Genomic DNA, 288,358 nt, shown 5'->3' with positions numbered 1-288,358 from the left:
ATCTGTCAATGGTAGATGACACTAGGTTTGGTGAATGCCAGGAGAACATTACCTGCCTGACTACATTGTGGCAGCTGTAAACTTTGGTGGAGGAGGATAATGCCATGAGGGTGTTTTTTTAGGGGTCGGCCTTGGCATCATAGTTCCAGTGAAGGGAAGTCTTACTTCTTCAGCATAGAAGACAATAAGGAGAGTTGTATGCTTCTAACATTGTGGGAACAGTTTGGAGAAGGTCCTTTACTGTCCCAGCATGACTATGCTTCAGTGCACAAAACAAGGTTCATAAAGGTTGTGAGAGTTAGGCGTGGAAGAACCTGACTGACTGCACAGAACCTGGACTTCAGACCCTTCCAACACCTTTGGGATGAAGATTGCTGGTCAGGACCATCCATCCAGCAACAGCTCTTCTGAATTAAGGGGCAAAAAATTTCTAAAATGCCTCTAAAATCTTGTTGAAAGGGACCAACTCGCAATTAATGCCAAAGGATTTGGAATGAGATGTTATCAAATTCTGCACCCCTATACTTAGTATCATATGGTATATATGTATAATAACAATATAAGAAAAACAATGGATTATAAGACACTTCTGCACATATGTGGTCATGGGTGTGTGGGGGGGTCCTATTATTTCTAACAATTTGCTGTATCAGAATATTTACATACATTTATAAACCCTCCATAGACATTATTACATATGATTATATTGGATCTCATTGGCTGCAGGGCTCATTCTAGAATGTTGTGACATCACAGGATCGACGCCATGGTGACCTCAGCCTGGACATTATGACATCATGAGTAGAGATGAGCGTTGTTCTACTCGAACTGTTCGCCAATCTCAAATTCGAGCTGTTTTGGGCGGTGTTCGAGCCGTTCAGCGAACACGAACGATTTGAGAAAAATTCGGCTGTTCGAGGTTATGTTCGATAACTGTTCGTGCACCAAAATCATAACTGGATTTTTTCTCAGTAATGATGAAAATTAATGTTAATACGCAGTTTGAGTGTACAGCGGGGCGGGGGGAGGGGCAGGGGATGGATCTCTGCAGGAATAATGAAGATCTCCATTTTTTTTTCTCTTTCCCGCATTTGCAGTGGGGAGGTGCAATCTGTCAGCCTATCAGCAGCGCACACACGGAGCGAAGTGCTTTTTTCACACAAGCAAGGGCATGTGTCATTGGCAGTGTATGTCACATGTCCTTGCCGTATAAGACCAAGCCATTTTCCCCGTCGCCACCATTTTCTCACTGCTGCAGCTGCGTGTTAGACGGCAGCGCTGTTGCTGTGTGCGCTATACCTTGTTAATTTCAAGCCAATTTTCGCACAAATATACAGATAGCTTGGGAGTAGGGAATAGTTGTGATTGCAGTCCTTTTAAGGACTAGGTTACAGCATTTCCTACGACTTTTATCAGGCAGGTCTGTGCTCTTAAATAGATAGATTGTGGGAGTAAAGACTAATTGTAATTGCAGTCCTTTTCAGGACTAGGTTACATCAGTTCCTATCAGTTTTTGCCAGGCAGGTCTGTACCAGTGCTGTGCAAGTTTTTTTCACAGCATTTGGCTGAATCTAGCAAAGCTAATCCTTTTTGGCCTATTGCAGAGTGTGTTAGCCAGTGGAGTAGCCTATCTGTGTTGCAAGATATACCACCTGTGTATAGAATACCAATTTTTTTACTGCACCTAGTGAAGTAAAATCTTTTGGGCATTGCATCATTCTATTAGTCCATCTATACTGACCTCCATCAGGTTGCAAATTAAAAATAATTTTTTGTCTGCATCTAGCTCTGAAAAAATATTTGGCCTTCTAGCAGTGTGTGGGACTTTCTCTATTAGTCCATCTATACTGACCTCCATCAGGTTGCAAACTGAATATATTTTTTTTCTGCATCTACCTCTGAAAAAATATTGGGCTTCTAGCTGTGTGTGGGACTTGTTCTATTAATCCATCTATACAGACCTCCATCAGGTTGCAAACTGAATATAATTTTTTGTCTGCATCTAGCTCTGAAAAAATATTTGGCCTTCTAGCAGTGTGTGGGACTTTCTCTATTAGTCCATCTATACTGACTTCCATCAGGTTGCAAATTAAAAATAATTTTTATCTGCATCTACCTCTGAAAAAATATTTGGGCTTCTAGCTGTGTGTGGGACTTGTTCTATTAGTCCATCTATACTGACCTCCATCAGGTTGCAAACTGAATATAATTTTTTTCTGCATCTAGCTCTGAAAAAATATTTGGCCTTCTAGCAGTGTGTGGGACTTTCTCTATTAGTCCATCTATACTGACCTCCATCAGGTTGCAAATTAAAAATAATTTTTATCTGCATCCAGCTCTGAAAAAATATTTGGCCTTCTAGCAGTGTGTGGGACTTTCTCTATTAGTCCATCTATACTGACCTCCATCAGGTTGCAAATTAAGAATAATTTTTATCTGCATCCAGCTCTGAAAAAATATTTGGCCTTCTAGCAGTGTATGGGACTTTCTCTATTAGTCCATCTATACTGACCTCCATCAGGTTGCAAATTCAAAATAATTTTTTGTCTGCATCTAGCTCTGAAAAAATATTTGGCCTTCTAGCAGTGTGTGGGACTTTCTCTATTACTCCATCTATACTGACCTCCATCAGGTTGCAAATTAAAAATAATTTTTATCTGCATCTAGCTCTGAAAAAATATTTGGACTTCTAGCTGTGTGTGGGACTTGGTCTATTAGTCCATCTATACTGACCTCCATCAGGTTGCAAATGAAAAATAATTTTTATCTGCATCTAGCTCTGAAAAAATATTTGGCCTTCTAGCAGTGTGTGGGACTCATTGTATTAGTCCATCTATACCAAGCTCCACCAGCTTTTAAATTAATAATAATTTTTAGCTGCATCTAGCCCTGAAAATAATTTTTCTTCCCAATAGTGGTAGCAATAGAAATATGGGGCGCGCGCCTGGCTTACAAAAATATACGCTTCATAACAAAAAACACCAGCCTAGCGCACTGCATTAATAAGATGGCATCATCGTCTCCCCCAGTGCTAGGCCTACTACCCAGGCTAGCATTCCTGTGCCTAAAACACAATGTATGGGTCCGCGCTAGCCACTATGCTGAGGGGTCTAAAGCTGCTGCTAACGCTTTATAACAATTCAATTGGCAGATTTTCACAGAGCTCTTCCACAACGCCCACCCATCGGGCAACAGTTGCCCACCTTCCCTATGGGATCTAGTGGCGAATAGTTGATGCCATTAATCAGAGCGTCAGTTGCCCCGTCGACGTGGCAAGCATACGGTAAGGCATGGGAAGAGTGGACACGACTAGTAGCAGGCAGACGGGTTGACCAATGTGAACAAGCCAGATCACAAGTCACCATAGAATTTCTCCACCAGCTAATTATGAGGGGCATATCAGGGGCGTCAGCGCAGCGGTATCTGACCGGAGTAGCATTTCACTTCCAACTACTGAATTGGGGAGATGTGACAAAGGTTCATCATCAGACAATCCATAAAAGGGTGGAAAAGGGGTCAGCCAAGTCAGGAGTGTAGACGTCCCGTCCCGTGTCACTAAAACTGATTTCTCACATCATATCCCTAACACCATTAACATGACACTCACAATTTGAAGCAACACTACTGTCTACTGCATTTGTGATCGCCTTCTTCGGGGCGCTATGCATAAGCGAATTAGTCCCTCAATCCAAAATTACCACCAGTGGAGGCTTATTACACCAGGACGTAGTCATAGCCAATAATGCAATACGTCTACGCATACACAAATCGAAAACGGTTTCAGCGGGCAGGGGCACTTGGGTACTTCTACAACCCACAAACGGTACACTGAGTTGGGTAACAATAGTAAAAACATATCTAACCATCAGATCACAAAGTAATTTCTTCCTATCACACATTGATGGAATGCCATTATCAAGATACCAGTTCCAAGCTATATTTAATAAATGCATAACATCGGCAGGGAACCACCCCAAAGATTACGGGACACACTCATTCCGCATAGGCGCGGCAATGGAAGCAGCAAGAGCAGGACTGTCAGAAACGGAAGTTCAGAGGATAGGGAGATGGCGATCCACGTGTTTGGCAAGATACATAAGACCGGACTTGTTATCCTAACGTGGTTTGTTTCTTTTACAGGTGACGCTAAGCCAACAGTGTGGGTGATAGGCCACTCGTATATGTATTGGGCAGAAAAAAGGGCGAAAGTCTGCCCAGGCGGGAGGAAATTAGAGTTTCATAACACATATTTCAACTAGAGAGGTATTAGAGGCCTGCTATGGCCACAGGTACTAATGGAGGTAATCAAGGTAGGGAGAGAGGCAAGATGTCCGGTCATCTTAGTTATACAGGCCGGGGGAAACAACCTAGGTCATCATAACAGCGCATAACTAATGGCAATAATGAAACTAGACACTGAGCGCTTCAGAGAATTTTTCACAAAACTAGCGATAGTATGGTCAGAGATTGTGCCGATAGCGGTATGGCAAGGTGCGCGAGACATCACGGCCATCGAACGGACAAGGCGGGTAATAAATATTCGGATGGCAAAATTTAGAAGAGACAGAGGCGGTGTAGTGGTACGACACCGACAACTGGAAGGAGATAAAGCAGGCCTCATACGGCCCGACGTTGTTCACTTAATGAATATTGAACTGGACATATTCCTGTCAGGACTCCAGGACGGAGTGGAACAAGCGTTAAGAGTGATGGGTGGGGGTCAGAGTCCTGCATACGAGTACGCAGGATCCTCCGTGGCCTGGAAATAGAAAGGACATGTTGGAGAGTTACACTTGTTGGCCAACTTGCCGGAGTGGAGACCCAGGGCATGCTGCAACAAGCTGAATTATTTTAGAAATAAAATGCCTTTCTAATGGAATGAGTATAAAGAGTTAAGAAAGCTGTGACCGATCCTCACCCATCCAGTTGTAAGAGTTACATTATTGTATTGTCAAGGAAAGGGGGCGGTAGGGGGGCTGAGCGTCTGGGTTTGGTTGGGGGTCCCCACAGTCTGCCTAGGCTAGATGCATTTAAAAATTCTTATTAGATACACAGGCGGTGCAGCTTGCTTCGCAGCTGGGCTACTACGCCCAAAGTATTGCCTAGGCTAGATGCAGTTAAAAATTCTACGCTGACTAGCAGACACTGAAGATTTGGAGCAGACCTCTGAGCTCTTCAGACTCAACCATCTGTGTTACCCCAAGCCATAGTGTATCTAGTTTCTTACAGTTAAAAAGGGGGGGGAGCGACCCAACCCACCTGGAATTGACGATGCCAACGTCACGTAAGACACATCAAGGGGACTCCAAAAAGAGTCTCCATTTTTTCCCAAAATTGTGGCACAGACACCACTTAACCCTAGAACGCATACCTGGGGCCTCGCAGGCCCGCCCTGTTAATTGTTTTCTATTTTCTGCAAGATTACTTTAGTTAGAATTTTGAAACTATAGGTATTCTTCATGTATATAGTTGTTTGTCATTTGAGTTTGAGTTATTCCATGTTATTTGCACACGAGCCTAAAAGGCCCCAGGTATATGAAAGTGTAGATTTTTATGGTCATGCGTTCTAGGGTTAAGTGGCATCAATTGCCCCACAGTTGCTTAAAACGGTTGGTGAGGTGATTTTACCAAATCCTCAAGGTTTTAGTCTCCCAAGGATAACACAGGGGTAGAAAAGTCCTTGCGAATCCATGATTTGTTCATCTTTATGAACGTGAGTCTGTCTACATTCTCAGTGGACAGACGCGTGCTCTTATCTGTCAGCACACCACCAGCAGCGCTGAACACACGTTCAGAGAGAACACTGGCTGCAGGGCATGACAAGATCTCCAAGGCGTGAGTGGCGAGCTCCGGCCATTTTTCCAGATTGGAATACCAAAATGAGCAAGGGTCCAGTGACACAGTCATGGCTTCGATGTTCACTTGGAGATACTCCTGCACCATCCTCTCTAGGCGTTGACTATGTGTCAGACTTCTTGTCTCCTGTGGCCTTGCAAAGGATGGTCTAAAAAAGTGGTGAAACGATTCCACAAAATTGCTGTTACCAGCAGATACTGTGTTACTGTTACGGTTTGAGTGATGAAGACTCGACAGTCCCACGGTTGGCAAGTTAGAACTGTGAGATTCACTACGTGCACCACTGGTGTTTTGTGGAAAAGCACATGTAAGATTCTGCAACAGCGTCTGCAGATACTCCTGCATGCGTCAATCCCTTTTTATGGCAGGAATTATTTCGGCAAATTTACTTTTGTACCGGGGATCTAAGAGTGTGGCAACCCAGTAGTCTGGATTACTTCGAATTCTGACAATCTGAGGGTAGTGCAGCAAGAAGGCACTCATGAGTCTTGCGCATCCAGGAGGACCAAGTCCTTGTTGTGTTGGTAGCGAGGTAGGAATCATGCTTCCTTCCTCTGCCCTCTCCCCTCAACCTCGCACAACAGAAATGTGATCAAGGTCTCCCTCATCTGATGAGTCTTCCATGCCCATCGCCAGTTCGTCCTCCACTTCTTCCTCGGCTCCTGCACCTTCCTCAACCGTTTGGCTGCTACCATGCGCCCTGGTTAATCCCTCTCCCCCACCCTCCCATGCCTGCCGCCTTGGTGCTGCCAACCGTCTGGACCTTGGAGATGTTATCCCTTCCTTATACGACTCCTCCTCTACTTCCTCCACCTCCTCTTGTCCCACCACCTGACTCTGAATTCTGTTTAGTGTGTGCTCCAGCATGTAAATCACCGGAATAGTCATGCTGATAATGGCATTGTCGTCAGCACTAAACATCTTCGTCGCCATTTCAAAACTGTGCAGAAGGGTGTGTGGCGCCCCTGAGGGTTCAGTCGCCACAGAGTTACTGCATCTCACCCAGAGGTGTGGTATCTCACCCTCAGGTAAGGAAGGCATATGGCTCGGGACCCTAACACCTGCATCCAACACATACCCGCAGTGGGGGTAGGGCAAGATTGCTCCTAAGGAAAAGCACAGTCCCAGGTCCCTAGCTGGTGGAAGGGTCCTATGTAGTGGGTGCTTAGGGGAGCAGCTTAGCGGAGCACATGACAGGGAGAGTATAAATAGGAAGCTATCTTAGAAAGAGCAAGCCAGTCAGAGGAGGAAAAGTGACAGGAGCAGAGGCTCGGCATGAGCTCTGCTCCAGAGGCGGGCCTAGCCTGGGAGGCCCAGGACTGAAGGAGAGAAGAGAGGAATGGGAGCAGGAAGGCTCCAGGAACCGAAGGGACCCTAGGGCTATGGGCCGTGCAGAAGGCCACCCGTACTCCTGCTGCTACCAGGAGGTAGAGGGGTCAGACCAGATAAGGGGAACCGGTCCCTCAACTAGCGGAGAAACAGCAAGGCTCAACTAGAAACCGGAGCCTGCAGCATTTCATGTACTGCAGGTAAAACTCCACACCAGTCTCACTAAGAAGGTAGCCACATAGGACCCAGGGGACGGAACACAAGTCGCCCGCCAAGGCCCGAGGATACCGGATAGAAGTGTCACTGGGTGTGAGGTGCAGGTAGAAGGCCAGAGAAAGGACACACAGAAGGGGGTCCTGCTAAGTACTCCGGAGCTATCTGGGGGTGGACTGAGCCCCTCACTGAGTACGCACAGCACGACGGGTGAGATTGCTCTGGTACCTGTAATCTGGACTGCAACAACTGTGAGTAAAGATCTTGGGACTGCATCACACGGACTCTGTGTTCATTACTGACTCCCTGCGCTACAACCACCATCATCCACCCACACTGCCCTCAAGCTACACTCTTCCTGTGGTGAGTAATAATACCATTGCTGCAAAACCACCAGCTTCAGAGGACTGTTCCGCAGCGGCGGCCCCTTTTGCCCCACTCCAGAGGTGGCGTAGTCGGACATTATAAAACCCATATATACAAATTACCCTTGGATTGACCGCCCTGGATCACGGACCGGGTCACCGCCACAGTGACTACAACCCCCAGCGTCTACCGGCCCGGCTCAGGGTACCCCACGGCCCAGGGGGCACGTCAACTTCATAGGTCCCTGATCTGAGACCACTCCTGCAGCGTGATTTGCCCCACCTCTGGATCTCGTTGGCCTAGGCTATACGTCAGAACGTATTGCACCAGGGCTTGTCGGTGCTGCCACAGTCGCTGCAACATGGTCAGAGTTGAATTCCACCGTGTCGGCACATCGCATTTCAGCCGGTGAACTGGCAGGCCCAACGACTTCTGTAGAGATGTAAGTCATTGAGCTGCGGGATGCGAACGGCGGAAGTGAGCACACAGCGACCGTGCCCCCTGCAGAAGGCCATCTAGTCCAGGATAGTGGGCTAACAATTTATGGACAACCAGGTTCAACACGTGAGCCATACAAGGCACGTGTGTGACATTGCCCCGGCGATGCAGCATTGTCGCACACGGCCTTCCCTGGTTGCAGGTCCAGTGGAGACAACCATTCATGAAACTGGGTCTCCAGAGCTGACCACAACTCCTCAGCTGTGTGACTCACATTTCCCAGACATTTCAAAGTAAACACTGATGCCTTGAGCCCTGCTGCCAGCATAATAAGGAGGTGTGCAGGATTCCTTCTGCACAGTTAGAATGCAGGTGGCATTACCAGACAGGCTTTGGGTGCAGGTGGAGGACCGAGAGGAGGTTGAGGAGGCAGAAGCAGTGGAGGAACTTCGAGATAAAGAGGATTGACGCACAACTCGTGGGGACGGTAAGACTTGGACAGCAGCCCCTTGTCCTGCTGTCACCATAGTTACCCAGTGCCCAGTCAGCGACATGTAACGCCCCTGTCCATGCCTACTCGTCCAAGTGTCTGTGGTGAAATGCACCCTGTCACACACAGAGTTTCTCAAAGAAGCGGTGATGTTGTGTGCGACATGCTGGTGGAGCGCAGGCACACCTTTCTTTGAGAAGTAGTGCCGACTGAGCATCTGGTACTGGGGCACTGAGACGGACATAAGGTCTCGAAAATCCACTGTGTCCTCCAGGCGGAAAGGCAGCATTTCTGTAGCCAAGAGCTTGCAGATGGTGAAATTCAACCTCTTAGCTTTCTCATGGCTAGGAGGAAATGGTCTTTTACTTTTCCACATCTGAGGGACTGAGGGCTGGCTGTTGTGCTTAGACGGGGTTGAGTAGGATGTCCCCGGCAAACTGCCGGTCTGTGAGGAAGATGCAGGCGGACATGTTAGATTGCCTTGATCCAAAGCTGGTGCTCTCGATGTCAGAGAGCGCTCAACACCAGCAGGTGTTTCCACTTCCCAATGAACTGATGACCTGCCAATCACACTGGCTGTTGCAGGTAAAGAGGTGGCAGGTCTGCGTCCAAAAACATGTGTGACTGCTGTCCCCCCAGTCACAGAGGATGAAGAGGCCGCGGATGCACAAGATGGGGCAGACGGTGGTTAGCCCAGCCTGCTAGGCCGCATTGTAGCACAGTGAGCTTCCCACTGCAACTTATGCTTCATATCCATGTGCCGGTTCATGCATGAAGTACTCAAACTATGGATTTTTTGGCCTCTACTTATGTTTTGGTTACAAATATTACAGATAACATGAGTTGGGTCATCCTTATCATTCTGAATAAATGCCCAGGCTATGCAAGGCTTAGAGCCCATGCGACCTGAAGAGCCACTACAACTTGTGGTCAGAGGCAGAGTTGTGGTTGAGGATGCAGTTGTTGACGTGCTTCCAGTACTCCATCTGTGTCCAGGAAGGCGCAACCTAACCTCGTCGTCGATAGCATCTGTGACACCCCGCTGTGCTTGGTATCACATATCCTAGAAGAGTGTATTGATGGAATCCTCCACAAGAGGCCCCCATAAACATTCACACATCTCCACCTTCCACCTTAGACCAGCAGAGGGAGCCCGTTAGGGATATAAATAGGGAAGGTGGAGCTAGGCAGTTCAGTTCCTCTGAAGAGTTCCTGCAGTAGAGAAGCCTAAGAGAGGTCAGTCTGCAGTGGAGCTCAGTCTAGTCTAGAGAACTCAGTTAATAGTTCAGCAGTGGAGCACGAGGCTCCTGCTAAGTAGATTCAGTAAGGCATAACCGGAATCCCTGGAGAGCTACAAGTCCCAGGATGGCTAAGGTGCTGATACGTAACAGAGCCAGGAGACGCTTAGGCCCCGCATAGTGGGAGCGTGAACTACAAGAGAAGGCCCTACCACAAGGTCAGCCAGCGCAGGACAGAGACAAAGTTAGGCCTAGCTCCAGGCAGGTCAGAAACTTACTACGCAGAGGCAAGAAACAGGAGGCCCTACACCCGCTCATTGGGGAGGATCCTGATATTCACCCTTCACCCTACAGTGCTCCGGGATGTGCCTGAATTTCCTCCAGTAAAGGGTACTGAAGTGACTACCGTGTCCGTTCCCGTTCTTGCTCTGACCCAGCTGGGTCTCGCCTGCATTCCCCCTGCATACGCTGCCCTGAGACCTAGCTCCACCTGTGGGGAGCTATACCATCGAGCAGCCTTATCACGGGTCTCAGTGGACTGCTGCAGCGCTGGTGCTTCTCACCAGATACCACAGGTGGCGTCACAAACTCTTATAAAATTAACAATTATCCACTCTTTTAAAGAGTGACCCCAGGGTACGGGCCAGGGAGCCGACCACCGCGACATCCCCAAGGCCAGGCAAAGGCCCGGGTACCGAGTCATCCCCATCCCCTGGGCTAGTCACATCCTCCTCCACCTCCTCCGTTGACCTCATCGACTGGCTGACTGTGGGTTGACAGTAAGTGGGATCTCCAACCTCGTCATCATCACCCTGTGTGTTATCACACCCGTCGTCCTCAAAGCCAACCTCTTCCTGCCCTGACCGAAAAGTCAAGTTGTCGCTCCAATCAGGTATTTGAGTCTCATCATCGTCTTCATCATTGTCTCCACCAACAGGAGTGACAGTTTGGGAACGAGGGTCTACATTATGCTCAGAACCTTCTTCATCTGGTCCTGGATCCGACTTATAAAGATTCTGGGCATCAGTGCAGATCATTTCCTCATCTGGATTAACAGAAGCTCTGGAGCAGACTTACGTTTCCCAGGCTATAGTATGAGTAAACAGCTCTGCAGACTCAACCATCTGTGTTACCCCATACTCAGACGGGCAGCTGGAGACTTGGGAGCTGTGAGGAAGCAAGTGCGATTGGGGTGACACCTCTGAGGACTGGAATATTTGTGATGTTGAAACTGAGGTGGAGGAGAGCCCACTTGAAGGAGCACTTGATATCCGCTGAAGCACCTGCTGTTTTTGTGCCTCATCTGGAATTTGTAGCGATGGGCGTGTCCGTAAGAAAGGGATCGTATCACATTGTCCACGAAAAGAAGTCGACATCTTAGCTTGGCTGGAAGATGGTCTTTCTTCTGCAGATGTTACCCCCCCCCCACTGCGGGGGGGCTCGACCCACCAGCGGACAGGCACCAGTATTGGGAGAGGGGGGCTGGCCGTCAGGGTCCACCGCGGCTCTGGCACAAACCCGGCGACACGGAGGTGGCACGGGCAGGAACGAACTGGCCGTGTCGGCTTCTCACTTTTTGGATTTTAGAAGGGCATGACATGCCTATATCTGTGTCTCCCCCTCCTTTTACTCCTCCACCTCTTTTCTTTTCACATGACTATATGTACTTGTCACTTTTCCATGTGTTAGTTGTGTCTTCTGAGCAGTTTGTCAGCTTTTGGACACCTTTGAAGGTGTTTTCTATGTGTTTCTATGTGTTTTTGTTTGCCTGCCATTGGTTTTAACGGTGTTCGAAGGTGTTCGACGAACAGTTCGACGAACAGTTCGGCGAACACACGGGTGTTCGACGAACTGAACCGAACTCGAACACTACGGGGGTGGCTCAACACTAATCATGAGAAGTATAAGCTGCCGCTCACCCGGAACTCCAGAGGGTTATAGTAGGAGTATTACAGTGAGTATGCGTGTCTTACACTCCTGTCCTGACCTTACTATTTCCCATTTCCTACCTACATAAGTGTCTGATTTCTTATGACGCGCTTCCTCTACTTCCCAATTCTCATGTCCCATACATTATTAATGAGAAAACTTTATATTTGTTAATTAGCTTGTAATGGAAATATTTACTATTGATACAATTGGTATTTAAGATCTGGCTATTTATAAGGAAACTTCTCTATTTCTCCAATTCAGGATTTTGCGTTTATTTCTATTTGAAGAAGGAAGTCTCTGTACTACCACATTGTAAAGGAAGGGCTCATTCACATGTACAGTACGGACCAAAAGTTTGGACACACCTTCTCATTTAAAGATTTTTCTGTATTTTCATGCCTTTGAAAATTATACATTCACACTGAAGGCATCAAAACTATGAATTAACACATGTGGAATTATATGCTTAACAAAAAAGTGTGAAACAACTTAAAATATGTCTTATATTCTAGGTTCTTCAAAGTAGCCACCTTTTGCTTTGATGACTGCTTTGCACACTCTTGGCATTCTTTTGATGAGCTTCAAGTGGTAGTAACTGGAAAGGGTTTTCACTTCACAGGTGTGCCCTGTCAGGTTTAATAAGTGGGATTTCTTGCCTTATAAATGGGGTTGGGACCATCAGTTGTGTTGTGCAGAAGTCAGGTGGATACACAGCTGATAGTCCTACTGAATAGACTGTTAGCTGCTTTTTTCTTGTCATAATACAAATTCTAAGTAAACTAAAACAAGTGGCCATCATTACTTTAAGAAATGAAGGTCAGTCAGTCCGAAAAATTGGGCAGACTTTGAAAGTGTCCCCAAGTGCAGTTGCAAAAACCATCAAGCGAGACAAAGAAACAGGCTCACATGAGGACCGCCCCAGGAAAGGAAGACCAAGAGTCACCTCTGCTTCTGAGGATAAGTTTATCCGAGTCACCAGCCTCAGAAATCGCAGGTTAACAGCAGCTCAGATTAGAGACCAGGTCAATGCCACACAGAGTTCTAGCAGCAGACACATCTGTACAACAACTGTTAAGAGGAGACTTTGTGCAGCAGGCCTTTATGGTAAAATAGCTGCTAGCAAACCACTGCTAAGGACAGGCAACAAACAGAAGAGACTTGTTTGGGCTAAAGAACACAAGGAATGTGTGGCGCCCTGCTACGCACTGGTGCCACAGAACCCAGAAGGGTGCATGGATGGACTTCTCCACAAGAGGCCCTCACGCATTCACACACCTCCACCATACCACCTCAGACCACCAGAGGGAGTCCGTCAGGGATATATGGAGGGTGGAGCCAGGCAGCTCAGTGAATAGTCTGACACAGAGAGGGACAGAGCACAGAGTTGAGCAGAGAGCGTGCTGACGCTCAGAGAGCAGTGAAGAGGCAGTGCGCTGGCTGCTGTGCTTAGGCGAGCCAAGGCCTACAGCACGTGTGAAGGCCTAGTGAGGGCCCCGAGTGTGGCTGAAGGCGAGAGGAGAAGGAAGAAGTAGTGAGGGGGCAGAGGAGCATACCAGGCTCACCCCGAGATATATACCGGACACTGGTCCACGCCTACAGGGACTCTCTACACCCAGTAGGAATCACCGGAACCTCAGGAGGACTACAGGTCCCAGGTTCACCAAATGCTGATTGCAGTACCAGGGCTAGGAGTCACGGAGGCCCCAGCATCTATGGAGAGTGATCTCCAAAGAGAAGGCCCTACCACCAGGTCAGCAGGTGCAAAGAGAGACAGTAACCAAGCTAGGCCTAGCTCCAGGCAGGTCAGAAGCTTAGCGAGTAAAGCCACGGATCAGGAGGCCCTATACCCACTCACTGGGGAGAGTCCAATAGTGTGCTCTTAGCCCGGAGTACCCTGGACCGTGCCTGCAGCATCACCAGTAAAGGTACTGAAGCTTACCCCCGTGTGAGTGTCCGTCTTTCCTCTGGGACCGTCCTACCGTCTCTCTCCTGCACCACCATCTATTACAACCCACACCGCCTTACACTGCCCTTGAGCCAGCTCTACCTGTGGAGAGCCACACCACCCCTGCTGCCGTAACCCCTGCTGCCGTAACACCAGCTCCAGAGGACTGCTTCGCAGCGGCGGCACCCTTTAGCCGCAATCCACAGGTGGCGTCACAAACTTTCCAAATCCCCTATAAATTTCCCCCTTTTTTACTGACCGCCCTGGGTCACGGACCGGGCCAGCCACCTTGATATCCCCCATACCGGCAGACACAGAGGCCCGGCTGCCGAGAACCCCATGGCCCAGGGGGCGCGTCAAATGGACATTAGACCAGTGGAAATCTGTGCTTTGATCTGATGAGTCCAAATTTGAGATCTTTGGTTCCAACCACCGTGTCTTTGTGCGATGCAGAAAAGGTGAACGGATGGCCTCTACATGCCTGGTTCCCACCGTGAAGCATGGAGGAGGAGGTGTGATGGTGCTTTGCTGGTGATATTGTTGGGGATTTATTCAAAATTGAAGGCATACTGAACCAGCATGGCTACCACAGCATCTTGCAGCGGCATGCTATTCCATCTGGTTTGCGTTTAGTTGGACCATCATTTATTTTTCAACAGGACAATGACCCCAAACACACCTCCAGGCTGTGTAAGGGCTATTTCACCACGAAGGAGAGTGATGGGGTGCTACGCCAGATGACCTGGCCTCCACAGTCACCAGACCTGAACCCAATCGAGATGGTTGGGGGTGAGCTGGACCGCAGAGTGAAGGCAAAAGGGCCAACAAGTGCTAAGCATCTCTGGGAACTCCTTCAAGATTGTTGGAAGACCATTTCCGGTGACTACCTCTTGAAGCTCATCAAGAGAATGCCACGAGTGTGCAAAGCAGTCATCAAAGCAAAAGGTGGCTATTTTGAAGAACCTAGAATATAAGACATATTTTCAGTTGTTTCACACTTTTTTGTTAAGTATATAATTCCACATGTGTTAATTGATAGTTGTGATGCCTTCAGTGTGAATGTCCAATTTTCATAGTCATGAAAATACAGAAAAATCTTTAAATGAGAAGGTGTGTCCAAACTTTTGGTCTGTACTGTATGTTCATGTACCAGGTGTGCTGTCAGCTTTTATCACTGGCCCTTATATTCTATGGAGCTAGTAACATGTCAGCTTTGGGGTGAATTGTGGATCACACTCACCCATTGACTGACTGCTAGGAAAGACTTGGGAAATTTCCATCAGCTTTTTTTCCATACAATAGAAAGGGATGACATACTGATAGTCAAAATGGATGAACAGACTGAAAAAAAAAATGATGAAAATTGAAAGCAGTGCGCTAATGATAATTAGTTGGTTTAGTTTTGTGCAGATGAGAAAAAAATGAATGTGAATAAGGCCTAAAAATAAGTCGTCTGCTGCAACCGAGGGACAAATCTAATTGTAAATTGTTTGTTTTTCAGCTGCTAATGGAAATCCCAGGTAAGAGTCTTTCTTCTCATTGTACAGTGGTGTACACTGTAATCAAGGTCTCCACCATGATTAAGACGGCATGTCGAAAAGCCTAGGTCCAGATCCTCGTCATCCTTGTAGTGCACCAAGAATATTATTATGGTGGTAGCAGCATTTTTAATGGCTCAATAAAAGCCATGTTTTATTCAAGTTTATAGTCTGACACACTGGATCATTCATCCTATTTTCTGATACATCTATTTTAATAGTTCAAATTTTGCAATTTTCAAACTTTGAATTTTCATGCCCTTAAATCAGAGAGATATGTCACACAAAATAGTTAATAAATAACATTTCCCACATGTCTACTTTACATCAGCACAATTTTGGAACCAAAATTTTTTTTTGTTAGGGAGCTATAAGGGGTAGAAGTTGACCAGCGATTTCTCATTTTTACAACAAAATTTACAAAAACATTTTTTTAGGGACCACATCATATTTGAAGTCACTTTTGGGTCTTTATGACAGAAAATACCCAAAAGTGACACCATTCTAAATCTGCACCCCTCAAGGTGCTCAAAACCACATTCAAGAACTTTATTAACCCTTCAGGTGCTTCACAGGAATTTTTGGAATGTGGAAGAAAAAAATTAACATTTAACTTTTTTCACAAAAATGTTACTTTAGACCCAATTTTTTTTATTTTCACAGGGGTAACAGGAAAAAATGGACCCCAAAATTTTTTGTGCAATTTCTCTTGAGCGCGCTGATACCCCATATGTGAGGGAAAACCACTGTTTGGGCACACTGCAGGGTTCGGAATGGAAGGAACGCCATTAGACTTTTTGAATGTAAAATTTGTTTGAATAATTAGCAGGCGCCATGTTGCGTTTGGAGAGCCCCTGATGTGTCTAAACAGTGGAAACCCCCCACAAGTGACACCATTTTGTAAACTAGACCCCTTAGGGAACTTATCTAGATGTGCGGTGAGCACATTGGGAGACATAATAAACAAATCAGTAGCAGGTGAAGAATTGGTTTTATTTATTTTTTACGCCGTTCCTCATGTGATATAACTGATTAGACGACTTTATTCTTCGGGTCGGTGCGATTACAGCGATACCAGATTTATATCGGGTTTTTATGACTGACAGCTGTCACACACTAAGACGCTTTTTTTTTGCAAAATCTAGTTTTTGCATTGCCATATTTTGAGAGCTATAATTTTTCCATATTTCGGCCGACAGAGTCATGTGACGGCTTGTTTTTTGCGGGACGAGTTGACATTTTTATTGGTACCATTTTTGGGTACGTGACATGTTTTGATCACTTTCTATTCCGTTTTTTGGGAGGTAAAATTAACAAAAACTAACAATTCAGGAATTGTTTTTTGAGGTTTTTTTTTATGCCGTTCTGCGTGTGGTAAAAGTGATCAGGCAGCATTATTCTTCGGGTCAGTACGTTTATAGCGATACTACACTTACTGTATATTTTTTTTATGTTTTGGCGCTTTTACACAATAAAACAATTTTATAGAAAAAATATTTTTTTTGCATTGCTTTATTCTGAGAGGTATAACTTTTTTATTTTTCGGCTGATGGAGCTGTATGGCAGCTTGTTTTTTGCAGAACAAGATGACGTTTTCAGCGGTACCATTTTTATTTCCATTTTGCTTTTTGATCGCATTTTTTTCCACTTTTTGTTTGGCGATATGAGGAAAAAGCATAGTTTTTTACTCCGTTTTTTATTTATTTTTATTACGGTGTGCACAGAAGGAGTTAATTAGTGTGACAGTTTTATAGCTCGGGTTGTTTCGGATGCGGCGATACCAAATATGTGTACTTTTTTTATTTTTGCATAAATATACAGATTTATCGGTTTAATATTTTATTTATTTATTTTGTCATAGCAACGTCAGGTCCAGGAAGGTATCAGGGGTCTTCGGAGAGGTAAATATACGACCCCCTCTCCTCCTGCTGTCTTCTATATGCCGCGATCACTATAGATCGCGGCATATAGAAGACAGCAAAGGGTTAACATCACTGGGACCTGATCCAATCAGGTCCCGATGATGTTCCCTGTCAGAGCTATCGCTCTGAACCGCAACCGCAGCACTTGCAGGACCCTGGGGGTCCTGAGCGCTGCGGGACCACCCACCGTTTTTAAACGTCCGCGCTGCACAGAGCCCAGGCAGCGCGGACGTTTATCTACAGTGGGCGGTCGGGAAGTGGTTAACAAGCTAAATGGCTACCTGGAGAAAACACAGAAGCCACTATTGTAGTATAGCTTCTTTAGAAAGAAATGACATGTGCTTTCTGTAGGGATCTGTATACAGAGCTCATCTGTCAGTTTTCCAAGTGAACAGCACTGAGCAGCCTGCAGTGTATTAGAATGTATGGAGGCTGCAGAAGACAAAATCCCAAACAACTGCAATATTGCCTTTTTTGCCATCAATGTTTGCAATATTCACTTTCTGGTATATAGTTAGAAAATCACCAGTAAAGTAAATTAATTATGTCTGGAATAAACAATCAATCATCTATTGTAAATTTAAAAAAGGGAAATCATATAGACAAGATGGACCACAAGGTCTTTTTCTGACAATAATCTTCTAGATCTCTGTTTCCCCATACAGAAAAGCCTTCTATTGGCAGCTACTGAGAGACAGAACTTTAGCATTTAGGCCTTGCTCTCACTGCTGTATACACCAGACAAGTGCTATCTGAATTTTTATCACATAGCACTCGGACCAATGTTATTCTAAGGAGTATGCTGGTGACCGATTTTTTTTTTTTTTTTTTCTTTCACTGACAGAATCTGTAAGTGAAAAAAATCACAGCAGGCTGCAATTCACTCTGAAATCAGATGCCACTCACCCATTCAAGTCTATGGGTGCATGGAAAACATCAGACTGCACTTGGATGACAGCTGAGTGCTGTCTGATTTCTGCAGACTCACACAATAGAAAAAATGGAGAAATTTTGTTCTCCATCTTCTCCTCACAGTGTGCTCCTATTCTCTCATCCAAGAGCGTCAGATCACACTATGCTGACATTCAGATCAGAGTTTAATCAGAGTGTCATTAGCATAATCAGCCCGATTCTCTCGGATGAGAGAATCTATGGTCGTGTGACCCTGGCATTAAAGGGAATCTATCACCAGGTTTTGACTACCCCATCTAGAAGCAACAATTCCAGCAATGTGTCAATTACTGGGCTGCTTGCTGCAGGTTTAATACCATCATTGTTTTCTCTGCTGCAGATCTAGCAGTGCTCTGAATGCTGAGCCCTGTATAACCCGCCCACATCACTGATTTACAGAAAGCTGCTAATCAATGGTGGGAATGGAATTATACAGAACAGGAGGCCTAAATGATAAGTAACAACTAGTCCTCTAGTGATAATCTCCTGCTGAGAAAACACTGATTTTATTAAACCTACAGCAAGCAGCCTAGTAAGTGACATCTTGCTTGAATCAGGGTCTCTGACCCTATATCAGGCTGCTCCCATATTAAATAGCAAAATACTTGTTGACAGATTCCCTTTATCAGTGGAAGATAGTAAGTGTAAAACTGTTGTCAAAGAAAGGACCTAGAATGGAGGGAGAAGGGGGGCATTTACCACATGTGTCATGGTCACTAATACTGCTGAGCATCTTAATAATTACTGGCATTTGTAGATTTCAATATCAGATATATTTTCTATGTACAATAGGGAAGAGAATATAAACTTCCTAAAAGAAGAGATTCAACAGAAGATAAAAATGCTGGAGAAAATCCAGCAGTCTGTGTAAGTGCTGAGATTTATTGTGCTAATTAAAGCAAATGTTATAGATGAGATAATGTCAGCCTGTGCTCCCCTGCCCCCCAGAATCGTCAGCCTGTGCTCCCCTGCCCCCCAGAATCGTCAGCCTGTGCTCCCCTGCCCCCCAGAATCGTCAGCCTGTGCTCCCCTGCCCCCCAGAATCGTCAGCCTGTGCTCCCCTGCCCCCCCAGAATCGTCAGCCTGTGCTCCCCTGCCCCCCAGAATCGTCAGCCTGTGCTCCCCTGCCCCCCCCAGAATCGTCAGCCTGTGCTCCCCTGCCCCCCCAGAATCGTCAGCCTGTGCTCCCCTGCCCCCCCAGAATCGTCAGCCTGGGCTCCCCTGCCCCCCAGAATCGTCAGCCTGGGCTCCCCTGCCCCCCCCCAGAATCGTCAGCCTGGGCTCCCCTGCCCCCCCCAGAATAGTCAGCCTGGGCTCCCCTGCCCCCCCCCCCAGAATAGTCAGCCTGGGCTCCCCTGCCCCCCCCAGAATCGTCAGCCTGGGCTCCCCTGCCCCCCCAGAATCGTCAGCCTGGGCTCCCCTGCCCCCCCAGAATCGTCAGCCTGGGCTCCCCTGCCCCCCCAGAATCGTCAGCCTGGGCTCCCCTGCCCCCCCAGAATCGTCAGCCTGGGCTCCCCTGCCCCCCCAGAATCGTCAGCCTGGGCTCCCCTGCCCCCCCAGAATCGTCAGCCTGGGCTCTCCTGCCCCCCCAGAATCGTCAGCCTGGGCTCTCCTGCCCCCCCAGAATCGTCAGCCTGGGCTCCCCTGCCCCCCCAGAATCGTCAGCCTGGGCTCTCCTGCCCCCCAGAATCGTCAGCCTGGGCTCTCCTGCCCCCCAGAATCGTCAGCCTGGGCTCTCCTGCCCCCCAGATTCGTCAGCCTGGGCTCTCCTGCCCCCCAGAATCGTCAGCCTGGGCTCTCCTGCCCCCCAGAGTCGTCAGCCTGGGCTCCCCTGCCCCCCCAGAATCGTCAGCCTGTATTCTGCAGTCTCAGTACTGGGTCCCAGAGTTCACTCCCCACCAGTCATACAGTGATGGAAGAGCCTAGAAATATCAGCACCCTTTAACCGTTTGTTTCATGTTTCCGTTTACCTTCTATACCTCCCATTTACTTTGCTTCTCACCTTCCCCAAAATACTCAATGTTAGAAAATATTATTCTACTCAAGGTAATAGATGCTTGAAACAAACTTCCAGCAGATGTGGTATTCAGTGAAGATTGATTTTCCAATTACTGAGATAGGAGATGACAGTTGGTGCTTATTAAATTCTATGGAGAAGGGGGGGGGATGGAGCAGCAAGAGGCAGACGGAAATTCTGCTGTAAGTTCTCCTGCAACAACAGTTACAGTTCTCCATAGAACTTTCTGAGCACCAACAGTCATCTCATATCTTATTAATGGGAACATTTGTGTTCACTGAATACAGATTTTACCCATGAATTAAGAATTTTAAGAATGAACAATCAGTTCAGGAGGAGAAAGAAGTTCTCTTATTTTCACATGTACTATTGATTCATCAGAAAAAAATAAATAAAATGATGGTTACTCTTTAAATTGTGTGAAGTTGCTCATTTAATATGATGGCTTAATATCTGAGATGGATTGGGAAGGCACCAATCAGAAGTGGACATACCATTGGTGCAGCCTCTGTAGATACACAGGGGCCCCAGAGATAAGGGGGCCACTTTCATCTCCATAACAGGTAGAATGATGCATTATGATGAACTATTGGACTAAAAAAGCCCATATATTATTCTTGCACGAGGCACTTTTCTGTCTGTGTGCACTCCTGGCATCAATGCTCATCAAAAATCCTAATAACATTCATAGATTAACAATTCTTACATTTAGTCCACAGCTACACTGTTTCTGGATTCTGTAGTAGATGGGTAACCAGTGCAATGACTGGCACAGAGTAGAGGCATCGGTGTAGTGGTTGGAAAGGAATATGATCCTGGCTGCTGGATTAAGGATGGATTGGAGAGGGGAGAGTTTAGTAAGTGGGAGACCGAGTAGTAGAGAGATGCAATAGTCCAGACAAGGAAGTAAGCGACAGTAAGCGTTTTCGCAGAGTCACATATTTTTATATCTAGACTATAAAGTTGACAAGATATTTCATACCGGTGAATTCTCACCCAGCAACGTGATTCCCTATACAACTTTCCTTTTTTATATATATCACTTTACCATTTTATATTTATGATATGCACCCCCTTCTTTTGTATGTCCCCCACATCCATGTACTTCAATAAAGGTTTATTTTACTTTATTACATCCATTCTGACTAGTTTTACTGACTTAGTCGGTTAGTTTTCTGTGGCTTTTAGTAGTATATAGTGTGTGTATATGTATACAGTATATAGAGTGTATGTATATATAAATTAGATAAATTTATTTGCATTTTGCAGTGAGAAATAAGTATGTGATTTTCTTGATTTTTTTTTTTGGGGGGGGATATTATATCTCTCAATGTTAAAATGAACCTACCTTTAAAATTATTGACTGTTCATGTCTTTGTCAGTGGGCAAACTTAGAAAAACAGCAAGGGATCAAATGATTATTTCCTTCACTGTATGTATACAGTATATAGAGTGTGTATGTACAGTTGAAACCAGAAGTTTACATACGCTATATAAAAAGACACATATGCATGTTTTTCTCAATATCAGACATGAAATCAGAAGAAACCTTTCCCATTTTAGATCAATTAGGATTACCATAAATTTGAATATTTGCGGCCAAATGCCAGAATAATGCGAGAGAGAGAATGTTTTAAGGCATTTTTATTACTTGCTGCAAAGTCAAAAGCTTAGATACATTTCATTAGTATTTGGTACAGTTGCCCTTATACTGAATAACTTGGGTGAAACGTTTGGAATATACTTCCACAAGCTTCTCACAATAATTGGTCGGAATTTGGGCCCATTCCTCCTGACAAAACTGGTGTAATTGATCCAGGTTCGTAGCTTGTCTTGCTCGCACCTGTCTTTTCAGCTTTGCCCATAAATTTTCAGTAGGATTGAGATCAGGGCTTTGTGATGGCCACTCCAAAACGTTGACTTTGTTATACTTATGCCACTTTGTTACCATTTTGGCAGTATGCTTCTGGTCATTGTTCATTTGGAAGACCCATTTCCGCCCAAGCTTTAGCTTCCTGACTGATGTCTTGAGATGTTGCTTCAGTATTGCCACATAATCTTCTCTTCTCATGATGCCGTCTATTTTGTGAAATGCACAAGTCCCTCCTGCAGGAAAACAACCCCATAACAACTGCCACCCCCGTGTTTCACAGTTGGGATGGTGTTCTTAGGCTTCCAAGTTTCTCCCTTTTTCCTCCAAATGTAACGATGGTCATTATGCCCAAAAAGTTCAATTTTAGTTTCATCAGACCACAGGTCATGTCTCTAAAAATTAAGGTCTTTGTACCTGTGTACATTTGCAAACATTAATCTGGCTTTTTTGTTTCTTTTGGAGTAATGGCTTCTTCCTGGCATAGTGGTCTTTCAGCCCATGTTCATACAGTACTCGTTTCACTGTGGTTATTGACACAATCTTACCAGCTTCCGCCATCTTCTTCACAAGGTCTTTTTTGCTTTTATCCTTGGGTTGATATGCACATGTCGGACCAAAGCACGTTCACCTCTGGGACACAGAACCCGTCTCCTTCTTGAGCGGTATGATGGCTAGACATTCCCATCTTGTTGGTACTTGCGTATAATTCTACAGATGAGTGAGGAGCTTTCAGGTATCTTGAAATTGTACGCAAGGATGAGCCAGACTTGTGTAAGTGCAAAATTCTCTTCCTGATATCTTGGCTGATTTCTTTAGACTTTCCCATGATGCTACACAAAGCAGCAGTGTGTTTCAAGTGTGCATTAAAATACATCCACAGGTGTGTCTCTAATTAACTCGGATGTTGTCAAAAAAACAGAAGCTTCCAAACACATGACATCATCACATGGGCAGTCCAGAATTGTTTAAAGGCATAGTAATCTTAGTGTATGTAAACTTTTGACTTTGCAGTAAGTAATAAAAATGCCTTAAAGCATTCTCTCTCTCTCTCATTATTCTGGCATTTGGCAAATATTAAAAATTATGATAATCCTAATTGACCTAAAACTGGAAAGGTTTATTCTGATTTCATGTCAGATATTGAGAAAAACATTCATATATGTCTTTATATATAGTGTATGTAAACTTCTGGTTTCAACTGTATGTATGTATTATATAGTGTGTATGTATACAGTACTTACAGTACATATGTATACAGTATATTAGTGTTTATGTATACAGTATGTAGAGTACATATGTATATATATATAGTATTAGTGTATGTGTACAGTATATAGAATGCGTATGTATATAGTGTGTATGTATACAGTATATAGTGTGTGTATTGCACAGTATATACAGTGGGTACAGAAAGTATTCAGACCCATTTAAATTTTTGACTCTTTGTTTCATTGCAGCCATTTGGTAAATTTTAAAAAGTTCATTATTTTTTTCTCACTAAAATGCACTCTGCACCCCATCTTGACTGAAAAAAAACAAATGTATAATTTTTTTTTTGTAAATTTATTAAAGAAAAACTGAAATATCACATGGTCATAAGTATTCAGACCCTTTGCTCAGTATTGAGTAGAAGCACCCTTTTGAGCTAGTACAGCCATGAGTCTTCTTGGGAATGATGCAACAAGCTTTTCACATGTGGATTTGGGGATCCTCTGCCATTCTTCCTTGCAGATCCTCTCCAGTTCCGTCAGGTTGGATGGTGAACGTTGGTGGACAGCCATTTTCAGGTCTCTCCAGAGATGCTCAATTGGGTTTAGGTCAGGGCTCTGGCTGGGCCAGTCAAAAATGGTCACAGAGTTGTTCGGAAGCCACTCCTTTGTTATTTTAGCTGTGTACTTAGGGTCATTGTCTTGTTGGAAGGTGAACCTTTGGCCAAGTCTGAGGTCCAGAGCACTCTGGAAGAGGTTTTCATCCAGGATATCTCTGTACTTGGCTGCCTTCATGTTTCCTTCAATTCCAACCAGTCGTCCTGTCCAGCCGCTGAAAAACGCTCCTATAGCATGATGCTGCCACCACCATGTTTCACTGTTGGGATTGTATTGGGCAGGTGATGAGCAGTGCCTGGTTATCTCCACACATACCGCTTAGAATTATCACCAAAAAGTTCTATCTTCATCTCATCAGACCAGAGAATCTTATTTCTCATAGTCTGGGAGTCCTTCATGTGTTTTTGAGCAAACTCTTTGCAGGCTTTCATATGTCTTGCACTGAGGAGAGGCTTCCGTGGGGCCACTCTGCCATAAAGGCCCGACTGGTGGAGGGCTGCAGTGATAGTTGACTTTGTGGAACTTTCTCCCATCTCCCTACTGCATCTCTGGAGCTCAGCCACAGTGATCTTGGGGTTCTTCTTTACCTCTCACCAAGGCTCTTCTCCCTCGATTGCTGAGTTTGGCTGGATGGCCAGGTCTAGGAAGACTTCTGGTGGTCCCAAACTTCTTCCATTTAAGGATTATGGAGGCCACTGTGCTCTTAGGAACCTTGAGTAATGCAGAAATTCTTTTGTAAACTTGGCCAGATCTGTGCCTTGCCACAATTCTGTCTCTGAGCTCCTTGGGCAGTTCCTTTGAGCGCATGGTCTTATATAGGCAGGTGTGTGTCTTTCCAAATCAAGTCCTATCAGTTTAATTAAACACAGCTGGACTCCAATGATGGAGTAGAACCATCTTCCAAGGAGGATCACAAGGAAATGGACAGCATGTGACTTAACTATGAGTGTCTGAGAAAAGGGTCTGAATACCTATGACCATGTGATATTTCAGTTTTTCTTTTTTAATAAATTTGCAAACCTTTCTACATTGATTTTTTTTTTTCAGTCAAGATGGGGTGCAGAGTGTACTTTAATGAGAAAAAAAAAAAACTTTTTAGAATTTACCAAATGGCTGCAATGAAACAAAGAGTGAAACATTTAAAGGGGTCTGAATACTTTTCGTACCCACTGTAGTTAAAATCAATCATTCATATTATGAAAAGTCTCAGTGAAGCCCTCACCTAACATATAGGATGATCTCGGTTTCATGTACTATAGGGAGGAGACAGCCAAACAGATAGACGAGGATGAGACCATGAATGCTAATATCTTTTTCATGTAAGTTCAGATATTTACTGTTAATATAATAAGATATAGACGTGCTCCTATAAGAGAAATGCCAACATCATTTATTCTCATCCCTTCCATAACCCATACCACTAACATTTATGTGGTTTTCCAATATAAAACAATGCGGCCAAAGATAGGAAATGGCACAAGGACAGTGATTAGCTGCAGCGGTCCCATGTCGTTAACTTCATTGATTCAGTACAGGATTTATCATGTGACAATGGATCTTTTTATTTTCTCCATTTTGATCCAATTATACAAATCATACTGATAATGTCACTGTCCCACAGTATTGTGTATGCTTATGGGGCGGTCAGGTTTGGGCGGTTAGCGATCGGGGTCTGTACTCGGACGGCGCTTCACGAACATCTGAACCAGGCATTAATATATTCTAATGAATTGTAGACCCTTTCGGACCCCGATCTGCATGGCCGCTACTAGGTAACAGTCAGGGTCAGCTAATCAGTGGGGTCTCCATCTGGATCCAGATGTCTGCTTCCCTGGTATTTGGGGCAGATCCTAACAATTGGTCATCAGTATTCTAATCCTGGGAGACCCCTTTATCTTTGTGATGGAAGAATAGAGAAATTTTGCTTAGAAAGTATTTGGGTTGGAGTAAGAAACTGGGGAATTTCCTCTGTCTGTCGCGCTCTTGCGAATAAACCTTTACAGATCCAAATCCCCCCGTTACTGCACATTTACATGAGATAATATATGTTTCATGTATTGTAGGGACAAGACCACCAAAATCCAGAGGAAGAAGGTGAAGACCATCAGGAGCAGTTAAGAGCAGAGATTACTGAGCGAACCTTCTAGATCATGTAACGGACTGGATGGTGGAACCACTGTGCCGTGATCTGAGGAGAACCTGGAGGGGCCTGACCAGGTGCCTCACCAAGTCCCACCTCAAATGCACAGGCACGGCCGCTGATGGAACCGAGATCCGAGGAGAAACGAGGGAGGCTGGACCAGGTGCTACACCAGCACTGACATTGGGTAGATGGAAGTGTAACGGGGCTCAGGGTGGCAGCCATGGTCGAGCATTGCTTCTTTGACACCCCGGCCCACTACAGGAAATAGTGTACTGTGTGGCTGCATGTGCAACGATGCTTTGAGATCTGAGATCTCCACAATCCCTGATAATGCGCTGGGTACAGAACTGTCCTGTTTAACCCTCTCAGTCAAGAAGCCAAACCAGCTGTTATAAACAGTGTTCTTTTTATGCACAGTCAAACAGGTGAACATAGAGTAACAGGTTATGCATTCTTCACCACTAGCCACACAGTACTCAGGCTCCATTCTCAGAGTTACAGTCTGCACTTTGTTTCTGGCAACAGGTACGGCACAGTAGTGAGGAGAGATCTTAAATGCCTGCATTTTCTTAGGGGTAGAGTCATACGGGTCCACGTGTGTCGCTATGGCCTGATCCCGTGTCCTTGCTTATATCAGTCCCAGGGGCCGCTCGTAGAGATGTGCTCCCTGTTTCAGTACCCACAGCAGGGCGATGCCTTGTCCCAAGGTCCCTTTCTCACTGGACAGTACGCTTCAGTACCCACAGCAGGACGCTATCTCATCCCAAGGTCCCCTTTCTCGCTGGACAGTACGTTTTCTGGACTTCTAAGCTTTGCTCCTGCAGATTTCCCCACTTGCCTATGTCGTCCTGCTGCCTCTGTAACTAGATCCTTGTCCTCATGAGCCTTGTAGTTCCACACCAGGAACAATCTGTCTTTCCTCTTTCTCTTACTTTTCTAGACTAACTAAAATGGATCCCTGCTCCCAGAATCCACAAAACTCCCTCCCACTATGGGTTGTACTTCTAATTAACCCTCAAACTGTCTTTGTGCCTGATGTCTGTATCTGGGCAGATTTCACCTACACTCTATACCAGAGTGGAAAGAAAAACAGTGACATCTTGTGGCCTTCAGTTAACACTGCAGCCCATAGGGAAATAACCATTAAATACATAGCACTAACATGCATGTAAAATACATACAACAACAGAAATATCAGAGGAGTGAGATGCCATCCTCACCACCCTCACAGCAGCTTAGCCCCAAGGGACAGGGGGCAGGAATGGTAGACTTGGCAAAGACTGTCTGGTACGGCTGGTAGACAGGCAGGAGGACACGGCTGATAGGCAGGCTGGTGGGCACGGCCCCTAAACTAACCAACCACAACAATGTTAAATATAAGAAACCTTTATTTGTATCAGGGTTCACATAAGATAAATAGTAATAGAGTAAAAAAGAGCCGCACACTGTGAGGGACAACAAGAAAGGAAAGAGATCAGCTAAAGATGCAGACTCAGTCTCTGTAGGGAATATTACATATAAACAGAAATAAAGTGCATAAGCTTATAAATAAGACAATAGCCAATAGTATATATATATGCATGAATACAATACCTCCAGGAGACGGGCACATGTGGAACCTGATGCATACACCCGCTATCAACTTGCGCCGTACATGTATAGTGGATGTCGGTAAAGAGTTAATCGATGGCGACTTTATTCTCTTGAATGGTGCGAGCTGCAGTACCGGGCACTTCCATTCATTCGGATGGTGACCAGGACAGACTATAAGCTGTGCTACTTACCTACTGTGTCAGAAGATTAGGAGATCCGCTCATATTTCATGAGTCTTCTGGACGTGTTTGTAGATTAAGCGAGTGGATGTAGAGTAAGCGAGTGCACTCAATATCATGGGATCTCTGGAAATGGAGGATGTAGAGTGTAGCGCCGGCGTCCCTGCCCTCTGCTAGGCAGGGACGCTGTTCCCCTCACCCCTCTGCTCCGAGCCCGGCGTCCTCCTCCCGCTCTGCTGGCAGCGCGCGCTCCTTCCCGGCCACCGTGCTTAGGGCGCGCGCGCGCGCGCTCCCTCCCTCTTAAAGGGGCCGCGCACGCCGTCCTAAGGAGTCCCCGGCCAATGGCCGGAGGACTTCACCATATATAAGGCACCTCCTCCAAAATGGAGGTGCCCGAGCAATGTTGTTGCACTGTTCACTACTCTGCTTCAGCCCTCAGGTCCCGTTGCCAGTTACCTGCCAGAATCCTGCCAGTTTGCTGTCTGTTTCCTGCCTGACATTCCTCCTACCTGCTTGCTAGCCTGAGGTCCGACGGTCTGCCTTCCTACTCCTGTCAGTCTGTCTATGGACCAGCTTGCCCGCTCACCTGGGAGCGCACATCTGCTACCTGCCTGCTAGCCTACCTGGAGGCTCCGCCGTCACGTGCTGTGACCACCTGTCATTCCAGAGACTCCTGCCCGCTCACCTGGGAGCGCACACCTGTTACCTGCCTGCTAGCCTACCTGGAGGCTCCGCCGTCACGTGCTGTGACTACCTGCCATTCCAGAGACTCTCGCTTGCTCACCTGGGAGCACACATCTACCATCTGCCTGCTAGCCTACCTGGAGGCTCTGCCATCACAGGTCGTACCTACCCTTTACCCAGAGACTGCCCCGGTCACTTGCCGTGACCTCCTGCCCGTTCATCCAGAGACTGCCCTGGTCACTTGCCGTGATCTCCTGCCCGTTCATCCAGAGACTGCCCCGGTCACTTGCCGTGACCTCCTGCCCGTTCATCCAGAGACTGCCCCGGTCACTTGCCGTGACCTCCTGCCCGTTCATCCAGAGACTGCCCCGATCACTTGCCGTGACCTCCTGCCCGTTCATCCAGAGACTGCCCCGGTCACTTGCCGTGACCTCCTGCCCGTTCATCCAGAGACTGCCCCGGTCACTTGCCGTGACCTCCTGCCCGTTCATCCAGAGACTGCCACGGTCACTTGCCGTGACCTCCAGCCCGTTCACTCAGAGACTGTCCCGGTCACCTGCTGTGACTGCCTGCCCGTCTTCCCTGGTCGCCACCCGCTCCCTTACAAGGACCGCCCCCTTGTATAGTAGCTCAGAGGTTCCGCCTCCCAGACCCGTTACAGTTTGCTCGGGCCATGGAACCCGGTGGCACCCAAGCTCCCTCACTCTCGGACCTGTGTCATGAACTGTCCCGTCAGAGGTCCCAACAGGAGTCCATCCTGGGTCATCTGCGGAATGTCAATTCTCTCCTGGACACTCTGACTGCTCCACCAGCAACCACCGCCTGTGCCATGACTCGCAATCCGGCAGCTCCGCTGCCCACCAATACTATGGTATCCTACCCCGGACCCCGGCTTTCTGCACCTCCTCGCTTCGGAGGCGACTCCGCTCAGGCTCGGGGCTTTATAAATCAGTGCACCCTGCACTTTGAACTCCTGTCCCACCAGTTTAACTCCGACCGGGCCAAAATTGCTTTCATCATGTCCCATCTCACCGGGGAGGCCCTGGCCTGGCTAAATCCTCTATGGGAGAGAGGAGACCCCCTGGTGTCCGACTTGCCTGCCTTTCTCACGGCTTTCCAGAAAGTCTTCGACGAACCTGGACGGAAGACCTCATCCGCATCATCTCTGCTACGCCTCCGTCAGGGAGGTCTCACCGTGGGCCAATATGCCATACGGTTCCGTACCCTCGCCTCGGAGCTGGCCTGGGATAACGACGCTCTGGTATCTGTCTTCTGGGAGGGTCTGTCCGGCCGTATTAAAGATGAACTCGCCGGTCGAGATATTCCTACCACTCTCGATGACCTAATAACTCTTGCCACCCGGATTGACCTACAGTTCCAGGAGCGTGCCAAAGAAGTCACCCGTGAGAGGAGGTTTCCACGTCTAGCTCCTACTTTTCAGAGACCCGTCACTCCCTCCGTTTCTCCCCAGGTACACTCTCCTGAGCCTATGCAGGTCGACCAGACCAAGATGGTCAAAACCCGTCAGGACTTACGCCGTGCCGAGGGGAGCTGCTTCTACTGTGGCAGTAAGGAGCACCGGATCCGTACCTGCCCGGAGAGGTCGGGAAACGCCTGTGTCTAGGTTCGCTCAGAGAGGTCGACCTAGACAAGAATAAATCCTCTCCATCTCTGCTGCTGTCAGTCTCAATTATCTGCGGGGAGAATCGTTATTTCGAACTAGCCCAACTTGACTCTGGAGCGGCCGGGAATCTTATTTCACAGGCCCTGGTAGAAAAATACCACATTCCCACCAAACCTCTGGCTATACCATTATCTGTCGCTGCTGTGGATGGGGGCCTCTTACCACGTCCCATCCAACTCATCACCGAATCCATAACTCTGCAGGTGGGAATGCTGCACTCTGAGAGCATCTCTTTTCATGTTCTGCCTGGACTCTCTCACGCCCTCTTACTAGGTCTACCTTGGCTCCAGAGACATGCACCCGTGCTTGACTGGCAGACCGGAGAAGTCCTTCGCTGGGGACAGGACTGTCATAAGACTTGTTTGGTTCCTGTTCATCCCGCCCGTCCTTCTCCTACCCCAACTAATCTACCTGGACTTCCGATTCCCTATTGGTCATTTGCTGATGTCTTTAATAAAAAGGAGGCAGAGACATTACCCCCTCATAGACCATACGACTGTCCTATCGACCTGTTACCCGGTACTACGCCTCCCCGTGGGCGTATTTACCCATTGTCCGCTGCTGAGACCCGGTCGATGTCCGAATATATTGAGGAGAATTTGGCCAGGGGATTCATCCGGAAATCTACCTCCCCGGCGGGAGCAGGCTTCTTTTTCGCAAAAAAGAAGGACGGCTCTCTCCGTCCCTGTATAGACTATAGAGGCCTTAACCAGATCACGGTGAAGAATAAGTACCCCCTTTCGCTCATTCCAGAATTATTTGATCGTCTGAGGGGGGCTAGAGTCTTCACCAAACTGGAACTCCGTGGGGCGTACAACCTGGTCCGTATCCGTCAAGGGGATGAATGGAAGACTGCATTCAACACCCGGGACGGCCACTATGAATATCTGGTAATGCCCTTTGGTCTCTGTAACGCTCCTGCCGTCTTTCAAGAGTTGGTCAATGACATCTTCCGGGACCTTCTCTACTCCTGCGTAGTGGTGTACCTGGACGACATCTTGGTCTTCTCTCCGGATCTCCAGACTCACCGTAGAGACGTTCGTCAGGTCCTGCTCAGGCTCAGGCAGAATCACCTCTTCGCTAAATATGAGAAGTGCCTCTTTGAGCAGACCTCGCTTCCGTTTTTGGGCTACATTATTTCTCAGACCGGCCTACGAATGGATCCAGAGAAACTGTCTGCTATCGAGAAATGGCCCCGACCAGAGGGGTTGAAGGCCATTCAGCGGTTCCTGGGCTTCGCCAACTACTACCGCCTCTTCATACCGCACTTCTCTTCCCGGACTGCCCCAATTTCCGCGCTCACCCGTAAGGGTACTAATCCCAGAGAGTGGCCGCCCGAAGCAGAGGAGGCCTTTCTTTCTTTAAAACAGGCCTTCTCTTCCGCCCCGGTGCTGCATCGCCCAGATGGCAACAAGCAGTTCTTCCTGGAGGTTGACGCCTCCTCCTCTGGAGCCGGAGCGGTACTTACCCAAAAATCATCTTCCGGGAGAATGGTAACTTGTGGCTTCTTCTCCAAACTCTTCTCCTCTTCTGAGCGCAACTATTCCATAGGAGATCGAGAGTTATTAGCCATCAAGCTGGCATTGGAGGAGTGGCGTTACCTGCTCGAAGGGGCTCTTCACCCGGTAATAATCTACACTGACCACAAGAACTTGGCTTACCTCCAGCATGCCCAGAGACTTAACCCGCGCCAAGCTCGGTGGTCCTTGTTTTTTGCTCGCTTTGATTTTATTCTTCATTTTCGCCCGGCTGACAAAAACATCAAGGCGGACGCCTTGTCCCGATCCTTTCTGGTGTCTGATCTCGAGGAAGAACCGAAACACATCATCGATCCCGCCAGAGTAATGCAGGTGGCTCCCGTGAGTCTAAATCGTCTCCCTCCCGATAAGACGTTCGTATCAGTACCTGATCGGGAGAAGATCCTACACTGGGGTCACTCGTCTAAACTAGCTGGCCACGCCGGTCAGAAAAAGACCCTCCAGCTTATTACCCGGCACTACTGGTGGCCTACCCTGCACAAGGACGTAATAGACTTTGTTTCTGCCTGTGTGTCCTGCGCCCACAACAAGGTTCCGAGACATCTGCCAGCCGGTCGCCTCCTTCCACTCCCAGTACCTGCTGCCCCCTGGCAGCATATAGCAATGGACTTTATAACTGATCTCCCCGTCTCTGCCGGTTGTACGGTCATTTGGGTGGTCGCTGACCGCTTTTCCAAGATGGCTCATTTCGTTCCCCTGCCAGGCCTCCCGTCTGCACCCGAGCTGGCTAAAGACTTTATCCGCCACATCTTCCGTCTTCATGGCCTGCCCCTCCACATCGTGTCGGATCGTGGGGTACAGTTCACCTCACGCTTCTGGAGAGAAACTTGTAAACTGCTAGACATCACCCTGGACTTCTCCTCCGCTTACCACCCACAGTCTAATGGTCAAGTGGAGCGGATCAATCAGAACCTGACCAGTTACCTCCGGCACTTCGTTAATGCCCACCATTCAGACTGGGTGGATCTCCTGCCATGGGCCGAATTTTCTTACAACAATCATGAGAGCGAATCTTCCTCCAAATCCCCGTTTTTTGTTGTCTTCGGTCAGCATCCTCGGATCCCATTTCCCGTCTCCACCTCGGTGGACAATCCGGCTGCGGAATCTCTTGTTAACAAATTTTCCTCCATATGGGAGAGTACCCGATCCGCACTCCTTCTGTCATCCGAGCGTATGAAAAGACATGCTGACAAAAAACGTCTGGATCCTCCTCAATTCCGTCCAGGGGATAAGGTCTGGCTCTCGTCCAAGTATGTCCAGCTCAAGATTCCTTCCTATAAGTTAGGGCCTCGGTTCATGGGTCCTCTGGAGGTCATCAGTCAGATCAACCCGGTGGCCTATAAATTGAAACTCCCGGCCAACTTGCGGATCCCTAACTACTTCCATGTATCTCTCCTCAAACCTGTGGTACTTAACTCTTTTTCCAAGTCTACAGGTACGCCTCCTGCTCCGGTTTCCGCTGAAAACGAATTTGAGGTAGAGAACATTCTGGCCACCAAAAGGGTAAGAGGGAAGACCTTTTTTCTAGTAGATTGGAAGGGGTTTGGTCCTGAAGAGAGAACGTGGGAGCCCCGGGAGAACATCCATGCCCCTCTCATCCTAGCTAAATTTCTCTCTGGCCTAAAGAAGGGGGGGCCTAAAGGGGGGGGTACTGTAGTGCCGGCGTCCCTGCCCTCTGCTAGGCAGGGACGCTGTTCCCCTCACCCCTCTGCTCCGAGCCCGGCGTCCTCCTCCCGCTCTGCTGGCAGCGCGCGCTCCTTCCCGGCCACTGTGCTTAGGGCGCGCGCGCGCGCTCCATCCCTCTTAAAGGGGCCGCGCGCGCCGTCCTAAGGAGTCCCCGGCCAATGGCCGGAGGACTTCACCATAAATAAGGCACCTCCTCCAAAATGGAGGTGCCCGAGCAATGTTGTTGCACTGTTCACTACTCTGCTTCAGCCCTCAGGTCCCGTTGCCAGTTACCTGCCAGTTACCTGCCAGAATCCTGCCAGTTTGCTGTCTGTTTCCTGCCTGACATTCCTCCTACCTGCTTGCTAGCCTGAGGTCCGACGGTCTGCCTTCCTACTCCTGTCAGTCTGTCTATGGACCAGCTTGCCCGCTCACCTGGGAGCGCACATCTGCTACCTGCCTGCTAGCCTACCTGGAGGCTCCGCCGTCACGTGCTGTGACCACCTGTCATTCCAGAGACTCCTGCCCGCTCACCTGGGAGCGCACACCTGTTACCTGCCTGCTAGCCTACCTGGAGGCTCCGCCGTCACGTGCTGTGACTACCTGCCATTCCAGAGACTCTCGCTTGCTCACCTGGGAGCACACATCTACCATCTGCCTGCTAGCCTACCTGGAGGCTCTGCCATCACAGGTCGTACCTACCCTTTACCCAGAGACTGCCCCGGTCACTTGCCGTGACCTCCTGCCCGTTCATCCAGAGACTGCCCTGGTCACTTGCCGTGATCTCCTGCCCGTTCATCCAGAGACTGCCCCGGTCACTTGCCGTGACCTCCTGCCCGTTCATCCAGAGACTGCCCCGGTCACTTGCCGTGACCTCCTGCCCGTTCATCCAGAGACTGCCCCGATCACTTGCCGTGACCTACTGCCCGTTCATCCAGAGACTGCCCCGGTCACTTGCCGTGACCTCCTGTCCGTTCATTCAGAGACTGCACCGATCACTTGCCGTGACCTCCTGCCCGTTCATCCAGAGACTGCCACGGTCACTTGCCGGGACCTCCAGCCCGTTCACTCAGAGACTGTCCCGGTCACCTGCTGTGACTGCCTGCCCGTCTTCCCTGGTCGCCACCCGCTCCCTTACAAGGACCGCCCCCTTGTATAGTAGCTCAGAGGTTCCGCCTCCCAGACCCGTTACATAGAGTAAGTGAGTGCACTCAATATCATGGGATCTCAGGGAATGGAGGATATAGAGTAAGCGAGTGCACTCAATATCATGAGATCTCTGGGAATGGAGGATGTAGAGTAAGCGAGTCCACTCATTATCATGAGATCTCTGGGAATGGAGGATGTAGAATAAGTGAGTGCACTCAATATCATGGGATCTCTGGGAATGGAGGATGTAGAATAAGTGAGTGCACTCAATATCATGAGATCTCTGGGAATGGAGGATGTAGAATAAGTGAGTGCACTCAATATCATGGGATCTCTGGGAATGGAGGATGCTTTTCTTAACACTCATGTTACCTTGTTTCTATCTTTCTTTTAGGCTTCGATCCTTCTTCTCCTATTTCTGCTGCAGAATGTAAAGCAGTGAGTATACAAGATCCTTTCTTACATGTCGCCCCCAGGTCTCACCGTCATTCTGTAATATGTTGCCTCCAGCTTTAAGATTGACATTTCTAGTACCCTAAACTTTTACTAACTTATAACTAGCTGGTATAATTCATGGTTGTCAAGGTGGATCTGAAACAGTTTTCTATGTCTGCTGTTCTTTGTCTGCATTTGGGCATTTAACACATCATTCCCCCAATAACAATGTTTTACACAAAGCTCCAGATCTATATAGTTATTGTTAATATACAGAAAGGCCCAACAGGAGATTTCTTTTTTGCATCTTTTGTAAGTTTTTTTTATTCACCCTCAGCCCCTCCATGTATCCAGCTTAACAGGGCTGAGCGGACCGTCCTATTCTTCCCACATTTATTTCCCAGCAGCACACGGCTTCTCCTTGGTGCTTCAGGCCAGCTTACCATTTATACTCGGCCAAACAGTCTATGGAGAATTTTAGAGACGGCAGGGCGCATGCTCGACTGACAGCATTGGAGCCATGGGATGGAACATGAGGGGGATTTTCTATAAGGGGGAGATTTAAATATGAGTTGAATTGGCATACACAAATAAATATGGTCTTAATTTTTTTCATACATAATTAGGATTTTGGGCCCTTTTAAGTGAACAGTTATTATAACAAACATTTTTACAGTGTATGCAGTTTCCAATGACCACATAATTTTGCAGGCATTTACTTAATTTTTTTTCTGCAAAATCGTGACGTCCTTGTAGTTCTAGCAAACTATGTAGTTAATAATTTATTCATTATTAATCAGGATGGTTAAATATAAACAAACATAAAAATATTGTTCGTCTGTTACTTAAAGGGGTTGTCCTGTCACATTGCAAGATATTGATACCTATGCTTAGTATATGTCATCAATATCAGATTAGTGGGGGTCCAACACCCGGCACCCCCACCGATCAGCTATTATAAGCTCCGGCCTAATATAAACACATTGAATAGAGTTACAATAAGGGGTCCAAGTCAATGTAAAGCGATCATCACCAGACAATGCAGATCAGGTCCTAGAACAGCTTAGAACAGCTGATCTTTGGGGATACAGTATATCACAAAAGTAAGTACACCCCTCACATTTTTGTAAATATTTTATTATAACTTTTCATGGGATAACACTGAAGATGTGACACTTTGATATAATGTAAAGTAGTCAGTGTAGAGCTTGTATAACAGTGTAAATTTGGTGTGCCCTCTAAATATCTCGCACAGCCACTAATGTATAAACCGCTGGCATCAAAGGGGAGTACATCCCTAAGTGAGAATGGCCAAATTGTGCCCAAAGTGTCAATATTTTTTGTGGCCATCATTATTTTCAAGCAATTAACTCTCTTGGGCATGGAGGTCACAAGAGCTTCACAGGTGGCCACTGGAATCCTCTTCCACTCCACCATGACGACATCACGTAGCTGGTGGATGATAGAGACCTTGCGCTCCTCCACCTTCTGTTTCAGCATGCCTCACAGGGTTTAGGTCTGGAGACATGCTTGGCCAGTCCAACACCTTTACCCTCAGTTTCTTTAGCAAGGCAGCGGTCGTCTTGGAGGTGTGTTTGAGGTCATTATGTTGGAATACTGCCCTGCGGTTCGGCTTCCGAAGGGAGGGGATCATGCTCTGCTTCATTATGTCACAGTACATATTGGCATTCATGGTTCCGTCAATGAACTGTAGCTCCCCACAGCCAGCAGCACTCCTGCAGCACCAAACTATGACACTCCCACCACCATGCTTGACTGTAGGCAGGACACACTTGTCTTTGTACTTACAGTTATATGAAAAAGTTTGGACACCCCTATTAATCTTAAGCTTATTGTTTTATAATAATTGGTGTTTTTGCAACAGCTATTTCAGTTTGATATATGTAATAACTGTTGGACACAGTAATGTTACTGCCTTGAAATGAGGTTTATTGTACTAACAGAAAATGTGCAATCTGCATTCAAACAAAATTTGACAGGTGCATAAGTATGGGCACCCCACCAGAAAAGTGACATTAATATTTAGTAGATCCTCCTTTTGCAAAAATAACAGCCTCTAGTCGCTTCCTGTAGCTTTTAATGAGTTCCTGGATCCTGGATGAAGGTATTTTTGACCATTCCTCTTTACAAAACAATTCCAGTTCAGTAAAGTTTGATGGTCGCCGAGCATGGACAGCCCTCTTCAAATGATCCCACAGATGTTCAATGATATTCAGCTCTGGGGACTGGGATGGCCATTCCAGAACATTGTAATTGTTCCTCTGCATGAATGCCTGAGTAGATTTGGAGCGGTGTTTTGGATCATTGTCTTGATGAAAGATCCATCCCCTGCGTAACTTCAACTTTATCACTGATTCTTGAACATTATTGTCAAGAATCTGCTGATACTGAGTGGAATCCATGCGTCCCTCAACTTTAACAAGATTCCCGGTGCCGGCATTGGCCACACAGCCCCAAAGCATGATGGAACTTCCACCAAATTTTACTGTGGGTAGCAAGTGTTTTTCTTGGAATGCTGTGTTTTTTTGCCGCCATGCATAACGCCTTTTTGTATGACCAAACAACTCAATCTTGGCTTCATCAGTCCACAGGACTTTCTTCCAAAAAGAAATTGGCTTCTCCAAATGTGCTTTTGCATACCTCAGCCGACTCTGTTTGTGGCGTGCTTGCAGAAACGGCTTCTTTCGCATCACTCTCCCATACAGCTTCTCCTTGTGCAAAGTGCGTTGTATAGTTGACCGATGCACAGTGACACCATCTGCAGCAAGTTGATGCTGCAGCCCTCTGGAGGTGGTCTGAGGATTGTCCTTGACTGATCTCACCATTCTTCTTCTCTGCCTTTCTGATGTTTTTCTTGGCCTGCCACTTCTGGCCTTAACAAGAACTGTCCCTGTGTTCTTCCATTTCCTTACTATGTTCCTCACAGTGGAAACTGACAGGATAAATCTCTGAGACAGCTTTTTGTATCCTTCCCCTGAACAACTATGTTGAATAATCTTTGTTTTCAGATCATTTGACAGTTGTTTTGAGGAGCCCATGATGCCACTCTTCAGAGGAGATTCAAACAGGAGAACAACTTCCACGTGGCCACTTTAAGTAGCTTTTCTCATGATTGCATACACCTGGCTATGAAGTTCAAAGCTCAATGAGGTTACAAAACCAAAAAAAGTGCTTTAGTAAGTCAGTAAAAAGTAGGTAGGAGTATTTAAAACAAGAAAATGATAAGGGTGCCCATACTTATGCACCTGTCAAATTTTGTTTGAATGCAGATTGCACATTTTCTGTTAGTACAATAAACCTCATTTCAAGGCAGAAACATTACTGTGTCCAACAGTTATTACATATATCAAACTGAAATAGCTGTTGCAAAAACACTAATTTTTATAAAACATTAAGCTTAAGATTAATAGGGGTGCCCAAACTTTTTCATATAACTGTATCACCTGTTAGCCATCACACACACTTGACACCATCTGAGCCAAATAAGTTTATCTTGGTCTCACCAGAACACAGGACTTGGTTTCAGCAATCCATGTCCTTAGTCTGCTTGTTTTCAGAAAAGTGTTTGCGGGCTTTTTTGTGCATCATCTTTAGAAGAGGCTTCCATCTGGGACGACAGCCATGCAGAAAAAATTGATGCAGTGTATGATCTGAGCACTGACAGGCTCGACTGAAATGCGGTACAACATTATTGTGTTTTATCTCCACTATATAAGCAGAACACCGCCACCATTCTCTACCTGGCGGCAGAACACCCCTGCCACTCTCCACCTGGCATGTGACCACCACCGCCACTCTCCACCTGGCATGTGACCACCACCGCCACTCTCCACCTGGCAACCGACCACCACCGCCACTCTCCACCTGGCGGCCGACCACCACCGCCACTCTCCACCTGGCAGCCGACTTCCACCGCCACTCTCCACCTGGCGGCAGAATATTTCTGCCGCTCTCCACCTGGCAGCCGACCACCACCGCTGCTCTCCACCTGGCAGCCGACCACCACCGCCGCTCTCCACCTGGCAGCCGACCACCACCGCCGCTCTCCACCTGGCAACCGACCACCACTGCCACTCTCCACCTGGCAACCGACCACCACTGCCACTCTTCACCTGGAAAATACTTTTTTTTTTTTTGGTCTCTACCTTTCGTTCCTACCTATTTCATTTCATTTCATTTTCTTTACCCTTTTTGTTTACATGCTGCTCTCCAGACTGGGCAACTCCCTGTGCTTTCTTTTCTAAACTCACAACCAGAGCTGGCACTGCCTGGCTCCATTGTGCAGCGCTGCCTTCTGCCCGCCCAATACACAGCATTGGCTGTTAGTAACCTGCCCCAGCACTGACCTCATTCACTCCAGCATTGGCATTGACTGAGCAGTGATCCAGAAAGGGGCTGGAGATTGTACAAATTAAGGGAAAGCCCCTCATGACTGGAATTGGCTGGGAGGGATAATTTGGAACAATGCAGGGAAACTGGTGGGAGGAGGGGAGTAAGGTAGGAGGGTATTTTAAGAAAAAAAGTGTGGGAAAAGTAGCCATATTAGACTGCTGGGTGTGTAAAGTTAACACGTTTCCCCCTCCCTCACCATTAACCTACCTCATGGAGAATGTGGATGCCATGCTACAACAGCTGCGGACAGGCAGGACTGAGGGGTGAGGCATGGCAGCGGGATCAGCTTTCCACCATGTGCGTCGGAGCCCGAGCCCGTGATGAGGCCAACAGGCGGGCCAGGAGAGCGAGGCCCCTGTAGAGGCTAAGCCCCGAATTCATGCCATGGAGCAGGCGATGGCTGAGGAGTCCCACCGGGGACCCTGAGGGCAGTGATTACAAGAGCGCAGCTTCCACTCGTCGCTCACGGCCCTGCAGGAATCCTCACAGCCGGCCTGCTGAGGCGGGAGTGGGTAGGCCGCAGCCTGTACCAGAGCCGCGGCCTTCCGCTTCTAGGCCCTCAGGACCCGGATCATCAGTGTCTGGTGATGCTCCTGTCAGGAGCAGCAGACGGCAACCAGGTGAAAGTACCAGAGCAGGCGGACAGCTTGGCTTTACCAGACGCCGAGGACCCACAGAAGCAGCAGGCACCAGCGCGGATTGGCCGGCAGGCGCCAGCGGAGGCCACCTTCAGGAGGACCCGCAGGATATTTGGCGGAAAATTTGAATTTTCAGACCTGCATTGTCGCTGGAGCAGGTCCACATGTGCCAGTGGGGGTTGCCAATCCATCTGGTGGCATGGAATCCAACCAGGGGGAGCTGATGGAAGAAGGAGATTCTGAAGACGAACACCGGGAGGAGATGGATCGTCAGGATGCTGGAAGTACGGCTGGTGGGATCATAGCATCGGGGCAGCCTTGTGAGTATGATTCTCTGTCTTGTCTGTTTCAACGTGCTGTTAGGTTTGGTCATGGGATTGACGCGCCCCCTGGGCCGTGGGGTACCCGGAGCCGGGCCTGTAGATGCTGGGGGTTGTAGTCACCATGGCGGTGACCCGGTCCGTGACCCAGGGCGGTCAAACCAGGGTAGTTTATGTATAGTCCGACTACGCCACCTGTGGAATACGGTTATTGGGAACCGCCGCTGCGGAGCAGTCCGCTGAAGCTGGTGGTATGTGCAGCAAGGTGATGTAACTCCCCACAGGAAGAGTGGAGCTTCAGGGCAGCGTGTATGGATGATGGGGGTGGTAGTGCAAGGTATCAGTAATGACAACACGGATTCTTTGCAGTGTAGTCCCAGGGTCTTTACTGTTGGCAATTATATGGGCCCCAATGGGAGTACCGGCTAGTGATGAGGGCCTGATCAGTCTGGGAACAATCCTAGAGTCCTCCTGGCCAGGTGAAGTTGTAGGCCTGCCGTTCTGACTGTACTCTTTGGCTATCCCGCTTATAGTCGTGTTGTAGCCCACGTTCCCGAGTGTAACGCACTGTGCTCACCCGTATGGCTGGCGACTCAGACCTTGTAGATTCCTCGCTCCTCTGTGGCGGTACGGGTCCTTTCGTGTGGCTGAGCCTCCGGGCTTCTGTGGGCCAGGAGACCTGCAATCTTCTACCCTGCAGTATCTGCTGCTGGGTATGCAATCCCCACAGCCTCGGACTCTGGTGTCCGGTCCTCTGTGTATACTGGCCAGGACGAGCTATCTCCAGCTCCAGTCCCTGGCTCCTTGCTCCGTGTCCTACTTGACTCCTGACACTGACTTAGACTCCGACTCAGACTGACTAACCCCGCCTCCAGATCCAGTTATATAGGGCAGGATCCTCCCCTTTCTGGTCTAGGGTAGGAGGTGTTGCATGTCATGTGTTCCTGACCCGGAAACTCCTGTTTTGCTCCCAGACATGGTATTACTACCACTGTGGCAGCCAGACCCTCTGGGGTGCCACAGGATGTGCGGGAGGGAGTTAGGTCCAGATGTAGAATGGGGGGGGTCTGGATACAGCAGAGGGTTCCGTGATCAGGGACCTGCTGAACAGAATGTCACAGATTTTGGAAGGTGGTTCTGGTTTGGGGGGTTGGGTGTACAGTACAGACCAAACGTTTGGACACTCCTTCTCATTTAAAGATTTTTCTGTATTTTCATGACTTTGAAAATCGTACATTCACACTGAAGGCATCACAACTATGAATTAACACATGTGGAATTATATACTTAACAAAAAAAGTGTGAAACAACTGAAAATATGTCTTATATTCTAGGTTCTTCAAAGTAGCCACCTTTTGCTTTGATGACTGCTTTGCACAATCTTGGCATTCTCTTGATAATTTTCAAGAGGTAGTCACCGGAAATGGTCTTCCAACAATCTTGAAAGAGTTCCCAGAGATGCTTAGCACTTGTTGGCTCTTTTGCCTTCACTCTGCGGTCCAGCTCACCCCAAACCATCTCGATTGGGTTCAGGTCTGGTGACTGTGGAGGCCAGGTCATCTGGCGTAGCCCTCCATCACTCTCCTTCTTGGTCAAATAGCCCTTACACAGCCTGGAGGTGTGTTTGGGGTCATTTTCCTGTTGAAAAATAATTGATGGTCCATCTAAACGCAAACCGGATGGAATAGCATGCCGCTGCAAGATGCTGTGGTAGCCATGCTGGTTCAGTATGCCTTCAATTTTGAATAAATCCCCAACAGTGTCACCAGCAAAGCACCCCCACACCATCACACCTCCTCCTCCATGCTTCACGGTGGGAACCAGGCATGTAGAGTCCATCCGTTCACCTTTTCTGCGTCGCACAAAGACACGGTGGTTGGAACCAAAGATCTCAAATTTGGACTCATCAGACCAAAGCACAGATTTCCACTGGTCTAATGTCCATTCCTTGTGTTCTTTTGCCCAAACAAGTCTCTTCTGCTTGTTGCCTGTCCTTAGCAGTGGTTTCCTAGCAGCTATTTTACCATGAAGGCCTGCTGCACAAAGTCTCCTCTTAACAGTTGTTGTAGAGATGTGTATGCTGCTAGAACTCTGTGTGGCATTGACCTGGTCTCTACTCTGAGCTGCTGTTAACCTGCGATTTCTGAGGCTGGTGACTCGGGTAAACTTATCCTCAGAAGCAGAGGTGACTCTTGGTCTTCCTTTCCTGGGGTGGTCCTCATGTGAGCCAGTTTCTTTGTAGCCCTTGATGGTTTTTGCAACTACACTTGGGGACACTTTCAAAGTTTGCCCAATTTTTCGGACTGACTGACCTTCATTTCTTAAAGTAATGATGGCCACTCCTTTTTCTTTACTTAGCTTCTTTTTTCTTGCCATAATACAAATTCTAACAGTCTATTCAGTAGGACTATCAGCTGTGTATCCACCTGACTTCTGCACAACACAACTGATGGTCCCAACCCCATTTATAAGGCAAGAAATCCCACTTATTAAACCTGACAGGGCACACCGGTCAAGTCAAAACCATTTCCGGTGACTACCTCTTGAAACTCATCAAGAGAATGCCAAGAGTGTGCAAAGCAGTCATCAAAGCAAAAGGTGGCTACTTTGAAGAACCTAGAATATAAGACATATTTTCAGTTGTTTCACACTTTTTTGTTAAGTATATAATTCCACATGTGTTAATTCATAGTTTTGATGCCTTCAGTGTGAATGTACAGTTTTCAAAGTCATGAAAATACACTAAAATCTTTAAATGAGAAGGTGTGTCCAAACTTTTGGTCTGTACTGTATATAGTCATTTGACTCTGATATGGATAATATTGAATTTACATTGAGTTTTTTGGGGATATATGTGACCACAGTGCCCTCGTTAGGCATCTTTGTTTTTTTATTTGTATACATTGTTTTTATTGAACATTAATAAAGATTCTTGTTTTTACAAATTTATATGGTATACTTCTTTTTCTTGAAGACTTTAAAGAGCCTTTAGGAAGGGTAATTGATTATTGGATTTTAAGTGCCATAGTGATGTTGGAATTTGGACATTCACTTTGGAATATCTAATGCTGTAGAATGACCCTGAATAGAGGAAGAGACCCCCTTTTTATAGATCACAATTGTACTTGCAGCCATCATTCACAGGTCAAGGCTCAGGGAAGAAGGTGGAAAGAGCTCATGACTCATTGTTTGAGCAATTATTCAATTTACATAGTTGGTAAAAGCAGGGGGGGACTCTTTAAATAAACTAGCTAGCTTAGTATAATATACAATTAGCATAGTATCAAACAGTATTGCTCTATGAACCTATCTTTATCTTTCAAGATGTGCATACAATAAGTTGCAGTACATCTCAAATCAATGTCAGGATTATTCAAACAATAGCCTGTGTTAATCAACCAAACAAGAACACAGGTTAAAAAAGTCAACATAAAAATATAGCTCTTGCCTATCAGAAAGTATGTCTGGCATAATTAAGAAGAAAAGTTGTGTTGTTACAATAATACTCACCTGTCTGACATTACATACTGTCCCACGCCGTAATCAGTCATTAGAATGTCACTTATAGAACTGCCACATCATTAGATGTGACTGCTCTATCCAGCAAGCGGTGATACATTGACAGGAGAATAATCGCTCTCGGCAGTGTATAGCGCTGTGCTGCAGAGGTCACTTGAGTTCATCAGTTGATGAGCCCCAGTGACCTCACTTACGGCACCACCGCTGCGTGAGCATTTTCTCACACAGCGGTGGTGCCGTGAGGGCTCCGGAGCTTCATCAGCTGATGAACTCATTTGACCTCACTTACGGCAGCTCAGCGCCATACACTGCAGGACCAATTATGCTCCTGTCAGTGTAACGCCGGCTGCTGAATAGAGCGGTCACTTCTTACGATGTGGCTGTTCTATTAAAGAGATCTGCATGGGACACTAGGGATTACCTGGATTACGGCGGATAGGTGAGCATTATAGTGGTTTATTTTTTCTTTATACAAGTGACATGGGCATCGGGGATTAGGCATTAAGGTGGATATATAGCGTTTTTGTTTTTGTTTTTTACAGGGGACAAGGGCATTGTGGATTAGATGTAGGTAAGTAAAATGTGTTTTTTTTTTGTTTAATATTTATTCATTTTAACTTTTTTTTTTTTTTACTTGAAGCACAGACACTGGCTAATGAGATACTACTGCTCCCATCCAGCGGCGCCAGCACTCTGTTTTCAGTGACAGCAGGCGCCAGCTGATGCAAGTAGTAGTCTATCATTAGCTGATGCCTGTGACCAGCGGTAAGCTTTTTACCACGGGTCACTGCCACAGCTGCGGGATCATGCTGACATCTGACAGCGTGATCCCTCAATGCTCTGACCCACAGTAACAATGTTACCGCCGATCAAAGCCCGTTTCCCAAGCTTTCACGTAGATGGCAACGTGGGAAACCAAGGTTTTTCGGGATCCCATTCAGGGTCGTTTTGGCATCAGGTGCCCAAACATGAACCTTTTTTGATGTGCGTTTAAAGTCGACGAACCCGAACAGTGCTCATCTCTACTAGCAGCAACCATCCTGGCAATAGTAGTACCAAACGCAAGTCACATTTGGTGTTGTTTGTAAGCTCTAGCAACAGCATTAGTGAGAAGGAAGCCAGGGCCTAATGGAGTATATGTGCCATCGCTCATCTCAATCACAGCAGGATGATGTAGACACCATCAGCTGTAGTCAGTATTCTACGCAGTCCACTTCCTCTGCGTGAATAACGGTTAATGTTACGCAGAGCAAAAATTTCCGATCCATCAATGACACCTGTTTCTATTCTGCCCCAATCTATCCTAATCCACTAAAACCCCTTGGCTAAGGAACATACTACACCAGAAATATTTCTTTGAGTTGATATTTTAGAAGACATGAAAAGCCAGCCTTTGTTCTCGGAAGACATTGTGCTGGAGGTGATGGAGGACACGAGTCTAATGCCAATCTGTGTTGAGGCTGAGGTTGTAGGGAATCTTGTGTGTGGTAGTAGCACTCTGAGCCAGGGTAAACCTCAGGGTGGGAATCAGGCAGGGGCGCAAGCAGCTCTGGCCATTTCACCCGCAGAGGCAACGGTCAGCGAATCATGGATGATGATGATTCTGTGTTGGACAAAACCTGGGAGCCAGAAGGGAGTGATAAGGATTTGAAGTCATCAGAAGAGAAGGTTGATAGCATCATTGAGACACAGTCCAGGAACAAGCGATAAAATCATCCTCTGGGGCCAAATCAACGTTTCCTGCAGTCACCACTGAAGCAGCACATGATGGAGGCGGCTCAATGATAGACCAGATGGGTTATCACTGTATGTAGTATGATAGACCAGATGGGTTATCACTGTATGTAGTATGATAGACCAGATGGGTTATCACTGTATGTAGCATGATAGACCAGATGGGTTATCACTGTATGTAGTACGATAGACCAGATGGTTTATCATTGTATGTAGTACGATAGACCAGATGGTCTATGATTGTATGTAGTATGATAGACCAGATGGTCTGTCATTGTATGTAGTATGATAGACCAGATGGTTTATCATTGTATGTAGTATGATAGACCAGATGGTTTATCATTGTATGTAGTATGATAGACCAGATGGTTTATCATTGTATGTAGTATGATAGACCAGATGGTCTATCATTGTATGTAGTACGATAGACCAGATGGTTTATCATTGTATGTAGTATGATAGACCAGATGGTTTATCATTGTATGTAGTACGATAGACCAGATGGTTTATCATTGTATGTAGTATGATAGACCAGATGGTCTATCATTGTATGTAGTACGATAGACCAGATGGTTTATCATTGTATGTAGTATGATAGACCAGATGGTTTATCATTGTATGTAGTACGATAGACCAGATGGTTTATCATTGTATGTAGTACGATAGACCAGATGGTTTATCATTGTATGTAGTGTGATAGACCAGATGGTTTATCATTGTATGTAGTGTGATAGACCAGATGGTCTATCATTGTATGTAGTGTGATAGACCAGATGTATGTGAACATGGAAGCTCAGTTATACTTAGACTGTGTCCTTTCTCAAGCAGATACCCTGAGCTCCATCCCATGGATTTCTGGGTCAACAAATTGGACCAAGTTAGAAATGGCCCAGTTTACTATGGGTGTACTGTCGATTCCAGCTACAATGTAATATCAAAGATAGTGTTCAGCATGGACCTTGGATTTTTCACACTAAAACGTACCAGGTTATCCGTTTTAAATGTGAAAAAAACAAATATTTGTGAAAATGAATCAGGCATGTATCAGTGCAGACTTTCATGCACCGTTGGCTGATGCATCAACTATTCAACTATTCCATCTGTCTGCCGGCCAGTCCGTTGACTGTCTTCCAGACCATTCTGCTGCCACCAAGAGAAATGGACCACACACTGCCAGAAATCGCCTCCCTGTCCATCATGTCTTGGCCTTAAACTTCCAAGCATTTTATGGTCTGACATCTTATCTTTCTACCATGCTGCTTCTGCTGCAGCCACTGCACAAATCACTATATTATGGGATTTGTCCTAATTCCTGGAAATAAAAATACATGTAAGTGGCTTCCTGTCCCTGCTTTTCCCCAGTCTATTTGATATCAGAGTGTCCACCTTTGGAGTACAGATGATGGCAGTGATGGGTCAGCACCTATTTGCTGAACATTGTTCTGATAAGCACAACACTCAGAGGAGGACAAAAAGTGCTGACCCGCTCACTGCCAGCATCTGTACTCCAAATGAATATTTTTTTACAGCTGTGCAACTGAATGTAGGCAAATAGTCTATGGAAAAGCTGGATTTTGGAAGTCACTTAAATAAATTTACAGGAATAAAGACAAATCCCTTAATAAAATGATTTGCAAAGTTTCATAAATTTCCATGCTGGACTAAATTATTTTTATTTTAAATGAAAGTTAATTACTCCATAAAGGGAATCTGTCTAAAGGTTCTTGCTATGTAATCTGAAAGCAGCATGATGTAATGGCAGAGACCCTGATTCCAGCGATGTGTTACTCGCTAGGTTGTGTATGACTGTGTCAATAAATTAGTGTTTTATAAGCAGGAGATTATCAGTACAGGACTAGATGTCACGTGCAACCTAGTCAACTGTTCCATGTAACCCCGCCTCCACCACTGTTTAGCAGCTGCCAATATAGGGTGTAAACATAAAGCAGCCAATCAGTGGTGAGGGTGGGGTTATTCAGAGCTCAGTATTTGAAGCTCTGCTAGATCTGCAGGAGAGAAAACTATGACTCATCGCTGGAATCACAGTCCCAGGCCCTAAATATTGCTACTCTCAGATTCAGGCCATGGCCCCACTATCAGTATTTGGTCAGTATTCGGTCAGTATTTTTTCTCAGGAGTGGGAGCCAAAACCAGGAGTGGGTGATAATGCAGAATTGGTGACTTGTTTCTATTATACCTTTTCTCTGATTGTTCCTCACCTGGTTTTAGCTCCCATTCCTGAGAAAAAATACTGACCGAATACTGACCAAATACTGATTGTGGGGCCGTGGCCTTAATAGGAAAAACTTTAAAATCATTTAAAATTAAGGAGAGAAAAAATTATGCCATGACCCATTAGATTATGTCACTTTATTATGGTGGTGATGATGGTGTTATACTGTGGCAAAACATGGAGACACTGCAACTTTATATTATGATTATAAAGAATGACTGTTATGGCTGTGAAACAGGAGGATTGCTCAGAACCATGGACTCAAACTGACGATGTCACTGTCAGAGGTAACATCATCTTACTGTGACTGTGTAATTTCTCATAATCTATAATGCCTCTGTTTTCCCCTCACTAATATGCTTCCCAGAGGCAAACTACTGCCCTATTGGCTGGTGCCTACTGTTCTGCTAATGACCTAGGAATAATTTAATCCGAGCCTCTCAATCCTGTCTCCAAGAATTCTTGAGAGCTGCACCAATTCTCTGGAATGCATTGCCCTGGACAATTCAATTAATTCTCAATACCCAGTTTTATGCGTGGCCTATCGCCTCACCTCACTTATCTAACTATTCCCATTTTGCCCTTCCAAAATTTTCCTCAGAATTTGGTCCCTCTTAGCATCTGTTACCCACCCCCCATGGGAGTGGAAAAGAGTGAATATTCAATTTCTTTAGCAGTGGGCACACATGGTAGCTGTAGTTGCCGGCCCCTGCCTGTGCCTGCTGCTCCACCACCGCAACCCCCCACCACTCTCCACAGCCAGGAGAACAGCTAAGCCATGGCGGGACTGAGCCTTCAAAGAGGGACAGTACTGCAGAAACCGGGATGATTGAGAGCTATGGAATACCCTACCTATTATATTGATGACCGGACCATACAGTACAAGCACTTCTTACTATTCACCCTTCGTGTCTCCACCATTTCCTCATAAATTGTGGCTTGCGAGCAGGAACCTCACTCCTCTTGGTATCTGTTGAATTATGTGTTACTCTGTAATATCTTTATTGTCTGTACAAGTCCCCTTTGAAATGTAAAGTGCTGGGGAATATGTTGGTGCTATAGAAATAAAAATTATTATAATTATTATTATCCATGAAAAGGGTTCACTCATAAGAACATTGCCATGAATAAAGAATGGAATCTCAACATCCTCCAAGAACAACGTCCAACGATCCAGGAGCAATTTGGGAAGAGCAATGCTTTTTCCAGTATGATTTAGACCATATCAAAAGGTAAAAGTGATAACTAAGTGTCACAGTGAAGAAAACATTGAAGTTTTGGGTTCATGGCAGGAAACTTCCCAGATCTCAATCCCATTGCGAACCTGAGGTTAATCCTCATGCGGTGGGTGGTCAAACAAATATACATAAATTGTCATAATCTCCAAGCACTGATTAGACAAGAATGGGCAGTCAACAGTCAGAATTTGGCCCAGAAGCTGATATTCATCTGCCAGGCAGAGGGGTAGAAGTCTTAAAAAATAAGGGTCAACACTGTAAATATTGAGTCTTTCCATAAACTTGATGGATTTGTCAATAAAAGTGTAAAAACTTATGAAATGCTGATAATTGCACTTCAGTAACTGTCGAAACATCCAAATCTCTGGAGATCACGGAGGGGTTCGGCAATAGTTAATTCTCCTCCATCCTAGTAGTAATATATTTACATTCACATCCAGATCTGAATGTTTCTGAAAGAATTGGCTCTTGTGTAATTGCAACATACAACACACACAATAACACAATAAAGTAAATGTAATGGTACCTGAAAATGTGACATGAAGTATCGAAAACATTATAGGTGCAGCTCCAGAAGTGAATGGAGTACGGAGCACAAAGTAATAGAAACACCGCGGCTGCAGCTCTGGATGTGATTGCAGTAGGGGAGTTTTATTCTGGAAGATGTTGGGAGTTGAATCGGTGAGATGTGGGTCACAAGTAGGACACTTGACCATTGGGACAGACAGCTGTTATAGGAGCTGAGAGCTTATATTACTTTTTCCCTTCAGTCGAGTAAGACAAGTCCAGTAAGAGAAGTACCCAACTCAGTGTCCGGCACAATGGCCAAGAATTCTAATAGTGACCCCGAGCTCACAGGTTCACTTTGTATCAAATGAAAATCATTAAAATGCACTAAAAGTGCTGAATGTAAAGAAAAAATGATTAGAAATATATTAGCCAGTGAATTTAAACAGCAATTAGCCCTATATGTTTTTCTCCACCATTGTAAAAGCTTGCACCTTCTAGTTTGGGGGATGCTGGGGCTTGAGCTGGTGAGATCTGGACTCTGGATCACTAGTAGGACTCTAGACCATTGTACCAGATGCTGAACTGATTCCATCTTACTGAGCTGAAAGTATTAAAATCTGATGAGAGCAGAAACATTAACACTAAGTAACGGAAATACTCAGCTCCTCTCACAGCTGAGGGTCTGGCACAATGGTGAAGACTCCAGCTAGTGACCCAGATCGCCCTTGTTCATCTCTCATCATCATAAAAAGTAAATATGTCAAGTGTTTAAAATATTGAAACTGAGCATGAGACCTTATTAAAACCTCTTTGGGAGTGTAGTCCTAATTTTAATGATTTTCATCATGATTTATTTAAAAAAAACAGGCTGATTACTTTGATTTTCAATGATATTAGTGATTCCTGGTGATTTTCACTGAATTCATCAGATTCGAATCAATGTGACCAAATTTTACTTTGTTGATATGATAGGAAAATAGGCAGGATGGGCTTACTTGTGAACAACAATAGTGCAAATAAGTACAAATCACCAGGATGCACTAATAGTGAAAGCTCAGAATTTCTTTTCCTGTTACAGTTCCCATTCTCAGCAGCTATTAATATGCCCAGCGCAGTATGAGAGGGAATCAGTCAGGAACTGGCACAATGGGTAAGAGTCCCGCTAGTGACCCTGATCTCACTGGTTCAACTCCCCGCAGCCTCAAGCATAAAGATCAAGAATCTTTACACTATTGAAGCAGAACATATAGGGTTAATTTTGTTGCTTTAAAAGTCAACTGGAAAATGTATTTTAAATACATTTTTCTTGATTTTCACCCCTGTTAGTGCATTTTAAGGATTTTCACCTGAATCAATGTCATGATTTATTCAAAAAGAAAAAAAAGGGCGCCAACTGTGATTTTCACTGATATTAGTGCTTCCTGGCGATTTTCACTGATTTTCACTGAATTAGTCTGATTCAAATCAACGTGACTGAATTTGGCTGAATTTGCTGATTTCATAGAAAAATAGACAAGATGGGATTACTTGTGAACAATAATAGTGCAAATTAGTGCAAAACACCAGGATAAATGAATATTAGTGCAAACCCCCCCCTTTTTAATGAATCGTTTGAATCAGGTGAAAATCATTAAAATTCACTAAAATTGGTATAAATCAGGAAAATGAATTATCTAGTAGAATTTAATAGCAATCAGTTAGTAAGTCCATATTTTCTGCTCCTTTATTGTAAGCTTCAAGTATGTTCATGCTGATGAACACCAGGAGTCAAACCTGTGAACAGTAGGTCACCAGCAGGACACTTAACCATTGTCCTAAACGCTGAGCTGGCTTCTTCCAGTAGTTCCCTGTCTTATTACTTTCTTCGTACTAATTGCTAATGAGAAACCAACTGAGTAAAAGCAATTCTCAGCTCTCTTAGCAGCTGAGTTTCTGGCACAATGGTTAAAAGTAGAAATAGTAGCCCAGATCTCTCTGGTTTGATACCATATGTTCTCAAGAAAAAAGATGAGGTGTGTTTAGATTAATAAAGCAGAAGACATGAAGTTAATAGCGATTGCTTTAAAAGTCACTTGGAAAATCTATTTCAAGTAAGTTTTTTGTTGATTTCCGCCAATTTTAGTGCATTTTAATGATCTTCACCTGATTCAAATAAGGATTAATTTAAAAAAAGGGGAGGGTTTTGCACGAATATTAGTGAGTCCTGGTGATTTGCACTAATTTGCACTATTGTTGTTCCCAAGTATCCCATCTTGCCTATTTTTCTATGAAATCAATAAAATCAGCCCAATTCAGTCACGTTGATTCGAATCTGATGAATTCAGTAAAAATCAGTGAAAATCTGTGCAAATCACCAGGAATCACTAATATCAGTAAAATCACAGTGATCACCCTGCTTTTTTTTTTAAAATAAATTATGACCTGAATCAGGTAAAAATTATTAAAATGCACAAAAATTGGTGAAAATCAAGAACAATAAATTTGAAATAAATCTCCCAGTAATTTTCAAAAACATTAATTAACCTGACATATTCTGCTTTAATATTGTAAGTATTCAACGTCTTTATTCTTGAGACTGCAGGGAGATGAACCGGTGATATCTGAGTCACTAGCAGGTCTCCTAACCATTGTGCCAGATGCTCAACTGCTCTGGAAGTTTAGCATTTCTTTTACTTATTGTTACAGTTCCCATTTTCATCAAATATTAATATGTCCAGGATATACGAATATTCGTGCAAATCTCCCCTTTTTTTAATGAATCATTTGAATCAGGTAAAAATCATTAAAACCAAGAAACAATTATTCCAGTCGATTTTAACAGCAATCAGCCCTATTGGTTCATCTCAATTATTGTAAGCTTTTAACATGTTTTTGCTGATGAATGCCAGGAGTTGAACCGATGAAAGGTAGATCACTAGCAGGATGCTTGACCATTGTCCTAGACACTGAGCTGATTTCTTGTAGTACTGGACTAGATCCCTGACTTTCTGCATTGGTCGTATTAATAGCTAATGAGAAACCAACTGTGTAAAAGAAATTCTCAGCTCTCTCATCAGTTGAGTTTCTGGCATGAAGGTGAAGAGTCCAAATAGTATCTGCAAACTCACTAGTTTGATTCCATACATCCTCAAGAATAAAAATGTGAAGTATTTACAATATATGAGGTTAATAATTGTTGCTTTAACCCCACCCCAATGCTGTTTGCACCATCATGACCAGTTTAATTTTTACAATTCTGACCACTGCCACTTTATGAGATAATACCTCTGGAACGCTTGAACGGATCCTACTAATTCTAAGAATGTTTTTTCGTGACATATTATACTTCATGATAGTGGTAAAATTTCTTCGATATGACGCGTGTATTTGTGAAAAAAATGGAAAATTTGGCGAAAATGTTGAAAATTTTTCAATTTTCCAGCTTTTAATTTTTATGCCTTTAAATCAGAGATACGTCTCACAATAAATAACATTTCCCACATTTCTACTTTACATCAGCACAATTTTTGAAACAATTTTTTTTTTGTTAGAAAGTTATAAGGATTAAAATTTGACCAGAGATTTCTCATTTTTCCAACAAAATTTACAAAACCATTTTTTTAGGGACCATATCACATTTGAAGGGACTTTGAGGGGTCTACGTGACAGTAAATATCCAAAAGTGACACCATACTAAAAACTGCACCCCTCAAGATGATGGAAACCACATTCATTCAAGAAGTTTATTAACCCTTCAGTTGCTTCACATGAATTTTTGGAATGTGAAAGAAAATAATAAACATTTAACATTTTTTCACCAAAATTTTAATTTAGACCCAAATTTTGTTTTATTTTTGCAAAGGTAATGTGGCACCCCAGGGGTCTGGTTTCCACAGTAACAGAAATGTTATGTCTGAGAGCAGGTGGGAGGTCTCTTGGTCAGGGATCCTATGCATGCCACAGTCCTGGGAGGGGAAGAACTTCCCCTATATAAACCTAGGGCTGAGCAGGGTTAGAGAGTAGAGAAGAAGTAGAGACAGAGAAGCAGATATAGGAAAAGAACATCAGGAGCTCTGTGGGAGCAGTGGGAGCAGTGCTACAAGGAGTCAGGGGCTGGCAGCTGCAGAGCTCGCCCTGACTGAGAAGTTATCACCGGACCCGGAGTCCGAGGCTGTGGGGACTAACTCCTATCCAGCAGCAGAAACCGACCGGCAGGGGATTGCAGGTCCTCTGGCCCAGAAACCCGAAGGCACGGTCACACGCGTGGGACCAGCACCGCCGTCGTGGAGCGGAAGCTACTAGAAGGCCCCGAGTCACCGGCCATACGGGTGAGCACCACACGGTACACTCAGGGACGTGGGCTACTTATACCCGCCTCTAGCAAGGTAGCCGGAAGAGTATCGTTAGTTTGGGAGGCCTACAACTCCGCCTGGCCAGGGGAGATCCCATCTGCTCAAGGACTGACCAGGCCCCAATCGCTAGCCAGTACTCCGGGAGGGTCTATCTTTGTCACCAGTAAAGACCCTGAACTACACCGTACCGTCTCCGAGTGGTTCCTGCTACCCCCATCATCCACGTCGGCTGCCCTGAGGCCATACCCCTCCCGTTGGGGGTTATACTATCACGCTGCACAATCCTACCACCGGCCTCAGCGGTCTGCCCTGCAGCAGCAGCTCCTTAGCTGTACTCAACGGGTGGCGTAGTCGTCCAACATCTACCGCTAATACAGCGCCACTTAGTCTGACTCCCTGGGCACGGACCGGATCACCGCCACGAGACTACAACCCTCAAGAGATCCGGCTCCGGGTAAGCTCCCGCGTGCGCAACGCAGCGCGACACAGGCCCAGGGGCGCGTCAACTTTTGGCGTAGTCGGCAGGATCTCGTGCCCGCAACCACCGGGTACTGCGTGCCTGAAAAAGACTGTTCAAACTTACCTGTGGTGAAGATTCCCGCCATCCGGCGCCATCTTCCGCTTCCTTCCCGCCATCGGTGGAGTTTTCCCGCCATCCGGCGCCATCTTCGGCCTTCTTCCCGCCATACGTGGAGTTTTCCCGCCATTGGACGCCATCTTGAGGACGCCGCGCGGGAAGAAGAGGGGCGTGGACTCCGAAAGCGCGCGAGAACTGAAGCCCCGCCTCACGTCCGGACGTTGCGTAAGGTCCTGGAAGGAGCCCAGCAGACGCCGACGTCACAGGAGCGCGACGGAAGGTCCTCAACCCTGACGATCCACTGCGGAGCCGCGGCCTACGGAAGAGGATCATCGCAAGGTAGGCCACGGTCCACTAGGGGGGAGAAGGATGTCGGATACGGAGGAGAGCTTCACCGCTTCAACCCCCGCCAGCGCCACCGCTGTTGCGGTCATGCCTTTCACCATGCCCTATATCCCGGGGGCAGCCTGGCTACCCCAGTACTCAGGGGAGTCACATACCCTGCATGACTTTAGAGAAAAGCTGGATAGCCTCTTCCAGGTGTACCCCCTCACAGAGGAGCAAAAAGTGAGCATCCTGGTGGCCCAATTAACCGGGGCAGCCCAAAGGGAGGTAAAGTCCTGGCCACCTGGGGGGAGGACTGTCGCAGGGATACTAACCCGGCTGAGGGACACCTTTGATACCCGCACCTCAGCCGAGATCAAGCTTAGATTCTACGGGTACAAACAGCGGGCACATGAGAGTATAAGGGACTATGCCCTGAACTTACAAGAGGCCCTGAGAGCCATTAAGCAGACCGACCCTGACGGCGTGGGAGACGAGGACAGGCTGTTGACTGAACAATTTATAGAGGGTTTATATTGCAATGCCCACCGAACCCAGTTGCGGGCAATGGCCTTACAGGACCCTCATCTGGGATTTGCACAGTTCAAGGACAGAGCCATCCGGGTGCTTCGAGAACCGGCACCAGGTGGCGTTGTGACCCCCAGACGCCCCACTACCACTTACCACCAGGAGGCGGCGCCCTTGTCGGCAGGGCCTGTGGGAGCTGGTGCGCAGGCTTTGAACAATGACCCGGCTCAAGACCTGCACCATCAGGTCCAAGAGCTAGCTAAAAGCGTTGCTGCGCTAACCCGAACTGTGCAGTCTTTACAGGTTTCCACTCCAGGGAAGATCCAGCTGGCATCCGGACCAGAGGACATTCCGTGGCGTCGACCAAGGAGGACCCCACCGGCCAGAGGAAGACCCAGCGACCGATACAACGAGGACGGACGACCCATCTGCCGCCGCTGCAATCAACCCGGACATATGGCAAGGTACTGTCCTTTAAACTGGCACAACCTGGGGTAGAGGGCCAACCCCCAGGAAAAAGATCACCAGGCCCATCGAACTGGCGCGACAAATATGTGGGAGGACGTCCAGTCTTACCCGTGGTACTGGATGGCATTCCTATGAGTGCCCTACTGGACACCGGGTCACAGGTCACCACCATCCCGTACGTGCTCTTCAAGCAGTACTGGAATGACTCGGATATCACCCGCTACCCTGACGACGACTTGAGTATCATCGCCAGCAATGGTCAGCCCGTGCCACAGATTGGATTTAAAGAGGTGACCATTAAAATCGGTAGAGTCGAACTGGCAGCACAGGGACTGATCATTGTAGACATTGACAAACACGAGAGTCACCCAAAGATAACTCTAGGAACTAATGTAATTGAAAATTGTCTTGCAGAGGTGATTTTCCTTTTACAGCAGGTTGCCAAGAACGCCAGCTCCGGCCAGCAGCGAGTGCTCCAGAAAGAGATCCGGGCACTGATGCGACGGCAACAGCTAGAACTCTCCGGTGGTGAGATTGGTAGCGTGCGAATGTGTGACCCTTTCCCTATTGCCATGCCCCCGAAAAGTGAAATGATGATTTGGTGCCGGGCAGCTATTGGTCTGAGAGGTAGAGATTACCAGGCAATGGTAGAACCAGTTTACTCAGACAGTAGGCCCACCATTTTGACAGCACGGGGGGGTGGTCAATGTACGCCATGGGAGGGTGCCCGTTCGCATAATAAATATCGGGAAGAGGGAAGTGTACCTGCCCCGGTATGCCACGCTAGCCAAATTGTATACCATCAATCAAGATTCCATACAGTCCGTAGAACCCTTGCCTCCATCTTCCCCGGAGGAAGGTAACGGCTCTCAGAAAACAATGGAGGACTGGTGTCAGCAACTACATTTGGGTACTGACTCCACTCCCTCACACCAGAAACAGGGAGTCTATCGGGTGGTTCAAGAGTACGAGAGAGTGTTTAGTAAACACCCGTTAGACTTCGGGCGAGTCAAGGGGGTAGAACACCACATCCCCACGGGAGACCATCCTCCCATAAAAGAGAGGTATCGACCCGTACCCCCTGCACACTACCAACACGCCAAGGGGATGCTTAGAGACATGAAGGAGGCTGGGGTGATCAGGGATAGCTGTAGCCCCTGGGCAGCTCCACTAGTCTTAGTCAAAAAGAAAGACAACACCATGAGGATGTGTGTAGATTACCGGAAAATCAACCGTATCACACACAAGGATGCGTACCCCTTACCAAGGATAGAGGAGTCTTTGGCTGCTTTAAGATCTGCTAACTTCTTCTCTACCTTGGATCTCACTAGTGGGTACTGGCAGGTTCCTGTAGCAGAGGCGGACCGGGAGAAGACCGCATTCACCACCCCGATGGGACTAAGCGAGTTTACCTGCATGCCGTTCGGACTCTGCAACGCACCAGGAACCTTCCAACGATTAATGGAGTGCTGTCTGGGCCACAGAAACTTCGAGAAGGTCCTGCTGTACCTGGACGATGTCATCGTATATTCCAAGACGTATGAGGACCACCTGAAACACCTGGCGGAAGTGTTCGAAGCTCTGGCAAGCTACGGCCTAAAGGTGAAACCCTCCAAGTGTCACCTCCTGAAACCAAAGGTGCAGTACCTGGGACACGTGGTGAGCGCTGATGGAGTGGCTCCCGACCCTGATAAGATCACCGCAATTAAGGAATGGCCAAGTCCCTCCAGTGTAAAGGAAGTGCGGCAGTTCCTCGGGTTGGTAGGCTATTACCGCAGATTCATCCCCGGTTTCACCAAAAAGGCAGCTCCTATGCAGGACCTCCTGATAGGCCAGTCCCGGAAGGCCAAGAACCAGAAGCCACCCTTCAGATGGGAGAAGTTAGAAGAAGAGTCCTTCCGCCAGCTGAAGATGGCCCTCACGGGGGATGAAATCCTGGCGTACCCTGATTACAGCCAGCCCTTTATCCTCTACACCGACGCAAGTAACATCGGGCTAGGAGCCGTGCTGTCCCAGATCCAGCAGGGGAAAGAACGAGTAATCGCTTACGCCAGCCGAAAACTGCGACCCACCGAGAGAAACCCTGAGAATTACAGCTCATTTAAGCTAGAGTTCCTGGCAGTGGTGTGGGCAGTCACCGAACGCTTTAAGCACTACCTCGCTTCCTCCCGGTTCACCGTGTACACGGATAACAACCCGTTGACACACCTGGACACAGCAAGACTCGGTGCCCTAGAGCAGAGATGGATGGCCCGTCTGTCCAACTACGAGTTCACAATCAAATACCGGGCAGGACGCTCCAATACCAACGCGGACGCCCTGTCCAGGATGCCAAACCTACCGGACGTAGGAGAAGATCCAGAGGGACTGGAAGAAGTCGAACTCCCCGCGTTCCACCGTCATGGGACTATCCAGTATTCCCACCGGGTAAGGAGTAAGCAAGCGGCTACGTTTAATCCCTTGCCTCACTACAACTGGGCGGAAACGCAAGACAGTGACCCTGCCGTCCGACTGGTGAAGTAGATGCTGACTCGGCCAGAGGCTCGCCTTGACCCAGACGCTCCGGAGGAAGCCAAGCAACTGTGGGCTGAGAAGAGTCGACTGTTCCTTTATAAGAGGAAGTTGTGCCGCCGAATGGTTAACTCCCGGACGCATGAACTAATCTGGCAAGTAGTGGTGCCACGAAGAGACGCAGCCGTGGTGATGGAGGCATACCACGACGGGGCTGGACACTTCGGATGGAAGAAGCTGGAGTTCCTGCTGCGCGGGCGGTTCCACTGGGTAGGCATGAGGGGAACCATCGAGAGGTGGTGCAGAGACTGTGGCCCGTGCAACCTAAGAAGGAAGGACCGTGCCAGCCAGAAGACTCCCCTGCAGTCCATCGTCACCCGGCAGCCGTTGGAATTGGTAGCCTTGGATCATGTAAAACTGACCCCAAGCAGGAGTGGCTACGTCTACGCACTAACCATCGTGGATCACTACTCCCGGTTCTTGGTTGTCGTCCCCGTCAAGGACTTAACCGCTCGAACAGCAGCTAGAGCCTTCCAGCAGCATTTCTGCCGTCCACACGGGTACCCGGACCAAGTGTTGACAGACCAGGGACCTGCCTTTGAAGCGGAGGTCTTCCAAGAATTCTGCACTCTGTATGGCTGCCGGAAGATAAGGACGACACCCTATCATCCGCAAACTAATGGACTTTGTGAGAAAATGAACCAGGTGGTGATAGATCTTCTGAAAACATTGCCCCTGGAAGAACGCAGTCTGTGGCCTGAGAGGCTGCCCGACCTAGTGGACCTATACAACCACATCCCGGTAGGTTCCACCAACTGTACCCCGGCTTACCTGATGAGGGCAAGACCTGGTAAGCTACCTGTTGACCTGGAGATGGGAGTCCTGACACCCGAGGACACTTCACCAGAAGCAGACTGGGACACAGAGAGGCAGCAGCAGTACCGGAAAGTACAGGAGAGCGTGGAGCGAAGTCTCTGTCAAGCTAGGGAAAGACAAGAGAAAACTTACAACCAGTATGCTCCCGCTGTTCCCCTGGTACCCGGAGAGCAGGTCTTGAAGAGGAAAAGGCGGCTCCACAAGTTGGACGACCAGTGGGAGAAGGACCCGTACATCGTACTGCCCTCAAGCCACGACAACCCAAAGGTCTGTACCATCAGTAAAGACGGAGGGGAAACCACAACCATTGTATCCCGGGCTCACCTGAAGAAGTGTCCCGAACAGCTACGGAACCCTGAAGAGGAACAAGAAGACCCTCGACCCGTAGAGGAAAGGGAAGATATGGTTAGTACTGTGCTCGGAGACTTCCCTCGGTCTTGGACTCAAGTCAATGGCGCAGTTGTGGTACCCGTACTCACCTTCCTCCAACCAGCATCCCAAGCACCTACGGAGCAACAGGTAGAGCTGGAAGAACAGCCGGTCCAGGAGGCAGAAGACCCCACACCAGCAGACCAGGAGGATCAACCCTCTGCTTATAGTGAACCTGCCATGCCTCTAGTGAGCCAAAGGGCCCGTGGACAGCTGCCCAGTTTACCCTTGACAGTTCCTACACCCTGTAGTTCGGGGCTAGACAGTCAGCTCCGTAGGTCCACTAGGGCCACTAGAGGCCAGTTACCCGCACGTTGGAGGATTTGAAGTGTATAAGTTGTTTTATTTATGGTTACCTGTTTTTCTTGTTGCTTGTGTATAATTATGTGTTTCTAGTTATTTTTAGGAGTCCTTGGTGGATTTACCGGGAATCCTTGTACAATTGGTTGGAGCGTAACCTAGGAATGGACTAAAGACTGTTAAGGACTCGGGGCAGGACAGACCCCTACCTGGTTACGTCTCCCTGTTTTGGTGAAATGGACACCTTGCTTTTCTTCAAAAACTGCACCCGGTTGCGGACATGCCGTGACCATCCTTATGTGTTTTTCTTGTTGTATTATTATTGTTTATACCTTGTTATGTTTTTCTAAAAATATGTTTAGTCCCGGAGTACTAAATTTCACTAGGGGGGAATGTGGCACCCCAGGGGTCTGGTTTCCACAGTAACAGCAATGTTATGTCTGAGAGCAGGTGGGAGGTCTCTTGGTCAGGGATCCTATGCATGCCACACCTCCTGCCCAGTCCTGGGAGGGGAAGAACTTCCCCTATATAAACCTAGGGCTGAGGCAGGGTTAGAGAGTAGAGAAGAAGTAGAGACAGAGAAGCAGATATAGGAAAAGAACATCAGGAGCTCTGTGGGAGCAGTGCTACAAGGAGTCAGGGGCTGGCAGCTGCAGAGCTCGCCCTGACTGAGAAGTTATCACCGGACCCGGAGTCCGAGGCTGTGGGGACTAACTCCTATCCAGCAGCAGAAACCGACCGGCAGGGGATTGCAGGTCCTCTGGCCCAGAAACCCGAAGGCACGGTCACACGCGTGGGACCAGCACCGCCGTCGTGGAGCGGAAGCTACTAGAAGGCCCCGAGTCACCGGCCATACGGGTGAGCACCACACGGTACACTCAGGGACGTGGGCTACTTATACCCGCCTCTAGCAAGGTAGCCGGAAGAGTATCGTTAGTTTGGGAGGCCTACAACTCCGCCTGGCCAGGGGAGATCCCATCTGCTCAAGGACTGACCAGGCCCCAATCGCTAGCCAGTACTCCGGGAGGGTCTATCTTTGTCACCAGTAAAGACCCTGAACTACACCGTACCGTCTCCGAGTGGTTCCTGCTACCCCCATCATCCACGTCGGCTGCCCTGAGGCCATACCCCTCCCGTTGGGGGTTATACTATCACGCTGCACAATCCTACCACCGGCCTCAGCGGTCTGCCCTGCAGCAGCAGCTCCTTAGCTGTACTCAACGGGTGGCGTAGTCGTCCAACATCTACCGCTAATACAGCGCCACTTAGTCTGACTCCCTGGGCACGGACCGGATCACCGCCACGAGACTACAACCCTCAAGAGATCCGGCTCCGGGTAAGCTCCCGCGTGCGCAACGCAGCGCGACACAGGCCCAGGGGCGCGTCAGTAACAGGTGAACATGGACCCCAAAATGTGTTGTGCAATTTCTCCTGAGCACGCCAATACCCCATATGTGGGGGAAAACCACTGTTTTGGAGCACGGCAGAGCTCAGAAGGGAAGGAGCGCCATTTGATTTTTTGAATGCAAAATTGGCTGGAATAATTAACAGATGCCATGTCACATTTGGAGAGCCCCTGATGTGCCTAAACAGTGAAAGATCCCCACAAGTGACACCATTTTGGAAACTGGACCCATCAGGGAACTTATCTAGATGTGTGGTAAGCACTTTGAACCCCCAGGTGCTTCACAGAAGTTTAAAACATAGAGCCGTGAAAATAAAAATTTCACATGTTTCCACAAAAATGTATTTTTAGCCTCAAATTTTGCATTTTCATAAGAGTAACAGGAGAAATTGCACCTTACAATTTGTTGTGGAATTTTTCCTGAGTACACCAATACACAATATGTGGAGGAAAACTATTGTTTGGGCGCACAGCAGGGCTTAGAAGGGATGGAGCACCATTTTACTTTTTGAATGAAAAATTTGCTGGAATAATTAGCGGACACTATGTTGCGTTTGGAGAGCCCCTGATGTGTCTAAACAGTGGAAACCCACCACAAATGACACCATTTTGGAAACTAGACCGCTCAAGGAACTTATCTAGATGTGTGGTGAGCACCTTGAACCCCCAGGTGCTTCACAGAAGTTTATAACATAGAGGTGTGAGAATTAAAAAATAACATTTTTCTCACAAAAATGTCCTTTTAGCAAAAAATATTTTATTTTCACAAGGATAACAGGAGAAAATGGAACCCAAAATTTGTTGTGCAATTTCTCCTGAGTACACAGATACTCCCAATGTGGGGGTAAACTACTGTGTGGGTGCATGGCAGAGTTAAAAAAAGGAGTGGCGGTTCGGAACGCAGACTTTGATGGAATGGTCTGCGGGTGCCATGTCGCATTTGGAGAGCCTCTGATGTGCAAAACAGTGGAAAACCCCCACAAGTGACCCCATTTTGGAAACTAGACCCAAGGAGTTTATTTAGATGTGTGGTGAGCACCTTGATGCCATAGGTGCTTCACAGAATTTTATAACGTTGATCTGTGAAAATAAAAAATATATATTTTTCCCATAAAAATGTTGTTTTAGCCCCCTCTCAGCCCATGATGTATCTGTAGCACCCCGAGGGCTCGGCTGCTACAGGGGTATTGCACCTCGAACCAGAGGTGTGATATTCCACTCCCGGGTAAGGATGGAGTGTGGGCTAGGGCCCGTTAGGCTGCATGCACCACACACACCCCATTTCTGAGGGACAGCTCCCGGTGCTCCCACAGAAGTGCAGGCACGACAGCTTCTGTCCCTGGCCGGAGTGGGGAGGGGGAGGAAAACCCAGTGGTGTAGGAGCAGATAGGGGTGGGTCTCTGGGCATAAGTAGGAGCCCATTGGTTGCTAGTCACCTGGGCTCACACATAGAGGGAGGTATAAAAGGTGGGCACCATCTTAGATCAGGGTTCAGTTCAGTCAGGAGGAGAAGAGAGAAGGAGCTCAGCCAGGAGGGCTGACAGGGAGCTGTGGCTCAGTCTGGGCCCAGCTCCACGAGGCAGCCCTGGAGAGGAGGCCAGAGCCAGAGGAGAGGAACAGAAACAGCAAGGAACTGGAACACAGAGAAAGGCCCAGAGACACGAGAGAAGAAGGAACCCCATAGGCCCAGGAGATTGCGGGTGACGGGTTGGCAGAGCAGGGTACCGGAACCCAAATTGGTGGAGGCAACAAATTCCTCAGCCAAAGACAGGAGGTTGTGACCACATCTTGGTGCGACCCCTCACTACATCCACCAGGAAAGCATACCACATAGGGTCAGGGAAACCGGAGATAGGTTTCGCCAAGAGAAGGCCCGAGGAAGCTGGACAAAGGTGGGTCACTGGTGAGGACGGCCAGAGAAGGGAGCCCTGTGCCACGCTCTGGAATTGCCTGGGAGTTGGTCGAGCCCCTTGCCTGGTGAACGCAGCACGGCTCAGGCGGTCCTTCGTGTGCACAAGTGACCTGGATGAGAACTGTGAGTAAAGCATTGGAAACTGCAACCACACGTCTCTGTGTTTCATCGCCGCACCAGCACCATTAGTACTGGGACGCTTACACGATCACTCCCATCATCCACACTAGCTGCCCTGAGGCAATACTTCTCCCGTGGGGAGTTATCCCATACTTGGCTGCGCATACAACATCAGCCTCAGCGGTCTGCAGCGCAGCGGCGGTCCCCACTGACCGCAATCCACGGGTGGCATAGTCGAACATTTGTTATTACACTAAGACTGCCACTGGTTTGACCACCCTGAGCCACGGACCGGGTCACCGCCACACTGAGACTACAACCCCCAGCATCCTTCAAAAAGCCCAGTTCCGGGTGGCCCAGGGGGCGAGTCATATCTACAGGGCCACTGCTCTTACTGTGTATGGGGCCCGGTGAGCACCAGCTTCCTTGGACACACATTCAGTTCAAATCTATTGCCGTGCAGGAAGCCACTTTACTGCACAACAACAGTTGACAGACGCCAGCCAATCAGAGGCAGGCAGCTGAGGTCTGCGTGCACGTCGCTGGCATATGATATCACTGTTGTATGATGTCACTGCCATGAGCCTCAAATTGATGAGGAAGAGGATGCCTCTGGACTGCGGCCAGGTAAGGAGAAACTTTTTTTTATTTTTGTACTGAAAGCCACAATAAGGGAACAGGATGGAGACACACGGGGGCAGGATGGGAGAACATATGGGGCAGGATGGGAGAACATATGGGGCCAGGATTGGAGAACATATGGGGGCAGGATGGGGGCAGGATGGAGACATATGGGGCAGGATGGGAAATCATATGGGGCAGGATGGGAGAACATATGGAGGCAGGATGGAGACACATGGAGCAGGATGGAGACACCTGAGGCAGGATGAGGACATCTGGGGCATGATATAGACACCTGGTGGCAGGATAGAGACACCTGGGGGCAGAATAGGGACACCTGGGGCCAGGATGGAAACACATGGGACCAGGATGGGAGGACATATGGGGGCAAGATGGAGACACATGGAGGCTGGATGGGAGATCATATGGTGCAGGATGAAAACACCTGGGACAGGATGGAGACACCTGGGGCAGGATTGAGACACATAGGACAGGATGGGGACACCTGAAGCCAGGATGGAAGATCAAATGAGGCAGGATGGAGACACCTATGGAAGTATGGGGACACCTAGGGCAGGATGGGAACACATGGAGCCTGGATGGAGACACATAGGGCCAGGATGGGAGGACATATGTGGCTAGGATGGGAGGACATATGGGGCAGGATGGAGACACATGGGGCCAGGATGGGAGGACATATGGGGGCAGGATGGAGACACATGGGGCCAGGATGGGGGATGTTATTACAGGAAGGGTCCAAGATGTGGGACATTATTACTGTAGGATCTAATTAAGGGATATTATTACTGTTGTGTTGTATTTTATTTTTGAGGATACTGTTTTCAGTGTGGGGGGGGGTCTTGTTACTGTGCAGGGCGAGACTATGTTGCTTTTTTTCTTCATCTGGCGTAAAAAGTTGGGGAAAAATTGGGAAATGTGCTTTAGACAAATGTGTGTTATTTTATGCAGAGACGAGTCCTGGCTTGGAAGAAGTGATGTAAGTCTGCACTGGATGAAGAACAGATGGGGACAGAGATGATAATGTATGTAAAGTGCTGCGGAATATGTTGGCGCTATATAAAAATTTATATTATTATTATTATTTACTATACCTGGAAATGGACCAGGATTGGGCACATTTTCAAAGGAAGGGAACATTATACCAAGAAGGAGGCAAGGTTAGAGGACATTATCCCAGGAAAGGGCCCAGTATGGGGGACATTATTACTGGAATGGGCATCCCTTATTACGTACCATCCTCTCTAGATATGTATGGGGTGGTCCCTTATTACGAAGCGTCCTCTGTTGTTCTGTACAGTGCTGTCCCATTATTACACAGTATTAGGTCTTGTTATATATTTTTGTTAATCACATCACCCTCTCTTTATTACACAGTCCTCTCTTATTAGCTATAAAATGACTGCTGATGGAGCAGCCGGTGATCAGAAGACAAGTCCAACAGTTCCTGTTTTTTTCAGACAAGATGGGGTGCAGAGTGTACTTTAATGAGAAAAAAAATGAACTTTTTAGAATCTACCAAATGGCTGCAATGAAACAAAGAGAGAAAAATTTAAAGGGGTCTGAATACTTTCTGTACCCACTGTACATGGAGGATAATGGGTTGGTACCCTGAGGATTGCACCCTTTTGCAATATCAGTTCTGTATAGTGCAGCTTTCTTTGAGGAATATATACACATATATATATATATATATACACACACACACACACACACACACACATATATGTATATATATATATATATATATATATATATATACACACATACATACACAGTGGCTTGTGAAAGTATCCACCCCCTGGGCATTTTTCATGTTTTGTTACCTCACAATCTGGAATTTCACTTTTTTTTAGAGGGTTTGCATCAGTTCATGTAAGGAATATGCCTATAACTGTGAACATTTGGTTTTCTTTTTTATTGCGAAGCAAACAATAAATATTACAAAATAGCTGAAAACTTAATGTGCAGAATTCTTCACCACCTTAAAGTCAGTACTTCGTAGAGCCTCCTTGTGCTGCAATTACAGCTGCAAGTCGCTTTGAATAAGTCTCTATGAGCTTTTCACATCTGGCCACAGGATTTTTTGCCCATTCCTCAAGGCAAATCTGCCCCAGCTCCTTCAAGTTAGATGGTTTCCTCTGGTGATCAGGAATCGTCAAGTCTGACCACAGATTCTCAATTGGAATAAGGTCTAGGCTTTGACTAGGCCACTCCAAAACATTTACACGTTTCCCCTTAAATCATTCAAGGGTTGCTTTAGCAGTATGCTTTGGGTCATTGTCTTGTTGGAAAGTGAGCCTTCATCCCAGTCACAAATCACTGACAGACTGAAACAGGTTTTGCTCAAGACATTCCCTGTATTTTGTACCATCCATTTTCCCCTCAACTTGGACCAATTTCCCAGTCCCTGCTGCTGAAAAACAGCCCACCAGCATTATACTGCCACCACCATGTTTCACTGTGGGAATGGTGTTTTTCGGGTGATGAGCTGAGTTGTGTTGTGATGAACCAGACATAGAGTTTAGTTTGGTAGCCAAAAAGTTAATTTTTGGTCTCATCTGACCACAGGACCTTCCTCCATACCATTGGGGAGTCTCCCACGTGTCTTTTGGCAAACGCAAAACGAGCCTTACAATTTTTGTGTGTAAGTAAAGGCTTTTTTCTGCCCACTCTTCCATGAATGCCACCTCTATGGAGTGTATGGCTTATTGTGGTCGTATGGAAAGATACTCCAGTCTCTGCTTGGGAACTCGAAAGCTCCTTCAGGGTTACCTTTGATTTCTGTGCTGCCTCTCTGATTAATGCCCTCCATGCCCGGGCGGAGAGTTTTGGTGGGTGGCCTTCTCTTGGCAGGTTTGTTGACCCAAGCCTGACTTGTACTTCTCAACAACTTTGTACCTGACATGTTTGGAGATCTCCTTGGTCTTCGTGGTGTTGTTTGGTTAGTGGTGTTGCAGCCTCTGTGGCCTTTCAGGAAAGATAGGTATATGCTAACAGACATGTGACTCTTAGATTGCACACAGGTGGACTTCCTTTCACTAAGCATGTGACTTACAAAGGTAATTGCTTGCACCAGAAATTTTTAGGGGCTTCATAGCAAAAGGGGTGAATATATATTCACAGGCCAATTTTTAGTTATTTGATCCCATAAATTTAATTTATGCTATATTTTTTCACTTTATTTCACCAGCTTAGACTATTTAATCCAGATGCATGGAACCAAAACATCTCCATTATGGGCTATTAAATAACAACTTTTCAGTGTTTCAATTGGTGTGCTGCCTCCATTTTCCCTTTATATATTAAGGCTTGATCCTCGCCTGGGAGACCTGGCACCCTAACTCCATTGCTGGTGTGGTTTCTAGATAGATATAGATATAGATTTAGATTTAGATTTAGATTAGATTAGATTAGATTAGATTAGATTAGATTAGATTAGATTAGATGGATAGATAGATAGATAGATAGATAGATAGATAGAATACTGCAGCCTCTGTAAGTGCTAAAAATTAGGCAAACATTGAATATATGAAAATTGAACTGCATTACTGTTAAGTGGTAATGTCCGTACTCAGCGACTCTGATGAGCAGTGATGTCAGTAACGTTAATGCTCATCACAGTCGCCGGGTCTCGCTGAGCGCAGCGTGAGCTGGATTCGGAGAACATCGTGGGAAACGCTGGACTACGTCGGACCTGCATGGGAAATTTTTTTCTAATAAATTGGTGAACGAGGGACAGTGTCTTGTTTTTGTTTCTCTCTTTTTAGGTTTTTCAGGTTTCTATTTGTGGACTACATTGGATTCCTTGGACTATATCGGACTTGCGTGGGATTTTTTTATTTTTTAATAAATTGGTGGACCAGGGAAAGTTTGGGTGAGTCTTAATTTATTTGAATAATTTGTGCTTGTTTTATTTTTTTTTTATTATTGGGTTAGTAATGGGGATGTCTGATAGACACCTCTCCATTACTAACACCAAAACTTGATGCCAGCTGTGTTTTTTGACAATTCACAGCCGACCTCAACCTCAAGCACCATTACCCCGATTGCCACTGCACCAGGACAACCGGGAAGAGCTAAGGCGACACACCAGAATTGGGGCATCTAATGTGATGCGCCACTTCAGGGCTGGCTGTGGGCTGGTATTTTTAGGGATGGTCTGCCTTTGCTGGTTACCAAAAACAGGGGCGACCCCCAAGTCATTTTTTTTCTCATTTATTTATTTATTTGGTTAATACATGTACAGTAAAGCAAGTAGATCTAGCTATCTACCCCATATATATCTGCACATCTTTAAAACCTAAACATCTATCATTTCTATTCTGCATTCTATTCTGGTACGTTGTCACACATAGGTCATCCTTATACATGTGTGCGATACGTCCATATTGTCACCCGTGCTGCCATAAAAAATTAAAACAGGTCTACGTGTGGGTGCCTGTGAAGACAGACATGTGCACAGCCCCATAGATTATAATGGGTGTGCATATGTCTCCAGTACATGTTAAAAATGACACCACACGTACCAGAAACACGGACGTGTGACGGGGGCCTTTCTCTTGGGCAGATCCAAATCTCTAACAAAATCATTCAGTTCACTTTGTGTTATAAGGTGAGTTGAGGTTGCTGACAAAGTCTGGGTCGTGAGAGGAAGATGCTTTGTGACATCATATGCCCTCTTCTTCCTCACTTGACTCGACTGAAAATGTTTCTGGTGCTTTTGGAACCAGCAGGTCTTCTGTATGTGGTACTCGGCGTATTGCAGATGGAATGCCTGGATACTGTAAAGTCTACTTCTTCCTTAAAACTCCTTTAATAATTGGGCGCACCATGCAGAAATAGCAATTGGTAGTGTGATCGGTTGGCTCTTTCCAGATCATTGGGACTGCAAAAGGGATAGATTGCCTCCTCCGATGGAACCACTGGGTAAGATGTGATGTACATCTATTGCAGCATATATGTGACTAGCTATTGAACCCGTTCTACGCCCGGGAGGCGAGCATTTTTATTGGTATATGGTCTCCCATGCTGGTGTGTGCTGCCCCCATCCTGTCCCCACCATCCTATCCTGGTACACATGGCACCCCTCATCCCCAATCCTGGTATGCATGGAACAACCTCATCCCCATCCTGGTATGCATGGCACCCCTCATCCCTATCCTGGTATGCATGGCACCCCTCAGCCCCAATCCTAGTATGCATGGCACCCCTCACCCCCAATCCCGGTATGCGTGGCACCCCTCACCCCCAATCCCGGTATGCGTGGCACCCCTCCTCCCTATCCTAGCGTGTCTGGTACCCCATCCCTCATCCCTATCCTGGTATGTATGGTATCCCTCATCCTGGTATGCATGGTACCCCATTCCTCATCCCCATCCTGGTATGCATGGCTCATCATCTGAATCCTCGTATGCATGGCACTCCTCATCCCTATTCTGGTATGCATGGCCCCTCATCCGAATTCTGGTATGCATGGCCCCTCATTCCCAATCCCAGTATGCATGGCACCCCTCATCCCCAATCCTGGTAGGCGTGGCTTCCTCATCCCCAATCCCGGTAGGCGTGGCACCCCTCATCCCCAATCCTGGTATGCGTGGCACCCCCCATCCCCAATCCTGGTATGCGTGGCACCCCTCATCCCTATCCTGGTATGTATGGTACCCCATCCCTCATCCCCATCCTGGTATGCATGGTTCATCATCCGAATCCTGGTGTGCATGGCACTCCTCATCCCTATCCTGGTATGCATGACCCCTCATCCGAATCCTGGTATGCATGGACCCTTATCCCCAATCCCGGTAGGCATGGCACCCCTCATCCCCAATCCCGGTAGGCATGGCTCCCTCATCCCCAATCCCGGTATGCGTGGCACCCCTCATCCCCAATCCCGGTATGCGTGGCACCCCTCATCCCCAATCCTGGTATGCGTGGCACCCCTCATCCCCAATCCTGGTATGCATGGTACCCCTCATCCCTTTCACGTTGTACACACATACAAAAAAAATAAACAGTTATACTCACCTTTCTTCTCTGTACTCCAGCGCTGCTGCGTCCTGTTCAGCCGGAGGCCGGGGGAGGAGTGCGGCGCCGGAGCACAGCGCTGTCCGGCACCATTTTGCTGAAGACACACTGTAAATGTGTCTTCAGTAAAATGGCGCCGGATAGCGCTATGCGCACGCGCCGATCCAATGCCTCACTACTGCCCCGGTCTCCGGCAAAGAGAGGAGCCGCGGCAACGCTCCTCCCGGTCAGGTAAGTATGCAAGTATGGCGCCGGAGATCGCGGTATGCGTTCAGTGCCTACGCATACCGCAATCTCTGGTGCCATACACCTCCTCTAATCTTACCTGTAACGGCTGGATGCCTGCTTCTGTCTGGAGCGTCACGCATGCGCAGGCTATCGAGGCTTCAGCCAGAGGGACGCATCCCCGGTTATATTACACTGTGTTCCAAATTATTATGCAAATATTATTTTCTCAGATTTTCCCAAATTACCTATATGAATTGCAGTCATTGTAATTTTCCAGTCAAATAACTATTAGAGTACAATTGAAAGGTTTTAGTACAAACTGCCTATGATAACAGTATATTTAAAAAAAAAAATAAAAAACTCAAACTGCACTCAAAATGCATGTTCCAAATTATTATGCACAGCAGTTTCCAACCTTTTCATTTTAATAAAGAACAAAAAAATGGTCATTTTTGAAATTATAAGCATTAGCAGGTTGTTAGAAGCTGAAATCAAACAGTTTTCAACTCAAAACTTTATTCTAGGTGATGTTACATTTGCACATAGGACCCCTTGTTCGAAAGGAGCTTCTGAACTCTCTCGTCCATTGAACTTGTCAGGTTTTGGATGGTTTCTGCTTCAATTGTTTTGCATGAGGACAGAATACCGTCCCAGAGCTGTTGCTTAGATGTGAACTGCCTCCCGCCATCATAGACACTCCTTTTGATGATGCTCCAGAGGTTCTCAATGGGGTTGAGGTCAGGGGAGCATGGGTGCCACACCATAAGTTTGTCCCCTTTTATGCCCATAGGAGCCAGAGATGCAGATGTGACTTCTCTGCAGATGTAACAAAAGCTATCTGCTTTGTTAATGCAAGAACTAGGGGTATCTGAAAAAACTTAGAAACATGACAATATTATAAGAAACTAAGCTAAGAAATCCTAAAACTGTATATCTTACACAGAGAGCATTTATAAAAGTAGGTGACAACTGTAATTAGGATTAGCTCATCGGAGGGGAGTTGGCATTTTTGATTAGTCTATTGAGCCTTCGGTATTCTATCATCTTAGGGTGACTGAATAGTAGCTCGTCTATTACATCATCTAACAATGCAATTAGGTTTTTAATATAGGCAGTATAGGTACCGTCCCAATTTAGGGTCACCTTGCCGCTGGTGGGACGGCTTGTATACTTTTTTTGATCAAAAATAGTTCACTAAGTACCCTATATTTATTATGCAATTTTGCTTTACATTTATATATAATTATGGTAGGGTATGAGATATATTTTTGTCTTGCTTCTTTTTTGCTAGTGTGAACATGCCTCTGTTTCTTGTATGTCTGCCATCTTAGACCTCAGTTCACATTGTCTGGTTTTTTGACTTGTTTGCATTCTGTGCAATTTAAGGGTGTGGCATGCCCTTTGTTGAGCTGATTGGTATATATGTAGCTTACCACGAGCCTAGGTGGTCTGGAGTTGGGACCCGGTCCTATTTGTCTACCCTTTTATATGCATTACTTCAACTTTGATATACAGTAAGGTTTTTAATATAGGCAGTATAGGTACCGTCCCAATTTAGGGTCACCTTGCCGCTGGTGGGACGGCTTGTATACTTTTTTTGATCAAAAATAGTTCACTAAGTACCCTATATTTATTATGCAATTTTGCTTTACATTTATATATAATTATGGTAGGGTATGAGATATATTTTTGTCTTGCTTCTTTTTTGCTAGTGTGAACATGCCTCTGTTTCTTGTATGTCTGCCATCTTAGACCTCAGTTCACATTGTCTGGTTTTTTGACTTGTTTGCATTCTGTGCAATTTAAGGGTGTGGCATGCCCTTTGTTGAGCTGATTGGTATATATGTAGCTTACCACGAGCCTAGGTGGTCTGGAGTTGGGACCCGGTCCTATTTGTCTACCCTTTTATATGCATTACTTCAACTTTGATATACAGTAAGGTTTTTAATATAGGCAGTATAGGTACCGTCCCAATTTAGGGTCACCTTGCCGCTGGTGGGACGGCTTGTATACTTTTTTTGATCAAAAATAGTTCACTAAGTACCCTATATTTATTATGCAATTTTGCTTTACATTTATATATAATTATGGTAGGGTATGAGATATATTTTTGTCTTGCTTCTTTTTTGCTATCATCTTAGGGTGACTGAATAGTAGCTCGTCTATTACATCATCTAACAATGCAATTACGATGAGGAAATAAAGATGCAATTTTTCAATAACCCTGCATGAAAGGTGTCATATGTAATTACGACCTCTTCTGGATCTTGAAAATTAGAGCCAATCAGCAAATGTAAGCATCATATTCATTTTCCATCCATTCTTGGCACTTGACTGTAGTGATTTTGTGGCTGTACCTTCTGTTATATCTGCAACATGAATAATGACCAGCAGGGACCACAGGAGCATCATCACTGAAGCCAGAGAAGATATAGCAGGAGAATTTGTGTGACATCGTCAGATAGGATGTAGAAAAAAGACAGCATTGTGCTAACGTTTTCTATTCTTTGACTGCTAGGGACTCACACCACCATATTTTCGGTCTGAGCACTGCGTAAAAAAAAAAAAAAAACATTATTATTCAATAGGCAGTGCAGATGTGATTTTTTTTTTCCACCGACCGAATCTGGGTGTGAAAATCTACTGTAAATCAGATGAGAATCGCCAATTCAACTGTATGGGTGCGTGAAAAAAATAAATAAAGGGATCAAAAGTAATTGCACAATTGACTCCAAGGCTATTTCATGGACAGGTGTGGGCAATCCTTTTGTTAGGTCATTCTCAAGCAGATAAAAGGCCTGGAGTTGATTTGAGGTGTGGTGCTTGCATTTGGAAGGTTTTGCTGTGAAGTAAACATGCGGTCAAAGGAACTCTCCATGCAGGTGAAACAAGCCATCCTTAAGCTGCAAAAACAGAAAAAACCCATCCGAGAAATTGCTACAATATTAGGAATGGCAAAATCTACAGTTTGGTACATCCTGAGAAAGAAAGAAAGCACTGGTGAACTCATCAATGCAAAAAGACCTGGGCGCCCACAGAAGACAACAGTGGTGGATGATCGCAGAATAATCTCCATGGTGAAGAGAAGCCCCTTCACAACAGCCAACCAAGTGAACAACACTCTCCAGGAGGTAGGCGTATCAATATACAAATCTACCATAAAGAGAAGACTGCATGAAAGTAAATACAGAAGGTTCACTGCACGGTGCAAGCCACTCATAAGCATCAAGAAGAAAAAGGCTAGACTGGACTTTGCTAAAAAAAACATCTAAAAAAAGCCAGCACAGTTCTGGAAAAACATTCTTTGGACAGATGAAACCAAGATCAACCTCTACCAGAATGATGGAAAGAGAAAAGTATGGCGAAGGCGTGGTACAGCTCATGATCCAAAGCATACCACATCATCTGTAAAACACGGCGGAGGCAGTGTGATGTCTTGGGCATGCATGGCTGCCAGTGGCACTGGGTCACTAGTGTTTATTGATGATGTGACACAGGACAGAAGCAGCCGAATGAATTCTGATGTATTCAGAGCCATACTGTGTGCTCAGATCCAGCCAAATGCAGCCAAACTGATTGGTTGTCATTTCATACTACAGATGGACAATGACCCAAAACATAAAGCCAAAGCAACCCAGGAGTTTATTAAAGCAAAGAAGTGGAATATTCTTGAATGGCCAAGTCAGTCACCTGATCTCAACCCAATTGAGCATGCATTTAACTTGTCAAAGACTAAACTTCAGACAGAAAGGCCCACAAACAAACAGCAACTGAAAGCCAGCACAGTGAAGGCCTGGCAGAGCATGAAAAAGGAGGAAACACAGCGTCTGGTGATGTCCATGAGTTCAAGACTTCAGGCAGTCATTGCCAACAAAGGGTTTTCAACCAAGTACTAGAAATGAACATTTTATTTACAATTATTTAATCTGTCCAATTACTTTTGGTCCCTTTAAAAACAGGGTGGCACATGTTAAGGAGCTGAAACTCCTAAACCCTTCATCCAATTTTAATGTGGATACCCTCAAATGAAAGCTGAAAGTCTGAACTTCAACTGCATCTGAATTGTTTTGTTTAAAATTCATTGTGGTAATGTCTAGAACCAAAATTAGAAAAATGTCTCTGTCCAAATATATATGGACCTAACTGTATTTTGCCATTCTGTAACATAGGAAACACTAAATGGTCTTGTAAATGATTAATAACTGCTGTAAAAAAACAGACTGCACACAGGTGACAAGTGAGAAACCTGCCCTAGCATTGTTGTTCTTGGAATATTTCAGGTTTGGGGGGGCCCACTTTGTCTAAAACCATCCCAAATCCGAGAGAATCTGATCACAGTATGCGGACACCCAGAGCAGAATTTGACCAGAGTGTCATTGAAGTCATTATCCCCCTCTACTCCTCCTTGGTCAGACCTCATCTGGAATATCGTGTCCAGTTCTGGGCGCCAGATTTTAAAAAATACATTGAAAAACTGGAGCAAGGTCAGAGAAGAGCGACCAGAATGATGACCGGTCTGCAAACTATTAAAGGATCTGGGAATGTTTAGTTTGCAAAAAAGAAGACAGAGGACTTAATAGCTGTCTAAAAAATATCTGAAAGAATGTTACAGTGTAGAGAGATCATTCTTATTCTAATTTGCACATGGAAACATGAAAACCAATGGAATGAGACTGAAAGGGAGAAGATACAGAATAGATATTAGAAAAAACTGTTTGACAGTGAGGGTGATCAATGAGTGGAACAGGCGACCACGAGAGGTGGTGAGTTCTCCTTCAATGGAAGTCTTCAATCTCCTTCAATGGAAGTCTTCAAACAGAGGCTGGACATACATCTGTCTGAGCTGGTTTAGTGAATCCTGAATTGAGCAGGGGGTGGACACGATGGCCCTGGAGGTCCCCTCCAACTCTCCAACATTTTAGGAGTCTATGATTAACATAATCGATCCATGTCTTTCACAGGGAGAATATACGCTTGTGGACCCTGGCCATAAAGACGCACGGTATCCTTCATATCGTTTCATCATTGAGTCCTATATTCTTCTATGACAATCTGTATATCTGAAGGTGATCTAAACTGAGACTGAAACATCAAATGTTCACTGTGTATTGCAAATAAATCATCTTTTTTCTACATCAACTGAGTGCCAAGTTCTTCATATATACCATCTCCCTCTCTTACAGGAAACTGTCATTTTTCCTTACCCTAGCCCCTCCCACAGCGGGCTAGTCCCAACCATTAACCATCTATCCCTATAGTCAAAGTACACATTAGCGCACTACACTATTCACACTATTCACATTACACACAGCACAGTATTTACAAAAAGACGCAGGACACAACTGTCATGACATTACAATAACGTGATTGGGGTCTTCAGGGAAAGGAATGTGACTGCAACAGTCCACCTCCGTCCTGCTGGCCATTCAAAACATGGCCACACCAGCAGAGAAGTTCTGTGCTATACGCCCAATTGGCTGAAAGGAAAATTTCCATCCTTATTTCTGAGCAGCATCACTTTGGAATGGAGGAGCACAAAAGAAAAATGGTTCCAGAATCAGTAAGACACAAATTGGAGGAGGTACTCCATTTAAATAATGAGGAGCTTTCATGGATTTTTGGAGCCCCTCATCAGCCTTCAGAGCTGGTGAGTAGCAAGAAGTTTGACATTACAACGTAGGAGAGAAGGAAAGACAAACAGAAGTTACTGAATGCCGGGGAGAGCATTAAAGCAGAGGCATAATGTCCCCTCTGCACAGAACCTCCCCTGTGTGTGGTGAAGATAGGTAGAGACAGTCATTATATGGGAGTACGAGCAGGAGGAACTGAAGCACGCGTAGCCTGGGAGTGATGAAAGAAGACGCGTCAAGTAACAAAACAGAGGGTAAAGACTGACCAGGAATGGGATTTGTGGTTAGTTGAGCAGAATTAAATTCTCCTGGACTTTTACAAGCGTGCATATTCTGCAGAGTACAAACTTTTTGCAATTTGTGCCACTTAAATTCAGCAAAATGGCAGTCAGATGCGGATGCCACTTTGCTAAAAAAAAAAAAAGTAGAGAATCAGGGAAACTAAAAAAAAAATAAAAATAAAAACTTCTCACCACTCAACTGTCCTGCCATCCCCCCATCTGGTCCTTCATGCCTATGCTTTTCCACATCGCGCGCCGCTTCACAACAGGCCATAGCTTCTGCCATGACTATGCTTTTGACAGCACTTGTAAGTGGCCTAGTTGCGCTTCATGCTACGGCTGGAAGTCAAGTGCCCAATGGGGGGAAGGTGAAAAACAGATTCATAGGACTGGATGTTGGTCTGTGGTGACGGTGGCAGGATAGGCGAGTTTAAGGGAGTATTTTATTAATTTATTTTTTTAACATCCTTATTTTTTATGATTTTGGGTCTAGAGAGAGTGCTCTGCTAGCAATCTGGGGAGAGCACAGTTCAGACCAGCAGTGTGAACATTACAGAGAATATTACTATTTTTAACAGTGAATATGTAATATCGCTTGCATATCAGACATGATATTTACTTAAAGGCATTTATATGTCCTCAGTGTTTGCATGGATTTTCTCCAGTTTCCTCCCACACTCCAAAGACATACTGATAGGGAATTTGATTGTGAGCCCCAATGGGGACAGTGATTATGATTTCTGTAAAGCGCTGCAAAATATGATGGCACTATACAAGCAAGCATAATAAATAAGAAAGTATACCTTATTTAATAAAATAGGAGTACATGTGATAATTAAAAAACTTTGTAATGTGTAATCATGGAAAAGTAAATTTTCCTCACTTTACAGAAGCCTGTAGTTCACCTTTCCCCAACTTTGGTTGTTTTTTGTAAATGTTTAGAAATTAAAATAAAACCAGTAAGAAATGGTGGTAAAATAGTAAGTAACCATAATAAGCAGCAGCATTTCCCCGCTCATTATTTGTTTTTGGCAAGTTGGTACCCATGCTACAGTTGTTACCAAAAGTTTTGAGAGTGACACAAGTTGTGATTTTCACGTTTGCTGCTCCAGTGGTTTGCCATCTCTGGAGTTGTGCTTCCTTTTAAAGTCTTCAACATTCAAACTTAAAATCAATAAAAATACTGTAAAATAGAACATTTTATTTTTCAGTGAATATTAATTCAACCCATTTACAAATGAAAATAGCTTTCATGGCACATCTTGTAGTTTGAGTCTAGTTTGTTCTTTCAGTAAACAAATTTTCACTTTTTTCTTTTCTTGTTTAATCCACGGTAGGTCCTTTTATTTCTCCTTCGTTCTAGTGCTGCTTTGAGGCCACTTTTAATCATTTGTTCATTGTTCAACACATTGTAACGATTCATCACCACTAATCTATTAAAATCATTGGACTCGTAGGTGAAATTTTTTGTTCTGTAAGGAGAATCATTTTTATTCAGCACAAAATCCCCAAAAACCTTTTCTTCATCTGTTTCACGGAAAACTCCTGTAACATTTAAAAGAACAATTAAGAAAGTTTATCACATCCACTCAACAGGCAAAAAAACAAAGAAAAAAAATATATACGGTACGTTCCTGTTCGTCCCCTGGAAGTTAATTATCCTCCAATTTTCCTAAAGATTTTTCCCCCTTGTTTTGCACTTTTGAAATTCAGAAGAAAATACATTACGAACACTGAATTATTGCAGTTTTCCAAGGCACTTACTACCTACAAATTGTTGAAATAGGGGAAACATGTTTTGAAAAGGTTTCCTTAAATGCCGTGCATCTATAAACCAACTGCAAACCTGCGACTCTTCATGGTAAAATGCAGCTTTTCTCCTGCATTTCAAAAACACAAAAAATGTCACCTAAAATAGTAAGAAAATAAACCATCTAAAGCCTCATGTGTACTATTTTATTTTCTTCTCCCCAGGGTATATTTTACTTTTTCTTCTACTTACCTTGTTTTTCCATTCATTAACACTTTGACGCACCTTTATGCTATGGTGAAGTGTTATTTACCGCACCATGCCGTACACGCTTCTCCAGAAAGCCTGCGTGAGCAGCAGCAAAACGCACGTCGGGGAGCTTGGCTGCCGAACCCTCCTCTTTCGTGGTTCTCCATGCTGCGTCCCACGGTATTTTGTGGTAAGCATTACCTATAGTGATCTGCCCCATGGAGTGTAGGACCTAACTTTAGGCAATATATATTTTTTGATTCCCTCCTGGGCCTTTGTTTAAACTGACATATGTTGCCATGTGGTATCTTCGGTGGGTTCTGGTAGGGTGTATTAGCCATTTTTCCCAGCACACTGCACTTTTTGTCTGTTATATTTTATATTAATATATTATGCACTTTATGCCTTGTTATTATATGATATTATATTATCAATAAAAAACTATTTTATGCCATACTCTTTGTTCCTCTTGGTTTTTATCTGTACCTTGGAGTAGGCATGTGGGTTGCGGACACGGGACTTTGACCGGTTGCCCAGTAACCTACTTATAACATGTCAGCCATTGTTTATATACCATGTCGTGCATGTACTTTTCAGAGATGGAGCAGTTGAAGGGGCCGTGCCCATGCCAACCGTGGAAGCCATGAGTGCAGATACAGTACAGACCAAAAGTTTGGACACACCTTCTCATTTAAAGATTTTTCTGTATTTTCATGACTATGAAAATTGTACATTCACACTGAAGGCATCAAAACTATGAATTAACACATGTGGAATTATATACTTAACAAAAAAGTGTGAAACAACTGAAAATATGTCTTATATTCTAGGTTCTTCAAAGTAGCCACCTTTTGCTTTGATGACTGCTTTGCACACTCTTGGCATTCTATTGATGAGCTGCAAGAGGTGGTCACCGGAAATGGTCTTCCAACAATCTTGAAAGAGTTCCCAGAGATGCTTAGCACTTGTTGTCCCTTTTGCCTTCACTCTGCGGTCCAGCTAACACCTAACCATCTCGATTGGGTTCAGGTCTGGTGACTGTGGAGGCCAGGTCATCTGGTGTAGCACCCAATCACTCTCCGTCTTGGTCAAATAGCCCTTACACAGCCTGGAGGTGTATTTGGGGTCATTGTCCTGTTGAAAAATAAATGATGGTCCATCTAAACGCAAACCGGATGGAATAGCATGCCGCTGCAAGATGCAGTGGTAGCCATGCTGGTTCAGTATGCCTTCAATTTTGAATAAATCCCCAACAGTGTCACCAGCAAAGCACCCCCACACCATCACACCTCCTCCTCCATGCTTCATGGTGGGAACCAGGCATGTAGAGTCCATCCGTTCACCTTTTCTGCGTCGCACAAAGACATGGTGGTTGGAACCAAAGATCTCAAATTTGGACTCATCAGACCAAAGCACAGATTTCCACTGGTCTAATGTCCATTCCTTGTGTTCTTTAGCCCAAAACAAGTCTCTTCTGCTTGTTGCCTGTCCTTAGCAGTGGGTTCCTAGCAGCTATTTTACCATGAAGGCCTGCTGCACAAAGTCTCCTCTTAACAGTTGTTGAAGAGATGTGTCTGCTGCTAGAACTCTGTGTGGCATTGACCTGGTCTCTAATCTGAGCTGCTGTTAACCTGCGATTTCTGAGGCTGATGACTCGGATAAACTTATCCTCAGAAGCAGAGGTGACTCTTGGTCTTCCTTTCCTGGGGTGGTCCTCATATGAGCCAGTTTCTTTGTAGCGCTTGATGGTTTTTGCAACTGCACTTGGGGACACTTTCAAAGTTTGCCCAATTTTTCGGACTGACTGACCTTCATTTCTTAAAGCAATGATGGCCACTCGTTTTTCTTTACTTAGCTGCTTTTTTCTTGCCATAATACAAATTCTAACAGTCTATTCAGTAGGACTATCAGTTGTGTATCCACCTGACTTCTGCACAACACAACTGATGGTCCCAACCCCATTTATAAGGCAAGAAATCCCACTTATTAAACCTGACAGGGCACACCTGTGAAGTGAAAACCATTTCCGGTGACTACCTCTTGAAGCTCATCAAGAGAATGCCAAGAGTGTGCAAAGCAGTCATCAAAGCAAAAGGTGGCTACTTTGAAGAACCTATAATATAAGACATATTTTCAGTTGTTTCACACTTTTTTGTTAAGTATATAATTGCACGTGTTAATTCATAGTTTTGATGCCTTCAGTATGAATGTACAATTTTCATAGTCATGAAAATACAGAAAAATCTTTAAATGAGAAGGTGTGTCCAAACTTTTGGTCTGTGCGTATATATATATATATATATATATATATATATATATATATATATATTTATGCTTTGCTTCTTTTACAGACTAAATAATATTTTATCAAAAATTTATATTTTTGAATCGCCAAATTCTGAGAGCTGTAACTTTTTTATTTTTTTGCACTGTAAGCCATATTAGGGCTTGTTTTTTTGCGGGACGGTTTGGCGTTTTCATTTATAACTTTTTTTTTTCATACGACTTTTTGATTGCTTTTTATTCAATTTTTGCGCCAGTATGATGAAAAAGTGTCATTTTTATGATAAATAACATTCCAGTTTTATAGTTTAGGTCGCTCCAGACGTGGCGATACCAATTATGTGTACTTCGTTTATTTTTGTTTAACGCAAGAGCAGCATTTTTAGTGGCGAAACGGGTTTGTGTGTTTTGTGTGCACTCTTTTATGTTTTGTTTTTTTTACTTTTATACATATTTTCTAGTACTTTTCTTTTTTGTTAATTTTTCACCTAGTCGCACTGTGGGACATGAATATTTCTTACTCTGATCGTTGGTCTCATTCATTGCAGTACTTGTATACTGCAGTGCGTGAGACCTGTCGGTGAGTTACTGACCGAGACTATGAGATCCGGCTTGTTGCTGGATCTCACAGGACACCGTACACTGGGGTCATCAGATGACCTCAGGATACATGGCAACGATCGGCACAAGCGATGTTCGCGGGGGTGGAGGGAGAGGTTGGGGGCGATGCTGCCAAAGATGGTCTTTTAACTCTTTTTTAACCACTTCGATACCGCTGCTGTGATGGACAGTGGCATTTAAAGTGGTTAATCGGCCCAGATGGGTAACAAAACCGGACCGGGGGCCGATACCGCAAAGTATCCGCTGTCACCTGCGGTAATTACACCCCCATGGAGGCGCTATTCACTTATTCTTCAGCGCCATTAAAAAGTGTCGCTGAGGAATAAGGCCCCCTAATGACCGACATTAAAAGGCGTACCAACAGTTGTTAAGGGGTTAAGAAGGACAATGTATCTGTAAAAATTGGATGGTTTAGCCATATAGGACATGATTTTTGCACACCCATGGAATGGGTGAGTCAAATCTGATATACAGAAGAAACGACTTGATGCTGCGATTTTTTTTCTGTGACAAAAAAAAAATGTCAACCTGAACTGCCCAACATTAGTCTGAAAGCCGTCCATGTGAGGTCATTTTTATCACGGACAACTCTCGGACTGAATGTATGGTGGCATGAAAGTACCCCTATGGTGGGCCTTTGTATCCAGCTTTTAGTACACTTTCTGCAGATTTTTTGGGGGCCACTCCCTACTTTGATAACCACCTCTTCAAAATGGAGGAATTTTGCCATCCATCACAATGCTCTGATCGGCCCTACTGTGGGCAGTGCTGTATTATGCTCTGCTCACAGTAGGGCAGAGCAGAGCGCGCCTGTGCGGTCCTGTGAGGCTCCTGCGCAGGCACGATATCTTGGTTCACAATCTGGATGACGCATCTACATCAATTAAAGCAGGACTACGCGATTAGGAGCAGAGAGAAGGGACAGACGCCGCAGTGAGGACGCCCTTCGGACCGGACCACCGTCATTTACATACAGCGCGGGAGCATATAATGGTATTTTTTGGAGTATACAGGGCAAGTCAGGAGCTGATAGACACGTTTGTGGGATATAGAACAGGAGCAGTTAACGGTGGCGGCAATTGTTCTTCGGCTCGAAAACTGGTAACAAGTTGCCTTTATATAAATAAAAAAAAATAAAAAAAAAACACACACCAGGAGTTTCTATATATGAATTGTGAAATGCTGAAAACTCAGTAGCTCCCTCCCAAAAGTAAAGAAAACTTATTGGAGATATGTCTCCTATATGTCATTTTTCAACCATTTAAATAGGAGCTATCATCAACTTTTGCTCTTATTTTGTTCCTGCTGCTCTCCTTAGTATTCCATTTTTTTAAATGTTATTTTTTTAAAAGCAACAATATAGTTTGAAAACTAATTGTTATGGTCTTTACAATGGGGGGGGGGATTATCTGGGATTAGGATTCTCTGGAACGTTATGACAGATTTAAAAAAAACAAAATAAAAAAAACAGGGGAGCAGCAGGAATAGAAGAAAAGTGAAATTGAGCCAATTTTGAACTGGCGACAGATCATCTATTGATGGAGACACCTCAATTTCCCTCCCATCAATATCTATGGAATCCTACTCCTGTGCTGTGTAATGATATTCTGACTGTTCTTCAAAATATGGCTCAAGCTTGGCTTCGCCAAGTCACTGCTCGTCAGCAAATGATCTTCAGAGTAAGAAAGGATGGATATATACAATAACCCTGCGAGAGTGAGAAAGTCCATACATCTCAGACGTGCAACAGATCGGAATTTTCTGGCATCGCTATGGTAAATCTGCTGTAAAATCCACGTCAGTTAAACAGCCAATAAGTATGTAAGGCAAGGGAACTATGCAGGGAGAATTGTCTGGGGTAGGGGGATTACGGCCTGCGTAAATCTACCCTTAGGTTAGAAATACAAAAACAGTTTTTGGTGTTTTTTTTTTTTTTAAGCAAAAGCTAAAAATGAATCTGGTAGAAAAAGGATTACAAGTTCTAATTATATATGTCCCATCTGTTTTGAATCCTTTTTACCTTTGCCACAAAAATGGCCAAAATAAGTGCAATTGTGATTTGTTAGAGACCATCTCCTTCATTTGCTGCTTACAGATATCCATGTGTGCAGTAAGCTGCAGAAACAGCCGCAAGCTGAAGTTTGCTACAGATTTTTATAGTCACAGAAATTTTCAGCAACATACCAGGTCGTGCACGACCATATTTTCTATTCCAAACTATATTTTACATTTTTGTCAGTGCAAACACAACTGCGTATCTGACTCTGTGTCTCTTCTATACAGTAAATGAGAGTCACTCGATTATGTCGCCCAAACCATGAATCAGAGTGCTCCAGCGTTTGAGAAAAACTATGGTTTGAAGATCCGTCCGGAACTATAGGGACACTAGACTAATCAGGCACTGTCACTGTCCGGCTTCTCCCACAGATCTAGGTGATCGACAGGTCTCTACCACCTATGTACACACACGGCAGAGACCAATCGCTCATATGGAGCAGTGCTCGGATAAGCCTCTCGTCTCTCCAGACTGTCTTCTTTTAAATGCCATGCTCGGATTACTAATGCCCACAGTTAGTGCATGAATCAGATGACACTCTCAGTCTTTTAAACATCTCAATAAATTGGTAAGTGCAAATCTGCTGCAACTCGCAAGGAAAAAGCAATCATACACAAAGCTGCAACTGCATCACTGTTGCGTCTCTCACCGCATCTGGCAATATTTTTCTTTATATTCCACAACATTGGATTCCTTCTATTTCCGTAGGGTATACATCATTCAGCAATACTGGTATATCAACTGAGGAAGGAAACTGAATGACCAGAAATGCCATGTGGAACAATTACCTGGTTCTTTGTAAGCACGGAATGTATCATTTACAAGAGGAAAGTGAAGCACTATGGGAACTCTTGGATTAGCGCCATCCATGAACATATAACATTCTTTAGGGTTTTTCTCATCTGCTTCCGTCACCGTGATATCGGGAAAGGCGATGCCTCTTTCCTTACAGTATTTTGAGGTTAACCGAAGAACCTTTAAGTAAGGAAAAAAATAAGGATGATTATTATTAAATAGTGTTTTTCTGGAGTCCGAGATGGAGGCATTTGTAATGTCTAGTACTGCTTAGTATCTTGGCCATAGTATATACATACATCTTAATGCATCTTATTTAATAACCTATATTGCCATACATGTCACTTCTGCCATATTTCAAAATGGAACCCTGCTTACATCATTAAATAGATCCATTGAACCTGGTGAGGCAGGTGTATTTACTTTTAAAATTTATGTCAGAATGGCTATATGATCCTTTTTGAAAAAAAAAAACAACTGAAACTCCTCCCTGTTGCTATTGAAATCTTACACTGCTCAGTACAAGCCGCAGTTGTCAGACTGGGTGGAGACTGAAGTTTTAATCCAGGAGCATTCAGCCATTCTGACATGAATTTTCAAACTAATACACCGGCTTCATCAGGTGCAGAAAAATTAATAATAAATGCAGCTTGTACTGTGAAATATGGTGACACATCAACTTTAACATTCTTTTTAAAGACAACTGAGTAACTAGTCCTTTATCTTTATTCTAGTATTTTATAGTATTATAAAATGTTTTAGTGCGTCAGGTACTGGCCTTGGTCTTCAATCTTTTTTTTTTTGTGTGTTTTTCAGTTATAGATGACTTTTGTGCCTTAATGACTCATAAAATACAGGGGTTATTTATTTTCTAGCGCTTATTTTGACATCAGGGATTTCGTATTGCATAGTTGACTCTCCTTTGGGAGTAGCCAGCAGAGTTGCCACAATAGATACTGACACCAAAGATGACTTATCACATGTCCCAAAAAAATGAGTTTATTACCTTGCCAAAATCCCTGCGCTGCTCTGAATCCACCTCCAAATTCCATATTTAATTTCGTCCGTCCATTGTAGAAATATGCTTTTCTTTTCTATTCTGTCGCCAGAAATGCTTGTGGTCCGAGATGAGGTTTCATTAATTTTTACTCTTGGGGTGTGCTGTTCTTCCCCTCTATGATGCTGCCCAATCAGAACTCCGCAGCATGTGAAACAGGTTGGACAGAGTGATCTTGCGAGACCAGGATATAAGATGACTAATGAGTGCAGAGAAGTCATGTTTGGAATTGGGAGATCTTGTAAGATCACGTTGTGTTCAATCAGTTTCAGATACTGCCTAGTGGCGATTGGGCAGCGTCATAGAGGGGTAGGACTACACACCCCAACACAGGGACGGAATTAAAAATGGAAAGCAGCACATTCAGGGCAGCACAGGGATGTTGACGAGGTAATAAAGACGTTTGGCTCAGCTGGTTGATCAGAAGAGGCCAATGCCAGTATAAGGTTTACACCAGCAATAATAGATATTTGTAATTTGCAATAAAATGTTTAATATTGAAGACATATATTGCATTCACACTCACTTGTAGGGTACAACACAGTTCATTAATTTCTACTCCACCCCAAATAGTCTACAATTTGGAAAGTAATGAACAAAAGAAGGTAGTTTGTGATGAATATGGATTTGTGTTTTGCCCTCTTACCCATTGCTTTAAAATAAATGCAGGCTTATTTCCTTAAATTGTTCTATCAATATATCTACCAAGCAGCATTCACAACATTTCAAAGGCAGGTGATGGGCCCCCAGGGCCGTGGGGTACCCTTTGGGAGGAATCACGGTGGCTGGCCCAGGGCGGTCAGTGCACAAAGGGGTATCACTTATTAGTAAAATGTTCAGAGAGTTTGTGATGCCACCTGTGGTGTCTGGTGAGGATCAACAGCGCTGCAACAGTCCTCTGAGGCAGATGTCAGGTCAGCTAAAGATAGTTCGGATCCCCACAGGCGGAGCAGGCCTCAGGGCAGTGTAAAATAGATGAATGGTGAGCTGGGCGTTGAAGTGCGGGGGAGGAAGAATGGCGCCGGTGAAGAAACAGTCGGAGGCTGTTCGATGCAGTCGTCCAAGATTTTACTTACAGTTCTTGGGCAATTCACAAGTGCACTTTACAGGTGAAGGCCTCTCCCGTCGCGCCGCGTCCACCGGACAGGGGTTCAATCCTTCTTCAAGCAGCTTAGGAATGCCAGGCGGAAACCCACTTTCTCATGTTCCTACTTTGACCGTCTTCACACCTGGTCCTTCTCTGCTCTACGCTGCCCACTTTCAATCCCGCTCGGGTATGCTGAAGTCCTTCCTGTACGTCAGATCCGGGACCAACCTGACCCCCTGGAGATTAGAATGAAGCAACCGATCCCTCCTGACACCTGGCAGGAGCGGGGCGTACGGGTGCCGTCCTGCCATACCCCCTGGGATCCCTTCCTTAGAACGGAGCCTACTCCCTGCTCCCCTCCGGGGCCTCTATCCTGGACCCTAACTTGTGGAGCAGAGCTCCTGATGAGCCTCTGCTCCCGGACTGTTCCTCTCAACAGCCCTCACTAAACTCCCCACTTTACTCTAATGGCTTTCCTTCTATATCTACTGTATAAGTGCTTCCTGTATCTGCTTCCTCCACCCACACCCACCACTGGTTCCCCCTACCTTTGGGTTCCCCCCACTCCAGCCAGGGACAGGGCTCAGCAGCTGCGCTCTGAATGTTGCCCCTCCAGCCGGCCTGGAGCAGTGTAGTGTTGGATGCAGGTGTTGGGGTTCCGTGCAGCACTCCCATCTCACCTGAGAGAAGGGAGACACCACACCTCTGGGTGAGGTGCAGTATCTCTGTGGCGACTGAACCCTCAGGGGCACCACACAGGGAGTTCTGTAGATCAACTTGTCTAAAGTTTCAGCTCCGATTGCAGCCCACTTATCTTCTAGCAACTTCCAACAGTGATCTTGGCTTATTACTTGCACATGTCAAGTTCATCTATCCAGATGATCCAAAAGGAGTTCATCTGGATTGCCCTCAGGCGCTCTGCTGGAAATCAATCACTATTAGGTTCTCTAGGATCAATAGATCCAACTGATGTGCCCCCTGGGGCCGTTGGGTACTCGGAAGCCGGGCCCGTCAGTTTCTTTTGGGGTAGTCACGGTGGCAGTGACCCAGTCCGTGGCCCAGGGCGGTGAATAAGAAAAGAAAATGGAGGGGAATAAAGTTTTGGGGGTAAAGTTTCATGACGCCACCCGTGGTATGCAGCTATAGGTGGCCGCCGCTATTGTTCAGATCCACTAGGGCTGTTGGTGATGCAGCAGAGATGGTTCAGCTCTCCACGAGTAGAGCTAGGCACCAGGGCAGTTTAATACAATTTAGATGTTGGTGTTGTAGTGCAAGGCAGGTGACGCAGCAATTAAGTCAAGGACACATCGGGGTGCAGTCTTCAAGTGTTTACTCACAGTTTTTACAGTGTTCCAGATTACAACGGCTAGCCAGGTTATAACAGCCCACCGAGTCCTGTGTCCTACGGGAAAGTGATCCAGCCAACTCTCACATAACTTGGGTGCACTTGATCTGGACCCCCCTTCTTGTGTACCTTCCCAGGTCATCTCTCTGTGCTGGCTCTCGACCCACCTGCCCTGCGCCTCACACACAGTGTCCCGAGCCAGTGGCCCCGGGCCTTGTCGGGCTACGTCCTCTCTGTCCCCTTTGGTCCTATATGGCCACCTTTTCAGCGAATGTGTGTGGTTTTTGCTGCAGAACTTAGAGATACCGCAACCTCCGGTATGCTAGCAGAGTCTTGTAGTCCTCCACTAGTCTGGGGCCGGTCCCCTACTGAGACCTGATCCCTTAACGATCAGCGTGAACTCGGGCGCACGGGTGGACTCCGCACTTTCTGTGCCGCTAGGAATCCTTTCTTGGTCTTTGGAGCCTTTCTCACTGCTCCGGTCTTCTCACTTCACTCCCGGTGACAGACTCGTGTCACCAACTGCTCTGACTGACTAACTCTCTCTCTTCCACGGTCCTCGCTCACTGCGCTCTTGCTCCTAGGACCCCCTTATCGATCTTTCTACCCTTTTATACTCTGTCAAGTGACCCACGTCACCAACTGTCACTATGTGGTCCCCTCTACCTTCAATCCTTCCTTCAGTGCTCCCCTAAACTACTTCCTCCACCCACCTCCTCTACTTCGTTCCATCCTCCAGACAGGGACCGGGTCTGTGCTCTCCCTCAGGAGCAATCTCGCCCTTCCCTGCTGGAGTGATGTGGTGTTGGATGTGAGTGTGTGGGTCCAGGGTAGTGCTCCCTCCTTACCAGAGAGTGGGGTACCACACCTCTGGCTGAGATGCAGTACCTTTGTGGCGACTGGACCCGCAGGGGCGCAACACAACCATATAGTAGGAGGTTATGTGTAGTTTTCATAGGTAAAAGGTATCTAAGGGGTAACGTTTCTCCTAGTGGAGAGTGACAAGCCTAGCCTGGCATGTCAGATTGAGGAGACTTATACGCCATGCATGTTCCTCTAGGAAATTAAATATACAAATTGCCTCTTCAGAGAGGAAGTGGACTAGAACCCTAGTGCCACCTATTGGAAGCAGTGGTCCTAAAAGTCACAGGTGAAAGTGTGTCTCTTGTAGAGTTTTTGACAAGGATCGAATTGAATATCAGGCACATCCTACCTACCCTGTACTACCTCCCATCTAAAAAATACAGAATTCTATATCCTTTGTTGGAATTATTTCAACAATGACCATCTGCCCTACACCTGGGATTTCCCTCTTTGCTTACAAGCTTGGCATAATGGTCAAATCTAGGTTTTACGCAACTCTGAGGATCTACCCAACTGCACCTCACTTGTCTGCCTCTCTTCTGTGGACATAACTGATTGGCCAACCATCACAGTTCCACAGAATCGTGACTATTTCAAGCCTCATCTTCAAAGGGAAATTATGAGAGGCCAGAGGAGAGCATCACCAGAGACCTTCACCCTCCCTTCATCAGGTTAATGAGTGGTAATGCACAATGGGGGCATTTAGTACAGCTGAGCTTTTTTGTTTTATTTGATTGCCATTTCACACACTTATTTGACATATCCTCAAAACGGATTACCAAACAGTCACTTGGTTCATCTCTAGGACCAGCCTGGGCCATAGTTCTACTGTCCTAGTTAGGTTTCTACCCAAGATGGAACCAGAAAAAGGGACTCCTGACATGCTTTTGGATACATGTTCTTATTTTGATTGCTTGTGTCATGGGCATTACTGTTATTCTACTTAGTCTATGGCCCCACTATCTGTATTTTTTCTCAGGAGTGGGTGATAAATGCAGAAGTAGTGACGTGTTTCTATTATACATTTTTTCTGATTGTTCTTCACCTGGTTTTGGCTCTCACTTTTGAGAAAAAAATACTGACCAAATACTGATAGTGAGACTGTGGCCTTAAAGTGATAACGGTAGGGAAGGCTGGAGGTGCTAATAAGATTGTAAATGTTTAGGAGTCTGAATTTCTTTAGTGGGTTTAATTCTAGTTATATTTATCAGGTCCACAAGTTACTAGAAGCACTTCTATATGCCACTGTTATGAATGAAGGTTACACACTGTAGTAACATCCCATCGCAAAGCTGCAATTCTAGGGGATCATCTCCCTCATCAAACTCTCCCCCCCTCCATCTGCATGCAGGATAAAGAATACTGTGTACTATTGTGTCCTTGTGAAGAAAAAGCCTGTGGTTGTGTATGCATAGAAGTGTTCTGCTAAGAGATCTAATCTATGCTGAATTATGCTACTGAGGAAACTGTAACACTGTGCCTTGTGAAGAAACTACTGTATTGTTACAGGAGCCGGTTGCTCAAGAAACTCTGACTGTACTGAAATGTTGCTGTAATATCCCTAAATTGCACTGGCCGTGCTTCATATTAAATTCCACTGTTAAACTGTTGAAAAAGACTCTTGTCAGATGTGTCTGGTCAGAAATTGAATCTATTGTGTGCCTGAGAGAAGCTGCAGCCTATGGTCGCCCTGAGTAACGGTTCCCCCAGGATTCCAAAGAATTCATGAAACCCATCTCGCCCTATCTGAACCTAAAGGCGTGCGTGTATCATCACTAATATATTAATAAGAAGAGGGCCCAGTACTGACCCCTGTGGTATCCCAATTTGGCCTCTCCCACTCAGACTCTTACATGTGTTCTTTTTTCCTGATTCCAATAGCGTAGCTCAAAGGACTGTTTGTTTTCTACTTAATATATCCCAACACTTAAAGTTCCGAACGTTACCTGTCAGTGGTTATGTATTATCCGTGCACATGTTTCTACTAACACTTTAGACTTGACCTACCTCAAATGGATCTTTCCAAGAGTAGTTGAATGACAATATGATATCAACATCCCTCTCTGCCTGTAGCACCAGTGGGAAAGGAGAATTTATAGAGAATCCTCCATCCACAAGGTATAAATTTTCCTTCATTGGGGTTAAATGGTTGGGAAAAGCATCCAAGTGATTTCCTGAGAGATGTACAGAACATACATATGATATTTAAAACAAATGGAAACAACAGGTACATGGCTATAAAGCTAAAAAAAAAAAATAAATCACCATGATCTTTACTGATGTAACGTATATAAAAACTCCTTATTACCTTTCCATGCCACAAACTCTCTTACTCCCATATAGTCCTTGTAAAGGTAGAGGCCTCTGGTGAAGTTATATAGTTCTCCAGCAGTGAAACGGGACTTAAAAAAATCCTGGAAGAGGTTTGAAACAATCCCTCCAGGCATGACCAAACGAGTCTGCAGACGGTTTGGATCACGAAAGTGAAATTTTCTGCAATCATCTAGAGTGAAAAGGGGAAAAAGAATTGAGTGTAACTGCATTTTTGCAAAACTTTACAGTACAAGACAGGAGTGTCTGTTCTAAAGGGATTATGCAGAAGTACTCTCCCTTTCCCAACTTGATTCTTAAAAGCAAGATACTCGCTAAGAGTCAGTTGCTTTATCCAGCGTGAAGTGATGACTATTCAGGCCTAATGTTAGATCTGCGGCAGAGTATGTCTGCTCAATCCCTTCAATGAGTTGGGCGACTGAGTTTGCAGCCAGTTAGACTGGGAAGTATATTTAAAAAAAAATGAGAAATATTTTCTCAGAATTTTTAACTTTTGAAGACAACCATTTTCCTATTTGACAATCTGAGAAGGCGACGAAGGATTAATATACATCTAGCTGGGGTCAGCCCAACTGCATAATTTAAAAGTATTGATAAAGCGAGACTCATCCGATTTTCGGAAGAAATTATTGAGACTTGCGCCACCGAGAACAGCAGCAGACTAAACGATCAGTGAGCATATGATGCCTCTGAGACTATTAAATGACCACCAAGCATGTTGTCAGTCATATAATACTATGCATTGAGAAAGTATGCAGGAGATGTAGGCAACAAAATAGTATTTTAAACAAATTAGATCCATCAGGTGCATGCTAATAGACAAAAATAGCCATGACACACAAAAAAGTAATTCCACTTAAATGGCAAAAAACTCCTCCAATAAGAGTGAAATTACAAACAGGAGAAAAAAAAGTCTTAGTTACTTACCAGTAACGGGATTTTTCAGAACCAATGACAGCACCATGAGAGAGGGGATCCGCCCACCGAGGACAGGAAACCTACAGGTTTAAAAGGGCGGCACCTCTCTTCCGCCTCAATTTGATTTACATAGCATGAGAGGTCCGCCAAGGTTAGTACAACAACAATCCAATTCACAACAATGTGAATATCCATAACATTTTTCCATATCTTTTAATTTTTTTTTTCACCTTATAAGCGTGAGATATGATATACCTAAAGGAGTGCTCCCACAAACGTGAAGGGAAGGAATGAATATAAGGGTGCTGTCATGGGTTCCGAAAAATCCCGTTACCGGTAAGTAACTAGGACTTTATTCGTTCACCCATGACAGCACCACGAGAGAATTAGAGAAAGGAAATTTCTAGGGAGGGACCAAAGCCTGGAGCACCCTTCTCCCAAAGGGGAGATTGGTAGAGACACCCATATCTAACCTATAGTGCTTGTAAAAAGTAGAGGGAGAGGACCAGGTAGCAGTCTTACATATCTCCTCTATGGAGATGTCCATCTTCTCTGCCAAGGAGGTCGCCACTGCCCGAGTAGAATGGGCTTTCAGACCCTCTGGTACTTCCTCACCAGTTGACAAATAAGAGCGATGGCGTCCCTTATCCACTTGGCAATAGTGGATTTTGAGGCCCTATACCCTTTCCTAACCCCCTGGTAACATAAGAAAAGGGACCTATCTTTTCTGTAACCCTCCGCTCCGAGATTGCAAGATACTTAATAACGCATCTAACATCCAGTGTGTAATTTTCCTCCTTCTGGTTTTTAGGGTTTGTACAGAAGGAGGGTAAAACTATCTCTTGGGTTGTGTGAAAAAGAGTTGATACTTTAGGGAGATAGGCCAGTCTGGTTTGAAGATTATTTTATCCTCTAATATTTGAGTGAAGGGGGGGGGGGGGCGTGGATAGTGCCTGGATATCACCTACCCTTCTGGCTGAGGTTAATTCGACAAGAAGTGATGTTTTAAGGGAGACAATTTTTAGGGATGCTGACTCTAAAGGTTCAAAAGGTGGGTGGGTCAGAGCATTTAGGACTAAGTTCAAGTCCCAAGGAGCCAGCTTAGATTTTACAACAGACCTGGATCTAAATGATGCCTTAATAAATCGGGAAATCCAGTAGTTTCCTGCCAGATCACAGGAAAACAAGGCACCTTAGCTGAGACCTGAACTTTCAGTGTACTAGTCACCAACCCCAATTCCAGGCCTTTTGAAGGAATTCTAAAATCTTTCCTATAGGTGCCCCTTCTTCTCCTTTGGCACCTGAGACCGAGAGAAATTTTTGCCAGGTTCTAGCATATATCCGTGTGGTAACCAGCTTCCTACTACACAAAAGGATTTCTATTAGAAAAGGTTTTTCATCCAAATTCTTTAAATAATGCCCTTTCAAATTCCATGCCGTCAGATGTATTCATGGAGCTGGGGGGTGGACAATCAGCCCCTGAGAGAGGAGGTCCAGGATCTCTGGCAGGATCCAAACCAGGGACTCTTCAGCCAGAAGGGTGCTATGAGCAATACTCATGCTCTGTCTGTGTGGCACCCCAGGGGTCCGGTTGCCACAGTGGCATTGCCTCCCTCACAAGGGGTGATGCCATGCTTGAAATCAAGGAGGGGTCCCCTAATCAGGTAACCAGCATACAACACTTTCCTGGCTCCAGACCAGAAAGGGGAGCTCCTCCCCTTGGCAATTGGAATCTGGAGGCGGGGTTAGTAAGTTAGTTGAGAGGAGTTGAAACCAGGACAGCGACGAGGAAGGACCTGGGGAGTGGAGCTGTAAGCCAGCTCACCCCAGAGGAGAGAAGCGCAGAAGAACCGGACACCGGAGTCCGAGGTTGTGGAGTTACTGAAGGCCCAGCAGCAGAAACCAGAGGGCAGGAGACTGCAGGTCTCTTGGCCCCATCAGACGCCCGGCGACATAGCAGCACCATAGGGCCCAGCACCGCCACGTGGGAGCGACACTTAAGGAAGGCCCGAGCTGCCTGCCATACGGGTGAGGACAGACGTTTTACTCAGGGACGATGGCCGCAGCATAGCTACAAGCAGCAGGGCCAAAGAGATTAGCGCAGAGGGAAGGCCTATAACTTCACCTGGCGAGGTGGATCCCCAACTTGCTTCCAGGCCGCCCGGACCTCTACTACCAGCTAGAACCCGTGCCCTGGTATGCTTAACAACCGCAAGTAAAGATGAGAGGAAACAGCCATTAAGTTGTGGACTAGTCATTATCTGCACCATCACCTGCACTACACCGCACCAACAAATCTACCCTATAGTATCACTAGATCCTGCCCTGGAGCTAAGCTCTGCCTGTGGAGAGCTGAACCAACTCTGCTGCGTCACCATCAGCTCCAGAGGATCTGCACCGCAGCGGCGGCCTCATATAGCCGCATACCACAGGTGGCGTCACAAACATCATCTCTAAAACCTTTATTCCCCTTTTACCTTTTCCTTTAATTGACCGCCCTGGGTCACGGACCGGGTCACTGCTACCGTGACACCCCCAGCACCGACCGGCCCGGCTACAGAGTACCCCACGGCCCAGGGGGCGCGTCATCTGTTCTGACTTTCCTTATGACCGATGGAAGCAGGGATAATGGGGGAAAGGCATAAGCCAGACTGAACGTCCATGGAATCAGGAGAGTCTCCACCATCAGGGGATCTTCCCTGGGATTCAGGGAGCAGAATTCTCTAACTTTTCAATTTTGTCAGGTGGCAAATAGGTCCACCACTGGAAGACCCCACATCTGGGTCATCCGAAAAAGAGTTGTTGATTCAATACCCATTCTCCCTCCCTTAAAGTACTGCGGCTCAGGAAATCTTCCTTGGTGTTTTCGCTTCCTTTCATATGTAAGGAAGTAAGGGAGACTAGATGTGTTTCTGCCATCTGCAATAGCTTGTCTGCCACTTTCATTATAGATTTTGATCGGGTACCCCCATGGTGGTTTATATAAGCCACGGCTAAGCGGTTGTCTGAGAACACCCGGACGTCCTGGCCCTGTAAGGATACAAGGAATTTGTTTACTGCTTTATCAATTGCCAATAACTCTTTGGCATTAGAGGAGAATTTTTTCTCTTCTGACCAAACCCCCTGGACCAGTTCTTCTCATTGATGGACTCTCCAACCAGATGGACTTGCATCAGTGACTAACACCTGGGAGGGGCTCAGCACGCAGGGAAACCCTTTGGACAGGTTTCGGTCATCCAACCGCCACCCGAGGGACTGTGTCGAGCAGGGGGATAACGACAATTTACCTTCTAGTTGCCCCCCTAGAACTGACTTATTATACAACACATCCCACTGTAGTGCTCTAGAGTGGAATTGAGCCCATAAGACTGAGGGTAAACAGGATGTTAAGGTACCCAACAGGAGCATGGCATTCCTTAGAGACAGAGGGGACATCTATGGCTTTCTTCACTTGATGCTGAATCGTTCTAATTTTTTGAGACGGTAGGTAAGATTCTTGCTTTTTTGAATCTAGCATGACTCCCAGGAATAGCTGGACCTTTGAAGGAACTAGCTTGGATTTTTGTAGATTTAACAACCAACCTAAGCTTTGTAAGGTCAACATTACTTCCTTCAAGTGACGGTCACAATCATGGAAGGAAATACCTTCTACAAGGAAATCGTCCAGATAGGGGATGAGGAGAATGTTTTTTTTTTCTAACATGAGCCATAGCCTTGGCCACCACTTTAGTGGAAACCCTGGGTGCTACAGCTAGTCCAAAGGGGAGGGATGTGTACTGGAAGTGTTTTATTACACCCCCCATATTCACCGCTACCCTTAAGTACTTTTGGTAATCCGCATGAATGGGTACATGAATTTACCCAAAACTTATCATATAGCTCGATTACCTTACGATAATAAATAGAAGTAACAAAGTTGTAAAAATAAAATATAATTTTTATTGATCATGATTAAAAAGGAATAAATTAAAACAGGATAAGGTACTAATAAATAGAAGACTTATTGGAGACAATTACTGAATGCCAATATAAATATTTATAATGACCATATTAGCAAAAAGCATGTATAAAAAGGAGGAAAAAATACATAGTCATAACAATAATACTCTAACTTATAAGGTGCATATGTGTCTTCGGATCCGTCTCCATTAATAATAACACCCTTTAAAGTCTGTTATATTGGAGCCACACCATAGTACTAATATTATAAGGTAATATTTTACCACTATATTGCTGATATTATTAGCAAGGACAGTAACATTGAGTGAAATCTTAGTGATAATATTATATTGCCCTAGACCACTTAGTTGACTTTTAAGAGAGGATATTGCCTTAGTATGGCTATGAACTATATGTAAGTAGTATTTTTGTGCACATATGCACTTTATAATTACAAGACGCTGTCTTGTAGTTTTTTGGGAGAGGGCCTTGCCTATTTCTTCTTTGATCAGGGATCTTAATCCTGAGGAGAAATCAGGGGTCTCTTCAGCCACAGTTTGATCAATGCATGATCAACAGAGTTTTTTAGGGCAAGAGTCTGGCAGGGGGCTTTTACATAAGGCACACGCCTTGTGCTTGGATTTTGTACCACATTTCTTTCCCTGGAAAATTTAACAAGGAGAAGGAACAATCACCAAGTGAACTTTCACGAAGATCACTTACCCCTTTGCCCAGACATACTGTACTGGGTTTGCTGAAGGATCTTTCTCAGCTGAAGGGTTTTCTCCTGGGGCTGCAGAAATCTTCCCCCTGCTTGAACCTTTCTGGCTGGACCTTGTAGATCCATGCCTCCCCGTGGAACGGATGCTCCCTCCATGAGAACAAGGACAGCACTGGACCACTTGTTCTTGGGGCTCCCCAGGCAGCAGTTGATCTTGTTGCTGCTGCTCCTGCTGCGGCGGCTGCTGCTGCTCGCAATGGCTCATCATGGAATACCACGTGAAGAGCTGGGAAGCACCCCAGCAGTGAAGCCAGCCATTTTTATATTGGCCACTGCCCAGTACTTTCGAGTCACCAGCTGAAAATATTCCAGTACTTCCGGGTGACCATGCGGGCCGCCATCTAGGCTCCGGTCGTGTCATCAGGCCGCACCCACTGCGTCATCCGGCTGCGCACTGCCGGCGCGGCCCACACTTCCTGTTGGTTTTGCATGGGGAGCTGCGGAATTGCAGGCTTCCCCTGCCATCTGAGCCACACTTGAGCGGTCCATCCCCAGGCAGGGGAGGCCAGCTCATCTCACCATCGCTCACCGAGCAAGCCCCCTTGAGCCCACAGTGGCGCCTCCGGGGATCCTGCACCGGCCGAGGCAGAGAATGCATCCCTGCCTGAACCGGCCGGTTGGGTCTGGGACAGGAAGATCTTCCATCTTCGCAGGTAAACCTGACAGGTTCCCCCATCAAGGACAGGAAAAGAAACAGAGGCGGAAGAGAGGTGCCGCCCTTTTAAGCCTGTAAGTTTCCGGTCCTTGGTTGGTGGATCCCCTCTCTCTTGGTGCTATCATGGGTAAACAATAAATGAAGTTCTAGGCTTAAACATAATAATTTATTAACATAGTATAAAGTATGCATAAAATTCATAAAGATGGAAAGGCAGTACATAGGTGACCAGGCAGTAGGAGTACAATGACAATAATAAATAGATATGAATGCAAGAAGAATAGTTCACAGAAATAAAACTGACACGCTGGTCATAGCTATAAAGGCAGACATATACATGTCAAAAATGAATACTTAGTAAACGGCTCACAGCCATAATAATGATGCAGACTGCTAGGTTACCGCAAGAAAAACAGTCCCCAACGCGTGTTTCGAGGGGGTCCCACTGGGCATTATTTTTATATAATTTACCATGGCTGGGTTTCCACAGTTGGGCCCCGATCCTTCTTGGCCTTTTGTCCACATTGAGGTCACTGACACATGTTAAGGTTTTAATACTAAAGGACAGGACGGTCCCGAGTGGGATGGCTTTTACGCTTTTTTCTGTTTTTTAATCAAAAACAGTGTTTACTAAGTAGCCTTTGTTATTTATATGTACTATTGCTTTTTACTTACCAATAACAGGGTACATGTTCATTTTGTTTCCATCTTCGGTTATGTCTGTTTAATGGCCAGTGTGAACATGCTCCCACACGTTGCATGTATACCAACTTATACTCCAGTACATTTCTTTCGGTTTTGTGTTAAATATAGCATTGATTAAAATATCTTACCTCCTGTAAAGCTGCTACACTTTTTATTGTAAAATCATTAGAGCAAAAAAATATTTATGAATATATATAATAAAAGACTTAATCATCCCTTACCAATTACCCTGATAACATCAGTCAATGAATTAAGCCAGCGTATTCCTGTGCCAGATGCCTTAGCCCAAATCTCATCAAGGTTGGCCGCAAAAACACTGCCCCAGACGCCTGGAGAAAAAGAAAAAAGAACCACAAAAAACATGTTTAATATATCCAATCAGGCAAAATGGTCTTAGGAGAGTCTAAAAGAAGTGAAAACGTTCATGAACAGCGGAAATTACATTCATTTTCCAGAATCTATACACTTTGTGCACAATTAGGCAATTTTATTTTTGATGATGAATTTTATTATTGAACAACCACAGTACTATCAGTCTACCCAAAAGTTTAATAAACCTGAATATTTAAGAAAGTAAATGCGGTTTTATCTTTCTTGGGAAAATATCTGTGTGTGTGCAGAATTATTATGCAAGTAAATGAAAAATGTAAATTTTCCCATCTCAATTGTTTATTTTCTTATATTAAAGTGAGAACAACCACCAAACAACTAAAAATGTACAAAAATACATTTCTGACATTTAAAAAAATATATCCGTGACCAATATAGCCGCCCTTCTGGTCTATAACAATCAAACTCAATCCATGGAGTCTGTTACATTTTTTAATCTATAAATCAACTTTTTGGGCAGCACAAACCACAGCCCCCAGACAATGTTCAGAGAGGTGACTGTTTTCTTTCACCATAAATTTCCCATTTAAGAAGAGCCCAGAAGTTCTCAGTAGGGTTTAGGTCAGGTGAGGAAGGGGCCAGGTCATTATTCTTTCATCTTTAAGGCCTTTACTGGCAGCTGAGCAGGGGAGACTTTGATGCTGTTGTGTCACCCCAGGCCTGGATGCCACAAATATTAAAGGCTGTGTCTGAGAGCAGGAGGGAGGCTCCCTGGTCAGGGACCATTAGCATGCAGCACCTCCTGTCCCAGGCCAGTAGGGGGAGCAGGCTGCCCCTATAAAAGCTGGAACTGGGGCAGGGTTAGACAGACCAGAACCCACTTCTGTAGTGTCCAGAAGGGTTCTCAGAGAAGAGGGACAGGTCAGCAGCAGCTGAGGAGTAAGTGAGGCAGAGGAGAGACTGCGAGCCAGGGACAGAGGCGACGAGAGCCGGTCCTGGCTGAGAGAAGTACACAACCAGACATTGAGGTCCGAGGCTGTCAGGGTTGCAAGCCCAGCAGCAGAGAACCAACCCGCGAGGGATTTCAGGTCCCTTGGCCTAAGAAGCCTGGAGGCTCCGCCACACAGAGGGACCAGTAGAGCAAGGAGAAGCAAAAGGTACCCAAGGCCCGAGTCGCAAGCCATACAGGCAAAGTACACGGCCAGCTCAGGGACATGGGCTATTACACCACGAAAAGGGGGATAGTCAGCAAGAGCATAGAGAGAACGGTAGGCCTTCACACTCACCCTGACCAGTGGGGCTCGCCCGAATGCTCTCAGATACCCAGGCCCATTCCTAACCAGTACTCCTGTTGGGTCAGTAATAACATCTGCAATAAAGACCCTGGACTGTTTGAAGCGGACTCTGAACTCTTACTATTGCGGCCTGCACTATCACCCCCAGCATTCACATACACTGCCGTGAGGCTACACTCTTCCCGTGGGGAGTTGTCCTACCCCTGTGCTGCACACCAACACCAGCCTCAGTTGTCTGCCTCGCAGCGGCGGTTATCTCTGACCGTAATCCACGGGTGGCGTAGTCGGACATTCCCAAATCTATAAATAGACTGCCACAGCATTTGGTCTGACCACCCTGAGCCACGGGATCGGGTTGCCACTACTACCCCCAGCAGCCCGGTTCCGGGTGCCCCACTGCCCAGGGGGTGAGTCAGCTTTTGGCGTAGTCGGCAGGATTGTGACCAACCCGCCACAAACGGGTATTGCGTGCCTGAAAAAGACTTTATACTTACCTGAGTGAAGTTTCCCACCATTCGGGGCCATTTCCCGCCAATCGGAGCCGTTTCCCGCCATTGGGCGCCATCTTCGGGACGCCGCGCGGGAAGAAGAGGGGCGTGGACGTCAAAAACGCACGAGACCTGAAGCCCCGCCCTACGCTGAGACGCTGCGCAAGGTCCTGGAAGGAGATCCAGCGGACGCCGACGTCATCACCGAGAAACGCAAGGTCCTCGCCCAGAGCATTGCGAGCGGAGCCGCGGCCTACAGAAAAGGATCGCCGAAAGGTAGGCCACGGTTAACTAGGGGGAAGGAAGATGTCGGACGCGGAGGGACCCTCTACCACCAGCGTAGCCGCTGCAGCTGTGATGCCGTTTTCCATGCCCTATATCCCCGGAACGGCCTGGCTGCCACAGTATGCTGGCGAGTCGCATACCTTGGGCGACTTTAACCCCTTAAGCCCCGCGGGTGGTTTGCACGTTAATGACCGGGCCAATTTTTACAATTCTGACCACTGTCACTTTATGAGGTAATTACTCTCGAACGCTTCAACGGATCCCCCTGATTCTGAGATTGTTTTTTCGTGACATATTGTACTTCATGATTGTGGAAAAATTTCTTCGATATCACTTGCGTTTATTTGTGAAAAAAACGGAAATTTGGCGAAAATTTTGAAAATTTTGCAATTTTCAAAATTTGAATTTTTAAGCCCTGAAATCAGAGCGATATGTCACACAAAAGAGTTAATAAATAACATTTCCCACATGTCTACTTTACATCAGCACAATTTTGGAACCAAAATTTTTTTTTGTTAGGGAACTATAAGGGTTAAAAGTTGACCAGCGATTTCTCATTTTTCCAACAAAATTTACAAAACCATTTTTTTAGGGACCACATCACATTTGAAGTCACTTTGAGAGGTCTTTATGACAGAAAATACCCAAAAGTGACACCATTCTAAAAACTGCACCCCTCAAGGTGCTCAAAACCACATTCAAGAACTTTATTAACCCTTCAGGTGCTTCACAGGAATTTTTTGAATGTGGAAGAAAAAAATGAACATTTAACTTTTTTCACAAAAATGTTAATTTAGACCCAATTTTTTTTATTTTCACAGGGGTAACAAGAAAAAATGGACCCCAAAATTTGTTGTGCAATTTCCCCTGGGCACGCAGATACCCAATATTTGGGGAAAAAATACTGTTTGGGCACACGGCAGGGCTCGGAAGGGAAGGAGCGCTATTTGACTTTTTGATTGTAAAATTTGCTTGAATAATTAGCGGACGCCATGTTGTGTTTGGAGAGCCCATGTGTGCCCAAACTTTGGAGCTCCCCCACAAGTGACCCCATTTTGGAAACTAGACCCCCCAAGGCACCTTTCTAGATGCATAGTGAGCACTTGGAACCCCCAGGTGCTTCACAAATTAATTCGTAAAAATGAAAAAGTGAAAAAAAAAACACTTTTTCAATTTTATGAATCAATTTGTGAAGCACCTGAGTGTTCCAAGTGCTCACAATGCATCTAGATAGGTGCCTTGGGGGGTCTAGTTTCCAAAATGGGGTCACTTGTGGGGGAGCTCCAATGTTTGGGCACACAGCGGCTCTCCAAACGCAACATGGTGTCGCTAACAATTTGAGCCGATTTTCCGTTAAATTTGTTAGAGGACACCATGTTGCATTTAGAGAGTCCCTGTGTGCCCAAACATTGGAGCTCCCCCACAAGTGACCCCATTTTGGAAACTAGACCCCCCAAGGCACCTTTCTAGATGCATAGTGAGCACTTGGAACCCCCAGGTGCTTCACAAATTGATTCGTAATAATGAAAAAGTGAAAAAAAAAACACTTTTTCATTTTTACGAATCAATTTGTGAAGCACCTAGGGGTTCCAAGTGCTCACTATGCATCTAGATAGGTGCCTTGGGGGGTCTAGTTTCCAAAATGGGGTCACTTGTGGGGGAGCTCCAATGTTTGGGCACACAGGGACTCTCCAAATGCAACATGATATCCGCTAACAATTTGAGCCGACAATTTGTTAGCGGATATCATGTTGCATTTGGAGAGTCCCTGTGTGCCCAAACATTGGAGCTCCCCCACAAGTGACCCCATTTTGGAAACTAGACCCCCCAAGGCACCTATCTAGATTCATAGTGAGCACTTGGAACCCCAGGTGCTTCACAAATTGATTCATAAAAATGAAAAAGTGTTTTTTTTTTCACTTTTTCATTTTTACGAATCAATTTGTGAAGCACCTGGGGGTTCCAAGTGCTCACTATGCATCTAGAAAGGTGCCTTGGGGGGTCTAGTTTCCAAAATGGGGTCACTTGTGGGGGAGCTCCAAAGTTTGGGCACAGAGGGGCTCTCCAAACGCAATGTGGTGTCCGCTAACAATTTGAGCCGATTTTCCATTCAATTTGTTAGCGGATACCATGTTGCATTTAGAGAGTCCCTGTCTGCCCAAACATTGGAGCTCCCCCACAAGTGACCCCATTTTGGAAACTAGACCCCCCAAGGCACCTATCTAGATTCATAGTGAGCACTTGGAACCCCAGGTGCTTCACAAATTGATTCATAAAAATGAAAAAGTGTTTTATTTTCACTTTTTCATTTTTACGAATCAATTTGTGAAGCACCTGGGGGTTCCAAGTGCTCACTATGCATCTAGATAGGTGCCTTGGGGGGTCTAGTTTCCAAAATGGGGTCACTTGTGGGGGAGCTCCAATGTTTGGACACACAGGGGCTCTCCAAACGCAACATGGCGTCCGCTAACAATTTGAGCCGATTTTCCATTCAATTTGTTAGCGGACACCATGTCGCGTTTGGAGAGCCCGTGATGTGCCTAAACAGTGGAGCTCCCCCACAAGTGTCCCCATTTTGGAAACTATACCCCTCAAAGATTTTATTAAGGTGTATAGTGAACATTTTGAACCCAGAGGTACGGCACATTATTTGTTTACATTAGGTCATCATATTGAATAAGTTTTCATTATTCTTGAGCGCAAGTGCTCGCTACTTGAGTTTGCATCGGGTACTCAGGTATGCACCATGTACAGCGTGTGCTCGAGTGACATGCTCGAGTCCCTGCTCCGCATGTTTCACGGTTATTAGACACCCAAAAAAAAACATGCGGGGATCGCTCGTGCATGGCAGGCAATCCCCGTAAAGTTTTTTGGCCGCGAAGCATATGGGGCAGAGACTCGAGCATGTCACTCAAATACCCACGATACTAAATGCATACCAGAGCACCCGATGCAAACTCAAGTAGCGAGCACTTGCTCTCAACACTAGTCGCCATATCGTCATCTTTTTTTCTTACTTTTGAAAAAAATCCCAACCCCAGCCCTAACCCTAGCACAACCCTAGCCCCAGCACAACCCTAGCCCCAGCACAACCCTAGCCCCAGCACAACCCTAGCCCCAGCACAACCCTAGCCCCAGCACAACCCTAGCCCCAGCACAACCCTAGCCCCAGCACAACCCTAGCCCCAAACCCAGCCCTAACCCTAGCCCAATCCTAACTCAAGAGTTTATTTTTGACGCCGTTCCTTGTGCGGTATAAGTGATTAGACGACTTTATTCTTCGGGTCGGTGTGATTACAGCAATGCCAGAATCATATGGGGTTTTTATGACTGACAGCTGTCACACACTAAAAGACGCATTTTTTGTAAAATCTAGTTTTTGCATCGCCATATTTTGAGAGCTATAATTTTTCCAGATTTTGGCAGACAGTCAGTCGTTTTTTGCGGGATGACTTGACGTTGTTATTGGTGCCATTTTCAGGCACGTGACATTTTTTGATCGCTTTCTATTCCGATTTTTGGGAGGCAGAATAAACAAAAACCAACAATTCAGGAATTGTTTTTTTTTTTTTTTTTTTTATTCTGTTCCGCGTGTGGTAAAATTGATGAGGCAGCTTTACTCTTCGGGTCAGTACGTTTACAGCGGTACCACATTTGTATCATTTTTCTATGTTTTGGCGCTTATACACAATAAAAGCTATTTTATAGAAAAAAATATTTTTTAGTATCGCTTTATTCTGAGAGCTATAACTTTTTTATTTTTCGGCTGATGGAGCTATATGGCGGCTTCTTTTTTGCGGGACGAGATGACGTTTTCAGCGGTATCATTTTTATTTATATGCGTCTTTTTGATCGCGTGTTATTCCACTTTTTGTTTGGCGGTATGGTGATAAAGCATTGTTTTTTGCTTGGTTTTTTTTTTACCATGTTCACTGAAGGGGTTAACTAGTGGGACAGTTTTATAGGTCAGGTTGTTCCGGACGCGGCGATACCAAATATGTGTACTTTTATTGTTTTTTTTTAATTTTTTTTATAATAATATTTATTGATGGGTACATTATATTTTTATTTTTGGTGTATTATTTTTTTTATTTTTTTATAATATTTTTGCACATTTTTTTTTTTTTTTTTTTTCCACTTTCACACAGTTTATCCACTTTATTACTTTGTCCCACTCTGGGACTTTCACTTTTTTTTTTCTGATCGCCTGCATGGCACAGGAATGGAGCACCATCCCTATGCCATGAAGGCCGTCAGAAGTGCACAGTGTGAAGATTGCTTGGAGATGCACTGCGCATGTCCAAGCAATCTTCCTGCTCTCTGGTGACCCGGATGTTGTCATGACGACATCGGGTCGTCATGGCAACACCCGGGAAGCCTTTGCAGACTGCGCTGGAAGCCGGAAGAGGAGGTGAGTATCGCCGATCACCTCCCCTTGCCCCCGCAATGCCGCGATCGACTTCGATCGACTTCGATCGCAGCATCGAGGGGTTAATGTGCTGGGAGCGGTGCGTGACCGCTCCCTGCACATAGTACCGGGTGTCAGCTGTGACAATCAGCTGACACCCGGCGGCGATCGCGCCCGCACAGCCTGTGTGCGGGCGCGATCGCGATGACGTACTAATACGGGTCTGGCTCTTAAGTCCCAGGGCACAGACGCGTATTAGTACGTCAGATGTTATTAAGGGGTTAAAGAAAGGCTGTATAGCCTGTTCAAAGTTTACCCCCTGACAGAAGAACAGAAAGTAAGCATACTGATAGGGCAGTTAACTGGTGCGGCCCAGCGGGAAGTAAAGTCTTGGACAGCTGAGGAGAAAAGGACTGTAAGGGGGGTTCTGACCTGTCTACGGGACACCTTTGATACCCGTACCTCAGCAGAAATCAAGATGCGGTTCTATGGATGTAATCAGCGAGCTCAAGATAGCATCAGAGACTATGCCCTAAATTTACAGGAAGCCTTGGGGGCAATTAAGCAAGCTGACCCTGGCAGCGTGCAGGATACCGATAAACTGTTGACTTATCAGTTCATAGAAGGTCTGCTGTCCAGCGCCCACAGAACCCAGCTGCGCCTCATAGCCCTACAGAACCGCGATTTGACTTTTGCACAGTTCAAAGATAGGGCCATCCGGGTGCTCCGAGAACCCGCACCAGGTGGCGCTGTAGTTTCCCGGCGCCCTGCCATCACTTACCACCAGGAGGCAGCGCCCTACCCTGCAGACCTTGTGGGGGTTGATGCGCAGGCAGGCCCTAAACCCATCCCCGCCTGCAAACCTGCACCATCTGGTCCAAGAACTAACAAAGAGTGTTGCTGCATTGACCAGGACCGTACAGTCGTTACAGATGGACCCGTCAGGACCAATTAAGCTGGCTTCCAGTCCGGAGGATGTCCCGTGGCATCGAAGGAGGAGGATCCCGTCGTTCAGAGGGAGGCCCGCCGATCGTTACACTGAGGATGGACAGCCCATTTGCCGCCGTTGCAGCCAGCCGGGACACGTAGCCAGGTACTGTACTTTAAATGGGTCCGACCTGGGGCAGAGGGCCAACCCCCAGGCATAAGGTCACCAGGCCCGTCTAATTGGCGTGATAAGTACGTAGGGGGGACGCCCTGTTTTACCCGTAGTGCTGGACGGTATCCCCATGAGTGCACTGCTGGACACCGGGTCTCAAGTGACTACCATCCCCTATGTACTTTTCAAGCAGTACTGGAGTGACACTGACATAACCCGCTATCCAGACAGTAACTTGAGCATCATCGCCAGCAATGGCCAGCCCGTGCCGCAGGTGGGGTTCAGAGAGATGACCATTAAGATTGGTAAAGTTGAACTGCCGGCACAGGGAGTGATCATTGATCATTGTGGACATTGACCGTCGAGAAAGTCACCCTAAAATAACCTTGGGTACTAACGTGATTGAAAATTGTCTTTCAGAAGTGATTGTAATTGTGCAGCAGGTGGCGATGAATGCGAGCTCCAGCCAACAGAGGGTCCTCCAGAAAGAGATAAGAGCCCTGATGAGACGGCAACAGGTAGAACTGTCTGGTGGTGAGATCGGTAGCGTGAGGATGAGAAACCCGTTACCCATTGCCATGCCTCCCAAAAGTGAAATGATGATCTGGTGTCGGACTGCAATCGGGTTAAGAGGGAGAGACTACCGAGCCATGGTAGAACCCGTGTACTCAGACAGCAGGCCCACCATTTTGACAGCCCGGGGGTGGTTGATGTCCGCCATGGAAGGGTGCCCGTCCGGATCTTAAACATTGGGGAAAGGGAAGTACACTTGCCCCGGTACGCTACACTAGCCAAATTGTATACTGTTGAACACAATGCTGTCAGGGCCGTGGAACCCTTGCCTCCATCTCCCCAGGCGGAGGGTAATGGCTCCCAGAAACCTAAGGAGGACTGGTGCCAGAAACTCCACGTGGGTGCTGACTCCACTCCCTTGCACCAAAAACAAGGAGTCTACCGGGTGGTTCAGGAGTACGAGAGAATCTTTAGTAAGCACCCGCTAGACTTCGGCAGGGTGAAAGGGGTAGAACACCACATCCCCACGGGGAGCCACCCACCAATAAAAGAGAGATACAGACCTGTACCCCCTGCACATTATCAGAACGCAAAGGGCATGTTGAGAGAAAAGAAAGAAGCCGGGGTCATTAGAGACAGCTGTAGCCCCTGGGCAGCCCCCTTGGTTCTGGTAAAAAAGAAAGACGATACCATGAGAATGTGTGTGGACTATAGACAAATCAATCGTATCACCCATAAAGACGCTTACCCGTTACCAAGGATAGAGGAGTCTTTAGCCGCACTAAAATAAGCTAATTTCTTCCCTACTTTGGACCTTACTAGCGGGTACTGGCAGGTTCCTGTGGCAGAGGCTGACAAGGAGAAGACCGCCTTCACCACCCCGATGGGATTAAGTGAATTCAACTGTATGCCATTCGGGCTCTGCAATGCACCCGGGACCTTCCAGAGGCTGATGGAATGCGGTCTAGGGCACCGAAACTTCGAGACGGTCCTACTTTACCTGGACGACGTGATTGTCTATTCGAAGACCTACGAGGACCATCTAAAACACCTGGCAGAGGTGTTCGGAGCCCTGGCAGGCTATGGCATGAAAGTGAAACCCTCCAAGTGCCATCTGTTAAAGCCGAAGGTACAGTACCTGGGGCACATGGTGAGTGCAGAAGGAGTAGCCCCCGACCCCGACAAGGTCACAGTAATCAAGAGCTGGCCAAGCCCCTCTAACATCAAAGAGGTGAGGCAATTCCTCGGGTTGGTAGGCTACTACCGAAGGTTATTCCCCGGGTTCACAAAGATGGCGGCTCCAATGCAGGACCTCCTGATAGGTCAGTCTAAATCCAGAAGTCAAAAGCCACCCTTCAAGTGGGACAAGCCGGAAGAGGAGTCCTTCTGCCAGCTGAAGATGGCCCTCACGGGGGATGAGATCCTGGCCTACCCCGATTATGGCCAGCCTTTTATCCTCCACACAGACGCCAGTAAAGTGGGTTTAGGAGCTGTACTGTCCCAAAACCAACAGGGCAGAGAAAGGGTGATCGCGTGCGCCAGCCGGAAGCTGAGGCCCACTGAAAGAAACCCGGAGAATTACAGCTCCTTCAAGCTAGAATTCTTGGCAGTGGTGTGGGCCGTCACAGAACGGTTTAAACATTACCTGGCCTCCGCAAAGTTCACTGTGTACACGGACAACAACCCGTTGACACACCTGGACAATGCAAGACTAGGTGCCCTAGAACAGAGGTGGATGGCCCGGCTATCAAATTATGACTTCACAATCAAATACTGAGCAGGCAGAACCAACGCCAACGCAGACGCCCTATCAAGAATGCCCCACCTACCTGAAGGAGAAGTGGACTCGGAAGAGCTGGAGGAAGTAGAGCTCCCTGCGTTCCACCGGTATGGGGCCACTCAGTATTCTCACCGGGTAAGAGACAAAGACCTAACCACCGTCATGTTCAACCCCTTACCCCACCACGGCTGGGCTGAAATGCAAGACAGTGACCCTGCAGTTTGCCTGGTGAAAGACCTATTAACCCAGGCAGACGCTAGCCCTGGCCCGAACGCTCCAGAAAAAGCCAAGCAGTTATGGAAGGAGAAAAGCAGGCTATTCCTCTATGAGGGTAAGCTGTGCAGAAGGCTTGTCAACCATCGGACGCACGAGCTGACCTGGCAGGTAGTGGTCCAGAGACGGGATGCAGCAATGGTCCTGGAGGCCTATCATGACAGAGCGGGACACTTCGGGTGAAAGAAACTGGAGTTCCTACTGAGAGAGCGGTTCTACTGTATCGGTATGAGAGGGACCATAGAGAAGTGGAGCAGGGACTGTGGCCCATGTCACCTCAGAAGTAACGACCGTACCAGCCAGAAGACACCCTTGAGGCCCATCGTCACCAGGCAGCCTCTTGAGCTGGTAGCTCTGGACCATGTGAAGTTGGCTCCAAGCCGGTCCGGCTACATCTATGCCCTCACGATTGTGGACCATTACTCCCGGTTCTTGGTGGTGGTCCCGGTTAAAGACTTGACAGCCCAAACAGCGGCCAGAGCCTTCCAACAACACTTCTGCCGTCCACACGGGTATCCGGAACAGGTCTTGACAGATCAAGGTCCAGCGTTTGAGGCGGAAGTCTTCCAGGAGTTCTGCAACCTCTACGGCTGTAGGAAGATTCGGACAACGCTTTACCACCCGCAAACCAACGGGCTGTGTGAGAAAATGAATAATATCGTCATTGATCTCCTCAACACGTTGCCCCTGGAAGAACGCAGCCTGTGGCCGGAGAAGCAGCCAGACCTGATAGACTTGTACAACCATATCCCGGTGAATGCTACCAACTGCAACCCGGCTTACCTGATGCGAACAAGACCAGGTAAGCTGCCTATGGACCTGGAGATTGTAGTCCTGACACCCGAGGACACCTCCCCAGACGCGGACTGGGATACGGAACCGCGGCTACAGTACAAGAAGGTACAGGAGAGTGTGGAGAGGAGTCTGGCTCAAGCAAGAGAAAAACAAGAGCGGCTCTTCAACCAACACGCCCCTGCTGGTCCCCTGGAACCTGGTGAGCAGATCCTGAAGCGGAAGAGAAGGCTTCACAAGCTAGATGACCAGTGGGAGAGCGACCTGTACACAGTACTGCCGTCCAACCACGACAACCCGAAGGTATGTGTAATTACCAAGGATGGAGGAGAAACCACTAGCACTGTCTCCAGAGACCACCTAAAACGGTGCCACGAGCAACTGCAGAGTCCAAGTGAAGATCGAGATGACCTTGAGCCCGCAGTGGACAAGGAGGAAATGGTCAGCACCGTTCTCGGAGAGTTCCCCCGGTCCTGGACTCGGATAAACTATGCCATAGTGGTACCCGTCCTACACTTCCTTCAACCTACCCAGCAGGAGCCTACAGGAGAGCAGGAAGAACAAGAGGAACAAGCAGCCCCGGAGGCAGAAGAACCCATGCCAGCAGCCCAGGAGAGTCAACCCTCTGCTGACAGTGAGCCTGCCATGCCTGCGGTAAGCCAAAGGACCCGCAGACTGCTGCCTGCACTGCCTGTAAATCCAGCTTTTAGCTGTACCCTAAATGATAGTGGGGAAAGCCAGGTTAGACCACCACCAGACAGTGGGTTACGCAGGTCAACCTGGTGCACTAGGGGTCAAGTACCAGCTCGCTGGAAGATTAACTACAAAGTCTACATTTACCTGTAAATATTTAATGTTTTATGGTTGTTACCTGATAATTAATACTGTTTTCCTAGTTCAATGGACTGACAGGTCATGGACACTGAATGGCCGGAACTGAGTTGTAGATAGTTGCACGTGGTGCCCTCTTGTGAAGATGGCCACAGAAGAAAAACCTGTCCGGCGTGGCCTCCTTGTGGTCCAAAGTAGCTACCTTTTACCTTGCCGCCACGCCCAAGGTCAGGAACTTGGGGTTTATAGGGACAGGTCCCCACACTGTGGAAAACTTCACCTAATTGGGTGATATGGACACCCGGTCACGGAAGCGCTGTGACCTTAAGGATAAAATGTACTTGTAAATATGTTATTGTTTATACCCTGTTTGTTGTTGGCCAAAAAGGCTTAGTCCCGGAGTACTAAATTTTACTAGGGGGGAATGTGTCACCCCAGGCCTGGATGCCACAAATATTAAAGGCTGTGTCTGGGAGCAGGAGGGAGGTTCCCTGGTCAGGGACCATTAGCATGCAGCACCTCCTGTTCCATGCCAGTAGGGGGAGCAGGCTGTCCCTATAAAAGCTGGAACTGGGGCAGGGTTAGACAGACCAGAACCCACTTCTGAAGTGTCCAGAAGGGTTCTCAGAGAAGAGGGACAGGTCAGCAGCAGCTGAGGAGTCCGTGAGGCAGAGGAGAGACTGCGAGCCAGGGACAGAGGCGACGAGAGCCGGTCCTGGCTGAGAGAAGTACACAACCGGACATTGGGGTCCAAGGCTGTCAGAGTTGCAAGCCCAGCAGCAGAGAACCAACCCGCGAGGGATTTCAGGTCCCTTGGCCTAAGAAGCCTGGAGGCTCCGCCACACAGAGGGACCAGTACAGCAAGGAGAAGCAAAAGGTACCTAAGGCCCGAGTCGCAAGCCATACAGGCAAAGTACACGGCCAGCTCAGGGACGTGGGCTATTACACCACAAAAAGGGGGATAGTCAGCAAGAGCATAGAGAGAGAACGGTAGGCCTACACACTCACCCTGACCAGTGGGGCTCGCCCGAATGCTCTCAGATACCCAGGCCCATTCCTAACCGGTACTCCTTTTGGGTCAGTAATAACATCTGCAATAAAGACCCTGGACTGTTTGAAGCGGACTCTGAACTCTTACTATTGCGGCCTGCACTATCACCCCCAGCATTCACCTACACTGCCGTGAGGCTACACTCTTCCCGTGGGGAGTTGTCCTACCCCTGTGCTGCACACCAACACCAGCCTCAGTGGTCTGCCTCGCAGCGGCGGTTATCTCTGACCGCAATCCACGGGTAGCGTAGTCGGACATTCCCAAATCTATAAATAGACTGCCACAGCATTTGGTCTGACCACCCTGAGCCACGGGATCGGGTTGCCACTACTACCCCCAGCATCACACAGAAGCCCGGTTCCGGGTGCCCCATGGTCCAGGGGGTGAGTCACTGTGATGGAGCATTGCCCGGCATGAAAATCATGGTTTTCTTGAAAGATGCAGACTTTTTCCTGGACCACTGCTAGAAGAAAGTGTGTTCTAGAAACTGGCAGTAGGTTTAGGAGTTGATTTTGAGTCCATCTTCAACCCGAAAAGGTCCAACTAGTTCATCCTTAATATTACCAGTCTATAGCAGTTCCCCTCCTCCACCTTGTTGGTGTCTGAGTTGAAGTGAAGGCCTGTGCCCGTTACTGATTCAGCCACGGCCCATCTAGCTGGTCCGTCAAGAGTCACTCATCTAATCAGTCCATGAAACCTTTTCAATATATGAAACAAAACTTTTGATAGTTCTGTGATCGGGCCCCAATACCTTAGCAATTTCCAGAGTGTTGCATCCCTCTGTAAGACTTGTAACAATTTTTGGCTTTTCAGAGTCAGTGAAATCTCTGTCTTGGCACATTTTGTCTAAAGACAAAAGGTGCCTAATAATTCTGCACAGCTTCATAAAGGGTGTTGCATCCTTAGGCCTCATCCTCCCTCATTACACTAGTACACATCACCTGATTTGCTTCATCCAATAAGAATTCAAGTTTATATAGCTTGGAGTTGGAAAATCTGCATAAAAATAATATGGTCAAAATACTGTCTCGCCTAATAATTGTGCACACAGTGTGGATAAGAACATGTAAAACTACAGTACATGAATATGTACCCACCAAAAAAAACAAAAGATGTATGTACTTTCCTTTTTATTTATTAATTGCAGTTTATTATTACAAAAAAATTATGGATCATGGATTTCAACTACAATCCAGCAAAAGTGGCCCAACTCAACTTTGCACGTGTAAATCAAAGAGTCAACTTATAGTGGTGTGAAAGTGTTCACCCCCTTCCTGATTTCTTATTCTTTTGCATGTTTTTCACACTTAAATGTTTCAGATCACTAAATAAATTTAAATATTAGACAAAGATAACACAAGTAACCACAAAATGCAGTTTTGAAAGAAGGTCTTTCTTAAGGGAAAAAGAAATCCAAACCTCCAGAGCCCTGTGTGAAAAAGTGATTAACCCCTAAACCTAATAACTGGTTGGACCACCCTTAGCAGCAACAACTGCAATCAACCGTTTAACTGCCAATGAGTCTTTTACAACGCTCTGGAGGAATTTTGGCCACTCATCTTTGCAAAATAGTTGTAATTCAGCCACAATGCAGGGTTTCCGAGAATGAACTGCCTTTTTAGGCTATGTACCCACGATGCAGAAATGCTCCGGATTTTTTCCTGAGCGTTTCTGCATCTCCCTGGCAGAAAAAACGCATGCGGATTGTACATGCGGATTGTACATGCGTTTTCCTGCCAGGGACAAGCGGATGTGAAGTGTTCTTCACTTGCATTTCTGCATGCGGGTTGACAAGCGCTTTCCAAGCAATTTTAGCATCACTTGGAAAGTGCTTGACAACTTGGTCACACTACATAAATCCATGCAAACGGCATGGATTTATAGAGTGTGACCGTAAAGAATGGTAAAAAATAAAAAAAAATATATATACTTACCTTCTGATGGCCCCCGTAGTCTTGATTTGATGCGTCTCGGCTTGCCAGCAGCTTGCGGTACACTAAAGGACCTGCCGACGTCAGCGTCGCGTGACCAGTCACATGACTAAATTACGTCACAGCAGGTCCTTCACACCACCGCGATCTGCCGGCAAGCGAAGACAGGCACACTGGGGGCCATCAGAAGGTAAATATAACATTTATTTTTCTTTTTTTTTTTTTTTTCTTACAGTTTCTATGGTACCCGGGTCCGGAGGAGAATCTACTCTCCTCCAGACCCAGGTACCATCCGCACATTGGAATGCGCATCTACAGATGCAGTGATGCGTAATCCATGCGTTCAAATGCAAGTCAATAGCAGCTAAAACGCAGCGCTTCCGCAAAATAATTGTTAGTGCTGCGTTTTTATCCGCAATGATAATCCGCAGCGGAAATTTCCGCAGCATGTGCATAGCACATGCGGATTATCATTGGGGAACATGGCAGGCCTTCTACCAAGAGTTTTTTAAGAGTTTCTGCAGCGGAATTGCCACTGCGGAAACGCTTAAAAAACGCATAGTGGGCACACAGCCTTAAGGTCATGCCACAGCAACTCAATGGGATTAAGGTCAGGACCTTGACTAGGCCACTCCAAAGTCTTAATTTTATTTTTCTTAAGCCATTCAGAGGTGGACTTGCTGGTGTGTTTTGGATTATGGTCCTGCTGCATAACCCAAGTGCGCTTCAGCCTTTGGTCAAGAACAGATGGCCAGACATTCTCCTTCAGGATTTTCTGGCAGATAGAATTCATGGCTCCATTTACCATAGCAAGTTTTCCAGGTCCTGAAGCAGCAAAACAGCCCCACACCATCACACTACCACCACCACCGCCATCTTTTACTGTTGGTATGATGTTCCTTTTCTGAAATGTTATGTTACTTCTACGCCAGATGTAATAGGACATACACCTTCCAAAAAGTTCAACTTTTGTCTGGTCATTCTACAAAGTATTCTCCCAAATGTCTTGGCGATCATCAAGAGGTTTTCTGGCAAAACAGAGACAAGCCTTTATGTTCTTTTTGCTCAGCAGTGGTTTTCAACTTTGAACTCTGCCATGCATGCCATTTTTGCCCAGTCTCTTTCTTGACAGTTGTGGTAGTAATCAAGCCTGTGTGTGGCTAGGGAAATTGAACTCAGCTTCCCAAAGATGTGATATACCACAGTTAATTTATGCTTTCAGTGGGGGGGGGGGGGGGGGGCAGGGAGGGATCACTTTTTCACACAGGGCCCTGTAGGTTTTGATTTCTTTTTCCCTTAATAATAAAGACCTTCATTTAAAAACTGCATTTTGTGATTACTTGTGTTATCTTTGTCTAATATTTAAATTTGTTTTGTGATCTGAAACATTTTAAGTGTGACAAACATGCAAAAGAATAAGAAATCAGGAAGGGGGCAAACACTTTTTCATACCACTGTATATCTATATATTAGAGGACCCGTACAGTCCTACTGGCTCCTGTTCTCACCTTGTAAAAAGCAAATCTTGGGTTCTTTTCTTCTGTGTATGAGATGCCCCATAAAGAACTCGCTACCAAAGTCTTCAGTTCGAATAAATGCTCCATATTTCCGAAATCCAACTTCATGAGGGGTAAATTCACACCATTCTAAAAAGTAACAAATAGAAAATTTCTAATAGAATATTAAAATTGCAAGCAGCCATGTTCACCAATTATGATGGCCTGCGCTAGGGCCAGATGCACTGATGAAGTCCCTTTTTCCTGTCACCTAATGGCCAAGCCAGTCAGCTGACAAGCTGTGCGTCACTGGATATGTCTCCGACGTGTGCTGTTCCACTCACCTGACCACTAACACAGGTGTCTGCAGTCAGGGGACTGAAGAACATAATTCCATTCATTGCATAGAGCGGACTGCACTGAATCTATGAGGGCAGGCAAGTATGGTTCAGTTTTAAGAACATCTATGTAACTTTTTAAAAAATTGCAATTGATGAATCAGCCACGTGAACACCTATCAAATAGACTTTTAAAAAGATGCAATTTAAAAGAATGAAAAATAGGCGAAAAACACCAAAAAGTAGACTATTAATTGCCAGTTTAGTGCCTTAAAAAAACATTCAAAATGTTATGAAATGTTAGCAAAACTCGAAATTCAGCAAAAATGTTCCAACTTTTGGCTTTTTTATGTTAGTCCTAGCCTGCTTTGTCAATGTGGGCAAGACGTGGGGTGGATATGCCCGCCTGTCTAAGTTAGCAAAATTTATGGCACTTTGGTGGAGTAAATTTCACTATAAATGTACTACACTTCCTGATTGGAGTACCGTTTCTGATGGAGGGACACGGCCGTTGTAAGGTGTGCCCAATTCATTATGTGGCAATGTCCTCTTAATGAATTAGAGGTACAGTACAGACCAAAAGTTTGGACACACCTTCTCATTTAAAGATTTTTCTGTATTTTCATGACTATGAAAATTGGACATTCACACTGAAGGCATCAAAACTATGAATTAACACATGTGGAATTATATACTTAACAAAAAAGTGTGAAACAACTGAAAATATGTCTTATATTCTAGGTTCTTCAAAGCAGCCACCTTTTGCTTTGATGACTGCTTTGCATACTCTTGGCATTCTCTTGATGAGCTTCAAGAGGTAGTCACCGGAAATGGTCTTCCAACAATCTTGAAGGAGTTCCCAGAGATGCTTAGCACTTGTTGGCCCTTTTGCCTTCACTCTGCGGTCCAGCTCACCCCAAACCATCTCGATTGGGTCCAGGTCTGGTGACTGTGGAGGCCAGGTCATCTGGCGTAGCAACCCATCACTCTCCTTCTTGGTCAAATAGCCCTTACACAGCCTGGAGGTGTGTTTGGGGTCATTATCCTGTTGAAAAATAAATGATGGTCCAACTAAATGCAAACCGGATGGAATAGCATGCTGCTGCAAGATGCTGTGGTAGCCATGCTGGTTCAGTATGCCTTCAATTTTGAATAAATCCCCAACAGTGTCACCAGCAAAGCACCCCCACACCATCACACCTCCTCCTCCATGCTTCACGGTGGGAACCAGGCATGTAGAGTCCATCCGTTCATCTTTTCTGCATCGCATAAAGACATGGTGGTTGGAACCAAAGATCTCAAATTTGGACTCATCAGACCAAAGCACAGATTTCCACTGGTCTAATGTCCATTCCTTGTGTTCTTTAGCCCAAACAAGTCTCTTCTGCTTGTTGCCTATCCTTAGCAGTGGTTTCCTAGCAGCTATTTTACCATGAAGGCCTGCTGCACAAAGTCTCCTCTTAACAGTTGCTGTAGAGATGTGTCTGCTGCTAGAACTCTGTGTGGTATTGACCTGGTCTCTAATCTGAGCTGCTGTTAACCTGCGATTTCTGAGGCTGGTGACTCGGATAAACTTATCCTCAGAAGCAGAGGTGACTCTTGGTCTTCCTTTCCTGGGGCGGTCCTCAGGTGAGCCAGTTTCTTTGTAGCGCTTGATGGTTTTTGCAACTGCACTTGGGGACACTTTCAAAGTTTGCCCAATTTTTCAGACTGACTGACCTTAATTTCTTAAAGTAATGATGGCCACTCGTTTTCCTTTACTTAGAATTTGTATTATGGCAAGAAAAAAGCAGCTAACAGTCTATTCAGTAGGACTATCAGCTGTGTACCCACCAGACTTCTGCACAACACAACTGATGGTCCCAACCCCATTTATAAGGCAAGAAATCCCACTTATTAAACCTGACAGGGCACACCTGTGAAGTGAAAACCATTTCCTGTGACTACCTCTTGAAGCTCATCAAGAGAATGCCAAGAGTGTGCAAAGCAGTCATCAAAGCAAAAGGTGGCTACTTTGAAGAACCTAGAATATAAGACATATTTTCAGTTGTTTCACACTTTTTTGTTAAGTGTATAATTCCACATGTGTTAATTCATAGTTTTGATGCCTTCAGTGTGAATGTACAATTTTCATAGTCATGAAAATACAGAAAAATCTTTAAATGAGAATATGTGTCCAAACTTTTGGTCTGTACTGTACGTTACTTCAGGTGTCCCGTTCGTAAAGATTCGAGTGCACAACGCCAGTAATAAAGAAGCACTCCTCCTACCAAAGTTTTATCTTCTTAATACATTGCAATCATCATATTATATAGCACTGTGTTCTTACAATTGCTCATTTTGCCTTTCTACCCACAAAATACTTCTCTTTTCTCTGCTCTAAGTAGAAATAGAAAGTCTCTCATCCCTGCATGAGTCATCCCCCGCTTCAACTCCTGACCCAGCTGCTCCCTCCTTCCCCTGCCAGGCACTTTTGCGGTGACTTATGACTCATATGTAATAGTGGGGAAGGACTTAGCCTTCCCTAGGCACTGAAGAAGCTAAGGAAAATGTTCCCTTAATTAATCCTCCCTGAACTGTGGTAGGCCAAGCTAAGGGGTTAGCTTCAGTGGTCCAGTCAGTAGAGTAGAGGGGGAACTTAGTGCCCGGATCAAGCCTTGAGTGATATAGAGCTTGTTCCTGGCATAATTCATTGTGGGCTGCAGTACCTGTAAACAGCCACAAGATGCCACTGTCCTGGTGCAGATGTCAGGTTGAGTCTGCTAGCAGTGTTACAGACAGGGATGAGTTAATGCTGTGTGATGACAGCTCACTGAGGGTGGGCACATTAGGAAAATCTCTGTTTAGTTTCCAGAATCAGGAAGTGATTCTTCAGTTAGAGATAGGACAGTGACCATTACGGGCAGCCTGAATATATGTGGCTGCTAGGGTAGACGGGAGCTCTACACACTCAGACAGTGGGATCACTAGTGTGAAAGTCTCCCTACACAAGAGCAAGAGTCCTGTTAGCCAGCCGGAGAAACTCAAAGTGTTGAGGACCCGGGGCACTTCTAGTCTGCAGGAAGCAGAAGATAAATAGGACTCCAGGCTAAGACGTGGGGGAGAGATCGGATCCAGATCACTGTTAGTATTACGGAAGAGTCTCTTGGGCTAGAGATAGAGTCACAGAGATGCTTCACTCAAAGAGGGAACCAGGGCTGAAGAAGTTGCCAGCGCCTGTGAGAGAGATAATAACCTGTCGGGCCTTATCCATTATATCTGCCTGTAAATATTGTACATATTCCTCTTCCCCAAGTAAAGTCCAAGTTCTGGTTAAGAACCTCGTGCCCTCTGAATTTATTGTTGCCTTGGTCCCAGAAGAGAAATGCCTGGAGACAGCCGCGATCGGATGGTTTGAAGTAAGTGGAGAGCACCACATACACAGCCACACATCAGAGGGAAGACACGAATTGTCTGTAGGGTGCCAAAGCAAGAGGGAGCTACAGCTTGCCCACGACTACCTCGCTGGGGCACCTTACACATACAGGGAAAATTGACCTCCTGTTTCTACATAGAACTTAGAAGAATTCAGCTAGTCAGTATTTATTCACGTGATGTCATAGACCTAATGGAAAAGAGAAGAATTATCTAGGTAGAAAGGCAAAATGAGCAATTCTAAGTACACAATGCTATGTAATGACTGCAATATTTTAAGAGGATAAAAAATGTGATGAGAGGAGGAGCGCTTCTTTAAAAGGAATCAAACTCATTGGCTTGCAGCCATTATTTCCCAAAAGTCAAAACAGATTTTGGTGCATATAGAAGTCTCATATGTCAGGAACTGTCCGATTCTTATGTTCTGTCACTTGCCATCCACACTTTTTGGAGTGAGTAGTTCCTCCTCTTCAACATTTTGCCATCACTATAGGTGCTGGAACTTACTTTCCTCACACTACCTATTATGCATTGCAGCTGAATTTGTACAACGACTTGCCTGTTGCATAAGCTCTTTCTCATTTATGCCAAGCAGTTTGACAGAAAAGAGTAGTAGTAGCAGGTAGATAAAGATTCGCCCCCACTACCTATAGTCTCTGCTACAAAAGGCAGATTTAATTACTTGACAACCAGGAGAGGACAGTAAGTTAGACAGAAGGAAGACCCCTAGGCCAGCACTTTGGAGTTGTTTTTTTATCAAACCATCTAACTAGAAAGAATATGCAAGGTTCCCAAAACTCTTATACCTGCAAAGTCTCCGCCACTGATATTCACTCTGACATTTACTCCAGCATAGATGGGATAAGGATTCTGACCCCTGCACACACCGTTCTGCTGGTCTGAGAGTTTCACTGGATTATCCTGCAATACAAGGACAATGGGATGCAAATACATCGATTCCGGCCTAATAATGTACAATGTCTATCGTAATTACAGCAATATAAGTTAAGAAGCTGTACTATGCCCATGTGAAAAGGCCAGGGCTACACGTGACATGGGAATTGTGATGTCGCTTGGCAAGATGGCATCTAATGATTTTCTACAGCGCTGTACTACGACATGCAAGCTACCAGGACTGCGACAAGCGACCTCCTAGGACTGCAGTGTTTCTAAATATGTCAGATTTTCTTCTACTGTCTGATTTGCAGCTCTACAATAGTAATGTAACAGCATGGTGCACAAATTACCATATTTTTAAGATTATAAAACACACCCACCCCCACCCCCCAATTTGGGGGAAAAAAAGGAGGAGAGTCTTATAATCCAAAAGGTATGTTACCTGGGGGGGAGGCGGCGGCGGCGGCAGTGGAGTGGGGTCACGGGAGCCAGGGTCGCTGATTCAGGAGGTTGTCGGCAGGGGGAGTAGGGGGATGTTGGGTGCCCCATCCTCTCCGAAGATTTGGGTGAGCGGAGGTCCCCTCTCACGTACATATCCCAGCGGCGGGATCCTGAAAAATGGACGCCAGGGGTGGTGCATGTGCAGATTGAAATCACAGGAGACGAGATCTCGTCTGAGATCTGATCTCAATCTGCGCATGCACCGCCTCCAGCGGCCATTTTTCAGGAGCCCGCCGCTGGGATATGTACGGGAGAGGGGACCTTCACTTACTGGCGTCGAAGTCTTCCTAAAGGACGGAGCCCGCAGTATCCCCCCACTCCTGTTGCTGCCGACCTCCTGAAGCAGCGACCCTGGCTTCTGCTGTGTCCCCGCTCCACCGCCCCCAGGTAAGCTACCGTTAAAATGAAATATAAGGCGCACCACCATTTTATTTAAATTTTTTATTTTATTTTCCACCCCAAAATTTGGGGTGCGTTTTATAATCCGGTGCGGTACACAAAATATGGTAACTTGACTGAGAATTGCTGTCACAACAGATGCTGCCATGCAGCCCCCGGCATACAGGAGAGAAACCTTTGCTTTGGAAAGTTTCTACACAAACCTACACTACAGTATACACACACATCAGGATAGAAGTTTGTAGATTAACATAAAAGATTTAGATTTTTTTCTAAAATAGTGAAAAGCTAGATGTAAAATCCCCAGCACACCGCTGTCATTACTGGTCGCCTCCCACCATCTGTTGAATATCAGAGGCCATAGCTAAATATATTTTCATGGAGTATTTTACATAATTCAGAGGCTTTTTCTTCTAGGGAAAGTCAATCTTTAACCCCTTAACCACCGAGGGTGGTTTGCACGTTAATGACAGGGCCAATTTTTACAATTCTGACCACTGTCACTTTATGAGGTAATTAATCTGGAACGCTTCAACGGATCCCCCTGATTCTGAGATTGTTTTTCCGTGACATATTGTACTTCATGATAGTGGTAACATTTCTTCGATATCACTTGCGTTTATTTGTGAAAAAAAACGGAAATTTGGCGAAAATTTTGCAATTTTCAAAATTTGAATTTTTATGCCCTTAAATCAGAGCGATATGTCACACAAAAGAGTTAATAAATAACATTTCCCACATGTCTACTTTACATCAGCACAATTTTGGAACCAAAATTTTTTTTTGTTATGGAGCTATAAGGGTTAAAAGTTGACCAGCGATTTCTAATTTTTCCAACAAAATTTACAAAACCATTTTTTTAGGGACCACATCACATTTGAAGTCACTTGGAGGGGTCTTTATTTCAGAAAACACCCAAAAGTGACACCATTCTAAAAACTGCACCCCTCAAGGTGCTCAAAACCACATTCAAGAACTTTATTAACCCTTCAGGTGCTTCACAGGAATTTTTGAAATGTGGAAGAAAAAAAAGAACATTTAACTTTTTTCACAAAAATGTTACTTTAAACCCAATTTTTTTTTTATTTTCGCAGGGGTAACAGGAAAAAAATGACCCAAAAATTTGTTGTGCAATTTCCCCTGGGCACGCAGATACCCCTTATGTGGGGAAAAACCACTGTTTGGGCGCACGGCAGGGCTCGGAAGGGAAGGAGCGCCATTTGACTTTTTGATTGTAAAATTTGCTTGAATAATTAGCAGACGCCATGTTGCGTTTGGAGAGCCCCTGATGTGCCTAAACAGTGGAAACCCCCCACAAGTGACCCCATTTTGGAAACTAGACTCCCCAAGGCACCTATCTAGATGCATAGTGAGAACTTGGAACCCCTAGGTGCTTCACAAATTGATACGTAAAAATGAAAAAGTATTTTTTTTTCCACTTTTTCATTTTTATGAATCAATTTGTGAAGCACCTGAGGGTTCCAAGTGCTCACTATGCATCTAGATTGGTGCCTTGGGGGATCTAGTTTCCAAAATGGGGTCACTTGTGGGGGAGCTCCACTGTTTAGGCACATCAGGGGCTCTCCAAACGCGACATGGTGTCCGCTAACAAATTGAATGGAAAATCGGCTCGTGCATGGCAGGCAATCCCCGCAAGTTTTTTTTGGCCGCGAAGCATATGGGGCGGAGACTTGAGCACCCGCGATACTCAGTGCATACCCGAGCACCCGATGCAAACTCAAGTAGCGAGCACTTGCGCTCAACACTAGTCGCCATATCGTCGTCTTTTTTTTCTTTTACTTTTGAAAAAAAAAAAAACAACCCCAACCCTAACATTAGCACAACCCCAACCCCAGCCCTAGCGTTTATTTTTTACGCCGTTCCTCGTGCGGTATAAGTGATGAGATTACTTTATTTTTCGGGTCGGTGCGATTACAGCGATACCAGAATCATATGGGGTTTTTATGATTGACAGCTGTCACACACTAAAAGACACATATTTTGTAAAATCTAGTTTTTGCATCGCCATATTTTGGCCGACAGAGTCATGTGATGGCTCGTTTTTTGCAGGATGAGTTGACGTTGTTATTGGTGCCATTTTCAGGCATGTGACATTTTTTGATCGCTTTCTATTCCTATTTTTGGGAGGCAGAATAAACAAAAACCAGCAATTCAGGAATTGTTTTTTTTTACATTTTTTTTATTCTGTTCCGCGTGTGGTAAAATTGATAAGGTAGCTTTATTCTTCGGGTCAGTACGTTTACAGCGGTACAACATTTATATCGTTTTTTATGTTTTGGCGCTTTTACACAGTAAAAGCTATTTTATAGAAAAAATTATTCTTTTGCATCGCTTTATTCTGAGAGCTGTAACTTTTTTATTTGGAGCTGTATGGCGGCTTGTTTTATGTGGGACGAGATGACGTTTTCAGCGGTACAATTTTTATTTATATTCGTCTTTTTGATTGCGTGTTATTCCATTTTTTGTTTGGTGGTATGATGATAAAGCATTGTTTTTTGCTTTGTTTTTTATTTATTTTTTTTACCGTGTTCACTGAAGGGGTTAACTAGTGGAACAGTTTTATAGGCCAGGTCGTTACGGACGCGGCGATACCAAATATGTGTACTTTTATTGTTTGTTTGTTTTTTATAATAATATTTATTGATGGGTACATTATATTTTTATTTTTGGTGGATTATTTATTTATTTATTTTTTAAAATATTTTTACACTTTTATTTTTATATTTTTTTTCACTTTTTGGGAGTTTTTTTTTACTTTTATACTTTGTCCCACTATGGGACTTTCACTTTTTTTATTCTGATCGCCTGCACAGCATAGGGATGGAGCACCATCCCTGTGCCATGCAGGCAGTCAGCGCTGAACAGGGAGAAGATAGTTTGGAGATGCACTGCGCATGTCCAAACAATCTTCCTGCTGTCTGGTGACCCGGATGTTGTCATGACGACATCGGGTCATCATGGCAACACCCGGGAAGTCGCGGCAGACAGCGCTGGAGGCCGGAAGAGGAGGTGAGTATTGCGATCACCTCTCCTTGCCACCGCAATGCTGCGATCGACTTCGATCGCAGCATTGCGGGGGTTAATGTGATGGGAGAGGTGCTGGACCGCTCCCTGCACATAGTACCAAGTGTCAGCTGTGACAATCAGCTGACACCCGGCGGCGATCGCGCTCGCACGCGCAATCGCGATGACGTACTAATACGGGTCAGGCTCTTAAAACCCAGGGCACAGACGCGTATTAGTACGTCATGGGCTTTAAAGGGGTTAAAGAGTTTCCGTCGTTTTAATTTTTATTTCATAAATCAATAGTAAACATGGAAATAAGGAACTTTGTAACATATCTTATCAGAAAAATCTGCTTCTATCTCTGACACAATTGAACATTCATCACAATTCTCAATTCAGAGGTATGCAAATGGTCTCTTCAATGAGGAAGAGGACCAGATCTCTAGCGCCACCTACAGGAAGTAGCAATCCTAAAAGTCAATAGCGGCCCTTTAACAAGCCTTATCACATGACTTAGGATGTAAGCCAGAACCAGAAACTCAATTTGCTGACACTGTTTCGGGGTCCTCACCTGACATGCTTAACATGTCACTCTCCGCAAGGAGAAACGTTACCCCTTGGATACCGGTCAGAAGCCTCTCACCCAGCCAAACCAAAACTCACACTTTGCACTGATGAGGGGCAGTACCCCGAAACACAGTGTCTGCAAATTGAGATTTTGGTTATTATCCTAAGTCATGTGGCAAGGCTCGTTAAAGGGTCAATATTGACTTTAAGGATTGCTACTTCCTAGAGGTGGCGCTAGAGTTCTAGTCCTCATCCTCTCTGAAGAGACAATTTGCATATTTCCCAGAGGAGCATTGCGGCTTTAAAAGTCTCCTCACCGTGACACGCTTAACATCTCGCTCTTACCAGATTTTTAATTAACTCAGACAACCCCTAAAAGCGACTCACCGTGTGTTCTGTGAATAAGAATAGTTCATGTTATTGTTTTTCACATTTCATCTTTTCACTAGGAATAGCTTTTTATTATTACATAGTTCTTGGCAATAAGCAGCACGATCTGGATAAAAAAATAAGGTTGCATACCCTAGCAATACTGTACCTTCTGGTGAAGAAAATACTCCAAGACAAGCCCCCACAAGTCGCTGAAATTGACTTTGTGACCATCTTGCTCCAAGGCCATCAGCTCTTGTGAACAGTGTTTAAGCCTTTCTGCAGAAAATGCCCCAGACTTGATGGCTGTCATAGATCTCTGTGCCCTGTTTATTGGCTCCTTAAGATCTTTACTCGACCAATCAGGATCTTCATATAGTGTGGACATACACCTAATATGAACAGTGTAATTAAATTATGGAAAAAAAAAGCACTATTTTTTACAAATTATTAAAAAACAAACAAACAGGAACATTTGACATACACCAATTACAGCAGTGCTTAAAAGTGTGTGAAGCCTTCAGAATTTTCCATATTTCCTCCTGTGCTGTGAAGATCAGACCATGACAGATACTTCTTTAAAGAAAACAGGTTGCCTACTCACACCTGATTGTCCTCCTATTAATTTAAAACAATCAAAACATCTCCTAATTGTAAAGGGTTCACAAAATTGCAAGCAGCAATGTACGGTGTATAGTTTTAAGGAGTTTCATGAAAATGTATTTAAAATTTGCAATAATTCAATTTTTCTCTATTTGGTCCCCAACAGATGTCAAGGGGAAACTGAGTAGGTACGGATGTAGTTGTGTACATGTAGCAAACCTATGAAAGGGGACACATGATGTTTGTAATTATTCAGCCAATATGAAAACTGGATGGGAAAATGAAACACGCTAATGATTTATGGGAGTCTTTCATTTACTCTATAAACCATATTTACAGAGTACCTATGAAAATATATTCACATCATACCATGTTGATCCAGATACCCCTGATAAGTAAGTGATGCTATCCAGTAGCTTCAGATCCTGAAGGCCTTTTAGACTGCCGTAAAATGAAGTCATTGCTCTCGCTCCTCCACCAGAACCTAGAACTGCAACTACAGGAACCTGTTCAAAAATCAAAAGGGTTTATGAATGACACAGCTGAATAGACGTTTGTTTGCTTTGCATGTGTCAATGGTAAAACTAATTCTGGAAAAAATGTTAAAACCACTTAAAAATAAATTAATAACTAATAAAAAACAACAACAAGAACAACAACAAGAACAACAACAAGAACAACAACGGGTTTTCACAAAACTGAAAGTTATCCAGAATTCTTAGGATAGGTGATAACTTACTAATCGCTGGGGTCAGAGCACTGGGACTCCCAGCAAACCCTGGAAATGGGGCTCTATAAGCAGAGTCTGAATGGAGCAGAAATGCGTATGCTCAAACTCTGCTCGTGGACATGTGATGTGCCAGCAGTCTTACCATGACGTGGATTGTACTAACAAGGTCAATCACGCCTGGGGATGGCAAGATTAAAGCATCCAGGGCAGGACTAGTCTGGTATAAAGGACGCCCACTGGACTAGTCCTGGCTCACTTAGATGTTGAGTTGCAGAATAAAAGTGCTTTTTTAAAAACATAGAAAACGTTACTGTAAAACTTTAAATGCTTTATTACAATGCAGTGATCAATTCAGATAATTCTACAGTGGGGGTTTGCAATAGTTAGGGGACCGGACAGGTTCCACTTAAAGTAGTTACTTTTGCAGATGGGTTATAGGAGAAATAAACAAACACCTTGCTAGGATCTCCACATCTGGTCCAGGTGACCAAAGATGATACAAGTTAAGTTTGCAATTGATACTGTACTCTTTGAGCATAGCTGATATGCAATTAAAAAAATCAAACATTTATACTTCTAGGGTTGGAACATCTTGCATGGCTGCTTTTTACAAGAGCTCCAGATGAATGACTGATCAAGCCAGCTATAATCCTCACCATCTCTTCCTCAAACCATCTGAAAACAAGAGATATCTACATAAGAAGGTCTGGTCTTCCACAGAAGCCAAATATTTCATAGCCCTGGAGTCCTAGTGCATAGTTTGCAACACTACCTGCTTGGTGCGGCCATATTGAGACCTAAGGAACACATGAAGTCCATCTTTCCAGAAACATCCTTGCCACTCTTGACCCAACTCATCTGCAGCCAAGCACACAGCACATAGAGAATCACCTGCCTGCTGATTCCTTCTGATGGCTGGAACTAGGACTGATCTCAGGCTTCACAAGGGCCATCTTTCAAGTCTCTAGACCAAAGCTGCTGGTCTCCTGACATTCTCTGCACCTCCTACCTGCTTCTGTACCCGCCAAATACCTCTGAACACTGAGTACAGCACATCCCAGCCATCCTCCTGCTTGCCTGGCCATCTGCATCCACAGATAAATGTGGATCTCCAATAGGTGGCACTAGAGTTCAAGTCCTCTTCTCTGAAGAGACAATTTGTATATTTAATTTCCCAGAGGAGCATGCAAAACGTTTAAAGTCTCCTCATACTGGCATGCCAGACCTGGCTCGTCACTCTCCACAAGGTCCCAGTCTTAGCCTCTCATCTGGCCAAATCAGATCTCATACTTTGCACTGATGAGGGGCAACAGCCCGAAACACAGTGTCTGTAAATTGAGATTCTGGTTTGGCTTTTATCCCAAGTCATATTGCATGGCTTGTTAAAGGGTCAATATTGACTTATAGGATTGCTGATTCCAATAGGTAGCATTAGAGTTCAAGTCCTCTTCCTCTCAGAATAGGCAATTTGCATATTTGAGATCTCCTGTGAAAGACAACTACTCCTTCAGGAGTGAGGCACTGTGGCCATAAGTGGGGGAGCTGGGCGACAGGACATTACTGTACATACTTCAAGACAAGGCAGACCGTTTCCAAGTCTTCAGTGTCCTTGATTTACATACAGTATCTCTGTTGTCCGAATGCTGAACAAATAGCTCATCTTTATTACTAACCTAAATTGGCCATCAACTGGCTATAACCAGGGTCCTCCTAATCGTTCAAAAAAATATCAAATATAACAGAAAAACAGAAGAGTGAGGACATTATAAAGATATCAATTATATAGCAAATCATCAATGTTTAAAAAACATAAAAAGGACAAAACTCAATTAAAACCACTTAAAAAGCAATAGCCAATGTAATTTATAATAAGAATGGTCTCCTTCTCCCCTATGACCAGCCCTTAAACAAAACAAAAAATGAAAGAAGTGCAAGATACTGCACATGAATACAGAAGAAGTGATCACAAGTAATAGTAATGTGTCAAATGCATGTCAGACACAAGTAATATATGCTATAAGAGTGATGAATAAGCATGGTGCTACTGCATGAAGAGTCAGACTGGATATTGTAACAGAATCAAAAAAGTCTCCTATATGGGTAAAAATCCAGGCAATGCACCAAAATATACACTGCTCAAAATATTAAAGGGGTGTCCAGGCTGCAATGAGAAGTCTGCAGACACGTTATGTGACTGCAGATCACAGTAATATGTACACTGTTATGATCCCTCTTATTTCCTGTGCAGGTGGGCAGTCATATGACCGCATGAATGTGATTTGCATAATTGTGAATATGTGCAGACTAGACATCAACCAGCTTTTCACAATGTAAGAGAAAAGCCAGACTAGTCTTGCTGTCACATGATCGCAAGTATACGAATCGTATACATGTGGTCACATGACCACCCAACCGCACAGGAACTATGGGGGCGACCGATGGTGTGCACATCGCACTATCAAGATTCGGTATTCTGCAGTCTAAGAGTGACTTTAAAGCGATGAACCCTAAGAAATCCTGCCCACCCCTTTTCAGGGAACACTTGAATCTTTTGTTCGTAGAGGTCGGATATGTGATTTATGTTGAAAATGTTCTCGGATTTAAACCGTGTTACTCATTGGGAACAAAAAGACGTATCAACAGTGAATGGAAATCATTATCAACCAGCTAAGGACTGGACTCCAAATCAGCCCAAAAATCAAAGTAAAAACTGATATAACCTGCAAATCTTATTTTCATTAATTTATACACTGCACAATAGGGTGTCTGGCCCCCATGTGTCTATATGTACTCCTGACCATGTCTAATGAGACGGCAGATGGTGTCCAGGGGAAGGGAAATCTCCTCCTTGACCTAGATCAGGGCACCAGTCATGGTTTCTCTAGCAAAATATCCTATGGGGTATCAATTGGAATCAAGTCTAGTGAATATGGGGACCAGTTAATGGCATCATCCATAAAACTGCCTACACACTCTGGCCACATGAGGCCGGGTACAGTCTGGCGTCAGGCAGAGCCCAGGGCCTACTGCACCAGTCTAAGATCTGGCAATGGCTCTGAGGATTTTATTTTGGTACCCAACAGCAGTCGAGGTACTGTTGATGGTATGTGCAAGTTAGGGTGACTCTCCAAGGATATGCCTCCCTGAACCCAACACCAAACTGGTTTTGCTGGACAATGCAGCATAATGTTCACCAAGGCATCACAAGACTCCTTCGTGTCTCCCATGTGCTTAATGTGAACCTGTCCTCACCTATAAAGAAAATGGGGTGCCAATATCAGAGTTGCCAATTCTGGTGTTCCCAGGAAATGCTAGTCATGATGTACGGTGTTGGCCTTGGGCTATGAGCACAGATGCTACTACAGGATGTCAGGCCTTCGCACGCTCCTCGTTGAGTCTTTTCCATTAAGGAGCAGAAACTGGGCCTGCGGCTGGGTTAGTAACTTACACATGCAAAGCTTTCCAGGGCTGTAGTAACGGCCCATGTCCTGGTATATGCTTCATGAGCTTGAAAGCTTCTTGCAATGTCACGTACAAATTTGCCATCCTGCAGAAGCTGGACAACATGTGCACCCTGAATGGGTTCATGCTACCAGCAGTGAAAGGAACACCAGCAAAAGTAGTGAAGAATCAGTCAGGAAGGAAGAGGTCTATGGCCACCACCTGCCATACCATTCAATTTATTGAGGTTATCCTGCTGTTGCCTTTCCAGCATCCCCATTACCCCCTGTTGTGATCAGGCAGAGTCGCTTATTGAGTTCAGGTAGTGCACAACATATGACCAAGTGCTCAATGGGCAAATTGAAGGGGCACAATGGTGCACTGAGCCCATAGCCACACCAAGGGTGCACCAAAGCATACAAAACAATTCATTTTTCTGCCAAATAAATCACTACATTCCTGTATACGTGATTTAATTAGTGTTTGGTGTGACAGAGTACCTTTAACAAAGAAAATAGAAAATCTGCCTTTTTTTAACTTTAGTGATTGTATGTGTTAAACAGCATGATCGCTCCAATAGGACCAAAGAGATCAACCTAAAGAAATTGTATGTCATGGAGTTGGACCTAGCACCATAATAACAAAATCCAAAAATAGTAATAACTGTAATAAATTGGTAAGTGAAGTTTTGAAAAGTTTTTTGGAGTGGGTTCGCTCTGAAAAAATGCTTCAATAACTGCTGGAAAGACTTGTCCTACTCATTTTTTTTGTTTTAAAATTACTTGCTGCTCAAACGTTAACAATTTTGAGAATTTTTTTCTGCTTCAGGCTTTGAAAAATACCTGGTGAAACAAAATAAAGTGCATGTCACTTCTTAAAAGCAGCATCCCCTGACTTAAAACGCTGCAAGTTAGGCACAGTCCAATCAAAAAGCTGCAAAAAAAAAAAAAAACCTGCAAAAATACTTGAACAACTCTTCAAGACTGCTGGAAGAAACAAAAAAAAACTTAAAAAAAAAAACAAGAAAAAGGAGCTTCCTGAATCAGTTTAAACTTGAAAACTTCTTTTGCCCCAGTCAAAAAAACTGTGTGCACATACCTTGAAGGAAATTTAGTTTCAATGTTCATTCCAAGACCATAATATTTTGAAGTACAGTGGGTACGGAAAGTATTCAGACCCCTTCAAATTTTTCATTGCAGCCATTTGGTAAATTCTAAAAAGTTCATTTTTTTTCTTATTAAGGTACACTCTGCACCCCATCTTGACTGAAAAAACACAGAAATTTAGAAATTTTTGCAAATTTTTTAAAAAAGAAAAACAAGCTCAGATACTCGTATTTAAGTCTCATGCTGTCCATTTCCTTGTGATCCTCCTTGAGATGGTTCTACTCCTTCATTGGGAGACCAGCTGTGTTTAATTAAACTGATAGGACTTGATTTGGAAAGGCACACACCTGTCTATATAAGACCTCACAGCTCACAGTGCATGTCAGACCAAATGAGAATCATTTGCTCAAAGGAACTGCCCAAGGAGCTCAGACAGAATTGTGGCAAGGCACAGATCTGGCCAAGGTTATAAAAGAACTTCTGCAGTACTCAAGGTTCCTAACAGCACAGTGGCCTGTTTTTTTTTAGTCAAGATGGGGTGCAGAGTGTACTTTAATGAGAAAAAAAATGAACTTTTTAGAATTTACCAAATGGCTGCAATGAAACAAAGGGTGAAAAATTTAAAGGGGTCTGAATACTTTCCGTACCCACTGTATTTCTCAAGCTGACAATTATAGTAGCTTATCATGCAATTAAGGGCAATTATTGGAACATGGCCATGTTCACCCAATTGCATTTTTTTTTTCAAAATTGTGGCAAGAAAAATACATTGGGAAAGCAACATGTGAACACAACCTTAGCATTAAGAAAGGTTTTGGTTTGTTTCCGTCACCTCTATTAGTTGCTGGATATGAAACAAAGTCCATGCCCAATGCAAACAATATTTAAAGTCCCCATAATTGAAACCAAAGCTTATGATCATAGCCAAAATAAGGCGATGCCTGCTAATTTTCCCATTATTATTTCTATGTAATAATCAACCCACCTGATCAGGAACTGCATTCAGCACCAAGGCTTTTTTGAGAGATTGTGCAATAATTTTCTCTCTCTTCTCTATGAAGTCTCTCTCTCCCTGAGACAGACCAAACCCAAGTCGAATGTCCAGTTCTTGAGAGCTAACCTCAGACAGAACATAAAATACAAGTCAAGTAGTGAAAAATTTACAAATGTTGTGCTAAAATGTACTTTTTTTTTTTTTTAGTAAATATACTAGAGATGGACCATAGATTACCACTTAATTGTAAGGTCAACTGAAGGTTTGGAGAAGATCGGTAACCATGAAACGTTTATAAAGATTTCCAAACTGAAGTAGGGTACCTAGATTGCGTTTTGCTATTGCATTTATTAAACATTTGAAAATATTGTTTACAAACACTAAAAGCAAAAAAGCATAATATTTCTGTGTCCCCGCTCCTTCATACCCTCACTTGCGAATACATCGGAACACATAAAAATACACAAGACAATGGGAGACCACGTGCAGTGCACGGCAGGGGCCACTAAACAATGTATGGGTTTGTCTCTCTTTAACCCATGCATTGCTTATATCTGGTTTAGCCAGACCACATTTCAGCTAAATTAGCAGGGGTCCCAGGTATCTGATCCCCATGATCACACTTTAATGGGGTTAAAGTGAACCACTTTAACCCTTTCCACAGTGACCAATTTTTGCTTTTGCAATCTTTTTTTTTCATAACCTTTTTCCAAGAGCCATAATTTTTTTATTTTTCTGTTGATCTAGCAACATGAGATGTTTTTTTATGGAACAAGTTGTAGTATTGATTGTCACCATTCATTTTACTGTACAATTTACTGAAAAAAAACAAGAAAAAAATTCCTGTGTAATATTCTTTTCAATGCACAGTATGTGACAGTGCGCTCACTCTTAGGCTCTAATGAGAAGTGACATGTCGGCAACAAAGCGCACTTTCAGTGTGCATTGTAAAAAATAAAAATGCAGCAAGCAAGGACTAGCCATGCCCCGAAAGTGATGTCTGTTTCGGGGGCGTGGTTGATCTCTGTTCTACCTACAATGCCCTCTCTTGCCAGTTTGTCACTCCTCAGAAGAGTTGGCGAATAAGTGCACGGTCACTGTGCATTAAAAAGAATATTGCACATTGACAAGGAAGCTTGTACTGAGTATACGTTGGAACGGACAACCAATGCATGCTCAATAGTGCAGGGATGCTTCATTACGGGGAGGGGACAGAAGCTACGGCAGTTCCTGTGCTCCCCGATGACATCTTGTTGGAGTATCCTACTGGAGATTCTCCAAGGAAATGTCATCAAAATGGAAGTAGGTAAAAAAAATAAAGCAGTTCAGAAGATTAGATAGGGAATGGTAGGGATTTTTTAATCAAAGTTTATTAGAAAGACAATTTGATTATTAAAATAAGTATTAGCTCTCTGCCTCTATTCTACGACTGACATTGATATCCTCACTCCGCGACACAGACAGCACCACTGCTTTCTACAATGCCACTCTCCCATCAGCTATGGACTCGGTCGCCCCACTTATGCATGGCAGAGCGCGACGAGTCAATAGGCAACCCTGGCACAACAACCTCACTAGACAGCTTCGGCAAGCGTCCAGGGTTGCGGAGCATCGTTGGAAGAAAACACATACTCAAGATGACTTCACTGCATTCAAATCAGCCCTCACCTCTGTTAAACAGGCCTACTTCACAACCCTCATATCCTCCTTATCCTACAACCCCAAACAGCTATTCAACACTTTCAACTCTCTCATCCACCCTCCACTGCCCCCTCCGACCTCCGTCATCTCTGCTGAGGAGTTTGCCACACACTTCAGAAACAAGATTGACCAAACATGGCAAGTCTTTACTGTCCGACCACCACAACCCCTTTGTTTCCCAGACCGTTGACCTTCCCCCATAACCTCCCTTTCCAACATCACGGAAGGAGACCTCACTCATCTCCTCTCCAAATCACACCTCACCACTTGTGCACTTGACCCCATCCCATCTCATCCCCAACCTCACCCTCACACTCATCCCATCCCTAACCCATCTTTTCAACCTATCACTAACTTCTGGTACCTTCCCCGCCGCCTTCAAACATGCCACAATCACGCCCATCCTCAAAAAGCCATCCCTCGACCCAACCACCCTGTCCAGCTACCGCCCCATATCGCTGCTCCCATTTGGCTCCAAACTCCTTGAGCAACAAGTTCACGCTGAACTTTCCTCTCACTTCTCATCTAACTCTCTCTTTAATAACCGACAATCTGGCTTCTGCCCCCACCATTCCACTGAAACTGATCTTACCAAAATTACTAATGACTTACAACCAAAGCTAACAGACAATTATCTGAACTCCTTCTTGACCTGTCCTCTGCCTTTGACGCAGTTGACCACTGCCTCCTACTACAGATCTGCTCTTCCATTGGCGTCAAAGACCTTGCCCTATCTTGGATCTCCTCATTCCTTTCCAACCGCACATTTAGCGTCTCCCACTCCCATGCTCCCTCCTCATCCCGCCCCCTCTCTGTTGGAGTCCTTCAAGGCTCTATCCTAGGACCCCTACTCTTCTCAATCTATACCCTTGGCCTGGGACAGCTCAAAATCCCATGGCTTCCAATACCATCTGTACGCTGATAACACCCAGATCTACCTATTTGGCCCAGATGTCACCTCTCTGCTGTCCAGAATTCCAGCATGTCTATCAGCCATATCCTCCTTCTCCTCTCGCTTCCTCAAGCTCAATGTGGACAAAACTGAACTCCTCATCTTTCCCCCATCTCGCGTATCTTCTGCTCCTGATCTTTTTATCACAATAAATGACACCACACTTTCCCCAGTACCGGCAATCCGCTGCCTCGGAGTAACTCTTGACTCTGCTCTGTCATTCAAATCCCACATCCAAGCTCTCGCCACCCTTGTCGTCTCCAGCTCAAAATTATTTCCAGAATATGTCCTTTCCTCAACCCTCAATCTACAAAACTGCTTGTGCATGCCCTCATCATCTCCCGCCTCGATGACTGCAACATCCTCCTCTGTGACCTACCTGCTAACACTCTCGCACCCCTCCAGTCCATCCTTAACTCTGCTGCGCGACTGGTTCATCTCTCTCCTCGCTACTCCTCCACTGCCCCCCTTTGCAAATCCCTTCACTGGCTCCCAATTGCCCAGCGTATCCAGTTCAAACTACTAACACTGACCTACAAAGCCATCCATAACCTTTCCCCTCCGTACATCTCTGAACTAATCTCCCGATATATTCCCTCATGTAATCTCCAGTCCTCCCAAGTTCTCCTTCTCTCCTCCACACTTATTTGTTCCTCACCCAATCGCCTCCAAGACTTCTCCCGAATATCCCCCATGCTATGGAATTCTGTGCCCCAACACGTCCGATTAGCCTCCACATTTGGATCCTTCAGACAGGACCTGAAAACCCATCTCTTCAAACAAGCTTACAACCTGCCATGACCTTACTTACTGCCACCTCAACACCGGAGCTACTGCAACCCCCCCAACCTACTGTCTCCTTTCCTGTTCCTGTAGAATGTAAGCCCGCAAGGGCAGGGTCCTCTTCCCTCCGTACTAATCTATCATTGTTAGTTTTGTTTACTGTAAGTGATATCTGTGTCTGGTATGTAACCCCTTCTTATGTACAGCACCATGGAATCAATGGTGCTATATAAATAAATAATAATAATATTTTTGGATCTGCCTAACATCCCAATCAACCCTCTCCAGTCCACTGACGAGCTATTACCAGTGCTGTGTAATCACCTTCCCCAGGCACCGGCATCACTACTCTCACTGTCCAGAGCTGTACGATTGTGCAAATGCCCTTTTATCTCTACGTGATAATATAGTGCTAATACTGTAAACTCCAGAACAAACCACTGATATCTGGCATAACTTGTGCTGAGCTTTTTACTTCTACAGCTCTGCTGGTCACCAGACCAGTCACTCAAGGAGGAGAGCCCGCCCTGCCAGACACCAGGAGGTGAGGAGATAGCAAGGAGACTGCAGAGTTGTGTGCTGCTCAAGAGACAACTTGAGAATAACTAATTAAAAGACGTCTCCCAATAATAGGGCGATACCAGAGTGTCCCACTGCTTGTATCCACAGCAATAACTATAATCTTTAGGAGAGGTATCAAGTGTTCAATTTTCCTGCAAGCGTCAACACAGGGAAAACTGTGCATTACATTGCTCAGAAAGAAAAGCTTTTGTAGTCATCCAGTGCTCAGACTTACAGGTGAAGGAAGGTTCTTAATGATGAACTTATAATGTATTAAATTAGAAATACTTAGGACATTTTAAAGTAGAAGTTCTGTAACTGACAACTCTTTAAAAGTGGATCAGTCAGCTCCTCCGGCTCTTCGGTTATTTTTGTTTTTGTTCATAAAACACGAATTTTTGAAAATCTTTTCTCAGAACTTGTGTAGTGCTATTACTCTCTTATTCTTCCTGGAAATATTTTAATAAACTGAAATCTGGATTACTATTCCTCTTGTCAATAATGCTCTACATACTAGTCAATCAGTACCTACATGGACAGACTGTAGTACCAGGGGATTTGTAATGACCAGTTATCAATTTATTCATACAAACTTGGGAGGAACAACTTTGGAATAGTACAACAGTAGATTAAGAGTACAGTAGTTTCAAAGTTTTAAAATAAAATGTTTCAGAATTGTTATATCTTGAGGAATACAAGTATTTACTAAACAGACGTCAAGAGAGCAGAGAAGTGCTTTAATTTTTACATAAATTTTACATTTTAAAATAGTTCTCCGCTACTGAGGATACATCATCAATACAAAAACTGAGTATAACATCCATCAACCCAACTGATCAGCTATTATTACCTCTAGTGACCGGATATACGCAGGGTATGGACCCGAACACCACATCTCTGTATTAAGTAGTCACTGCCGGGTGCTGCAGAGCAGCTCCTATTGAAGAGAATAAGTACTGATCTGCAGTACTCAGCAGCAGCCACTACATGTAACCTGTGGTGTTCTGCTTTGTGCACAGTTTACATCTAGTCGCCACCAGTGGTGATGACCGCTAATCAGCTGTCATCATCAACTATATATCGATGAACTATCCCAAGGACTATAAGGCTATTGACTGACATGATTATGGGTTATATTTCAACTTTACTTTTAGTAAAATTAGCCATTTAATTTAATTATTCAATTTAAAGAATACAACTAACCTCTCTTCCTTGGTCATGCTCATATTGACAATGTAATTCTAAAAAATATAAAGATAATTAAAGTGCTGTTCAGTCAAACTTATTTTATAAATAAAAAAACTAAATTTTACCTTGGCCAAAGGTAGATCAATATCAATCTCCTGCCCTATAGGAATTGATGACATTGGTACAGATCCTTTGCCTAAAAATAATGTCCTTTTATCAAGTTCTGGTCCCATGTCATTCTTTAAAAAAGAAAAAAAAAATGATGTTATTTATCTTGTCAGATTTGTAGATGTAGTAACATAACATGTCTTACATGTAACATAGATCTGAAATCCCCCTACAATGGTTGGACTAAGGACGGCGGTTTATTCCCCTAAATCCTGTGGTCAAGGATTTTGACAAGGGTTGCAATAGCAATAAGGGGCATAACAAAGGTCCTAACATCTGCCATAGACTTAAACCAATTAATTGGCAGCCTGTTAGAAAGGTACCGTATATTCCGGCGTATAAGACGACCTGGTGTATAAGACGACCCCCCTACTTTCCTGTTAAAATATAGAGTTTAGGATATATTCACCGTATAAGACTACCCCTTTTCCAACGCATACCAAACACCGGTAAAAATTAAAAAAAAACAGATTTGAATTTAACATGGTCCTTTTTTAATTTAAATTCTTATGACATGCAGGTATATAGCAGGAAAACTGTCACTCATAAACATATTAAAATAGGGGGGACCCCACGTCATTTTTTGGGGGGGTCCCCCATTCTAATAGCTAGTAAAGGCTAGGTATTCAGCTGGGGGCTGATATTAGTAGCCTGGGAAGCTCCGTGGGTATTACCCCCTTCCCAGACTTCAAACATCTGCCCCAGCCGTCTGCTTAACCTCCGCTAGAGACTATAATGATGGTGGATCCCACGCCAATTTTCTTTTTAAAAAATCCTTTATTTTAACACTAAATGACAATTGAGGGGTTAATAAAGATGCAGTCCCTAAATTATTATTAATTTTGTAATTAATTTTTCCCAAAAATGTTGACGTGGGCTTCGCCATATTTTTGTGTCCAGCCAGGTACAGCAGGCAGGAACGGGCTGCCCCCAACCACCAGCTGCCTATTTGTACCTGGCCGGACACAACAATATAGGGAAGCCCTTTTTTTTTTAATTATTTCATGAAATAATTAAAAAAAAAAAAAGACGTGGGGCTTCGCCCTATTTTTGTGTCCAGCCAGGTACAACTAGGCAGCTGGGGGCTGGAATCTGCAGCGCAGGGAGGCCCAAGCTTTCTGGGCCCCCCCCGCTGCAAATTGCAGTCCGCAGCCACCCCGGAAAATGGCGCGTTCATAGAAGCGCCATCTTCTGGCGCTGTACCCAACTCATCCAGGGCCCTGGTGCGGTGGCTCACTGGGTAATAAAGGGGTTAGGGCCAGCTTGGCATTATCAGCTGGCCCTAAGCCCGAAATTCATGGGGTCACGCCAATATTAGACATGACCACCATGAATTTCTAGTAAAGTAATTAAAAAAAACACAACACCCAGAAAAAAGTCCTTTAATTGAAATAAAGACACAATTCTTTATTGTTCTAAATTAAACCATACTTACAGTCACGCCCATTCCAGCTGAAGCCAACGATCTCCTGCAATAAAAGTAAAATAATAAAGCAACCTCATCCTTACCTCTCCATGGTTCCCAGGACCGGTCCAGCTCTGCTACATTCACATGACAGGCTGCACCGCAGCAGAACGCTGCCGTTCAGCTTGCCATGCGGCAGACACTGAGAAGCGCAGGCATGCTTGTGCTCCTCAGTGTCTGACTGTGACGGCATCCAGATGAGCCGAGATCATGTCCAATGAACTCGGCTCACCTCATGCACGTCACTGACAGCGTGGGAAAATTCTCCTGCTCCCCGCATGCGCAGTAGAAGTTTCCCACGCTGTCAGTGACGGACGTCCAGGAGGTGAGCTGAGTTCATTGTCGGCTCATCTGGATGCCGTCAGTCAGACACTGAGGAGCGCAAGCATGCCTGCGCTTCGCAGTGTCTGCGGGATGACAGGCTGGATGGCAGCGTACTGCTGCGGTCCACCTGTTATCTCGATGTAGCAGAGCTGGAGCTGTCGTGGGAACCATGGAAAGGTAAGGATGAGGTTGCTTTATTATTTTACTTTTATTGCAGGAGATCGTTGGCTTCAGCTGGAATGGGCGTGACGGTAAGTATGGTTTAATTTAGAACAATAAAGATTTGTGTCTTTATTTCAATTAAAGGACTTTATTCTGGGTGTTTGTGTTTTTTTTAACTTTGACTATGGGGTTAGTAATGGGGGTGTCTTATAGACCCCTCTCCATTACTAACCTGGGCTTGATGTCAGCTGGCATTATAAGCTGACATCAACCCCAGCCCTATTACCCCACTGCCACCGCTACAGGGCAGTGGGAAGAGCGAGGCTAAGTGCCAGATTTGGCGCATCCTATGAATGCGCCATTTCTGGGGCGGCTGAGGGCTGGTGTTTCTAGTCTGGGAGGGGGCCAATATTCATGGCTCCCTTCCTGGGCTATTAATATCAGCCCCCAGCTGTCTGCCTAGCCTTTGCTAGCTATTAAAATAGGGGGGACCCCACGTCATTTTTTTGGGGGGGTCCCCCATTTTAATAGCTAGTAAAGGCTAGGTGTTCAGCTGGGGGCTGATATTAGTAGCCTGGGAACCTCCATGGGTATTACCCCCTTCCCAGGCTTCAAACATTTGCCCCAGCCGTCTGCTTAACCTTCGCTAGAGACTAAAATTAAGGGGAACCCCACGCCAATTTTTTTTTTAATAAATCCGTTATTTTAACACTAGATGACAAGTACAGTAAGCAACACTGTCACTGTACTTCATATATATGTGACTGACATGTTTCTATCTATCTAATCTATGTGTGATGCTCTATTCTTTCTATTCTAAATGGTCGGGTGCCGGCTTATGCCGCTGCTGAATTGCCGGCTTTTCATATATTGTCACAGAAGCGATGCGAACTTCCCAGCTCCGGACACAGCGCAGCGCTTCTGTGACAAGTGAAAGCTGTCGGCACAGAAGCCCTGCGCTGTGTCCGGAGCTGGGAATACGCAGCGATGTGTCAGTTTCAGCACAGAAGCGCTGACTGTCTGGACCTACCGCCGCCGTATTTTAACTCCCTCCACCTTATATTAACTCCGACATGGCAGGGATACGGCCACGGCAGCTTATTAACACCCCCAGAGTATCCCCGCATGTCAATTTCTGAAAGTTCAAAAGCATTACCGGCGTATAAGACGACCCCAGACTAGACAGAAGATTTTTCAGTCTTCAAAAGTCGTCTTATACGCCGGAATATACGGTAAGCATAATACACTGCACTGTGTAAGTAGTGTAATGTACTATTTAAGCCATTAAAAGATACAATATTAATTCACAATATGTACATATTTTTTTAAAAAAAGTTAAATTAAAAAAAAAAAATAATTAAGCTGTTTTTAGTAATTAAAAAAAAAAAAAAAAAAAAAAAAAACAACTGCCTCACCCCCAAAAAATAAGATGGGGAATAACTTACTGATCAATGGGAGTCCAGAAGTAGCTCAACCTCTATTCCATTCATTGTTTATGGGACTGCTGATAATAGTCGAGCGCTGTACTCGGCTTTTTCTCGCAGTCCATAAACAATAGAGCTTCACATAAATGTAAGTGACAATCATTTGGATTGGCAGTAATCAGTAAGTCATCCTATGAATCAAGGATAACTTTCACTTCTAGTAACACCCCTTTATGGTCAAACTGGCTTTGTATCCAAAGAAGTTAACCCGCAATAATAATTTTTAATCGTTCCACAAGATAGATAAGCGTGGGATTGCTGGAAGCAGAGCGCTGAACTCTACAATGGTATTTAAAAGGGTTAAAATAAGTTAGAGTGGACTTTTCAAGTAAAATACCTGTGCTACTTTCAGCGTCTTTAATAGACAGACGTCTAGATGTGGACTCATATCTTTATCAGCATGGAAAACAAATGTGCCCTCTTTATTACTTTGCGATTTCTTAACTGAAGCACTTATCTGTTTCTCATAAGACCCCGGCACAGCCAGCTTTAGCATGCAGTCCCCTGAAAAATTAGACATGTTCATACTTAGGCTTTGTATGCAATCCACTGTAAATAAATCTCAAACCATGATTCCATGGGTTCCAGTAAAAAGGATCCGTTTTTCAGTCTTAAAGGGGTTACGACTATTATCAGAAAGGTGCTATACATGGCATTATAAGGCACGTTTCACCGATCTGCACCAATTTCATGATTTATAAAGTGCTTCCCCCTTGTTTAGCACAGGAACAAAGAGTTGCGGAGTCTTAAGGAGAACTAAACGATGAGCAGTAATTTAAAAAAAGGGGGGGGGGGGGAGGATAAAATATTGTCGATCTGCTAGTATCAATATATTATTAAGTAGCTTGTGATGTTCTTCCTGCTATATTTGTGAAAATAATCACATAATCACACAGTTCCCAACAACATTCAAGTGAATGTCATTCATTCTTCTTTTTCGTTTAAATCCCTGCAGCAGTCAGAATTCAGGATTTTTTTTTGTTTGTAATTTAAGATTTTCCACTTTCTTATAACCAGCATGAAAAATGCTTCAAACAGGATAAGCAAATCATTGTTCTTTAATAACAACTTACCATTCTCTTTATTTTCTTCATACTTTATTTTTCCTTCCACACATACACAAGGATGAGCCTGAAGGTAATAAAATCATTTTAGATTCTCAATATATTCCCAATTGTGTTTTGCTGTAATTAGTGCAGATAATTAAAGGGGTAATGTGATTATAACAAAATTCTCACTTATCCAGAAACTATGAATGGAGCATCAGCTGCAATTCAACGAGGGGGATAGGACATCCACCAGCAGCCAGAATGGAATAACACTGGCGCATCAAATCTTCCGCCATACTTAAAGTCTACAGGAATTAGCAATCCTAAAAGTCAATAGTGACCCTTTAACAAGCCTTATCACATGACTTCAGATATAAGTGTGGCACCCCAGAGGGTCTGGTTGCCACAGTGGTAGTAATACCATGTCTGGGAGCAAAACAGGAGTTTCTTGGTCAGGAACACATTACATGCAACACCTCCTGCTCCAGACCAGAAAGGGGAGGATCCTGTCCTATATAACTGGATCTGGAGGCGGGGTTAGTCAGTCAGAGTCGGAGTCTAGAGTTCAGTGTGCGAAGTCATGTAGGACACGAAGGAGTAGAGAGCCAGGGACTGGAGCTCGAGTTAGCTCGTCCTGGATAGTATCAACAGAGGACCGGACGCCGGAGTTCGAGGCTGTGGGGATTACATACCCAGCAGCAGATACCGCAGGGCAGGGGATTGCAGGTCTCCTGGCCCAACAGAAGCCCGGAGGCTCAGCCACACGAAAGGACCCGTACCGCCACAGAGGAGCGAGGAATACACAAGGTCCGAGTCGCCAGCCATACGGGTGAGCGCAGCACGTTACACTCAGGGACGTGGGCTACAACACGACTATAAGCAGGATAGCCAAAGAGTATAGTCAGAACGGCAGGCCTACAACTTCACCTGGCCAGGAGGACTCTAGGATTGTTCCCAGACTGATCAGGCCCTCATCACTAGTCGGTACTCCCGTTGGGGCCCATATAATTGCCAACAGTAAAGACCCTGGGACTGCACTGCAAAGACTCCGTGTTGTCATTACTGATACCTTGCACTACCACCACCATCATCCATACACGCTGCCCTGAAGCTCCACTCTTCCTGTGGGGAGTTACATCACCTTGCTGCACATACCACCAGCTTCAGCGGACTGCTCCGCAGCAGCGGTTCCCAATAACTGCATTCCACAGGTGGCATAGTCAGACTATACATAACAGATATACATAAACTACCCTTAGGTTGACCACCTGGGTCACGGACCGGGTCACCGCCACGGTGACTACAACCCCCAGCATCTACAGGCCCGGCTCCGGGTACCCCACGGCCCAGAGGGTGCGTCATAAGCCAGAACTAGAAACTCAATTTGCAGACACTGTGTCTCGGGGTGCTGCCCCTCGTCAGTGCAAAGTGTGAGTTCTGGTTTGGCTGGGTGAGAGGCGTCAGACCGGTATCTAAGGGGTAACGTTTCTCTTTGTGGAGAGCGACATGTTAAGCATGTCACGGTGAGAAGACTTTTAAAGCCGCAATGCTCCTCTGGGAAATATGCAAATTGTCTCTTCAGAAAGGAAGAGGACTAGAACTATAGTTCCACCTACAGGAAGTAGCAATCCTAAAAGTCAATAGTACCTCGGCAGTACCCCAAAACACAGCGTCTGCAAATTGAGTTTCTGGCTTATATCCTAAGTCACGTGATAAGGCTCGTTAAAGGGTCACTATTGACTATTAAGATTGCTACTCCCTGTAGGTGGCACTAGCGTTCTGGTCCTCTTCCTCTCTGAAGAGACAATTTGCATATTTCCCAGAGAAGCATTGCGGCTTTAAATGTCTCCCCACCGTGACATGCTTAACATGCCGCTCTCCGCAAGGAGAAATGTTACCCCTTAGATACCATTATAAACACTAGAACACATAATAGTACCTGAAGTAGAATAGTACATATAAGGAACAAACAAGGCTTCAAAATAGGCTGATCCATTAAAGAATAGTAACAACCAGATTTCCCATAGGTCCATCTAATTACCAATAATACCACTATTGCTCAAATTCTGCACAAATACAAATATACATATATACAGTGGGTAAGGAAAGTATTCAGACCCCTTTACATTTTTCACTCTTTGTTTCATTGCGGCCATTTGGTAAATTGTAACAAGTTCATTTTTTCTCTCATTAAAGTACACTCTGAACCCCATCTTGACTGAAAAAAAAACAGAAATGTAGAAATTTTTGCAAATTTATTAAAAAAGAAAAACTGAAATATCACATGGTCATAAGTATTCCTTTGCTCAGTATTGAGTAGGAAGGAGGAAGGGAGGTAGGAGATCAGCAGATTGGTCGTTCATGCCCACCAAAGCTGAACACAACATTTCTTTTGTCGCTGTCGGCTGGTGCAATGAAGTCCGCCAACTGCTTGGTAGACACAGTGGAGAAGCTCACAGTTCACTCTACTGTCATCTACATAAGAGAACAATAGTTACAGTTTACTGAACTATTTTTTTTTTTTTTTATATATATATATATATATAAATATTAAAATGGAGTTCAAGGCACCTCTTAATATATCTAAATCAGATGAATTTACTTTTCTACTCCTGGACTAATCAATCATACACTTTCAATTCATGAGGAAAAAAAAAACTGTCTTCTAAGGCAGGAGATGACACCTTAATAGTTTGAAGGTTGAAGCTAAACATACGTCAATTAAGCTCAATCTATAACTTAACATGTTGATCCAAAGGAAGGCAAAAACCCCAGGAAGAAGATAATTGTCCCATATTAGGGGAAAAATCCCTTCCCAACTCCACATGGTGTGTGGTACAGGGGTAGCACTGCTGCAGCAAGGCATGTCCTCTGAAAGCGGGAGGAGTGTCAGCTCCAGTATGGGGGGAAATAGGAGAGCAGGGCAGGCCAGGCAGGTGCTGGTAGTGGGGGACTCAATTATTAGGGGAACAGATAGGGCAATCTGTCACAAAGACAGGGATCGTCGAAACGTGTGCTGCCTACCTGGCGCTCGAGTCCGGCACATCACTGATCAGGTTGACAGATTACTGGGAGGGGCTGGTGAGGACCAAGCGGTCATGGTGCACATTGGCACAAATGACAATGTTAGAGGTAGGTGGAAGATCCTTAAAGATGATTTCAGGGAATGAGACTGCAAGCTTAAAGCAAGGACCTCCAAGGTGGTATTCTCTGGGGAGATAAATAAATGGCTCAGAAATTGGTGTAGGAAGGAGGGGCTTGGGTTCCTGGAGAACTGGGCCGACTTCTCATTAGGCTACAGGTTCTACGCTAGGGACAGGCTGCACCTCAACAGGGAGGGTGCAGCTGTGCTGGGGGAGAAAATGGCTAGAAGGTTGGAGGATTGTTTAAACTAGGGATTGGGGGGGGGGTATTCATTTTATAGGTGGGGAAGATTGTGCAGATAGTGACCTGGGCACAAGTAAAGAAATTGAGGGTGGGGTTAGAACAGTCAATATAGTAAGAAGGAATAGAGGTACAGAGAGATACTTAAAATGCATGTACACTAATGCCAGGAGCCTCACTAACCAAATGGAGGAATTAGAATTAATTTTGTTGGAAAATAATTATGACATGGTGGGGATATCTGAGACATGGCTGGACGAGAGCCATGACTGGGCAGTTAATTTACACTGCTATAGTCTGTTCAGAAATGACCGTACAAACAAGCGAGGGGGGGGGTGTGTGTTTATATGTAAAATCATCCTTAAAACCCATCTTGAGTGAGAATATATATGAATCTAATGAAAATGTAGAGTCCCTGTGGGTGGAGATAAGGGGAGGGGAAAAAAAAAAAAAAATTACTGATAGGGGTTTGTTATAAGTCTCCAAAAATAATGGAAGCAGCGGAGAATATCCTCATAAAGCAAATAGATGAAGCAGCGACTCAAGGAGAAGTCATTATTATGGGGGACTTCAACTACCCTGAAATACATTGGGGAACAGAAACCAGTAGTTCAAGCAAAGGTAATAGGTTTTTGACAACTATGAGAGACAATTACCTTTCACAACTGGTTCAGGGCCCAACAAGAAGGGGGGCACTGCTAGACCTAATATTAACAAATAGGCCAGAAAGCATATCAAATATACGAGTTGGGGGGGTCACTTGGGTAATAGTGATCATAAAATAATACGTTTTCATGTAACCTTTAATAAGATGTGTAGTAGAGGGGTTACAAGGACACTAAACTTCAGGAAGGCAAATTTCCAACGGTTGAGAGATGATTTTAGTACAATAAACTGGGACGATATCCTGAGACATAAAACTACACAGCAAATGGGAGACATTTATTAGCATCCTGAATAGGACCTGTGCACAATCTATACCCTATGGGAATAAACATGCTAGAAATAGGAGGAAACCACTATGGCTAAATAGAGCTGTAAGGGGCGCAATAAGTGACAAAAATAAAGCATTTAGAGAACTAAAGTAAGTAGGTAGTGATGAGGCATTAAATAAATACAGAAAATTAAATAAATTCTGTAAAACCCAAATCAAGGCAGCAAAGATTGAGACAGAGAGACTCATTGCCAGAGAAAGTAAAAATAACCCCAAAATATTCTTTAACTACATAAATAGTAAAAAACTAAAAAATGATAGTGTTGGTCCTCTTAAAAATAGTCTGGGTGAAATGGTGGATGAGGATGAGGAAAAAGCCAATATGCTAAATGATTTTTTTTTTCAACAGTATTTACATAAGAAAATCGCGTGACAGAAAACATGATCAGTGATAACAAAAATTCTCCATTAAATGTCACTTGCTTAACCCAGCAGGAAGTACGGCGGCGTCTAAAAATCACTGAAGTTGACAAATCCCCGGGCCCGGATGGGATACACCCGCGAGTACTGCAGGAATTAAGTAACGTCATAGATAGACCATTATTTTTAATCTTTAAAGATTCCATAATGACAGGGTATGTACCACACGACTGGCGTGTAGCAAATGTGGTGCCAATATTCAAAAAGGGGACAAAAACTGAACTTGGAAATTATAGGCCAGTAAGCTTAACCTCTACTGTGGGTAAAATCCTGGAGGGTTTCCTAAGAGATGCTATACTAGAGTATCTGAAGAAGAATAACCTCATGACCCAATATCAACATGGGTTTACGAGGGACCGTTCCTGTCAAACTAATCTGATCAGTTTTTATGAGGAGGCAAGTTCTGGACAGGACCAAGGAAATGCAGAGGATGTTGTGTATATGGACTTTTCAAAAACTTTTCATACAGTTCCACACAAAAGGTTGATGCATAAAATGAGAACAATGGGGATAGGGGAAAATATATTTATGTGGGTTAAGAATTGGCTCAGTGATAGGAAACAAAGGGTGGTTATTAATGGAAAGCACTCAGACTGGGTCTCAGTTAACAGTGGGGTACCACAGGGGTCAGTATTGGGCCCCCTTCTTTTTAACATATTTATTAATGACCTTGTAGGGGGCATACAGAGTAATATTTCAATATTTGCAGATGACACTAAACTCTGCAGGGTAATCAATACAGAGGAGGACAATTTTATATTACAGGAAGATCTATGTAAACTAGAAGCTTGGGCTGATAAATGGCAAATGAGCTTTAATGGGGATAAATGTAAGGTAATGCACTTGGGCAGAGGAAATAAAATGTATAATTATATGCTTAATTGTAAAACACTTGGCAAAACTGTCACTGAAAAAGACCTGGGTGTATTGGTGGACGACAAGCTCAGGTTTAGTGGCCAGTGTCAGGCAGCTGCTGCAAAGGCAAATAAAATAATGGGATGCATTAAAAGAGGCATAGATGCTCATGAGGAGAACATCATTTTACCTCTATACAAGTCATTAGTGCGACCACACTTAGAATACTGTGTACAGTTCTGGTGTATAAGAAAGACATAGCTGAACTAGAGCGGGTGCAGAGAAGAGACACCAAGGTTATTAGAGGACTGGGGGTCTGCAATACCAAGACAGGTTATTACACTTGGGGTTATTTACTGTGGAAAAACGAAGGCTTAGGGGTGATCTTATTACTATGTACAAGTATATGAGGGGACAGTACAAAGACCTTTCTACTAAGCTTTTTACTCAGAGGCCTGAGACGGGGACAAGGGGGCATCTTCTACATCTGGAGGAAAGAAGGTTTAATCATAACACAGACGGGGATTCTTTACTGTAAGAGCAGTGAGACTATGGAACTCTCTGCCGCATGATGTTGTAATGAGTGATTCACTACTAAAATTTAAGAAGGGCCTGGATGCCTTTCTTGAAAAGTATAATATTACAGGTTATATATTCTAGATTCCTTGATAGGGCGTTGATCCAGGGAACTAGTCTGATTGTCGTATGGAGTCAGGAAGCAATTTTTTTCACCAATGTGGAGCTTAGTGTTTGCCACATGTTTTTTTTTTTGCCTTCTCTGGATCAACATGTTAGGCTATGGGTTGAACTAGATGGACTTAGTCTTCCTTCAACCTTAAAAACTATGTTACTATGTTACATACAGCAATCGGACTAGTTCCCTGGATCAACTTCTAATCACAGAATATACACATATTTTCTCATTTTATGAACCAACTTTTTACATAGCACTATATCAAATGCCTTTGAAGGGACATCCATGGTGTTAACCAGGTTCATTCAGGAACTTGCCTTGTCATAGAAGCTGGTCAGATTAGTTTGACATAAACTCATGTTGACATTGGGTCATAAGGTTATTTTTATTGAGATACTCCAAAATAGCATCTATTAGAAAACCCTCAAAGATTTTGCCCAAAGTAGAGGTTAAAATGACCAAGGATGGGATTTTCTTGTGTAAACACTATACAGTAGGTGTTTAGTAAATTGGCCTTTCCCTCATCCTCTTCCACCATTTCATCCAGACTATTTTTGAGGAGGCCAACACAATATTTTTTTAGTTTCTTATTGTTTATGTAGTTGAAGAATATTTTTGGAGAATTTTTACTTTCTTTGGCATTGAGCCTCTCTGCCTCAATCTTTGCTGCCTTGATTTTTATTTTTATTTGAGAGCCAAGGCCCTGTGGGAACTAACTGGACTGGTGCCAACACAGATTCCGGATGTTTAATTCACTAAATGACGCAGTCAATGGTGACATGCGCATTTACACGGTAGTGAGAGTAGAGTGGCTTCCTCTTTAACCCTTTCGGCACCCCCATTCCATGATCACAAGGTCCTGTTGGTTGCCACTGCAACCGTCAAAGAAGGACTCCCAGTTCTTCCAGGTACGATGCCAGTTAGTTCCTGCCAGTGTGAAACTGACAATTCTAATGCCCTGCAATACATAAAAATGTTCAAATATTTGATATTGCTGCATCAAGAAAATTTTTTATTTTTAACAATAATTAACCGGTATCAATGTTTTCATCATACTGGAGAACAAAGTAGGATAAAACGTGATCAAAATTTGTATGTCAAGAAATATCTCCACTCCATGACACAGATACAGCCACAGCTTTCTACAATGCCATACTGGCATCATCTATTGACTCTGCTGCCCTTCTCATAGCACAAGACAATGAATCAATAGACAACCCTGGCACAATAACCTCACAAAAAAGCTGCACCAAGAGTCCAAGGTTGCGGAGCGGCGATGAAAGAAAATACACAAGACCTTACCACTTTCCAGCAAGCAATCTTCACATTCAAAGTTGGCCACTAACTCTGCTAAACAGAACTACTTCACAACTCTCATATCTTCTCTACCCTTGGCTGATGAAATGTTGGGTTTCCTTTGAGATGTGTGCGTAAAAATTACAAAGCACACGCATGGTCCGCGTGCTGTGCAGTTTTTTTCTCGCACACATTGACTTGCATTGGCGAGTGCAATCCAATTCTCGCATCCACTCACAGCATGATGCAATCTTTTTTCTCAGTCCGAGCTGAGAAAAAACTTGCAGATCAGCACTGAATCATTTAATAACATTGAAAACTAAAAAAAAATAAACACACTGGCGCTTCACACAGGATAGAAAAAAACTGCTGGTAGTAAGCAGGCTCTGTGTGTAGCTGCCTGCACAATATAATAATAAAACAACCACAAATACTATCGAGCTAAGTGCAAATCAGAGCTGGTGGCTCTGCCTAGATGGGTGTAGATAAATACTAAATTAGAAAGTGGAAGTGCTACTCAGATGGATATCCCACTTCTAACTGCCCCCGCAGTGAGGATACATACAAGCTCTGATTGTACTTGGCGCGGTAATATTTGTGGTTGTCTTATTATTTAATAATATTGTCAGAGAGTAAAACGATGTTTTCTTGCATTAGACTCATCCGATTTATTCATTTGTGAGAGTGGCCCTGAGACCATGGCCCCACTATCAGTATTTTTTCTCAGGAGTGGGAGACAAAACCAGGAGTGGGTGATAATGCAGAATTGGTGACTTGTTTCTATTATACCTTTTCTCTGATTGTTCCTTACCTTGTTTTGGCTCCCACTCCTGGGAAAAAATACTGACCAAATACTGACAAAATACTGATAGTGGGGCCGTGGCCTAACAGGGGAAATTGCGCATTAAAAATGTAAATGTTGAAATGCCCCCAAATGTATTTTATGACAATCATTGCCATCCAAATCATTGTTACTAGCATAGTCTCTAAATAAAAAAATATGAAAAGAAATCAAAATTAAGTCCCATGTATCACGTAAAAAAGATGCCAAAATTATTTGAATATCCAAACAGCAATTTTCAAAGCTCTTTAACCCCTTTACCCCCGAGGGTGGTTTGCACGTTAATGACCAGGCCAATTTTTTCAATTCTGACCTGTGTCACTTTATGAAGTAATTACTCTGGAACGCTTCAACGGATCCCCCTGATTCGGAGAATGTTTTTTCGTGACATATTGTACTTCATGATTGTGGTAAAATTTCTTCGATATCATTTGCGTTTATTTGTGAAAAAAACAGAATTTTGGTGAAAATTTAGAAAATTTCACAATTTTCAAACTTTGAATTTTCATGCCCTTAAATCAGAGAGATATGTCACACAAAATAGTTAACATTTCCCACATGTCTACTTTACATCAGCACAATTTTGGAACCAACATTTTTTTTTTGTTAGGGAGCTATAAGGGGTAAAAATTGACCAGCGATTTCTCATTTTTACAGCAAAATTTACAAGACCATTTTTTTAGGGACCACATCACATTCGAAGTGACTTTGAGGGGCCTTTGACAGAAAATACCCAAAAGTGACACCATTCTAAAAACTGCACCCCTCAAGGTGCTCAAAACCACATTCAAGAACTTTATTAACCCTTCAGGTGCTTCACAGGAATTTTTGGAATGTGGAAGAAAAAAATGAACATTTATTTTTTTTCACAAAAATGTTACTTTAGACCCGATTTTTATATTTTCGCAAGGGTATCGTTAAAACGTGAACCCCAAAATTTGTTGTGCAATTTCTCCTGAGCACGCTGATACCCCATATGTGGGGGAAAACCACTGTTTGGGCGCGTGGCAGGGTTTGGAAGGGAAGGAGCGCCATTTGACTTTTTGAATGTAAAATTTGTTTGAATAATTAGCAGATGCCATGTTGTGTTTGAGGAGCCCCTGATGCCTAAACAGTGGAAATCTCCCACAAGTGACACCATTTTGGAAACTAGACCCCTCAGGGAACTTATCTAGATGTGTGGTGAGCACCCTGAATCCCCAGGTGCTTCACAAAAGTTTATAACATGGAGCCGTGAAAATAAAAAAAAAATATCAAACTTTTTCCACAAAAATGATGTTTTAGGCTGCGTGCCCACGTTGCGGATTACAAGCGTTTTTGATGCGGAATTTCCGCAGCGGAAACGCTTGTAAAACGCTTGCTAATCCGCACCCCATGGTCCAGAATGGGATTCCGCAAGTTCTATGCACATGCTGCGGATTTTTCCGCAGCGTTTATGCTGCGTTCAAAAATCCGCAGCATGTCAATTAATTTTGCGTTTCCGCAAGCGGAATTGCCTTTGTCCAATGCATAAAAAACGCAAGGCAATTCCGCATGTGGAAAACGCGCGATAAACGCGAGAAAAACGCGCGATAAACGAGTGCGGAATTCCGCATGCGTTTTTCCGGGAGAGGACTTGCAGAAATGAAGCAGAAATTTTCTGCTTCATTTCTGCAACGTGGGCACATAGCCTTAGCCCCAATTTTTTTATTTATTTTCACAAGGGTTAAGAGGATAAAATGGAGCCTAAAACTTTTCTCCTGAGTACGCCGATACCCCATATGTGGGGAAAATACACTGTTTGGGCACTCGGCAGGGTTCAGAAGGGAAGGAGCACGGTGTGACTTTGTGAATGCAAAAGTGGCTGGAATTGAGAGCGGACGCCATGTTGCGTTTGGAGAGCTCCTGATGTGCCTAAATAGTGGAAACCCCCCAAAATTGACCCCATTTTGGAAACTAGACCCCTTAAGGATTTTATCAAGGGGTATAGCGAACATTTTGAACCTGGAGGTACGACACAGAATTTAATAACATTAGGTCATCATATTGAATAAGTTGTCATTAGTCTTGAGTGCAAGTGCTCACTACTTGAGTTTGCATCAGGTACTTGGGTATGCACCAAGTATCGCGGGTGCTCGAGGGACATGCTAGAGTCCCTGCCTCGCATGTTTCACGGCTGATAGACACCCCAAAAAAAAAACATGCGGGGATCGCTTGTGCATGGCAGGTAATCCCCACAAGGTTTTTTTGGCCACGAAGCATATGGGGCGGAGACTCGAGCATGTCACTCGAGCACCTGGGATACTCGGTGCATACCCGAGCACCCGATGCAAACTCAGGTAGCGAGCACTTGTGCTCAACACTAGTCGCCATATCGTCATCATTTTTTTTCTTCACTTTCTAAAAAATCCCAACCCTAGCACAACCCCAACCCTGGCCCTAGCACAACGCTAACCCTAGAGTTTATTTCTTACGTCATCCCTCGTGTGGTATAACTGATTAGACGACTTTATTCTTCGGGTCAGTGTGATTACAGCGATACCAGATTCATATCGGGTTTTTATGATTGACAGCTGTTACACTCTAAAAGACGTTTGTTTTTTTTGCAAAGACTAGTTTTTGCATCGCCATATTTTGAGAGCTATAATTTTTTCATATTTCAGCCGACAGTCATGTGATGGCTTGTTTTTTGCGCGACAAGTTGCCGTTTTTATTGGTGCCATTTTCAGGCACATGACATGTTTTGATCGCTTTCTATTCTGATTTTTGGGAGGCAGAATAAACAAAAAACAACAATTCAGGAATGTATATTTTTTTATGCCGTTCCGCGTGTGGTAAAATTGATAAGGCAGCGTTATTCTTCGGGTCAGTACGTTTACAGCGGTACCACATTTATATTGTTTTTCTATGTTTTGGCGCTTTTACACAATAAAAGCTATTTTATAGAAAACATTTTTTTTTGCATCGCTTTATTCTGAGCTGTAACTTTTTTATTTCTCGGCTGATGGAGCTTTATGGTGGCTTGTTTTTTTGCAGGACAAGATGACGTTTTCAGCGGTACCATTTTTATTTATATTCATCTTTTTTATCGCGTTTTATTCCATTTTTTGTTTCGCGGTATGATGATAAAGCATCGTTTTTTGCTTTGTTTTTTATTTTATTTTTTTACAGTGTTCACTAAAGGGTTTAACTAGTGGGACAATTCTATAGGTCAGGTCGTTCCGGATGCGGCGATACCAAATATGTGTACTTATTGTTTTGTTTTTTTTTCATATTTATTTATTGAAGGGGAAAAAAAATTATGTTTCGGAGATATTTTTTTTTATATATTTTCATAATTTTTTCATTTTCTAACACTTTTTTTTTACTTTTCTACTCTGTCCCACTATGGGACTTTCACTTTTTTTTTTACTCTGATCACCTGTATAGCACAGGAATGCAGCACCATCCCTGTGCTATAGAGCCTGTCAGCGCTGCACACAGGGAGAAGTTACTTTGGTCATGCACTGCGCATGATCAAAGTATCTTCCTGCTGTCTGGTGACTCGGATGTTGTCATGACGACATTGGGTCACCATGATAACCATGGGACCCGGCCTCAGACAGTGCGGGACGCCAGGGAAGAGGTGAGTAACGGCGCTTACTTCCGGTATGCTGCGATAGACTTCGATCGCAGCATTCCGGGGGTTAATGTGCCGGGAGCGGTGCGGCACCACTCCCCACACATTGTCACAGCTGACACCCGGTACTATCAGCTGACACTCTGCGGCAATCGCACCCGCACAGCCTGTGTGGGGGTGCAATCGCCAGGGCGTATTAATACGTATCAGGCTCTTAAAGCCTAGGGCGCAGGTACAGATTAATATGCCCTGGGCTGTAAAGGGGTTAAAGCACATCTATAAAAAAAAATGCCTGGTCAAGATCGGGGAGTAAATGGCCTGATCCTGAGTTGGTTACGAACCATCTTTAGCATAAAGAAGAATAAGGTGTTCTAGAAGTGATGATATGGCCCCCAACAAAGCAATTATCTCAATATCAATGAGTCTGTCTGGGATAAAATGAGGAGACAGAAGGATTTGCACAAGTGACATCCACAGAAGATCGGTGGTTAGTTCTCAGAGATGTTTGGAACAACCTCCTTGCCAAGTTCCTTACAAAATAGTAAGCAAAGAAAAAACCTGAAGGTAAGTAAGTACAAGTGTACTTAGAAGATCTGATGATGTTTTGAAGGCAAAGGGCGGTCACACCCAATCTTGGCTTGACTTAGATTTCTCTTTTGTTTAGTCATTTTGCATTTTAATTACTAATAAATTGTTAATATACATATATTTAAAAAAACAAACACTTCCTTTGCAGCATTGTTCCCACAGTACTGTGGTGTTATATATTACACACACACATATATGACGCGCCCCCTGGGCCATATTCTTTAGGGGAATACCCGGAGCCGGATCAGATGGGGGTTGTAGTCTCCGAGTGGCTGTGACCCGGTCCGTGCCCAGGGTGTCAAGCTCAGAGTATGTGGCAGTCCTACAGATGTTATAAAGTTCGTTATGTCGACTACGCCACCCGTTGGATTGCGGTCACTACGGCCGCCGCTGCAGCAGGGTCCGCTGAGGCTGATGGTGTTGGTGCAGCTTTAGATAGTATAACCCCCAACGGGAGGGGTATGGCCTCAGGGGGTCAGGTGCAGAGGATGGGGGTTGTGGTGGTGCAGCGTAGATGTTAATTAAAGACAGAGTCGGGTTGTGCAGTTCAGGGTGTTTACTTACTGCAGATATTCCGGTCACTCCGGCCTTGAGTGACCACCCGAGCCGTGCTGCGTCCACCAGGTCCTGGATTCAGCCAACCCCCAAGCAAGTCCGGAGCGTGTCCCTGAGCCCTCCTTCTTGTCCTTTCTTCTGGCCGTCCCCACCAGGGATCCACCTAGGTCCAGCTCCCTCGGGCCTTCTGTTGGGAGACCCTTGGCCTTGGGTTCCCTGACCCTACACGTGGTTTGCCTTCAGGGTGGATGTGATGGGTGGCCGTGGCAGATCCTGCCCACGGCCTCCGGTCTCTGGCTGAGGTATGCTTTAGCCCCCACCAGTTTGGGATCCGGTACCCTGTTGCCAACTCTTCACCCTAGGGTTGTACTTGGGTTCTCAGAGTTCCTTCTGTCTCCCCCTCTGGGTCTTTCTCTCTCCTCTCTCACTCTTGCTCTGGGGCTGCTCTGCTCTTCTGCTTTCTTCCTCTGACTTCTCACAGACTGACTGACTGACCCTGTTCTTAGATGGTGCCCACCTTAAATACTCCCTCTATGTGTGAGCTCAGGTGACCAGCACCCAATGAGCTCCTAACTTTACCCAGGCTGCTCCCCCTATCTGCCCCTACACTACTGGGATGTACCACCCCCCTCCCACTCCAGCCAGGAACAGACTCGGTCGTACCTGCACATTTCTAAGTGGGAGTACCGTTGGTCTGTTCCTCGGAAATGGGATGTGTGTAGTGCATGCAGCTTTCTGAGCTCAGTTCCACACTCCATCCTTACCCGGGAGTGGAATATCACACCTCTGGGTTGAGGTGCAATACCCCTGTAGCAGCCGAATCCTCAGGGTGCTACATTCCCCCCTGGTAAATCACAGCACGTCCTCGGGCTGTAAGATATAAAAACACCAAAACATACAATTTTTGCATAAACAACATAATAAAAACATATAAAACATATATATCAGCAATAAAACTTTTTTTTTTTTCATAAATAACATTCTCGTAGACTTCTCTTGCTTCTGGCTCCTCCTCCGGACACTGTGCAACGTGTGCCCGGGAAAAGTGCAACAGTTTCTCTAGAAAAATGGTCTTCCTATAAAACCGGTAGGGGGCGCTTTAGGAAGCGCAACTATATACAAGGGGATATGGCCGCTCTCAGTCCTCGGCCAGGTATTAGGAAAGGGATGACCGCTCTCAGTTCTCGGTCAGTGGGAATTAAGGGAAATACGGGTAACAGTTCAATTCGCTGGTCCCAACGGGGACTATATTATCAACAGTTCACTGTGCCCCGACGGGCAACTATATACAGCTTGTACTCTGCTGTACTCAACGACGACGTCCTCCTGCTCTTTCTTTGTGGTTACCTTTAGCTTCAGACCCGTCCGGGTCCTCTTGCTCCTCCTCACACCGCAGCTCCTCCTCCGTCAGGCGATGCACATGGAGGGCGTAGGGTCCTTTGGCACACTTGTGCCGGGTGAAGGTGACCTCGTCCCCTACATACAGGTCACGTCCTCTGTGTCCCTCCGGTAGGTGGGACTCAACGTCTCTTCTTGTCACGAAGACGTCGCCTGGGGTGCGGTGATCTCGGATGAAGCCCCACCCGTGCTGCATATTGAACTTGATCACAGTCCCGGTGGAAGGGGGACCATGAGCTGCACGGGGACTCCTCCTGGCCCGGCTCTTCTGCTCCGCGCTCTTTATTTGGGCTTGTTGTTCCCGGACCCGCCTCTCTCTCCGCTCCCTCTCAAAGACCTCGAGCTGCTGGCGGCAGCACTCTGCACGCTCCGCTGCGGCTGCCCGAGTCTCCTGAGTGAACCCCATGAGATCTTCTCCGGTGGGGTCCCACTCAAACTGTGCCTCCTCTAGCGGGGGCGAGGTCCTTTTTACGGGCTTTGGAACCGGAATCAGGGGCTCGTCTAGGGGTCTCTCTTTCCGGAGTCGGGGATGGTGAAACTCCGGTGGCCATATAAAGGGCTGCCCATCCGGGCACGTATGTTGGGCGAACAAATCTTCTCCCAGATGCGGCACTCTTGGTTTTATGGGCGCGGTGGTGGTGGCGCCCGGGTTGCCCAGGCCTTGCGGCCAGGCCTGGGGCACCTGGAAAGTGAAGGGCACCGTAAGGACGGCGGCGCCCTGGGCTACTTGGCCCTGCGACCAGGCCGGTGGCTCCGCGGAGGTAGGGGGCGCTGTTGGTATTGCGGCGCCCGGGGGTACTAGGCCTTGCGACCAGGCTGGTGGTACTTCCTGCTTGGTCACGCTCGGGGTCGAGGCGTGTGACGTCACAGGGGTCGCGGCTGCGGCTTCCGGTTGAGGCCTAGTCTGTGGCAGTGACGTTGCGGTTACGGGCACGGCAGGGGGTACTTCGGGCTCTGCGACGGGGAGCTGGGGCAGGTACGCGGTTTCCCGGTTTGGGGTAGAAACGTCCCTTTTACCTGCCTCCTTTCGTTCGGCTCCCTTCTCGGCGCCGTCTCCGGCCTTCAGTCCTCCTGCGCCATCCTCAGAGGCGGTCTGTCTCCTCGTCTCGGGTGGCGTGCTCCGCTGACGAGTCTCGGTCCGCTGGGCCATCTCTCGGCTCCACTCCGCCAACGTCTCCCGCTGCACCCGGGCCATCCTCCGTGCGAGGCCCTCCAGCGCAGTCTGTGCACACTCCCGATCTCGGGGGAGCTGTGCCAAGACCTCCACTAAGCCTAGTGGGGTCGTTGCTTCTAGCAGGCTCCTGACCAACGGGTCGGTGCTGCTCTGCTCTCCTCCCGTTGTCTCCAGCAGGCCTTCTGGAGTGGCGACCGGCAACAGGCTCCTGACCACTGGGTCGGTGCTGCCTGGAGTGGCGGCCCGCATCAGGCTCCTGACCGCTGGGTCGGTGCTGCCTGGCTCTCCCTCCATCTCCGGGTAGGCTCTTTCTGGACTCTCCTCCAGACGTCTTGTCTCCGGGTGCGCTCTCTCCAGACTGCTCCAGGCGACACCCATCTTTGCTCTCTTGTTCTCAGTCCTCCCACTTCGAGGGCGGTCCCGGGGCCACTTGGTGATTGTCAGCTCCAGGGGCAGTTCTTTCACGCTGACAGACACCTCTAGCATCACAGTCTCTGTTGGTGGGGGCGGTTTCCACTTTTGGCGCCATTTTCGGTCCTGGCCCACGATGGGAGGCGGCCTCTTGCCATCCTCTGGCACGCCCATAATGGTGTCCGCTCTGACAAGGCGGGAAACCTTTGGAAATGGCGGGAATAGTCTCCCAGTGGCGGGAAACTCTGCAGATGGCGGGAAAAAGCTGTTAATGGCGGACAACCGGCGGGAATCGATCTGTGATGGAGCCCGATGGCGGGGACCCTCCGGAACCGGCGGGAGACTTCTTTTTGAGGTAAACTTGTTCTTTTCTTCAGGCACGCAGTACCCGGGTGTTGCGGGCACGTAATCCTGCCGACTACGCCAAAGTTGACGCGCCCCCTGGGCCATATTCTTTAGGGGAATACCCGGAGCCGGATCAGATGGGGGTTGTAGTCTCCGAGTGGCTGTGACCCGGTCCGTGCCCAGGGTGTCAAGCTCAGAGTATGTGGCAGTCCTACAGATGTTATAAAGTTCGTTATGTCGACTACGCCACCCGTTGGATTGCGGTCACTACGGCCGCCGCTGCAGCAGGGTCCGCTGAGGCTGATGGTGTTGGTGCAGCTTTAGATAGTATAACCCCCAACGGGAGGGGTATGGCCTCAGGGGGTCAGGTGCAGAGGATGGGGGTTGTGGTGGTGCAGCGTAGATGTTAATTAAAGACAGAGTCGGGTTGTGCAGTTCAGGGTGTTTACTTACTGCAGATATTCCGGTCACTCCGGCCTTGAGTGACCACCCGAGCCGTGCTGCGTCCACCAGGTCCTGGATTCAGCCAACCCCCAAGCAAGTCCGGAGCGTGTCCCTGAGCCCTCCTTCTTGTCCTTTCTTCTGGCCGTCCCCACCAGGGATCCACCTAGGTCCAGCTCCCTCGGGCCTTCTGTTGGGAGACCCTTGGCCTTGGGTTCCCTGACCCTACACGTGGTTTGCCTTCAGGGTGGATGTGATGGGTGGCCGTGGCAGATCCTGCCCACGGCCTCCGGTCTCTGGCTGAGGTATGCTTTAGCCCCCACCAGTTTGGGATCCGGTACCCTGTTGCCAACTCTTCACCCTAGGGTTGTACTTGGGTTCTCAGAGTTCCTTCTGTCTCCCCCTCTGGGTCTTTCTCTCTCCTCTCTCACTCTTGCTCTGGGGCTGCTCTGCTCTTCTGCTTTCTTCCTCTGACTTCTCACAGACTGACTGACTGACCCTGTTCTTAGATGGTGCCCACCTTAAATACTCCCTCTATGTGTGAGCTCAGGTGACCAGCACCCAATGAGCTCCTAACTTTACCCAGGCTGCTCCCCCTATCTGCCCCTACACTACTGGGATGTACCACCCCCCTCCCACTCCAGCCAGGAACAGACTCGGTCGTACCTGCACATTTCTAAGTGGGAGTACCGTTAGTCTGTTCCTCGGAAATGGGATGTGTGTAGTGCATGCAGCTTTCTGAGCTCAGTTCCACACTCCATCCTTACCCGGGAGTGGAATATCACACCTCTGGGTTGAGGTGCAATACCCCTGTAGCAGCCGAATCCTCAGGGTGCTACATATACATACACATATATATATATGTTATATATCATGATTGCTTATTACAGCATACATGAATAATTGCATAAATAAAATTCTGTATGATAAAGGGAAATTTTTGAAGTCATCAGAAAATGACCTGTTGATTACATCAGGTTTATTTTTGGCAACAGCCTATAGTTTTTACACATTATAATCTGTATTAAAAATGAAAATCTTGCCATTTTCATACTGGCCACTAGGGAGTTTTTAGATTGTAACTTCCTGTTGCTTCAGGAAACACATCAGCCATAATGGTCAGACACCAGCCAGATCTTTTGCATTGAAGTGTATAATGATCCTAGTCAAAGGTCATTGTGAAGGCGGTGGGGGAGAGAGCTGTAGGGTCACTTATTGTGAGAGGTGGATCCTGTGTTATCAGCTGTGTATAGAGGTGTATACAGGTCATTGTAATCCTGCTTCTGATTACAAGGAAACAAATGTAAATGCTTTTCGTAAGGACAGGAAGTAGGAGTTTAATAAAGTCCTAGTGGTCAGTGTGAAAACTGGAAGATCAGTATATTTTCTTTTTTAACATCAGCTTTTCTTAGTACAGGTGGCTTGAATTTGTTATGATTTAGCACTAGTGTTGAGCGAGTATGTTCTGTTAACCCTTTCGGCGAGTATGCTCGGGCCGAGCTCCGAGTATTTACAGCTGCTCGGTGATATGGTTGAATCACTCCCGTGTGCATGATTTGCAACTGTTTGACAGTTTTATTACATGTGAGGAATGTCTATTTCTTACACATTCCTCACATGTAATAAAGCTGTCAAACAGTTGCAAATCATGCACACGGGAGCGATTCAACCATATTACCGAGCAGCTACAAATACTCGGTGCTCGGCCCGAGCATACTCGGACAGAACATACTCGCTCAACACTATTTAGCACAGATTGGATTCAGGAAGTCATCTATCTGAATAAGAGCTGTATTGTATTAATAGAAAGATTTAACAAACTCACCACTAAGACACCATTGGTGATTATTTCACTGGGAGGGTCCGGGCTGTTGAAATATATTGATTTGCATGTTAAAAACTATAGTGCAACCCCCATATCTAGTATACAAATTCCTATACATCTCATACCTTTCTTCAATGTGAAATTCAACTTCCAAGACCTCTTTATCCTAAGAAATGAAAAAAAATGCTCATATAATTTGAAGACAAAAACACAAAAAAAAAAATTATATTTTACTTTTTGCCAAAAAATATAGAATTTGCCAGTATTTCTGAAACAGGGTTTCATCTTTTGACTAGTTAACAGGGGACTACGCTCATCGAACATACCTTTGGGTTGAGTTTAAAGACTCTCCTAGTGGTTTGGCCAGGTTTAATGTTTCCTACGTCAAATACTACTGAAGAGAGCTCATCATCCAGCATTAGGTCTCGGTCATACAGAGTCAGCTCCAGGATGTTCTACAAGACAGGAGATACAAGGGTGACACAGAACAATTTCCATTATTTTATAAATGCTCCGCTATCTTGCAATATTAATGAAAAGATAAAGAAATGTTGGATTTAGTTATGCGAATATTAAACTAACTTTGCAGTTGATGTAATGTGTGGATGGAGTTCCTGTTGGCAGCACTGGGATTAAAAAGCAGCTCTGGCACACACCACTCATACAATATTGTCCCTCCTTACACTATTATTGCAGAAAAATAGTGACATGCACCTCTTGGTGAAGTTTTAAATTCTGTCAGCTTTTCTAACATGTCTAAAGAAGTTTTCCCATCTTAGACATCCTGTGGATATTCCATAAATGTCTAAATTATACAGGTCCCCTGACTCATCTTGAGAACCTCAGTGCTGCAACAAATATGTAGGAGTAGTGGAGTGTACTATCACGTTTCTACCCCTGAAGCCACCAATCGCGTTGTAATATAGTGTGAATAAGGTTATGCGTCTTTTATAAATATTGTAATATGGTTATGCATAAAGTATTGAGTAAGACATAGGTTGCTTGTATTGTGATCAATTTTGAAATTAAGTTTAAAGACCCAAAGTGTTGACATTCAGTTCATTGACAAAGTTCTTAAAAAAAGACCAGAAAATAAGAATGTCATCTATGTATTCCTCCCAGAGTTATATCTGTGGGCTCCACCAAGACACATTGTCCTCTCCAAACACAACAGTGTCCTCCCACCAGCCAAGGAACAAGTTGGTATACGTCGGGCCACATGGGGTTCCCATCGCAGTGCCCCTGAGCTGGTGGTCAAACCTCTAATTGAAGGTAAAATAGTTGTGTCTTAACATAAAATCCAGTAGTTCATGGACAAAATTATTATGGAGTATGAAATGTGTTCCTCTGGATATGAGGTAATACTCCAAAGCCCTCAAGTCAGCATCATGTGGGATGCTGCTATACAGTGCCTCAACATCTATTGATGCTAGCTGTACATCTTCTCCAATGACAATGTCCTCGAACTTGAGAAGATCAGATGTATACCTTATTTAGGGGAGCAGTGAGATTACAAATTGCCTTAGTATTTTGTCAATTCATATACTGCAATTTTCAGTAATGGAATAGATCCCTGAATCCTTTTAATGGTGTCAAGGCCTTGTGTACCTTAGGGAGTGCATAAAAAGTTGCCAGCATAGTAAACTTGGGCTACATAAAATAAATTTTATTTTTCGAAATTAATCTAGAGTTCAATGCTCCAATCAACAGTTCCTCCAGCCCTTGAAGGAAAGTATTAGTAGGGTCTCTTATCATCATACAAGTCCATCATCCAAAATATACCGACACATTTTTTCACAAGTAAGATGATCCAGTATAACAAGATTACTCCCTTTATCAGATGAATTAAAAATTAAGTCCTTATTCCTAGCAAGATTGTCTAGGGCCCTCCTTTCTTCACTAGAGAGGTTAGATTGACCGGTTCTCTCTACCTGACCAGTTCTTTTGAATTCATCTGTAACCAATTTTGTGAAGATATCAATACTTGTAATTTCTGTATCTGTTCAATCAGGTAAACGCTCACTAAAATAAATTTGTTAACTGTGCAACAACTTAGGGGCTACTGTGACGCCCAGCTGTGCTTGGTATCACAGATCCTAGAAGGGAGTAGTGATGGATTCCTCCACAAGAGGCCCCCATAACCATTCACACATCTCCACCTTCCACCTCAGACCACCAGAGGGAGCCCGTTAGGGATAGATAAATAGGGAAGGTGGAGCCAGGCAGCAGTTAGTTGTTAGTCTATTCTGGTTTAGCAGTGAGTCCAGTACAGTCTGAGAAGAGTTACCTCAGAGGACAAAAGCCTGTTCCAGCTCCTGCAAATTGCTATCCTGCAGTGGAGCTTATCCAGATCAAGACTCAGTATAGCTCAGAGAAGTGAGCTTAGGTGTGCCAGTGCCATAAGATCAGTGAAGCGCGGCAAGCTGCCGTTAGTGTGAGTAGCCTAGTGAGGGCCCGAGTAGGCCGAAGGCGAAGTGGAGAGTTAGTACATAGGGGGCAGAGGAGCTTAACTGGCTCACCCTGAAGCAGATACCGGACACCGGGTCCGAAGTTTACCGGGATCTCTATGACCTAGTAAGACATAACCGTAATCCCTGGAGAACTACAAGTCCCAGGATCGCTAAAGTGCTGATACGTAACAGAGCCAGAAGACACATAGGCCCCGCAAGCTGAGGAGCGTGTACTCCAAGAAAAGGCCCTACCACAAGGGCAGCCAGCGCAGGACAGAGACAAAGTTAGGCCTAGCTCCAGGCAGGTCAGAAACTTACTACGCAGAGGCAAGAAACAGGAGGCCCAAAACCCGCTCATTGGGGAGGATCCTGATATGCACCCTTCACCCTACAGTGCTCCGGGATGTGCCTGAATTTCCATCAGTAAAAGGTACTGAAGTGACTATCGTGTCTGTCCCTGTTCTTGCTCTGACCTGGCTCGGTCTCGCCTGTCCTGCATTCCCACTTCATACACTGCCCTGAGGCCTAGCTCCACCTGTGGGGAGCTATACCATTGAGCTGCCTTATCATCGGCCTCAGTGGACTGCTGCAGTGCTGGTGCTTCTCACCAGAAACCACAGGTGGCGTCACGAACTCTTAAATAAAATAAACAACCATAAACGCTTTTAAGGAGCAACCCCCAGGGTAAGGGCCCTGGAGCAGACCACCGCGACATCCCTAAAAAGGCCAGGCTAAAGGCCCGGGTACAGAGTCATCCCCATTCCCCTGGGCGAGTCACTACCCCCATGAAAATAACGCAGCAAAGCAAGCAAAAATATAGCAACACACACTAGAGCTCAATATTATGCATTCAATGAAATGCCAGGTACAATTTAATATCAGGACTACACAATCATTCTAAAATCGATTTTCTAAGTCAGTACACCAGACTCAAAACGTGTAACGTCCATTTAAAAATGTAAGCAATTACGATTGTGAGAACTGATGACACATCTGCTTTTAGTGGCTATAATCTTACCTTCACTGCACTATGAATCCGGTAATTAAATGTTTCATTCCATTCAGGGTCTGGGGAATTATACACAACTTTTGTCCTGTTAGGGAGTGGAGATGCAGTGGGAAGTCTCAGCTCAACATAGCAATCTGCCTCTGACACTAAGGACAGCGAGGGAACAAAAAAGAATTCAGAAGGAATAAATCAGCATAATTAACAGCTATGGATGAATAACTGATTAGTTATATATTTGTATTACAAGGATGCCTTGAGCCTGATTATTTAACTTGTTTTTAGCAAAGTTTTGCATATAATAAAATTAAAGAAGCGCTCCTCCTATCAAAGTTTTTATCTTCTTAATATATTGCAGTCATCATATTATACAGCACTGTGCACTTACAATTGCTCATTTTGCCTTTCTACCCAGATTATGCTTCTCTTTTCTATGTTCTATGTAGAAACAGTTAATCTCTTTTCCCTGTTTCCCAGCTGCTCCCTCCTCCCCCATGCCAGGGACTTTTGCAGTGACTCATGACTCATACAGGGAACAGAGACCTCCTGTTTCCACATAGAGCTTAGAATAATTCAGCTAGTCAGTTATTAATCACGTGATGTCACAGACCTAATGGGAAACAGAAGAATTATCTGGGCAAAGGCAAAATGACCAATTGTAAATACAAGGCGGTATATAATAATATGATGATTGCAATATATTAAGAGGATAAAAACTTTGGTGGGAGGAGGAGGAGGGCTTCTTTAAAGAGAATGATATTTATGGGAGGTTACAAAGTAAGGTGAAGTTCAGGTAAAGAATGCCATATTAATACAAGGTATTACAGCTCATATTACTAGATATTTATGTCAAACATAATAAAAAACAAAAAAATGTTTTATTATGGAACGTTACCTCTACTTCACTTTAGATTCTCGAGGGTAGGATGGCTATGAAGCTTTCCTATGCGGTGAAGAACTTCTCCACCCAATTTGAAAGAGAAAAGATTTTTTCTAGGTATAGTTTATGTGGTGGGTGAATAGCCAAATTTAGAGAATTGTATTTTTTTGCAGCTACCAAAATTAAATGGAGTTTCCTGGAGCCCTTTAAATTCTTTAGGATCTATACAACCTCAGAGGCCCAACACCATGTCAAAACACACAAAAGTTGATCAGGTGCTTTGAAGTGAAATGTTTAACTCTTAGCCTGACGCCCGGCAAGGTGTAATATTGCCCGGTGAGGAGACACATTTTAAACATGTCTACCAGATAAAATTCCCATCTTCCAACCTCTGGATGGAGATATGCATAACCTATGGAAGCTTATTTCGATATACCATGAGGATGGAAACTTTTTTTTTTTTTTTAGGTAGTATTCCAGCATGGCTAATAAATCAGATGTGCCAATATTAGGTATTGATCGCTTCCAACCTGTAATGATGTGCCATTATAGCTACCTGCTTTAACACAGAATATATGTTACCATGAGCCTAACAGTAAAATGAGTGAGATTGCCAGTTGGATGAAAGGAAAATTTGTGCACTGTGTGTTCTACATTACCAGGGGGCATAATTTGGGAATAAAGGGGCATAGAATAAAAATAAAAACTGTTCCAGAATCAGTGGAGTAGCGCCAATTGAAAAAGGTACGCTGTTTAAATGAAAAATCCAGCGAAAGGTCCTCTTTAATTTTCTTGCTTCCAGTGAAGGTTCTGATACATAAGCACGTTTACATAGTTATTTCTATACACTGCACTATTTTTGCATTCGGAAAATAATGAGAACTGATGACAGGCTACCTTGAAAAATAAAAAAAGTCATTCCTACTTAAAAATGTGGAAACAATTAAATTCTAACAATTTGTCCTTCAAAATAGTCAGTCATTCTATACAACTTACACATGTCCACGCCTTTAATGTTTCGGGCTCGTAACACAGTCACACTCAGATTATAATATGGATGAATTTCTTTCTGAAAATATAAAAAAGGTATCAAGATTCAAGGGTACAGCAAATGTATAACACAGGATCACAGCCCTGAGGACAGATAACTAACAATGATTCCACATACACTACACCAGGTTTCCTGGCAAGAGGGGATGTGTCATCCGAAAATTACCCATTTTTTCTTTTTTTTTTTATCAAGTTTTTATGTTAAACATTTTTTTTAAAGTGTTGACCTTTTTTAACACAATAATGGCTCTGAAATTAAAGGTAGATTTTATAAGTATATAGATAAATCAGTTCCAAGATGTCTAGGAACGTAAAACGATATATTTACATATAGGTACTATCCCATATCTCAAGTGAGATTCAGCCATTCTCTGAGCCGGCTGTCAAGCTGACAGTTGGCTCAAAGAAGGTCTAAAATTGTTCCCAGCATTTATTAGCATTCAATTGTACGTGCGTCTTTCAGGCTCGAGTATAATTGAAACCCAGGATGAGAAGACGGCTATAAGGTATATATGAGTAGATACTGTATTTTCAAGATCGGAATGTGTCAGTAGACCGTATGGGTGGGGATAAATGTGTGAGGAGAAAGTATGGGTGGGGAAAAATGTGTGAGAAGACAGAATGGGTGGGGAAATGTGTAAGGAGACAGTATGGGTGGGGAAAAATGTGTGAGAGACAGAATGGGTGGGGAAATGTGTAAGGAGAAAGTATGGGTGGGGATAAATGTGTGAGGAGACATTATAGATGAGGTAAGAAGAGTCAGTGGGGAGAAATGAGGGGACAGCATGGAAGAGAATGTTTGAGTGCTCAATATAGAGACTGAGTAGTGAGTGCAGTATAGAGGCAGCATGGGGGACAGTGTGAGGGCACAATATGGAGACTGGGCAGTATAGGGAGGACACAGTGTGAGGGGACAGTGTGAAGAGGGTGCCCAATATGAAAAGAAGAACAGTGTAGAGGTCCTGTCCCATAAGGGTACCATGAGAGAGTCAATTTTTTTGCAGGGAGCACAGTTAGTGGCAATTATTTAGTCTGAGGCTCTGTGCCCCACAGGTCAGACAATTTTATTCAGGAGCATTATAATCTCACTGTTATTTTTAAGATCACCGTGCCGGCGTGTGCTGCAGAAGACCTGAGAAGATGGAAATTTGCAGAGACAAATTGTGAATGTGAAAATGTATTATTGCATCTGAGCAAGATGGAAAAGAAAGAAAAAGGACTCCAATCAGAGAAGATGTGCCCTTTAAGGAACCTGGATGTAAAAGTTTGTGAAACTGAGTACATCTCATCAGTACTGTGGTTCCTGTATGGTCCTACAGTCTGATGAAGGCTGTTAATAACTACTAGCATCTCCTTACTATTGTTAATGACATACTGGGAGTAGCAAGTTCATGCGATACAATTGTATATGGGGTTGACCTGACATAACTAGGCGCTGTATCACCGCGAGGGTGGTGGTTCTGGTGCTGTATTCCTGTGACGGTCTTCAGCGCCACGCCGGATCCCCGTCTAACAAGCAGGGTCTCCGGTGTGTTACTTCACTCACCCGCGCTGCGGCTGGCGCTTCCCTCCCCTGTGCTCTGCCTGTTTCCAGCCGTGTACTTCGGGCACACGCACGCACGCTCCCGCCCTCTTAAAGGGCCAGCGTGCACACTTGCTATTACGTCCCCAGCCAATGGCTGTGGGACATTACATATATATTGTTTCCTCCTTTCTGTTCTGCAGTCTGTGTTGTTATGGTTGAGTACCAGATGCCGGCGCAAACACAGCCTGCCGCACTCCGGCGCAAACACAGCCTGCCGCACCATCCTGTCTGTCCTACTGGGTCCAGCTGCTGCGTGTCCATTGGCCTGTCCTGGAGTGGCACCTGGAGTTCATCGGGAACCAAGTCTAACCTCACCATCAGAGGCTCTAGCAAACAGTCCGGTGCTCACTTAGTCACGCCCCTCCAGGCTTTCCGTGGTCCGTGGCACAGTGGTTCCACAAAACACATGTGACAATGGTGGTGGTTCCGGAGCTGCATTCCTGCGACGGTGGTGGTTCCGGAGCTGCATTCCTGCGACGGTGGTGGTTCCGGAGCTGCATTCCTGCGACGGTGGTGGTTCCGGAGCTGCATTCCTGCGACGGTGGTGGTTCCGGAGCTGCATTCCTGCGACGGTGGTGGTTCCGGAGCTGCATTCCTGCGACGGTGGTGGTTCCGGAGCTGCATTCCTGCGACGGTGGTGGTTCCGGAGCTGCATTCCTGTGACGGTGGTGGTTCTGGTGCTGTATTTCTATGCTGATTGTGGTTGTGGTTCTGGTGATGTATTTCGGTGCTTTTTTCTGATCCTGCATACATATAGACAATCCATAACTCGTCAGATAACGTGATATTGGTAATGTCAAGAAGCTTCCCTATGATACATTTTTGGATATAGTCTATTGGTTTGGTTCCCCAACAGCATGTCTACTTGCATAATACTGTGGCTGATTGTCTCAGAAAGCTTTATTAGAGTAAAGGTTATGATTAGTGATGAGCGAGCATGCTCGCCACTGCTCAGTACTCGAGATGCTCGGAGCTCGCCGAGTACTTTCGAGATGCTCGGGCGGGAGCTCGGGTCCCCTCACTGCATGTCTGGCGCTATTTAGAGCACCAATCATGGAGGGATTGTCTGCCACTCACTGTAATGCCACAGCCATGGTGGTTGTGGCATTACAGTGATTGCCCAAATCGATGGGAACAGTGCTCACAGTGAAACATGAAAAGCCAGCAATTCAGCAGCGGCATACACCGGTACCCAACAATTTAGAACAGAAAGAATAGAGCATCACACATAGATTAGATAGAAACATGTCAGTCACATATATAATAAGTACAGTGATAGTGTTGATTACTGTACTCGTCATTTAGTGTTAAAATAAAGGATTTATTAAAAAAAAAATTGGTGTGGGTTTCCCCATAATTTTAGTCTCTAGCGGAGGGTAAGCAGACGGCTGGGGCAGATGTTTGAAGCCTGGGAAGGGGGTAATACCCACGGAGCTAACCAGGCTACTAATATCAGCCCCCAGCTGAATACCTAGCCTTTACTAGCTATTAAGATGGGGGACCCAAAAAAAATGACGTGGGGTCCCCCCTATTTTAATAGCTAGCAAAGGCTAGGCAGACAGCTGGGGGCTGATATTAATAGCCCAGGAAGGGTGCCATGAATATTGGCCCCCTCCCAGGCTAGAAACACCAGCCGTCAGCTGCCCCAGAAATGGCGCATCCATAGGATGCGCCAATTCTGGCACTTAGCCTCGCTCTTCCCACTGCCCTGTAGCAGTGGCAGTGGGGTAATAGGGCTGGGGTTGATAGCTGGCATTATAAGCTGACGACATCAAGCCCAGGTTAGTAATGGAGAGGCGTCTGTAAGACACTCCCATTACTAACCCCATAGTCAAAGTTAAAAAAAAACACAAACACCCAGAATAAAGTCCTTTAATTGAAATAAACACACAAATCTTTATTGTTCTAAATTAAACTATACTTACCATCACGCCCATTCCAGCTGAAGCCAACAATCTCCTGCAATAAAAGTAAAATAATAAAGCAACATCATCCTTACCTTTCCATGGTTCCCAGGACTGCTTCAGCTCTGCTACATTCACATGACAGGCTGGACCGCAGCAGAAAGCTGCCATCCAGCCTGTCATGCCGCAGGCAGACACTGAGAAGCGCAGGCATGCTTGCGCTCCTCAGTGTCAGGCTGTGACGGCATCCAGATGAGCCGACAATGAACTCAGCTCACCTCATGCACGTCACTGACAGCGTGGGAGAATTCTCCTGCGCTCAGCGCTTGAGCAGGAGAATTCTCCCACGCTGAGATGACAGGCTGGATCGCAGCTGAGCGCTGCCATCCAGCTTGTCATCCTTCAGAGACACTGCAGAGCGCAAGCATGCCTGAGCTCTGCAGTGTCTATGAAGGATGGCATGCTGAATGGCAGCGCTCAGCTGCGATCCAGCCTGTCATCTCAGCGTGGGAGAATTCTCCTGCTCAAGCGCTGAGCGCAGGAGAATTCTCCCACGCTGTCAGTGACGTGCATGAGGTGAGCTGAGTTCATTGGACATGAACTCGGCTCATCTGGATGCCGTCACAGCCAGACACTGAGGAGCGCAAGCATGCCTGCACTTCTCAGTGTCTGCGGCATGGCAAGCTGGATGGCAGCTTTCGGCTGCGATCCAGCCTGTCATGTGAATGTAGCAGAGCTGAAGCAATCCTGGGAACCATGGAAAGGTAAGGATGATGATGCTTTATTATTTTTCTTTTATTGCAGGAGATCATTGGCTTTAGCTGGAATGGGCGATACGGTAAGTATGGTTTAAATTAGAACATTAAAGAATTGTGTGTTTATTTCAATTAAAGGACTTTATTCTGGGTGTTTGTGGGGTTTTTTTTAACTTTGACTATGGGGTTAGTAATGGGGGTGTCTTATAGACGCCTCTCCATTACTAACCTGGGCTTGATGTCAGCTGGCATTATAAGCTGACATCAACCCCAGCCCTTATTACCCCACTGCCACCGCTACAGGGCAGTGGGAAGAGCGAGGCTAAGTGCCAGAATTGGCGCATCCTATGGATGCGCCATATCTGGGGCGGCTGACGGCTGGTGTTTCTAGCCTGAGAGGGGGCCAATATTCATGATATTAGTAGCCTGGGAAGCTCCGTGGGTATTACCCCCTTCCCAGGCTTCAAACATCTGCCCCAGCCGTCTGCTTAACCTCCGCTAGAGACTAAAATTACAGGGAACCCCACGCCAATTTTTTTTTTTTTTTAATAAATCCTTTATTTTAACACTAAATGACGAGTACAGTAATCAACACTATCACTGTACTTATTATATATGTGACTGACATGTTTCTATCTAATCTATGTGTGATGCTCTATTCTTTCTGTTCTAAATTGTCGGGTACCGGTGTATGCCGCTGCTGAATGGCCGCCCGGCTTTTTTAAAGAGAAGGGTGCATGAAAATCGGAGGGCACTAGTGTGTTCCAAGTGCCCTGCTATGTTTTTCATGCACCCTCCTTTATACCCTGCCTGCCTGTCTGCCGTTTAATTGAGCACTGTTCCCATTGATCTGGGCAATTTTTGACCTTCTGCAGACCACCGTGGGGGGGGGGGGACCGCCAGAAAAATGCTCTAGCTTCCCATAGACTTACATTGGGCTCGTGTCGAGCACCAGAGTATTCCAATGTGCTCGACCCGAGCTTCGAGCACCCGAGCATTTTAGTGCTCGCTCATCACTAGTTATGATATTTAATACCAGAAGTAAGAATAAACGCAAGTAAATCAGATGATCAGTAAAAGTTGAGATATATTATTATTATAGCAGTTCCATTAATTCCATGGCGCTTTACATGTGAAAAGGGGTATACATAGCAAACAACAAGTACAATAATCTTGGAAAAAAAACGAGTCAGCGACTGGTACAGGAGGAGAGAGGACCCTGCCCGCGAGGGCTCAGTCTACAAGGGATGGGTGAGGCTATGTAAGAAGTCAGAATATGTAACAAAATGGAGGTTGTGTTGTATAAAATATGTTCACAAACAGATATTGATCTCGCTCATACTCTTCCTAGTAGTCAGTGGCAGTGATCAGGGGGCAATGATCCCCCTGTTTGGGAGGGAGCTGTTTTTATCCGGTTTTCTCCCTTCAACCGAGTCCTCCAGTCCTTACAGTGCTGAGGGTGTAAGGGGGGAATTCAGCCGACATTATTTCCGTGCCCCTCAACACCTTACTTGGGTGTGTGCATGCGGCTGAGATTCGGTTACGGACACCTTCATGTTTTGTTTCACAATTTGTGCAACCCTGGACCCCTTTAACTTCTTAATCCCACCAAGGACAACATCTGCAAGGAGTTTGTATGTTCTCCCCGTGTTTGCGTGGGTTTCCTCCGGGTTCTCCGGTTTCCTCCCACACTCCAAAGACATACTGATAGGGAATCTAGATTGTGAGTCCCGATGGGGACAGCGACGATAATGTATGTAAAGCGCTGCGGAATATGCTAGCGCTATATAAAAAATAAAGATTATTATTATAAACATTAATGAAGAAAACATCCGGTTTTGGAAAAAAAAAAGTCTTGTTTACCAAGGTTGAAATGTATATACAAGGGATAGCAGGAATAATGCTTGGCTTTCTTTTCTGCGTAATACAGAGGCACATTTGTAGTGGTTATGGACGGCGGCACATCACTTGTGAAGAACGTTACATATACACACAACAGGTTACACTGGGGACCTCCATCTTCCCGGTACAGGGACACACGGGGCAATGTGTTATGCTGTACCCAATTACTGCATTCTGAATGGTGTAAGAGAGCTCACTAGCTACCACCTTGTGGACGTGCCCCAGCCTGGCTGATCCCATATTCTTTCACTGCGGACCTCCAGGTCTGGCTAACACCAAGACTTGCTTCAAATCGGCTACTCTTCCTTCTCTGTCCGGGTCTTTCGGCGAACAATGGCTGTGCTGATTAGGCTGCATGTTGTCATGTGGGGCACGACGCACGTGAATAATGTGCCACACACATCACTTGATAGCATGTGGCTTAGTCAGCAGCAGCACCTGCCAGTAGACCCTTTTGCGCCCCATATGAAAGCTTTTGGGTTTAGCACTGGTTGAAGGAAGAGGAACCAATCGGAGAAATGGCAGTGGTTCGACAGGAGGCCTGGGGACAGAAGAGTACTAATTTGAGGTTTGGAGTTTTTTTGTTTTTTTTTAACCCTTCCTGCAAAAGCAAAACCACCCAAAATTTGGATTTGCCTAAATACACAAATTTTGGAAATTAACAAACTTGATTAGTTTCGAAAGAATTCACTCATCTCTTGTTAATGTGTGTTTGTTTTTTTTGTTTTTTTTCAGGGCTACAGTGTTGCACAGAGTTAAACAGGTATTCCTAAATCAGGCATTTATTGCATATCCACATTGACATTGCCTAATTAGTAACTACACTTTTAATTGTTTTTTTTTTCTTCTCCTCATAAAATCGATTAAGTAAGAGGAGATAAACTTTATAATACATCTTAAAAAAAAAGCCTCTTTTCCTAATTATCAGTCACTTTTTTACCTTCAGCATTGATCAATAACGCTCAAAAACTGCTCAAATCTGTCTACATATCTGTCTGCAACAAGGGATTAAATTACCATTGCAATTATAATATGTGAAGAGGCAGTTTCACTGTGGTTTTAACTGTGAAATAGAAGGGGGGGAGTCGCATTGCAAAGGGTGACATTTGCACAGACATTCACAGTATAAAATTGACAAGCTGCAGACCTCAAACCTGGAGCTCTTGTCAATTTACATTGCAGATGTATTTCGCAGCACACACATTAAAATCGTGAACAGGCGATGGAAAATCCGCTGTGAGAAACTAGCCTTATTCTATAAGTGCAGTTAGGCTTTCAGATGGATATACACACAAATTTGGGACAGATCAGACTGAACCTGTAGATGCTGGGAGTGGTTTGAGTTGGTCATGGACAGATATCTGCACACACTGAGGGGCGCTTGTTTATAGGCCCTTTTACACAGGTCAAGGCAAATTAGATGGGGAATAATAAAAAAAAAAAAAACACAACACCAATGTTCTTTCCCCATACAGTCTGCATATGATTACCATGGTTGATCACCCCTTTGTGACGGCTTCAAAAGGGCACACAATGTCAAAACTTAGACCAGAAAGCACTGACAAAACTATGATTGACGGTCATTCATATGTTTACAAGGGCCAATGATCAGGAACAAGCGTTTTTATGAACGATCATTCTGTTAATTATCAGCCTCTATAAAGGGCCCTTTAACAGCACCATTGGGCATCATAAAAAGTGTATAGATAGATAGAACAAGTATACATTATACTCTGCAGAGCTCTTCACATGTCTGTGGTCTGTAAGGAAGGAGAGGTGCTGCCCACACTCTTCCTTGAAGATATGTGTTGTCATATAATGCATTGCACTGTTTAAATGTGATTTTGTCTGTTTAGTAACTTGCATGCACTCAGGTGGGGAACAGATACAGTTAATAGTTGGGACTATGCAAGAAGAGGAGAACAAGGGAGTAACATGGCAAAAAGAGATAAAATTTTATTAGTTATAAATTTCCAAAGTGGTAAGGGTTTTACAAAAAAATCACAAAAGCAAGGGGATGAGGAAAGAAGGTGCCAGAGACGGGGCAATCCCTGGAAAACGACGCAGGACAAACCAACACTGTGGGTACATGGAGACATTAGTATATAAAAGGTGGGAAGTAGTATAAATATATAAATAGATAAAGGAATATGGACATGCGACAAATGGGGAAATTACCCCCTTGTAGGACAAAGAACACCTCGGTGTGGACAGAAATAAATGAATAAATATCATGTGCAAATTGCAAGGCGCCTCTTGACAAAGATCGGCGAAACGCGCGTCGGGGCGCGTTCCTCACCGGCAGTACTCACTGGGGTCTTCCTGGTATCCGCGGGCTCTCCTTCACTTGTGTCATTTCATTTTGGGTGAGTTATTTAACTCATACCTTGGGTACACATTGGATATTGTATGGACTTTGCATTCTATGTTAATATGGTGTATTATATATATACTTAACCTAATGTTTGGACTTCATCTCGGTCAGTATTTATTACTTGCAATTTGCACATGATATTTATTAATTTATTTCTGTCCACACCGAGGTGTTCTTTGTCCTACAAGGGGGTAATTTCCCCATTTGTCGCATGTCCATATTCCTTTATCTATTTATATATTTATACTACTTCCCACCTTTTATATACTAATGTCTCCATGTACCCACAGTGTTGGTTTGTCCTGCGTCGTTTTCCAGGGATTGCCCCGTCTCTGGCACCTTCTTTCCTCATCCCCTTGCTTTTGTGATTTTTTGTAAAACCCTTACCACTTTGGAAATTTATAACTAAATAAAATTTTGTCTCTTTTTGCCATGTTACTCCCTTGTTCTCCTCTTCTTGCATATAACTAATGAGTAGGCAACACGAACCTAGTGCTTGACACCTTGTCTTAGTACTATGGTTCATCTAACATTACTTATTTGGCCAGTTTTTTGCTTAATAGTTGGGACTAGCCCAGAATGAGAGGGGCTATGTAGGAAGACAGAAGACAAACGTCCTGATAGTGAGATAGTTAGAGCCCAGTGTTCAGCAAAGACAGATCTAAGGTCTGACAGTTTGCAGCCCGACACATTATAGCGTGTTGTGTGTGAAGAGGGGAGATCACAGGACATCAGATAATACGTCCTAAGGACCAAGGAAACCTAACGAGACATTTGGCAAACTGGAACCCAGGCCAGGAAGGCCACCTAAACGGTACGGAACTTAAAGGGGGCCTTCTACTTCCCCTGAATTAAAGGGGATTGAACGCGAGAAGGGATTGTATTAGCAGGACTTTAGCGAACAGTTGTCTACAGTGAAAGTGAACTCGATTGTGTATATTGAAAGGAAGCAATGGTCACCATGTTGGGACCTAAACTCTCCTACCGAGAACAGTGGACTTTCAAGGTTCTAGTGAGGAGTCGTACAAACGCACCCCAAGCAGTGGGGTCCTCATTAGTCAGATGGGAACTGAGAGTAACTGAGCAGCTGTAGCGTTACCCCTCGACCCGTGCGGCCCTCACAGAGGAAGATGAAGGCTCCCATAATAAATAATAATTTTTATTTCTATAGCGCCAACATATTCTGCAGCACTTTACATTTTAGCAGGGACTTGTACAGACAAAAAGACATTATAGAACAACAATAATCACATAAATGAACAGATAGCAGGAGGAGAGAGGGCCCTGCTCGCAAGCTTACAATCTATGAGAATCTTTTGCTGGATTGTTATGAGATGCAAGAGAAATAACCTGTAATTAAATGTAGCCAAGAAGTGCCCATGCCTGCTTAACCCCTTCTCCACCTTGGAATTTTACCGTTTTTGCGTTTTCGTTTTTTTCCTCCCCTTCTTCCCAGAGCAGTACCTTTTTATTTTTCATCCCTATCCTGAACATCCAGACAAACCCACATCTGCCACAATCAAAATGTCAGATTACTACATTTGTGCATTTTTTATCTAATTCTTATTTTATTTTGATTATTAAAAGGTGACACACCGGTAGTGCACAGTGTCTGCCTTACAGCCCATTAGTGACGCCCATACTAGTTTTTAATTTGCATCAAATTCTTCTTCTACATAGATGATTAATTCTGCTCCACTTCTGTCAGTTCTGTCTGGACTCTGTGCTAAACCCAACTCAGCTATTGGGCTATGTTCACACATGTTGGGTTTTTCAGCGTTTTTTGCTGCATATTTTTATGCAAATTTTCTGCTGCGTTTTGCAGTACCAGCAAAGTCTATGAGAAATCAGAATTCTCTGTTCACACATGTTGCTTTTTTTGTTGTTGTGTATTTTGTGCCTTGATTAGGTTTTTGGAATATGTCGTGTCACTTCTTTCAGCGTTTTTTACCCATTGAAAGTAATGAGTGGTGAAAAAAACATGGTGTGAACATAGCTATCAGGTTTTGCTGCGTTTTTCGTTAAAATAAGCAAGTACAGCAGTATGTGAAACTTATTTTTGTGATTTTACCATCTTGTCCTGGTCACTTGGATGGTTTATATTAGTCGAATTTAATTAAATTAATGATGTGTACAGTGTAAACAGTAGCTGAGCTACCTGTGAGATTGAACAATACCTGTGGCCCAGGGAGGTGTGAAATTGAACAATACCCGTGCAACTGAATGGCAGACCCCATAGTGTGAAAGTAAATAGTGTCACACAAACTCAATGCATTGCTAATGGCTAAACTATTCCAGAACAATTCACCTCCCCCACTATGCCAAAACCAGAATGAGATTTTTTTTCCCCACAGAACGTTATGTACATTCATAGAGACAGAAGGACAGTGAAAAAAAACGCAGCAAAATCTGCGTTTTTGACGCAGCTGATTTCCTGTCAGAGTTGGGTTTTGCTGCAGATATGTGACGCTGAAAAACCCAACATGTGTGAACATAGCCTTACTGTCTAACCGATGTGCCTGCTCTGCTACTTTGGCGAGTAGTCTCTGCTATGCTGCTGGACTAGTTTGCTTCAAAACTAACTTTGTCAATCAGCTCTGCTTCTTTAGTTCCTTGATGCTGTTCTACTGTAAAGTGACTGAGGGCGATAGCTGTGGACGAGCTGCAGCTCCATAACGTCCTGGCTCTTTACAGGAAAAGTGTGTCCCAGTTCCAATGTGCTGTCAGGTGTGGGGTGCAACACACTCACTTCTAGGCTGCAGGCCTCCGCGCCTCCATCTTGAGGCGCCGCCACACAACAACCAAAGTTTACTGGACAGATTATTATTGAGATGTGTAAAAAGGCCTTTACAAATCAAATGTAGTAAGAACGTACTCACAGGACTCATTTATATTCCACCATGCACACTAGACAAAAGCGGGCCAGCAAGCGATTGTTCGATCGCAATTAAAAATGGTGCTTAAAATGGCAATCGTGTTCATGGGCATGTATGCCCTGATACCCTCTGGGTCCAGGATTTTACCAAGGGCCGGCGCCAGCACCCGGGCAAGTACCGGGACCCTGAGCAGGCGGGGGGCCCCCCACTCACCGTCGGGCACCCCGGCGCGCTATGGGACCCGTGAACGATGCGGTGCCAGCGCCCTCCCCCCCCACCCCCCCGCTTGCTCGGGGCCCTGGCAGCCGGCACAATACTCACCTCTCTCCGTGCCTCCGCAGCAGCTCCTGTCTCTTCCGCTTCTGCTGCACTGTGAAGTCTCAGGTCAGAGGGCGCAGTGACGTCTTTACACCGCGCTCTCCTGAGCCGTCACAGCGCAGAGCGGGAAGACTCCAGTACGGGTGAGTGGTCCGGAGCAGCGGCAGCAGGTGAGAAGTGAGTATTTGATTTTTTTTTTTGTATATGTATGAGGCATGGGGCATTATATGGTGGGGGGGGGGGGACAAGTGACATGCTGCATGGGGCATTATATGGGGGCCAGTATCCTGTCAGGAGCGTTATATGGGGGCCAGTATCCTGTCAGGAGCGTTATATGGGGGCCAGTATCCTGTCAGGAGCGTTATATAGGGACCAGTATCCTGTATGGAGCGTTAAATGGGGACCAGTATCCTGTATGGAGCGGTTTATGGGGACCAGTATCCTGTATGGAGGACTATGTGGTGCCCATAATACTGTATGGGGGACTATACTGTCCGGTCAGCACTGTGCGCTGCGAGGATTCGACGGTTTCTGAGCTATTGTAGCATTTACAATAGATATCACTCATGTAATGTAAGAAGTGAAATCTTTGGCCTTGTACTATATCTATCTCTCTATTTCTATCTATCTATCTATCTATATATATACAGTACAGACCAAAAGTTTAGACACACCTTCTCATTTAAAGATTTTTCTGTATTTTCATGACTATGAAAATTGTACATTCACACTGAAGGCATCAAAACTATGAATTAACACATGTGGAATTATATACTTAACAAAAAAGTGTGAAACAACTGAAAATATGTCTTATATTCTAGGTTCTTCAAAGTAGCCACCTTTTGCTTTGATGACTGCTTTGCACACTCTTGGCATTCTCTTGATGAGCTTCAAGAGGTAGTCACCTGAAATGGTTTTCACTTCACAGGTGTGCCCTGTCAGGTTTAATAAGTGGGAATAGAGATGATTTCTGCTAAATAGCAGGCTTTTGTGTACCACAAGCAATCAGATGATCGCAGCTTCGAGTCTCCTAAGTAAACTATTGAAGCAAGTAAAAAGTAGAAAAAAAAAAAGGTTTTTAAAAAAATATATAAAAACACCAAGGTTACTTACCGGTAGCCGGTTTTTCCTGAGCCCATGACAGCACACCTTGAGAGAGGATCCGCCCCACCAAGGACAGGAAACCGTCTGAAATAAAAGGGCGGTACCTCTCCCTCGCTTCAGTTGTTTACAGAGCATTGAGAGGACCTCCCTAAACAGGTTAGGCACATAACCAACACCACAATATACATATACACACCACCCCAAACAGTGCACACCAGGGTGTGAGAAACATAGAAAAAATAAGGGGGGGAAACTACGGGTGCTGTCATGGGCTCAGGAAAAACCGGCTACTGGTAAGTAACCTTGGTGTTTTCCCCTCCCCCATGACAGCACACCTTGAGAGAATTTTGGAGAATTTATGAGCACCCTAGGGAGGGACCACCACCTGAAGTACCCTTCTCCCAAAGGTGAGATCAGAAGAGGATAGATCCAACCGATAGTGCTTAAAGAAGGTGGATGGTGTAGACCAAGTAGCAGCCCTACATATCTGCTTGATCTAGACGTCTGCTCTCTCTGCCCAGGAGGTTGCAACGGCTCTGGTGGAATGAGCCCTCACATTGTCCGGGGCTGGAACCCCTGTGGACGTATAGGCTAAGCAAATGGCCTCCCTGAGCCACCTAGAGATGGTACCCTTGGACACCCCGTGACCTTTCCTACACCCTTGAAAGGCCAGGAACAGAGAACCGTCTTTCCTCCACAGACTAGTCATGTGAATGTACTGTAGCAGGGACCTCCTAACATCTAGGCTATGGAACCTGACTTCCCCTGGGTTCTTGGGATTGCTGCAGAACGAGGGTAGCACAATCTCCTGACTACGGTGAAATCTAGATACCACCTTGGGAAGGTATGCTGGATCTGGCCGCAAGGTGACCCTATCCTCAAAGATTTGTGTGTAAGGAGGATTAACCGAAAGGGCCTGCAGATCACCCACCCTACGGGCTGACGTTAAGGCCACTAGGAGGATGGTCTTAAGGGTGAGAATTTTTGGAGAAACCTTGTGTAGAGGTTCAAATGGTTCACTACTAAGAGCGTTCAAGACTAAGTTCAGGTCCCAAGGAGGAACACCCAAGGATCTAACCGGTCCTGCTCTGGCACAGGACTTGATAAACCTCGAGATCCACCTATTCCCAGCCAGATTACAATTGTAGAGTGCTCCCAAAGCTGAAACTTGAACCTTAAGGGTCCCTGTAGCTAGACCCAGGTCCCACCCCTTTTGCAGAAATTCCAGGATCCCTCTGATCGGAGGTTTGCTCGATAGCGGGATATCTATAAACTCTAGGAATTTACCCCAAACCCTGCTATAAATCTTAGTTGTAATTGGTTTTCTGCTCCCCAATAAAGTAGAAACTAAGCCTGGTGAAAACCCCTTGCTACTCAATAGCGACCTCTCAAATTCCATGCCGAAAGATGGAACCCCCTGGCCTGGGCATGGAATACTGGTCCCTGCATGAGAAGGTCCGGCCTCTCTGGTAGAATCCAGGGATCTGACACCGACATTAGCCGAAGCAGAGAGAACCAAGGCCTCTTGGGCCAAAAAGGGGCTATCAAAATCACCCTGGCGCCTTCCTCCCGGATCTTCCTCACCACTACTGGAATCATCACTAATGGCGGAAAGGCATAGGCCTTCCTGAACCCCCAAGGAATCTGGAGGGCATCTACGGCATGGGGATTTTCTGCCGGATTTAGGGAGCAAAATCTCTGCACCTTTCTGTTTGCCCTTGTGGCGAACAGGTCTATGTCTGGCTGCCCCCATAACTGGACAATCAGATGGAAGACCTCCGGGTTCAACCCCCACTCCCCCTGTCTTAGGGTATGGCGGCTTAGAAAATCTGCTTTCACGTTTTATATCCCCTTTATGTGAAGGGCGCTGAGGGATAGGAGGTTTCGCTCTGCTAGACCAAGGATCCTGTCTGCCACCACCATCAGAGGGCGTGACCTTGTCCCTCCTTGGTGATTCACATAGGCTACTGCTGTCCGGTTGTCGGACCTGACCTGGACATGGTGATTTTGGATGTGAGGGAGGAAGCCCCTGAGGGATCTTTCTACGGCCCAAAGCTCCTTTAACTTTGAGGATGCTCCCCCCTCGTGGTAAGCCCAGTGACCCTGTATTGCGAGTTCTGCCAGATGACCCCCCCATCCGGAACTGCTTGCGTAGGTCGTAATTACCCGATCTACTGGTCTGGACCATAGAACGCCTGCGGTTAGATTTCCCCTGACTGTCCACCACGAAAGGGAATCTACTACTTGTGGGGAGAGAGAGAGCCTGCCTTCTAAATGCCCGTTGCAGGACCTCTGTGCTGACAGGACCTCCTACTGAAGCCGCCTCATATGCCCCTGGGCCCACATTACTGCTGGGAGACAGGCCGTCATAGAACCCAGGAGGGACATTGCCTCTCTCAGAGACATCTCTGGAGCTTGAATGGCCTTCGAGACTAATGCAATCAACCTGCAGATTTTGTCCTCTGGGAGGAAGCAGGTTTGGCGACGAGAGTCTAGGATTAGACCCAGAAAGGTCTGAGTCCTGGAGGGGGTTAGTCTTGATTTTTGGAAATTTACTAACCACCCCAGCTGATGCAACACTTCCGTGACCACTAGGAGCTGACTGGAGCAGTGGGCTTCTGTTTTCCCTATTATCAAGAAGTCGTCTAAATATGGCACGATCACTACATTCTTGATCCGTAGGAAGGCTGTCACTTCTGCTATTAGTTTCGTAAATATTCTCGGGGCAATGGAGAGGCCAAAGGGTAGGGCAGCAAACTGAAAATGCCTCAGCTTCCCCTGAATAAACAGGGCTACTCTCAGATACTCCGGATGGATTGGGACGTGATAATATGCGTCCTTCAAGTCTATTACAGCCATAAAGCAGTTGCGATGTAAGAGCTTCACTGCCGAGCTTACTGACTCCATCTTGAAAGTCTGGTTTTCTACTACTTGGTTCAGACTCCTGAGGTCGATGATGGTCCTTAAGGACCCGTTTGTTTTTTTTATCATGAATAGTGGGGAATAGAACCCCCTCCCTCTCTGTGTTGCTGGTACTTCGAGAAGGACCTGCTTTCCTACTAACTCTAACACTTCTGTTTCCAGGGCTAATTGTTCTTCCTGGACCTTTCGTAGGGGGGTAACCACAAAGGTCCGCCAGGGGGTCTGGCTGAACCGGATCTTCAGGCCCCCACTGATAATTTTCAGAATCCAGGGGTTTGCTGTTATCGCATCCCAAGCTGGAAGAAAGTGGGAAAGCCTTCCACCCACTTCCAGCCTGGCGTCATTGGGAGGATCTCTTCGAACTCGAGGATGGTCCTCCAAACATGTAGCCCGATTCTTTTTTGGACTTGGCTTCCCATTTCTTTTTGTCTCCCGGAGGACGACCCCGGTTAAATTTTCTCCTCCGAAAACTAAATCTTCTTGGTTCCCCCGAAAATCCCGGGAACCCTTTGGTTTTATCGCCTGCTTTTTCCTACAGGTCTTCTAACTTTTGGCCAAACAGGAGTCTACCATCACATGGGAGGGAGCACAGTTTCTGTTTCGAAGGTAGGTCGCCTGGGCAACCTTTGAGCCACAAGGCCCGCCTGGCTGCGTTGGATAGTCCCGCTGCTCTAGCTGACAGTCTGACCGAGTCAGCTGAAGAGTCGGCCAGGAAGGCCGATGCTGTTTGTATTAGAGGTAGCTCTGCAAGTATTGCCTGTCTGGAGACCTTTTTATCTTTAAGCTGGTCTTCCAGCTGTTGGAGCCACACCATCAAGGACCTCGCCACACAGGTGCTAGCCACCGCTGGTTTTAGGCCACCTGCCGCCGCCTCCCACGTGTGGCGCAGGAAGGAGTCAGCTCTTTTATCCAGGGCATCTTTTAGGACGCCAGAGTCCTCCAAGGGCAGGGAAGATCTTTTCGATGACCTTGCCACAGTCCCGTCCACCTGGGGATCTTATCCCAAGGTTCCGCATCCTTCTCTTCGAAGGGGTACCTTCTTTTGGAGAAGGAGGGTAAAGCCCCTGATCTCTCAGGTCTCCTCCACTCCCGGTCAATGAGGCCCTGAATCTTACTGTTAACCGGAAATGAGCGTCTCTTCTTCTCTCCCAAGCCCGCAAACATGATGTCCTCCCGGGATTTAGATGCTCTCTCTTCCTCCAGACTCATGGTTGATCTTACTGCCCTAACCAGTCTGTCTGTATTCTCAATGGGGAAGCAGGGTCTACCGCCCCCCGATGAGGAAGAGGACGATGAATCCCACTGCTCCTCGGACTGGGAGGAATCAGAGACGGTGGAAACCTCTCTACGGGGCCTTTTCTTCCCTCTAAGGAACCCTTTCAGGGACCCCTGAACTTCTGCATGTACTATGGACTTTAAATCTGCAGCAAAATCCCGGGAATTCTCAGCTATGGTTTTGGTCACACAGCCCTGGCAAAGTGGTTTCTGCCACTCTACTGAGAGAGAAGCTTGGCAAAGGGCACACATTCTATGCTTTTGCTTGGCACTACTCTTCTTAGGCTCCTAAAAAAAGGAAGCACATAAGAGACTTCCCGTTATTAACCAGTGACATTCACGAAGCTCACTCACCCTCGGAGGTCACAAACGGGTACCGGATTCGGAGGCTGTCGCGGAACCGATTCCATTCTGGATGGTCCCGAGGCACTCGAAGCCTTACTCCTGCGGCTGCCACTACGATTACTCGAGCGGCTGTCTGTATACGATGCATCCCTCTGCTTTTTCTGTTGCTGAGGTGGGGGGGTAAGCTGCTGCTGCTCCTGGCTATCTGGATCAGCCATGTCTCAGAAGCGCACCACGCTTCCAGGATAGCTCCCCCCCCCTTAAATATAGGGCCATCCAGCCTCCTCCGGTCTGTGGGCCCTCCCCCTTCCTCAGGCCGGAGCTCCGTTGAAAAAAAAAAAAAAAAAACGGCCTGGGACGCTCCGATGGGCGCCGCCATCTTGGATCGGCGCCGCCTCCTGACGTCACCCAGCGCGCCGCTCCCAGCGTGCCCTGCGCCGTGACGTCAGGCGCGTCACACCCGGAAGCGTTCCACACTGCAGGGGGAGGACGGCGCCGCGGTCTCCGGGAGGACAGAGCCTGCCTCACCGCGTGCGCCCCGCTCGGCGCAGAGACCCCAGGGGAAGCTGCGGACGGCGCTTCTGGGATACTGAACCCGGTGCACAGGCCAGTGCCCGCTCTTCCACACCAGGACAGCCCCAGGTAAGTCTTCTTTCTTCCAGACAGGTTCCCCATCAAGGACAGGAAACCAACTGAAGCGAGGGAGAGGTACCGCCCTTTTATTTCAGACGGTTTCCTGTCCTTGGTGGGACGGATCCTCTCTCAAGGTGTGCTGTCATGGGGGAGGGGAAAAGTTCAAATCACCCCCCTTTTGCCCCATTCAAAATAAAACAATCTATATATATAAAAATGTGAATGTTCATTTGTTCAAAATCTTAAATCTCCGAAAGTTCTTCACCGATTGCTTTGAAATTTTGACACAACGTTGCATTCAAATACACACGTTTCTATATACCCATCTGTTGGACGTAAAAGCAACACACGCTACACTAAATATTTCAATTTCACGATTTACAAATTTCCGATTTTAAGATTCCATTTCAATGTTTCCGATTGCATTGTTAAATTGAATTTTCATAGATTAAACTAAATCAAAACGAAAATAAATTATTTCGAGTGACATTTGCGTTGGAATTGAGCTGTGTCGTTTACCATAGCGTTCATTTCATGAGTATAGTTTATTCTGCGTTTGAATTGAAATATTTTGTTTTGTTTCTTTTTGTTTTTCTTTTTTAGTTTGTGCTTTTTCCTTTTTTAACTTTCCTTCTTTTTCAGTGCAATTGATCTGCTTTAGGTCACCCAAATAATGCCTTGCAGAAGATCAAAGTAAGGTCGTCGTACTCGCGGAGCGGAAGCAGTGCAACGAGTAATTGTCAATCAAACTGAGGAAGAACGGACATCAGCGAACTAGCGAAACAGACAAAGAATGGCTCAAATACGTGCCGAGGAAGCAGCAGAGCGACGTGCAGCCAGACTTGAGGATGCGCGGCTGAGAGCACAGCGATAGCGTTCTGTTGAGAACAAAGCAGATCTGAAGCTGCAGAATGAACGCGACAGGCTGAGAGTGGCTGAAAGACGTGAACGAGAAACAGCAGATCAGCGTCAAACACGACTCCGTGCGCAGCAATCACGCGATTACAATCGCCTTGCATTTCGGTACAACCCAGATGATGATTATAATTAATATGAGGCGGCATGTTCTCATCGGCACTATGACTGAAGTGTGTCCTCATTGCAAGGCTCTGAAATTTAATTGAGAAACTAAAGGGATGTGTTGCACCGCCGGAAAAATTAAATTGCCTCAACTTGGAGAACCGCCAGAGCCATTAAAAACTTTGCTTTCCGGATATACCGCTGAATCAAAGCATTTCCTATCTAACATCAGGAAATATAACATGCTTCCAAATGACGTCGTTCGGCGCTGGAATCGTAACAGCTCAATTCATGCCAACTTTCAAAGTGAAAGGACAAATTTATCATAAAACCGGCTCCCTGCTTCCGTTCCCAGATGGTCAACATAAATTCCTACAAATGTATTTAAATCGGTGACGGCAATGATGAAATTAATGCACGCTGCGGAATTTCTACCAGCATGAAAAGGTCCATCGTTTCCCAACTGCAAGAACTTCTTCACGAAAAAAATAATTTAGTGCATTCGTTCAAAGCAGCAATTGACATGATGCCATCTGATACACACAAGATTGTTATTCATGCGGACAAAGCACCTGCTGAAGAACATTGGCGAAGATTCAATGCTCCAACTATAGACGAAGTGGTAATTGTTATAGTCGGAGATCTTCTTAGATGCGGCAGGAGGAACTGGTAAAAGTCCTTAGACTGATTCTGGCACCAATTCGATCCCAAAATGACGAAGCCTTAGCTCTTGCGTCGTCCGGAATAGCTGCGACATTGCTACCAGGTGGAAGAACTGCTCATTCCGCTTTGAAATTGCCACTGAAAATGCAATTCATTGAAACTCCCACGTGCAACATTTCCAAAGCATCCGACATGGGAAAAGTATTACAGAAATGTAAACTTATTGTTTGGGATGAATGCAAAATGGCGAAAAAAAAACGCTCAAGGCTCTTGATCATTGCAAGATTTATGTGGAAACATCAGACCATTTGGGAACGCATTAATATTGCTTGCAGGAGATTTCAGGCAAACATTACCTATAATTCCACGATTGACACCAGCGGACGAAATAAATGCTTGCCTGAAATACTCTACTTTGTGGAGACACGTAAAGACATTAAAATTAACTACAAATATGCGTGTCCAGCTGCAAAACGATCGATCAGCTGAAAAATTCTCACATCAATTGCTGGAAATTGGGAACGGAAAGGTGCTGGTTCATCTGACTTCAGGATGAATTTCATTGCCTCATAACTTCTGCAATTTAGTGACGTCAAATGAAAAATTGTTTGAAAAAATATTCAAACCAATTATAAGAATCACGATTGGCTGAGTGAACTAGCTATTCTTGCGGCCAAGAACAAAGACGTCTACGAACTTAACAATATTATTCAGTCTCACATTCAAAGCGAGGCAGTCACATACAAGTCCGTCGACACTGTTGTGGAAACAGATGAAGAGGTTAATTATGCAACAGAATTTTTGAATTCACTCGATCTGCCATAGATGCCACCGCACGTACTGCAATTGAAAATCGTTGTGCCAATTATCATGTTGCGAAATATCAACCAGCCAAAGCTTTGCAACGACACGCGGCTTGCAGTAAAACAATTAATGAGCAAAGTCGTTGAAGCAACAATCTTGACAGGACCTTTCGAAGGTGAAGATGTCCGCATTCCTCACATTCCTATGGTTCCAACGGATATGCCATTTCGATTTAAGAGATTGTAATTCCCAATTCTATTGGCGTTTGCAATCACCATCAATAAAGCTCACGGCCAATCTTTAGAATAGGTTTGAATCTAGACACGGATTGCTTCTCACATGGACAATTCTAATGTTGCGTGTTCTAGAATAGGCAAACCAGACAATCTCTATATCTACACAGACAATGGAACAACACAAAATATCGTATACCCACAAGCATTGTGAAATTACAGATTTTAGAAACGTACACTTTCTCTTTTCTTTCTTTTCCATTTAACCAGACTGAGCCACAGCAACACGTGGCCGGGTACAGCTAGTAAAAAATAAAATAAAAAAAAAATACACATATTTGGTATCACGATGTTCAGAAACGTCCGCTCAAAATATACACTAAATTAAATCAATCAGTTAACGGCGTAACGAGAAGAAAAACTTGAAACACCAGAATTATGGGGTTTTTTTGGTCGCTGCAACATTGTAATAAAATGTAAAACATTGTATCTACCCCAAAATGATATTGATAAAAAATGTCAGCTCAGTGCGCAAAAAATAAGTTCTCACACAGCCCCAAATCCTGAAAAATGGAGACGCTATGGGTCTCGGAAAATGGCTCCATTTTTTTTCCATCGCTTAAATAAATGAGCCTATACATGTTTGGTATCTGCGAACTCGTAATGACCTGGGGAATCGTATTACCAGGTCAGTTTTAGAATTTAGTGAACATGGGGAAAAAAAAAACAAAACACACACACAATTGTGGAATTGCACTTTTTTTTGCAATTTCACGGCACTTGGACTCTATTTCCCGTTTTCCAGTACACTATATGGTAAAACCAATGGTGTGGTTCAAAAGTACAACACGACCAAAAAACAAGCCCTCATACGGTCATATTGACAGAAAAAATAAGTTATGGCTCTGGAAGCAAAAAAACAAAAACGCAAAAACAAAAAATCCCAAGGTTGTGAAGGTGGTAAGGGTAATTTCCATCTTATGATCTTGTACATTTATGGCACATCCATAAAATATGCCATAAGTGTATGGTAGGTGCAGACTACTCTGCGCCGCTAGAACCTGCATAGCACACCACTGTCAACGGCAAGGCGGCCATACATATTCTGTATTCTCCATTGTTTGTTTTTACTATCGGAGTACCAACAGTTGCTAACCAGGCTTGCTTGCCAATGTGTGGGACTTCCATGCAAAACAACAGAAAGAGCAACACACGTGCTTCACATTCTGTATAAATGACCATTTACTTTGCATTAATGGAGCGGAGCTGTGCAGTTATGTACAAAGAATAACCATGCCGAGCTAACTTTGCTAGTGAAGCGTTCTTTTGAAAACTATAACATCTGTACTTTGAGTCATTTTATATTCACTTAGAACAGTAGTGATCAATCTTTACAATTTATACTGCGAAAAATTGAAGAAAACCCATCAACAACTGTATAAAGCAATAATCCGACAACTATCAAGCTACAACCTACAAAAAGCCCAAATATAAAAATGTGCATCGCTCAGCAGATGAGGAAGTGAGATTACAAGCGCCGTGCCTTTCTTGGCTTTTCCACCTGAATTCCCTCATCCCTCGGACACTCTCTAAACCCAGGTTTGCATCAGATGGCGACCCAAGCAGCATGGACCACTTTTGCTGCCCAGGGTAGGAGAGAATAAAAATATAAACATGAAGGCACTGCCCGTGAAAAAGGATTTTGAACGGCCTGGCTTGCAATCTCCATGGAAGTTCACCCTAAAGGTGTTTGATGGGGTTGAGCCAGTCACGTTTTTCCACACCAACTCACTTGACCATGCCTGTATCAACTTTGTTTGGACACAGTCATGCTGAGACAGAAAATGATCTTTCCCAAACTGTTCCTACAATGTTGGAGAATACAATTGCCCAAAAAAGTCCTGGTATGCTGAAGCATAAAGATTTCCCTTCTCTAGGACTAAGCAACCTCAGCATTATTTCTCTTACACTATACTTTACAGCCAACAAAATCAAGTCAGACAGGTAACATTTTATTATTCACCAAACCCAGACTTACCCATCGGACTACCAGAGAAACGCGAGTCACCATTCCAAAGAACGGGTCTCCACTGCTGAGTCCAGAGCATTACTCCACTCCATCCAAGCCTTTGAGAAACTTATGGTCACCAACCATCTGTTTCCAGCCCAACCTCATAACTTATCCCCTTTCTCACCAGAAAACTCATGTCTGCACCATCTTCTGTCACTTCTAAACCTATTCTACTTCCCGGGCTCTTTCAGGCTGGTATCTTTATAGACAGTTATTGCAGAGCTTTGTACTCTCAGACTGATGTACATAGACAGCTTGCTACGTTTTAGAATATCGGTCTACTGAAGGATCTTCTATTTTGTTCTGTATCTTTTCTATGGGCTGTTTCAAAGAGTGCAGGAATCAAGTTTGGATCCTCCTTTTTCCAACAGATGTGAGGAATATTTGGAGAGACCTTCTGAAAACAGGTCTGAGATTTTACTCAATGCATAACTCATCTCTATGCAGTTATCCCCAGGAGAATTACAAGATTCTTTTAAGATGGTACCGGTGTCCTACTAATTTACAAACTATTTCCCTCCACATCTGTCACGTGTTGGCATTGTGCTCCACCATGAATCATATACACACACGTGGTTGGAAAGCCCACGTAGCTACCCCTTTTAGGTGTCATGCACAATGTAGGAAAGAAAGTGCAACACAAAGGGATGAGGGGAAGGGAGCCCAGACACTAAGGAAAGAGGGGGTGGAGACCTCCTAGGCTGATCTGATATCACACTGTCTTCCCTACCATCCCTATATTGGTTTCTCACCAATCACTGATCAGGAACCTAAAACCCTGTATCTCCCTAGAACTAGGCCCTGACTAGGGAGGGGGGTGAGCACTGGTCAGTCCCGACTAACAACCAAAGACAGAAAATGGAGACAAGACACGGGGAAAGTAACTTAGCTTGAGCCAACTTCAGGGAGCACCAAAGAGGAAGTAAGCAGACTGCAACAGCTCCGAGCCTTCACAAGGGTTCATGTGAATATCACCGGCACTACCCAGTAACAAACAAAGTATTTAAACACCCAGGCCAGGGTGTTAATTAGAGCAGGAGGGAGGTAGCCGCTGGGTCCTAGAGTGAGACAGATTCTAAGAAGGTGTCTGTAATGCCAAAGAGATCTCCTGCAACCAACTGCAGGGTGACTGTCACATCTGACACACCCGTGACATTAGGTGACTGTGATTTCTATAACAAACTTAGTAACTTGTATTCAGCCTTCCACGGCTTTACCATAGTCTTGCTTGGTGATATCTATGCTTCACGTCACAAGAAATTGCTCCTCACCTCCTATCAGCTGAGTCGAAGACTTATTCCTAAGTATCGGAAACAGTCAACACCCACACCGCTCAGAATTTGTTTTCTGAACTTAACCAAATTCGTAGAATGGAAGATCTGTCTCTTCCTTGCCAGGTATTGGACTCCCTGGATTATTTTTAAGGAAACTCCAGATTATTACTACTGCAGGTCTAACTTGTTTTCAGTACTCCCGTAGAGATTTTCAAGGTAAGCACAGAGACCCCACCACCTCATTTTTCTTATTTTTTTTCTCACAGGACCAAGAGCTGACAGGCAGGTATTTGGTAACTACCTTTCTGTTCTGCCCAGTGCTGGTTCAGAGCGATCATTCTGTGCACATTGTAGTGCAGTCACCCTGTCTAAACAGGCTATTAAATAACAGACGATCTGCAGTTGATTAAAGGGGGTGTCCACTATTCATACAACCCCTTCTCAATCCGTATGTTTGCCCCCCAGAAAAATAATAACACTTAGGGTGCAGTCAGACTGCCGTATTACAATGCTCGGTCTGGTCTGCTCTCCTGGCCGGAGCATGACAGCATGTACTTCTATGCAGTTCTCAAGCTCAGGTCAGAAAAGCCGACAGCCAGTCCAAGGATTGCGATGTTATCCTCACACGCATAATATGGCCGTCTGACTGCACCCATATACTCCCCTTTGGTGCAGGTGCCATATCCATGGTGTTGGCACTGTCTCTCCCTGGGATTGCATGATATTTTTACGTCATACAAGCTCTGTGGCCAGTCAGTGGTCGCTTCACTTTCCCCGCCTTTGTACAAGTCACATACATCTGGAGGAAGTTAGAGCTGCTGCTCTTTCACGTCCTCTGGATGTGTGTCATACGTTCGAAGGTGGGATGAGTGACGTGGCCACTGATTGGCTGCAGGGCTCGTGCGACGTAAAAACGTCATGCAATCCCTGGGGAGGAAAATGCCGGCACCGGAGGCGAGTATAAGTTATTTTTCTGAGAGCAAACATGAAGGGGTTGTCTGAGTATTGGACAACCCCTTTAATAGCTGCGGTCAACCAGTGTAAGCACAAAAAGAATAAAAAAAAGAAGACATCTGAAAGAGGCCTAAAGATAATCCTGGTTATAAAACCAAAGTGTGTATTAAATTACTGGAGCTATGATGTTTTTGGTCAGAGAGGAAGAATCGGCCAGAGCAGGTAAGAAAGGTGTTGGAGGCCTTGGGACACGTTTCCCATATATTATCTCCATAAGGCTTGTCATTTTTGGTCAGAGTACAGATCACGATGCTCAGACTGTCTGGGGGTCTCCTGACCTGAACTTAGCCTTGTATGTCCTTCTGAGGCTTTTGAGTGTTGGTCAGGGGACCTGCGACCAGTCTTCATATTGTGGCTTGTACTTGGACTGTAGTGTCAGATAAAACCTGCAATGTTAACCACAGAGAATTAGCAAATTGTAAATGTGGTGATTCAGCTCAGGTTGTCATTTACCCGGGGTTCAGGGCAGGGTGGACTGGCCCACCAGAGAAGCGGAGAATCCTCCGGTGGGCCCTGGCTTCTCCTTCAGGAGAGTTCATAGGGAAAACCTTGTAGCTGCTATGGGGCTCTTGAGTGGGGGAGAAAGGTGGGCCCTCAGAATCAAATCATCTGGTGGGCCCAATATTCTTCATTCTGAAACCGGGTCAGGGGACTTCTGGGAGTCAGTAAGGTGCTAGTGGGAAATGAGTAAAACACTTTTATCCTGCTGCTATCTGTAACTAAAGCGCCATTTACACTGAAAGATGATCATGAACTTTATCATTATCGTGATTTATTTATTATTTTCGCCATTTGGTCGGGGCATCCATTTTAATGATCAGTGATTTTCTTGTATGACAAAAAAAAAAAAATAGCACCGTTTCTCCCACCAGTTACAATGTTAACAATGGACGGTATCCGTATGGTGTTCATGATTTTCATGGACTCAGACTTTGATGGATGATTTTGATCAATAAGGACAACATCTGCAAGGAGTTTGTATGTTCTCCCCGTGTTTGTGTGGGTTTCCTCCGTGTTCTCGGGTTTCCTCCCAAACTCCAAAGACGTACTGATAGGGAATGTAGATTGTGAGCCCCAATGGGGACAGCGATGATAATGTCTGGAAATTATCTGAATTGTAAAGCGCTGTGGAATATGTTGGCGCTATATAAATAGACATAATATTATTAAGTTGGACTTTTTAAAAAAAGGACCATAAGGTCCACACAAAAAAACACATGTATGTGAACAGCTCCATAGACTTTAATAGGTGTTTTATGTGAAAACCATGGATAGAAGTCATACATGATAACCGCAGGTCTGGAGGAGGCCGGATGCCCCCTTTACCTCGGTTCACATGCTCGGGGGACGTCATCTACTGATGGAAAGTGTCAATTATATTCAATGCAATAAAACAATGGCTGTGGTCAGTCTGCAGTCTCTGGCCCCTGCGCTCCAGGTCTGCAGCATTAGATCATTAATAAAACACCAATGTATCAGAGGCAGAGAACACGGGGATAAGCAGCACAGAGCACAGCTCTATGGGGAGAGGCCATTAACCAGTTATTGGTACAGAGCGCAGAAGTCCTGGCTGGCGGCAGCTTCATGTCCTCAGCGCACTGTTCACACCAGACACCCCACAGGCTGCGCTAATTCTGGCCGAGCAATGTGAGCGGCCGTCACTCACCCTCCAGCTCCTCGGCGCGGTCGCTGCTCGGTTCCTCTCCTTGTCCTTCTGCCACAGGAAAGCGGCAGCCACTGCCGGCAGCGCCCGGCCAGGGAGACTCCCCACGGCTGCCCGAAACATGGTGTGTCCTGCCGGCAGCGGAGCCTGCGGACTGCGCACAGGGGAGAGCCGGAGGGCGGGGCACAGGTGAGGGAGGGCGGGGCTCAGATGAGAGAGGGCGGGGCACAGGTGAGAGAGGGCGGAGTTCAGGTGCGGGAGGGCGTGTCTGTATGTGACAGGCACAAGAAAAGGGTGCGTCCCAGGCCAGAAACGGGCGTCTGCTCTGCAGTGCTGCTCACTGGCCGGGACTGCAGAAGTAGGACTGGAGAGTCCCTCTGTGCGCTCTGGTCACACTGGCTGCGGCTACACTGTGATGTGTGACCTGCGACCAAAAGCAGCTCGGTGCAGCGCATCTATTCTACCGCTGGGAGTCGCTGTCAAAGCACAATAAATGCAGTTTCATCGCATTGAAGCCTTTGGCAAACGAGTCCTGTGCAATACTCACCAACGGAATGGGAAACATTTCCAGCTCGGTGTCACCCCAGGTAACAGCGCTGCTCTGACCTCACTGCCGCCATGTAGCGCTGCCTCAGGGGGGCCTGGGCTAAGGGCCCGGGAGCAGGGGAACCACTGCCCCTTATACCGCTGCTGACCGGCATCACACGGCAATACCGCTGTACAAGCCTGCTGTGAAGGTTGTATTTTATATATTAAAGAGAACCTGTCACCATAAATAACACTATTAACCTGCAGATATGGGGTTAATCTGGAGGTTACCAGTGTTATTATGCTGCCCGGCGCCTGCATGCAGCTGAATGCAGCGGGGAGAGAATGAACTTTATTCCCTCCACAGAGTTGGGTTTAGTCACTGCTCTGAGAATACAGAACACTGTAACTGCGCCCCTGACTGACACTTCCTCTGCATTGCTGCCGGCTGTCAGTCAGGGCCCATGACTGAATACCACCTGCTGGTGGGGAGACTAAAGTTCATTTTCTCCCTGCTGCATTCGGCTATGTGAAGGCGCCGGGCAGGTTAGTAACGCTGGTAACCTGTAGATTAACCCCATAGCTGCAGGTTACCAGCTTTTTTTTTTCTGGTGACAGGTTCCCTTTAATTAAATTTAAAAAAAAAAAAAAAAAAACCTTCAGAAGAGGCTTCTTTAAGCCATTGTAGAGCACAGACGTCGTCTCCCTGCATCACCGCTCTTTGTTCTGGAAGCCGCAGGTCACTTTACGCCTGCAGAACGCCGCGCGCTCACATATGATGCCAGCGTTCCAGCACAGGTGGCATGAAGCCTTTACTGCTCTGCCTGCACTTGGACGCTGACTACTACGTTGGCTGACTCCGGATTAGATGCATATACAGTGTTTATTTTTTTTGTGCCACTACTGGAAGGGGAATGTGGGGAAAATTATACTTTATATAGGGGGCATTATACTGTATATAGTGGGCTGTGGGAGCCTACATACTGTATGCATGGAGCTGTGGGGTACATTATACTCTATACAGGCAGCTTTGTGAGCCATCATACTGTATATAGGGGAGCTGTGGGGTACATTGTACTCTATACAGACAGCTTGGCTGGAGAAGTCATCACGTTGGTCTGGGCCAAATGGAAAAGACGGGAAAAGAGAACGACGCCATCAGAAAGAAAATCAGCCGTAAATCACTATAACTGTACTATAATATCTTAACATGATCTTCAGAAATGTTATCTACCACTATATGGTCACCATATGGTGGTAATAATGGTCTTAGTTTTTGTATATACCGTAGTTTATGGCGGAACAAATCATTGTTCAGTTGTTGACAGCACAGGGCCCTGTGTAGACAGGAGATGTGCTGCTCACAACACGATCCCTATGGGGACAGAGCGATCAGTGACTGTTGTACCCCCATCATTCTTTGTCAGTCTGTGTAAAAAAGCCAATAACAAGCGCGGAACAAGCTGAATATAGAGGATTGAGGCTCATCTAAGTCTGAAATCAGCTCACGCACTACATATTTTTGTGAGATCATAGTCTAAGGAGTAACGGCTCTCCTTGTGCAAATAGTGTGTCCGGTTTGGCTTTTAGCCCAAAATCATTTGGCAAGGCTCGCTATAGGGAATCTGTCAGCAGGTGTTTGCTGAGTAATCAGAGCAGCATGATATAGAGACAGAGACCCTGATTCCTGTGATGTTACTTGCTTGGCTGTGTGCTGTCATTTTGGTACAATCCCTGTTCTCTGCTGTAGATCTGGCAGAGCTCGGAATGCTGAGCTTTGTATAACCCCGCCCACACCACTGATTGGCAGCATCTGTCAATATACAGTGTAAACAGAAAGCTGTAAATCAGTGGTCCGGACTGGTTATACAGAGCAGCAGGACTAGGAGGCAGGAGACACCTAGTCCTGTAGTGATAATCTCCTGCTGATAAAATACTGATTTTATTGATAACACCACACAGCCTATTAAGTGACATCACTGGAATCAGGGTCTCAACCCCTACATCATGCTGTTCTCAGATTACACAACCTATTAAAGGGTAAATATTGACTTTTAGGATTTCTACTTCAAAAGAAAAAAAGAGAACCTATTGGAAGAGGAAGTTTGCAAGTGTGATGGTACAATGTGCTAGCGTTTTAGGCCCAACTGAGAAGCAGAGTATTTCACTGCCTTCACTTACCTCGGTACTTCACGGCACGGCGGAGCCAATCATTCATATACACCTTCCCACCTATCTTGCTTAGATGCTGCTGTATCTTCTTCCTCCTATATCAAGACTGTATAATACAAAATAACTTATTAAAGGGAAGTTGTCAAGTCCAGAAAGGCCATTTAGGCTATGTGCCCACGATGCAGAAGTGAAGCAGAAAATTTCTGCATCTCCCTGGCAGAAAAAACACATGCAGATTGTACATGCGTTTTTCCTGCGGAATACATGCGGATCCACATGCGTTTCCGCTTGCAGATTGACAAGCGCTTTCCAGGCGATAGCATCACTTGGAAAGTGCTTGACAACTAGGTCACACTGTATAAATCCATGCAAACAGCATGGATTTATACAGTGTGAACCGTAAAAAATAAAACAAATAAAGCTATACTCACCCCCGAGGCCCCGGCGTGGCTGCAGCGCTCGTTCCTCTCTGCTTCCTGGATGCCGGCATATCGCGAGACAGAGCGGTGAAGGGCCTGCGGACACATGACTGTGACGTCACCGCAGGTCCTCAAGCGATGCCGGCATTTAGAGAGAAGATGCCGGACAGGTGAGTATAAACTTTGTTATTTTATTCTTTTTTTTACAGGTAGAATGGTACCCAGGTCTGGATGAGAGTCTCCTCTCCTCCAGAACTGGGTACCATCCGCACATAGAGACGCATAGAAGCCGCTTGTAAAAATGTACAGTCGCGGTTTCTGTGCGTTTCAATGCAAGTCAATGGCGGGAGTTCCGCTGCGCTTCCGCAAAATGAAATGACATGCTGCGGATTTTTGTACGCAGCATAAACGCTGCGGAAAAATCCGCAGCATGTGCATAGAACATGCGGAATCCCCTTGGGGACCATGGGGTGCGGATTACCTAGCGTTTCACAAGCGTTTACGCTGCGGAAATTCCGCTGCATAAACGCTTGAAAAACGCTACGTGGGCACACAGCCTTACCTGCAGATATAAGGGGAATTTGCAGGAAAATAGCATGTGAATCCTGTCTATCCGGCTTATTGGAGCAGCAGCTATAGGGAGAAAATGAAGTTTTATTCCTGTTGTAGCTGATTGCTTTCAGTCATTGGGGTGGTGAAACAGCCATGGCTTAAACTATACAGTGCGCACCGCTGTTATCACTCTTTGGCACATTGATTGACGGCTAGGTGTGTAGCGTGTGTGTGTACAGATTGTGACCTTGCTGGGGAATAACTACAGCTGAGCTCACAGCATTGGGAGTGGCGACTGACAGCTCCCTGCCCCAGTAAGCCGGCTAAACAGGATTTCAAAGCTAATTACTTGCAGACTATTCCTATATCTACGAGGAAATTGCATTTCTGGACATAACAGGTTCCTTTTACTTGGCTGATTGAGAAATTATTCTGTATGAAGTAAAATTTGAGCTGGAGGCAAAGAAAATGATCACCAGTTTTGCACTTTGTTAATTTTGATGAATTTATGAGAAAAATAGTTGAATTCAATTGCATTGAGTGACTTAAGGAAATGGAAAAACAGAACAAATCCTGTAATATCTGAGCACACAGCTAAATTTACAATTCAGACGCTGTAATATCCTCCTGACAGTCGGCGTCTCCCAAAAATAATAATTTCACAGATTTTTTGGCTCACCAAGGTAAAATGGGAATGAAAAATGGTTACATGTATTACTGCCAGAAATCACCTGATTTCTTGAAGATAAAACCTTTGAATTGGGGTCTATATGTCCAAAAAGTGGCATAAAAGCTTTGAAAAGTTGCCAAATTTTGGTGCCAAGATTTTGCAACTTTTGTTGTTTTAAACACCAGTTTCTCCCAGCTCTGCAGTTCTGGAGTATGATGCCACCAGGTCTTCTAATTCATGATGATCTGTGGTGTTCCCAATGCCAGAAATCTCACTCCAGTCCCTGACTAGAGTCAGATCTCTGGCGTGGTGCACAGAGTCATGAAGAGGAGTTGTGCACTGAGAAAAATCGCCAGTCTTGAGGACTCGGGGCCACTGATGTTAAGAAGTCTTATAATTCCATCTTCTGCCAGTCACTGTGTGTTGCCAGTGACAGTGCGGCCTGTCATTCATTCATTTTTTTTTTTTTTTTTTTTTATAGAATTCATCCAGTAATTCAGAATAATTGAAACAATCAGATGTAAACTTGTGCACCATTTATTCAGCAACTACAAAAAAAAGAAGCCAAACCCAAAAAATTGCACTTCAACATAATCCGCTACTTAAAGGCTCCATAATTACTATTAGTAAGAATGAAAACTGCATTCCCTAAAGTATGGTGAGGTGAATAGAAATTAACAAGCTGATAATACTTTCTTTAAAAATATACTTCTCGTATTATACAGGCTTCATAAGACTCTAGGAATGGTCACGGTCATAGTGTAAGCCGGCTTTATGGATCATTACATTCATTTTTAGCACTTCAACTCTATTGTAGGTGAATAAACAGAATATCATACAAATTGCGGAGGATAATGACGTACCCCACCTTGTTATAAAGATCTATGTACATACATTAACAAATCTTTACAGCTTTAAAGTATAAATCCTTCATTAACTCAGCTTCATTTACAGAAAGGAAGATGTGCAAAATCAGTCGGTATAATAAGACTTACGGTAGGACTCATCAGAATCTACATGGTCACAACAGAGTCTAGCTGTTTCAAAATAAAAAATAATAATGTTCTGCCACCAGATTTCACAATAAAAACTGCATACATAGGTATATATATATATATATATATATATATATATATATATATATATATATATATATATATATATATATATATATATATATATATATTTTAAACCTAAAGGGGCCGGTGTAGTTACCATGAAAATTAATGTCAGAATGTCCATGTCAAGCTGGATGGACAAAGACTTGAATACCCTTCAACTCACAAAATTCTAATCTTAACGTCAGGGTTATATCATTGTGGCATGGATTTTTCCAAAAAAGTGTATCAGCCTTATCAGGTCCAAGTCCTATTGAATAATGCATGCCCTTTGTTTTGGGAAATCAGATGACACATCCGCATTAAGAGTGGTCTCAAACAGACAGCGCCCGACGTAGATGCAAAATACAGATCGGACGGCCAGTGCTGCAGCGCTCCCTCCACGTGACTGCTTCGTGGAGCCACAGCAATACCATATTGTATTTTATATGGATCGGAGATGTTCAAGTGTCCACAGAGCTTACATCCTTTGCACAGAAGTAGTGGACAACCACACCGTTTGGGTAACGAGCAAATGCACTGTGAACAAAAGAAAAAAAAGTTACACGAGTTGTAATAATAATGCCATGATATTCCAGTGTAACAGTGGTGTCTCTGGTCTGGATACTAGAATATATGCTGGGTGAGGTTTAGGAAGAAAGGGACAAGCAGTTAATCCAAACAAGGCACACCCCTGCTACTAAAAGCCCAGCTGTGCCAGAAATTTCTCAACATCAGTTACCATCAGTGAGACTTGAGAGCAGCCCGTTATTGCCTGCTTATGATTAGTGAGTAAGAGGAAGAAGTACATGCCCCTAGTGAAAATGTATTTCTCTGTTAAGACTAAAAAAAACTTTGAGTGCCAAATATATTGCGAATATAGAATCCTAGAATGTTAGAGGGGACCTCCGGGGTCATCTGGCCCAATCCTGCTCAATGCAGGATTCACTAAACCATCTCAGACAGATGTCCATACAGCCAGCTCTACAATACAAAGGTGAATCTAAAAAAAATAAAATACGTTTTATTCTGCTTGGCATCGCCTATTATATCGTGTTCTAGTTCAACATAAACAAATTGGTGCACTGTTCTTTTTTTGAAGATATTTTCTCAATTTCATTTTACATTATTTTTTAATCCCACTCAGGACTTGACTATAATCGCTTTATTGTGCGGATCTAATACTGGGCCTAAAATACGATAAGTACAAAGATAGCAGACCTGGGTGCGTAGGTTAGGTGCCTGGTTGACATAAAACAGAGGAAGCCCACTTCTGCAAAACTCTGGTATTTAAAGGGGTAAACTTCCCTGACCAGAAATCATTCCGATCCAATGCCTCGGAGCCGCCATCCTCCCTGTGCCGTACATTCACGGTGCTTAGGACTCACTACCGCAGACGTCAAACAGTGCACACAGTATATGTGCTTCTACATTTCTTTACCTGTTTCCAATTTTTTTTTTGCAAACGCTGCAAATCTTTTCTTCTGTAATAACACATTTGACCTGTTGATGGGAAATCCTCTCCTCCTGTACCTGCACAAAACATGAATAATGCACGGAAAAAAAAAATAATATATAAAAATATCCATTTTTCATATTTGGTGTTTACATAAAGGGTCGTCATTTCTTGACACTATAGAATATTTGTACTACACTTTATTAAGGAACACCGGAAACACTGATGTAGATCCTGACACTAAGAGGCTAATAGTAAAGGAGTTGGCACCTCCTTGGCAGGTCCAAGACTCGCTCCCACCTGTAGGCACTCCATTACCTCGATTGTCAGATTTCACAAACTGGCACCCACTCACCACTTATGGCTTGCTTTCTATCTCTCAAAATGACTTCCTAATCTTTTTTCTTTTGCATTATGGGCCTGTGCCCAGGTTATTCACAAACAACCTCTGCCGTTTACCCCAATGGATCCCTGGTCTCAGGCAGGGGAGTCACTAAAAGACCCTTATTTCACCCCATTACTTGGGCTCACCACACGCTGGTGTTGGCATTTTTGCTCCATCCATTGGGTGTACCACCTTTCCTAAAAGAACATGTGGACTTGGATTCAGATTCAACCCCCAAACCACTCAAAAATTTTTTTGGAAGAGAGCAGGATTGAAAAACCTATTCTGGTCATTAGGGATACCCTCCAAAATCAAGAACGCTGAAGCGACTACCTCATCAGAGGTGGTTTACTTTAAATGTCTTAAGCTTCAGAAAATCTAACAGTAACAATATCAGCAAGAAAGGAGCAAAGGATGTCTACGTGGACATCTTTACTCACTGTCAAGCTCCAATATCTCTAAATTGACCTTGATGTCCCTTTGCAGAAGCCACCTCATTCAAGAAGCCTATGGACAGGCAGATTAAGGTGGTCACTAAATCTGGTCTTAAAGTGGCCGGTTCATCCCTTCATCCAATTTTTGCATCTATTATAAGACTCAGCAGTTCAGCCTAACCAAATTGACCAGCATACTATGACATCTAAATGTGTAATTGTCATGGGCATCTTCTTACACGGGATACTATCCAACACGTGAAGGGCATTCACCATGAAGAGATTGGCTCTTCGTACCATAGTCTGGTCCTTTGACGAGAGTTCCCTCTGTCCCATTGGTTTTACATAAAGATCCAGGATTAAATAGAAAGCATCAAGGAGTCATGAGAAATCTCTGGATTGGTTTTCTAGTACTAGAGGTCACCAACGATTGCCATTTTGTGGTAATGGCATATACCCTGGTAATCACAGAGGCTCTTTTCTCACTACCTTATCTACTTTTCTTCTAGTTACCTTTTAACCCCATTTCTTCCAAAATAGCTGTAGATTAAGGAAGAAAGGGGTCCATTCATTCTTGTGGCTCTGGACTGGCCAAGCTACTCCTTGTTTTCGTCAACACTGTAGACGAGCACTGGTGCTTTCATGATTGTCCAAATCTGCCCTCTTAAAGAGAACCTGTCAGCAGGATTTTGCTAACTAAAATACACCCATGGCCAAATTGTCGCTGAAATACTGATTAAATTGGTGAAGAAAGCACTTTTGTGTAATCAGGTTTGAAGTTTTCTTATAATCATAGCTTCGTGCATCGGGGCGGTAGGGTGGGTAGGGTCTTCTGCTCTGCTACGGCCCCTCTGCTGCTCCTGTTGTCCATCATCCTCCTGGTTTAAACTTTGTGCCACCGGTGCCACTTACCTGAATACATTTTTTCGCCAAACAAAATGATTCACCATTGAAGTTTCAACAGGTAGATTCCTCTCTCCCCCTGTTATCAGTCAGGGGAAAGTAGGGAGGCCCCCCCCAAACAGATTAGTTGGTTGTACATTCTTTCAAGAGGGGTTATTTTTTTTTGAGGGGTGATGTGAGGAATGTCTTTATTTTACAAAATATTTATTTAAAAAAAGTAACTGTAAAATAAATGTTACGAGCTACATCGGTATGGAGTATAACATTAATTTTTAAATGTCTCATTTCGTGTATTTCCCCTATTTATTTTCTCTGCCTGGATAATTTTATACTAATGTGCTGAATAAATAAAAACTAAAATTTATAAAATAAAATTGTATACAATTTTAGAGTTTTATTTATGTAGCTCAGTGGTGTAAAAATTATCCAGAAACCCCAGGCAGAGGAAGTAAAGAGGGAGAAATACTTAAAATGAAACATTAGGGGGAAAAAAAAAAGTGTAATGCCATAAAAATGCTAGAAAGAATAGATCTGGACACAGCTTTTTGGTGTGTTTTGAGAACTTACTCTCAGGAATTCGGCGTGCAGAAGGTTCTTCAGAACTTGATTAAATCTCTTCCTTTGAGCATTCTCCTCCAGTACCTTCTCAAGAAAGATCTGAATCTCTCGGATCGGTGTGTTGGCTGGTAATAAGTCTATGGCCTGTACACAATCAAAAGGTTAAATATGTGAATTCATCAAAGTGGCCGAATGGCTTTAAAATCTGTGTCTATATCACACAACTGAGTTTAGGGATCTGTACATGGTTAGATTAGGGGCCGCTGTATGCAAGATTGTTGTTTTATTCTCACAGGTGGTTGAATATGGTAAAAACATGGACTATACAAAACAACAGATACTTTAGTAGCCATTCTAGATCGTTACAATATACAAATTTCCCAATTTGAACGAAAAGTAGTTAATTTATGGTTCTGTTCACATCTTTTATGAAAGACTATAGGTGGGAATCTTGTATTTTTTTATAGTAAAAATAGATCAGTGTACAGGTGTTTCTTCCCATAAGAAATTCAAATTAACTCGATTTTAACCAAAATATAGTCAATCAGGTCTGTAGGATTTTGCCATTAAAGGGTAACTATACTTCAAATAATTTTTCAGACCAAGTTATCTTGTGTGCACATGAGGAACATCACCATATCTGGCCATTATATGACTTGTATCCTGCATTGTCACAAGTTTTACCCTCTGCAGGCTCCATTTTTAGCTTTCAATCCACTGGTAACTAGTGGAGGAGACCAGCTGCTATGATGGCTCCTATGTAGAGCACACAGAGAAATCTGTTCCTGCTTCTTTCATTTTTAGCATACAAAGACTATCGACAGCAGCAAACCAAAATTATACAGCACAGCTGAGCTATCTCGATCTGAATCAAGCTCTGATGGGAGGTAAGACTTGTTCGAAAGCTCAGCACAAGGTTTCAATCTCCATCTGCATGTTCTCTCTCTCTGATCCTCGCTCCTCCTGCCTTCTCCATAGAGTGTAATGGGCGCTGTCATATGACACGACAATTGGGTGGCAGTCAGTTTTGTCTGAGCAAGACAGATTTTAGCTGTGGATGACAAGTTCAGAAGGCAGGTGGGAGGGAAGAGGTATCTGATAAGTGGGGAAGGAAGCCAATTTCTCGGAGCAGATGCATTACAAAGTTACTTATTCGCCTGTACTATTGATTTATGCAAAGTTGTTGAAAAAACAGTTCCATTTTAAAGGGGTTATCCAAGTTTGGCACAAAAGTCTGCAGTTACTTTATGTGACTGCAGACTTGTGAATCCTCACAGCGCGTGCCATCAGAAATCTCTGGTGCTGGGAGAAGGGCGCATATTTCCAGTCACATTCCAACTAGACATGCGTGGCCTTACTCAATACAAGTGGATTGAGCAAAGCCGTGCACCTCTAGTTGGAATGTGGCCTGAAGTATGCGTATTGCATACTTACTGTCACGTGACTGTCCACTCTCAGCACTGGAGAATCCTGACCGCATGAGCTCTCAGGATTCACAAGTTTGCAGTCCCACCGAACGACTGCAGGTTTTTGTGCCCAACCTGGACAACCCCTTTAAGTATATGCAAACTTATCCAGCATAGCCATTATGGCTCCTGGATATGTGGAAGCCATGATGCTAGTGGGAACAGATATGAAATATTCATCTTTTGTCACCTAGAAGTATTTAAGCAATTGTTTTATGTGTCACCACAATACTTATTTAAAGGGAGAGGAACATATTATTCATTGGCTTTTATGAGTGACATATCTGATACTCTTTACCTTAATTGTGTTCAATTTTGCATGATGCTGCTCCAACACTGCTAAGGCAGCAGAAATGTTTGGGAGCGCCAAAACCCGTTTCATTTTAATAGGACCCAAACAATGGCCATCAGGTGGAGAAAGGTACATTCTGATCAGAGACAAGTAAACCTACAAGAAAAACACAAGAAAAAAAGTCTGCCGTCCAATAGCACAAACATTATCTGCAACATGATTATTCAGGTCAGATCACATATTCATAATAAATATATATATAATTAGTTGTTAATTCAATGATTACCTTTTCCAAACAAAATGAAACATATGAAAAACAAAAAGCTCTAACGTTAGCTTTCTGTTCATGGACTTGCATGGTTTTTTTATTGCAACTTTCCGAGTGAAGTGCAGGGACCAAAAAATAGTAGTTCTAGCGTTTTGATTTTTTTTTTTTGGGCATTTATCATCGGGGATTACTTTTCATAGATATGGTAGAGAGATTGTCGAAGACTTCCAGAGCGGTGTGGATAGTGGAAGCCCGCCGATATTTTACATACATGTAAATAATTTAATGTTGAGAGATCAGGGTTCTGTAGGGTCGGATCATCACCTCCAGGATAACTTGTTCATCTTTACACTGAAGATAGCTCTTAATGACTTTGGATGTGCGATTGGGGTCATTGTCCCAAAACAAAGGAGTGAGGGGGATTAAGTGGTGACAATAATGCATACTACTTACATCTTTGTTACCATCCTTGGCATAATCGTAATGTTTGTGGCAGTACCTAGGAATACAAGACACAAAAATCTTTGTCAATACAAAGCCAGTGAGCAAATATTGACCCTCAACGAACATAATGTTCAGCCTTAAGAAAACAAAAACAATTCAAAACGTGTAATATTTTGATTTACTTCTCGTTAACAGAATTACATTTTATATAGCCCATTTCAGCATTTGTGATGCCGGATGGAGACCTCCACATAGGGATACACATCAGAAAAGGTAATAGCCATTAATATGTTAGATTTCTTTTATTCAGATCTGTTAATTCGTGTTGTGGGGTGTAAATCCCTTCCTCAGATAGATAGATCAGAACACAAAGCATGGAGGCCGATACTTAAATATTTAATATCACAATAGAGCGCGCTGTGCTCACTCTGTGGGAAGAATCAACTTGCTTTTTCTATCTGCTTTCATTCTCCTGTAAAGAGAGCTTTTCTTACATAGTGTACAGCTGATTTCAAAGGAATGCAACAACTAGTGCCTGCCCTGAGTGTGCATAGTAGTTACATTCCAGGAGAGAAGTTAACTCTTACCAAACCAGTCACCTCTCTTAGGCCCTTTGATTTCTATACAACAGTAAGATGCTCGCCACTCCCTTAGCTCCTGGCAAGCTGCTCTTATAAATCTTGCAAAATCACCACTCTCCAGCATAGTCAGTTTTCAGAGCACCTCTCCTAATCACGGCTCTGAGTCATGAGTCCTGTGCTCATTCAAATTCCCTATTATCAACATGTGTAAATACAGCAGTAACAATGTAGGACTCAGAAAAAGCCACTGATAGCTGAATGTGTTACAGCAGAACTTGTGCTGAGCTTTATATATTTCTCCTAATACTACAGCTCTGCTTCTCACCAAAACTTGAGAATATCCCTTTAAAGGGAACCTGACAGCTGAAGTGTGCAGCCCTATCTACGGGCAGCATGTATCACACTAGCTGTATGATTTCAGCCATGTATATTTAACTCTGAAATGCTGCGACATTGTAGACAAAAACAGTTTAAAAGTCAGGTCCATGGGGGGTTCTCTCTGACCTCTGCCAATGACTGACAAGTCTGTCTCTGACTGTGCATGTAGGAAGAGACCTTTCACTGCAGGTCAGTGGGCTGAGAGAAGCCGCCAGGGAACCACCGTCCATCTAGTCTCCTGGGTCGCTCGGTCCTCAGCACTGTGCGCTGCAGTGTTTCAGAGTTAAACACACATCATTGAAATCATGCAGCCACTGTCTGATACATGCTGCCCGTGTATCAGGGAGCATTTATCAGCTGTCTGGTTCCCTTTACCAGTCAAAGGTTTGGACACCTGGTCGTGCAATGATTTTCCTTGTTCTTATTGGAATGTGAACATTGGAGATTCAGACTAAAGGCAGCTAAACAATGGGTGAGGAGACAGTTGAAGCAAATCAGAATATATGTTAAACCTTAGAGTCCTCAAAGTCCCCCCTTTTACTCTGATGACAGAAATCACCATGTTTTTGTGAGAAGCAGAAAAAGTAAGCGGATAGCGTGAAGCATGGAGAGGGAGGTGTGGTGGTGTTTTGCTCTGAATATGTAATAAGTCACCAATCGTGTCACCAGCACCCAACATGGCTACCACAGCATTCTGCAATGCCATACCATCCTGTCTACATATACGTAGAAGCAGTCCGCTCACCCGTGTGCCGGTGCACAGAATCACCAGTCAAGTAACAGCAGAAAAACAGGTTCTCCGAAAAATTCCAAGGGATCAGATGCAGAAACAGCATGTTAAAACTTGTCATTATTGTAAACCATATGAAAACATGTCCAAGTCAAGCCAATTAGTGCAGACATCTTACAGGAACAACAAGTCCCAGGAAGGCATCAGATAAGGTTGATGTATTTCAAACTTACAGGTGCATCTCACAAAATTAGAATATCATCAAAAAGTTAACTTATTTCAGTCCTTCAATACAAAAAGTAAAAACTCCTATATTATATAGAGTCATTACACACAGAGTGATCTATTTCAAGGGTTTATTTCTGTTAATGTTGATGATTATGGGTTACAGCCAATGAAAACACAAGTCATTATCTCAGTAAATTAGAATACTTTATAACAACAGCTTGAAAAATATTTTTAAAATCCGAAATGTTGTCCTACTGAAATGTATGTTCAGTAAATGCCCTCAATACTTGGTCAGGGCTCCTTTTGCATCAATTACTGCATCAATGCGGCGTGGCATGGAGGCGATCAGCCTGTGGCACTGCTGAGGTGTTATGGAAGCCCAGGTGGCTTTGATAGCAGCCTTCAGCTCGTCTGTATTGTTGGGTCTGGTGTCTCATCTTCCTCTTGACAATACCCTATAGATTCTCTATAATAGATTCTCTATCGGGGTTAAGGTCAGGCGAGTTTGCTGCCAATCAAGCACAGTGATACTGTTGTGTGTAAACCAGGTATTGGTACTTTTGGCAGTGTGGACAGGGGCCAAGTCCTGCTGGAGAATGACATTTCCATCTCCAGAAAGCTTGTCGGCAGAGGGACTCATGAAGTGCTCTAAAATGTCCTGGTAGACGGCTGCGCTGACTTTGGTCTTGATAAAACACAGTGGACCTACACCAGCAGATGACATGGCTCCCCAAACCATCACTGATTGTGGAAACTTCACACTAGACCTCAAGCAGCTTGGATTGTGGCCTCTCCACTCTTCCTCCAGACTCTGGGACCTTGTGGAGTGTGTCAATGACTGCCTTCTGGACATCTGTCAAGTCAGCAGTATTCCCCATGATTGTGGAGCCTACTGAAACAGACTAAGGAGCCTTTTTACATTTTTAAATACTTAGGAAGTCTTTGCAGGTGTTTTTTGTTAATTATTCTAATTTACTGAGATAATGACTTTTGTCTTTTCATTGGCTGTAAGCCATAATCATCAACATTAACAGAAATAAACAGTTGAAATAGATCACTCTTTGTAATGACTATATAATATAGGAGTTTCACTTTTTGTATTGATGACCTGAAATAAACTTTTTGATGATATTCTAATTTTGTGAGAAGCATCTGTATATGGTTCTTACTCAAAACCTAGGTTTGACTTCGACGACACAAACTTGATAGCCCCTGAATAAAACCCTGTCCCCATCACATGCCAAAGCCAGCAATGTGAGCGTAATCATACTATAATATGGGAGATAATACATATAAAACCCAGGATAAAAACAATGAGCTAATACCCTGCAGTACAAAATAGTAATATTACACATAAATAACATAGGGTACGTAGTTCACACTTTTTTTTTTTTTTTTTTAAATCAAAAGAGTAAAAGCCAACCCAAAGCGACAAGGTGAACCAAATCAGGGTGGTCACAAAGAATCCAGAACCGACTGCTATACATTTGCCCATGGAAAGCTACACAGACCAGATGCACAGCCCAAGAAGGGGACCACGCCTCTGTACGTACAAAGCACAAAAAAATAAAGCAAAACCAAAGAAATGGGCCCCCATACCTGTTGGTATGAGCGCGATGTGTAGGTTACATTACTTACTGATTGGGGTCACCTTGTCGTGGTGGGGTGGCTTTTACGTTTTTTGGATCAAAACAGTGTCAACTAAGTATGTTATTTACAGGTACTATTATACTTACAGCAAGGTATCAGCTCATTGCTTTTACCCTGGGCTCCGCCTGTGAATGGCCACAATATAAACCTACACATTGCACTTATACCAACAGGTGTGCCGGCTCATTTCTTCAGTTTTGAGATAATACAGATGTAGAACATCCATAGTACAATATAAGATCTGTTCTATGATTTAGACCTTGTGGAAAAGAGAAGCTTAACACTAAGATCTAGTATGTTTCCCTGTTTAAAAGGGCGAATCGACAATCCCCCCCCTTCGGTGATTGGTTAACCCATTGCAATCCAAGAAAAAGATCTACTTTGTGTCCACATGCTTGGATACATGAGGAGTTAATCGCTTCAGGTTTGTTTGAATCCCTTATATGTTCATTAATTCTTTGGCGCAGATAACAGATTTTACAACAGATATACCCTTAAGTGACATAATGTGCACTCTATGCTATATACCACATCAGGGCGAATTACAATTAATAGATGGATTATTATTATATGTACTCTGATCAATTACCAGTGTTATTTTCTTGGCTTGTTTGGTGTATTTGCATGGTGCGCATTTATTGGTAGCACATTTGAAAAGTCCCCTCTCTGATACAAATGTATTCTTATTCCTTGTGTTCCCCATCACCAGACAACATTACAGCTAGGCTGGGCCACTATCAGAAGAATTACAGCCCTCACACATCAAATCACTAAGTACAGGATCCCCTCGTAACATTGGAAGATGCTTTTTAACTACTGTATTTTTCGGACTATAAGAGAGAAAATAGGAAACATTTTTCCTATTAAATTAGAACTTCCCTGACAGTGCAAAGTGGAGGGGTCATTATTAGTGTTGAGCGAGCACTAAAATGCTCGGGTGCTCGGAGCTCGGGCCGAGCTCGCAGTGATACTCGGGTGCTCGACCCGAGCAACGAGCCCAATGTTAGTCTATGGGAGACTCGAGCATTTTTGCGGTGGTACCCCCGGCAGTCTTTTAAAAGCCTAACAAGTGCCCAAAACGATAGTGACAGTGCTCAAATGACATGGGGACAGCATGGGGATCGCCCCAGGAAGCATTTCTGACCCCCAGGTCACTGCTGTCAACAACGTGGTCAGAGGTATTAAGCCACTTTTACAGGCTCACAATAAAACGTTCAAAAACGAAAGTGAAAGTGCTTTCCTGTGAAATATGTTAAGGATAGTGTTGAGCGATACCTTCCGATATCAGGAAATATCGGATTGGATCGGACCGATACCCAAAAAGTATCGGATATCGCCGATTCCGATACAGGAAACCAATGCAAGTCAATGGGACACAAATATCGGAATGAAAATAAACCCTTTCTTTCCTTGTAGGTTAATTCTACATGAAGTAAAACAACTATGAATAATGTAGAATGTATTACGCGAAAAGCCGGCAATTCATCAGCGGCATACACCGGTACCCGACAATTTACAACAGAAAGAATAGAGCTTCACACATAGATTAGATAGATAGAAACATGTCAGTCACATATATATGAAGTACAGTGACAGTGTTGCTTACTGTACTTGTCATTTAGTGTAAAGGATTTATTTAAAAATATAATAGTGTTTTCATGCACCGTCTCTTTAAGAAAGCCGGCCGGCAATTCAGCAGCGGTACCCGACAATTTAGAATAGAAGGAATAGAGAATCACACATAGATTAGATAGATAGAAACATGTCAGTCACATATATATGAAGTACAGTGACAGTGTTGATTACTGTACTTGTCATTTAGTGTTAAAATAAAGGATTTATTTAAAAAAAAATTGGCGTGGGGTTCCCCTTAATTTTAGTCTCTAGCGGAGGTTAAGCAGACGGCTGGGGCAGATGTTTGAAGTCTGGGAAGGGGGTAATACCCACGGAGCTTCCCAGGCTACTAATATCAGCCCCCAGCTGAATACCTAGCCTTTACTAGCTATTAAAATGGGGGACCCCCTCAAAAAATGACGTGGGGTCCCCCCTAATTTAATAGCTAGCAAAGGCTAGGCAGACAGCTGGGGGCTGATATTAATAGCCCAGGAAGGGTGCCATGAATATTGGCCCCCTCCCAGGCTAGAAACACCAGCCGTCAGCCGCCCCAGAAATGGCGCATCCATAGCATGCGCCAATTCTGGCACTTAGCCTCGCTCTTCCCACTGCCCTGTAGCGGTGGCAGTGGGGTAATAGGGTTGGGGTTGATGTCAGCTTATAATGCCAGCTGACATCAAGCCCAGGTTAGTAATGGAGAGGCGTCTATAAGACACCCCCATTACTAACCCCATAGTCAAAGTTAAAAAAAAAAACACAAACACCCAGAATAAAGTCCTTTAATTGAAATAAACACACAATTCTTTATTGTTCTAAATTAAACTATACTTACCATCACGCCCATTCCAGCTGAAGCCAACGATCTCCTGCAATAAAAGAAAAATAATAAAGCAACCTCATCCTTACCTTTCCATGGTTCCCAGGACGGCTCCAGCTCTGCTACATCGAGATGACAGGCTGGATCGCAGCAGAACGCTGCCATCCAGCCTGTCATCCCGCAGACACTGAGAAGCGCAGGCTTGCTTGCGCTCCTCAGTGTCTCTCTGTGACGGCATCCAGATGAGCCGAGTTCATGTCCAATGAACTCAGCTCACCTCATGCACGTCACTGACAGCGTGGGAGAATTCTCCTGCACTCAGCGCTTCAGCGTGAGAATTTTCCCACGCTGTCAGTGACGTGCATGAGGTGAGCCGTGTTCATTGGACATGACCTCGGCTCATCTTTATGCCGTCACAGAGAGACACTGAGGAGCGCAAGCAAGCCGGCGCTTCTCAGTGTCTGCGGGATGACAGGCTGGATGGCAGCGTTCTGCTGCGGTCCAGCCTGTCATCTCGATGTAGCAGAGCTGAAGCTGTCGTGGGAACCATGGAAAGGTAAGGATGAGGTTGCTTTATTATTTTTCTTTTATTGCAGGAGATCGTTGGCTTCAGCTGGAATGGGCGTGATGGTAAGTATGGTTTAATTTAGAACAATAAAGAATTGTGTGTTTATTTCAATTAAAGGACTTTTTTCTGGGTGTTTGTGTTTTTTTTAAATACTTTACTAGAAATTCATGGTGGTCATGTCTAATATTGGCGTGACCCCATGAATTTCGGGCTTAGGGCCAGTTGATAATGCCAAGCTGGCCTTAACCCCTTTATTACCCAGTGAGCCACCGCACCAGGGCCCTGGATGAGTTGGGTACAGCGCCAGAAGATGGCGCTTCTATGAACGCGCCATTTTCCGGGGTGGCAGCGGACTGCAATTTGCAGCGGGTGGGGCCCAGAAAGCTTGGGCCTCCCTGCGCTGCGGATTCCAGCCCCCAGCTGCCTAGTTGTACCTGGCTGGACTCAAAAACAGGGCGAAGCCCCACGTATTTTTTTTTTTATTATTTCATGAATTTCCTGAAATAATTAAAAAAAAATTGACGTGGGGCTTCGCACTATATTTGTGTCCAGCCAGGTACAGCAGGCAGGAATGGGCTGCCCCCAACCACCAGCTGCCTATTTGTACCTGGCCGGACACAACAATATAGGGAAGCCCTTTTTTTCTTTATTATTTCATGAATTTCATGAAATAATTAAAAAAAAAAAATACGTGGGGCTTCTCCCTATTTGTGTGTCCAGCCAGGTACAACTAGGCAGCTGGGGGCTGGAATCTGCAGCGCAGGGAGGCCCAAGCTTTCTGCCCCCCCCCCCTCCCTCCCGGTGCAAATTGCAGTCCGCAGCCACCCCGGAAAATGGTGCGTTCATAGAAGCTGGATGCTGTACCTGGCTGGCATACAAAAATATGGCAAAGCCCACGTCAAAATTTTTGGGAAAAAATAAATAATAATTTAGGGACTGCATCTTTATTAACTCCTCAAATGTCATTTAGTGTTAAAATAAAGGATTTATTTTAAAAAAAAATTGGCGTGGGATCCCCCATAATTTTAGGCTCTAGCGGAGGTTAAGCAGATGGCTGGGGCAGATGTTTGAAGCCTGGGAAGGGGGTAATACCCACGGAGCTTCACAGACTACTAATATGAGCCCCCAGCTGAATACCTAGCCTTTACTAGCTATTAAAATGGGGGACCCCCCCCAAAAAATGACGTGGGGTCCCCCCTATTTAATAGCTAGCAAAGGCTAGGCAGACAGCTGGGGGCTGATATTAATAGCCCAGGAAGGGTGCCATGAATATTGGCCCCCTCCCAGGCTAGAAACACCAGTCGTCAGCCGCCCCAGAAATGGCACATCCATAGGATGCCCCAATTCTGGCACTTAGCATCGCTCTTCCACGCTGCCCTGGTGCGGTGGCAGGGGGTAATAGGGTTGGGGTTCATGTCAGCGCCAGCTGCCATGAAGCCCAGGTTAGTGATGATGGGCGTCTATAAGACACCCCCATTACTAACCTACAAAGTGTTAAAAAGAAAAAACACACTACACCCAAAAAAAAATAATTTATTTGAAATAAAACACACCATTTTATTTAATTCTTAGTTTACTAAAAAAAAAATAGTTACCTGTCCACGTTCCTGCGCTGATCTCCCATGCACAGCTGTCACATCTGGAGATGGTGACAGCTGTGCATGGCTGCTGTAAGTTCACACTGCCGGGAACACGTCCGCTCCCGGCAGCGGGAGCCACTGACTGAGGTCACCGGAGTGCATTCAGGCAGCGCAGCTCCGGAGACCTCCTTTACGGCACTGCTGTACCGTGGGAATTTCTCACGATACAGCAGGGCCGTAAAGGAGTTGACCGGAGCAGCGCTGCCTGAACTCCGGCGAACCCGCTTATGCAGTGACGGGGCTGCTTTACGGCCCCATCGTTCTAGCGGCGGCGGCGGTTCAGAGCGGTCACATTCTATGTGGCTGCTCTAAACTGGAGATCATCGTGGGACACTCGTGGACTACTACGGAGGGGTAAGGATAAGGCTGTGGTTTATTATTTTAGATTTTATTACAGGAGATCGATGGCTTTGGGGAATTAGGTGTCTAGGTGAGTATAGGTGTAGTTTTTTGTTTTTTACTTTATTTTAGGTGGCGATCGGCGGGGACAGGTAATGTATAAACTAATTTATTGTAGGTAACCACTGGCCACCAATGACATGTATTTAACATTTATTGGGGACACAGTAGGGCAATTTAAATAGCAGGATCAGGCTGATGGGAACTACTGCTCCCATCGAGCTGATCCTGCTGGCACGAGTGGACGGGGGACAGACATAGGCCGATGGGAGTAGTAGTGTCACATCGGTCTATGTCTGCCTGCACGCACACACCCGCACACATCGCACAGACACCGCACACACTCGCAGACATCGCACAGACACCGCGCACACCCGCACACACTCGCAGACACACGCACAGACACCCACACACACCAATCATGACGGGCTGATCGTCTGGGAGGTGACGCTGTGCGGCCAGCCAATCACTGTAATGCCCACAAACAACATGGCTGCGGCATTACAGTGACTGGCTGGCAATCCCTGCATGTTCATTGGCTCTGTAAAGAGCGCCAAACATGCAGGGCGGAGACCCGAGCTCCCGCCCGAGTAACCCGGAAATGCTCGGTGCTCGCCGAACATCCCGAGTAGCGTGATGCTCGGGTGAGTACCGAGCAGTGTCGAGCATGCTCGCTCAACACTAGTCATTATCACTAATTTTAATGCATCAGGGTAGAATAGGAATGTATAGATCTATTGTTTGTGTTCCTGTGCAGTGTGCATTATACACACAGCTCTGCTACATCTGCACATACAGACACACAGCGCTCTGCTACATCTACACATAGACACACAGCGCTCTGCTACATCTACACAGACAGACACACAGCGCTCTGCTACATCTGCACATAGACACACAGCGCTCTGCTACATCTGCACATACAGACACACACAGCGCTCTGCTACATCTGCACATACAGACACACACAGCGCTCTGCTACATCTGCACATACAGACACACACAGCGCTCTGCTACATCTGCACATACAGACACACAGCGCTCTGCTACATCTGCACATACAGACACACACAGCGCTCTGCTACATCTGCACATACAGACACACACAGCGCTCTGCTACATCTGCACATAGAGACACACACAGCGCTCTGCTACATCTGCACATAGAGACACACAGCGCTCTGCTACATCTGCACATACAGACACACACAGCGCTCTGCTACATCTGCACAGACACACACAGCACTCTGCTACATCTGCACATAAAGACACACACAGCGCTCTGCTACATCTGCACATACAGACACACACAGCGCTCTGCTACATCTGCACATAGACACACACAGCGCTCTGCTACATCTGCACATAGACACACAGCTCTGCTACATCTGCACATACAGACACACACAGCGCTCTGCTACATCTGCACATACAGACAGCGCTCTGCAACATCTACACAGACACACAGCTCTGCTACATCTGCACATACAGACACACACAGCGCTCTGCTACATCTGCACATAGACACACAGCTCTGCTACATCTGCACATACAGACACACAGCGCTCTGCTATATCTGCACATACAGACACAGCGCTCTGCTACATCTGCACATACAGACACACACAGCGATCTGCTACATCTGCACAGACACAGCGCTCTGCTATATCTGCACATACAGACACACAGCTCTGCTACATCTGCACATACAGACACAGCGTTCTGCTACATCTACACATAGACACACACAGCGCTCTGCTACATCTGCACAGACACAGCGCTCTGCTACATCTGCACATACAGACACACACAGCGCTCTGCTACATCTACACATACAGACACACACAGCGCTCTGCTACATCTACACATACAGACACACAGCGCTCTGCTACATCTGCACATACAGACACACAGCGCTCTGCTATATCTGCACATACAGACATACACAGCGATCTGCTACATCTGCACATAGACACACAGCTCTGCTACATCTGCACATACAGACACACAGCGCTCTGCTATATCTGCACATACAGACACAGCGCTCTGCTACATCTGCACATACAGACACAGCGCTCTGCTACATCTGCACATACAGACACACACAGCGATCTGCTACATCTGCACATACAGACAGCGCTCTGCAACATCTGCACATACACAGCGCTCTGCTATATCTGCACATACAGACACACAGCTCTGCTACATCTGCACATACAGACACACAGCGTTCTGCTACATCTACACATAGACACACACAGCGCTCTGCTACATCTGCACAGACACAGCGCTCTGCTACATCTGCACATACAGACACACACAGCGCTCTGCTACATCTACACATACAGACACACACAGCGCTCTGCTACATCTGCACAGACACACAGCGCTCTGCTACATCTGCACAGACACACACAGCACTCTGCTACATCTGCACAAAGACACACAGCGCTCTGCTACATCTGCACATACAGACACACACAGCGCTCTGCTACATCTGCACATACAGACACACACAGCGCTCTGCTACATCTGCACATAGACACACAGCTCTGCTACATCTGCACATAGACACACACAGCGCTCTGCTACATCTGCACATAGACACACACAGCGCTCTGCTACATCTGCACATACAGACACACACAGCGCTCTGCTACATCTGCACATACAGACAGCGCTCTGCAACATCTACACAGACACACAGCTCTGCTACATCTGCACATACAGACACACACAGCGCTCTGCTACATCTGCACATAGACACACAGCTCTGCTACATCTGCACATACAGACACACAGCGCTCTGCTATATCTGCACATACAGACACAGCGCTCTGCTACATCTGCACATACAGACACACACAGCGATCTGCTACATCTGCACAGACACAGCGCTCTGCTATATCTGCACATACAGACACACAGCTCTGCTACATCTGCACATACAGACACAGCGCTCTGCTACATCTGCACATACAGACAGCGCTCTGCTACATCTGCACATAGACACACACAGCGCTCTGCTACATCTGCACATAGACACACAGCTCTGCTACATCTGCACATACAGACACACACAGCGCTCTGCAACATCTGCACATACAGACACACACAGCGCTCTGCTACATCTACACAGACACACAGCTCTGCTACATCTGCACATACAGACACACACAGCGCTCTGCTACATCTGCACATAGACACACAGCTCTGCTACATCTGCACATACAGACACACAGCGCTCTGCTATATCTGCACATACAGACACACAGCGCTCTGCTATATCTGCACATACAGACACAGCGCTCTGCTACATCTGCACATACAGACACACACAGCGCTCTGCTACATCTGCACATACAGACAGCGCTCTGCAACATCTGCACATACAGACACACACAGCGCTCTGCTACATCTGCACAGACACAGCGCTCTGCTATATCTGCACATACAGACACAGCTCTGCTACATCTGCACATACAGACACACAGCGTTCTGCTACATCTACACATAGACACACACAGCGCTCTGCTACATCTGCACAGACACAGCGCTCTGCTACATCTGCACAAACAGACACACAGCGCTCTGCTACATCTACACATACAGACACACACAGCGCTCTGCTACATCTACACATACAGACACACACAGCGCTCTGCTACATCTGCACATACAGACACACAGCGCTCTGCTATATCTGCACATACAGACATACACAGCGATCTGCTACATCTGCACATAGACACACAGCTCTGCTACATCTGCACATACAGACACACAGCGCTCTGCTATATCTGCACATACAGACACAGCGCTCTGCTACATCTGCACATACAGACACACACAGCGATCTGCTACATCTGCACATACAGACAGCGCTCTGCAACATCTGCACATACAGACACACACAGCGCTCTGCTACATCTGCACAGACACAGCGCTCTGCTATATCTGCACATACAGACACACAGCTCTGCTACATCTGCACATACAGACACACAGCGTTCTGCTACATCTACACAGACACACACAGCGCTCTGCTACATCTGCACAGACACAGCGCTCTGCTACATCTGCACATACAGACACACACAGCGATCTGCTACATCTGCACATACAGACACACAGCGCTCTGCTATATCTGCACATACAGACATACACAGCGATCTGCTACATCTGCACAAAGACACACAGCTCTGCTACATCTGCACATAGACACACACAGCGCTCTGCTACATCTGCACAGACACAGCGCTCTGCTACATCTGCACATAGACACACAGCTCTGCTACATCTGCACATACAGACACACACAGCGCTCTGCTACATCTACACAGACACACACAGCGCTCTGCTACATCTGCACATACAGACACACCGCGCTCTGCTACATCTGCACATAGACACACACAGCGCTCTGCTACATCTGCACATACAGACACACAGCGCTCTGCTACATCTGCACATAGACACACACAGCGCTCTGCTACATCTGCACATAGACACACAGCTCTGCTACATCTGCACATACAGACACACACAGCGCTCTGCTACATCTGCACATACAGACAGCGCTCTGCAACATCTGCACATACAGACACACACAGCGCTCTGCTACATCTACACAGACACACAGCTCTGCTACATCTGCACATACAGACACACACAGCGCTCTGCTACATCTGCACATAGACACACAGCTCTGCTACATCTGCACATACAGACACACAGCGCTCTGCTATATCTGCACATACAGACACACAGCGCTCTGCTATATCTGCACATACAGACACAGCGCTCTGCTACATCTGCACATACAGACAGCGCTCTGCAACATCTGCACATACACACAGCGCTCTGCTACATCTGCACAGACACAGCGCTCTGCTACATCTGCACAGACACAGCGCTCTGCTACATCTGCACAGACACAGCGCTCTGCTATATCTGCACATACAGACACACAGCTCTGCTACATCTGCACATACAGACACACAGCGTTCTGCTACATCTACACATAGACACACACAGCGCTCTGCTACATCTGCACAGACACAGCGCTCTGCTACATCTGCACAAACAGACACACACAGCGCTCTGCTACATCTACACATACAGACACACACAGCGCTCTGCTACATCTACACATACAGACACACACAGCGCTCTGCTACATCTGCACATACAGACACACAGCGCTCTGCTATATCTGCACATACAGACATACACAGCGATCTGCTACATCTGCACATAGACACACAGCTCTGCTATATCTGCACATACAGACACAGCGCTCTGCTACATCTGCACATACAGACACACACAGCGATCTGCTACATCTGCACATACAGACAGCGCTCTGCAACATCTGCACATACAGACAGCGCTCTGCAACATCTGCACATACAGACACACACAGCGCTCTGCTACATCTGCACAGACACAGCGCTCTGCTATATCTGCACATACAGACACACAGCTCTGCTACATCTGCACATACAGACACACAGCGTTCTGCTACATCTACACAGACACACACAGCGCTCTGCTACATCTGCACAGACACAGCGCTCTGCTACATCTGCACATACAGACACACAGCGATCTGCTACATCTGCACATACAGACACACAGCGATCTGCTACATCTGCACATACAGACACACAGCGCTCTGCTATATCTGCACATACAGACATACACAGCGATCTGCTACATCTGCACATAGACACACAGCTCTGCTACATCTGCACATAGACACACACAGCGCTCTGCTACATCTGCACAGACACAGCGCTCTGCTACATCTGCACATATAGACACACACAGCGCTCTGCTACACCTGCACATAGAGACACACACAGCGCTCTGCTACACCTGCACATAGAGACACACACAGCGCTCTGCTACATCTGCACATAGAGACACACACAGCGCTCTGCTACATCTGCACATACAGACACACACAGCGCTCTGCTACATCTGCACATACAGACACACACAGCGCTCTGCTACATCTGCACATACAGACACACAGCGCTCTGCTACATATGCACATACAGACACACACAGCGCTCTGCTACATCTACACATACAGACACACAGCGCTCTGCTATATCTGCACATACAGCCGCACAGCGCTCTGCTACATCTGCACATACAGCCGCACAGCGCTCTGCTACATCTGCACATACAGCCGCACAGCGCTCTGCTACATCTGCACATACAGCCGCACAGCGCTCTGCTACATCTGCACATACAGCCGCACAGCGCTCTGCTACATCTGCACATAGACACACAGCGCTCTGCTACATCTGCACATACAGACACACACAGCGCTCTGCTACATCTACACATACAGACACACAGCGCTCTGCTATATCTGCACATACAGCCGCACAGCGCTCTGCTACATCTGCACATACAGCCGCACAGCGCTCTGCTACATCTGCACATAGACACACAGCGCTCTGCTACATCTGCACATACAGACATACACAGCGCTCTGCTACATCTGCACATACAGACATACACAGCGCTCTGCTACATCTACATATACAGACACACAGCGCTCTGCTATATCTGCACATACAGACGCACAGCGCTCTGCTACATCTGCACATAGACACACAGCGCTCTGCTACATCTGCACATAGACACACAGCGCTCTGCTACATCTGCACATAGACACACAGCGCTCTGCTACATCTGGACATACAGACATACACAGCGATCTGCTACATCTGCACATACAGACATACACAGCGCTCTGCTACATCTGCACATACAGACATACACAGCGCTCTGCTACATCTACACATACAGACACACAGCGCTCTGCTATATCTGCACATACAGACACAGCGCTCTGCTACATCTGCACATACAGACACACACAGCGATCTGCTACATCTGCACATACAGACAGCGCTCTGCAACATCTGCACATACAGACACACACAGCGCTCTGCTACATCTGCACAGACACAGCGCTCTGCTATATCTGCACATACAGACACACAGCTCTGCTACATCTGCACATACAGACACACAGCGTTCTGCTACATCTACACAGACACACAGCGCTCTGCTACATCTGCACAGACACAGCGCTCTGCTACATCTGCACATACAGACACACACAGCGATCTGCTACATCTGCACATACAGACACACAGCGCTCTGCTATATCTGCACATACAGACATACACAGCGATCTGCTACATCTGCACATAGACACACAGCTCTGCTACATCTGCACATAGACACACACAGCGCTCTGCTACATCTGCACAGACACAGCGCTCTGCTACATCTGCACATAGACACACAGCTCTGCTACATCTGCACATACAGACACACACAGCGCTCTGCTACATCTACACAGACACACACAGCGCTCTGCTACATCTGCACATACAGACACACACAGCGCTCTGCTACATCTGCACATAGACACACACAGCGCTCTGCTACATCTGCACATACAGACACACACAGCGCTCTGCTACATCTGCACATAGACACACACAGCGCTCTGCTACATCTGCACATAGACACACAGCTCTGCTACATCTGCACATACAGACACACACAGCGCTCTGCTACATCTGCACATACAGACAGCGCTCTGAAACATCTGCACATACAGACACACACAGCGCTCTGCTACATCTACACAGACACACAGCTCTGCTACATCTGCACATACAGACACACACAGCGCTCTGCTACATCTGCACATAGACACACAGCTCTGCTACATCTGCACATAGACACACAGCTCTGCTACATCTGCACATACAGACACACAGCGCTCTGCTATATCTGCACATACAGACACAGCGATCTGCTACATCTGCACATACAGACAGCGCTCTGCTACATCTGCACATACAGACACACACAGCGCTCTGCTACATCTGCACAGACACAGCGCTCTGCTATATCTGCACATACAGACACACAGCTCTGCTACATCTGCACATACAGACACACAGCGTTCTGCTACATCTACACATAGACACACACAGCGCTCTGCTACATCTGCACAGACACAGCGCTCTGCTACATCTGCACAAACAGACACACACAGCGCTCTGCTACATCTACACATACAGACACACACAGCGCTCTGCTACATCTACACATACAGACACACACAGCGCTCTGCTACATCTGCACATACAGACACACAGCGCTCTGCTATATCTGCACATACAGACATACACAGCGATCTGCTACATCTGCACATAGACACACAGCTCTGCTATATCTGCACATACAGACACAGCGCTCTGCTACATCTGCACATACAGACACACACAGCGATCTGCTACATCTGCACATACAGACAGCGCTCTGCAACATCTGCACATACAGACACACACAGCGCTCTGCTACATCTGCACAGACACAGCGCTCTGCTATATCTGCACATACAGACACACAGCTCTGCTACATCTGCACATACAGACACACAGCGTTCTGCTACATCTACACAGACACACACAGCGCTCTGCTACATCTGCACAGACACAGCGCTCTGCTACATCTGCACATACAGACACACACAGCGATCTGCTACATCTGCACATACAGACACACAGCGCTCTGCTATATCTGCACATACAGACATACACAGCGATATGCTACATCTGCACATAGACACACAGCTCTGCTACATCTGCACATAGACACACACAGCGCTCTGCTACATCTGCACAGACACAGCGCTCTGCTACATCTGCACATAGACACACAGCTCTGCTACATCTGCACATACAGACACACACAGCGCTCTGCTACATCTACACAGACACACACAGCGCTCTGCTACATCTGCACATATAGAGACACACAGCGCTCTGCTACACCTGCACATAGAGACACACACAGCGCTCTGCTACACCTGCACATAGAGACACACACAGCGCTCTGCTACATCTGCACATAGACACACAGCTCTGCTACATCTGCACATACAGACACACACAGCGCTCTGCTACATCTACACAGACACACACAGCGCTCTGCTACATCTGCACATACAGACACACACAGCGCTCTGCTACATCTGCACATAGACACACACAGCGCTCTGCTACATCTGCACATACAGACACACACAGCGCTCTGCTACATCTGCACATAGACACACACAGCGCTCTGCTACATCTGCACATAGACACACAGCTCTGCTACATCTGCACATACAGACACACACAGCGCTCTGCTACATCTGCACATACAGACAGCGCTCTGAAACATCTGCACATACAGACACACACAGCGCTCTGCTACATCTACACAGACACACAGCTCTGCTACATCTGCACATACAGACACACACAGCGCTCTGCTACATCTGCACATAGACACACAGCTCTGCTACATCTGCACATAGACACACAGCTCTGCTACATCTGCACATACAGACACACAGCGCTCTGCTATATCTGCACATACAGACACAGCGATCTGCTACATCTGCACATACAGACAGCGCTCTGCTACATCTGCACATACAGACACACACAGCGCTCTGCTACATCTGCACAGACACAGCGCTCTGCTATATCTGCACATACAGACACACAGCTCTGCTACATCTGCACATACAGACACACAGCGTTCTGCTACATCTACACATAGACACACACAGCGCTCTGCTACATCTGCACAGACACAGCGCTCTGCTACATCTGCACAAACAGACACACACAGCGCTCTGCTACATCTACACATACAGACACACACAGCGCTCTGCTACATCTACACATACAGACACACACAGCGCTCTGCTACATCTGCACATACAGACACACAGCGCTCTGCTATATCTGCACATACAGACATACACAGCGATCTGCTACATCTGCACATAGACACACAGCTCTGCTATATCTGCACATACAGACACAGCGCTCTGCTACATCTGCACATACAGACACACACAGCGATCTGCTACATCTGCACATACAGACAGCGCTCTGCAACATCTGCACATACAGACACACACAGCGCTCTGCTACATCTGCACAGACACAGCGCTCTGCTATATCTGCACATACAGACACACAGCTCTGCTACATCTGCACATACAGACACACAGCGTTCTGCTACATCTACACAGACACACACAGCGCTCTGCTACATCTGCACAGACACAGCGCTCTGCTACATCTGCACATACAGACACACACAGCGATCTGCTACATCTGCACATACAGACACACAGCGCTCTGCTATATCTGCACATACAGACATACACAGCGATCTGCTACATCTGCACATAGACACACAGCTCTGCTACATCTGCACATAGACACACACAGCGCTCTGCTACATCTGCACAGACACAGCGCTCTGCTACATCTGCACATAGACACACAGCTCTGCTACATCTGCACATACAGACACACACAGCGCTCTGCTACATCTACACAGACACACACAGCGCTCTGCTACATCTGCACATATAGAGACACACAGCGCTCTGCTACACCTGCACATAGAGACACACACAGCGCTCTGCTACACCTGCACATAGAGACACACACAGCGCTCTGCTACATCTGCACATAGAGACACACACAGCGCTCTGCTACATCTGCACATACAGACACACACAGCGCTCTGCTACATCTGCACATACAGACACACACAGCGCTCTGCTACATCTGCACATAGACACACAGCGCTCTGCTACATCTGCACATACAGACACACAGCGCTCTGCTACATATGCACATACAGACACACACAGCGCTCTGCTACATCTACACATACAGACACACAGCGCTCTGCTATATCTGCACATACAGCCGCACAGCGCTCTGCTACATCTGCACATACAGCCGCACAGCGCTCTGCTACATCTGCACATAGACACACACAGCGCTCTGCTACATCTGCACATAGACACACAGCGCTCTGCTACATCTGCACATAGACACACAGCGCTCTGCTACATATGCACATACAGACACACACAGCGCTCTGCTACATCTACACATACAGACACACAGCGCTCTGCTATATCTGCACATACAGCCGCACAGCGCTCTGCTACATCTGCACATACAGCCGCACAGCGCTCTGCTACATCTGCACATAGACACACAGCGCTCTGCTACATCTGCACATACAGACATACACAGCGCTCTGCTACATCTGCACATACAGACATACACAGCGCTCTGCTACATCTACACATACAGACACACAGCGCTCTGCTATATCTGCACATACAGACGCACAGCGCTCTGCTACATCTGCACATAGACACACAGCGCTCTGCTACATCTGCACATAGACACACAGCGCTCTGCTACATCTGCACATAGACACACAGCGCTCTGCTACATCTGGACATACAGACATACACAGCGATCTGCTACATCTGCACATACAGACAGCGCTCTGCTACATCTGCACATACAGACAGCGCTCTGCTACATCTGCACATACAGACACACACAGCGCTCTGCTACATCTGCACAGACACAGCGCTCTGCTATATCTGCACATACAGACACACAGCTCTGCTACATCTGCACATACAGACACAGCGTTCTGCTACATCTACACAGACACAGCGCTCTGCTACATCTGCACAGACACACACAGCGCTCTGCTACATCTACACATACAGACATACACAGCGATCTGCTACATCTGCACATAGACACACAGCGCTCTGCTACATCTGCACATAGACACACAGCGCTCTGCTACATCTGCACATAGACACACAGCGCTCTGCTACATATGCACATACAGACACACACAGCGCTCTGCTACATCTACACATACAGACACACAGCGCTCTGCTATATCTGCACATACAGCCGCACAGCGCTCTGCTACATCTGCACATACAGCCGCACAGCGCTCTGCTACATCTGCACATAGACACACAGCGCTCTGCTACATCTGCACATACAGACATACACAGCGCTCTGCTACATCTGCACATACAGACATACACAGCGCTCTGCTACATCTACACATACAGACACACAGCGCTCTGCTATATCTGCACATACAGACGCACAGCGCTCTGCTACATCTGCACATAGACACACAGCGCTCTGCTACATCTGCACATAGACACACAGCGCTCTGCTACATCTGCACATAGACACACAGCGCTCTGCTACATCTGGACATACAGACATACACAGCGATCTGCTACATCTGCACATACAGACAGCGCTCTGCTACATCTGCACATACAGACAGCGCTCTGCTACATCTGCACATACAGACACACACAGCGCTCTGCTACATCTGCACAGACACAGCGCTCTGCTATATCTGCACATACAGACACACAGCTCTGCTACATCTGCACATACAGACACAGCGTTCTGCTACATCTACACAGACACAGCGCTCTGCTACATCTGCACAGACACACACAGCGCTCTGCTACATCTACACAGACACACACAGCGCTCTGCTACATCTGCACATAGACACACAGCGCTCTGCTACATCTGCACATACAGACACACAGCGCTCTGCTACATCTGCACATACAGACATACACAGCGATCTGCTACATCTGCACATAGACACACAGCGCTCTGCTACATCTGCACATACAGACGCACACAGCGCTCTGCTACATCTGCACAGACACAGTGCTCTGCTACATCTGCACATACAGACACAGCTCTGCTACATCTGCACATACAGACACAGCGTTCTGCTACATCTGCACATACAGACACACACAGCTCAGCTACATCTGCACATAGACACACAGCGCTCTGCTACATCTGCACATACAGACACAGCGCTCTGCTACATCTGCACAGACACACAGCGCTCTGCTACATCTACACATACAGACACACAGCGTTCTGCTACATCTGCACATAGAGACACAGCTCTGCTACATCTGCACATAGACACACACAGCGTTCTGCTACATCTGCACATAGACACACACAGCGTTATGCTACATCTGCACATACAGACACACACAGCTCAGCTACATCTGCACATAGACACACAGCGCTCTGCTACATCTGCACATACAGACAGCGCTCTGCTACATCTACACATACAGACACACAGCGCTCTGCTACATCTACACATACAGACACACACAGTGCTCTGCTACATCTGCACATACAGACACACAGCGCTCTGCTACATCTACACATACAGACACACAGCGCTCTGCTACATCTACACATACAGACACACAGCGCTCTGCTACATCTACACATACAGACACACAGCGCTCTGCTACATCTACACATACAGACACACAGCGCTCTGCTACATCTGCACATAGAGACACACAGCTCTGCTACATCTGCACATAGAGACACACAGCGTTCTGCTACATCTGCACATAGACGCACACAGCTCTGCTACATCTGCACATACAGACACACACAGCGTTCTGCTACATCTGTACATAGACACAGCGTTCTGCTACATCTGCACATACAGACACACACAGCGCTCTGCTACATCTGCACATACAGACACACACAGCGCTCTGCTACATCTGCACATACAGACACACACAGCGCTCTGCTACATCTGCACATACAGACACAAAGAGTTCTGCTACATCTGCAGATAGAGACACACACAGCTCTGCTACATCTGCACATACAGACACACACAGCTCTGCTACATCTGCACATATAGACACACAGCTCTGCTACATGCACATTCACACACACTACCCAGTCTTGCAGTTCCTTCCAGGCATGTGACTGCTCACATGACCTGAACGGTCCTGGATCTGGTCGGGTGGAAGTCCTTCAGCTGCTCAGGACATGCAGCCTCCGTTCAGGTCCCAGTAGCTTTCTCTCCTGCTCCGCACCAATCACATAGATAAGTGTAGGGCAGGAGGCGAGAGAGAGCAGTTCACTCAATGATTGGGAAGAACACAATATCAGCATTCTCCATCCTCCGGACTACAAGATGGACTCTCTTTTAAGCAAGAGTATTTCTTGCTAAAAAGTGCGTCTTCTAGTGCGAAAAATACGTATATACCTATATATACCTCAGTACTATAAGTGGCATCGAAATTCGGCTTCTGCAAACCATTATTTTTCTTTAATTTATTAATTGCTGACTATTCTGTGGTACTATATTTTTTAGCCCTCCTTAGGATTCAATCCGGATAACCCCAGCTATTCAATCTAGTACATATCCTGGTTTGTTTCTCTAAAAAAATCCTCTTAGTTTGTACACTTTGTATCGCCCTAGTGAGCTCACCAACCAGAATACTCATTATGGTATGCCTAGGAAGATATGATTTAGCCTGCAAAATTGTATCGCCTGAGACCTCTTTTCGAAAAGTACATGTATCTGCACCCTTACTATTCTTAATACCCTTCAAATTTAAATCCAACATTTAAATGTACCTATTTCATGAATAGATAAACTTACGCCACATGCATGGTTGTTAAAATGGTCAATAAGGTGTGGTACAGTTGCCACATTGGACGACCAGATTATACTGTCCCATCTTGTTTGCAACAGGACAATAGACCCAAACCACCTCCAGGCTATGTAAGGGCTACCGAGGAGAGGGATGGAGCGCTGCGTCCGATGATATAGCAACCCCCCTCCAACCACCCTTTAAAAATAAAGATGATAAAAAAATAAACATGCGGTATCCAGAAAAGTCAGATCTACCAAAATCTAAAAATAATTATATTGGCAGACACAGTGAACAGAAAAAAAATTCAAAAACACCAAAACTGCGGGGTTTTTTTGGTCGCTGCAATACCGCAAAAAATGCTGTAATTAACCAAATCAAAATGTCAAATCTATCCCAAAATATCCCAAAATATCATTAAAGCACCATCTTGCCCTGCAAGAATTAAGCCCTCACATAGCTCTATCGCTCAAAAAAATAAAATGGGATGAGTCTCAGAAAATGGCGACAATAAAAAAAAATATATATGATGAACTGCATTTTATCTAGGGCATTTACCTTATGCTTTAAACGATTTTATATTTTGAGAGATCAAACTACGGATGTGGCAGTAGAAAAATATGCCATTTTTTTTTCCTTTATATTTTTGGAAATAGAAAAGATGGGTAATTTGAATTTTTGTGTTTATTTTTAAAAACCTTTATTTTTTTTTCTCTTGACTTTTAGTCCCGATGAGGGATTTGGACCTGCTATTGTTTATACTATATCCTGCAATACTTCAGCATTACTGCATATACTAAAAATCATGGCACCAAGATGGCAAAATATGGGGGCTTCAGCAGGATCCAGCTGTCGTGCAACTCATCACCACCCGCGACACTCAAGACTGGGCCACATGTAGACAAACTTGATGTTCAATTACTTTTTGGGATATTCAGAATGCGTTACATGGTTATTTAACCCCTTTACCCCCGAGGGTGGTTAACACGTTAATGACCGGGCCAATTTTTTCAATTCTGGCCACTGTCACTTTATGAGGTAATTACTCTGGAACGCTTCAATGGATCCCCCTGATTCTGAGATTATTTTTTCGTGACATATTGTACTTCACGATTGTGGTAAAATTTCTTCGATATCACTTGCGCATACTTGTGAAAAAAAACGGAAATTTGGCAAAAATTTTGAAAATTTTGCAATTTTCAAAATTTGAATTTTTATGCCCTTAAATCAGAGATACGTCACACAAAAGAGTTCATAAATAACATTTCCCACATGTCTACTTTACATCAGCACAATTTTGGAACTTTTTTTTTTTTTTTATTGGGGAGCTATAAGGGTTAAAAGTTGACCAGCGATTTCTCATTTTTCCAACAAAAGTTACAAAACCATTTTTTTAGGGACCACATCACATTTGAAGTCACTTTGAGGGGTCTTTATTTCAGAAAATACCCAAAAGTGACACCATTCTAAAAACTGCACCCCTCAAGGTGCTCAAAACCACATTCAAGAACTTTACTAACCCTTCAGGTGCTTCACAGGAATTTTTGGAATGTGGAAGAAAAAAATTAACATTAAACTTTTCACAAAAATGTTACTTTAGACCCAATTTTTTTTTATTTTCGCAGGGGTAACAGGAAAAAATGTACCCCAAAATTTGTTGTGAAATTTCCCATAAGCACGCAGATACCCCATACATGGGGAAAAAGCACAGTTTGGGCGCACGGCAGGGCTCAGAAGGGAAGGAGCGCCATTTGACTTTCTGAATGTAAAATTTGCTTGAATAATTAGCGGACGCCATGTTGCGTTTGGAGAGCCCCTGATGTGCCTAAACAGTGAAATCCCCCACAAGTGACACCATTTTGGAAACTAGACCCCACAGGGAACTTATCTAGATGTGTAGTGAGCACTTTGAACCCCCAGGTGCTTCGCAGAAGTTTAGAACATTGAGCCGTAAAAATAAAATTTTTACATTTTTCCCACAAAAATGTTTTTTAGCCCCCAATTTTGCATTTTCATAAGGGTAACAGGAGAAATTGCACCATGCAGTTTGTTGTGCAATTTATCCTGAGTAAGCAGATACCCCATATGTGGGGGAAAACCACTGTTTGGGCGCACGGCAGGGTTCAGAAGGGAAGGAGCACCATTTGACTTCTTGAATGTAAAATTTACTTGAATGCTTAGCGGATGTGCCCCTGATGTGGCTAAACAGTGGAAAAACCCCACAAGTGACACCATTTTGGAAACTAGACCACTCAGGGAACTTGTCTAGATGTGTGGCGAGCACCTTGAACACCCAAGTGCTTTGCAGAAGTTTATAACATGGAGCCGTGAAAATAAAAAAAATCTAACTTTTTCCACAAAAATAAAGTTTTAGCCCCAATTTTTTTATTTTCACAAGGGTAAGAGGAGAAAATGGACCCCCAAAAACTGTTGTGCAATTTCTCCTAAGTACGCCAAAACCCCATATGTGGGGAAAATACAGTATTTGGGCGCACGGCAGAGTTCAGAACGGAAGGAGCACTGTGTGACTTTTTGAACGCAAAATTGTCTGGAATCGAGAGCGGACGCCATGTCGCGTTTGGAGAGCCCCTGATGTGCCTAATCAGTGGAAACCCCCCACAAGTGACCCCATTTTGGAAACTAGACCCCTCAAGGATTTTATCAAGAGGTATAGTGAACATTTTGAACCCAGAGGTACGACTCAGAATTTGATAACATTAGGTCATCATATTGAATAAGTTGTCATTAGTCTTGAGCGCAAGTGCTCGCTACTTGAGTTTGCATCGGGTACTCAGGTATGCACCAAGTATCATGGGTGCTCGAGTGACATGCTCGAGACCCCGATCGCATGTTTCATGGTTATTAGACACCCAAAAAAAAACCATGCGGGGATCGCTCGTGCATGGCAGGCAATTCCGGCAAGTTTTTTTTGGGCCACAAAGCATATGGGGCAGAGACTCGAGCATGTTACTCGAGCACCCGCGATAGTCAGTGCATTCCTGAGCACCCGATGCAAACTCAAGTAGCGAGCACTTGCGTTCAACACTAGATGCCATATCGCCTTCTTTTTTTTTTACTTTTGAAAAAAATCACAACCCCATCACAACCCTAACCCTAGCACAACCATAACCCTAACCCAACCCCAACCCTAGAGTTTATTTTTACGCCGTTCCTCGTGCGGTATAAGTGATTAGACGACTTTACTCTTCGGGTCGGTGCGATTACAGTGATACCAGAATCATATCGGGTTTTTATGATTGACAGCTGTCACACACTAAAAGACGCATTTTTTTGCAAAATCTAGTTTTTGAATCGCCATATTTTGAGAGCTATAATTTTTCCATTTTGTGGCCGACAGAGTCATATGACTGCTTGTTTTTTGCGGGATGAGTTGACGTTTTTATTGGTGCCATTTTCAAGCACTTGACATTTTTTGATCGCTTTCTACTCCGATTTTTGGGAGGCAGAATAAACAAAAACCGGCAATTCCAGAATTTTTTATGGGGTTTTTTTTTATGCTGTTCCGCGTGGTAAAATTTATAAGGTAGCGTTATCCTTCGGGTCAGTACGTTTACAGCGGTGCCACATTTATATACACTGCTCAAAAAAATAAGGGGAACACTTTAAATAACACATCCTAGATCTGAATGAATGAAATATTCTCATTGAATACTTTGTTCTATACAAAGTTGAATGTGCGGACAACAAAATCACACAAAAATCATCAATGGAAATCAAATTTATTAACCAATGGAGGCCTGGATTTGGAGTCACCCCCAAAATTAAACTGGAAAAACACACTACAGGCTGATCCAACTTTGATGTAATGTCCTTAAAAGAAGTCATAATGAGGCTCAGTATTGTGTGTGGCCTCCACGTGCCTGTATGACCTCCCTACAACACCTGGGCATGCTCCTAATGAGGCTGAGTATTGTGTGTGGCCTCCACGTGCCTGTATGACCTCCCTACAACGCCTGGGCATGCTCCTGATGAGGTTGCGGATGGTCTCCTGTGGGATCTCCTCCCAGACCTGGACTAAAGCATCCGCCAACTCCTGGACAGTCTGTGGTGCAACGTGACGTTGGTGGACGGAGCGAGACATGATGTCCCAGATGTGCTCAATCGGATTCAGGTCTGGGGAACGGGCGGGCCAGTCCATAGCTTCAATGCCTTCATCTTGCAGGAACTGCTGACACACTCCAGCCACATGAGGTCTGGCATTGTCCTGCATTAGGAGGAACCCAGGGCCAACCGCACCAGCATATGGTTTCACAAGGGGTCTGAGGATCTCATCTCGGTACCTAATGGCAGTCAGGCTACCTCTGGCGAGCACATGGAGGGCTGTGCGGCCCTCCAAAGAAATGCCACCCCACACCATTACTGACCCACTGCCAAACCGGTCATGCTGAAGGATGTTGCAGGCAGGAGATCACTCTCCACGGCGTCTCCAGACTCTGTCACGTCTGTCACATGTGCTCAGTGTGAACCTGCTTTCATCTGTGAAGAGCACAGGGCGCCAGTGGCGACTTTGCCAATCCTGGTGTTCTGTGGCAAATGCCAAGCGTCCTACACTGTGTTGGACTGTGAGCACAACCCCCATCTGCGGACGTCGGACCCTCATACCACCCTCATGGAGTCGGTTTCTACCTGTTTGTGCAGACACATGCACATTTGTGGCCTGCTGGAGGTCATTTTGCAGGGCTCTGGCAGTGCTCCTCCTGTTCCTCCTTGCACAAAGGCGGAGGTAGCGGTCCTGCTGCTGGGTTGCTGCCCTCCTACGGCCCCCTCCACGTCTCCTGGTGTACTGGCCTGTCTCCTGGTAGCGCCTCCAGCTTCTGGACACTACGCTGACAGACACAGAAAACCTTCTTGCCACAGCTCGCATTGATGTGCCATCCTGGATGAGCTGCACTACCTGAGCAACTTCTGTGGGTTGTAGAGTCCGTCTCATGCTACCACGAGTGTGAAAGCACAACCAACATTCCAAAGTGACCAAAACATCAGCCAGAAAGCATTGGTACTGAGATGTGGTCTGTGGTCCCCACCTGCAGAAACACTCCTTTATTGAGGGTGTCTTGATAATTGCCAATAATTTCCATCTATTGTCTATTCCATTTGCACAACAGCATGTGAAATTGATTGTCAATCAGTGTTTGATTTCACAGAAGTTTGATTTACTTGGAGTTATATCCTGTTTAAGTGTTCCCTTTATTTTTTTGAGCAGTGTAGTTTTTCTATGTTTTGGCGCTTTTACATAATAAAAGCTATTTTATAGAAAAAAATTTTTTTTTTGCATCGCTTTATTCTGAGAGCTATAACTTTTTTATTTTTCGGCTGATGGAGCTGTATGGCGGCTTGTTTTTTGCGGGACAAGATGACGTTTTCAGTGGTACCATTTTTATTTATATTTTGTCTTTTTTATTGTGTGTGATTTCATTTTTTGTTTGGCGGTATGATGATAAAGCATTGTTTTTTGCTTTGTTTTTTATTTTTTTTACCGTGCTCACTAAAGGGGTTAACTAGTGGGAGAGTTTTATAGGTCAGGTCGTTCCGGAAGCGGCGATACCAAATATGTGTACTTTTATTGTTTTTTTTCTCATAATATTTATTGATGGGTACATTATATTTTTATTTTGGTGGATTATTATTTTTTTTTTCATTTTTTAACACTTTATGGACTTTTATTCTGTGTCCCACTATGGGACTTTCACTTTTTTTATTCTGATCGCCTGTATAGCACAGGAATGCAGCACCATCCCTGTGCTATACAGGCTGTCAGTGCTGCACAGGGAGAAGATAGTTTGGTCATGCACTGCGCATGACCAAAGTATCTTCTTGCTGTCTGGTGACCCGGATGTTGCCATAACGACATCGGGTTGTCATGGCAACATCCGGGAGCCGCGGCAGACAGCGCTGAAGGCCGGCAGGAGAGGTATCGACTTTGATCGCAGCATTGAGGGGGTTAATGTGCCGAGAGCGGTGCTGGACCGCTCACTGCACATAGCACCGGGTGTCAGCTGTGACTATCAGCTGACACCCGGCGGCGATCGCCCCGCACCGCTTGTGTGCGGGCGCGATCGCCATATGACCTAATAATACGTCATTGGTCCAATCGGCCCAGGTCACCATGACGTGCTATTAGGTCATACGTCAGAAAGGGGTTAAACAAATGAATGGAATGGATATAGGGGTATAATATGATTTTATTTATTTAACAGGCCAGGTTTTATTTAGGTTTGTCCTGGCAGTCAAAGTGATAAGCACCAAATTATTCAGTTTTGTCTACTCACTGTTCGGCCATGTTCGTGTCTTTCAGGATGTGTACATAAATGAATAAAGCCTGCTCGTGCTTTCCCATCCGACCTAACAGTAATGCCCTCTCCTCCAGCAATCCTACATTAAAAAAATACAAGAGAGAAGATAGACTGTGTTAAAAAAAAGATTATATATATGTTTGCATGCAGCCGTATAAGCCATTTGGATGAACTTACCATCAAATGGAAAATCACTGATCAGATACTCTGGCTGATAACAGTTTGAGATTTCTAGGAAATTTAGCAATTTAGTTCGAAATGTTCCTAGCTCTCCCTCCTCTGAGCCTGCGGGAACAGGAACGCTGACCCACTCATCATTGCACATAGAACCTACGAAAAAGATCAAGTATTACATGTAGAATTGAAATGCACTCTTCAGTCCAACAATACCTTTATATGGCCAGTCCGTTCCCTTGTTACTAAGAAATCAGTGTTTGGATTGCTATGAAAATGGCTATGGTAGATCTGAAGCCTCTGTCACTCCAGCTCTACTCCCTGCCCAGCTCCACCTCCTTTGGCTTCACGGACCGTTCCTTTGCTTGAAGTCATACAACATAGAGGCTGCCAGTTAAGCAGGACGAGGTGGCTCTGGGATAGGGATAGTAATAGAGCTGGAGTGGCAGAGGCTTCAGATCTGCAGCTTCATTTGCATTTCAATTCAAACACTGATTTCTCAGTAACAAAAGGACCAGACTTGGCCATGTAAGAGTATTGCTGGAAATTTAAATTTAAAAGATTTATGCGCATATAAATGGTTTGGTGTGAAATCCTGCTGACAGATTCCCTTTAAAGTTGGTAAATGTAATATTTTTGAAATTGTTAAATGGAGTTATCAGAGACAATTTTATTTTTTTCTCATGGGCCCAAGAACTTACAGGCAGATATCTGCCTGTTGTGCCCGGCGCTGATTTCTGACAGATCAGAGTTGTCACAGACCGCTCTTGCTTGTGATTCTGTGGCTCCAGGTGACGTCATAACAGACCAGCTGCTTCTCTTTTGTTCTGCTGTGTTGACGGGGCGGGACTGCCGATGTAATGCTGGTTGACAGCTGGCTCCCCGCTGCATAACTGCGGGGAGCCGGCTGTGTCAATCAGCATGATGTCAACAAGCACGCCCCATCGACAGAGCAGCCTGAAAAAGCTGCACTGCTGATGTGAATCAGCAGAATCATGTGCAGGAGTGGTCTAGGATTGCTCTGAATCGTTGCTGGGCACAGACAGGAGGTTTGCAACTACCTGCCTGTCAGTTCTTATCCCCATGAGAAAAAAAAAAGGGCCCGGAAAACCTCTTTAAGATTGAAAAAAGATAAAGGGGTGTCGAGTTCAACCTATAATCTTAACATGTTGCTGCAAAAGAAAGGAAAAAAAAATCATACATGAAGAAAGCGAGGTGGCACACCGATGTAATAAAATCTTCTTTTATTCCATTTCCATTAAAAATGCAGGGAAGCGGCGCCTTTTGCGGACGACGGCCGTTTCGCGTGTCTATCACGCTTCCACGGGTCCAGGCATATGGTCATGGGGGTGTGCAGGGGTTAAAATACTCCCGACCCCACCCCCTGGACCAAACAGCCATACAAAATGTTACAACAAAAAATACAAAATTAAAAACAATTGTTTTAAAAAAAAATTTATACAAAATATTCATGGAACCATCATAAAAATACCGCCATGTCTAGCTTGTCGTTTAAGCCGGGGGGTCCCTGGGCATTAGTTCGGAGGATCCATTTCGCCTCCCTCTGTAAGAGGATCCTATTGTGGTTTCATCCCTTGTGTGGCAATTCCACTTTTTTTAATCCTATGAAGCGCATGACTTCAGGATTACCCCTCAAACTCCACATATGGCAACCAGAGCTAGTTTTCTGGTTTAAGGTCTCATCAGAATCATAACATGTAATATATTTTTTTAGGAAAGTCCTCCAGGCCCTTCTTGAACTTGTTCAGGGAGTCAACATTTAAGACACTGTGCGGCAGAGAGTTCCATAGTCGCGCTGCTCTCAAAATGAAGAATTGCTGTGATGATAAAACTCTTTCCCCTAAAAGTAGAGGATGCCCCTGTGTCATCGTTGCAGGCTTAGATGTGAAAAGATCATTAAAAAGATCTCTATACTGTCCATTCATTTCCAAGGAATTTGTAATAGAAAATGGGTACAACAGTAGAAATAAAAAACGCAATGGGGGTGGAGGGAGGTGCTTTCTCCATCAAAGAGTTTTACTAGCCAATTTTCTCATTGACGCCATTGTGGGGTAAAGAGTTTGGGACACTCCAAAGCAGTCACTAGGGACAGTACAACAATGGAAAAGGTGAAAATATATCAAACTGTCATTTGCAGAATTCTGCGTCCTACAGCAGTATCAGCGGATGCAAAGGTTACGCATCCCATAAAATACGACAAAAAAAAAAAAAGAGTAAATCTTTGACCACGTGGCCGCTTTGCAAACCTGTAGGGCAGAGGCATTGTGATGAAAAGACCATTATGTCCCCATGATAATGGGGACAGAAGACTGTTCCTCAACCAAGTCAGAGTCTTGACTGAGGAATTTCTCCTCTAAAGATTATATATCTGAACTCTGAAGATCAGGGGGAGAAGACGGCAAGAAGACAAGAAATGCAGATGGTTGCCTCAAGTGATCAGACCTTAGCCATTAATAGGATTTGCCTTGAGAGTCTCGTGAAAAGGCGGCTACTGAGGGACTTGGGTTCACCTGTGGGGTTTAACGACCCATTAAGTTTACAATAGATTGAGATGCCTTAGTGAAGTCTGATACACAGCATGCCCTCTCTGGTTCTGACTGACTACACGAAACTTTGCAATTGAGCAGTAGCACGAAAAATGCCCCGTCTGCTGTTCTATCAGTGGAGGTTTCTCCTCGAGGGCCAATATGGGCAACTGGCATGTAAAGTGCCGGGAAAAGCTGGAGGTGCCACGAAAAGACTGCTACTGCCAGACTGGGGAAAAACGAGGCTGTAGTGTCGACAGACTGACAAGCCTGTCAAATGAAAGACAAACATCGGGGAAAAGAAATGTAAAAAAATGTATAGCTGCTGACACCTATTCCTTCAGATGCCGGACAGGCAACAGTGAGGTTACACCGTACTGTTATCCTGTCCTAATGAAGAGTAACTGTAATAATTCAGTCCTGTAGTACCATTCTAAAAAGGGAAACAATACAAGTACCTGCAAAGTAGGGATGTCTGCCTCATGCTGGACACTAAACTTAATCAAAGACTGATGGGAATAGAGAATATGCTTAAAAAGGGATACTGGCGCTTGATCCATTCTGGCCAAACCACGGGCAGGATAATCCGAGCCTGGCTGCACGATTGCAGCCGGGTATATTTTTATCTGTCATACTCCGGTATTTCATGGAAAATATAGTTAGAAGATCGTGCCGGGAACCATAGCCAGAGAAGAGACTAGTCCGGCACCGCTCCTGGCCGGATCTACAAACTATAGTTTTCTTTGAAATGTGGGAGTGTTTCAGAGAAAAATATGATTTCTGATTTTATCCATTCAGTTGCGTCCGACTCTTGGATACTCTATAGGTTGCATCGGTCCTTTCAATTACTTGATGGTCATCCCTGTGTCATTCTTGATGGTATCCAGCCAATGGGTCTTTGGTCTCCCCACCGTTTCATTTTACCACTGATGATTCAGAGTAGCATCTCCCTTTCTAGTGAATATTCCCTCATCACATGTCCAAAAAGAGTTCAGCCTCTGGTGATCTTGCCGTCCATGGAAATCTTTGAGTTTATAGGATGAAGAACATCTTTGTTGGTGATCCTAGCTGTCCATGTGATTCATAGAAGCCTTCTCCAGCACCAGAACTCAAAGCCATCAAATATTCTTCTGTCTGCTGTTGTGAGAGTCACACAGCCATATATCACAAATGGGAACACAATTATAGTGATCAGTCTTTGTTTAATGATGATTGAGACATCTTTGCCCTTCCATTATTAGTTCATGCTCATGAAATTGCAGTGAGGTTCTAGGTTCCTGCTGACCATGGTTTGGGCATTATGAATCAAGTGACAGGTTCCCTTTAACAATTTAGTGTCTGACTCCTGGTGGCAGCTAGCAATAACCCGTGGTACCATGTCCCTCAGTGGCTGGTTCAAAAAACTCAACTTGTCATGAGCATCCACACCTCATTTAAGACCTCCCACGACTTTATTTGCCTTTGCAGATACCCAAGGTTGAGTTTGCACTTTAAAATACAAAATTAATCAAAATGGTGCTGAACATACAGTTGTGCTCAAAAGTTTACATACCCCGGCAGAATGTTTCCTTTCTTGGCCTTGTTTCAGAGAATATAAATGATAACAAAAAAAAACCTCTCCACTCATGATTATTGGTTGGGTGAAGCCATTTAGTGTCAAACTTCTGTGTTTTCTCTTTTTAAATCTTAATGACAACCAAAAACATCCAAATGACCCTGATCAAAAGTTCACATACCCCAGTTCTTAATACCGTGTATTGCCCCCTCTAACATCAATGACAGCTTGAAGTCTTTTGCGGTAGTTGTAGATGAGGTTCTTTATTTTCTCAGATGGTAAAGCTGCCCATTCTTCTTGGCAAAAAGCCTCCTGTTCCTGTAAATTCCTGGGCTGTCTAGCATGAACTGCGCGCTTGAGATCTCCCCAGAGTGGCTCAATGATATTGAGGTCAGGAGACTTAGATGGCCACTCCAGAATCTTCACTTTGATCTTCTGTAGCCAATGACAGGTCGACTTGGCCTTGTGTTTTGGATCGCTGTTACGTTGGAACGTCCAAGTACGTCCCATGCGCAGCTTCCGGGCTGATGAGTGTAAATTTGCCTCCAGTATTTGAACGTGCTAGATTCATCTTTCCTTAAACTTTTACCAAGTTTCCTGTGCCTTTGTAGCTCACACGTCCCCAAAACATCAGCGATCCACCTCCATGCTTTACTGTAGGAATGGTGTTCCTTTCATCATAGGCCTTGTTGACCTCTCTCCCAATGTAACGTTTATGGTTGTGGCCAAAAACTTCAATTTTGGTCTCATCACTCCAAATTACCTTGTTCCAGAAGTTTTGAGGCTTGTCTCTGTACTGTTTGGCATATTTTAGGCGAGATACTTTGTGGCATTTGCGGAGTGATGGCTTTCTTCTGGCAACTCGACCATGCAGCCCATTTTTCTTCAAGTGCCTCCTTATTGTGCATCTTGAAACAGCCACACCACTAGTTTTCAGAGAGTCCTGAATTTCAGATGAGGTTATTTGTGGCTTTTTCTTTGCATCTCGAACAATTTTCCTGGCAGTTGTGGCCCGAAATATTTGTTGGTCTACCTGACCGTGGTTTGGTTTTTACAGAGCCCCTGATTTTCCATTTGTTAATCACAGTTTGAACGCTGGTGACTGGCATTATCAATTCCTTGGATATCTTTTTGTATCCCTTTCCTGTGTTATACAGTTCAACTACCTTTTCCCGTAGATCCATTGACAATTCTTTTGCTTTCCTCATGACTCACAATCCAGAGACGTCAGTGGTTGGATGAAAGATGCAAGAGTCTGTCTGGATCCCAGAAACTCACTCTGCTTATAATCAGTGTGTGTGCATAAAAGCTAACAGGTCACAGGTCAGGATGTTACCTTTAGTAGCCATTCAAACCCATTTGTATCAAATTCTTACAAGTTATCAGGCCAAAATCACCAGGGTATGTGAACTTTTGATCACGGTCATTTGGATGTTTTTGGTTGTCATTAAGATTTAAAAAGAGAAAACACAGTAGTTTGACAATAAATGGCTTCACCCAACCATTAACCATGAGTGGAGAAAAAGTTATTTTGTTATCATTCATATTCTCTGAAACAAGGCCAAGAAAGCAAAAATTCTGCCGGGGTATGTCAATTTTTGAGCACAACTGTATATGTAAAAGGAGCAAATGAAAATGCAAAGGTACGATTAAGCATTATATTTCTCCTCTCAATCCATAAGAGAATGTACCTATAGTTTGCATAAGAGTCTGCACCCTCTCACAATACAACTTGATGAGACAGTTGTGGAATTCGGGACCCCTATCCTCCCACGTTAGGATAATATGCTCCTGGAACAGAAAAAAAAAAAAAAAAAAAACACAGTCACCGATCACTTTTACAGATAATCACAAAATAGTTAGTACATCCCAAGAAACCATCAATTTGGTGCCAATAAAACCCGTCAAGAGGCCTAGGTTAGACAATGCCGGCGTAACCAAATTTTTTTGGCAAACAGAATTTTTTTTAAAATGTATGCATATTGGGGGGGATAATTTTTATTTCGTAGGTCTTCTGTCCTGTTCGGTCCTGCAGTAATAGCTAAAACATGTCTACGGTTTTTAGATTTTTCTATAAAGCAGTTGGTTCAATCTCGAATATTTACCTAAAAAAACTGTCACTTAGGTAGCCATGGTTACAGCCACTAACAGCTACTAACTGTCATATGAATGGTCGTAACCATGGATACCCAAGCTACTGCAATGCCCTGCACATAGGGTAAGCAACATAGTGAATCAGAAGAACTATACTACATTTCTAATTGGAGGTATTTGCTAATAATATTATTAGACCTACTACACATTGGGAAAGGATCTTGGAGATGGGAATACACCTTTAACGCATTATACATGTTCTAAATTTGTACAACAAATTACAAAGCAAAATGTCGTTTTCTCACCAAATAGGGAATAGCGAGGTGCTTAAAGTTTTCCAATAAAAATGATAGCACAAGATTTCGAGGAAGGATTTCAACTTCTGGGAGGTCTTCAGTGAATATCTGTCACATGCAGGAATACATCATGAATATTAAAAAAAGTACAGGTGTTTGAAAGACCATTCACATTTACAGCAGTTATTTTTAATCAAATCTTCTTTTCTCCTGAATATTAGGGAACTGCTATTTTGTATAGTTAAAAAATAAACTTAAATGTATCACAGATTTTGTTCTTACAAATTGAAATCATAGTCAAACATTCAATTTGTGTCATCTATTTTCACTTTTTGATTGTATATTGTATTTTCTGTCCATGGTTATGGGGGAAATAGTTTAACAAAAAATGTATTTCAACAACTGTTAATGTCTGATTGGTTCAATGTTTTTTTTTTCCCTACTTTAAAACTTATTGTATATTGGTTTCTCTTATCTTCAGGGGCAGTGCACTACTGACAATGGACAGTTTTAGACCAGCTGCATGGCAGTGCCACTGGCCCGAATTGTGTGCGCTCTGCTAGGACACCGGCCACCTCTGGTTGACCACGCTTTTGTTACATAAAATAAAGAAAAAAAAAAACACAACTAAAAAGACAAATCTCGATGTAACAGAGGCCAGAGACTCCATCTGCCTCAATATACTGAATTTTACGGTCAGGTGTTTCACTTGATTTACGTTCTTCACAAAGTTAGATGGGAAAGCCAACCCAAGTGCTCAATGTAGAGTACAGGATAAATGTAAACCCAGACTTATTCTTAAGTTCTGAGGTAGAATGAAAAAAACTGTGAGACCCCAGTATAACTTGCAGCCAAAGTGTTACCACCATACGAACTGCACAAATTGGTGATTTATAACCATTATTGGTACACACCAATTTTGAAAATAATTGTGACAAAAATGTGTACAGCACATGTGCTGTGGACTCCCCTTACTCCGGCACATCCCATTTGTAGTATGCATGTGTGTGAATGTAATCTGTCAGTGTTAATAATGTCATAGGATGAGGCCACACTAATGGTACTGGCTGATCTCCATGCAATGCCGACCAGGACAGGTTCACACAAGCGTATAAAAAGTAAGTCAAGATTTCATCCAGAAAACTTGAACGATTGTTTTTTTTCTCACTTGTCATCCATATACAATCCGTAATCATTTATAGGGTCATTTACAATTTCCGATATTCCACAGTATAGCATTGTACCCGTAAAAAATGGATGCTACACTGTGGCTCCGATTTTTCATGTGCACCTATGGACTTGAGCGAGTCTCAGACACAAGGAAGAAACTAGTGCATGCTGCAAGTTTTTTTCACATGCAAATTTGGTCAGTAAAAATAAATAAATAAAAAAGAAAAACAAAGCCAACACCAACAAAGCCAACACCAACAAAGCCAACACCAACAAAGCCTCATCTGCACTGACCTCCTGGAGAACATTGACCCGAGTGAGGTCCGTTTTTTTCATGGACAGCACTCAGACCAAAAATATGGTCGTGTGAACGAGCCCTCACAGAAACAAAACACCATATATCCACGCAGATTACTGATCTTGTGCAACGGAATAACCAACCCGAAAGTAACACCTCTCAATATGAACCATAGCTAAAATGATAAAACAGTCATTACCTTTAATCCATCATCAGGGAAGTCTCGAAGGACCCATACACAATATTCAAAGATCAAAGAAATTTTCTCTTCTCCTGTAGAAATAAGGAATGCAAACATGTTCTTTATCTTGTATTTCAAAGTCAGCCAAACTTTCTAAAAAGTTTCATTTTTAAGCTATTCAAGGCAGGGCTGTGGAGTCGGAGCCCATATTGGTGGAGTCGGAGAAGGTATAAAATGGACCGACTCCGACTCCTAAAATATATAATAAATTGGGTGCAGTAATTCAATGCAGTTTGTGGGGAATATTTTTTTCATAAGAATTTGGGAAAGTTATGAAATGTCCTATAAATGTCTGTCCTATTCCTGATCTAAGGGTCTAGACTTTTAGCGGAGATGAATCTGTGCTACAGTAAATTTATCACTTAAACATGAGCCATGTATGAGGGGGTCGGAGTCGGTGACATGGAAATTGAGGAGTCGGGGGTTTAGCTTACCGACTTCACAGCCCTGATTCAAGGGGTGGTCTCAAGAGGACTTCATCAGTTCACAGCTCTTAGATTCTTACATAGTCAGTGGCAATGAGCTCCTAAAGACTGACCGTTCAGATCAGCGACATGGTCACACCACTGGTCTGAATTGTGCACTCTCCCAGAGTGTCCCAACACTGAAGTGCTGAGGGACAGAAGCTGGACAGATCCACTGCGGCATGAACAGGCTGTAAGGCATAGACTGTCGTGCTGGGGCCCCTAAGGCCACGTTCACAAGTTGCTTTTTTTCTGCAGCCAAAACCTGATCTCTTGTTGGCAATAAAAAAGCAGCAGACAAAAGCAAATTTTTCTGGCTTTTTTGCTGCATTTTTCAGGATTCCAAATTTCAACTTTGCCTCCACCATACAACTATGATCAATGCAAGGTGTTAGGCCACCAATGCAAGACGTATGTGACACCATAAAACATTATTAGAAAAGAGGGCAATTTGATCCTATTTAGAGGAAAAAGATTTTTATTTCTGAAAAAATAGTGACTATTCTGAAGTAAAAAAGCTTGAGTTCATTTAAAAAATACACAATTGCAAATATAAAAACAGCGAGGGGTGAATTGGTCGGGCATAGTTTACTTTGCTCATATTACTACTTTAATTCAACTGTACTAACTGCCATTCTCATGTGAGGACGCCAAGACTGGGTTTCACATCCTGCTATACCTGCGTTTTGTTTTGTTTTTTTATACTAAAAATGCTGCTAAAACTGAGGTTAACATTTTTTGCTGCTTTTTTGCACTTACTCATTGCTTTTTTCTGGATGAAAAAACGCTGACATGCTGCAGTTTTAAAAAAAAAGCAGCAGTTTTCCAAATCAGTCAGGCAAAAAAAAAAAAAGCATGTGCATGAGTTTTGTGAAATATCATAGATTTTGCTGGCACTGTAAAAAGCATTTAATTTGAATAAAAAAAGCAGCAAAAAAGCAAAGTGTGAACATAGCCTTAGCTAGGTTACGGGCCATGCTTGGATTGCAGGGTGGCCAGTAAGCTAGCAATGAGCTGTGCACTATAGAATTAAAAAGGAAACCTGTCAACAGGTTGGCCCCATATGAAATACAGCCACCACCTTTCGCCCTCATATACAGCATACTAATATGCTGTATAAATGTCCACAATACGGCCTGCAAGAAAAGAAAAATACTTTTTCTTATCTTGCAGATCAGATTGGGGGCATATATACAGCATATTAGTATGCTGTATATGAGGGCTGAAAGATGGTGGTCTTATCTCATATGGGACAAACCTGGTGACAGGTTCCCTTTAAGAATAGAGATTAGTTTTATTAAGGGTTAAATTGTAAAGTTACTAGTTTCTAGAAGAATTATGCAATTTAAACCATTTATCAACTTGTGAAATACCCATTAAGATTGTGCATTTTAAAGCAGCATTAACTGCAGCCAATGTAAAATTGTTTGCAATTGTTAGGGTGACGGGGAGGGGGTGTAATTTATTTCTCACACTAGGACAGCTGGAGTTGGCTAAATTTCCATTCAACTCGTAAAAGTATCATTCAGAAACTGAAGTTTGTGCTATTTCAGGTTTACTTTTCCTTACACATCTTAACAAAGATTACTTGTATCAGGAGTACAAATGTGCAAAAATTGAATGAAGGAAAAAAGAAACTGTTTCATGGCATTGGACAGATGATGATGGTTTCTTACATCCATTGCTGTATGGTCAATTATTTAGCGTTCTTTCAGATCTGTGATCATCAGTCTGATCTCAAACCGCAATGCACGGGCTGACCGTGCGTCTCATAGAAATATAGGAAGCGGTCACGCTCGGGTTGGGAGATAAATGGTCAGTTCATGAATTGTGATCAGAGATCGATGATCACGGATGTTTGAAAGAGCGCTTATACAGTTCGGATTCTCTCATTCGAGAGAACTGGATCGATAATATTAATGACACTAGGATCATACTCTGCACTGTGATACCATTCTCTCTCACTGTGAAGAAGACGGAGAACTTAATTTCTCCATCTTCTCCATTGTCTAAGTCCACAGATGTCATCCGAGTGCAGTCCGATGTTTTACATGCACCTATAGACGTGAATGGGTGCACATGATCCGAATTACGGAGCCACTTACAGCATGTTACGATTATTTTCTCATGCAGACTCAGCCTGAGAAAAAAAAATAGCAGATCTGCACTTCCCCATAGTATAACATTGGTCTGAGTGCTATCCGATAAAACATCGCATATCACTCGTCCGAATTACATGCTCATGTGAGCGAGCCCTTAGTGTAGTTCTCAGATTGAGCAGCTCTACTTCCAGACTTGTGCTCGTCAAATGTCTAAGTTTGTGTTGGCATGTCATCAAGCTGGCCGTGAAGGTAAACAGACTTATTTCAATAGCTAAGCCAGCCCCCTTCTCTGTACAAATACTATTTGTGCCAGAGAAAAGGCTTGGCTTAGCTTAGCTTTTCAAATGCGAAATCAGCCAGACTGATCTGATGAAGGGCAGACACAAGAAACGGTTCCCTGTGACAAGCCGTAGAGCTGCAGAATCCAAGACCAAGGCAGTCTATAACAGGTTAATATGTTGACCATTGTACAAAGGATTTATTACATTTTAATTAGCTTCAAATTAATTAAGGTAACCTGTCACATGTGTAGGCAGACAGGCTTAGATACTGAACAGACCCCTCAGCCAGCCCCCTTCACACAACTCTAGATAATGTGTATGACATAGGAAAGAAGCGTTGCTGCCATAACTAGGGCTGAAGGTTTTCAACACTTAAAAACTAAAGGATATTTACAATCCTAACAATCTAAAACATTTTTGAAGGTTGACAACTCCTGAAACGGAGACATGTCTTGGTACTCACCTAATCTTTGCAGGTACTGTACAGTTCTTTCATGACCCTTCAGTGGTGAATTGGCTTTTTTCGACTGGTCAACCAGGACCATAAGAGCTGCAGAAACACTCATCAGTATACATCGTATAATACACAATAACATTTTTGTACTTGGCAAATCTTGCTAAATAACAAATTATTAAGTGACTATATAGAAATTAGAGGATGCAATTATTCCCACTGGTCCCGGGAAGTGCAAGGTACTACCCCGCCATAACAGCCCATGTCTCACCTTTTTCATGAAGGCCTTTCTTCTCATAAAGGATGATGAGCTCGCTGTACTTGTGCGCCTTTTTCAGTACATGTTCACTCTCTTCCACATGGCAATGATTGTTCTCCAGCCGCAGGAGAGGAGCCACCAGGGCAACATTAGTCTAATGAAGAAGATTCAGATTACACTGTGAAGATTACTATATTGGAGGAATACTAAGAACCACACAAGGAATAAGACATATATATCTAAAAATATTCCAAGAAGAATCATTTCAGAACTTTTTCCACCGTTAATGTCACCCATAAACTGTACAAATCCATAACTTGAAATTATTTTAGATGGACAGAGAAAGTTCCCAATAAATGTCACCTACTTAAGGGAGTTTTCCACTACTTGGGCAACCCCTTAAATGCGTAAGCTTATACTCACCTCTCCATTAGTGCCAGGACTTACGGCACTTGAATGTCATTGTTATGGCAAGGGAGTGCTGCAGCCAATCTGCATCCGTAGAAGGTGGTTATTATTGGAATACAGTCTGCTTGGGTCAGTTAACAGTGGAATACCAAATGGGTCAGTATTGGGCCCTCTTCTATATATTTATTAACGACCTTGTATGGGGCATTCAGAGTAGAAATATTTGGAGGTGATACTAAACTCTACAATGTAATCAAGACAGATGAGTATAATGTAATATTACAGAGGAAATTTATTTCATCCAATTTTTAACATGAAGAGATTCTTCTTAGAAATTCATACATACATATTGTCCTCAATCCATGAGAAAACAGAAGGAAGGGGAACCTGGGGTACAGTGCCAGTTTACCAGACACGTACAGGTGTATACGAGACTTGTATTTAATCGTGAGACTTTAATAGAGGTGTGAAATATTGTTGGCACCAAGGTTGTCTCAGAGAAACTGTATCATATCTACAGGAATAGCAGTCATCACATGAGTGGCAAACACTTTAAAGATTTTTCCTCCAATCATGTTATTTTTTACAAAGCACAGTAAATACAGACTAAGCCCAAAGTAAAGTTTCTTTCGTAGTGTTGCAAGTCCAATTATTACACTGCTAAACTACATTTCCCAGCAGCACTTGCTTCTCTTCAGTGCTGCAGACCCCTTCCCTCATTTCCTTACTCATGTCACTAGGGATATAATTCTGCTTTTCGGACAATAGGGTATAAGGGCACCAGGCCTCTTACCCAACAGTGTACAGAGCAGGAATATGATTTTCAGAGGGAGAGGGGGAGGAAATCAACCAAGGACTAGTGAACCAAGGTCGCCCCGTCACCAGAGCCCCAAACCAGAGGTCGCCCCGTCACCAGAGCCCCAAACCGAGGTCGCCCCGTCACCAGAGCCCCAAACCGAGGTCGCCCCGTCACCAGAGCCCCAAACCGAGGTCGCCCCGTCACCAGAGCCCCAAACCGAGGTCGCCCCGTCACCAGAGCCCCAAACCAGAGGTCGCCCCATCACCAGAGCCCCAAACCAGAGGTCGACCCGTCACCAGAGCCCCAAAAAGTGTTCAAACAGTGTTCAAAGAGCTTTCAGTTGGATGAGGAGCAGTCAGATGGCAGCTTTCCATCAGTGGAGCCACTACAATTAGTGCTGCTAATAGGATTGAAAGTGGCACTTTCTATACATATTATAATTTAATAGAAGAATGTTAAAAAAAAAATACAAGTGGTACAGGACACTTGTATTGAAAAAAACTTACATGCAGGTAGCACTTTAGCAAAGTGGTGTCTATGATTTGCAGAAGCTTCTTTTTTGACTTGATGGTTGGGGTTCCTTCCATTAGTGGGGAGGTCGTAGAATGGTGATCAGTGTCATTCAGCTTCTTAACTAGATGACTCCTTTTCTGTCAGATTATTAAAAGAAAAGTCCAGAAAAAAGTATTTGAAACAGACAATACACTTGAAAATCCTAGCAATGTGTTTCTTAACTCCTTTCATTTAAAAGGAACTTATGTTAAAAAAACAAAAACACTATTAACCTGCAAAAATGTGGGTTAAGGATGCAGGTCAAAGGGAATCTATCAGATCATCCTTGCCTACCCCCATTAATCGTATCCTGAAATAGGGCTTGGGCAGCTCCTGAATTTATGTTCGTTAAGACTGCCATATGCTCGAGGATCACATTGCAATTTTCGGACTGGTCGTCTGCTCTCCTGACCTGAGCGTGACAGCTGCATAGAAATCAATCGTGCTGTCATGCTCCGGTCAGGAGTGCAGATGCCAGTCCGATGATTACGATGTGATCCACAGCAAGTAATATGGCCGTCTGACTGCACCTAATCAGTAATGACACCGCAGAGGGGTGAATATTCATTTGGCATTAACATGGATACCTAAGGTCTTGCAATGTCCGAACATGTGGAAAGACATAGCGAATTAGAAAAACTATACTAAATTTATAATTGGAGGTATTTGCGAATATTATTATACCTACTACATATTGGGATAGGATCTCAGAGATGCGAATATGCCTTTAATGGAGGAGATCAGCAGGAAATCAAAACCTTTTTTTTTATACGCAAGATTTGATTGTGTCAGGAAACCCTTCAGAAGCAGCGGGTAAAGTTAATGCCCCTTCTGAACATTTTCATTAATTGTTTTTAGGTTCAGTGTACCTTAACGGGAATCAACCAGCACAAAATAACTGTTCAAACCAAGCACAGGCACTCAGAGTACACCAGGAGTGGCCATACAGTTCAGTATTTCATCACCAACTGTAAAGTTTGGTGGAGAAGGACAATGACAAGGGGTCATTATTCATGGGTCGGCCCAGGCCCCTTAATTACAGTCACTGGAAATCTTAAAGGAGTTGTCCACTACTTTTACATTGATGCCCTATCCACAGGATAGGGCATCAATGTATGATCGGCCAGGGTCCTGCACTCTGCACCCCCTGCCAATCAGCTGTTATCGATGCCGCCGGCTGGAAGTGCTCCCCTGTGGGGCTCCGCGGTCAATTGGTAGTGGCCGCCGCAGTGTACTGCACATCAGCCTACTATTCAATTGAATGGGAGGCGGATCTGCAGTACACCGCGGCGGCCACTACCACTTGAAGGCGGAGGGCCACAGGTGAGCACTTCCGGCAGGCGGCCGCTGCCACCGATAACAGCTGATCGGCGGGGGTGCCGAGTGCAGGACCCCGGCTGATCATACATTGATCAATGTAGGGCACAGGGCAACAATGTAAAAGTAGTGGACAACCCCTTTAATGCTTCTGCACACCAAGACATTTTACACAATTGTATGCCTACAATTTTGTGGGAATACTTTAAGGAAGGTTCTTTTCAGTTCCCAATGACTGTGCACCAATGCACAAAGCAAAGTCTAAAAAGAAATGGTTGGGCGCGTTTGGTGTGGAAGAATATGACTGGTCCATGCAGAGCACCAACCTCAACTCCACTAAACACCTTTGTGGAGAACTAGAACAGAGACTGCAAGCCAGAACCAAACAGTGTCTGGCTTCAAATGCTCTTCTGGATAAATTATCAAAACTTCCCATGGACACCTTCAAAATCTTGTAGAAAGTTTGAGAAGCGCGATTATGATCACCTCCGGATGTCGGTTATCTCTGAAGTAAGTATGAGTGAGGTTGATCATTAGCAGCTGCTAACTGGATTTAGGGCTCACATGACATAACAGCGTCAAGCTAGCCCTGGGACAACCAATGGCGACAGAAATGTGCACAGGCTGTTATTTTACATGGCGGTATGTGTAATTGAGAATGGGTTGTTCATGCAGTGGACAACCCTTTTAAGGAGGTGTTGTGTGTCCAACTTTCTGCGTGGGTCACGTTTCAGCCACTAATTTGTATTAAAATTTAAGTATTGTGTACAAGATACAGAAATAATTCATTCTTTGCTAGTGGGGGTTCTGTATTCTTTAGGACTGATTCTCACCTGGGTTAAATAATCGATTAGGGCCAGATTGGCTTTTTCCAGTTCAGCTCCTGACAGCAAAGGTACTTGATTAGGGTACTGCAGCTGCTTCTTGTAGTCAGAGGGCAACAAATCTGGGTACATCCCAATAACATGAGTTGGATCTGAAAAATATTAAACTAAGTGTTAAAATGCAGATGGAAAATAAAATGTAAGTCAACTCTACACGTTATTAAGGCTAGAGAAACACTGCCTTCATGGCCACTGTTGGGTGCATTCTCGAGAGGTATATAGGTAAATGCCCGACAGTCATTTATCTGGAGTTGTATATCCAATTTTAATGATTTATCAAGCTTTCAGCATGAGATACAGTACAGACCAAGTTTGGACACACCTTCTCATTTAAAGATTTTTCTGTATTTTCATGACTATGAAAATTGTACATTCACACTGAAGGCATCAAAACTATGAATTAACACATGTGGAATTATATACTTAACAAAAAAGTGTGAAACAACTGAAAATATGTCTTATATTCTAGGTTCTTCAAAGTAGCCACCTTTTGCTTTGATGACTGCTTTGCACACTCTTGGCATTGTCTTGAAGAGCTTCAAGACGTAGTCACCGGAAATGGTTTTCACTTCACAGGTGTCCCCTGTCAGGTGTAATAAGTGGGATTTCTTGCCTTATAAATGGGGTTGGGACCACCAGTTGTGTTGTGCAGAAGTCTGGTGGATACACTGCTGATAGTCCTACTGAATAGACTGTTAGAATTAATATTATGGCAAGAAAAAAGCAGCTAAGTAAAGAAAAACGAGTGGCCATCATTACTTTAAGAAATGAAGGTCAGTCAGTGCGAAAAATTGGGCAAACTTTGAAAGCGTCCCCAAGTGCAGTTGCAAAAATCATCAAGCGCTACAAAGAAACTGGCTCACATGAGAACCGCCCCAGGAAAGGAAGACCAAGAGTCTCCTCTGCTTCTGAGGATAAGTTTATCCGAGTCACCAGCCTCAGAAATCGCAGGTTAACAGCAGCTCAGATTAGAGACCAGGTCAATGCCACACAGAGTTCTAGCAGCAGACACATCTCTACAACAACTGTTAAGAGGACACTTTGCGCAGCAGGCCTTCATGGTAAAATAGCTGCTAGGAAACCACTGCTAAGGACAGGCAACAAGCAGAAGAGACTTGTTTGGGCTACAGAACACAAGGAATGGACATTAGACCAGTGGAAATCTGTGCTTTGGTTTGACGAGTCCAAATTTGACATCTTTGGTTCCAACCACCGTGTCTTTGTGCGACACAGAAAAGGTGAACGGATGGACTCTACATGCCTGGTTCCCACCGTGAAGCATGGAGGAGGAGGTGTGATGTTGTGGGGGTGCTTTGCTGGTGACACTGTTGGGGATTTATTCAAAATTGAAGCCATACTGAACCAGCATGGCTACCACAGCATCTTGCAGTGGCATGCTATTCCATCCGGTTTGAGTTTAGTTGGACCATCATTTATTTTTCAACAGGACAATGACCCCAAACACACCTCCAGGCTGTGTAAGGGCTATTTGACCAAGAAGGAGAGTGATGGGGTGCTACGCCAGATGACCTGGCCTCCACAGTCACCAGACCTGAACCCAATCAAGATGGTTTGGGGTGAGCTGGACCGCAGAGTGAAGGCAAAAGGGCCAACAAGTGCTAAGCATCTCTGGGAACTCCTTCAAGATTGTTGGAAGACCATTTCCGGTGACTACCTCTTGAAGCTCATCAAGAGAATGCCAAGAGTGTGCAAAGCAGTCATCAAAGCAAAAGGTGGCTACTTTGAATAACCTAGAATATAAGACATATTTTCAGTTGTTTCACACTTTTTTGTTAAGTATATAATTCCACATGTGTTAATTCATAGTTTTGATGCCTTCAGTGTGAATGTACAATTTTCATAGTCATGAAAATTCAGAAAAATCTTTAAATGAGGTGTGTCCAAACTTTTGGTCTGTACTGTATGTATTGATATTACGTGATTCAGCCTGTAAAAAATACTATTTAGGTTTTTAGGGTGTGAAAATTCTTTTATACAAAGAGCCTGTGGGTCACTGTTAGTGTATCAACCTTTCATTTCATAGGTCCGAGTCTAAGAATTAACTTTATTTTTCCTGTTCTCATCTTCAGATTCAAAGTTTCTTAACTTTTAGCCCAGTATCGATGATATTGTGATTAAAATAACCTACGGACAGAATATTTCAGAGTGAATGTCTTACCGGTACCCAGCTTGGCAAACACCTGCATGGACTCATCAAAACGTTTTTGGCAAAAAAGGTTGAAGGCGTACAAGTTCTGAATGTGATGGATCTGCTGCCGCTTCTCACTGTCAGCATCGTCTTTCATCCTCTGTCATAAAAAAAGAATAAAATGTAACTCAAAAAACTAGTTCTCAGATCGAAATAGGATTATAGTCAAATTTATTTTCATTGTAGGCAAGTTCTTAGTTGAACACTGGCACTTTGATCCAAGACGACCTGCCCATTTAACCCTTGTCACTGGCCTTTGCCACATCCTGTTTCTTAGCCTTTCTGCGAAACAACTAGGAGAACATCAGTCTAGCCAAGCAAACTAGGCTATGGTCCATCAGTGCAAGTGGCAAGGAGCCTTCCCCGTTTGACAGGAATCATCATAATTGGCTATCAAAGTGGTTCAAAAAGAGGTAAAAACAAAAAGTAGGGATTAGCGGGCGCTCAGAACTGAAACAGAAGTGTAATAGACCACCAAAATAAAATAAGTTGGAAAAACCTTGGTATGTCCTAACCAACCCCTGATAACCAAAAGGGATCTAAGTAGGTGCCGAGTTTCACAAATCCGTATTTAGCCGATGTGAAAAATTCCAAAAATTTATTATGGACTGCATGAAACATGCAACTTAGCAGTGATGAAGATGGACAAAGACTCAATGCAAACTCCTGAGGAAGGTGATATGTTCTACCTCGAAGACTAGAATGTATTTAGTCTTGAAAAGAGAGACATGATTAACTTGTACAAGTACATAAATGGCCCATACAAAACGTAGGGTCAAAATAATGAAAAATCCCCTCAAAAGACATGAAAGGTTCACTCTCCAGAAGAGAAAAGGGCTTCTTTACCATGAGAACTATTAGTCTCTGGAAAGGTTTTCATCAGGAGCAGGTAATATCGGGAACTGATGATGGTTTCAAAAAAAGCTTAGGATGTTTTTTGTTTTGTCTTTTAAAAGAAAAAACTTTATATATTTACAGAAGTTTTTTTAATCAAATGTTTCGCCCAGAGGATCAACAATCGGAAAACAGGAGGATAAGAATAACTCTTTAAGAGTGGACTGGTCATGCATTGAGGTTGATCATCCCTTGGTCAAACTTGATGGACAAGGGTCTTTTTTTTAAAGCATATTAACTATGTAACGACATACGTTCCCTTAGACCACAGTACCTTGACTTACCGCCAATTGTAAGGCAAGTTCAAACTGCTTGTCCTGAAGTAGTTGCTGTATCTGTGTTGCAATGGAGACAGGAACCAACCTCCAGACAAAGTGATTACTGGCTACATACACAACATTAGAACTAAAACAAAGAAGAAGACGACATATGGAGACAGAGAAAATGTCAACTACAGAAAAGGTGAGGCTTAGAATAATATCAACATATGCTTTACTGATAGGAACCTGTCACATGAGTAATGTACAAGTCATGGTTGGGAGAGCAAAATATAGAATATGTATATATTATGATAAAATTATATAAAATATGGATTTTAAATAGATAAACTAGGTTTCATAAGACTGACGACTACGCTGAACATATGTCTTTTTGTAATTAGTTAGATGAGTTAGCGTGAACCCCAGAAAACTAAGCTGGGACCGAGGTTTTTCAAATGTGGATTCTGGAGCATATTGTGCTTCAAAGTCAGAAAATAAATCTGCAGAATATAAAATAAATAACAAAATAAAAAACTGCTGTAGATTTGAGGATTCTTATGACATCTGTGACAGATTTTTCTACGTAAACATAGTGGTGTGAACATACACTAAGGCCAAGTTGACAGTTTTTTTTAAATAAAAAATCCCAGTCACACCTTGCAAAAAAATATTCTGCACTAAAAATTAAAGCGTGGCATGGATATATCAAATCTGCATCATGTTCACCTTTTTCAATGCTTAGTATATAGAGTAGGGTGAAATCTGCATGAAATTCCCAAGCAATACCTGTGGATTCTGTCTGCAGATTTTAATTTTCTGCAACGTGAACATAGCATAATGGGTATTTCCACAATGAAGATTTATTGTACCTCCATCAATGTTATTATTGCAATCAGTGGGGGTCTTGCACTGAAAGATGTGGGGAACTTTATACTTTAATGTAATTAAAAAAAAACAAACTCAGAGGCTCTTGTGGATATCTCTACATGCTTCTACGACTCCCCTAGAAGGATCTCACCCTTCAGTAGGAGCGGTAGTTAAATTTTGTACACTAGTAGTATATAGTAGTAGGGGGTCTTAGCAGTAAGACATCACCAATTAGATTCAGATCACAGAATGATAAATCACCAAAAAATGTAACAAAGGAAGAAGAGTTAAAGCCAAATATTGTGTGACACGTTTCATAACAAGACATTATTCTCAAATTATATTGGGAATACAAAACTATACACTTAAAGGGGTGGTCCATGACTAGAAAACCATGGCCAAATTCTTCCAACACCTGTCCGTGGCTTGTGTCCGGTATAGGAGCTTGGCTCCATTCCCATACATGGAACAGAGCGGTAATACAGCACGATATGTGGACAGACGTGCCGATGCAAAACTATCCTGAAAGAAGAGTAAATATTGGATATTTCACTCCGCATAGTATCTGGAACTTGAAGGAGATTCTCACCCTCCAGATGTGATAAAACGAGGCCGCTGGAGCTCGATGCTTTGTACCAGGAGGCGAGGCTCAAACGTCCGCACTTCCACGTACCTTGGCAGCACAGCAATGATATAAGGAGGCTGGTGCTCTGTGAAGTGGAAACAAAGTCATTCTCGTTGCTCTGAGGCCGATCATTAATCTGCACTAAAAAAAAAAAAAAATATTCTAAAAAATAAATCAGGGATTGACCACTATCGCAAACGATAAAGGATTCCCAAATGTATCAAAATGGAATAAAATAAATGGCTGGAGAGGCTGCGTTTTGTAATGTACAGTGCTGGGAAAACCCTATTTCTTACATTTGTTTCAGATCATTCAATTAATTTTAAACAGGACCTGTTACTGCATTAGAAGTGGCCAGTTCTTGTTCTTATATTATTCCCGCTGCTCCAGAGTATTTTTTTATCCACCATATGGTTATAAAGATATGGGCCTGTTTATTTGGTGCTAATTTTTATGGTCTTTACTAAGGGGCAGGTGCTCACGGGATCCTCAGGGCATATGTAGGCTGCTCTCCTCCTCTCCCACAGCTCTCCAGCAGATCTGACAGCACCAACATTTCTCACAGCCAGGCAGTGTGGGGGGCAGTAAAGCTGAGCTGACCACACTATGGGAGCAAAGCTGCATTAGAAATAATGATGAGACAAAGCTCTGTTCTGCTGTACTGTACTGTGCCAGCTCTGCTGTACTGTGTCTGGTGTAATCACACACCACTCCACAGTAAGATATGAAGAGCAAACCATCACTCATTAAATATCTCACACCGCTTACACCCCCTTTCATTTAAAGTGAACCTTTTAGCTCATACATGCTGCCCAACCTACAAGCAGCATTTATCAGACAAAATGAGTCTCTCACCTTCTTCTCCTTTTAATAATGTGAGTGAACTCCTCCCATTTTCCTAATTTTGTGACCTTGTCATATTTCCGTCTTTTGGTTTTAACATTTTATGTATTTCTTGTACTCATTGTACAGCATTTTTGTTGAATATTCCACATTTAGTCTTCATCATCATGTATATCATTCCGTCATCTATGCACTATCCGGATGAATGTGCCCTTAGTGAAATGGGTTTTCATAATTCTTTGAGAAACCACTTTTCCCGGAAATAATGGATATCTTCTATCCATCCTGCTGGATCTACGTAAGAATCTATTGTTGTACTCCCACTGATGGGGCTGATGATGGTCTCTGACAACGATGTACACTGTTTGCCATTTATGTCCTTTCCACCTGCAATTGTCTGTAACCAAGCTGCTAGGTTCACAAGGTACTGCTACGCACCTCTATCTAATCCCGCTGTTGTGAGCATGATGCAGTGCCCCTGGATGGCTGCCAGTCACGTGGGACGCCACGTGATCGGTACCCATGGATACTTAAAGGTCCTTTTCCGGATCTTTCTTAGAATACCTCCCCTTAAGAAAGCAAAGATCGTATCACGCGAAACGCGCGTCGGGGGTCTTGTGGGGACTCTTTCCCACCTGGTTTTCTCCTCCTACCCTTGCTCAGGCCTGGCTAAGAATGCTTAGGTAATATCATAAATGGCCACTTGACATTAACACAATGTACGTATATTCATCGTTACACTGAGCTTCTCCTTTGGTGTATGCCGGCAATAGCATATTTTCTAGTGCAGTCTTTCTCTGCATACCTCTACTGGGGGCTTCATCTGGGGTTTACCGATTTTTGTCATTTTCTATGCTTGATTGTAAATTTGGCAGGGCAGTTATTCCCTTTCAGGTGTCCGGTTTTTACTATATGTAGGTCTCCTTTTAGGATTTAATAAAATTATTAATGTGTTTTCCACACCATATACTCCTTTATTCTCCTTCTTCCATATACACTGCTCAAAAAAAATAAATAAAGGGAACACTTAAAAACACAATGTGACTCCAAGTCAATATCACTTCTGTGAAATCTACCTGTCCAGTTATGAAGCAACACTGATTGTGAATCAATTTCTCCTGCTGTTGTGCAAATGGAACAGACAACTGGTAGAAATGATCGGCAATTAGCAAGATACCCCCTATAAAGGAGTGGTTCTGCATTGGTGACTACAGACCACTTCTCTGTTCTCATCTTTTGGCTGTTTTGGTCACTTTTTCATTTTGCCATTGCTCTCACCCCTAGAGGTACAGTAGCATGAGGCGGTGTCTACAGTACAACCCACAGAAGTTGCTCAGGTAGTGCAGTTCATTCAGGATGGCACATCAGTGCGAGCTGTGGCAAGAAGGGTAGCTGTGTCTGTCAGTGTAGTGTCCAGAGCCTTGAGAAGATACCAGGAGATGTGGAGGGAGCCATAGGAGGGCAACAACCCAGCAGCAGGACCACTACCTCTGCCTTTGTGCAAGGAGGAACAGGAGGAGCACTGCCAGAGCCCTGCAAAATGACCTTCAGCAGGCCACAAATGTGCATGTGTCTGCACAAACGGCTAGAAACCGACTCCACGAGGGTGGTATGAGGGCCCGACGTCCACAGATGGGGGTTGTGCTCACAGCCCAACACCGTGCAGGACGCTTGGCATTTGCCACAGAACACCAGGATTGGCAAAGTCGCCACTGGCACCCTGTGCTCTTCACAGATGAAAGCAGGTTCACACTGAGCACATGTGACAGACGTGACAGAGTCTGGAGACACCGTGGAGAGCGATCTGCTGCCTGCAACATCCTTCAGCATGACCGGTTTGGCAGTGGGTCAGTAATGGTGTGGGGTGGCATTTCTTTGGAGGGGCGCTCAGCCCTCCATGTGCTCGCCAGAGGTAGCCTGACTGCCATTAGGTACCGAGATGAGATCCTCAGACCGCTTGTGAGACCATATGCTGGTGCGGTTGGCCCTGGGTTCCTCCTAATGCAGGACAATGCCAGACCTCATGTGGCTGGAGTGTGTCAGCAGTTCCTGAAAGATGAAGGCATTGAAGCTATGGACTGGCCCGCCCGTTCCCCAGACCTGAATCCAATGGAGTACATCTGGGACATCATGTCTCGCTCCATCCACCAACGTCACGTTGCACCAGACTGTCCAGGAGTTGGCGGATGCTTTAGTCCAGGTCTGGGAGGAGATCCCACAGGAGACCATCCGCAACCTCATCAAGAGCATGCCCAGGCGTTGTAGGGAGGTCATACAGGCAGGTGGAGGCCACACACAATACTCAGCCTCATCAGGAGCATGCCCAGGCGTTGTAGGGAGGTCATACAGGCACGTGGAGGCCACACACAATACTCAGCCTCATTTTGACTTGCTTTAAGGACATTACATCAAAGTTGGATCAGCCTGTAGTGTGTTTTTCCACTTTAATTTTGGGGCGACTCCAAATCCAGGCCTCCATTGGTTAATAAATTTGATTTCCTTTGATGATTTTTGTGTGATTTTGTTGTCAGCACATTCAACTTTGTACAGAACAAAGTATTCACTGAGAATATTTCATTCATTCAGATCTAGGATGTGTTATTTGAGTGCTCCCTTTATTCTTTCGAGCAGTGTACATTGGAGTGGTTGTTTTCATGGGCCTCGGTGTCTAACCATGATGCTGACGCCCCATTGTTATGATATGGGTTTTTTGTTTCTCATGTATCAGACAATGGCTGTATGAACTCAGCCAGATTTGTTTGACTCCGAAACGCTGCAGCATTCTTTAATAGTCGTTGGGGACCAAGCCGTGCTATATACTAATCAGACAGGTGGGTTCCCGGCGGCTTCTTCCTGCCTGCTGCCCTGGATTGACAGGTTGAGGTCATACAACCCAGTACTGGATACATGCGGCCCATGAATTGGGCCACATTTATCAGATGACAGGTTCTCTTTAAAGTAATCTCTGTAGGCAGATTCTCAGGGAGATCTATGCCCCGCTTATAGATCTTAACAGCTCATTTACATACAAGAAAAACATGGATTTCTCTGGAATAAAACATCGTATCGCAGATATCAAGTTATCATTTTATTCAGCTTCCTATAACCTGCGTGCTCATGTAGACGGCGTAGGAGGGTTAATCCTTCTGGTTGATTCCTTTAAAAAAATAAGTAAAAGTAACAGAAACCCAACTGATTACTTAAAGGGAGCGGCGGGAGTAAAATTAGATTAAAAAAAAATTGGCCACTGTTCACCTGGTGACAGGTCTTCTTTAAAATAAAGCCAACATAAGAAAAAACACAAAACTCAGCTTCTAACCCCAAAAAGAACTGGCGCGTTTTGAGCCTTTAGGCAAAGGTTTTCTTTTGTTAAAGGTCTTTTCGAAGTCACGTTCCAGGAGCCATAACATTTTTATTTTTCATTGATGTAGCTGTATGTGGGCTTCCTTTTGCAGAATAAGTTGAATTTGTCAGGATCACCATTTTGAGGTAAATCTAACTTATATCAAACTAACTCTCTATGGAAAGGAACGTAATAAAAAAATAAAAAAAAAAACCTTGTCACTTATGATTACACCAAATTTAGGTCGCTTTCTTTAAGTTTTAGGACTTTTGAACAATACATACATAGTCTAACGAGCTGTGTCAGGGCTTATATTTAGATTGACAATTCGGTTATAGTTTTCAGTAGAACTATTTTCTGGTAAAGATGACTTTCTGATCACTTTGTACTGCAATTTTTGAGAGGTGAAATATACAAGATTTTTTTTTTTTTTTTTTAAAACCCGTCACTATTTAGTTTAGTTGGCATGTAAACCTTATTCTGCAGGTCCATAGGGTAATGAATAACAAATTTATGTAGGTTACTTGTGTTTTACTATTTTAACACAAAAAAAATTTATTTATTTATTTATTTTATATATATATATATATATATATATATATATATATATATATATATATATATATATATATATATATATATATATATATATATATATATATATATATATATTTATTTTGATCTATACTTTTGTTTGGCCCAGGCCAACCTCAGAAAAAGAAGCCCATAGTATTGTCCCTCCTCCATCAAACTTTAAAGCTGGCACAATGCAGTCAGGCGGGTAACATTCTCCTGGCATTCACCAAACTCAGACTTGTCCATCAGATGCCAGATAAAGAAATGTTATCCGTCACTGCACAGAACACGTTTCCACTGCTGCAGTGTCCAGTGGAATAGTGCTTTACACCACTCCATCCAACACTTGGCATTGTGCTTGGTGATGTAAGGCTACATGCAGCTAATAATACGTAGAAATCAAGGCCATTAAGCTCCCAGTGCACTTTTTGTACTTACACTATGTCAGGGGAGGTTAAGGTACTCTGCAGTTACTGAGTTAGTAGGGCGCTGATGACTTTTATTAACCATGTAACTCACCACTCTGCAATCCCACTCTTAACTTTACATGGTCTCCACTTTTTGGCTGAGCTGCTGTGATTCCTAAACGCTTCAACTTTTCAAGAATGCCAATCGGTTGATTATGGAATATTTAGTAGGAAAGATAGCTCACAAATTTCTTTAAACTTGTTGCAACTGTGACATCCCATTACAGGACCATGCTCGCATTCAGTGAACGCTATAGAACGATTTATTTCACAAGTGTCTGTGAGGGCAGACGGTGCGGCCAGCTGCAAAGGGCTCCTACTTCTACTGTAAAAATGGATAAGCTCAATGGCTGCAAGAGAAGCAAATATTTAACATATGCTGACTGCCCTCCATATTGCAGCCTATAACCACAGCCAGCCTTCTGTTCCAGGTAGCACACCATGTAACCACTGCTCTCAATCACTGGCAGCAGTGGTAAAGTGTAGTTCATCGCTGTAATTACTGATTGGTTGCAACAGTCACATTATGCCCCAAAGAAAAAAAAGCCTTGAAAGCATTTGGGTCAAAAAAAAAAAAAAAAAAGGACCCTCTTTAGATGACGCTTTCTAATCTGAAAAATTCAGGTGTGAAAAATAGGAGAAGAAATTGGGAAAGAGGCAAATACTATAACAATAATATATCACATTGTACAATGACGATTTCTACTGTATCCCAACTTTATATGCATCGGTAATGGGTTCAGTTTCTGCAATAGGAAGTAGAACAAGCTTACCCATTGCCATGGGGATATCGGTCCAGTTTAGGGCACATTTCGGTGTGCAGGTACCCTCTTCATTTAGGACCACAGTCAGGTCATCCTGTCCCACTGCCACTTTTCCATCAGCCAGCGGCACCGCAAGGGGCTCTAACTGTTTGCCTGTGGGAAAAAGCTCCTTAATGGAACCTTTCCCATCCACCTGTAAACAAAGTCATTTTACTAAAAAAAGAAAACTAAATATATTATATATATAAATTATAATATAATTTTTTGGGGGAAGAATCAACAACAAGTGGGACACAATCATGAAGTGGAACGAAATTGATTGGATATTTTAAACTTTTTTAACAAATTAAAAACTGAAAAGTGGGGCGTGCAATATTATTCGGCCCCTTTACTTTCAGTGCAGAAGTTCAGTGAGGATCTCTGAATGATCCAATGTTGTCCTAAATGACTGGTAATGATCAATAGGATCCACCTGCGTGTAATCAAGTCTCCGTATAAATGCACCTGCTCTGTGATAGTCTCAGGATATGTGCCCACGTTGCAGAAATGAAGCAGAAAATTTCTGCTTCATTTCTGCAAGTCCTCTCCCGGAAAAACGCATGCGGAATTCCGCACGCGTTTATCGCGCGTTTTCCACATGCGGAATTGCCTTGCGTTTTTTATGCATTGGACAAAGGCAATTCCGCTTGCGGAAACGCAAAATTAATTGACATGCTGCGGATTTTTGAACGCAGCATAAACGCTGCGGAAAAATCCGCAGCATGTGCATAGAACTTGCGGAATCCCATTGGGGACCATGGGGTGCGGATTACCAAGCGTTTTACAAGCCTTTCCGCTGCGGAAATTCCGCATCAAAAACGCTTGTAATCCGCAACGTGGGCACCCAGCCTCAGGGTTCTGTTTCAAGTGCAGAGAGCATCATGAAGACCAAGGAACACACCAGGCAGGTCCGAGACACTGTTGTGGCGAAGTTTAAAGCCGGATTTGGATTCAAAAAGATTTCCCAAGTTTTAAACATCTCAAGGAGCAGTGTGCAAGCGATCATATTGACATGGAAGGAGTATCAGACCACTACAAATCTATCAAGACCCGGCCGTCCCTCTAAACTTTCATCTCGAACAAGGAGAAGACTGATCAGAGATGCAGCCAAAAGGCCCATGGTCACTCTGGATGAACTACAGAGATCTACAGCTGAGGTGGGAGAGTCTGTCCATAGGACAACAATCAGTCGTACACTGCACAAATCAAGTCAAAGTCCAGACCTGAATCCAATCGAGATTGTTCACAAACGCTCTCCATCCAGCCTCACTGAGCTCGAGCTGTTTTGCAAGGAAGAATGGGCAAGAATTTCAGCCTCTCGATGTGCAAAACTGATAGAGACAAACGTCAAACGAGTTGCAGCTGTAATCGCAGCCAAAGGTGGCACTACAAAGTATTAACTCAAGGGGGCCAAATAATATTGCACGCCCCACTTTTCAGTTTTTAATTTGTTAAAAAAGTTTAAAATATCCAATAAATTCCGTTACAATCCACGATTGTGTCCCACTTGAAGATTCTTCCCCCAAAAAATAGAATTTTATATCTTTATGTTTGAAGCCAGAAATGTGGCAAAAGACTGAAAAGTTCAAGGGGGCCAAATACTTTCACAATGCACTAATATATATATATATTTTCATTCATTATTAGCCTGCGGAAATGATGGCTCCCCATGACAACACCTCAGAGGTGCACCAGTTTTGGGGTATTGTGAGCATTGGTAAATTAGTTCTAATGGGCACAATAAAAAGTTTAGTAAGAATATACCTTACCCTGATCAAATAATAGTCTCTCTTGAATCCCACACATATAGAGTTTTCACACCATGCCATTGACTTGGGGACATCGGGAACACTGAAGTCACCCTGCAAAAAATGTGATTTGGGTCAGAAAAAAAAAAAGTTATAATTTGTATAGGGTCTACAATGTGAAATGTTCCCACCACAAGAAGAGATGATATGACGACTACTACTATGCTGTGGAATATATGAACAGCACAAACACCAATGCAAGTCAATGCGGCAGTATGCAGAACCATGTTTTACACACAGAAAAATAAATAAATTACAATTGTAGAGTGCACCATTTTGATCCGTGTTCCAGGTTAGAGTCGCCCATTATAAGTCAATGGGTGCGCAAAAACTGGATCACATAGGGGTTACCATCCGAACGCCATGCGCTTTTCACTCATCCATTACAATTATTAACATAGAAAACTGTATTTGTTTTTTTATTTATTCAACGCGTTAATAAATATTTTATGTATTAAGAAATAAGTACTCAAAAAAATGGTGCTAGAGAGGGGAATGAGTACAACTACAAGCGGTTGGGGAACAAAAAAGTTGATTGTGGAAAATCCCTTTAACCCCTACACCCCTAAGTGAGTTTCCGCTTTTTTCTCCCCTTCTTCCAAGAGCCATAACTTGTTCATCTTTCTGTTGGTATAGCCTTATGAGGGCTTGTTGGTTGAGGGATGAGTTGTACTTTTGAATGACACCATTCACTGTACCACATAGTGTACTGGAAAACAGGAACAAATTCCAAGTGCAGTAAAACTGCAAAAAAAAAAAAAAAAAAAGTGCAATTCCACAATTGTTTTTTAGGCTTTTTATTTGCCATGTTCACTATATGGTAAAACTGACCTGGCAATATGATTCTCCAGGTTAATACGAGTATGCAGACACCAAACATGCATAGGTTTTTTTTTGTTGTTTTTTTTTTTTTTTTTAAGTGGGGAAAAAAATTTGGAAATTTGTAAGATTTTTTTTTTTTGCTTTTGTCACCATTTTCAAAACCCGTAACGTTTTCGTTTTTCTGCATATGGGGCTGGATGAGGGCTTATTTTTTGCTCCCTGAGCTGACGTTTTTACTGATACCATTTTTGGATAGATAAGACGTTTTGATCGCCTCTTGCATTTCATTGCAATGTTAAGGCAGCCAAAAAATAATAATTCTGGTGTTTTTAATTTTTCCATTGGTTATGCTGTTTACTGATCGGATTAATTTTATATTTTGATAGATCGGACATTTCTAAATGCAGCGATACCAAATAGCTTGAGCTTGCATCAAAGGCAGGGAAACAACATATGACGTAAATATATGTCATATGTCGTGAAGGGGTTACGGTAAAATCCGGTCACTTCCTTAAGGGATTTATCACCTGAAGTTCGTGAAATGATCGATCCTTCCAGTAGTAAAGTTGCAGTTTTCTACGAACAGCCACGCACATCTTTAATGTTTCTTCACCAGTCTTACTGTGCTGTAAAACAATAAAAAAACTAATTAAAAAAAGATAATACTAAACTCAACCAGCCTGAATTTACATTACGATTTACAGTAATTAACAATCAAGGAAACACTAAAGCTCAAAGAGAAAATAAACAAGTAAAATCTGTGTGAAGTTATTTTTTTTTCTTCAGGCATTTATAAATTAAGTAAAGAAGAGTATTGGACTATTTGGAAGTAAAATTGTGCTGCCTTTGGTTGCAAAATGGTTTAAATCAGGTGGGGTACCTTTTTCTGCCAATGGCCATTTGGAAATTTATATAATTTGCAGGCTGTACAAAATTATCAACTTAAAAATGATCCTGGTATATTTGGTTAAATATTTAATTAACACGTCTTTAATGTGATGGCTGGAGCTGCTTTTCTTCGGTGAGGCTGTGATGTTCGGTGGTACAGACGATACTACTCACAACTACTTTTCCAGGTTTGTGTCGCACTGGAGCGCAGTCGACTCTTTCTGAAGTTTTTTTTAAAAGAACTAATCACAGATGTAGATTACACTGCAGGTCTCATCACAGGGGGGAATTCGTCACTGATCACACATCAATATAGAACTCAAGCAGTGAGATCTGCAGTATGCATCACATGGGAGACGCAGAGACTGCTGCGTGCACACACGCATCACATGGGAAACGCAGAGACTGCTGCGCACACACGCATCACATGGGAAACGCAGAGACTGCTGCGCACACACGCATCACATGGGAAACGCAGAGACTGCTGCGCACACACACATCACATGGGAAACGCAGAGACTGCTGCGCACACACACATCACATGGGAGACGCAGAGACTGCTGCGCGCACACGCATCACATGGGAGACGCAGAGACTGCTGCGTGCACACACATCACATGGGAGACGCAGAGACTGCTGCGCGCGCACACACATCACATGGGAGACGCAGAGACTGCTGCGCGCACACACATCACATGGGAGACGCAGAGACTGCTGCGCGCACACACATCACATGGGAGACGCAGAGACTGCTGCGCGCACACACATCACATGGGAGACGCAGAGACTGCTGCGCGCACACACATCACATGGGAGACGCAGAGACTGCTGCGCACACACACAACACATGGGAGACGCAGAGACTGCTGCGCACACACACATCACATGGGAGACGCAGAGACTGCTGCGCACACACATCACATGGGAGACGCAGAGACTGCTGCGCGCACACACATCACATGGGAGACGCAGAGACTGCTGCGCGCACACACATCACATGGGAGACGCAGAGACTGCTGCGCGCACACACATCACATGGGAGACGCAGAGACTGCTGCGTGCACACACATCACATGGGAGACGCAGAGACTGCTGCGCGCACACACACATCACATGGGAGACGCAGAGACTGCTGCGCACACACACATCACATGGGAGACGCAGAGACTGCTGCGCACACACACATCACATGGGAGACGCAGAGACTGCTGCGCACACACACATCACATGGGAGACGCAGAGACTGCTGCGCACACACACATCACATGGGAGACGCAGAGACTGCTGCGCACACACACATCACATGGGAGACGCAGAGACTGCTGCGCACACACACATCACATGGGAGACGCAGAGACTGCTGCGCACACACACATCACATGGGAGACGCAGAGACTGCTGCGCACACACACATCACATGGGAGACGCAGAGACTGCTGGAAACACACACATCACATGGGAGACGCAGAGACTGCGGAGCATACACACATCACATGGGAGACGCAGAGACTGCGGAGCATACACACATCACATGGGAGACGCAGAGACTGCAGCGCACACACACATCACATGGGAGACGCAGAGACTGCTGCGCGCACACACATCACATGGGAGACGCAGAGACTGCTGCGCACCCACACATCACATGGGAGACGCAGAGACTGCGGAGCATACACACATCACATGGGAGACGCAGAGACTGCGGAGCATACACACATCACATGGGAGACGCAGAGACTGCGGAGCATACACACATCACATGGGAGACGCAGAGACTGCGGAGCATACACACATCACATGGGAGACGCCGATGTAACATACCTGGCGGCGTCCTTGCATAGTGGTCCATCTCCCACTGTGCAAGAGCGCGCACTTGATCTCCTGTCCAGAATGTCTCTCTGGCTTCCCTCCTTGCTGTCTGTTTGTCTGTTTTGGCTGCATAGGGCGACGCCCGCTGAACTTCCTGTTTCTTGTACCTGCTGCGGACACGCCCCTGTTGCACCTTCAGCCTATTGCTGTCCATCTTTGGGTATTTATACCACCTTCTTCCTCAAGATGGCGCCTGAGCATTGTGTCCTGTCAGTCGGCTTTTTGTCTCTGACATGCCAGGTCCTATCCTGTTTTCCTGCCTGTTTTCCAGTTCTGTGTCTGAACTGTGGTCTGTTCTTGTGAACACGCTTCTTGCCTGTTCTTTCGCCTTCTAAGGGCCGTATTCCTAGATCTGCCTGTCTGTGCCTTGCGGTATCTGTTCCCGTCTGAACAGAGTCCTGTTTGTGTCTCTGCCTTGCGGTATCTGTTCCCGTCTGAACAGAGTCCTGTTTGTGTCCCTGCCTTGCGGTATCTGTTCCTGTCTGAACTGAGTCCTGTCTATGTCTCCTGCCTTGCGGTGTCAGTTCCCGTGTCTGAACTGAGTCCTGTCTGTGTACTCTTGCCTGCTGCCTTTCCTGGAGGCTGTATTTCCAGGCCTGTCTGAACACGCTCCTAGCCTGTTCCTCCCGCCTTCTAGGGGCCGATTACCTAGATCCGTTCCTGTATCTTGTCTGTCCTGTCTGAACACGCTCCTTGCCTGTTCGTCCCGCCTCTCTGGGGGCCGTATTCCCAGACCCGCTCCTGTATCCCGCTGCAGTGTCGGTCTCTTTCGTACACTCAGTTCCAGTCTGAACTCTCTCCTATCCTTTACCTGTTTTGCCTCTATGTCCGTTCCTTTCCTTTTTCTGCAGAGTCTGAACTCGTACCTAACTCCTGCTTGTTGTCTCTGTACTCCCGTTTGTGAGTTTGTGGTCCACTTGCTACTTCACTGCAAATACCCTGTGGGTATCTGGCTCTGCCTTTCCCTTCCTGTCTGTTCCGTGTGAACAGAGCCCTGTCCGTCCTGCTCTGACTCCTTGTTCACTGCTCCGGCAGCCTTGCTCCGCTCTGACCCTTTTGCTCACTGCTCCGGCAGCCTTGCTCCGCTCTGACCCTTTTGCTCACTGCTCCGGCAGTCCTGTCCTGCCCTGCTTCTGCCCACTGCTCCGGCAGTCCTGTCCTGCCCTGCTTCTGCCCGCTGCTCCGGCAGTCCTGTCCTGCCCTGCTTCTGCCCGCTGCTCCGGCAGTCCTGTCCTGCCCTGCTTCTGCCCGCTGCTCCGGCAGTCCTGTCCTGCTTGTGCTCGCTGCTCCGGCAGCCCCGTCCTGCTCTGTTCTTGCCCACCGCTTTGGGCGTTCCCTCTCTGCTGTGGTTGTCTACCGCATCTGCGGTTCTGTGACCCAGTCTGTACTGGGTCTTAACCTTTCTGTGCTCCAGCCCGTCCTTTCGGCCAGTACCTCCCTGCCTGCATACTCGCCTGTATCCACCCATCTGCATACCTGCCGTGTTTGCTTACATCCACCAGTCTGTGCCAGCCTAACCTGCCTGTTCCAGTAATCCCAGTGTGGGTCAACCCCTGTGTCCGGAGTTTGACCTGGAGTAGCACCTGGTCCCTCTGCCCGGTTTCTCCCTGGTGCACTGGCATCGTATGCCGTCGTGCCACCTTGGTCGGATCGGCCAGATACTTAGTCACGCCCCTCCAGGCACTCTCCGGTCCATGGTCCAGTGGAACCACAACACCCGCACACGCCAGTCAGTCCGGGCGTGTGCATAACAGCATGCTCAGGCCATGGTTCCCGTTGAGCCCCACGGCCTTCGCTCTCTGAGAAGTTTTCCAGCGAATACATGCATTAAAAATAAATAAATAAATTTTTTTTTTCCTTTAGCTGAGTTCCAGGCGAATTACGCACCCGTCCAGATGGATCTATCTGCTCTCGTTCCTGCGGATCCGCTACGTTATTATGGGGATCCAAGACAAAGTCGTGCATTTGTGGAGCAATGCATGCTACACTTCAAGTTCTACCCTCTATGTTTTCCCACCGATCGGGTTAAGGTGGCATTCATTATGTCTTACCTGGCGGGTGATGCCTTGGAATGGATCAACCCCCTATATGAAACACAGGATCCGATCCTCCTGGACCTAATGGCCTTCCTGGTGGCCTTTCTAATGGTCTTCGATGATCCTAACCCGGAGGCTCCTGCTGAAGCTTCACTTCCCAATATCCCGGAGCAGCCCCAATGGGTAATGTGTGTGGGTAGCGCAATAGTCCTCCAGCCCAATGAGACTTCTGCCCATCCAGACTCCACACAGGAGAACTTCCTGCACCCGGCATCAGATGCTTCACCCACTTTAACCGGTGTGCATGTCCAAGGATGCTCCAAAGCTGTGGTTACCTCAGAGTCTGTGCACCTCTACTACCTGGCGGAGGACCCCCTGTTGCCTCCTGAATCCTCCGGGATACCACTCGATGACAAATGGAGAGAGACTTCTCTACACCCGATACTCGATACTTTGTCCGCTTCGTCCTGTGAGCCTGACAATGGGTACCCCAAAGTGGTAGTTACCCCCGAGTCTCTACACCCCTCCGACCAGGCAGAGGACCTCCAGTTGTCTCCAGAACCCTTCGGGGTGCCACCTGGTGGTGAATGGACAGAGACTTTCCTATATCCTGGATCTGATACCTCGCTTGCTTCGTCCAGTGAGTCCGACCTAGTGTACTCTGAAGCAGAGGTTACCCGTGAGTCTCTACACCCATCTGACCAGGCGGAGGACCGCCAGTTGTCTCCAGAACCCTTCGGGGTGCCACCTGGTGGTGAATGGACAGAGACTTTCCTATACCCGGTACCCGATACCTCGCCTGCTTCGTCCAGTGAGTACGACCTAGTGTACTCTGAAGCAGATGTTTTCTCTGAGCCTCGGCACTCTTCTGACCCGGCGGAGGACCTCCAGTTGTTTCCTGAATCCTCCAGGGTACCACCAGATAACAAAGAGACAGTGACTTTTCCTCATTATGTACCTGATAACCCGTCTATTTCTTCCTGTGAGCTTGACAAGATGTACCTCGAAGCAGAGATTACCCCCAAGTCTCTGTCCCCCTCCAACCCGGTGGAGGACTTCCAGTTGTCTCCTGTACCCTCTGGGGTGCCACCTGAAAATATGTGGAGAGAGACTTCCTTGTGTGCTGTTCCTGGTACTCCACCCGTTTCGTCTGTTGCTAAGGGTGGCTGGATGGGAGGTAGCATCCTAGCTACCCAGAGGAGACCAGTTTTTCCGGTGGACAGTGGAAGTGATCTCTTCGAAGTGAAGAATTGGCCCTCGAATTCCCTGCAGAAGATTCTGGCAGGCCTGAAGAAGAGGGGGCGTAAGGAAGGGGGTACTGTAACATACCTGGCGGTGTCCTTGCATAGTGGTCCATCTCCCACTGTGCAAGAGCGCGCACTTGATCTCCTGTCCAGAATGTCTCTCTGGCTTCCCTCCATGCTGTCTGTTTGTGTCTGTTTTGGCTGCATAGGGCGACGCCCGCTGAACTTCCTGTTTCTTGTACCTGCTGCGGACACGCCCCTGTTGCACCTTCAGCCTATTGCTGTCCATCTTTGGGTATTTATACCACCTTCTTCCTCAAGATGGCGCCTGAGCATTGTGTCCTGTCAGTCGGCTTTTTGTCTCTGACATGCCAGGTCCTATCCTGTTTTCCTGCCTGTTTTCCAGTTCTGTGTCTGAACTGTGGTCTGTTCTTGTGAACACGCTTCTTGCCTGTTCTTTCGCCTTCTAAGGGCCGTATTCCTAGATCTGCCTGTCTGTGCCTTGCGGTATCTGTTCCCGTCTGAACAGAGTCCTGTTTGTGTCCCTGCCTTGCGGTATCTGTTCCCGTCTGAACAGAGTCCTGTTTGTGTCCCTGCCTTGCGGTATCTGTTCCTGTCTGAACTGAGTCCTGTCTATTTCTCCTGTCTTGCAGTATCAGTTCCCGTGTCTGAACTGAGTCCTGTCTATGTCTCCTGCCTTGCGGTATCAGTTCCCGTGTCTGAACTGAGTCCTGTCTGTGTACTCTTGCCTGCTGCCTTTCCTGGAGGCTGTATTTCCAGGCCTGTCTGAACACGCTCCTAGCCTGTTCCTCCCGCCTTCTAGGGGCCGATTACCTAGATCCGTTCCTGTATCTTGTCTGAACACGCTCCTTGCCTGTTCGTCCCGCCTCTCTGGGGGCCGTATTCCCAGACCCGCTCCTGTATCCCGCTGCAGTGTCGGTCTCTTTCGTACACTCAGTTCCAGTCTGAACTCTCTCCTATCCTTTACCTGTTTTGCCTCTATGTCCGTTCCTTTCCTTTTTCTGCAGAGTCTGAACTCGTACCTAACTCCTGCTTGTTGTCTCTGTACTCCCGTTTGTGAGTTTGTGGTCCACTTGCTACTTCACTGCAAATACCCTGTGGGTATCTGGCTCTGCCTTTCCCTTCCTGTCTGTTCCGTGTGAACAGAGCCCTGTCCGTCCTGCTCTGACTCCTTGCTCACTGCTCCGGCAGCCTTGCTCCGCTCTGACCCTTTTGTTCGCTGCTCCGGCAGTCCTGTCCTGCCCTGCTTCTGCCCGCTGCTCCGGCAGTCCTGTCCTGCCCTGCTTCTGCCCGCTGCTCCGGCAGTCCTGTCCTGCCCTGCTTCTGCCCGCTGCTCCGGCAGTCCTGTCCTGCCCTGCTTCTGCCCGCTGCTCCGGCAGTCCTGTCCTGCCCTGCTTGTGCTCGCTGCTCCTGCAGCCCCGTCCTGCTCTGTTCTTACCCACCGCTTTGGGCGTTCCCTCTCTGCTGTGGTTGTCTACCGCATCTGCGGTTCTGTGACCCAGTCTGTACTGGGTCTTAACCTTTCTGTGCTCCAGCCCGTCCTTTCGGCCAGTACCTCCCTGCCTGCATACTCGCCTGTATCCACCCATCTGCATACCTGCCGTGTTTGTTTACATCCACCAGTCTGTGCCAGCCTAACCTGCCTGTTCCAGTAATCCCAGTGTGGGTCAACCCCCGTGTCCGGAGTTTGACCTGGAGTAGCACCTGGTCCCTCTGCCCGGTTTCTCCCTGGTGCACTGGCGTCGTATGCCGTCGTGCCACCTTGGTCGGATCGGCCAGATACTTAGTCACGCCCCTCCAGGCACTCTCCGGTCCATGGTCCAGTGGAACCACAACACCCGCACACGCCAGTCAGTCCGGGCGTGTGCATAACAGCCGAGACTGCTCTGTGCACACACACACACACCACATGGGAGACGCAGAGACTGCTGTGCACACACACCACACACATGACATGGGAGACGCAGAGACTGCTGTGTACACACACATCACATGGGAGACGTCGGGACAGCTGTGCACACACATCACATAGGAGACGCCGAGACTGAAGTATTCTTCACATAGGAGACGCCGAGACTGCAGTATTCTTCACATAGGAGACACCAAGACTACTGTATATAAATATTGTTACACAAGTAGAAAAAAAAATGACTTAAGTCCATCAAGTTCAACCTTTCTCCATCAGTTATACATTCTGTATCACTAGTTTATTTATAACCTGCAATGCCATTTGTTATGAGAAAAGCATCAAGCCTTTTTTTTTTTTTTTTTTTTTTAATCTGTTATAGTGTTTGCCATTACTACCTTTTGTGGTCGGCATTCCACAGTCCGACTGCTCTGACTGTAAAGAACCCTTTCCTGCCGGCATTGCCTTTCCTTCACCAGCAATGAATGCCTCCTGGGACTGGGAGGGATTAAAGAGCTGGCGGTCAGCAAAAAGGGGCCGGTGGCCCAAGTTCTGCTTTTCAGAGGTTGCCCACCCCTCGTCCAAATAAATAAATCAACCTAAACTGAGTTTACACATAGCCTTCTGATCACTCAGGGATACATGAAATGCATGTAATTCAAAAAACTATACAGGACTAGTAACATAGTAACATCGTTTTTAAAGTTGAAGGAAGACTAAGTCCATCTAGTTCAACCCATAGCATAACATGTTGATGCAGAGGAAGGCCAAAAAAAAAAAACCATGTGGCAAACACTAAGCTCCACATTGGGGAAAAAAATTCCTTCCCGACTCCATACGACAATCAGACTAGTTCCCTGGATCAACGCCCTATCAAGGAATCTAGAATATATAACCTGTAATATTATACTTTTCAAGAAAGGCATCCAGGCCCTTCTTAAATTTTAGTAGTGAATCACTCATTACAACATCATGCGGCAGAGAGCTCCATAGTCTCACTGCTCTTACAGTAAAGAATCCGCGTCTATGATTAAACCTTCTTTCCTCCAGACGTAGAAGATGCCCCCTTGTCCCCGTCTCTGGCCTCAGAGTAAAAAGATCAGTAGAAAGGTCTTTGTACTGTCCCCTCATATACTTGTACATAGTAATAAGATCACCCCTAAGCCTTCTTTTTTCCACAGTAAATAACCCCAAGTGTAATAACCTGTCTTGGTATTGCAGACCCCCCAGTCCTCTAATAACCTTGGTCGCTCTTCTCTGCCCCTCGCTCACGTTCGCGCACCCTCGCTCACGTTCGCGCACCCTCGCTCACGTTCGCGCACCCTCGCTCACGTTCGCGCACCCTCGCTCACGTTCGCGCACCCTCGCTCACGTTCGCGCACCCTCGCTCACGTTCGCGCACCCTCGCTCACGTTCGCGCACCCTCGCTCACGTTCGCGCACCCTCGCTCACGTTCGCGCACCCTCGCTCACGTTCGCGCACCCTCGCTCACGTTCGCGCACCCTCGCTCACATGGGGATAGGGGAAAATATATGTATGTGGGTTAAGAACTGGCTCAGTGATAGGAAACAAAGGGTGGTTATTAATGGAAAGCACTCAGGCTGGGTCTCAGTTAACAGTGGGGTACCACAGGGGTCAGTATTGGGCCCCCTTCTTTTTAACATATTTATTAATGACCTTGTAGGGGGCATACAGAGTAGTATTTCAATATTTGCAGATGACACTAAACTCTGCAGGGTAATCAGTACAAAGGAGGACAATTTTATATTACAGGAGGATCTATGTAAACTGGAAGCTTGGGCTGATAAATGGCAAGGAGAGGAGGGAGCGGGGCCGGGAGAGAAGGCCGGGGGTGAGGAGTGATCCCAAAAAACTGTGACATCACTGCGTGCATCATCCCAAAAAACTGTGACATCACTGCGTGCATCATCCCAAAAAACTGTGACATCACTGCGTGCATCATCCCAAAAAACTGTGACATCACTGCGTGCATCATCCCAAAAAACTGTGACATCACTGCGTGCATCATCCCAAAAAACTGTGACATCACTGCGTGTATCATCCCTGTACTGAGACATCACTGCGTGTATCATCCCTGTACTGTGACATCACTGCGTGTATTATCGCTGTACTGTGACATAACTGTGTGTATTATCGCAGTACTGTGACATCACTGTGTGTATTATCGCAGTACTGTGACATCACTGTGTATTATCCCTGTACTGTGACATCACTGTGTGTGTTATCCATGTACTGTGACATCACTGTGTGTATTATCTCTGTACTGTGACATCACTGTGTATATTATTCCTGTACTGTGACATCACTGTGTATATTATTCCTGTACTGTGACATCACTGTGTATTATCCCTGTACTGTGACATCACTGTGTATATTATCTCTGTACTGTGACATCACTATGTATATTATCCATGTACTGTGACATCACTGTGTGTATTATCCCTGTACTGTGACATCATGGTGTATATTATCTTTGTACTGTGACATCACTATGTATATTATCCCTGTACTGTGACATCACTGTGTATATTATCCCTGCACTGTGACATCACTGCGTATATTATCCCTGCACTGTGACATCACTGCGTATATTATCCCTGCACTGTGACATCACTGTGTGTATTCTCTGTACTGTGACATCACTGTGTGTATTATCTCTGTACTGTGACATCACTGTGTATATTATCCCTGTACTGTGACATTACTGTGTGTATTATCCCTGTACTGTGACATCACTGTGTGTATTATCCCTGTACGGAGACATCACTGTGTGTATTATTCCTGTACTGTGACATAACTGTGTATTATCCCTGTACTGTGACATCACTGTGTGTATTATCCCTGTACTGTGACATCACTGTGTGTATTATCCCTGTACTGTGACATCACTGTGTGTATTATCCCTGTACTGAGACATCACTGTGTGTATTATCTCTGTACTGTGACATCACTGTGTGTATTATCTCTGTACTGTGACATCACTGTGTGTATTATCTCTGTACTGTGACATCACTGTGTATATTATTCCTGTACTGTGACATCACTGTGTATATTATTCCTGTACTGTGACATCACTGTGTATATTATTCCTGTACTGTGACATCACTGTGTATATTATTCCTGTACTGTGACATCACTGTGTATTATCCCTGTACTGTGACATCACTGTGTATATTATCTCTGTACTGTGACATCACTGTGTATATTATCCATGTACTGTGACATCACTGTGTGTATTATCCCTGTACTGTGACATCATGGTGTATATTATCTTTGTACTGTGACATCACTATGTATATTATCCCTGTACTGTGACATCACTGTGTATATTATCCCTGCACTGTGACATCACTGCGTATATTATCCCTGCACTGTGACATCACTGCGTATATTATCCCTGCACTGTGACATCACTGTGTGTATTCTCTGTACTGTGACATCACTGTGTGTATTATCTCTGTACTGTGACATCACTGTGTATATTATCCCTGTACTGTGACATTACTGTGTATATTATCCCTGTACTGTGACATCACTGTGTGTATTATCCCTGTACGGAGACATCACTGTGTGTATTATCCCTGTACTGTGACATCACTGTGTGTATTATCCCTGTACTGTGACATCACTGTGTGTATTATCCCTGTACTGTGACATCACTGTGTGTATTATCCCTGTACTGTGACATCACTGTGTGTATTATCCCTGTACTGTGACATCACTGTGTGTATTATCCCTGTACTGTGACATCACTGTGTGTATTATCCCTGTACTGTGACATCACTGTGTGTATTATCCCTGTACTGTGACATCACTGTGTGTATTATCCCTGTACTGTGACATCACTGTGTGTATTATCCCTGTACTGTGACATCACTGTGTGTATTATCCCTGTACTGAGACATCACTGTGTGTATTATCCCTGTACTGAGACATCACTGTGTGTATTATCCCTGTACTGTGACATCACTGTGTATATTATCTTTGTACTGTGACATCACTGTGTGTAGTATCTTTGTACTGTGACATCACTGTGTGTATTATCCCTGTACTGTGACATCAGAATACAATGCTGACATCACAGAGGAGAACACATAACATGGGGACGTAATTAATTCTATAGTGTTTCCACTTTCAATATTGGTAGGAAGCATCTATTTGTGTAGAGCTGCCGTTTAAGACGCGCTCGCTGACGCTCCGTACGCGCTCGCTTGTTCACGCTCACGCTCGTTCACGCTCAGTTCACGCTCAAGCTCGTTCACGCTTTAATGACCGCTGTAAAAAGGCTGTCAGCTATGGAGGGGTTAAGTAAAGCCAGCTCACCTGCAGATCACAGGACAGCAAAGAGGCTCCCTTTGCCTTTGAGATGGTGGTCATAAGTTGGAAAGTCAGCAAGTCATGGACACATACATTGCTATCTGTGTGTGGAGGGAACAAAAGAAAGGAACACAGAATTTAGAATCCGGTCATCGGCCGAGCACACATGACCCAGCGTATTTCACAACATAACTCACCAAGCAAGCTCACAAGGATCTTAAATTGAGGAACAACATGAATCTGAAATAAAAAGACAAAACTAACACAAAGTCAACAGGGTTCTTTAATCCGAACAGCACTTCTCTATATGCCCCACTAGAGGCTATGGACATCATTTAAAGGGTGGGGTACCGTACTCCGTTTTTCTCCTCATAGTGGAGAGCCATTGAAAAAATGGCTTCAGCTCTAAAAGAATCAAAGCCATATAATAATACTTCACACCAGACCTGGACAAACCACAGCCAGCGATCCATATCCAGTCCTATGGCTGTTTCTATCAGGCCTGCGGACTGGCACAGCAAGTGGGCAGGAAAGAGCGGCCCGTGGAGTGCACGCTGCAGCCGCCCTCCCCGCCTCCATCCTGATATCACCAGTATGTGCATCCTCGGCATACAGATATCTATGAATGCAATGGTGGAGGAGTGAGCTGTCGGCTCAGTGCTCCACCATTCAGCCTGTGTGCTGGAGTGGCTCAGCTAGTAGGTGTGATGACGTCAGACTGCGCCGGCTGTGGAGTCTCAGGGCACAGAGCAAAGACAGGAGCAGGGCGCCAGGGGGAACAGGGACAAGGAGAGTAGTATTTCGTTTTTTTTGTCCTTCACTTGTGGAGCCATCATAATGTGGTTGGGTACTGTAGGGGGATCATACTGTGAGGGTCAATAGTCTGTAAATAGAGATCTGCATGGCTGCGGTCATTCTGTGTATGGGATCATACTTTTTGGAGGGTTGTGGGGGTCATCCTACTGTGTTGGGGATTGTACGGGCATCATACTGTGCCTGGTGCCTGTAGGATGCAGTGTACTGTGTGGGAAGCTGTGTGGATGTGGGGACAACATAATGTATTTGGGGAGCTGTTGACCATAATGCAAGGACTGAATTACAGGAGCAGAAAGATTTATATTTTTTTTAATAAACTATAAAAATAGGTAAATTATATGGTTTCGATCTGTTCAATAATAAGTTCTAAAATTAATATACAATGTTAATATTCAACAGAATTAATTTCAATGTATTGGTTCAGCCCTTTATAACAGTCCCGGTCTCTCATGTGGCCTGTAGTGGAAACGTATTGTCCACCCCCGCTTTACACCATAGTGCCACATCATGTATTCCCTCAGCTATATGAGCGGGTCGCTGGGGTTTTCAGCTGTCACCTCAACAATCAGATCATTACCAGAGGAAACAAATGTCGAAAAGCTCTCAAAATTCTAGGGCAGCACGGTGGCTCAGTGGTTAGCACATAATGTCTGTAAAGCGCTGTGGAATTAATGGCGCTATGTAAGTGAGTAAAATAAATAAATAAAACTCTAAAAGTTGCATCTCCTACCTGCTGAATTTTCTTAGCAAAGTTCTTATTGGATTTTTCTAGAGTTACTTCAAACTGGTTACAACCTAAAAAAAAAAGAAATGTATTGCTTACATTCTGGAAAAAAGTCACAAGAAAAGGAGAAAATTATTAAACATCATAATCACTACCCAATTCACCCAACTTCGAAAGTTAGGAAGGAGCAACATGTACAATCTTTTTTCTGCCAATTAATTTCCCTAACCTTGTGTGGTCCTTTACATACACCCAAGAAATATTGCTCCTTGCGTCCACCCCACCTACACACACGCAGCATCGTGCCCCCAGAGTCGTCCACCCCACCTACACACACGCAGCATGGTGCCCCCACAGTCGTCCACCCCACCTACACACCCGCAGCATGGTGCCCCCACAGTCGTCCACCCCACCTACACACCCGCAGCATGGTGCCCCCACAGTCGTCCACCCCACCTACACACCCGCAGCATGGTGCCCCCACAGTCGTCCACCCCACCTACACACCCGCAGCATGGTGCCCCCACAGTCGTCCACCCCACGTACACACACGCAGCATGGTGCCCCCACAGTCGTCCGCCCCACCTACACACACGCAGCATGGTGCCCCCACAGTCGTCCACCCCACCTACACACACGCAGCATGGTGCCCCCACAGTCGTCCACCCCACCTACACACACGCAGCATGGTGCCCCCACAGTCGTCCACCCCATCTACACAGCATGGTGCCCCCACAGTCATCCACCCCACCTACACACACGCAGCATGGTGCCCCCACAGTCGTCCACCCCACCTACGCACACGCAGCATGGTGCCCCAACAGTCGTCCACCCCACCTACACACACGCAGCATGGTGCCCCCACAGTCGTCCACCCCACCTACACACACGCAGCATGGTGCCCCCACAGTAATCCACCCCACCTACACACACGCAGCATCGTGCCCCCCCAGTCGTCCACCCCACCTACACACATGCAGCATGGTGCCCCCAGTCGTCCACCCCACCTACACACACGCAGCACGGTGCCCCCACAGTCGTCCACCCCACCTACACACACGCAGCACGGTGCCCCCACAGTCGTCCGCCCCACCTACACACACGCAGCATGGTGCCCCCAGAGTCGTCCGCCCCACCTACACACACACAGCATGGTGCCCCCACAGTCATCCACCCCACCTACACACACGCAGCATGGTGCCCCAACAGTCATCCACCCCACCTACACACACGCAGCATGGTGCCCCCACAGTCATCCACCCCACCTACACACACGCAGCATGGTGCCCCAACAGTCATCCACCCCACCTACACACACGCAGCATGGTGCCCCCAGAGTCGTCCGCCCCACCTACACACACACAGCATGGTGCCCCAACAGTCATCCACCCCACCTACACACACGCAGCATGGTGCCCCCACAGTCATCCACCCCACCTACACACATGCAGCATGGTGCCCCCACAGTCATCCACCCCACCTACACACACGCAGCATGGTGCCCCCACAGTCATCCACCCCACCTACACACAAGCAGCATGGTGTCCCCACAGTCGTCCACCCCACCTACACACACGCAGCATGGTGTCCCCACAGTCGTCCACCCCACCTACACACACGCAGTATGTCCCCACAGTCACCCCAAAACACATGAAATTACTCCACAAACACCTGGAATATGATGCCACACAGTATGAAGGCCAGTCACCCCCCACACATGCAATATGAGGCACCAGCTGACTTGCACACATGCAGTATAATGCTCTCATAATCACACACACAGTATGATGTCCCAAAACTCAAACTCCCCCAGATACACACAAAGTAGGATGCCCACAGACCTCCCATCTTGCACCTGAGTGGCTCTTCCCCACGCAAGTATCCCACTTGCATGCGTGTCCTTTCACATCCCTGGTCCCAATTGCTGCCCAATTTTGTGACATGAAAATGTCGTATGACCAAAAGGTCCATGCAGCTCCTCCTGTCTCTACCCAGGCGGAATGGTGGAGCAGAGATCTGATGGTTCCCTGCTTCACCACAGTGAGTATCTGTGTCCTGAAGATAGATACACACATACAGTTAAAGGCGGGTTATACCCCAGTACAGTAGGTGATATATATCGGCATCTGAGCTATTTATGCATCACTTTTCTGCACCTTCTAGGTGACTGTGAAAGTAATGTTTTGCAGCAGTTCCTGCTCAAATGCCTGCAGGTAAGCAGCACGCAAGGTTATCCATTCATAGCGCAGAAGCAGCCAGGAGAGAAACAACGTCAGGTAAGATGGGGGCAACATCTGTTTATGTAAAGACTCAGAAGAACCCCAAACTCACTAGATAACTGTCAGCTATCCCCCCGTCTACCCCATACTCAGGAGCATTCCTGTGATTTATTTGAGGAAGCAGCTGTGAAAATTTTCAAGAAAGAGCAAAAGGATCAGCCACTAAAATTTTGCAGACCGAATCCTTCTCTCCCCTGAAATCACCTGTTGGGGTAGAGTCGGGGGGCGTCTATACACAGGCTATCAGACGATCCTGCTGATATATACATACAACAAGGAGAGTCTGAAAAAGAGTAAGACAGCCATATAACTCGGACGGAGATCGCAGTGCAATGTCTGGACTGGCCGACGGCTCACCTCACCTGAGCGTGATAGTATGTATTTCTATGCAGCAGTCACGTTCGTGTTGGGAGAGCCGCCGGCCAGTCCGTGCACTGCAATGCAATCCCTGTCCGAGTTATATGGATGTCTGACTCTTCCCTTAGGGTGCCACATGACTTTGGGTCTGAAGTCATGTGGCAATGTTCATGAAAGGGAACCTGAGAACGAATACTTGCCGTCCTCCTTTTTTCATTGACGTGGAAGATGCCTCGCGTCATCCACACCGTCAGACGAAATCTTGCGTCTGTGCAAAGAAATCACAGTTCGAGCCTGTGCACTATGCTTTGCCCTGCAGAGCCGAAACAGTGCGCGTTCACCTGCAGTAAGGCAAAGTATAGTGCACAGGCGCAAGCCGTAATTTCTGTGCGCAGGCCTGGCAGCGAGGCGTCATCCACGTCAAGTAAAGAAGGACGGTAAACAGCAGCCAGGGGGGAGGCACGGAGAGGCCCAAAACCACGCTTATCAGACCGGACCAAGTCAGGGGGTTATAGAAGCTTTTATGGAGTGCAGCACAGGCGCTGAATAAGGAAATAGATTTAGCTCATATAGGACAAAGCTGGTGACAGTTTCCCTTTAACAAGATATATCCATAAACTTACTTGTTGATCTTCCCAGACCCGCTGCAAGTGATTGACAGGTGTTTACCTCGTGTGAACATAGGAAAAGCTCTGTCAATCACCTGCAGCAGTGGCAAGAAAAGCTGTCTGGGGGCACAGCCGAAGTAGCCTGATCCCCGGCTGGATCGTCAAAGTACATTTTCTTTGAAAAGCTGGAACATTTCAGAGAACGTTTCGTGCAGCCAGGCTGTGATTCACGCTGCTTGTGGTTTGGCAGGAGGAGTCGCCTGACTGCTTCCCTTTAATACAGTATATAGCATATCAGCTATCACAATTGAAAAACACTGATAGTTTTGTGACCTTGAAAGAGTTTAACGCCCATTAAGGAGCAGCGGTTGGGAAAAAAAACTGCTTCTGGGAGAAGTGAGATGGATACTTGATATAAAAAACAAAAAATCTAATGGCGATTTTATCTATAAGGATGTAGTAATATTACATGTTCATGGACAGTGCAGATTTTCACTTTGTAATGTTTACGTGAAATCCGCTACAAATCTGTTGCAATAACTGCAACAAAAATGCCAGATTTTACGTGGATTTGGGGTTCCAGAAAGTGAGCAGCGCATCAGTCCGGAGTGGACGTCCCTGAAAGTAAAACTGCACTACTTTAATAGGGACAGATCTGTGCAGACGACTCACCTTGCTCTTTTTTGACTCTGTACAGTAGTAAATGTCCCTGTTTAGTGCCAACGAGAAGGCAGTCCTCTGAAAATGGAGCACAATATGGTTACCATTCATTTAGGAGCTGGTATTGATGCACAGAGTTACAGGAGAATCGGTTAGCAGGTTTTTGCTAACCCATCTGAGAACAGCATGATGTAGGAGCAGAGACCCTGATTCCAGCGCTATATCACTTACTGAGCAGCTTGCTGCAGTTTTGGTAAAATCCCAGTTTTCTCTGCTGCAGATCTAGCGGTTCTCTGAATGCTGAGGTGTGTATAACCCCGCCCACACTACCGATTGGCCGCTTCCTGTGTAGACTGTGCAGGGGGGTTGGGGTTGGACTACATGGCAGCAGGTTTACTAGCCCTCTAGTGATCATCTCCTCTTAATAAAACAGTGATACTATCAAAACTGCAGCAAACAGTCCAGTAAGTGACACATCACTGGAATCAACATCTCTGCCCCTATATAATGCTGCTCTCACATCAGTTGAAAAGAGGAGGCGCAAAGGGAATGTGTATAAAATAGAAATTTTTATTAACTACTGGTTGAAAACATTCTTACAAATAACCAGGACAGGCAAAATAGCAACAAACAAAAACCCTGGGGAAGGGAAAACACATTCAACATGCAAGTATAGAAGGTATTATATTATGACTTATAGGTGCAATCTTGACATGTATACAATCTGTCCTATGTCACACATGTGTAAATGAAAGTATGTCAGAAAAACCACCATCGAATAACTCAATGAGAAGAAACCTTACCCATGTGGCAGGTGAAGCCCCCCCAGGGAATGCACAGGCAGAAAGTGCAGAGCCCTACATACGCACTACATAGCAAAACCCTGGAACTTTATTTCGTTTAAGGGTAACAACTTGGTAATTCAACTAATCACCAGGAAAGAAAGTGCAGTTTTGATACCCAGCATACATTACCTGCGCCAAAATACAGGCGGCAGGCAGAGGAGCGCTGGGCTAAGGACTACAGCAGCCTCCTACCAGCTTTGTGGTCTTTCTGCTGCTAACAAGATTGCATTCACATGCCAGTTTCCATTTTTCTCGTGTTATCAGTTTTACTTGTGATTTTTGGAATTCTCTCTTTGTAATGGATCTGACTTTAGAGCCTCCTCCGCTCTATCTGGATCCCTACAGATTATAACGGCAGAGGCAGGTCAGGAAAACGGGTGATAATGGAAAATGCTCCGAACAGCAGGGAGCGGAGACACAAAGATAATATGAACAGTCTTCCCCCATTGTGGGGCTGTCAGGCCCCCATAGCGGGCCCTCACCCCCCGCAGGGCTGTCAGGCCCCCATTCATCCCCAGCGCTTACCCCCGGGGCTGTCAGGCCCCCATTCATCCCCAGCGCTTACCCCCGGGGCTGTCAGGCCCCCATTCATCCCCAGCGCTTACCCCCGGGGCTGTCAGGCCCCCATTCATCCCCAGCGCTTACCCCCGGGGCTGTCAGGCCCCCATTCATCCCCAGCGCTTACCCCCGGGGCTGTCAGGCCCCCATTCATCCCCAGCGCTTACCCCCGGGGCTGTCAGACCCCCATTGCCAGCACTTACCCCCGGGGCTGTCAAACCCCCATTGCCAGCACTTACCCCCGGGGCTGTCAGACCCCATTCATCCCCAGCGCTTACCCCCGGGGCTGTCAGACCCCCATTCATCCCCTGCGCTTACCCCCGGGCTGTCAGGCCCCCATTCATCCCCAGCACTTACCCCCGGGGCTGTCAGGCCTCCATTCATCCCTAGCGCTTACCCCCGGGGCTGTCAGACCCCCATTCATCCCCAGCGCTTACCCCCGGGGCTGTCAGACCCCCATTTATCCCCAGCGCTTACCCCCGGGGCTGTCAGACCCCCATTTATCCCCAGCGCTTACCCCCGAGCTGTCAGGCCCCCATTCATCCCCAGCACTTACCCCCGGGCTGTCAAACCCCCATTCATCCCCAGCACTTACCCCCGGGCTGTCAAACCCCCATTGCCAGCACTTACCCCGGGGATGTCAAACTCCCATTCATCCCCAGCGCTTACCCCCGGGGCTGTCAGACCCCCATTCATCCCCAGCGCTTACCCCCGGGCTGTCAGGCCCCCATTCATCCCCAGCGCTTACCCCCGGGCTGTCAAACCCCCATTGCCAGCACTTACCCCCGGGATGTCAAACTCCCATTCATCCCCAGCGCTTACCCCCGGGGCTGTCAGACCCCCATTCATCCCCAGCGCTTACCCCCGGGGCTGTCAGACCCCCATTCATCCCCAGCGCTTACCCCCGGGCTGTCAGGCCCCCATTCATCCCCAGCACTTACCCCTGGGCTGTCAAACCCCCATTCATCCCCAGCACTTAACCCCGGGCTGTCAAACCCCCATTGCCAGCACTTACCCCCGGGATGTCGGACCCCCCATTGCCAGAACTTACCCCCGGGATGTCGGACCCCCCATTGCCAGAACTTACCCCAGGCTGCCACACACTCTATCTGCAGCGGCAGTTTCTCCAGGATCAGCACCTGTTCAAAGGCGTCATGCATGGCTGCAGCGGCCTAGTGCACCCGCCAGACTGCGGCCTCTCCTAGACGAGCCGCCCCGGCAATGATGTGCGACACGAAGGGCAGAGGAACCGTCCACAGCAGGCGAGAAGGCTCGTCCCGGAGGGGAGGCCGCTGACTACCGCCGCCGCTTCCTGGTATTAGGCCACGCCCCGTGCCGGAGCCTCCGTACGGGAGGCCGCGCCGCCGTCACCACGTGACGTTATGTAACAGTGCGGCTCCTCACGCAGCGGCCTCATCTTGCTTCTTCACATGTTTTCTTTCTGCGTTTTTCCTATGCGTTTTACTGTTCCAGCAAAGTGAATGAGCTCTCTGATATCTCCTGCTGCATTGTGGGCACATAGCCTTAAGTGTTTCTTCCCCGGTTCACACCTGCAGCCCGGAAGTTCTATCAGCCGGTGTCAGCCATTCTATTGATAGGGAAAGAAACGTGCAAATTTTATTCCTGTCAAGAGACGTTTCTGGTGCAGATGTGTCTGCTGCAAATACTTTGTGTGCACACAGCCCAAGACTGACATCTCCCACGCCTGTTGTAACTATGGGTGCTGGAATACGTGGCACCGGACTCATTAGGGCGTGCGCCCCATGTACTGCCGTCAGCGCGGCTCCTCACTGCTCCGCGCCTCACCACACGTGCTGCACAGAGCTGCCAGGATCCCGGCTGTGACGCCGCCGTCGTGTACCGGGTACGGGCGAGCTCACCCCATGAGCGACCTCCATACACCCGGCCCGACTTGCGACAAACCGTCTGCACAGAGCGCACTCACTGTACCTCACATCTAATAACCTCTGGCCCGCGACTCCGGGGGGTCCCCTGAGTATACAGTATATGGCCCATGACGCCAGGCGGGCATCACACTTTCAATTATATTGACAGCCTAGATGCCGACGAAGTTATCAGCAATGATGGAGGAGGGAATATCAGCTGACCTCCCGCTCCCATCATCCCCCTGTGCGTCTCACATCTCAGCACAACACAGCACTCCCGCTGTACCGAGATGTGCGCAGGATCTGACGAGACCCGAGCAGCAGGGGAACAGGCAGAGATGAGTATTTTTTTTGAGTAGCCTATTAATAACAATAATAATAATCTTTATTTTTATATAGCACCAACATATTCCACAGCACTTTACATACATTACCATTGCTGTCCCCATTGGGGCTCACAATCTAGATTCCCTTTCAGTATGTCTTATACTGTGTGGAGCACTATGTGGGGCCATTATTCTGTATGGAGGACTATGTGTGGCCCATTATACTGTATGGAGGACTATGTGGGGCCATTATACTGTATGGAGGACTATGTGAGGCCATTATACTGTATGGAGGACTATGTGGGGCCCATTATACTGTATGGAGGACTATGTGTGGCCATTATACTGTATGAAGGACTATGTGGAGCCCATTATTCTGTATGGAGCACTATGTGGGTCCATTATACTGTATGGAGGATTATGTGGGGCCATTATATTGTATGGAAGACTATGTGTGGCCATTATACTGTATGGATGACTATGTGGGGACATTATTCTGTATAGAACACTATGTGGGTCCATTATACTGTATGGAGGACTATGTGGGGACTATTATACTGTATGGAGGGCTATGTGGGTCCATTATACTGTATGGAGGACTATGAGGGGGCCATTATACTGTATGGAGGACTATGTGGGGCCATTATACTGTATAGAGGACTATGTGGGGCCCATTATACTGTATGGAGGACAATGTGGGCCATTATACTGTATGCAGAGCTATGTGGGGCCATTATACTGTATGGAGGACAATGTGGGCCATTATACTGTATGGAGGACAATGTGGGCCATTATACTGTATGCAGAGCTATGTGGGGCCATTATACTGTATGAAGGGCCGTGTGGGGATTTTAGTTGGAGAAATATACTGTGATGGGGGGTCACCATTCTTTGTCGGGGGATTGAGTAGGGTCATCATACCGTGTGTGTGGAGGAATTCACTGTGGGTTTGTCATAGTGTGTTTGGGTGGCACTTTTGTTTATATTGTACTTTATTATCTCTAGTATTTAAGGTTTTTTATCCTTTCCTATTACATATTTAAATTAGGCCATTGGGCCATATGCTTTTTACTGCTCTTACATAACATATTAATATTCCAATATTCTATTCTAAGATCTATTAATTAAAATTTACTTTGTTGGTGGGACAACTCCTTTAAGCTTGTTTCCATATAAAAAAATTCAGTTATATTTGAAGATAAGGAAAAACTTCCTCAATTGTAGACATTTTTTAATAAATATCAAGGTTGGCCCAAGACTTTGTCCCGAGTTTTTAATTTTGTTCCTCTATGTATTTGACATCCCTGCAGTAGAGTATAAAACGTAATTTTCTCCCTGTAGCCGCACTTCCAATAAGCTGGCCAGCCATGAATTACATTGTATTTGGCTGCAGATTACCTACCACTGTATCTGCAGGTAAATAGCGTTTTGAGATGAATGCAAGATGACAGTATAAACCAAGCATATGATGTAGCCCTTTCGTTCGGACGTTCATGGTTTGATGGATTAGAGGACGTCTCCTGTCCGCCTGCAGCTTCCAGTACCTCTGCTACCTGTATGCGGTCTCCTAGACACCTCTGCTACTTATCCACCTGTGGCATCCACAACCTCTGCTACCTGTCTGTGCTCTCCAGGACGTCTCCTGTCTGCCTGCAGCTTCCAGAACTTCTGCTACTAGTTCCCAGTCTTCCAGGACCTCTATTGCATTTCTGCATGCTGCAGTTTCCTGGAAGTCTTCTGTCTGTAGCTTCCAGGAGCACTGCAACCTGTCTGGGGTCTGCAGGACATCTCCTGACTGCCTGCAGAATTCCGGACGGATTGCAGATGTCTGATTTCTGACTGACGATTGTATTGTTCTCCTGGAAATAAACCACTGGCCAACGTGTCACAAATAATCGTCCAAAGCATCATTAGTTCGACAGCCATCTAAGGTGTACGGTCAGTGTATGAATGATTTAGCCCTAGCAGAATCAATAGCGAAGTATCACTAATCTTGTTCCTTATATCAATCACTAACCTACAGGCAGATATTGCACATAGAAATCTTCTGATCTGACCTATAAAGATGATAACAATATCGGTGAGTACCGCAACATATTTTTCCATTAGTGGCAGGAACTACAGTGTGATTGCGGAGCACCACCAGATTTCTCTGGATGAATGGTAACATGTACAACGCTGCCACCGTGAGAATATCAACTATTTGGAAGCACAAGCTTTTTTTTTTTCTCCCAATAAAGAAATCTATTGGAGAACATGTAAAGAAATAAATAGGTACATCAAATGGTGACATTTTGCTAAAATTTGAGAAACTTCCGCATTTTGCAGAATTTAGGCAAAAAAAAAAAATACAACATTTTGCTGTCACTTTGCAGTAATCTCGACAAACATACAAAATTCGATACCCAGGGAAGGCATGTTGGCTGTAGTTTGTATACAACCTGTAGGTTGTTACATTTGTTTCATCATGCCACCCATCCTACTGCAGACATTCTGCCTTCTAGACTGAGTTTCTCTGCGAATATCGCAGTGTTCAGTATACCAAAATGTTTAACTTGTTGAAAAAAAAAAAACAAAGTATTTTACTATTTAAATGTGCGTATGTTCAGTACTATGAAAAAGTTTCAAGTAAGTTTGGAAAAAATGCTGCAAAGTGAGAGTCTTTCAAAAATAGAAATGTTCAAAGTTTATTTTTTAACAATTAACAAGATGCAAAGTGAATAAAGACAGAAGTCAATATTTGGTATGACCACCATTTACTTTCAAAACAGCATCCAGTGTTCTTGGTACACTTGAATAGTCTGGGATTTTGTAGGATTATAGCCAGGTGTAACACTTATACCAAGCTGGTGATGATCTTCATTTTCATATGTAGGTGGAAAGATTGTCATTAACTGGAACAGAAACAGCTTTGTAGGAGGATTGAAACTGGGTGAGGCACAGAAACTCTGCTGCTGAGGTTGTGAAAGGTAATTTTTATGTCACGGGTCATACATCACAGCCAGACTGAGCACAGAAACAAGCTAGTTGGACAGTATTATGGAACGCCTCTGCGAGGCAAAGATTTTAAGTTGAGATGTTCAAGCTGTTTTGAGGAAACACCAAGAAATGGGCAACGCTGAGAAGCGCAGACACAGTTGTTGGCTAAAGAAACTTAGTGCAGCTGATGAAACATTCTTAATGATCAGAAAATGTGACATATTTGGCTGTAACAGAATGGAAGTTGTTCACCAAAGGGCTAGAGAATGGCACAATAATGAGGGTCAGCAGGCAACAGTGTAGCATGGTGGAGGGGCCCTGCAAGTTTGGGCTGCATTTCAGCAAATGGAGCTGAGGATTTGATCAGGATTAGTAGTTTCCTTAGTGCTGAAATATCTAATATATATGGGTTTATTAGGACAATGCAGGATGTGCTGTAAATGTTCTTAAGAATTTTGGAAAGTTATGAAATATCCTATTAATGTCTATTCTGTTCCTGATCTAAGGATCTGGGCTTTTAGCTGAGACGAGTCTTTGCTGCACTTTATGTACACGCTTAGTAGTGAGGCCGGGCTGTGGAGACAGGAAATTGAGGAGTCAGAAGTTTGGCTTACCGACTGCACAGCCCTGATAGAGATTGGTTAAAATAAAAAATAAAAAAATGAGAGAGATTGATTAGAATAAAAAGTGTATATATCTATCAGGGCTGTGTATATATTGATTCTAATCATTCAGTTGTGCCTGACTCTTAGGTACACTGGACACTTTCTTGCCATGCTTCCCTGTTTTCAACTTTTTTCAATTGCTTGATGTTCATTCTCGTGTCATTCTCGTATGGTATCCAGTCAACATGCCTTTAGTCGCCCTCATTTCCTTTAACCACTGACCATACAGAGTAGCATCTAATGAATTGTCCCTCATCACATGTCCAAAATAGGCAAAAGCATGAGATAGAAACTTACCTATCAGGGACAATTCTGGGTTTACATTATCAAGAGCATCTTTGTTGATGATCCCTGTTGTCCTTGGGATTTAAGGTTCTCCAGCACAACTCGAAGACATCTATTTTCCATCTGTCTGCCTTTGCGAGCATCCACGTCTCACAGCCATATATCCCAATTGGGAACTCAATTGCAGTGATCAGTCTGTGATGATGACGTCCTTGCACCTCAATATTTGGTCCATGCTCACCATGGCTGCACTCCCCTGCACTAATAATCACTTTTTCTCTGCTGCTGTACCGCCATACCAATAAGGAAGCCAAGTAAACAAAGATGTCAACTTCTATTGCAAAGAGAGTTGCCAGCAGAGGATCTTGATGATTTGTATTCCCATGTGCAATCAGCGCAGCAAAACATTCTGCACACAACCATTCCTATCCTGATTGACAGCAGCCAAGGCTGCAAGTGTGGGGATTTATGTACACTGCTCAAAAAAAATAAAGGGAACACTTAAACAACAGGTTATAACTCCAAGTGGATCAAACTTCTGTGAAATCAAACTGTCCACTTAGGAAGCAACACTGACAATCAATTTCACATGCTGTTGTGCAAATGGAATAGACAATAGATGGAAATTATTGGCAATTATCAAGACACAATAAAGGAGTGGTTCTGCAGGTGAGGACCACAGACCACATCTCAGTACCAATGCTTTCTGGCTGATGTTTTGGTCACTATTGAATGTTGGTTGTGCTTTCACACTCGTGGTAGCACGAGACGGACTCTACAACCCACAGAAGTTGCTCAGGTAGTGCAGCTCATCCAGGATGGCACATCAATGCGAGCTGTGGCAAGGTTTGCTGTGTCTGTCAGCGTAGTGTCCAGAGGCTGGAGGCGCTACCAGGAGACAGGCCAGTACACCAGGAGATGTGGAGGGGGCCGTAGGAGGGCAACAACCCAGCAGCAGGACCGCTACCTCCGCCTTTGTGCAAGGAGGAACAGGAGGAGCACTGCCAGAACCCTGCAAAATGACCTCCAGCAGGCCACAAATGTGCATGTGTCTGCAGAAACGGTTAGAAACTGACTCCATGAGGGTGGTATGAGGACCCGACGTCCACAGATGGGGGTTGTGCTCACAGCCCAACACCGTGTAGGACGCTTGGCATTTGCCACAGAACACCAGGATTGGCAAAGTCGCCACTGGCGCCCTGTGCTCTTCACAGATGAAAGCAGGTTCACACTGAGCACATATGACAGATGTGACAGAGTCTGGAGACACCGTGGAGAGCGATCTGCTGCCTGCAACATCCTTCAGCAT

The 288,358-nt window shown here is 45.2% G+C and overlaps 2 protein-coding genes across 3 annotated transcripts; both read right to left on the bottom strand.

Annotated features, from left to right (window-relative positions):
- Positions 1–77,421: 77,421 nt before the first annotated feature.
- On the bottom strand, positions 77,422–191,569 carry PLA2G4F (phospholipase A2 group IVF). Of its 2 annotated transcripts, XM_073639098.1 has the most exons (21): positions 191,367–191,485; positions 189,979–190,086; positions 164,575–164,647; positions 162,711–162,847; positions 159,569–159,697; positions 159,368–159,408; positions 159,243–159,285; positions 140,448–140,505; positions 139,712–139,878; positions 135,897–136,010; positions 135,787–135,824; positions 130,578–130,707; positions 124,685–124,821; positions 123,882–124,104; positions 118,759–118,873; positions 114,213–114,350; positions 97,850–97,957; positions 90,608–90,802; positions 90,307–90,473; positions 83,940–84,126; positions 77,422–77,737 (listed from the first exon to the last, which is right to left on the bottom strand). In XM_073639098.1, the coding sequence occupies exons 3-21, from the start codon at positions 164,576–164,578 to the stop codon at positions 77,496–77,498; spliced, it is 2,373 nt and encodes a 790-aa protein (XP_073495199.1). In that variant the 5' UTR covers positions 164,579–164,647; positions 189,979–190,086; positions 191,367–191,485; the 3' UTR covers positions 77,422–77,495. The 2 variants fall into 2 exon arrangements, with proteins under 2 accessions (XP_073495199.1, XP_073495198.1); XM_073639097.1 differs by lacking the exon at positions 189,979–190,086 and having other exon boundaries at positions 191,367–191,569.
- Positions 191,570–196,225: 4,656 nt separating this feature from the next.
- On the bottom strand, positions 196,226–282,317 carry VPS39 (VPS39 subunit of HOPS complex). Its single transcript, XM_073639095.1, has 25 exons — positions 281,996–282,317; positions 279,518–279,583; positions 275,608–275,672; positions 274,259–274,301; positions 274,068–274,162; positions 262,287–262,385; positions 260,899–260,991; positions 259,100–259,283; positions 253,062–253,182; positions 251,630–251,750; positions 250,422–250,551; positions 248,192–248,334; positions 245,996–246,139; positions 244,295–244,436; positions 244,033–244,119; positions 240,681–240,754; positions 239,023–239,121; positions 238,315–238,414; positions 232,526–232,678; positions 232,325–232,427; positions 203,017–203,062; positions 202,302–202,451; positions 200,547–200,681; positions 198,243–198,334; positions 196,226–197,341 (listed from the first exon to the last, which is right to left on the bottom strand). The coding sequence occupies exons 1-25, from the start codon at positions 282,066–282,068 to the stop codon at positions 197,266–197,268; spliced, it is 2,634 nt and encodes an 877-aa protein (XP_073495196.1). The 5' UTR covers positions 282,069–282,317; the 3' UTR covers positions 196,226–197,265.
- Positions 282,318–288,358: the final 6,041 nt, after the last annotated feature.

Source organism: Phyllobates terribilis, unplaced genomic scaffold (genome assembly GCF_046119375.1).
Source record: "Phyllobates terribilis strain yellow unplaced genomic scaffold, ASM4611937v1 Scaffold_7__3_contigs__length_470593459, whole genome shotgun sequence".
NCBI lineage: Eukaryota > Metazoa > Chordata > Amphibia > Anura > Dendrobatidae > Phyllobates > Phyllobates terribilis.
Note: the sequence above shows the minus strand (reverse complement) of the source record. Positions and strands in the feature narration are given on the sequence as shown.

Bases quoted from the DNA above. Each gene is read 5' to 3' on its own strand.
- PLA2G4F (XM_073639097.1), bottom strand. From the start codon at position 191,486: ATGTTTCGGGCAGCCGTGGGGAGTCTCCCTGGCCGGGCGCTGCCGGCA. The intron at 114,351-118,758 runs GTATAAGAGTTT...GTTACTTTTTAG, and splicing joins CAGTGGCGGAGACTTTGCAG to AATGGTGTGAATTTACCCCT. The intron at 90,474-90,607 runs GTAATAAGGAGT...TACATCTCTCAG, and splicing joins AGAGTTTGTGGCATGGAAAG to GAAATCACTTGGATGCTTTT.
- VPS39 (XM_073639095.1), bottom strand. From the start codon at position 282,068: ATGCATGACGCCTTTGAACAGGTGCTGATCCTGGAGAAACTGCCGCTG. The intron at 240,755-244,032 runs GTGAGTACCAAG...TTATTTCTACAG, and splicing joins ACAGTACCTGCAAAGATTAG to GAGAAGAGAAAATTTCTTTG. The intron at 200,682-202,301 runs GTAAAGAGTATC...GATTGTGTACAG, and splicing joins CAAAATTGAACACAATTAAG to GCCATAGACTTATTACCAGC.